The following is a 242,166-nucleotide window of genomic DNA, read 5'->3' as shown; positions in this document are numbered from 1 at the left end:
AAAATTAGAATATTATGAAAAAGTTAATTTATTTCAGTAATTTCATTCAAAAAGTGAAACTAATTAACTCAAAACACCTGCAAAGGCCTTTAAATGGTATCTCAGTCTAGTTCTGTAGGCTACACAATCATGGGGAAGACTGCTGACTTGACAGTTGTCCAAAAGACGACCTTTGACAGCGTACATAAGCAGGGCAAGACACAAAAGTTCATTGCTAAAGAGGCTGGCTGTTCACAGAGCTCTGTGTCCAAGCACAATAATAGAGAGGCAAAGGGAAGGAAAATGTGGTAGGAAAAAAAACTGTACAAACCGGATTCCAAAAAAGTTGGGACACTAAACTAATTGTGAATAAAAACTGAATGCAATGATGTGGAGGTGCCAACGTCTAATATTTTATTCAGAATCGAACACAAATCACAGATCAAATGTTTAAACTGAGAGAATGTATCATTTTAAGGGAAATGTTATTTCAAAATTTCATGGCATCAACAAATCCCAAAAAAGTTGGGACAAGGCCATTTACCACTGTGTGGCATCCCCCTCTTCTTACAACACTCATCAGATGTCTGGGGACAGAGGAGACCAGTTTCTCAAGTTTAGAAATACGAATGCTCTCCCATTCATGTCTAATACAGGCCTCTAACTATTCAGTTGTCTTGGGCCTTCTTTGTCGCACCTTCCTCTTTATGATGCGCCAAATGTTCTCTATAGGTGAAAGATCTGGACTGCAGGCTGGCTATTTCAGTACCCGGATCCTTCTCCTACATAGCCATGATGTTGAGATTGCTGCAGAATGTGGTCTGGCATTATTTTGTTGAAAAATGCAGGGTCTTCCCTGAAAGAGATGATGTCTAGATGGGAGCATATGTTGTTCTAGAACCTCAACATAGTTCTCTGCATTAATGGTGCCTTTCCAGACATGCAAGCTGCCCATGCCACAAGCACTCATGCAACCCCATACCATCAGTGATGCAGGCTTCTGAACAGAGCGTTGATAACAACTTGTGTTATCCTTGTCCTCTCTGGTCCGGATGACATGGCGTCCCAGTGTTCCATAAAGAACTTCAAATCCTGACTCATCTGACCACAGAACAGTTTTCCATTTTGCCACACTCCAGTTTAAAAGACCACTGGCCCAGTACCAACATCTCAGCTTGTGGTGCTTGCTTAGAAATGGCTTCCTCTTTGCACTGTAAAGTTTCAGCTGGCAACGGCGGATGGCACGGTGGATTGTGTTCACTGACAATGCTTTCTGGAAGTATTCCTGAGCCCATTCTGTTATTTCCTTGACAGTGGCATTACTGTTTGAGGTGCAGTGACATTTAAGGGCCCGGAGATCATGAGCATCCAGTAGAGTTTTACAGCCTTGACCCTTACACACAGCAATTGTTCCAGATTTTCTGAATCTTTTGATGATGATAACTTAAAAGTCTTTGCTATTTTACGCTGGGTAACACCATTCTGGTATTGCTGCACAACAATGGTGGAATTGGTGATCCTCTTACCATCTTGGCTTCAGAGAGACACTGACATTCTGAGAAGCTCTTTTTATACCCAATCATGTTGTCAATTGACCTAAGCAGTGTTAATTTGTCTTCCAGCTGTTTGTTATATGCTCAATTTCCTTTTTACAGCCACTTATTGCTACTTGTCCCAATTTTTTGGGATTTGTTGACACTGAAATTTTGAATCAACATATTTTTCCTTTAAAATGTTACATTTACTCAGATTAAACATTTGATCTGTCGTCTATGTTCTATTACAAATAAAATATTGACATTTGCCATCTCCACATAATTGCTTTCAGTTTTTATTCACAATTTGTTTAGTGTTCCAACTTTTTTGGAATCCGGTTTATACAAGCAATAGGGATAACCGCACCCTGGAGAGGATTGGGAAACAAAATCAATTAAAAAATGTGGGGGAGATTCACAAAGAGCGGACTGCAGCTGGATTCAGTGCTTTAAGAACCACCATGCACAGACATATGCAAGTCATGTGTTTCAGCTGTTGCATTCCTTGTGTCAAGCCACTCTTGAACAAGAGACAGCTTCAGAAGTGTCTCACTTCCAAAATGGACTGGACTGCTGCTGAGTGTTTCAAAGTTATGTTCTCTGATGAAAGTAAATTTTGCATTTCAAGGTCCCAGGGTCTGAAAGAAGAGAGGAGATGTACAGAATCCATGTTGCTTGAGGTCCAGTGTAAAGTTTCCAGAGTCAGTGACGGTTTGGGGTGCCATGTCATCTGCTGGTTTTGGTCCACTGTTTTTTCTGAGGTCCTAGGTCAAAGCAGCCGTCTAGGGAGTTTTAGGGCACTTCATGCTTCCTGCTGCTGACAAGCTTTATGGAGATGAAGATTTCATTTTCCAACAGGACTTGTCACCTGCACACAGTGACAAAACTACCAGTACCTGGTTTAAGGACTATGGTATCCCTGTTCTTAATTGGCCAGCAAATTCGCCTGACTTTAACCCCATAGAAAATCTATGGGGCTTTGTGAAGAGAAAGATGCAATATGCCAGACCAAACAATGCAGAAGAGCTGAAGGCCACTTTCAGAGCAACCTGGGCTCTCATAACACCTGAGCAGTGCCACAGAGTGATAAACTCCATGCCACGCCACATTGCTGCAGTAATTCAGGCAAAAGGAGCCCCAACTAAGTATCAAGTGCTGTACATGCTCATACTTTTCATGGTCATACTTTTCAGTTGGCCAGCATTTCTAAAAAAAAACATTTTTTTTGTATTGGTCTTAAGTAATATTCTAATTTTCTGACATACTGAATTTGGTGTTTTCTATTTATTTACATTTTGCACTGTGAATTTTCTGACATGGGGTTTGTAAATAAGATGTTATTAAGTTAAGTTTTTCATTTTTTTTTTATGATTTAAAGTGCATTGTCCTGCTTGAGGTTTTTACTGAACCCAACACACACACACACGACCCACATTTTGCTGGCCTCCACCATAAATCTATCCAGAAACAGAAAATCCTCACTAATCCTCAAAACTGAAATCAAAGCATCCCAGAGAAAAAACACACATGCACAGAGACAAAGACAGAGAGAGAGAGAGAGACCTCCCTTGACCCACAATGGTGTTTTCCCTTATCTCCATTTTAAGCTAAATGATCTCTGTCCATGTTCCAGATATTTTCTGTACAGCTTTAGTAAAAACAGGGGGGGGGGTCTGTTTTTCATCTTGAAAGTGTAGAACATGTACTGATCCCATTAAAATCTGAAATACTCTATTCCATGATATTTGCTCATTTTTTTCTCTACTATTCATATTATATTCATTTATTTACTTTTTTTTGCTTTTTATCACTTTATAGATGTTATATTTGCAGCAGAATTTCACATTGTATTACATTCTAATGATAAACAAACCAGTAGAAATGGTTTAACACATTCTGAATAAATCAAAACAAAAACCAATATAGCAAATAGAAAAAGATCAATCTATTATCTATTATCTCATGAACAGGCAGGCATTTGACACAAGCAACTGCTTAAGTACCCAGGAAAGTACTTAACCCCAGCTTTAATGAAGATTACAATTAGCTTTAATGATTTACAGGTGTTTTAAATCTCTTTTAGTCAAAAGGACTGATCACAAGTCTGCAATATTGACATGATGTGTAAAAGGAGACACGTCGGACCAATACCAGAGCCCGTACAAAAAGATAAATTGAAGTGTGTATAGACAGATGTACAGTCGGCCAAGCAAAATGCAACTAGCAGGTTCCTGGCAGTGACATCAGTTTAACATACTGAAGGTATCAGACTCTACTTCTACTAGTGGATTGAATGTCTGTGGATGTAAATGTTGGGTGAACTGACATGCTGGAAAGCCTTGCAATTGGCTGCAGTGTCCACATGAACTTCCAGAGAATTCTGGGAAATGTATTTTTCTGTATACTTGATCGGTTCTACTCAATGAGTGTTTTTACCTGCACTTAGTAATCTGAAAAATGCACAAAATCAGATTTTGTTTGTAATCTGATCAATGCATTGACATGCACTTGAGTAATTAGCTACAATTTACATTATTCTGGCAATAATCTGATTTCTGCTTAGCACTTTACACTGGACCTCAAGCAATGTGGATTCTCCTATGTTCCTCCAGACTCTGGTACCTTGATTTCCAAAGGAAATGCAAAATTTACTTTCATCAGAGAACATAACTTTGGACCACTCAGCAGCAGTCCAGTCCTTTTTGGAAGTGAGACGCTTCTGACATTGTCTCTTATTCAAGAGTGGCTTGACACAAGGAATGTGACAGCTGAAACCCATATCTTGCATACGTCTGTGCGTGGTGGTTCTTAAAGATTTCAGCTGCAGTCCAGTCTTTGTGAATCTCCCCCACATTTTTGAATGGGTTTTGTTTCACAATCCTCTCCTGGGTGGGGTTATCCCTATTGTTTGTACACTTAATTCTTCCACATATTTTCCTTCCCTTTGCCTCTCTATTAATGTGCTTGGACACAGAGCTCTCTGAACAGCAATGACCTTTTGTGTCTTGTGCTGCTTGTGTAAAGTGTCAATGGTCATCCTTTGGACAACTGTCAAGTCAGCAGTCTTCCCCATGATTGTGTTGCCTTCATAACTAGACTGAGAGACCATTTAAAGGCCTTTGCAGTTGTTTGGAGTTAATTAGCTGATTAGAGTGTAGCACCAGGTGTCTTCAATATTCAATATATTTTCACAATATTCTAATTCTCTGAGATACTAAATTTGGGGTTTTCATGTTTGTCAGTTATAATCATTAAATTAAAAGAAATAAACACTTGAAATATATCAGTTTGTGTGTAATGAATGTGTATAATATACAAGTTTCACTTTTTGAATGGAATTACTGAAATAAATTAACTTTTTCATAATATTCTAATTTTATGACCAGCACGTGTATGGCTCCACTAGCTTTAAAATATCTGCACACTGCTGACTGTAGGTCACTGCTGATTACAACATCCAACTGTTTTAACTTCCTCAAACTGATTTTAAATTCTCAGAGACTGCACACATAAAAAATAAAATATAACTACTTATACACACAACCAACTATGAGATGCAATAATGAGTTGACATTGATATAAAATGATTAGGCTGAAAATGTTGACACTGTGCTGGATTAAAATTTTGAATTAATGTCATTTACAAAGAATAACCAGAGGAAACTGAAAGGAAAATCTGTAAATTGGACATTGAAAAGAAAAGCACTAAAATGTCGCGTTTTGTATAAAATTCAGTTTAAAGACCGGTGGTCCGCACAAAAAAAAACGCTGTGCAAAATCCCAGTGAACCTCCAATATTTCCCTCAGTGGACCAAACCTGGTCTGTTTCTAGCTATAGTCTGATTTATTTGATGTGCGAATTAGTGTCATTTGCCTCCCTAGTTCATAGTACACTACAAAGGTTTTAAAATGATGACAAGTGCTCTCAAATACTGAGTAAGATAGAAGAAGGTGAGACATCTGTGAACAATTCTCTGCTGGTGATAAAATGCACAGATGAGGCGAAAGTATACAAGTCGCCTAGTGCCCTACATAGGGAGCCGTGAGAAATTTGGGATGCGCCTAAAGACGCAGCACAACGCCGGTTGGAGCTTGAGTGTAGGTTGCTAAGATCAAAATGTCTCCATAACAACGTAGCCGCTTTTCAAGGGTTCCGAATTCAAGTAAGTTAAATACGAGTGTAGTGTAGTCCACCAATGTCTTCTGTCTCTGACCACTGTAATGTAAAATAAATAGAACGTATCACCATTAAATTCTGTTAAAACAGCACCAAGTGCCAGCAGACCTAGCTAGCTTGCTTCTGTGGGGAGTTGTGTTATTTTTATTTTGATGCACTGAATTTTAACGCATTGGCATTATACCTCAGTTGACCTCAGTAACAGCTACACGAGCCTGTTATTTGCATTTTTGTTCATATTAAATGTAATCAGATAATCTTCTATGTTTATGCTGATTTTAGCTTATTTTAATCTCTTGTCCTCGTTTTGATTATTAACATAACATACGATCTCCTTATGATCAAACCTTCCGCTACTTTTCTAACCGTCACCTCCCGCCTTTTCAAAATGTATATTCATAATATTTATTCATAATAAAGATAAAGCTTACTATACTGATGATTTATTCTACCTCAATTGCTTAATATGTCAAAATAATAGTGTGTCATAAAAGTAATAATTTAAAAACTCAATTTAATTTATTACAATCTCATTTTAATAATTTGAATATCAGAGTAATGATTTACAATATCTTTGTTTTAGAACGTCATCATATAGAGTATAACTAGGTGCTAAATCATAAATGAGAACATGGCTTTATACTTTTAGGATGTTACTGTTAGTAAAATCTCTTCTAGTAATAGTAAATTTAATTGTATTTACAAACTCAGACATTTCTGTGTTTGGCAAGACTGCAAAAGGGGCATATTTCTAAATGTGCACTGTTCTGGTCAGTCAGCAAATGCATAGGATATCTCTGTTATTCTCATTAATATTGATGTCAGCTTCTCATGACATCTTCTCAACAGCACTCATACAGAAGAGAGAGTCCAATACAGTGTTTGTGTTTAAATGGAAAACAGATTTTTGTATAAAACAAGGTAGCTGTTACGATAATCTTTTCTTGAGCTGCCTTCTTTTCTTGGTCTAAAAGAAAAAACAGTGCTTCTCTATGAATATAATACAATCTGGGGTTCTGATGACAGACATCTTTCTACAGAGCTAAAATGGCGGAAACAGCTGAGAGTAAGAAGGAAGAGGCAGAGTACAAGAGACTCCACAACTTCCCTCTGATTAGGGTGAAGAGTCTTTATGTTTTGCTTTATTATTACGTGTCATTTCATGTAATATATTTTGTCAAGATAAGGGGTAAGGGAGGCGATAGAGTGGCCTAGAGCATCCAAAAAAATCCATGGACACTCTGACTTAGGGAGAATATATCCTCATGAGGCAAAGATCAAGTCAAAGATATAGAGCTTAGGCTTCAGCCAAGAGAGGATGTGGAGGCAAATGGCCATGTTTAGAGAGTAGCCAGGGAATCCCATAATTCTCATTACTGTCTACTCTGAAGACTGCTAGACCTTGACGGAGTGGTAGAGAATAATTAAAAAAAATTGTGACTAAAGAAATTTTGTTAGTTCCAAGCAAAGACAGGAGAAAATTTATCTGATAGGTGTTTTCTCCACTGGCTTTTTTGACTTGTGTGGCTTTGGCTTTGTTTGGGGATGGCCTTGCCTTTGATTAGATAAATCAAAGATAGATAGATAGATAGATTTCATTAATTAATTCATTCATTCATTATCTGTAACCGCTTATCCAGTTCAGGATCACGGTGGGTCCAGAGCCTTCCTGGAATCATTGGGCGCAAGGCAGGAATACACCCTGGAGGGGGCGCCAGTCCTTCACAGGGAAACACGCACACATTAGATAGATTTCAATAAATCTTTAATTTTGCTTTCAAAAACATACATTGTTGAATTAGAATTTTTTTGTTTGTTTGACTGTACTATAAGACAGAGCTTTCTGATGATTGTTAAAATTTTAATAAGCAGTGACAGAGTCTGTTCTAATTTGATCCAGGGAGGTGACTGATGTGGGCGAGAGAGAGAAACATCCTCTTACTCAGATGACAAACACAGTAGTGTCCTCACAGATGACTGATCTGATTAAGGCATGCACTGAAAAATGGAAGCGATACATCTGACTTCTTTAAGTGTGAAGTATGGTGTGACATAACACCAGAATCTGCTCTATTAAAGGTTGTCTTTCTCAGCAGCCTATTCTGTTGCTTTATTATGTTTAACTCTATTTTTGGTTTTACAGCACACAGACATGTCAGAGGAAATGAGGGTGGAGACCATGGAGCTGTGTGTTACAGCATGTGAAAAATTTGCCACCAACAATGAGGTGTGTGCTTTGTGTCATAGTAGCTATTTTACCAGAAATATATCCCATAAAAACACTTTTTTTTTTTTTATTTACAGTTACTTGGAGTAGTCTATCATCAGTCCCCACTTTACCACATCCATCATAGTAGGACCACAACTGACCATATGTTATTTGAATTAGATTAGTGTTGGTACAACAATGACGTTGGTAGTGTGTGTGTGGTGGTTGTATGGTATTTTAAACTGTTAATGTGTCACAGCTAGGGTAAGAATGGTCCAGCATACAAAAATATCCTTCTAGCAGTGTTTAAGTACAGCAAACTGTACCCATGAAAAAAGTTTACTTGATAGAAAATTCTAATAAACTGATTGTATGTTACATTATACACAGGCGTTAATACTTTTTTACTCACTCTGGGGTAAATTTGGGAAATTTAATTACACAAAGATGGGATTGCAATTAATGAAATATTCAAACTGACAATTGTCGTAACCAGAACACAACACAGTAGTTTAATCCCAGCTGCAGCTCATAGTAGTCCATTTAATCAACGAATGAGTGTGTTGATTTGGTAAGATTAAAATTTGCAGTCATAATTTTTATCTATATAAAATAACTGTTCAGTTTTTTTCTGTTATTTTGGGTACATTTTTTGCACCAGTTCTTATGTTTTCATTTACAGCTAAACTATATGTATTAGACAAACTTTCTAATCATTGTATTCAGATGTTTCATTTAGTCCCATTGCCACATGTGTATAACATCAAACATCTAGACATGTAGTGTGACATTACAAAAAGTTTTAAAAGAACTGCTCATCCTAAAGAACTCACTGAATTCAGACATGGTAATGTAATAAAATGCTGCTATTGAATATCCGAATGTGAAAAATCTTCACACCTATATATTCCACAATCTGCTGTGAGTGATATAACTGAACAGTGGAAACATTTTGGAACTACAGCAACTCAGCCATGAAGTGTCAGACTATATATAGTTACTAGTAGGAGTTCAAGACCCACTCTGGCATTAATATCAAAAAGTGCTTTATCTAATGTTTTTCAGTGGCTGTGTGGTCACATGCAAGCCTTATCACAAAACCCAAAGGAGTGGTGTAAAACATTCCACAATGGATCCAGGAGCAATAGAAATGTGTTCTGTGGAGTGAGGAATCGCATTTCACTATTTGGCAGTCTGATGGTCGAGTCTGGGTTTGGTAAATGCCAAGAGAACATTACCTTCCTGACTGCATTGTGCCTGTAAAGATTTATGGAGAAGGAAAATGGTATGAGGCTTTTTTGCACGGGCTGGCCTAAGCTTAATATAACAGTTCAGGCACGTTCCAGCTGACAGTTAGGAGTATAGCACCAGAATCAGAAACAATTAAGTAATTTGGTGTGGTAATATAGCATATTGCAGTGTTGAGCCCCGATAAGCCACCACATAGGAAATTCTTTTACAGCAATAGCCCTACTCCAGTGCACAAATCACGTCCATCAAACCATTGTTAATTGAATTTGGTGTGGACTTCTAGTCTTTGTAGTGGATATGATGAATGTGTATTAATCTCTAATACGAAATTGTGACTTTCTGAAGATGTGATTTGATATACCCAAACTTTAGCTCGTTTCAGAGACATCTCTAACCAAGATCGTAAGGTGAGATAAACCTCCAGAGCAGGCCCGTAAAACCCCCTCCAAAGACCCTTTTTATGACTTAAGGACCCCCAGGGTCAAGGAAAGAATGCAGAGAGACACAGAGACTCAATCTTGATTGAAACCCACAATGCCCTCTTTAAAGGACACCTTTTTAAAGACTGTTAACTCTAAAAGACTCAAACATCCCAAAGTTCTTACATGGAAAACAAGTTGTATATGGGCACAACTGTTTGAAATTAATCCCGTTTTGACAATCAAAATAGGTGGAATTAATTTACATGTGTTTAAAGTCATTTTTGTTTATATGAATTTATGTAGAACCAAGGTAGTCACATACTATGTGTTTAGTTGGTTAATAATTATAAATACTGTTATAAATAATTATATTACTTTGTGTTAACATATAATCTTTTATATTGCAAAGTATTCACTCAGGGATGGTCAAGTCTTTGTCTTGTCAAGTGTCATAAATTCTATGTGATGCCACTCCCAAGGTACAGGAAACAGCCAATCAGGAGCAAGAAAAGCTCCAATTCTCCCTCATTGAGGACGAATCAGGTATTCGGGGCGGGTTTTCTAAACTCTAGTTAAAAACCTGTGGCGCCAAATGACACAAGCTTTTTTCCAGCTTTTGAGCTTTGTAAGGTTTTTCAAACTTTTTGGGCTTCTGCCCCTTTTTCTCCGATGTTCGACTCTTCACTTGAAGGCTCCAGACACTTGGGGCGTTGTCTCTTTTAGCTTTTTCAAGGCTAAAAGAGTAAAATGACCTGAGTTTTGGAAATGACTCTGCAGGCGTCAGACTCATGGCTTTCTTAAACAGTCTTGGACCTTTAAAGCGTGGTCCAGATAGAAACTACAGATTAAGAAGAGCTATAGTTTAACGCTAGCAAAATTTCAACGCCACACCCAGAGCATGAAGGCAACCTTAGACCTCTGACCCTCCAAACGACGACAACGCCACGAAGAGGACTGCTGCACGCACCCTCAGAATGACCTTCTGAGATGTGGAAACCTGCACCGGAGAGACCTGCATGGACGTGCCTCTCTCTCTCTCTCACAAGGCAGCAGATCAGCGACGACGAAGAATCCCCACAGAGACCTTCAGAACACCACCAGCTCCGACGGCTGCGTCTGAAAGCCTCGGGAGAAAATGAACGCCCGCGGTTGCAACCTACAAGGCCCGCGTCTGCAATTCTCCAGGAAGTCGTGCCGGAAGGCACCGTCAGCGTCATGCTCCCCGTTCATCTCCGGATACGTAAGGTCACATGGTTTCATGTCTCTCATGGCTCATGGGTTGGTACTGAAAGTTTGCTGGGATAAACAATAGCCTTTCTTAGAACTTAGGACAATAATTATCATAGAGAAATTCCCTCACATATTAATCTCCCTGTTCCCTCATATATCGCTGTAATCCATTTTATTATATGAATGTCTAATCAATATTCATTATTTGATATTATTATTAATAAACCAGTTGTGTGATAAAACCAATCCTTGGTTATTTGTTTGTGTGTGCACCTTTCTCGTATGGAATTTTAACTTCTAGTTCAGATTCCATTTCAGAGTCAAGAACCCACGGCGGGTCAATGAGCATATTTCATTAATAATAGTTAATTCTAGCTACTTTTGCTGTATAATATGTGAAGATGACCTATTTGTCTAAGTTAAAATTAAGACAGGTACGGACACTACATATTAGTTAATGGCTCCCAAACATGGAGCTTAGCAAAATGAATTAAATAATTAATTATTAATTAAATAATAATGAATTATCATTGACTCCACTATGTAGTGCAAATGCCACAGCAATGTGTGCATACTACTTCCACTACATCTTGTAGGAAGCTCTTATAGCTGCAAATAACCAATTAATATAATAAAAGCACTGGAATTACTTGTAAATGTCTGTGTACTGATTAGGTGTCTTCAAATTTTTTTCCCTGTTTTTCTTTTCTTTTTGCTGGACACCTACCGGGCTGGCCTAGAAGAGGCATTTTTGCTTACTGACTGACTGACTGACTCCTAATTTTGAAACATGCATGTGCGAGTAGGAACTGCCATATTTCACAGAGAGAATTTAAGGTGGCACTACTACACCATCTGTTGTTGATTCAGCCATATTTCACCTTCCAGTTCATGAAATAAATTTGGAACCATTCGGCAGTAACCAAATGTCCTCTTTACCCTGGACAAGTCTTATTTTGGGACCTAAAAATTTTGCTGTCTGCAGGCTTTCCCTTGTCCCATTTCTTGCCATAAGACCTACATTTTTAATTGAAATGTTCACTTTTATGACATTGTTGAAAGAAGAGCAGAAGTGTTCAAGGGGCTAGAGAGTTGAGAGCTGAATCTGGACACACTGCTTCAGCGCTGTAGGTCCACTGTCTGCCGCGGTGAGCAGCTCAGTGTTTTACTGGAGCCTCAAACAGAAATGTGTTGAACATTGTTGAGGTAATATAGTCTCGTCTTTATGTTTGGAGAATGTTTCTGTGACACAGCCTGTTGTTTTCTACTATATATTTAACAAACAGAAAGTCATCTTGTGTGTCCCTATAACAGCACGAATACACGGACGCATCTCAAAGTTACTGACTTTCTGATGAGTAAATTACATCTGCACAGCTTTTGGTTTAACTTTACAAGAAAATGCCAGAACACAAGCGCAAAATGCTACTCAAAATAAAGAAGGCTATGATTTATTTATAGCACCATTTTATCTGTCCGACCCTTAATGTAAGTCAGTACATAAATATCTACTTCCCAGCCATGCCCTGTTCCTTTAACAATATAGATTATTTGGTTGAAAAAATGTTAAGGTGTTTGGTTTTAGAGATATTAAAAAATGTAAATTTTAAAATGTTATCTTGTTCGTTTCTGGTAAATGAGTTGCTTTAGTATCATCTCAACATAGTGCTTCAGTTTTGTAGCTTGGTATGAGCAGAAAATAAGCATTCCATGATCACACATACACTGTCAGCAACTGACAAGATAAATTATTTTTATAGTTTGTTATTAGTGCTGGGCAATATGAGCACAAATCAAATGATTAAATGTACATTTTACCATGATCATGCTTAATTAATGATTATTTTGTTTTGGTATTTCTGACCCTCATAGTTCAGTGACGAGGCTTGTGCTGGAAATATACTTCAGTATTAAATATGGGGTATGTTGCTTGGAGTTTGTTCCTCTCTTGTTTTTTGAGCACTCTTTATATTTGGTGTGTGATTGTGCTTTGGTCACTGAAACTGTTATTTCTCAGTGTTTACATTTGACTTACTTTTTGTTCAGTGTCGTCTTAATTCTAGATAAAACCCAGCACGTCAAAACCACAGACACTGTGTTTTTCTTTAGTACCCGCTGCTCAAGTTGCATGGTCGGCCTTGGCATTTTGGTTGTGGCAGATAGGGGCAGAATCATGTGACTACAGCTTGGTAGTGTGGTTTTAAATGGACAGTAGATGAACACAGTGGGGACATAATAAAATAAAAATAATTGATATAGACATGATTATGTTCTGAATGTTGTTTTTGATTAATTTTCTATTTGCCTAGCCTATTTTTATTATTTGTTATTATTGTAAACAAAGACTCTTTCTTTAGAACCAGTTCTGAGTTTCTTTAGACCTTCCAATAACAAGGGTATATATTTTGGGCGTTCCTGTTTTTGAAACGCCAGAAAAACCTCTGTGACAATGGCTATATGGCTAATGGCGGTCCGGCCTAGTTTCTCTTTGCTCTTTTTTTTTTATAATGTATGCTCAGCAAGTGCCCATTTTTGCCCAATGCCTCTGTTGTTAAAACGCTGATGCATTCAACTATCTGTGTGTGTGTGTGTGTGTGTGTGTGTGTGTGTGTGTGTGGATTCAAGGGGATATCTAAATATATACTGGGATATCATTCAAGTAAATAAGGCTTGACTGATTGATTATTTGTATTTGATTGGTTTATTGAGTTATTCAGTCATTTGCTGGTATTTAGTTGCTTTATTTGCATGTAATTTTCTCTCCTGTTCTCTGTCTCTCTGTATCTCTGTCTTTTCTGTTTTTAGAGTGCAGCTAAGATGATAAAGGAGTCGATGGATAAGAAGTTTGGCAGCTCGTGGCATGTAGTGATAGGAGAGGGCTTCGGCTTTGAGATTGAGCATGAGGTGAAGAATATTCTCTACATGTTCTTTGGAAGTCTGGCAGTGTGTGTTTGGAAGTGCTCCTAACATAATGCACCACACAAACACTCACTGTAAAGCACAAAAACTTTTAGAGATGCATCATAAAATCTGGATCATGGTTAGCACTTCATCAAATGCTGGTCAGATTTTTTGGAGGATGGAGTTTGATATAGATTTTTTTTTATTCACACCCAAAATTTTAATTGAGATCTGAAATGTTTGTTGGTCATGTCATGTGAAATGTCTTACAAAAGAAAAGCTTTAACATTATTTTTAACATATATATGTGCCAAAATCCATTATGATCCTGAAAAATGTTTTCTGTCACTATAACATATTCTTTAGTCAGTGTCATGTTTTCTTTTTATAACTCTCCCATTTTGTTTACATTTGATATACAGCTGACTGGGAACAGCTAACAGTTTTTGTTCACGCTGCTTATAATTTCTTTCTTGATGTTGTTGTATAATTTTTTCATTTTTGGCAGTTTAAAAAACCCTTTTCTGTTAACTATTGCGTTATCATGCGTGTGTGAAAGGGACTCAATTCCAATACTATATGCACACCCCTTATTATGAAATCTGCTACAGTATGGTGCACCTAGAGCCCTAACCACATAAATTAGGGGTACTGCTGGCAGTGAGAGTAGAACTGGAAAACACCTGTAACTCTTGAAAAAAAGATAAAAGAATTTAATAAATGTGACAGGAAAAACAGGCAAAATGGCACATAAATGTTTTTTATAGTCTTAAAAATGTCTTAGGTTCATTCTCAGACAGAGTGTTTTCCAACAAGCTGAAAACTTTGTAAAGTGAAGTTTGCCCCTGCCTTCCGGTCCCAGCCACCTGTAGACAGCAGACAATCATAAATGTAAAATTTCACACAAGAATTATCCTGCCAGTATGGAAGCTCTTTAATGTTCCAATGTGAAAATTGAGAGCTGGGGGAATGTCTTTTTGCTGAGCTGTTTTAGCGCAGGGAGTGGGGGTGGTCAGCGACCGTGTTTTAGCAAACGCAGCGAAAACTCATGTCTTTCTCAAGCCAATTATTCAATAAAAATCCAACTGAACTGCTGTAGTCACAGATTTATTTTTTAATAATTATTTTAAAAATGAACAAAACCATAAAAAAGTACACATGCAGCCTATAGGAGAACACTGGCACCACAGTCAGCCTCATAATCTGAAAGAACATTCTCTACTCTGTGCCATCTGAAGACATAGTTACACACTACAACATCGCAAAAGAGACTGACAAATCTAGCACTTATGCTTGTGGACAGTAACATTTTGGACTGTTGCAATGACACTCTAAAGAAGACTTTCAAAGTGTCAATCCTGAGAGAAAAGCCCCTGAAGCTCTGTACAATATATTTGGGATTAGTTTGCAGTGGAGTTTATGATACTGATCTTATCCTCCAAAATCAGTATTCAGTCAGATTCCAACAGGAATATTCCAACAGGCCTTCCCAGAAGAGGAGCGATGGATACTGCAGAGAAGAGAGGACAAACTCCTGATTAACAGCCTGGAGTACAGACAAAATGTTAGATGGACAATTGTCTACAAACATTTGTTTTTTTACTTTAATTTAAAATCAACAAAGCATTGGTGAAATTAAATGCCTCTATGTGGTGCCACAGAGGTTACAGAAATGCATGTTTTTTCCCTGGTGTAATTTTTCTGGAGAAATAGAACATTTCACGTTTTCTGTCCAACGACTCTCCCTCTCTGCACTGCCAGACCATCTGCATAATCATCTCTGTATCTGGTCAGCTGTCTTCCTCGCTCTGTCTTTCCCCACACCCCCCATCCCCCACCCCCTCTCCAACTGTTCCTCACTCTTCTCCATCTCTTTAATATCTGATACCTGAGAAATGGACCACAGTATATTTTCATTAAAAAGTGTATTTTTCAAGTCTTAATATGTGAATATTTCTTGTACATAATTTATAGTGTTATTGTAAATTTGTAAATTTGTGAATTTGTTTGGACACGTGTAATAAAAATGATATGACTTTTTAACCACTGATACATTGTTTCTCTTTAAAATTTATGTTATATTTGTTGTTAATTACATTCATTCCTGAATTTGAGTAATTAACATTGTAATTTGATCTGGATAAGAGCACTGACCAATTGCTGTAAATGTAAATGTGTGTGACTCTGAGTAGAACATTACAAAATACCTAGTAAAATTTAACCTGAACTTATCCTTAACTTATAAGAGAAACAGGAAACTTTGAATAAAAGCTAAGTAATTTATACCTATGCCTTGTTGTATGTTCATCATGAAATTTCATACAGAGTAAAGTTGGTATTTTCCAATTATGTCAAAACATCAAAGGTAAAAGAGGTAAAAACCCCTTCAGACAATCAAATTCTTACCTTGTTAACATGTCCATATGGTGTTGTTTAGATGCTCAGAGACTTAAAAATAAGCAATGTTGATGCCATGGATGAGTGTTTCCACTTTGAAACTGCAGAGAGCCAAAGAAAATCTCAAATGTAATAATCCAGATAGGCAGGGATGCTTACTTCAAAATGTTAAGGAACAAGTCCTACCATTTTAAAGATTTTTGAGCTTCGGTTTAGTGGACAAGGTGGAAGTGGAGCAGAGATAATAATGCTGAGTTACATTTAAGTGATTTTAACTGAGTTGTAGAAGACCATATTTTTGGCAGTTTTTGTGTCTGTTTTTGCTTAGTTCTGTTAATAATAGTATTACTAGTTACACCTCACCATTTTAGACTTAATATACTCAAATAGACTTGTTTATATTAAGTAATATAATAACTAATGTTTGGGCAAAGGACCATGCCCAAATGTAGCCTCTCCATTATTACACATCCTATCAAACTGTTCCTCTCCCCTCACACACCCAACCACCAACTCCCTCCTTTACAACAAATGCTCAGTCTTATTACTCGTTATAATTGTTAAAACTCTGTCATAATAAAATGGATGCATGTACAAATAAACCATTGGCTTTTATAATTAACATTACATGTCAATCTCAGAAATCACTTGAGCATTGCTATTTGAGATTACTGCAACCCCCTGACAAGGTCTGGGGTGAGTGTGTTGATTTAAGCTTAAAGTAAACATAGTACTAATCGGCAGTGTATTAGCCTACATTAAGGTATAAATGCATTATTAGCTCCATTGCCAGGCTAAATATACAATATAATGTATTGGCTCAGTGTAAAGAGAAACCTGTGGACCCTTAATTTGTATTCTTATAAGGATAGTAGTCTGAACCATCTAACACAAGTCCTTTTGTCAGTGTGTGTGTGTGTGTGTCTGTGTTGGGGGTGGTGTTTGGAATCAGATTTTGTTTACAGAGTATTGCACAGTAATACTGGATGTGGCAATCTGACTCAGAGCATCTGTTTATTGAAAGAAAGGCACACACATTGTGTCAGGTTATTGTGCCCTTTTGGCCTGCCTGCCCACTCTCCCTTTACACACACTAGCAAGTAGGAGTGGGTGATATGGCACGAATTAAAGGCGACATTATCAAATTTAATCAAAAAACACCTTTTATAAAATTTTCAAGACATTTCCTCATCGTTTGCTAGCTCTCCGGATTGCTTGCATTGCACCATTTTAATGTGTTTAAAAAGGCCCAGTGTCTGACACTTGATTTGTTTCTCCAGGTGAGGAGTTTGTGTGTTCTCCCCATTTCCACATTGGTTCCCTAAGAGTGCTCCAGTTTTCTCCTATGGTCAACAAACACACGTTGGTCGGAGGATTGACTACTCAAAGTTGTCTCTAGGTGCAAGCGTGTGAGTGAATGTGTGAGTGTGTGTCACCCTGTGAAGGACCGGCGCCCCCTCCAGGGTGTGTTCTTACCTTGTGCCCAGTGATTATGGGCAGGCTGTTGACCTAACGTGACCCTGAACTGGATAAGCGGTAACAGGCAATGAATGAATATTTAATATTTGATCAGTATATTTATTTCTCCATGGTCACTGTATTTCTTTTGCTGTGTTTAACCTTATCTTTGCACACTCACATAAACACAGGTCCAGCGCTGTGATTAGAAAAACTCAGATTAGGAGAGGGGACAATTCTGAAGTGTCCACGGTCTCTCAAAAATTTATTGTGGTGTGTTATTTCAGAGTATGTTATATGGTAGAAAGCTCTAGATCCCCAAAATCATGTGTTAATGCACTCAAAAGTTATATTTTCATAATATATGCTCTTTAATGTAGCACATATTAATTCATTATTCACTAATTAATTATAGGAGTTTACTCCATCATGTAAGACTGCATTTGTGGGTAGAGTATGGATACGCCAACTGTCTAATATTCTAGGAATACTAATCCCAGTTATGTGCTTTTTTCATGCTGCCTACCTTTACAGCAATAATGTTTTCCTCTCAAGATTTTTGCAGTAGGTTCAGACTCTTTCAGACCTCCTCCTCTGTGGTGCAGTGAACTCTGTGCAGGTGCATTTGTTGTATTATAGATAGAGTTCCTTTGCTTTTAATCTCTGCTGTCTGAAAAATTCATACGCTTACACTGTCTGTACCCTCTGCTCAACTCTACGATGCACACACAGTACACAGCGTACCATCATATCTCCAGCTGGAATTGACATCCTCCTCTTTTCGTTCTCTCTTTGAGCTTTCCCTTTCACAAAGCCTTTAACAAAGCTGTACCCTTTGCCTTCTGGCAAGGGCCAACACTGCGATTATGTGTGGAATCATCAAGTTTCTAATACATGCTCACAGAGGAAGAATTACAGAAAAGAGAACAGAGATAAATATTTCATGGCTTCTTTTGCCAGAGATTTTCTTCATTTAAGGCGGAAGGCGGTGGTTTAGTCATGTTTTCATGTTTTAGAGACCATGATTTGAGTGATTAGTCAAGCTTATTACTGCCAAAGTTATTGGACACAAATGGTGGCTAAATACTGGCATTAATTTAAATAATAATGTGATATAATCAAGCCATAATTTGCCTTTAAATATTTCATGTGTTAGGGCCGGTTGTTCACAATTCTGCACTGAAATTCTCTACATGAATCTCTTTTCAACCTCCAATGGGTTGTCATGGCAATGCTGTGGTCATCAGACCTATAGACACAGATGCCTGTTCCTGACAGTGTTTGCTTGTCTAATTTTCAGAGAGGCACTGACGGGCAGAGAAGTGGGGTTGGATGGGAGCAGTGTTTTTATGTGGCACTGGAAAAAACAAATCAAAGGAAACACATGACAAGAAAGGTACAAAGCAGCCACACATTCAGGAGCAAGTGAACAGGAGAACCACATATATTAAACCACTAAATATCTGACCAGTTAGGAAATATGTATTCATTTATCCTCCCACAGCACACAGCAATTAATTGTAATGCTTTCAATAAACAAGTAATGCATGCAAACTCTCCTATAATTGTAGTAGCTGTTTATATCACACACATGAAAAGCAGTAGCAACATGAAATAAGATTACACTGTAGACATTAAAGGATACTTTTGGTGTTCCTAACCATGCCATATTTGTGGAACTCCTTAAGGAGCCTTTAGGAAGCTTTTTGAAAAGGGTGGTTCTCTGAGAAACTTAAGACAATTTGCATGGTTCTTTTAGAAACTTTTATTTAGCATGTTCTGAAACATTTTAAATATTTTTAATAAATATTTTTAAACTTATTTTGGGTTCAAGGCTCATGTTACAATTACTACTAATCACAGTACACTAAGCCTACAACTATATGAATTCAATGGCAGTTCATTGAATTTGTATGTGTATAGTATTATACATTTGAATATGAATCAATGACAAAAGGAGTTCTTCTTCTAACAACCCCTTTTAGACCCATGACCTTTTTACTTCCTTTGAGTTAATGACTGCCCTCCTGTCCGGTGGGACGCTGATGGAACTCTGTCAGAGGCTCCTGATCAATTGCTTTTGGCTTGCTCACCTGGGGATATTCATTTAAATTTAGTTTTAATTCTCAACTTCTGTAAAGCTGCTTTGTCACACCATCAGGTTGTAAAATAGTGCTATACAAATAAATATGACTTGACTTGACTACTATGAATATGTGAAACACTGTCACTGCAAACACACACAAAATGACAACAGGTACAAGTAAACATATCAGTTCAGACCGACCTAACCTGGGGGAAAGAAGGTGAACAAACAAGATAGATATAGCTGAGTGTGATAGCAGATCTCTCTCTTTTTACAGAGGAACTGTCAGCAGAGAAGAGAGGAGCTAGACAGGTATGTTTAATAACTTTGCAAATCTTCGTCATGACCTTCTGCTTCTGTCATATGGAAGGATATCAGTATGAAAATTCTATGGACAATGTAATATGCAAAATCTGAATGTAATCCTGGGTTTCCACCCTCATACATGCAAATTTGGTCTCAATTCAGTAATTACATTTGCAAGTACGTAGACTTTAATTGATATTTCATTTACATTCATCTCTTGATGTTGCATTGACAGCCTTGTCTGACCACACTGTCAATTGAACACTTTGTCATGGAGTGAAGTATAAAGACATAAGCATAAAAAGTGGCTGTATTTCTTTTTGTCACCTCCTCTGCTAATTTAAGAGCAGCTCCATGTCTTTAGTTAAAGCCTTGTCTGCTGAGCGTGCAATTAGCCTCATCCTCATGGGATGATTGACAAGTAGTCATGAAAATGAAAATGCAGTCGGCTGGGTTTGCATTTTCACATGCATTTTGATACAGACTAAGTGCAGTGGGGCTGATAATTATGAAAAATTGAAAAAGCGCTGGTTCTCTTTTAATGCTGGAATTTTGCTATATTTCTAGTGTGGTGAGTTTAAATGTGTAAAAACTTTTTAATGATCATTTTAACACAGCACTGCGGCCCTAAAATGGACAAGCGGAAAACATGATGGATGAATAAATGAATGAATGAATGGATGAATTAATTAATTTTAACACAGTTGTTGCATAATCAAATGAAACATGTCATGGCATTTTGTATATTACATTTTCATTTTCATTTTGATATATATATGCTTCCATACTGTCAGACAATGTATGTCGGCTTTGGTGTTGCTCTTGGAACAGGTTTAAAAATAGATTGTGCAGATGAAAGTTTAGAACTAGATTTTTAATGACAGTGAAACCATTTGGCTGCCATATTGCCCCCTTTCCATGTAGTAACAGCCTCTACTGTTCTGGGAAGAATTTCAATTAGATGTTGGAACATTGATTTGATGGCATTCTTGAGAAAATTACTGATGTCAATTAATTCATCTCAAACATATTAAATGTTCCATGAATACATCTAATACATCACACACACACACACACTCAGATGTTCCAACAGGTTCCATCATTTCAGAAATGGCAGGTTTACTGGTTTAAACCCCTTTGCCCCTTTATGCCGCTCTAGCAAACTCTTGGAATTAGCATGGTAGGCTCATATGCAGCTGCTCCAGAACTTTCAATTCATTTCATGGTTCTCTATGAAGGTTTGGTTTTAAAGAGTGTGTGATTTTAGCCTATGAACCCTCTCTCTCTCTCTCTCTTTCTCTCTTTCTCTGTCTCTGTCTCTCTCTCTCAGTATGAGAGCGTGTCGGTATCGGCGGATGCCTGGTGTATACGTCTTGTTGCTGTGTGTGTCAGTGGTCCTCCACTTGCTGGTGGCTCTGCTGCTTCTGTCTCTGTACGCCCCCCATTGTGAACTCCTTCATCCTCCTGTTTCTCAGCTTCAATCCAACCACAACTCAGACCACCTCACGTTGGACAGTCCCAGAAGCAAGGCTGACCCCAGGAGACAGGCAAAGCATGAGATCAAAGTAGGAGCATCTGATCCCTCCAAGCTGGACGCTCTGTTCTCCCACACACTGTACAACCTCCACAGTCCGCCCAAACTTGACGAAGACTGGCTGCTCAAAGTCCGAACCAAAGGGGCAGAAGAGCAAAATGAAGAGCAGTGGTGAGATTGCATAGCTGTACCCTTTCGTTTATTTAAATCTTTGTTAAACCACTGTTAGGAGGAAGCAATTTGTTTCAGTATAAAATTATACAGTTGTCTTAGTAAGTAAATATATATTTTTCAGCAATTAGTGATTCCAGCCTTTGCATTTGTTTCAACTTATTTCCAAAAGAATTCCAAAGTTCAGTAATAGAAGCTGGTAACACCTTCTGTTTCATAAGGTCCAAGTAACTGAAATGACAAATTTAGACTTATCAGCCCAGAAATCATTTTTCTAGAGCATATGTTGTCTAAGGCAGCATGGTGGCACAGCAGGTAGTGTCGCAGTCACACAGCTCCAGGGACCTGGAGGTTGTGGGTTCAAAGAGTCTGTAAAGAGTGTTGGTGTGTGTTGGTGGGTGCTCAGGTTTCCTCCCACGGTCCACAAACACACGTTGGTAGGTGGATTGGTGACTCAAAAGTGTCTGTAGGTGTTTGTGGCTAGTTGGCTCTTGAAAGGGAAACAATGTCTGTGTCAGCTTTGGTGCAGGCTTAGGTTAAACAGGCACATCTGTAATTTGTTGGTTTTAGAAACAGTGGGAGGGAAGACTGGGCAAGTTAAATATACTGAGGGATTTGGATAATTGTTTCAGCCCTAAAAGCACTAATCCTCTCATTTAGGTTGAGCGACAGCCGAGAGGGCTTTGACCCCATAAGCTGGAACAGCAGCACAGATACCCACCCACCGTGGCTTCGCTTTCACTTAGGCATCTCCCGCTGGCAGCTGTACGAGCACAGAGACGCCAACGTGCCTGTGCTTCTGCAACAAATGAACAAATTCCGCATCGTCAGTGCAGGTACAGAGCCTACAACACTGACCGCTGAGCATAAAGATACATTTACACCAGGTCTGCAATCTTACAGAGATTCCTTGTTGCTGTTATTAATGCTGTGGTTATTGAGAGTTTAAAAGGTGGAGCATGAAGACCTCTAGTGGAACAAAAAAGCTGGTGGTCATTACGTTTTGGTTGATCGTGACTTCTTTGTCGACATGTTTTAGTTCAGAAGACAGGAGGGACTCAGCTGAAGTTGGTGATGACATTCCCTGACTATGGACAGGCACTCTTCAAGCCCATGAAGTGAGTCTGACAAGTGTGTACAAAGTGACATAAAATTTGGATGTTCTATGTGAAAATAAGTACAGCTATATGGTTTACTCTCACCAAAATGTTTGCGCATAGAATATGCCTATTTGTTTGCTGAAATTTGTGATATTAAAAGAGACTATACTCTTATAGTAAATATAATGCAGGGGCCTGTTCTGTTTACTGTGTGTTCTATTTTTTCTGCATAGAATCTCCTATACTCGTTTAAACACAAGTACATTGTACGTATTTTTCTTTTCAGTGTCTATTTTGGTAGCATTTCCCAAGACTCTATTTACTGTTTACTGTATAAACATTTTAGAGCTTCATAGGGCCTTATGTTGCCCTTTCAGTGAAACAGGAATTGCAGCTTGGTTTACAGGATATCTGTGTAGCTGCATGTAAAACATGACGAGGGGCATAAGCCTACACTGGACCCTTATAACTTTTCACCTTTTCTTTAAGGTTGCTGTATGGTCCTATTGTAAGTACTTCAACTGGATTTTGCAAATATTGTAAATAATAGGCACAGATGCTGTGCTGTAAGCTAATAATTGCTTTATCAGCTTCTTTCTATTTTTAACTGCAGACAACAGAGACATGAGGAGACCAATGTGAACCTGTACTATTTCTCTGACTTTGAGAGGCACAACGCTGAGATTGCAGCTTTTCATCTGGACAGGTACAAAAAGAGACAGCATCAACCTTCTCTTACCTTTTTGGCCCATTTAACTTAATAAAATCTGATTGTAAAATGGATATGGAGCTCTCTTTGAATAACTGTGTATAGCCATGTTTCCTATGCTGAGTTTATTGTGGGATAGTTTTGCCTACAGTCTCTGTGCGCGCTTATGCACGTCATACACATTTTGCTGAATATACCATTCATGTGAAACAGAGAGATTTGTATCAGGAGCAGTGACATATTGATTATTATTACCTTTATTTTTGCATATTCAGTTTCCTTTCTTCATTAGCTACATTAGCATTAACAGCAGTCTGGAAAAAGTTTGTGTTTATGTATAACTTCTTCAGTTCTCTGTCTGAAAGGCAACGATTGTGGGGAAATGCTGTTGTCTCTGGTTTGTTTATGTTTAGATCTCTGTGTCTATAGGGCTGGAACATAATGATTGAGGGGAAGAAATGACTGTTTGTATCTAGCTAAAGTTTAAAATGTTTGCAAGTTTATATTTACAGAATGAAATACCACGGAAACTATATTTTTAATTGAGTTGTTTAGTTTTGTAGTACGTTTGCTCTGTGTTTACTTTTATGCAGTTAGAGCTATCCCAAATATAGATGCTGTTACTCTGCGGTGAGCAGAGAGAGAAATTCTAGCATACTGGACCAAGACACTTTGAATTTTTACCCATTTACAGACATTAGGGGTTGTAGCATATCAGATTGCATACTGGAGACCTAGGCAATGATGACAAATGTTATGAAAAGTGATTTTTAATTAATATCTTTAATGTCTCATTTAACCATTCCAGAAGCTATAAACAAATTAAAGGCAGTAATGGAGCCAACAGAACACAAATGATGTGCAAGTCATTCCCCAAATTTCCCCCTGAATATTTACCTTATATGGTTCCCAGAACCTGCTTCAGAAGATTGGTTGATTGATGGATTCTTTATTACTCTAACAGTGGGGGAAATTCACAATGATACAGCAGCAAAGGGACAGCAGAAATAAAATTATATGCTCGGCTTAAACTATCTGGGTTCTAAGAACTGGGAAGGCACGTGCAAGTAGCAGTTACTTTAAAGGCAAAGCCAAAGTTCCTGCAGAACCTCCTCAGACATTTGCAACAAGATCTGACACTGGTAACATGAGAGTTTGTCAACAAACAGAAGTAGTCACTGCCCATGAGTTGTGAAATGAGGCCACTCAGTGGTGCTGCAGGCTCAATCGCTATAGTTTAAAATTGGCTTGATTTCTTAGGCCCAATTTAATCTCCAGCACTTATATTATTCATTCATTCATTCTGTAACCGCTTATCCAGTTCAGGGTCGCGGTGGGTCTGGAGCCTACCCAGAATCACTGTGCGCAAGGCGGGAACACACCCTAGAGGGGTGCCGGTCCTTCACACTCACTCACACACCCACTCACATCTATGGACACTTTTGAGTCACCAGTCCACCTACCAACATGTGTTTTTTGACCACGGGAGGAAACCTGAGCACCCGGAGGAAACCCACACGGACATAGGGAGAACACACCAACTCCTCACAGACAGTCACCCAGAACGGGACTTGAACCCACAACCTCCAGGTCCCTGGAGCTGTGTGACTGCGACACCATTTCGCCCCATTTATATTATGTTTATATGCTTCTATAATGAAAAATGACCTATATTCACTGCTCCTTCTGAAGGAGAGATTTTAATGTAACTTTAGGGAACACAACTGAAACACCACTGTTGTATCTATAAAGGTACATTTACACTTACATACTACACTTTTTTTCTGAGAATGTAGATACTGAGCTTACCAAATTCCAAAGTGATATTGTTTCAGACATACACTCTTATAAATAAACAATAAAGGTGCTACAAAAGAAGCATTTTTTGTTCCATAGAGAACCATTTTTGCTAATATGTTTAAATTAGTAAAGAAACGTATGCTTAAGATATGGATTTTTAAACCTTTAAGAAGGTTCTGCACACTCACACATCTCTTAAATGTGTTCTTTATGGCATCGGTCAAAGAACCCTTTATTGTACCTTTATTTTTAAGAGTGTAGATGGCTGAACATACTTAAAAGTAATTTAAAAAGTATATTCATAATCATAGATTTACTTTCATGGTAGTGATGGAAACAAAATAAAAATTATTAGTTATTGTTATACCGCATACATTACAAAAAATAGCAAATGTAACAAGAACACAGAAATCACACGATGAAGGTGAAGAATACACATAGCTGCTTTTTTCCCCCAATATATCTGCAGCTAAATATTTTGCAAGTTACCATCAAACTAATATTCCTCTTTATGCCTTCTTGTATTTTTCTTCTATCTTTGTCTTTATGGAAGGCTTCTTGGTTTTAGACGGGTTCCTCCAGTTGTTGGAAGGCTGATTGACGTCATTAAGGACATTAAAGAAATCACCACAGATCACAACCTGGCTCGGACCTTCTTCAAATCTCCAGGTTGACTATGAAGCTGGGTCTGCTCATTTTTCTTTTCCTTTTTTAAATTATGTATGATATAACAGTGGCTTATATATTACTTGTGATTATAGCAGAACAATATTTGCAAAATAATGTATAATACCTACACATAGACCATTAAAATGTCCAGTTAAACTAAATAATGAGGTGAAATGTTGGGTTATTGGTATCGGCCCGAATAAGATAATTGATTATCATTTTATTATTTTATTTACTTTACATATTCTTTTTCAAATAGTTACAAAACTAGAGAACACAAATATATAAAAAATATATCGAGATTTTCATAACACTCTATATGAAGGACTCTCTTTTCTTAATGGGGCAGCTGTGGTCTAATGGTTAGAGAAGCGGGTTTGAAACTGGAAGTTTCACCGGTTCAATCTCCACAGCTCAATTCAAGAGTCTTTAGGCAAGGCACCAAACCCTCAACTGCTCCCTGGGTGCTGGGCTGCCTGATGCTCTGAGTGTGCGTTCACTGCCCTCCGAAGACATTTCATTGTGTATATTTAATGTTTACCAACAACAAAATAAGGTCTAGAGCCACAAAATTGGTTATGCTGCCAAAAAAGGTTATTTGTGTGTCTTAGAACTCAAGAGGTTGTTTCAGGTTTGATTACGTCTTGAAACTAATGAGCTGTTGGCTGTTAATGGCACTTTTAATTTGTAAACACTTGCCTAGTCTTTTTTTTAGGAGGTAAACATGGTAAACTTGTCACTATCTGCCCCCTTGCTTCACTGTTTCATAGAAATCAGGCCTGCCAATTTACTGTTGGGATATGAGGGACTGACTGGCTGTAAATGGCATTGTGTCAAATCTTTTGCTTCCTCTGTGGTTCTGGCCTTTCACCTCTCCGTATGTCAGTGGGGAACTGGTGTTTTTATGGCCAGTGTTCGTATTACTGCTCCACGGAACATGCTGTGTGTGGCCAACCCCATGCTCTGGAGGCTTCTCTGGCTGCCATGCTGCCTGACCTTTCCCTGGCCCCTCGACGCTCTTGGAGAAATCCCTGGAGACGCTCCTATAGCCGCAGCAAACTTGCACTGTGGGTAGTAACTTTGTTTGTGTGTGAGTTTGTTTGCGTTTGTGCGTGTATGTACAACAGGGTTTTCCTGAACAATGGTCACTTAATTTATAAATAGAGGTCCTGGCCAATCTGATTTCCTCTTACTCTCCTAACTACAATGAAGGATTACTGGATTAGGAACACATACCTTGTATATACTCATTGTGCATTTTGTCAACTCCATTGGCCATACAGGAGCACTTTTTAGTTTTACATTTACAGATTGTAGTCTACCTGTTCCTTATACTCTCTTATACTTATTTCACCCCACCTTTCAGTGGTCAGGACCCCCACAGAACAGGTATGATTTGGATGGTGGATCATTTTCAGTGCTGCAGTGAAACTGACTGGTTGTGGTTTATTGTGTATTGTATTGGTACCAGTGGATCAGACAACAGTGCTGCTGGACTTTTTAAGCCACTCCGTGACTGAATGGTCCACCAACCAAAAATATCCAGGCAACCACATCCTGCGCTTAGAGGATGACTAACACAATCTGTGCAGAACCAGATGTGCTACTGTCTCTGACTTTACATCTACAATTCCTACTTCCACTCACTGTCCACTCTGTTAGACACACCTCCCTTGTTGGTCCTCCTTGTAGATGTAACGAGAGACAGTAGCTCATCTGTTGCTGCACTGTTTGTGTTGATCATCCTTTAGTCATTCATCAGTGGACATAGGATGCTGAATATTTTTGGTCACTTTATCCATTATCATATGCCAACTGCCAGGTGTTCCTAATCCAGTGATTGTTTAGTGTATGTTGAAAAGTGAATGAACAGTGTGATTATCATTTGTGTGCAAAGCTGATTTGACAATGCTGACATGTTTTAATAAAATTGCAGTTCTGTGATTGAACTATGTTTTTATATTACTGTAATGCATTGGCACCACAAAGGTTATATGGTTAATGTTGTATAGTAATCAGTGATTGTTATGTATTATTGATTCAATACTGGAATATTTAGATGGGAGACAACACCAAATTACTGCAACTCTGTCAAAAACACTCCACCCTATGACCGTGGCACCCGACTGGTGGATCTAATAGATATGACCATCCTTGACTTCCTGCAGAGTGAGACTTGGTTGTTTCATCCTATACATTTACATTTACATGCAATGAGGCATATGAAATCAACACAGTTAAAAAATATATAATTATATTAATAGTACAATTATATTAGAACAAGGTACAAAAGATATACCCTTGAGGATAACACCACAGTGATCACAAAATAAACCACTACAGTAAGATTTTTTGACAATGTCAAAAAACAATAGATAATTAACAAAGCATAAGTGCAATAATAATAATCAATCCCTATGTGTTCCCACCTAAGAAGATAAAGAGTTCAGTTCAGCAAAGACTAAGTGCAAATACAATGTGCTTCAACAAATACTTAATGCTCAATTACATAGTTTAGCTGGGCAATGTGGAAGCTCTTTTTCAGTTTTAAATCATGTTTTCATGGATATCACCAAACTCCATGCTCTGTTATTTTACTGCAGGCAATATGGACAGGCACCACTATGAAACGTTTGAAAATTTTGGAAATAACACATTCCTATTACACCTTGACCATGGGAGAGCGTAAGTGTTTAAACACAATGCATTTTTACACAGAGCCGAGGATATTTTTGTTTGTGTTGATTGCATCTTATGTTTTTTTATGTTGTAGGTTTGGTCGTTACTCCAAAGATGAACCTTCCATACTTGTCCCTCTTGTTCAATGCTGCAGGTAAATTTGACATCATTCGTGTATCTTAACATAAACTCAACATTTTGTTTTTAATCTTTGATATTTCCTCCTTTGTTTTTCACCGTCTTCCTCTTGGTAAACCCCTGATTCCCCACCACTGCTCCTTGTCCTACATTAATCTGGATTGGTTGACATCACAGGAATTGTTTGTATGTTTTTATATGAGTTGCAAGAAGCAGAATACAACATATCATAACAAACACCATATTAAGGTTTAACATATCTCTAGGTTTAGGCCATAAAGGAGGATCTGCACATATGCACATTTTACTTAGAAAAAAGCAATTCACTGTGAAGTTTTTTTAGGATCCAAATACTGTTCTATGGTAGCAACCAAGAGGGCTCTTGTCTTGAACCATCTTGTGATGTATTTCAACCTTTCTCTCTGCTAGAATTCGTCGTTCAACACTGCTGCGGCTCCGTCTACTCTCTCTCCCTGAGTACCGCCTGAGTGACATGATGCGAGCTTCATTGTCCCAGGACCCTCTTGCTGCTGTGGCCCCTCTCCTTGCCGAGCCACACCTCTTGGCATTAGATCGTCGCCTGTCCAAGGTCCTTGAAACTGTCCAGCGTTGTCTTCTGCAACACAAGCAGCACAGTGATGTCATATATGATGACATTCCTGACTATCCTGGATAAAAAATGTGCCTCTAAAATTTTTATAGTGCAGTCACACTTGAAGATTTTTTTGACCAATCTGATTAAAGGAATACTTAACTAGAATTATGAGGCTGGTCTAGTTAATGAGTAATGGAGTGTAAACTTAAAGGTACACTAGTTTAACCTGAAAATTACATCTTCAAAAATAATTGTGATGCTGCACTGAGCTGTAATAGGAGGAACCCTTTCATTGCTCCTCTCGGTACAGCACTGCAGAAACTACACAATGTAACTTTTGGAGGAGGTTGGGAGAAACACTCACCATGATTTCAGGAGAGTACTATAAGAATTAATTACATTCTGCAACTGTAGGAGGAGACCAGGAGCAGAAATACCAGATCTTACCTAACGTTTCTTTCACCAAGGCTACAGCCAAGAAGGTGCCATTGTCTGACTTGATATGTTTCTAATCATAAAAAGTAAAAAACCAAATTTAACCAAATATTTACTTCTAATGCGATAGTGCTGCATGCTGACCTGTAACAAAAAGGCAGCACTGTAGGTCGCAGAGGCTAATTAGCATGTCAGTTCACTCAAGCTGAACTTCATGCAAAATTTTAAACAAAATACATATGCCCATGGTGAAACTGCTCGTTATACTGATAAGATACTGACCATGTTATGTAGCTAAAGATAATAGCATCCTGAAACTGAAATTGTGTACATGGTTTTTTCATTACATTTCATTTTCATTGGCTTAGTGGTTAGCACGTTCGCCTCCCAGCGCTGGGATCTTGGGTTCAAGTCCCATCTGGGTGGAGTTTCCATGTTCTCCCCGTGTCTGCGTGGGTTTCCTCCGGGGTCTCCAGTTTCCCCCCACAGTCCAAAAACATGGAGGGTAGGTGAATTGGCACCAGGAATAACTGTCCTGGTGTGTAAATGAATGTCTGTATGTGTGAGCCCAGATATGGATTGGTGTTCTATCCTGGGTTAAACCCAAGTGCCCGATGCAGTCCTTCAGGTGGACGGTCGTTCCTGGTCGAGAGTACGCTGTGCGCGTTTGGCGGACGCTTCTCACCAGTGTGTGTGTGGATTGAGCGTTCTGAACAGTGTGGATTGTAAAGCATCCTTGGGTGTCTAGAAAGGCACTATATAACTGTAAAGATACATACATTACACAATGTCATTACTGAGGGTCATGTGACACATCAAACTTATTGGGAATTTCAGGAGAAATATTAGGAGAAACTTAAAAAAAAAAAATACAATTATATATATATATATATATATATATATCTCAGTGGCGACTGCTCTAAGACTGCAAGCTCAGCTTCCACTAAAATGTAAAAAAATAAGTGATCAAACATATACTATTATGTGTACATGTCATTGAATAAATATGCACTACAACTCGCTCAACTTTTGTTCAGAATCAGCTTCTTATCGCTGGTAAAGATGCGGCTTTCCCGCAGCTTCACAGTGCTTAGAGTTCAATAGCGAAGCAGCGAAACGAGACGAGTCATTGGATAAATGCTGGGCTTTGTCCCGCCCATCAGACGCTCAGGACTCTGGGGGTCTATGGGGCAGTGGGCTGGCCTCGGCTGGCCTGGACGCTCAGCTTCTGCATGATGATTGGATGCTCTGTCTGAGGTTGAATCCCTTTTTGATTGACAGCAAAATGAGCGAATCAGTGATCCTTTGGTGTAAAGATCCGTGGGAGCACAGACGGACACACTTCACATGGGCCAAGGCCGTTTAAACAGCCTAGCTCTGCTGGCCATTGAGAGGACACTAGTCAAGTCCCTGGAAAAGACGCCTTGTTGGTACGACAGGGTCACAGATCATTTTCTTGAAAAGGAACGGAGGGTAGAATTTACGTATAAATAAACCGACACATTTTATGATGTAGGCCGAAATTGAGCTTCCCCTCCTTGAAAGACCAGCATCCGCCACTGAGATATATATATATACATACAGGGGTTTGACGATGAAACTGAAACACCTGGTTTTAGACCATAATAATTTATTAGTATGGTGTAGCGCCTCCTTATGCGGCCAATACACTGTCAATTCATCTTCGGAATGATATAAGTACTGCACAATGGTCAGAGGGATTTTAAGCCATTCTTCTTGCAGGATAGTGGCCAGGTCACTACGTGATGCTGGTGGAGGAAAACGTTTCCTGACTTGCTCCTCCAAAACACCCCAAAGTGGCTCAATAATATTTAGATCTGGTGACTGTGCAGGCCATGTTCATCAAACCTATCTTTCATCAGTCTTGCTGTGTGTATTGGTGCATTGTCATCCTGATACACGGCACCGCCTTTAGGATACAATGTTTGAACCATTGGATGCACATGGTCCTCCAGAATGGTTTGGTAGCAGTGATGTGCCCATCTAGCACAAGTATTGGGCCAAGGGAATGCCATGATATGGCAGCCCAAACCATCACCCCATGCTTCACTCTGGGTATGCAACAGTCTGGGTGGTACGCTTCTTTGGGGCTTCTCCACACCGTAACTCTCCCGGATGTGGGGAATACAGTAATGGTGGACTCATCAGAGAACAATACATGTTTCACATTGTCCACAGCCCAAGATTTGCGCTCCTTGCACTATTGAAACCAATGTTTGGCATTGGCATGAGTGACCAAAGGTTTGGCTATAGCAGCCTGGCCGTGTAACTGACGGACAGTTCTGGTGGAAACAGAAGAGTTGAGGTGCACATTTAATTCTGCCGTGATTTGGGCAGCTGTGGTTTTATGTTTTTTGGATACAATCCGGGTTAGCACCCGAACATCCCTTTCAGACAGCTTCCTCTTGCGTCCACAGTTAATCCTCTTGAATGTGTTTCGTCCTTCTTGGTGGTATGTTGACATTACCCTGGATACTGTGGCTCTTGATACATCACAAAGACTTGCTGTCTTGGTCACAGATGCACCAGCAAGATGTGCACCAACAATTTGTCCTCTTTTGAACTCTGGTTTGTCACCCATAATGCTGTGTGCATTGCAATATTTTGAGCCAAACTGTGCTCTTATCCTGCTAATTGAACCTTCACACCCTGCTCTTACTGGTGCAATGTGCAATTAATGAAGATTGGCCACCAGGCTGGTCCAATTTAGTCATGAAATTCAGTTTCGTTGTCCAACCCCTGTATATACACTTCAGAGTACCATCGCAGTTACAGCAAAATGTACCACAGCAGTGACAATATTTGTGTATACATTTCAGCTAGTACTATATGTAGAACATAATGCATTTCATTGGAAATCTAAAAAAGAGGCACTTCTGCACTTCTGTGTACATTTGTATATATACACGTGTTCATACCTGTCTTTGGAAAATACTCATTGTTTTGTGTGTAATACAGATATTAACAGTCAAACTTCAGAAAACAATGAGTCAAGGCATAACTTCACACATATCACAGATACTACAAACAGTAGGTAAAATGCAGAGATTTTTGACTCACTAATATCAAGAATGTTGGACCTCTTGTCTGATGTGAAAAGCTGGGTAAAAAAACACCACAAGTAAAAAAAAAATATGCAAAGACAAATTTGGTGTATGACATTTGATGCTTTACTTCTGCAATGGACCTTCTTTTCCAAAAGACACTTGTATAGTCAATATTTCTTCTTAAGTATTAATATTACATTATATCAATGGGGATGTTCACAGGTTACACTAACAGGCGCTACTCTTCTTGCATGTCTTGACACTAGCCACCGGAACATTTGTGAGGATTTGATTGCCATAATAATAATAATAATAATAATAATAATAATAATACAGAGGTTGGATAATTAGTCCTGGATTACAAACACCACCATAGTTTATCTCAAGTGTACTGGATAGTGCTCCATCACTACAGAGAACACAGTTTAGTAGCTCCACATGTCAATGCTGTGTGCTTTAATAAACCTCAGGCTAATAATTGGGATTAGTCATAGTGAACATACTCCAGTAAAACAAAATGTCACTCTGGTGGAACCTTTTGCTGTCAATGAGATGGTACCCTCAAGGGTACAAATCCTGTACCTTTAGTTAAGGAACATTATTGGACCTCATTCTAAAATTAATTCACTGATTGTCTGTAACCGCTTGTCCAGTTCAGTGTCGCGGTGGGTCTGGAGCCTATGCGGAATCATTGGGCTTAAGGCAGGAACACACCCCAGAAGGAGGCGCCAGTCCTTCACAGGGCAACACAAACACATACACACCTATGGACACTTTTGAGTCGCCAATCCTCCTACCAATGTTTTTGGACCGTGGGAGGAAACCGGAGCACCCGGAGGAAACCCACACTGACACACCACACTCCTCACAAACAGTCACCCAGAACGGGACTTGAACCCACAACCTCCAGGTCCCTAGAGCTGTGTGACTGCGACACTACCTGCTGCGCCACCATGCCACCATCAGTCTATAATAATTTTAGATTTTTAAATTGTATTGATATATGCCCCATTTCATCTCCAGGACATTATATTCTTTTATTTTAGACAGTTCTGTAATAAAGTATTAAAAATCTTCAACTCTTCTTCTGGAGAAGAGAATGTAATGTACCTACAGAGAACAAAAGTGGACTGTAACACCACTGTTGTATATTTGCTTTTTGTCTGTTGCCTATTGTTTTGTAATGTCTACGGAACCAGCATGAATCCTTTGGGGATAAATAAAGTGTATTCAGCGAAATTCAATTAAAGCCCCTAAATTCTATACAGTACATGGATTATTAAATAGTTAAAAAGGTAGTGAAGAATGAATATGAAGTAGTGCCAGAATTTCACAGGCATAGATTTGGTGCTTTTATTCATAAGTCGGTGGAGACTTATCTGGATGTGGCCAGGCAACAGGGGGTAGTGTTTGAACAATGGCTTAGAGCCTGCGCAATATATACTAAACAAAGCAAATTAAAGCCAGTATAGAGTATTTTAGAAGGTCTTTAGGAACATACGGTTACAGAGGTCAGAAAAACAGCTATGATATCAGATACATATGAGCTTATTCATAGTGAAGGAGATTTCTGGGTTTGGTGGTTAAGGACCTCCTAGGAAAGAGAGAAAATGGGTTGTCTGTAAAAGTCAGCTGGAGAGGCCTTTGTCACTTAAACCGCTAAATCCAGTCTGAAAGCATTTACTCTCTCCAAGGATATAATTTTCTACTACTGCAGTTGAAGTTGAGTTATGAGTCACAGTTATGAAAGAGCATACATGAAATCTATATTTCTTGACTCATATGGGCGTGGATCATGGCTGTGTTACAAGTCCTTTTTTGTGTGAAGGTTTAATATCTTTTAGTATAGTGTTTATGTGCCCTCTCAGTACACTAGGAAATCTTAATAAAAGAGCAGCATGCGAATGAAGAGCTTGGCTGTGTCTGAAATTGCTCCCTATTCACTGTTTAGTGTACTATTTAGTGTGTCAGCCATTTTGTAGCGTCATCTGAATTCTCATTGAGCGATTTGATTCCTTATATAGTACACTAGATTATTACCCACAATGCACCGTAAATCCAGTGAACAACCAATGTACACTACTTACGGACTAATATCTCAGGGCAACATCTGGAGAGCAGCAGGACATCTCAAAGCATGAGAGAGACAGGAGAAAGAAAACCAGACAAAGGGAACAAATAAAAATACAAAGGTTAGTATGGTCATGGTAAAGAACGGGCAAAATTGTCCTGCGAAAAAACCTTCCACGGGTCAGGCAAGAGAGCCCAGCGACATACAGCATGTTGGCAGTTACTAGAAAGCTAACTAAAAGAGCTGTAGCTATGGTAGTATGACAGGGTTAATACAGAACAGTGATAATATGAAAACCAGCTCTAACACCAATAGAGAAGAAGTAACCTGAAAGTGAGTGATTAACCAAAAGCCTGTTTGAAAAGTTAGGTTTTCAATCTAGCTTTAAAGATTGAGAGTGTGTCTGAGCCCCGAACAGTAACCGGAAGGCTATTCCAGAGTTGAGGAGCTTTGTGAGAAAAGGCAGTGTTCGTCTTAAAGCGAGGAACAGCAGAAGGGACAGCAGGTGCAGAATGGTGCAGCAGAGGTCCTTGTTGTAGCTGGCCTACCGCACTGTGCAGGGCAGCACGGGAAAAGGTTAACTGGCTCGTCTGTGGGGTTGGCTCGCCATCACATCATGTAGTGATCCAAATCGCATCAAGCGACACAATTAAAATAAAACCAAGGAAAAATAAACCTGACCGATCTCACAAGACGACAGCGCAGCAGCACAAAAATGGCACCGCCTCTAATCTAACTCTCTTTTTTCAGCAAATCTCTGTCTCCTTTGATCAATTAGCCCGCTCAACACTGAAACTGCAGCCGGAAAAGAGAGAGCAAAGCCCGCAGTTGGAGGCAAAAGCAGTGGGCGGGACAATGCGCAGTTGGCCAACCCATTGGCTAAGAGCGATACCCCGTTTTTAGAAAGTGGGGGTTAACTCCTTAATTGCCGACCATGACAATAATTCACTATAAACAAAACACAACTACTAACCAGCAACTCTTTTTGTGTTTTACAAGATCAAAAAGGATTTTTTAGATACAACCATAGTTAACTGTGTGTTACACAAGACAAAACGAATGATATAAGATGTATGTCCCAATTTTTGGTAACACTTTACTGTAGGGTGCTGTTCTTAAGGCGACATGACACCTATATAAAACCTTGATGACAACTGACATATTTATACATGAACATTTATAAACGCTTATTCCAATTATCATAAAGGTTGCTTTTGTCAACTTTGATGTCAAGGTGACATAACAGCTATGTCAAGTTACATCGATTGTCGGTGACATTATGGTCTGTCATAACATTTTCTGGGGTGACATGACAGTACATTATAACAACTGACAGTGTAGCTTTTTTTGTTGATGCTGTTATGTCAAATGACAGCAACATTGCTTGCCAAATGACATTGGCTCTTGATTATGGAGTCAAAAAAGGGTTAAAAAGATTTTGAGTTTGTAAAACAATACTCACAAATGTAACACTGTTACATGACTTTGTAACTGTGTTTGAGCAACTACACAAACTAAAATCCTTAAATGTATTTAAAGGCACAAATTTAAAACAACAACTAAAAAAAATATTTAAATTCACAGATATGAAAAAAGATTTGCATTGGTTAATCAAATGTTGTGAATATGTGAATCAGTACCTTCTCAAATGGCTTAAAATGTGCAAGAGCAAACCTTTTTAAGGTTCCAAATGTGACAGTGGGAGTTTTTGAATGAGGTGGAAAAAATTCGCCTTCTCTGCTGCGTGTGCGAATCTCTTTTTGCAGTTGCAGATTCAAGACCCTGTTTTGACGGCCAATTGATGGACCAATAAGAAAGCTTTAGTTGGACCAATCACATCGCAAGGTTTGTGTGTAGTTGCTCAAATGCAGTTACAAAGTCCGTTAAATTTGTTAGTATTCTTTTACAAACTCGAAATATTTTTGACCCTTTTTTGACTCCATACTTGATATTTTTAGGATTTAGATTCATGTAGTCTCACTCTATGTTTGTACCTTGACACATGAGAAAAGTGTATCATTTTCTCATTAAAAATGTTTAATCCTCTGGGGAGGCAGAATGGTGGTGCATCAATTTCGACCTTTGCAATGTTTCTATTAAAATCTTGGTGATAACACAGCTCAGAAAGACAGCTCAAAAACTCTCTGAATGTGTAGAAACTGATCTTTCTATTGCATTTCATTGCGAGACTGTAGTGGACTTACATCTCAAGATGAGAACCTGTGAACTAGCTTGAGATTCGCCTCCTCTGCCTCGTACCATGTCTAACTGGTTCACTAAAGGTTGTACAGGAAGTCGCTTGTGCTAGTTGGGTTTTTGTTTTTATAAATAACTTGCCAAGAGGTCTTAAAAATCGCAAAAACTAGCGGCATACTCATTAAGGAGGTAGAGGAGGCAAAGTGCTGCTGGTGCACCTTGCCCCACTGTCATTTTTTTGTCCTCCAGGCATGTGACTGAATAAATGTGTGTAAATGAGTATTTTATGTCATCAAATTAGTATGTTAAATGGTGTGTTATACAAATATATTGTGAAGCGATGTTGTAACGAGATTACTATGAGACATGGAGGCAGGAAACAGGTGCAACATGGAATTTTATTAAACAAAACAAACCTTAAACTGAAACATGAAACTAAAAACTAACTAGAAAAAATGCACACACACAAAACAATAACAAGAAGAGCAAAACACATGGAGATGAGAAAACACACTAAACTGCAGAGCCTAATCTAGAACAAGACGACAGTAAGTAGCACTAACACACTGTAGCACTGTCAGTGATGACAGAGAAAAAACAAAGACTCAAAGCCTTTAAACACAAAGAGAGACACAAAGTTGGGAGAGAACCAAACCCAAGAAAAGAGGGCTGAGACTAGAAGCAAAACAAACCATAAAACAAAGAAAAAGAACACAATGAAACAGGATGGCATTAGGAAAACAAAAAAGAGTGGGCAGAATATGACAGAACCCCCCACCTACCACACACTACCTTTTTAACTATTTCATAATTCATGTACTGTATAGAATTTAGACTTTTGAATTGAATTGAATACACTTTATTTATGCCCATCTCTGAAATTCAGACCCATCTGAGATTGTACATTATTTGCAGGTATCTGGGAGCCCCTATTAAAATCTGGGAGACTCCTAGAACTCCTGGACACTGGCACAGATGGGCCGGCATTAATATCCAAATTGGGTAGGCGCACACAGCTTCTACAGAGGGAGGTGGCACTTAGGTGCTCTCCAGAGCACTGGGAGGTGCTGTTGGAACTGGCACAGTAACAGCAATACTGAGGAGTGGCAAAGGACCTGGTTCTATGCCCACCATGATGGACAGACTTGCAGTTGAACCTACAGCAATGTCTATAACATTTCGCAAGCCCACTTTGATGTTCACTGAGGCAGGCAGTCCTGCAATCGAACTTGAGTGGTGCTCTTGAGTGTACACACCCTTTATCCAATTGTTGGTAGGTATTTTAATGCAGGGTCCCACCTTTTTAATAAAAATCTGGTTGGATAGATGTAGTAGTAAAATGAAATATTTGACTGCAAACATTTAATTGATTCAGTAAGAAAACCAATTGAATCTGACCCCAGATTTTGTGTGTACATGTGTAAAAAATCCCTGTAATGCAGCAATATCAGATTTTATACTGAACTAGACCACAGTCATTTTGAGTGTGGGGGGTAGATTTATGAGGGGTTATGAGAGAGTTATTACAATTCCATTCATTATACTCTAATGTATGTAGGAAATTTATTCATAACTCTGGAAGTAAAACGGTTTATAACCCCAAATATAAAGGAGCATCAGAAATAGCCATTTTGCCACCCAAAAAAAATAAAAAATAAATAATAATAATAATAACAATAATAAATATATATATGTTCCATTCTAAATTCTTCGAACCTTGGTGTTTCCACAAGTTTTGATGAGAACCAAGGGTATGTAATCAATTGGGGTGTTGCAAGGTTGCTTGGTTCCTGCATTGCTGTGGCTGAATTCAGGGCCAGAGCCAGAGATAAATTAATAGAACAATGTTTTATGCACCGTTTATAGCTTGATTGGATATCATTGTAAATGAGCTTGTGAACAGTAATAACAGCTGATAAAAGTAGCCAATGCCCCTCAAGTTGTACCTCAGAAAACACAGAGACATGACATTTTCATATTTTACATCTTTTTATTTCCTGTTTTTTTTCCCCCTTCTAATCAGAAATCAAACATATATATAACTGGTGACTTCCCGATTTGCATTATCCCATTTTTGAATAAAACGTTACACAGACACATATGGTTCATTTGCTCTGCAAATTACTTGTCCAGCTCCATGGCACACTAATGCTCACCATGCCCACGGACACCATTGCGGTTTGTGCTGTAGAACTATTCTAGACGTATACACATTTTTCTGGTTCAAAAACCAATTTATATTGGAGGAAATGCTCAGAAAGGTTCCAAAGAGTGTGCATAAATGGGAACTGAACCAGTTCCATGTTGGTAGAAAAGGGCTAAAATTGGATTTGTCTTTATTGTATGCATTATTTATATTTATGCTAATTTAAAAATGTACACACACTACAAAAGCACACACTACAAAAATATTATAATCATAATAAATCATATTTATTATTTATTTTATGATAAAATACTAAGAAAAAGAGCTTAATATACAAACATGTACACCATGACACTGTGAAGTAATTTTCTTATGTCCAGGTTCCATGATTACATCTTTTTGCATAGTTCATAAAACCATAACAGTAATTATGGCACATAAAGACAAATACACTACATGTCCAAAAATTGGTAGCTGCTTTATAATCTCTACAGAAAATTATTAAATGAAACCTAAATGTGCAATGAGAATAGTTAGAACAGTGAAAATCTCACTAGCATTGAACTGTAGAGGATTGGAAATGTGTTTTTTGCAGACATTGAGCTCCATTTATATATATAAGAGTAAGAATTGTTTCATATTCTAAATTTATTGCAGATATCCAATTTTCAACATCGGGTAATTTTTTTTTTGTCCTTCTATTTAAAAATATTATGTTTCGAAAACTTTAAAATATTCAATTCTCTCTCTGGAGAATAGAATATGATGTATGACTGTGGAACAAATCTGGACTCTAAACCCTCAGATGTACTCTGAAGAAACATGTAGTCTGTCTTTACCTATAGTAAATAGTAATGTACTTTTTCCTGACAAGCAAGGGCACAAACGAGATATTGAAACCTTTCATTTCCAACACTTTACAATGGTAATTAATTTCCATTGAGTTCCATCACAGCAGAAAACACAGTTCCACAGATCAACACTGGAGGACTTCCCTCTTTATATCCCACTATGTATATGCATAACTGAACATCTCTGTCAACAAAACATGCACATTAATGTAGTTGAATTCACTGACAACATATCTGAAGGAACCTTTGGAAATATAGTGTATTTTTCAGCTATATTTTCTAAGATTTGGAAATGAGGATATACATTAGCATTCAAACAATAAATTTTTAGCTCAATACTTTCTGCATAATTTCTACATAATATGGCTTTTTACTGCATCCATTGCCATCCATCCGTTTTATGCTCTGTGTTTTTTCCCCACAGAGTACTTCAGTCACTTAGTCAGCAAGCTTCCTTTAAGGAGTTGTGACTTATTAATCCCCTTGCTGGAAATGAAATTTCTCGTTTGCAATGTAATTGATGTGTTTAAAGCTGTTTGATGAATTACTTTGAATTTTACTTTGGCCTCAGTGTATGTGACATTTGGCATTAAGCTTTTCTGTAGCAACTGCAGGTTATAAGGAGATTGTACAAATTGAACAACAAACTTATCTTAGTACTTCATAACAGATAACGGGAGAGAAGATGACAAAACCTTTGCTAATCCTTCATACAGTTATTAGAATTTACTGTAAACAGTTAAAGAGTAGGAAACCTGTTCATAATAATACGTATGGAGGCTAATACTGTACACGAAACCTACCTACAGCTACCAGAAATGTCTTTTCACTAAGTGATTTTTCAAGGTCGTATTTTTGGATTTGATCGTGGCTTTGTTCACCTGCTGAGTTTTTACTTAAATACTATATTTCATCATTAAACGCTCCTTAAAAAAACCTGTGACAATCTCATTTTCCCCAGAATATGATGCAATATTTATTTATATGTAAATTCAGACGGAATTAATACAACCTGGGTTTTTTTTTACTGCTTGTTTTACGAGCAGTAGTAAAAGGCTCAGAAATCTTTACTTAAACAGGAGCACGCACTCTGGAAAAATGACTAAAATGTTCCATTCGGATGGAATTAAAACTACCAAGATACTCAGGTAATAATTACTTTACCCCCATATCCACAGGTAAAACAAAATATATAATTTAAAGTCAACAAAAGGTGCACCTGAATGTAGCAGAATTCACTAACAACGGGTGTCTACAAATCTTTGGAAATACATTGTATTTTTAAGCTACATTTTTTTTGGTATTTTCCAACACAGAAAATCAGGATTTACTTTGGCACCATTTGTTTTAAATATTGCATAGGGTTTATTAATTTACTCGTTCACTGTAACCGCTCATTATTCAATATTTTAGCTCAATATCTTCTGCAAAATATGTACAAAAATGTGGCTTTCCTGTTTTCCTTTGTTTATGTTGTTTCACAAATATTGACTGGATTTTGTTCCCTTCCTGAGTATGACAGAAGTGTTAAATAAGTCAAAAAACTTCCTCCAACTAGTCTATTTCATATACCATTTTAAGTTTTTGACTGATTAATCCTCTGGATGGAGATTGTGCTTTTAGTATGGAATTTAATGAATGGCTTTGATGCTGGTCCACACAGACTAGGGCTGAAGTGTCATTCAAACTCACAGGCACTTAAAAATAAGCTCTTTTTCAGGTCTGAAATAATGCTAAAATGTTGGTAGAAAAGTCTTGAGTTGTAATGTTTCTGCCACAGATAAGCGGTCATGATAAAAACTCAGGCCAGTCAGAAGCTCAATATCTCGAACTCGTGCCACGTGATGCTGCGCCCACTTCTCAACCCATGAATAGTCATTTCCGTTCTGAATAAAAGAAAGAAGAACAGAAATGTCAGCATTTCTGAAATAAGTTTATTTATATCTAATGCCCCTTTTCTGCGGTTATTTAGTCACAGTGGTTAGACTGACATTTTTAGTAGTCCTAAAAAAATCTGCATCCTCATCTGGGTTTAAAATAGAGCACTAGAGACATTTTGTCATTCTCTACTTGTCTCATACTTATTTCAAAAAGTAAACGAAACTTTCAAACTCCATATATACACATGATATATTTTCTTCTAGGGATTTCTCATGTAAATACTGCTGCTACCTCTGAATTATGGCAAATTCAGAAACCTTTCACTGAGAGACACCTAGCTATTAAAGGGACATCTATAATATTGTTGCTGCATGCAATAATTAATAACTTCTATTTATGAATTTAACAGAAAACTGATCCGTGTTATAAAATATTATTCATTACTAGATTTTCCTGCTTATTCTTTGTTCTAGTTATTTGTTATAAGGTTGCTCTTTTGCTGTGTGTGCATAATTACTATTGAAGATAATATGTTTGCATAGCCAGTTAAATATACAAAACTACTTTTAACATAATCCATTCATTATTTTGAGGATTAAAAAAAGCAGTTTCAAGTAAAACTCACTCATGAAATATCATGAGTTTCGGAACTGAACTGAGGTTCCGCAGAGTAAGAACTATTTAGCAGATGTCTCGAGTAAACACGAGACATTCCCGTCAGCTACTCACATGACAGAACTCCATGTTATCAGGTCTGTGTGGCAGAAGGAAAGACAAAGCCTCAAGCGGAACATCACACTTTTGTAGAGTCACAGAGAAGTTCTTACAGCTTGTTAGAATCACAAAGAAATGTGTAGGGGTTGGTGTTTCATTCCTGGTACAAAGAGACGGTGGTCAGAGCATTGTAAGCCTGCTAAGTTTGAGTTACCAAAGCAAACAGTCAATTAAGTCAAAAGAGACTGTGGGTTTCATGGATTCCATTTTAACACTGAAGTAAATCATTATAAATCATTATAAAATATCATAAATATTGACAAAAAATACACTATTTTAAAATACACTAATGCTTAAAAGGTGATGTTACATATTATTAATAACAATAGAAAACAAAATATTAGGCCTTGATTGCTAAGAAATCAAGGAAAATTAAACAAATTAATACAGTAATTCACAATATTATTTCATTTATGTGTGTACTTTACATATTTACATCTTTGAATGCCGCTCTGCTGATCAGATTTTGTTTTTATCACTATATTCCATTTTGCACATTACATGTATATTACATTTGCCAGATCTATTATTTTAAAGATAATATGGCTAAAGATTTGTAGACACCTACTCATGCAACATTTCTTATGAAATACAAAGTACTAATTGGTAATTCATCCCCTGTATGCAGCAATAACACACTACTTCCTCTGAGAAGGCTTTAGGAATGAGAATTTAGAAATGAGTATTTGGTTGCATTCAGCCACAGGAACCTTAGTGAGATCAGATATTGATGTTGGACATTTAGTTCTGGATCACAAACACTATTTCAACACATGTTGAAGGTGTTGGATGGTGCTCCATCATGCCGGAAATCACAGTTTCACTGCTTTGTACCCCTGCAGACCATGGTAGACATAGAGCACTGTGACCTTAGGCTAATTTGCAGCAGCCCCAGTGTGTCTGACAGCATTTTATAATTTTCCAAGGAGATTATGTAACGCATGTGTGCACAACTTAACTCAATAGTGTCTAGAAACCACTGCATATTTTGAACACATAAATGATGATGTAGTTGGTTTTTGAGAAGAAACAGTCAAGTAACTTACAGTGCCTTCCTAATCATGACATCATAATTTCCATCGAAGTTATCATCAAATACTGGTCCACTAATTACATTGAGGTTTTTCAGATTTTGTGAATACTTCACAAGGAGGACATTATGAAAATGATCCCAAAAGCCTGTAAAAAGCAAAGAACATTCATTATGTTAATATATTTAATAATATTTATTTCATTTTAATCAGAAGGACAATAAAAACATGTAATTTATTCTTAAGCGTCAGAAAAGTGCTGTTTATTGGATAAGGACATTTTCGATTGTTTCTACCAGGGATAGTATGGTTGTTAATTTGCTCTGCTTGAAATTAATTTTATATTTGATCTCTTATACAATATCATTAGGAAATTAAAAATGTGTATTTAATAACAAAGGTGTAATTAGCTTCTTTGTAAATTTCCATTAAACATTGGTTTCTGCTTCTACTCTGATGCTAGCAAATTAATAACTTGTATGTATGGCCATTTTGGAACTGAAATACATAAAAGGTTGTATTCTTTTGGGAACAGTTGACTAGTACTGTAAGACCTTAAATAAGACCTTATATCACAATATATTTTTGGGAAGAAGGGTGTGTTTATAAGACAGTGGCTTTTCAAATGTATCTGTGGACTCCAACGTGAAAAACTGAAAAAAATACAAATGTTTCTCTAGAGAGTATGCAAAGTACATTAAATTGTTATGTATTCTTGGCCACGAGAGGGCAGAACAAAATCAAAAGTGTACTCAAACATATGTTTCTTCTCTGCTCTTACATCCTATCTTTACTCTCTGCTTGTCCTCTTTCTCCATTTTCCTGTTATCTATGGCCTATCTACGCAGATTAGGAGATTTCGAGTTGGGCCAATATATATGATAACACCAACCTTAAATTTGTATTTTGTTTTTCCACACACAATAGAAAAAAATGATCTGGTCAGAGATATAGTTGAAACGCCATTTTCAAGACAAATGTTTTAAAAAAATTGAACATTGTGAGAAAAGGATGAACCCATGTTTATTGCTTCTGTTGATTCTCAGCTCTAAAGGGAATTAAAACTGCCAGAAATACAACCGGAGAGAACCAACTTTGGTCCAAAAGAACCTTGTTGGAACTGAAACGCACAGATAAACTTTAGACAGAGTGATCAAATAGTTCATGAGAAAGAAAGGAGGATGGATTTTGTGTACAAATAATTGTTACTTTTGGTAAGTAATGCATCTTTTTTTTTTATTAGGTTGTCAATAAAAAGGTGACAATTCAAAGTGCACAATTCAATACTGAAGGTAATTTCAGGGTACAATAGAGCATTTCATGCCAAGACAAGTATCACACAAGCAGTATATTCTGCTGCCTAATAAAATTAACAGTTACCTTTGAAGGTTGGATACATTGGTATGAGATTACTTGTGATCAAGGAATCAGTCTCATTTCCAATTGGACCCAGATCTGTGGAGAGAAATCAAGTTCATAAATAAAAATATAAGCTAATATGTGGTACATCTTATAGTATAAATTCATCCAGTCCAGTGGTTCCCAAGCCTAAATTCAGGGTCCACCAGCAGTCCATTGTCTTGAGCCCCTGCCACTCTGGTCTAGGATTAGATAAGGGTCTTTTTGATGAGCTATAAATGCTGGAAATATTACTGTAGAAACAGATAATGTTTTACCCTGTCAACCTTGTTCTCTTTTTTTAAATACATTCTTAATATAAGATTATATATAATATTTCTACAAAAAATCCTGTCCCATCTTGTTTGGGGTCTTTTGAGATTTGCGGTACATCAGCCCAATTATTGTAAACAGGCTATAAACTCAAAAAAAGAAATGTGGTATTGTGATAGATGTGCCACTTATTCATGAAAAAGTAGTACTGTAATGAAGTCACTGCAGTACAGTTTCCAGAGTGAAAACAGTGTTTGAATGTGTTTATTTAAGATGGCTCAGGGCAATAATTAAGACATGCTAAGACACTCACTGGGAAGATGAAGAAATCCGTATTTGAGGTCTGTTTTTTTTTTGTAGAAGGAGCAGGACTGGCTTACACTGGGTGGAATACGCACATCAGCACGAACACACTCTTCTAGTGAAGAATTGAGGGGCTGAACACTTGTCTGAGAAATTATGATTTATAGGAAAAAGAAAGAAAGAAGATAATTATGTGCTGGAAAATTACCATATATATCCAGAGTTATGCAGACAGCACTTAAAATACCATTCTGCAAATTCAGCTAGTCTAAGATGCATCCATAATGGACGCAGATATTCAGTTCAGCAATTTGTATACTTTCACAAAATAACATGACATGAAATGGGATGTTCTGGGGAAGCTGAACATAAACCTAAGGTCACCACGCCCAAGAGTCAGCTAAATAGGGAAAGAAATTTGGAATCGCTTTTGCGATCCAGAACTAATCATCCTACGGCCATTCATGACCTCACTTATGTTTTTGAGAATAAATGTAATCAATTCCTGTGTAAATCAATTCTCAGAAGAGGCTGCAACTGCAACAATAAGGAACAAAATCCCTAAAAATATCCATGATATAAAAAAAAAACCTGCCAAAGTGATTTTTACCAGCCTTTGGCAATATTGTACATAGTTATGAAATGATAAATAGTTAAAGATAGTAAAACACAAAAAAATGCATTAAAATTGAAAAAGAATAGAGTAACAGTTAGAATAACAGTTTTGTGAAGAGAAACTCTAAACAGAAGACACACACACACACACACACACACACACACACACACACACAGTTCCATGGGTGCAGCTCATGATTTATACTGAGACTTGACCACATAATGAAACCGTACATGATCAGTCTGAATGCTAACAAGAGGAAAGGATATATGACTTAAAGGGCACTGGAGATCAGCCTCTTTCACATCAAACTATGTTTAAAAATAATGGAAATATATTGTAGCTGTTCTACATACTTGCACAATGTATAGTGATGTATGTCCACTTTTCAGATGACAGGTCTGTTTTTCTGCCTAGCGCCTATCAACCCTTACCCTTCGGATCTCTTCGCCGGTTTCATTAGTTTATATCAATTTTGCACATAGTCTTTTTATAATTAGTTTTTTTTATTATTGTAGTGTACTTTATAGTATTTGTTGTTTTATATTGTTGCTAGAAACTGCATTTCTAGCAGTTTTCACTAAAGTTAAAATAATCCAATGTAAGAATGGGCTTTTTTGTCTCCTGAGCATGCCCTATGTTTGCAAACATTTTTTAAACAGAGGTCGGCAACTGGCACTGCAACATGTTGTGCAATTGGGGTATCTATGGTTAGTCACGCAAAGGTCATATTCCATAGAGCCCTTATTCCAGTTTTAGAAATCTGGGTCTATGTTGTGTCCATGATTTTCCCAATACCACTCATTAACTGCCCAGTTCTGGTGTATTAGCTGTTATATATATTATGCAGGGGACATGGAAACCAATTGAGCTGTTTTGGAATTCAGTTTAGCGATGGCTGTGGCATCACCAGTGATTGAACTTGCTATGTTCAATTGATAGGGCCATTGACTAGACTTTTGTGCCTTATTTTTATTAGGAAGAATATCACTGTTTTGTAACTGTTTCAGTTTTTCAGAGAAATGAATGTGAGTCTCACCAGTGGTCCCAGTGTATACGAGACCCAGAGAGGCATGAGAATATCTTTGCTGTATCCACTGATGTAGGAAAATTGATGCAGTATGCAATAGTCAGCCTTCTGTAAAACTCGAGGGACTCCATATGGCAGGTGAAGTCTCTTAAGGGTTTGATCTGTCAGGACACATTAATTTATTATTTGTTCAAAATCATACATAGTTCAAACTAAATGGTAAAATCAGATAAAATGTCTTAAACAGATTTACATACTGGAACTGAAGCTTAAGAGTAGTTCGTTGAATATTTTCACCTGAAATGCATAAACATTAAACTGAACTACAGCAATATACTACAGTAGAATTATCAGCATTAATTCAGATGTACAATCATTAATGATTATAATAATCAGCACTAATTCAGAGGTAAAGCAAATCTTAATATTTGAAAAAATATCAGAAAACTGATTCACTTAAATTAATTTAAATGTAAAGTGTAAACACTTTTGGTATAGATATAACATAAACAACCTACATTTATTTGCTATAAAACTTTAAGAAACACATTAAAAAATATATTTATACACAACTGAACTGTAAACAACAGAAGCTTTGCTATTGTACTGCCACAATGTTTCTCAAGTTGCTGCTGTGTTGTCTGGATTTTGATAATCCGTTTCTCTTGTGTTTACTTGTCTGCTTTGTGTGTTTACCCCTTCCTATTTTCTCCATAAATGTTTCTTGCTATTCTGCATGTATATCCTGTCACACAGGTTCTTTCACTACAGATCTGTTAGTATGAGCAACAGTGTAAACCTTGTCTTCTGTGTACAGGCTGCAGGCACAGCCTAGTTGGTCAGAAGGAGAAAGAGTTGTACTGGAGCAGGTGGAGGCAGCAGAAATCTCAGCAGGATAGACAGGATTGTGTGGTGGATTCCTCAGGAGATGGTTGAGACTCCCATGGGTGCCGTTATTTGGAGCTGGAGGAATGCCCAGCAGGTCTAAATGGAGTGAAATAAAAAGTATTTATTTTTTATTTTAATGATTTAACTTGTAAGTTACTTAACTCCCTCAAAAACTAGAAGTGGTACTTCAGATGTCTTTGAGGAAGCATGCACATACACGTTTTCACAGCAACATATTGTGTTAATGGGGAAGACCAACTTCTAAGTGGAATTAGCAATTAATTAAACTGGGGAGAAACTTGGATGAAATACATTTATTTTAAAGGAAATTTTGCTAGTATGGACTAATGGACTACTCCCGTGAGCAATAAGACAAATTCAGAAGAAATTTGAGTTGGAGTTCCGGGCGGTTTGGAACATGCATGGAACAGAACACCCCTGTCCCCCCACTCTTAGGAGGGTTAAAAGAAGAGGGTGGACACGGGATGTAGACTTGTATGTCACAGAGATACCGTGAGTTTGAAGGGTATATATGGGCCTGGGGGGAGGAGTTTTGGCTGTGGTCCAACGCCCAAATTTCAGTTATTATATAACTCCAGTAAGCACTGAAGATATGGATAAATATATATTCAGTGGTGTTAATGTCTGAAATTCAATAATGGTCAAATGATAACTGTATCTGACGTCACTGATCACAATTATGGTGACGTCACTTGGGGTGGGGATTTGAGAGAGAGAGCCTTGCTGTCAACCTCTACATTATACCTCTACTCAAATGAACTGAAATAAACTGCAAGCAGATTCCATTTCAGCAAAGACCACTCACCACACAGGAGGTTATAAACTTCAATGTTTTCAAAGGGAGCAACAGTGGTGTTGAATTTTATTCCTGGTCCATATCCCATGAAAATGGCCTGAAAACAACCACAATTTAAGACACTGAAAATTGCTTCAAATCTTTAGATTTTGATTAAAATATTCTACACAGCTTCATCAGTTACATTTTCTGACCATCGTGTAAACCTTAATTATTTGTTTGCATCATTTAATATAGTAAAAAATTTGGATTTCATTAATTTTACAATTTTCTAGTTTTCATTTCTGCTTTTCAACATCCAAAATTCAGGAAAAATTAAATATATGTCAAATGGTGTTAGGATGTTTTTGCATGGTGACTTTAAGCTCATGTGCAGCTGCCCTAGGGCATTCAATTTTGTTACATTTTGTTTGATCTCACTGTTCTATGGAGTTTATATAAGATGATACAGTCCACAGTGCACCTCAAGGTAGCATGTGTATGGAAAAGTAAAAGCACAGAAATAAAATCTCTGTTGCTACAGCAGCACTAAGGTCAGTCAACAGAAAGCAGTGTAGTCTAAAAATACCTCACCAGACAGAAAAAGTCAACAGTGTGTCTCTCACCCTCTACGTTAAGGCGTCCAGCGAAGTTAAAAGAAAAAAAAATTAAACACATTAATTATTTCACCACTACTTTTCCTGTATTTTTCTCTGTAGTAACCAGGAAAAAACCTATTATGTTGCATCACCGAGTTGGCTCAAGTTATTATGTGTCATCCTATATCAGTCAGTCTTGTCCTGACCGTGCTTTAAGAAAATAAATGACTGATACAGGCCAAACATCGTTCATTCATTATCTGTAACCGCTTATCCAGTTCAGGGTCACGGTGGGTCCAGAGCCTAATTGGAATCATCGGGCGCAAGGCAGGAATACACCCTGGAGGGTGCGCCAGTCCTTCACAGGGCACAGGCCAAACATAACACTGATTAAGTCTTCATTACTGTTAAGGGGCCTGTTTTCACCTGGCACTGATCTTTATATTTAGTTTGGATTTCACTTGTACACATAAAATTCCATGTGTAAACACCCCCAAGATTCACTGAGATTACAATCGGATCTCTCAAACAATGTTTTGGAGCTTGTCAAAGACAAATCCCATCCACATTTAAGATAAGTGTAAACAGAATGCATATTCCATGTCTGGATGTACATTGAAACACTCAGGTTGATAGGCAGCAGGGAGAATTCAGGTGTGTTATGCTTCCTGGAGATAAGTGGCCAGATTTTTCACAAATGAACTTGCATATTTGTCATTGTACAGAAAGGAATGAGAGTAATCCTTTGCCCGTGAAACCTGATACAATTACTTCCCACCAATCTTCACTTCTCTATCAAGCCTAAAAATGTCTCTGGAAAGTTGTGGCACCGACCACAGCAGAAATCACAGCAGCTGTAACACACAGCCTTTTTCTGATGCAGAAATAATGTATACTGTGCTTTTTAGGTGGCAATATAAAATCGGATCACATCTGGTCAGGCTGGGGATGTATTTTAATGGCAAATGCAAACAGAGATTAAAGTACATCCAGATATCTTTCAGATAAAACTCTCATAATAATGTCAGGCGTAAATAGGCCTGAGATTATCTGGAGAAGCCTGCAAACAGCAACAAAACCAAACACAAGTCCACTCAAACAATAACAAGCAACAAGTTTTAGTTGTTTTGTCGAAGTGGCTGACAAAGAATGATGCCCATCAGTATTGAGAAATTGTAGGAAGTACACTTTTAACTACGTTCTCAATAGAGATACTGTACTGCCTCACTTATGTACTTTTAGTAAACGTTAAATAAGCTAGTTTTGCCATTCACCCACATCTTTCCTCAGGGGAATAATATATTGCAGACATTCCTGTAAAACCACAGAATGAAATACAGACCAGACCAGTCCATCACCACAGACACAAACATTCTCTGACAAAGTATAGCCTGTCATCTACAGTTTCTTCCATGTGATTTTATATAAAGTGCAAATGTGAAAAAGGTAAATTCTGTTGCATCTCACACTCTGAAAAAGTTTATTTGGAGAACCAAGAGTGGCTTTTTATAGAACCTCCAAATAAAGTAAAGGTTTTACATGTTTGAAAGGAGAACTGTACACCCAAGCCAAGAACCACTCAGAAATATGGGGCCATGTTTATAAAACATGCTTGAATCTATTTTCACATTCGTTATTATGTTTTCTTCAAGAACCATTAACAATTCCATTTACAGTTTCCATTTCACAGTTATCTTACTATTTAAATTTGTCATTCCACTCTTACTGCAATGAATCAGTTGTATTGTTTACAAACCAAAAACTGCATTCATGAAAGGAGAAAACTGCATTTGTATTTTACTATATATATATATATATATATATATATATATATATATATATATATATATATATGTGTATGTGTGTGTGTGTGTGTGTGTGTTTTTACCTTTTCATGCTGTCATGTTCAAGTTCATGTCATGAAAACAATGTTACTAAAAAAATAGTCTAATGAGTCTATTTTGTTTACTCAAACACTACCACAAGGTACTGCCAGGGCCGTCACTAGACGTGAATGATTAGGGGGTTAAGCTTTAACCAAGGGGGTCAGGGGTAATTGCCACATAGCAGCAAATTTCTTTGATGATTAAGCAAAGCCACAAGGAACTACTACCTTTATTACACAAAAAATGTAGAATATACATCTACAGGTAGAAAAACACAAAAGAGTGTAAAAGACAGTCTCATTCTCATTATATTATCAGATGTCCAGTGAAAATGTCATTGCTTATTTATGTCTTACACTCTAATTAATGTTAATCTATATGAAAAGATCTAATGTGATTTTAATGTATAAATCACAAGTCATTTAAAAATGACTAAAACAGGTCTAACGACATCCATGTGCACTGCTAATGTAATAAAAAAAAAAAAAAAAAAAAAAAAAAAAAAAAACTTATATTAACTTTAAAAATATTTTGAAAAATTGCAGTGATTTACATTGAATGTTTGACAGATCTGCTGATGAATAGCCTACTATAATGTGATGAGTAGGTCGGTTTGATCATGAAGTCAGTTTTAGTGAACAAGTGAATTTTTAGGGTGCACCCATCCTATTTTATTTTGTTTTACAGTATATAGAGCACCATTCAGTATCTTTCAGATCCTAGCTGAATGCAAACATATCCTCACACTAAAGTTCCAACATCTAGTCTAAAGTAACTAACTGTTGCAAAGGTGGGAAGGGAGACTACTGTATATTCACAGCCTTAAATTCAAAAGAAATCATGGACAAACTGTTGTCCAAAAATATTTAGCATTATTGTGTAGTTTATTCAGAATGAAAATACAGTAAACCCTGGCAGGTGCTCAGCAGGCGGTGCTGTTAGTGAGTAATATGTGTTGTTGAATCCTGCAGAAGTATGTGGGTTCCTCTGAGAGAGAGAGAGAGACTAAATAGAGACAAAAAAAAAAAAAAAAACAGCCACATGGAAAACACAACACTTACTTGTGTTTACAAGCGAAGTGTAGTTCCAGAAATCCAACCCAGTTTAAAATAACAAACAAAACATCTTCTGTATGTGTCCTAATTACAACCAGAGAACAACACATACAAAAGTTTGTTTGTAGGATAATAAAATAGGTAATAAAATAATCAGAACAAAATGATGTGTAAGTCATTTCTACCCCATTAAGTATTTAATTGAATGTAGTACAAACACTGCATAACGTGGTAACTAAGAAACATTTTTTATTGTTTCTTGCAAAATAAATGCCAATTTTAAATGTGATTCCAGCAACACATTCCAAAAGTTGGAACAGAGTTATCTTTAGCAATGTTTTACAGTACTTTTTTTTTAGCAACACTGTAAACAATTGGAAACTGGGGAGACCAATTGCTGTAGGTCTGGAAGTGAAATGTTTTCTCATGTGCTTTACTACACCCTACACCATCACAGATATAGGCTTTTCAACTGTGTGCTTTTAAAAAAAGGTGGACTGTCCCTTATACTCAGAAGAGTCAATGATTTCCAAATAAAATTTTCAAATTTTAATTCTGGTGACTACAGGACATTTTTCCACTCTGCCTCAGTCGATCTTTAATAAGCTCAGGTCCAGTAAAGGCAACAGCATTTCTGGGTCTTGTTAGGATTTGTTTTATCCTTCTCATGATTGAGTTTTCAGTGAGGAGTTTGGTGTGTTCTCCCCATGTCCACGTGGGTTTCCTCCCATGGTCCAAAAACCTACAGTTTCCTCCCATGGTCAAAAAACACATATTGGTAGGTGGATTGGCGACTCAAAAGTGTCTGTAGGTGTGAGTGTGTTTGCCCTGTTAAGGACTGGTGCCCCCTCCAGGGTGTGTCTCTGCTCTCACTGATTCCGGTTAGGCTCTTGACCCTCTGCGAACCCTGAACTGGATAAGCGGTTACAGACAATGAATGAATGAATGATTGAATGATTGAGTTTATATGATTGAGCCCATGCAGTGATTTCCATTACAGATTCATGTCAATTTATCAGTTGATGTTAACCAATTTTTGGCTTTGCCCCTTGCAAGCAGAGATTTATCCAAGAGTCTCTGAATCTCTTATTAATATTGAAATCTTATTAATTCATTCATTTGCCATTTTAAGTTGAGAAAATATGATTCTTGAATTTGTCATGCAGTCCTTCACAGAAAGGTAAACCCCACCCCATTTTTATTTCTGAAAGGTTCAGCAACTTTGGGATGGTCTTTTTATACCCCATAATATTATTGACCTACTGCTAAATACCTGTATTATTTCAGTCTCAAAATGGACAAAAAGAATTAAAAAATAAATAAATAAATAAAAATAATATTTCACAATTTAAACATGACATACTTTGTATTATTTTCAACGACATATATTTTTTAATGATTTGCTCATCACTTCTGCTTTATTTACATTGTGAACAGATATACTGTCCCTGACTTTACATCTACAAGGTGGACCAATGAGGTAGGTGTGTCTAACAGAGAGACAAGTGGGTGGGCATTGTTTAAAAATTCCAGCAGTATTGCTGTCTCTGATCCACTCATACCAGCACAACACACATCGTACACATCACCACGACATCAAGGATACACCACCCAAATCATTTCAGTGATTTTCAATCAGTTTTCTTTGTACTATTTTCAATATAGGCTTTTAAATTATTTGCACTTCATTGCATTTGTTTTTAATTTCCATTTTGCACAGTGTCACAACATTTTCAACTTTTTTGAAAATGGTCTTTGTAAATAAAATGAACTGCACCTCAATATATTGTGATTTTATATGACTTCTTGTAGTGTGATATAATGATTTAGCCTTGTACTGCAAAGTAAGTATCTGCTGTACAATACAGTTTAAATGTAAGCGATGCTAGTCAAATGGTCATTATGGCAGTAAGTTGTTGATTTTTCAGGAGACTTTCTTCTGAGAACATTACTCTCCTGAGCTCAGTGAATTCTAGCATAGTACCGTGATAGGATGCCAAGTGTAAAGTCGGGGGATTAAGGTGTGAGGTTGTTTTCAGGAGTTGGGCTTGGCCCTTTAGTTCCAGAGAAAGGAACTCTTCATGCTTCGGCATACCAAGAGATTTTGGATAATTTCATGCTCTCAACATTGTGGGAACAGTTTGGGGATGGCCCGTTCCTGTTCCAACATGATTGTGCACCAGTGTATAAGGCAAGGTTCATAAAGACATGAATGAACGAGTTTGGTGCAAACAAAATTGACAGGCCTGCACAGAGTCCTGACTTCAACTTAATATTACACCTTTGGGATGAGGCCTTCTCATCCAACATCAGTATCTGACCTCACAAATGCGCTTCTGGGAGAAAGGTCAAAAACAACACATTTCTAAACCTTGTGGAAAGCCTACCCAGAAGAACTGAAACAGTAATAGCTGCAAAGGGTGGGCTGACATCACATTAAACACTATGAATTAAAAATGGGATGTCACTCAAGTTCGAAAGTGTGCAAACGCAGACAAGTAAATATGTTTGGCAATATAGAGTAAGTCCCTTGCAAAAGGAAGTAGTAGTTGAAAGGAAAATAATGACAAAGCAGGAGTCTCCCAAGATTGAACTTTGCAGAGAGAGAATGCCATACATAAAAACCATGCAAGAACTGGCCGCAAACACACACACACACACAAAAATCAAGCTCTAATCTCAATTCAGATGTGAAAAACCCCCCACAAATGTTTCTATCTGAAAAGACAACTCAAGTCTGAATGTTCTGTCAAAAAGCTCACACTGAGAAAAGGAAAAAGCATAGAAAAGAAAAATATTTTTAAATCAAACAAAGAAGCTGCTGTTGTACTCCAGACAATGGACTGACTGACCCAAAGCCCCCAAGGACTTCAACATATCTAAATATGCTTAGGATTAGTTACATCTTGAGAATTAAATAAGCATCCAACATCAATGAGAAAACTTACAAGATGGACACAACATTGAAAAAAAATATTCTCATAGACTACTGATTCATTATTTATTAATTATTTTGCTTATTAATGTTCTTAATGCTGTAAAATGAATACTATGTACTTAATGGTATTATTGATTAGAAACTGTGGTAAACTCATTCATTCATTATCTGTAACCGCTTATCCAATTCAGGGTCGTGGTGGGTCCAGAGCCTACCTGGAATCATTGGGCGTAAGGCGGGAATACACCCTGGAGGGGGCGCCATTCCTTCACAGGGCAACACAGACACACACACATTCACTCACACCTACGGACACTTTTGAGTCGCCAATCCACCTACTAACGTGTGTTTTTGGACTGTGGGAGGAAACCGGAGCACCCGGAGGAAACCCACGCAGACACGGGGAGAACACACCAACTCCTCACAGACATTCACCCGGAGTGGGAATCGAACCCACAGACTGCGACACTACCTGCTGCGCCACCGTGAAACTGTGGTAAATTCAAGTTAGTCAAATTCTGTGGTAAATTCAAGTTAGTCAAATTCTCCAGAGTATGACTCCAGAAAACAAGGAGACATGAGTAACAAAATAGACGTCACCGTAGTTTAACCATAGTAACAGCATTAAAAAGTTTAGGAATAATGAGCGTGTGATGATGTATGGTGACCTACATCTAGCCCATTATTTAGGCATTGAAATGTTTAAACAGAATGTTATTTTATATTATGATGTTTTGCTCACTAAGATGGCTTGCGCCCTGACAAAAGGCCCAAATGTCACACACACACACACACACACACACACACATATATATCAATTTCTATATAATCATTAAAAAAATAGTCAATAAAGTAATATATATATATATATATATAATACAGTACATGTAATATAATATATAATACAGTATATATAACATTATATAAATACAGTATATATGTAATTTGTATGAAATATATCCTGCCACGTACACGCTGACTAATTCGAACAGACATTGCACAGGATTAAGTTGTATTAAATGCAATAGATTTTTGTGATCATGTTTGTGAAAGCATGGGAAAGGTTCTGTATTTTTTTCCTTTAGTTGTCTCTCTAACCCCAAAGGAGTACTACAAATATTTAAACGGTGTAATAAAGTGTCTTCTGCTAAAACAACATTCCACTTTGGGCAAGAATGAACAGGCATAACATGATAGTTATATTTGCTTCCTAATAAAAGTCTTTTTGCACATAGGTACTTGCAGTTGTAGTGTTTATTTTGCTCCAACACACTTAAGCCTAAAAAAAGCAGCATTTCTTTATTATGAATTAATTGTGGTTTATATGTTGGCAATGTTTAGTGAGACTTTTTTAATAATAGTACTAACTGAGTTAGTCCTGAACAAAGCTGTGTACATTTTATAGACTCACCATTCCCCTCTACCACTGGCTTCCAGTAGGAAGACCTGAAGTCAACCCAGACAACATTTCATACTTCCCAGTTTAAAAGTTATATAGATATTCAGGAATAACTGATTTTTTTTTTGATGCAGGAGAATTACATTGAGGGTAATGTACGCTGCCATATATACTATATGAACATATGTGTGTAGACACCCCTCATTTAAACTCAATCAATATTTTAAACACAGACATATAATTGTACACAAACAGTATGTACAGTCACCAAAGGAAAGCATAAAAAGAAATAGGACTCCCTGGTAAACATTCCACAAGCTGATGGTCAGTACCAATTGTCAGTTAGAGCAGTATAAAGCTCTTGAAAAGTGTAGTGCAGTGTTCTCTAATGTCAATATGCTCAATACCAAATGTTAGAGGAATTAAACAATAAAAAAAAATAAAAGCAATGGTTTGTGTAGAAATTGACCTGCATTCTTTGGAATGAGAGAGGACCATCTAATACCCTTGGGATGAGTTTCTGTGGTGTTTGTGAACCAGAATTAATCAATCATCAGTACCTGACCTTAAAAATGCTCTCATGACTGAATGCAATCAAATCCTTTCCAGAAGAAGCTGCTATTACCTATTTATATCCTTGTGATATATATGATTCTGGGGAACAACAGCAAAACAAATCCACCCCTCGCTAAACATGCTCTTTTAGAAGATTCCAAATGCTTCGAGATGCAGTTTCTCTCCCCTCTCCTTTACAATGCATGTGGTTCATTCTCCCCTGTTCTTCCCCATCCCATTTCCTGTACATGAACACAAACACCCACTGTTGCTGACTGGCTGGAGCAGCATTTTGATGCTCAGTCCAAGCAAAATTTGTTTCACATTTACAGAGCAAGAGCTGAATAAAAACCCCAGACCTCTGTCCAGAGTGCAAAAGAGCCAGAAGATCTAGCAAACACAGAGGAAACATTTGCTGAATTTTACACAGTGTAATGGATTGAAACTATAGACTGCAACTTTAATATTCAAAGAAATATTGGATAACAAGTGTCAGCATACAAATAGTGAGAGATTAATTTTCACTGACAAACACACTGGAAAAGGCTGTGCACCAAAGGGTTGTTGGGTCAGAGAGAAGGGGAAATGAGAGAATTACACAAACTGAGAATGACACCTGTCTATATATATATCATCATGGAATTTGAAATGTGTGTAAAGACAGAAAGCTAGTCTAATCATTTCTGTTCTCCTAAGCAGATGTGTCTAATTTTAGTATTGACTCCAGATATGGCATGCACTTGGCACTGTGGCTTTTCTTTAGAACTACCAAGCCCTAGGCCTAAGGAGACAGCTGGAACATTTCTGTGAGCATTTAAAGGCATGCAGGTATAAGAAAGTTACACCACTCCAACCAATGCAGAGAACACAGTTCAACGCTAGGGGATTTTATGCACTTCTAGATGACATATGGCATTGAGCACTGACCTTAAGTGTATGGGAAACAGTTTTCAATAAGGGTACATTAATTCACCATACTTAAGACAGTAAAAATAAATAGTATTGTAATGTCATAATTAACTATTAAATCATGATATGGAACAAAAGTAAATATCATTACCTAGCATCCTTTTAGGATTTTATAAGATACTAATATAAAGTTCCTTCTTGGATCACCACCTTAACGTGGTGGAGGGGTTTGCGTGCCTGCGTGAGCCTAGGAGCTATGTTGTCGGGGGCAATAGCCCCTGGTAGGGTCTCCCAAGGCAAATTGGTCCTAGGTGATGGGCCAGACAAAGAGTGATCCATAAAGACACGAATGAAAAAGTTAATAACGAGGACACAGCCTCCCTTGCCCGGAGCAGGGTTACCGGGGCCTCACCCTGGAGCCAGGCCTGGAGGAGGGGCTCCTTGGCGAGCGCCTGGTGGCCGGACTTTCAGCTATGGAGTCCGGCCGGGCTTAGCCCGAAGGAGATACATGGGTCCACTCTCCCATGGGCCCACCACCTGTGGGAGAGGTAGTAATCCGGGTCTGGTGCATTGTGGATCGGGTGGTGGTCGGGGTTGGGGGCCCTGGCGTTCCGATCCTCGGTTACTGAAACTGGCTTTTGGAACATGGAACGTAACCTCTCTGGTGGGAAAAGAGCCTGAGCTGGTGCGCAAGGTTGAGAGGTACCGACTAGATATAGTTGGGCTCACCTCGACACACATTATGGGCTCTGGAACCAATCTCCTCGAGAGGGGCTGGATGCTCTTTCACTCTGGAGTTGCCCAGGCTCGTCTATCACTGGGGCTGAAGTGGCCAAGGTGGTAGGGAAACTCCTTGGAGGTAGGGCCCCGGGGGTGGATGAGGTTCACCCCGGGTTCCTCAAGGCTCTGGATGTTGTGGGGCTGTCCTGGTTGACACGTCTTTGCAACATCGCGTGGACATCGGGGGCAGTGCCTCTGGACTGGCAGACTGGGGTGGTGGTTCCCCTTTTTAAAAAGGGGGATCGGAGGGTGTGTTCCAACTATAGGGGGATCACACTCCTCAGCCTCCCCTGTAAGGTCTATGCAGGGGTACTGGAGAAGAGAGTCCGACCGATAGTTGAACCTCGGATCCAGGAGGAACAATGCGGATTCCGCCCCGGTCGTGGAACACAGGACCAGCTCTTTACCCTCGCTAGGATCCTGGAGGGTGCATGGGAGTTTGCTCAACCAGTCTACATGTGTTTTGTGGATCTGGAGAAGGCATTCGACCGTGTCCCTCGGGGTATTCTGTGGGGGGTGCTCAGGGAGTATGGGGTACTGGGCTCTTTGTTACGAGCTATCCAGTCCCTGTACAAACAGAGCAGGAGTCTGGTTCGTATGGCTGGCAGTAAGTCCGACTGGTTTCCAGTCGGAGTTGGACTCCGTCAGGGCTGCCCGTTGTCACCGGTTCTGTTCACAATTTTTATGGACAGAATGGTGTCCGGTTTGGTGGTCTCAGGATCCCATGTCTGCTTTTTGCAGATGATGTGGTCTTGTTGGCTTCATCGAGCCGGGACCTCCAGCTCTTGCTGGACCAGTTTGCAGCCGAGTGTGAAGCGGTAGGGATGAGGATCAGTACCTCCAAGTCTGAGTCCATGGTACTCAGTCGGAAAAGGGTGGAGTGCTCTCTCCAGGTTGGAAGTGAGATCCTGCCTCAAGTGGAGGAGTTTAAATACCTCGGGGTCTTGTTCACGAGTGAGGGAAAGATGGAGCATGAGATTGACAGGCGGATCGGTGCAGCGTCAGCAGTAATGCGGGCTCTGTACCGGTCCGTTGTGGTGAAGAAAGAGCTGAGCAGAAAAGCAAAGCTCTCGATTTACCGTTCAATCTACGTCCCAACCCTCACCTATGGTCACGAGCTTTGGGTAGTGACCGAAAGAACAAGATCGCGGATACAAGCGGCTGAAATTATTTTTCTCCGCAGGATGTCTGGACTCTCCCTTAGAGACAGGGTTAGGAGCTCGGACATCCGGGAGAGACTCGGAGTGGAGCCGCTGCTCCTCCACATCGGAGAGGAGCCAGTTGAGGTGGTTCGGGCATCTGGTTTGGATGCCTCCTGGACACCTTCCTGGAGAGGTGTTCCGGGCATGTCCAACGGGGAGGAGGCCCCGGGGCAGACCAAGAACACGCTGGAGAGACTATATGTCTCGACTGGCCTGGGAACGCCTCGGTATACCCCCAGAGGAGCTGGCGTCGGTGGCTGAGGAGAGGGAGGTCTGGGTTTCTTTGCTCCGACTGCTTCCCCTGCGACCCGGACTTGGATAAGCGGTGGATAATGGATGGATGGATGGATAATATAAAGCTAGTTCTCATTTCTATCATTAATTAATGATAAATTAAGTCTTTATTTAATCATTAAGTAATGCTTAATACTCTCTTAAAGGGAATGTTTAAAACGGTAAGAAAACAGAAGCTCTGCACCTTTTAAGGTGGAATGATATGTGTTAGGGGATAAAAAAACGAATGTTGTTTGTATGTGGCTGCAGTCTCTAAGTCTGTAAGTTTTTATTCACTGTCTGAATTACTACAGTAACCCATTTGTAACCAGATTTGTTTAGTTTTTTAGCACTTTTTGATAAAGCAGTTGGCCATCTATTGAATTTGGAGACATTTCCACCTTATGTAATTAGAAACAGCAAAAATCTGTCAATATTACACAACTACGGAGCAGGAATAAGCAATATCCTCATCTTGGTTCATGCTCCTCAAAGTGTGGAATGCTTGCCGTTGTTTTAAAACTTGAGATGCCTTTTCTCTGCCATGAGCAGAGAGATAGAACGAGAGAGCGAGAGAGAGAGAGAGAGAGAGAGACAGAAAGTCTAGCATAATGAACCGATAATTTTTTTACCCATTTACTGACACTGGGGTTTCATAAATACAGACTGGTTTCAAGCAAGCAAACAGACTGGACATCTAGCAAATGGTGAGGAAACATCCTCAGATCTTTTATTAATTAATATTTTTAATGTCACATTTAACTGCTGTTAATTAATGTAACCTTATTGTAAAGTGTTAACCCATTGTGAGTACAGCTTAATAATGAATACAAACCTTTGGACATATAGTGAGTCATATATAGTCCATATATTCAGTTTTGTAAACTACTGATAATATTCTATACCAACCTGCATGCTTTTGAATGTATTATCTGAACCATGAAATCCACCACTGCAGTACTTCACTTCTGAGGGCTGACTGCAGAGAAAGAAGAAACAAAAATACATGAAATTGTTTGATCAAAACGGAAATTCTGAACTAATACAAGTGATAAAAGTTGAAATGAAAACATAAAATACATAACACATGCATACATGAAATTAAATAACATCAACATAGTATTTACAATAGTATGCTACCAAATATCCAATTTCATAATCAACAGTAAACAGACAGCCAAAAAAATTAATTACCCCCATTTCGCCAACATTTAGACATAGAGTTACTTTCAGCTTATATTTTCAGCTGAAAAAGGTGAACATTTTTCTTTAGGTTATTGGCAAAAAGAAGAATTTTTGAATACTGAAGCAAAAATTATTTTTGCAAATACTCTAAAAGCTTTTTACCAAAAAAATATAAATAAATAATACATAATACATAAATAACACCACCCAGAAGCCTTCAAAAGCTTCTGAAATAGACCCTTTAGTTATTAAAAGATGAAAGGTCAATTATTTTATATAGTGTAAAGACTAATACTACAGTTAGTCACATTTTATGGATATGGTCCATAAGAAGCATTTGTGCCAGTTTTGTACATAACAGAGACAAAGATTGTTAGTTTTACATAAATCTGACCCCAAGCACTAACAATACTCACAGGGCTGCTTGCCACTGAGGCTCCATGTAGAGATGAGCTTTCTCTATCCGGACATTGTTGGCAAAGTGGAGTCGTTTGGGAAGATGCTCCTTTAGATAAGGCTTCATTGGCTGATCCGGAACTCTGCACTTAATCATGCACAGCGGAAGGCACAAGGTTGGGAAATAAAGGGTAAAATAACTTTAGGTAATGAAGGAAAACAACTAAGACAATTTCAAATTATTAATTCTATGAGGAGATCCATACCGATAGATTCTTCACTAGCTCTGCATAATTAACTACCAGAAACAAAGAAAGGATGATTAATAACAAATGTACATATTCCATTGTATGTACATATAATAACCAATTCACATACAACAAGAAGGAAACAAGTGTTTTTATTATATATATATATATATATATATATATATAATAGGGCGGCACGGTAGCGCAGCAGGACCTGGAGGTTGTGGGTTCAATTCTCACTCCAGGTGACTGTCTGTGAGGAGTTGGTGTGTTCTCCCCGTGTCCGCGTGGGTTTCCTCCGGGTGCTCCGGTTTCCTCCCACAGTCCAAAAACACACGTTGGTAGGTGGATTGGCGACTCAAAAGTGTCTGTAGGTGTGAGTGAATGTGTGACTGTCTGTGAAGGACTGGCGCCCCCTCCAGGGTGTATTCCTGCCTTGCGCCCAATGATTCCAGGTAGGCTCTGGACCCACTGCGACCCTGGACTGGATAAGCGGTTACAGATAATGAATGAATGAATGAATGAATATATATATATATATATATATATATATATATATATATATATATATATATATATATTGTACAGTTTGTAATTTTGTCATTCCAAAGTGCACCTATATGAACAGGAATATATTCTGTTTAAAATAACTATATTCAAGTGGAAAATCCATAAAACCACAACTAATTGTACCTGGACAAGTGCAAAATATGTAAATTAAAGATAAGGAACACAACAGAGAAGCAAGAACAACAGTTATATAGAAAATAACATGAAAATACTTTATACATAAACTCATATAATAAAACTCAGAAATACATAGAATGTTTAGTCATTTAATATACATTTGCTATATATGTATTTTGTACCCTGCAGAGAAAATGTGTGAACTATGTGAGTTCCATTAATTAGTTTCCAACTCTTTCTACACAAAGTAAACCTTCAACAGATAGTGGCCCATGTAATGTAAACAAAAATCCATTTTGCTATCAAGTAGAAAATGGGCCCAGGATCAAAAGAGGAAAATCTCTTTGTGGAAGATTCATAGTATAAACAAATGGTATGATAACACAAACAAAAACAACATGGTGATAGAGATGTAAGTAAACTCACATATATCACTCATTACACAGAAAAAAACACAATAAAGGGTATATTGCAGCCAAAGAAAAATAACTAAATTGCTCTAATATCTTGTTGGAATATACAAAATTAGCAAACTTGATGACACATTGACTTGATGACACATATGACTACATTATGGCTTTTACCATTTCAGTGATAATATAACCCTCACCAGAAAACCTTCATCAGAACATCATCTCCATCTTTATAGATTGGCAATAAATCACATCATTTTTGGAGGAAAAAGAGCTTGTGTGGTATGGGGCTTACGTGGAATCATTGTGTGCAAGGCAGGAACACACCTTGGACAGGGTGTCCCGCAGTCATCCAGACACTCACATACTCATACCTATTGACAATTTGAATTAGCCAGTACACTTACTAACAGGTGTTCTTGGAATGTGGAAGGAAACCGGAAACACCCAGATGAAACCCATGCAAGCACTAGGAAAACACTAAACCACAGACTGTGATCTGAGGTGGGAATTGAACACACAACCCCAGGACCCTGGGGCTATGTGGCAGTGACCATACCTGTAGTGCCACAGGGCAGGCCCTTCTCTCATACAGGGAAGGATTTATCAAGTCAAGTCCAAAACACGTTTCCCTTATAAAATGAAAAGGGCTGAGTTTTCCTTTTTTATTCGTTTTAAAAACATAATACATATACATCGTGACCTTGTTTGCATTTGTCCTAAACCAAAATCTAGAAATTCTTCCTTGATAAAATTTGGTGAGCCAGCCAGGAGGTCCAAGACTGAATTCAGAAAAAAGGATATAGAGCTGTTGCTTTCTTAATGGTACTGGGGAATACATGACATCTAAGGAAAGGTACTTATTAGTAGAGCAATATACCTAAAAGTATTAGATGGCAATTTAATCTAATTTATAAAGGAACTGAATCTAGTAAGAAGATGTAATCAATCGCCAAATAGAAAATTACCTTTAACATACACTCATAATGAGCAGATTGGTTCCTATAGAAGAGGGACTTCCCTTTTTCCTAACTTGAGTTTAGTTCCTAAATTTAGTTTAGTTTAGAAATTTGTTCATTTTCTTGAGCCATTGTGGAACTGAAAGCACTTAAGAGGAATAAAATTTAAACACAACCCTGCAAAAAATCTAATTACTTTCCATAGATATTAGAATACTGGAATTTCCAGATTTTCTAACAATGTACTAATGTCTGAATGCCTTAATTTTATTTTTGAAACTTAAAACTTCATATTAATTAATAACAAATAATTTTTTAAAACACAGCTCCATTTGCACTTACAAATATATTATTTTTCTTTGCCTTGTTTCATATGTGTTAATTATATACAGATGAATGGGTACCACTTCAAAATAAGACTACACTTTTAAAGGTTTATAAATGATTTACAATCTGTTTTAATTGTTATTAATTAGGTTGGAAATACCTTAAAATGTATTAATAATCAGTTATATCACAGAGATAGAAAGGTCACCATTGACCTGCTATTTGCCAAATAGTGAACCCACATCCATCTACACTGTTAAACCTCAGATCTTGCCGGAAACTGACTTATTTTGTTCTCTCCATCAGTTTACATTTACCGTCAGCTTCAGCACATATTTGTTAATATGTTTAATCTAAACTATGTCTTTTTAGACATTAATGATACTGTGCTTTATCTTAATATATGAAATGACTGGACTCACATTCTCATGACACTGTAGCCCTTTCTATCTCTGTGTCAACAATTATTATTAATCACAATTAAAGCCCCTGGGAACTCATTTGGAATTTGGGTTTTTTTCTTTGTATAATGCTAAACTTGGGTGTTATGTGAAATATTCAGTTTAAATAAAATCACAGAACAGAATTAGGATAAATCTCTCCTCAAAATGACCAGTAATGCTCCCGCTACTCTCTTGGGTGTAGAATGGGCAGTCCTAAAAGTGGGTAATGCTTATGTCAGTTTTACCCTGACCAAACACAAGGCTACCATAGCCATGCCTCTTCTCTCTGGTGAGCTAAAGCTTAGGAGTCATTTTAATGAGTGAAGCTATAGGTCCTAACAGCTTAGAATCAGTTGAATGTCCATTGAGTTTATAGCACATAGACTAAGAGTAGACTAAGAGTAGTCCACCCATGGAGATATCAAAACTGGAATACTATGATTACTAAACAGTAAGATCAGCTAGGTGTGTATTTAAGTGTGTCGTTTTTAATTGACATTGTAAGACATAAGCAGAGCAAACATGAATGGATTAAGTCTGAGTACAGCAGAGATAGCCACAACACTCAGTCTGCGTGTATAACACAGTAGCAGCTGAGAGAGTGGCCACATTGTACGGGTGTGTATAACAGAGTACCAGTGGGGATAACAGCCACACTGGGCTGGCAGTACAGCAGAGTAGCAGCCAAGGAAAGCGCCAATTTGGAAGCACTCTAAAAGGTATCCTGTTTGTACAATTATGTTAAAAAATAATCACACGAAACCACAAACAACAGACAAAAATATGTCTGGTTCATACATGTACAATTGTATAATGCCAATTTTACCTGCCTGTGCCATTTTATTGTGTATCTTGTGTAAAATTACAACCACATTTCTGAGTAAGTACCCAGAAAAAAACACGACTGCTCTTTCTCGCTGTGTGTTGCCATGATAATGTATACAGCATTCTGTTCACCATTGATAAGAGAGCTGTGAGTCACACGGTCATTAGTTTATTGGACCATGCCCACAACATTCTCAGAGAGCTCTGAAGAGCATATTTTGGTCATTTTTATAGGGAAAGATTCATCATATTTCTTTTTGTGTTTTTTATTTAAACATTCCTGAATATTTCACATATTACACAAGTTTAGCATAATACACACAAAAAAATCTAAATTTCAAAATGAGTTTCCAGGAGCTCTAAAGTGTTTACATTAATTAATAATCTTGAAATAAACAGACTTTTAAACATTTTATAAATATCTATAAGTGTAGTTTTATTTTAAATTTATACCAATGAAGGCACTGTGTTTGAATACTTATTTCCCTTAGGGTACAGAAGGTACTTACAGGTGAAGAAGTTTTCAGGAAGCTGTTTTGGCCGGATACGTGCAGCAGGGCCCTGAATGACTATAAAGTCATCAGTGTTGTCCTGATAAGATGAGATATAAACAGCCTTTTTACACGAGGCTTCCTCCATTCCTGATTTCCAGATACAAAAGGACAATTTAAAGATCTGACACCTGCTGATGTGATTAGTACTTCCCTAAACATGTCATGCTTAAGAGCTAGGAGGGTGAAGACAAGCACATGCTCTGAGACATATGAAGCCCACCATCCCATCAATTCATGGGTTGCAGCTGATGTCAGAGTACAAAGTAGCCATCATATTGGGGACCCACATATTATTCAAACACACAAATAAAAACTGTGATATTTCAAATTTTTTATAGATTCTGTCTATAAAGTTTGTAGTCCTAGAGCAAATACTTTGAATTTCATGAAACATAAAATTAACAAAGAATTACCATGATCTGAGAGAAGGATCAAGTTTACACATTTGTGGAGTTTTCTCTGCTTCAGACCATCCATTATCATATTTACAATCTTGTCAACTCTCAGCAGAGCCTCAATCACCTGCAGCAAAATTACATAAAAATATTTTGGTAAAATTTAAATATAGAGCAGAGTTCATAAAGAATACATGGAAAAATACATGGTGACACTGAATTTTCTGACACTAGGTTGTGTTCAATAACATATTAGAAATTTCTTAGCATTTGCAAAGTATTTCAGTGCTTTTTGTGTGATAATATGAGATGCAAGTGTACCTGGCTGCTCATAGGTCCATGCCTATGCCCAGAACTATCAGGTTCTTCCAAGTATAAGGTGAAAAAGTCTGGCCTAAAATATTAGACAATACATGTTAAGTAACATTAAGGTTTCGTATCAATGTAATTATTTTTCATTAATAGTAGGGAACAACATACACTCAGTCTGTATACTACTTTTTTAATATACATGATACACCATATGTGGGCACAAGCTAATAGGGTTAAATTAACAGCTAAATTAACTAATTAAGGAGGGCTGACATTTGACTTTCAGGGACAGGGCCTGTAGGGCGTTTAGATTTATATATTCAAGTACTCTTGCTGCAAAAGTCATACATAATCCACACACAAAAGATGATTACCTGTCTCCTTGAGGCAAACTCAACCACTGGAAAATGGTGCTTACCCTCATCTCAAATGGAATTGCTCTAAGTTGACAGCAGAAAACAGTAGAACCAATGAGAGGACTGTTCCGGCTAAATGTATAAAAATGTATACATTTATTTTGTTTACTTTTGCCTTAAACACTCACCTATTATATTTTTTATAGAAATTTGGATATTTCCCTTTAATAAATACATCTGATCCTGGCCAGAAAAAGGTTGCAGTCTTTAATTTGTTCTTCATGGCTGTGACCCAGACCTAAAGAAGTCACAAACTATTACACAGGTCCTCTGTAATAGTTATTTGGAGTAAAACATTTAAAATACACTATACTAAACCATGCATAGCATTTGAAACAAGCCAGAATACATCCGTGCAAAATATAAATTTAAAAGCCTGTAAAAAATGTACTCTTTAAACATTATGTGTTGTATGCAAAGATTTACGCACTTCTGTTCAAATGGCTTTTGGTAGCTTTTTAAAGTAAAAATGAGTTACTATTTGTAGCTGTAACACATTTATTTACAATGCTTCCAAGATACAGGACTAGCTGCCCCCATGAGGGATCCTCTAAATGGAATATAAATTGATTCATTCAAGGTCAGTAAAACAATTAGTTTTTTTTTCATGTGAATTGAACTTTATTTTATATTTTTACTTTTTCATAAATATTGTTTACTACTTTGGGTGGCAAAAAGGACTTATTGCTACTTTAAGCAAGATCTGGCTGGATCACTATTAGAGGCATGAAGAGTGTAATTTAAGGGACCTCCACCTTCATCATGAAGCCACAGTATGTCGACACAACATCAGTCTGTTACCCACAGAGCCTGTCATTTGCAGAGGCAAAGTCCTGGTTATTTTGAGAACTACCTCATGTGGGGGTGGTGATGACTGCACCCTCTCTGATATTAAACTGCATCATTACTGAAGACACGGACATTGCACAAGTTGTGGAGAGCTAAGCTAATTACAGTGCACAGACTCACTATCAGAGTACAGTAATTAGGGTTTCCACTTGGCTTTCCTCTTTCTTTTAACTCATAAGATACTGCAGCAAGTTACTTATGCCAGCATACTGAGCCATAATGTTGTACTAGAGCATATTATTGTACAACATTTTTAAAGTCAGATTTGTGCAAAATATGGGCTCCTACGTAATGTGACATGATGTTGTTTCACTAACTGAAAACCCATATAATATTTTAAATCTTTGATCCAGATTCCAGGCTGGGATTTTACAATGACCAGCTGATATGACATTATGTGCAGCTACAGTGTTATTTCTGCCTACATTTCCGTTTAATATCCCAGCCTGGAACCAGGATCCAAGGTCTGAATTTGAAGACCTTTGCTCTAAAGACAATACATCTTTGCACAATTTAAGACTCATAATACACAATTACTGTATGCTTGTATGAATATACTAGAAAGAACACAAAGTTAATCTAATTGCTGTGGAGGAATATAAACAGAAACTGCATAAAATACTCAATAAATGCCATATTTAAGTTGGTTCCGGCTAGAGGCTGTATAAACTTATCACATTTCACTACAAAAATTAACAATATGAATTGAGTGATGAAAATGGTTATGACATTGAGTGATGACAGTGGTTAGTGTGGCCTTCCATCCATATATCCCCATCACTAGCTAATGTAAATATCTGGACAGTTATAATTTTACTCAAAGTGTGTTAAGCCGTCCAGTGGTGCTACATACGTTGTGAAGTTTTGGTTCAGTGAAAGCATGTGCTAATTTAGATCTTCCAGTTTGGTAGGATCATGTGACTGAGAGGGAGGGATGGTGGGCAATTATCAGTAACAATTTGCATTGAGCAGGTTCACTCAGCAGGTAAAAGTGGCCCAAATCCGATCTGTTTTTTCATATGTGACACAGATGTGTTGTTTGTCTGGCTGTGTGAACAGCATAAAATTGCATTCATTCTATCTTTTTGAAATCAGATTTGGGCTACGTTGTTGTAGCCTACATTTTTATGTGGTACTGAAATCTGATTCATATCTGATCCGTGGCAGTGCAACTCGGAATTCATGTAACTTTTACATCAATTTGTACATAAGGAATGATCTGTAGTCTGATCAAATGTCTTTGATCCAAAAAGTCATCTGTGATGTGTTGAGGGAGAATGAAACGTAGTTTCTCCAGAACACTGTGCTAACATTAGTTCTATCTGAAAACACAGCTGTTCCCAGTTTTTCAGCATTGACCTGCTGCTCTCAGAGCGGCTACAAAAGAAACCCCTGTAGGAGGGACTGTGACTCCATTGGCTGAACTCTTTGAAATATCAGGACATTTTGAATCAGAAACTGGTGGCCTCTGCCTGAAAGCTGAAGATGGGGTCGCCACTGGGCCTTTCGGCAAGATAATGACCCTAAACATGTGGCCAAATCTACTCAAAAATAGTTCACAAGGCACAAAATCACGCTCTCTCATGGCCATCTCAATACCCAGACCTCAACTCAACAGAAAACCTGTGGGGTGAGTTGAAAAGGAGAGTGCATAGGAGAAGACCCAGGACACTGGACAATCGTCCAGATTATAGTCCAGATTTAGACAGGTTGTAACAAATTACCCTAAACAATATTGATAGAATGTTTGCCTCAAAAAATATGAGGGTATGATACCACATGGGACTGCATAAATGCTACAGTGTTAAATAAATTTTTAGTTCAACTCTCTTTTACCTGGCTTCCCCTATTTATACCCCTAGACATGTTAACCTCCCTCCTGCACCCTAGAGGATAGGAGGAGGTATACCACAGTTAGTGACCAGGTTGGTTACATACCCCTACCCACCCGGCCTGACCATAGTACTGCTTGAGGTGTTCTATATGGACGGTGTCGACCTGTTTGGGATTATTAAGGTAAGTTACCTGGTAGGTTACTGGATTGAGTTATTTTACGATTTTGGCTGGACCTTTCCATTTTTCCGCTAGTTTAGCTGAAAACCCAGAACTGGCTCGAGATAAAGGATGGGACCTCACCCAGACCAGATCATCCTCACTGAACTCCTCTTTCTTACGGCGATAGTTGTAGTATTTGGCCTGTTTATTCTCAGCTCTTTCCATGTTCGCTCGAACTTGCTGAAACAGTTTTTGTTGCCTTTGGATGACTTTATAGGCAGCCTGTTCAGGGTCAGGTGGCTGGCTCAAAAGTCTTTGCAATGGTCCCTTGAGCTTCCTCCCTAATGCCACCTCAGCTGGAGTGAACCCAGTGCTCTCCTGCCATGCAGTATTAATAGCAAACCGAAACTCAGGGAGCCACTGGTCCCATCGTCGGTGCTTATCCTGTACGAAGGATGCGAGCATGGTTTTTAGGGTTCTATTGACTCACTCAGTCAGGTTGGTTAGGGGGTGATAGGATGTGGTGAGTTTCTGCACTATGCCCCATTGCTGACAGGTGGTATGGTGCAGGTGGGAGGTGAATTGAGCTCCTCGATCGAACACCAGATAGGCAGGTGTACCCCACCGGGTGAAGATCTCATCACTCAAGATTCGGGAGATTTGGGGTGTCTTAGCAACTCGGATAGGGAACAAATCAACCCATTTGCTACAGTAGTCCACCACAACCAAGAGGTGTTCATTCTGCCGTAGGCTTTTGGGTAGAGGGCCCATGAGATCTACACCCAATGTATATCGACGACAGGAGTGGACTGTAACAATCTGCTAAGCTTGGAGATGTGTGGTTGGTACTTTTGGCAAATCTCGCAACCACGACAATACGCCCATACCTCCTTCCGAATGGAAGGCCAATATGCTACCTCCAATAGTCGTAGAAGTGTCTTTAGTTGCCCCAAATGTCCACCCAATGGGTTGTCATGGGCATATTGAAGAAAAGCCCTCCGGAACTTGTTTGGGACCACCACTTGCCAGGTTTGACCCTGATGTCGCTTGGGCACCTCCCTGAATAAAACACCATTCTTAAAAACAAAACGAATCCGGTCTTGCCTCCCCTGTGGGTTTTTTTGCCTCGTCTCGTAGTGGCTGGAGAGAATCATCCGTTTCATGTTCCCTAGTGAGGCCTGTCCAATCTACTGGCAAGTCTTCCACCACCACTCCAGCTACCTGGTAAGTGGCTACCATCCCCTCCACCTGACCAGTGTGGATGCGAGAGAGGGTATCTGTTACCATGTTGCACCTTCCTTTTCGGTAGCAGACAGTAAAGTCAAAACCTTGCAGACGTATGGCCCACCAGTTCAATCTTGATGGTGGTTTAGGGTGGTTAAAAACCCAAGTGAGTGCGGCTCGGTCGGTGATCACTTGGAAGTGTCGTCCCTCTAGGTACACCCTCCATTTTTCAATTTTCAATGGCCCACACCACTGCCAGGCATTCCTTCTCTGCAGTGGAGTAATGTCTTTCAGCCCCTCGCAGGAGTCTTGAGGCATAAGCAATGACATGCTCTTGCTCCTCTATGTCTTGGGAGAGTACAGAACCAAGTCCCTCCTCACTTGCATCTGTCTGAATTTGGAAGGATTTACTGAAGTCTGGGGAGATCAGGACTGGGGCAGTGATCAAGGTTTGCCTGATGTCCTCAAAAGCTCTTGAGCATTCCTCCGTCCATATCCAGGTGGCATTCTTCTTCTTCAGGGCATTGAGGACGGCCGCTCTTTCAGTGAAGCATGGAATGAACCAGTGGTACCACCCTGCCATCCCCAAAAACCTCTGCACCTCTTTGACAGATTGAGGTAGGGGAAAATCCTTCACTGCCTCCACCTTGCTGGGTTCTTTACTTAGGCCCTCCTTAGAGACCACATGACCAAGAAAAGTGAGGGAGGTTTGCAGGAGGTTGCACTTCAGGTTTAATGTCAGTCCTGCTTGATGGAGACGCTCCAACACTTCTCGGAGATGATGAAAATGTTGCTAGGCCAAAGAGGAATAGACTACAATATCGTCTACGTAGACAAAACACGTTTTCCCCTTCAGGTCTCTTAGAACGATCTCCATCAGGCGTTGAAATGTTGCTGCAGCATTTTTGAGGCCAAAGTGAAGAACCAAGAATTCATACAACCCTTTGCATGTGACAAATGCAGATTTCTGGATACTGTCCCTCTCCAGGTTGACCTGCCAGTACCCAACCTCTTAAGGTCAAGGGTGCTGAAAATGGTTGCTCCATGAAGGGACTCCAAAATCTCCAGTACCTGAGGCATCGGATAGCCATCAAGGTGGGTTTTAATGTTCAGTCGCCGGTAGTCCACACAGAATCTCGTGCCTCCATCCTTCTTGGGCACAAGGACCACCAGAGCAGCCCACGGGGAAGTGGATGGTCGGATTATGCCTTTTCTTATCATATCTTCTATTTCCCTTTGATTACCTGTTGTTTCTCCATCGATACTCTGTAAGGCCTTTGGCGGACAGGGAGTTCATCAGTGGTGGTGATACGGTGAAGAACCTCTGACGTTCGCCCTAGTTTGGTGGAGCATACGGATGGCCGTTGGTGTAACAGTTTTGCTAGTTGTTGCTTGAGATCATCTGAAGCGTCAGCCTTCGCTACTAGACTTTCTACTTGCCGTTGCAACTCGGCACCAGGGGCTTCTTTAATGGTCTTAGCGATGTAGAGGTGCATGCTGGCTATACGTGGTGGTGACATCTTGCTGTCCATGTCTGTCCTGTAGAATCTGGTTGGGAAACCCCATTGCAAGCACTACATGGTGTCTTGAAAATTGATGTTGAGGCCAAATGAGTGGAGAAAATCTAAGCCAGCAAGATGCAGTGCTTGCAGTGGGTATGCAACTGACAATCTAATTCTACTAGACCTTTGGCAGCTCTAGACTGACCATCAGCAAGGAGGAAATTTTTCCCCGCACAAGGACTCCAAACCTCCTTCTTCCCTTTCAGTACTTCCCACAGAGACTCTTGCATTATAGAATATGTGCTGCCAGTGTCCACCACGGCGGAGAACTCCCGACCCTTGAAGAAGAGTGGTAGTGTCAGCATCCCAATGGGAGGAAGAGCAGGTTGGAATACACTCACGTGAGCAGGGTCCTGAGCTGAGCCTTTTCGGCTGGTCTTAGAAGCCTGAAGTCTACTCCCTGCAGTGTCCTGCTGGACCTGATTCCAGTAACTCTTTGCAGCAGACAGGTCCCTCTCCAACAAGTCTAGGGTTACAGTTCCTCAGAATAGCCTGGAGTAGGTCCCTCTCAGTCATGTCTTCCCTCTATTTTAAGCATAGAGCTCGGTACTGGAAAGCAAAGTCTCTGATACTCTCATAGGGTCCTTGTCTCCGGTCCCTCAACAGACACTCCGCCTCTGCTTGATAGTCCTCGGACAAGAATGAGTGAAGAAAGATCGATCTGAATTGGGTCCAGGTTTTGACTGCTTTCTTTTCTGCCTTCCACCAGTCTTTAGCTGTACCTGATAGAACAGATGTGAGGGCCGCTAGTATCTCTAAGTCATTCAGGGGTCGGACAGCCAGGAACTCCTCACACTTCTCAATAAAAGCTAAGGGGTCTTGCTCTTCATCGAGACCTCCATATCTTGGGAATTCCAGTTTGATGGGGGGGCTCAATGGTGTAGCAGTCAAACTGTCACCAGTGGAGCTTGGTTGGGTCTGTTGATCTCTTATAGTACGTACTATGTTGTGAGTTGACAGAAAGGGAGTGGAGGTTACAGGCAGTAGGGTTGGAAACCTCTTCTCCAGTTGTTTGTATCTTCTGTTAAAACAGTCCAGCACTGTCTTTCCCAGTTCCATTACCTCAAGGTCTATCACTTCCTTGAGTTTCTCATTTTGTCTCTGCAGTAGGTATGTGAGTCGTTCTTCAATTATTCGGTCATTCTGTTCCAACTCCTCTTTTACAGTCCTCAGTGCCCCTTTAAGTGCCCTGGCATCACCTAAGCAAGTGTGTTGCTCTTGCAGCTTAGTTTCTAGGGAGCAAATCCTCTCCTACATGATCCGAAGTTGATCTGCTAGGCTGTCCTCTGGTGGTGGAGGTGGAGGGGGAGGGGGAGGGGGAATTGGCCAGTCAGGTGCTTCTTCTTGGCCAACCGAACTCCTATCATCTTCCTCTTCTTCAGATGCAATATACAGGTGACTCAAGGTATCAATGATCTCAATGACTGCATCCCAATGTGTGACAAATGGTCCAGCCGTAAAATCTAGTGGGGGTGAGGCTCCAACCTCTATCTCTAACCATTGGACAGTTGTAACACAAGACACAGTTATGAACACAGATAGCAATAACAGCTAGAATCCCGAAGGTCCTTGTTCGGGCGCCACTATTAACAAATTACCCTAAACAATATTGATAGAATGTTTGCCACAAAAAAATATGAGGGGAATACCACATGAGGCTGCATAAATGCTACAGTGTTAAATGAAGACAAGGTAGCTGAAAGGAGACCATTTATCTACTATAGTGTTTACTAATTATTATAATCATAAAATTAACAACATTAATAATAAGCAAAAAAAAGTATATATTCATATAGCATAAACATACAACCAAAAAACCTATACAAAACCAACCAATCAATCAAACCAAAAGAAAAACCCAAAACTCCTCAAAACACAGTCCTTTTTTATCCTATAGGAGCATGGGCTTAGGTTTGGGCAGATCCTTAATGGAAAAGGAGATAATTAGTCCCACCAGTTGTAATGCAGTCCAGAAAGGATGAGCAGCAGGTGGAAGATATGAACTTGAAGGAACTTGGGTACGGCAAAACCTCCAAGCAGTTCTCAAATCCCAGCCATCCGCACATTAAGAACCTCAATGAGCCTGAAACTCAAAGTTCCTCACAAGGAGGTCTTCCAAGATGACAGTACATGTGCCTGTAGGTCAACTCTCTCTCTCTTACCTGGCTTCCCCTATTTATACCCCTAGACATGTTAACCTTCCTCCTGCCCCCTAGAGGATAGGAGGAGGTATACCACAGTTAGTGACCAGGTTGGTTACAAGGTTGTGCAAAGAGGAATGGTCGAAGATCCCTCTTTCTGTGTTCTTCCAATTTGTGAAGAGTTATAGGAGAAGATTAAGTGCTGTCTTGTTGGCAAAAGGAGTGTAAGAAATTACAGCATGGACCCATGCAGCTTACCTCACTGCACTTAATAATATTAATATCATAATAAATGTTCCAAACCAGTGTTTCTTCCTAGAGATAGGCTGACCATTTGACATATTTAGCATATGAACAGGCAAAGAAGGAAGAGCCACAACAGCTCTCACTGTGGGACCAGAAAACCTAATAAATATCAAAGGAAGTTTATTACTGAGTAATCAACAACCACCACAGACAAAATGAACTAGTCTAACATGAAGGTGACAGAACTCAATTTCCACTGAGTTAGAACCTGAGTGGTATTTACACATAGACTGTATTCAGACACAACTGACATCACATCCTTCAGGAGGAGCTTAGGGGAAGGCGGTATTGTTAAATTATATATGCTGTGTTTTTCTACTACTCAATGTTCAGGCTAGCTCCGCTGAATCCATGGTACATCGTTGTATCTTGCAACTGTTTGCTGTAATAAAGGTTAGTTAGTTAGTTATCGTTACACTTATATAGCACCTTTGTAGATACCCAAGGACGCTTTACAATCTACACTGCTCAGAACGCTCAATTCACACACACACACTGGCGAGAAGCGGCAGCCAAACGCGCACAGCGTACTCTCAACCAGAAACGACCGTCCACCTGGAGGACTGCATCGGGCACTAGGATTTCACCCAGGACAGAGCGCCAATCCATATCTGGGCACACACACATTCACTCACACATACACACTCATTAACTCACAGGTTTTCCATTTTTCATCAATTTTTGAGAGGCGTCCCATTTTTTCCTACAGGAGGTTGTACAAAGTACTAACACCAGGGGTGCCAATAATTGTGGCACACATGATTTCATTCAAAAGATTTATTTCTTAATGTGTGATTTTTTTCCCCCACCAAATAAAGGCACTTGAATGAAAGCTTAGATTTTTCTATATTATTTTTTAAAAATAGAATTTATGAGAAGCCAAAGAACACTTCTTAACCAGGGGTGCCAATAATCATGGAGGGTGCTGTACTGTTGTAATTAATGAACAATTTAAAATAATAGTTATTTTAAACTGCTTATACAGTAGTTGCAAAACACATGGACAGATTCTGCTTTGCCATTGTTCAAAAAGATTACTGACAGGCACTGACAGTCTTGACGGCAGTTGGCTTAATAAATGTCTAACAACAAAAATTATTTATCTCATTAACTACAGTCGAAAAGTATTTACAAGTGCATACTGGTCCCACAGCCCCCTGTGTCCCTTATTTTGATTTCAGAAATTTGGCAACCCTAATGGTGAAATAGTCATTCTAAGGTAAGTTATACAGTTGTCAGAGTCATTGTTTAAAGTAACTTTTATGTTCAGACAGGAGATAATTTTTTAACTGACATGTTGATGTTACATTGTGATATGCCAGTTCACCCACAGGTATCAAGATAATGTTAACATGGCGCAGACAGTTGACTCTCAGTGCTGAGTCAAGGAGGGCACATGGCCTCAACATTGATGACTATGTGAAACATTTTTCAACTTCTCAACACAACCGAAGAATAACGGTCTTCTGAACTGAGCATTAGGTAGCTTGGCACTTAGTCAGACAGAAGTCTTAGTCTTGGTGTTTGCTTGATTAAACTCTGCACTATGTTCATGTCAAGATGACATCATTGATAGTTTTTATATACAGACAAATTGTGTGGGTATTTGTGTGCATTTGTGTTTTTATTGTACATTTTGTACATTGTTAATAAACTGCAAATTTCATATACAAATCTTATCTCCTGTGGACTTGTACTTAATGAAAACAACATTTTGATTGCAATTGATTGTGTTTTTTGAATATTCATTGTCATAGTCTGTGGACCCCCTATAATAACTTTGGCCACACTCTGGCCACCACAAGGATAAAAGTGTAACCTGGCAGCAGGTCATGTTTTGATATTCTGTCACATGTTTAATTTATACCCTGATTTTCACACTCATTTGGAAAGAAAAATTGTGGTTCTGTGATACAGCACCGCAGTAAAACAACAGTCCTGCTTCATTCCATTCATAAATTAAAGTGCTTTTAATGGAACAGACAGACCTTTCTTTCTGGTCAGAGCCTGAAGCATTGTCTTTTTGCGGATGCAGCTCAGATTAAGAGTGTGATAAGTTCTGACTGATGTCAGATATAGGTCATATTACAGTATGAACAACAGACCAAAAAAATTTATTTGAACACAGAATAAGATTGGGTCACTTTTACCTGCTGTGTGAAAGTTAGGATGAAATATTATTTGAACATTCATCAAAAAATGAACTTTTTTTTCTATGTCATTTCACTTTGCTTTAAGCTGTTGTATCTTTTTTTTCAGCCTGTTTTACAAATTATTAAAAATGTATTCATTCATTGACTTTCTGTAAAAAAGTCTACCCAGAATCAATGGACTAAAGGTAAGAACACATGCTGGACAGTACACCATTCCATTGCAGATTCCTTAAACAAACCACATCTCAATTAAAAAAGCAGATGTTGGCATGATCAGCAATAAATCAAAATGTGTGCTTTCTTTCATGATTCCACAACTCTTTCCAGACCAGAATGAAATGTTGGTATCCTTAATTAAAAACCTAAATTAGAAAATCTAACAAACCTTATTAAAGGAGGGGTGTAAAAACCCATAACACATATATTTTATTTGATCCTTCTTCTACTAGACTAAATTTAAATTAAGGTGATGGTACATATACTTGCAACTGGTGAGTTTTTAAACATCATAAAGATCCACCATAAACCAAGTGAGTAATATAGTGCACAGAAAATAAACAGAATTTTAAAAAGTAAATCATGTAAGTAGATATGTCTGTAAGCACATAAACATAAAAGTATATGAATATATTTAAACATGACATTCAGTTTTAATCAAAATAAATAAGTAAATAAATAAACACTTTTTATAAAATTCTGAGTATAATTCCTCACTATCTGTTAGCTCCCCATTCTGTTTGTGAGCTCGAAAACAATCTAATGCATTTATGAAGCCCCAATGTCTGTCAATGGGTAAAAAAACCATAGTGTTTTGGTCTGGTATGCTAGGCTTTTTCTCTCTGCTCACAGCAGAAAAGTGGCATTATGTATGATTTAAGACATTGAAAAGCATGAACTGATAGGAAGATTTTTGTTCTAGTCCTGCTCCATGGGTAATATTGATTTATTACTGACGTAGATAGAACTGATTCTAAATTCAGGAGACCTCTAACTGCATGAAAGTAATCAAAGACATAAGTGCTACAAAAAATGAGAGCTTGAGTACCAAATTAGTTTCTGTGGTAATTCAAACAGTGAATAAAAACTTAAAGACAAGTTAAACATCAGCCACGGACAAAAACAAAGCAGAACGTAAACAAACCAGATAAGAGTTTCCCCACACGTCCCCTTTATGATATGGTAACATATTTAAACAAGCAAGTATTTACTTAAGTTAAATAAGCAAAAAATGAAGTATGTCATCCACTTACCCATTCACATTTAAGAGCCAGAAGACTAAGTACATAAGTATGTCACATGTAAAGTAAGTAGAACATTGAGCAAGATAACATTCACACAGCAAGTAAAAGTGGCCCAAATCTGATTATTTGTGATCAAATCGTTTTTTGTTTTTTTTGTTCTGCTGTTCACACTGTCTATATAAATGCTGTCTATACCTATATCTGAAATCAGTCTAAACAAATCACACTTATAGTGGAGTATAGATCAAGAAATGAAAAGTTCTTCATTAAAGAACTGTCCTCTCTGACCAGGATTTTCGTCTGGTCCGGAATCCAACATTCCACAGGATTGTGTGTGTGTCTACGACAGAATTAACATTCCACAAACCGCAGGGGGACAAAGACCCTGCAGCCCCCCGCCCACACACACGCACGCACATGAGACCTAACATCAAAGACGGGAGCGGGACACTTTCCAGCGACACCTGGCCCCCGGCCCCCTTCCTCTCTTCAGGAACTAAAGATAACAAGTTTATAATGCTCCTAAGAAACAGGAACCTCAAACAAAGAGGGGAGTTATAATCCCGTTTTATGACGAAGTAGCATCTCAATCTCCCACGGGAATCAGCAGATGGTTAGAAGGGGTGACCTCGGTTTGAACCCCCGTTGACTCATCCACACCGAACCAACGGCATGGACCAACAGCGACCCCAGGTGGACGTTTGCGAAATCACGTCTCGCCTAAGGCCGTCTAAATACATGATGGACTTAATAAAAATTTAATAAGTATGTCTATGCAATATGTACAAATGTCACTCTCTGTGCCCTACGATGAACGTCCACCTTCTAATGAAATGATGTGTATTACTGTTTTTATCATGAAAGGAAGTTTCTGTCTCTGATTAGAAAAACGAATTAATACTTCTAACATATCATTGTAAATAGGATGCAAACACAACGCACCCAAGATGAAATCTTATGTAAATGTTTGATATTAATAATCCAGGATGCTCATTGTTGTATATTACTAACATGTATAAGAAATTTCAATACGCGAAATTTATATTCCTTCTGTGTGAATCTCTGATTCAAACTCCCCCTCCTCTCTCTCTCGTGAGAGTCACGTGAGCCTCGAACTCGCACCCAATCAAAGAAAAGACACCTCCCATTAGGGCGTGACCACGCTGGCTTTGAAAAGAAGTTCAGCTCGGCACACAGATCAGTAATGAGAGACCAGTTAAGAGAACAACACAGGAAAAAGTGGAGAGAACAACACAGTTCGCAACAGGAAAAAGAGAGCGTGCAGTTCATCAAGTTCGCCCGTGCAGCTCAGAAGATCGGAAGCTCAACTCAGCTCAACCGCAGCTCAGAAGATCAAAAGCTCAACTCTTAACTTCGTTTCCGCTCTGAACGCCTGCACGCGTTCTCTTTGTTCATCTCTTCAAGCTCCAAACCTCTCCAAGCGAGACGCTTTCTCCTCTTCACGCCGACGAACGAAAACAAAGAAGAACCTTAAAAGACTTGATTTACATGATTTGTATGAAACAGACAGACATTTTCTTCTGGTCAGAGCCTGAGTCATAGTCCTTTTGCATATGCGGGTCCACTTTTCACATTTGGGCCACTTTTACCTGCTGTGTGAATGTAGATTTTTGTTGAAAATAATTTTTCTTACACTCTCTTCCTCACATGAACTCTAAGATAATTCAGGATGCAACCACCTTGGTGACTTTGTATAATGTAATTACCATGGGGTGCCTTTTGTTCCAACCATTTGGGCCAAGCTGAAGACATACTGGATGTCCCTAACACAGCAGTGGTTCTCCATTTCTGTTAACCTGATTGCTATGGTAATTGATTAGGTGTGGTTAAGGGTGGGAGGATCACTGTGTTATCCTTAAAAGGGTATTGTACAGTGAGAGTTTCAGACTTGTTTAGGAAGAGACCCATGCGCACCCAATAAACTTCATTTTCATCTCTACTTTTCGAGTCTCCTCTCCTATTTTCAAGAAACAACTTGCCAGCAGAAAAACAACTTCCAGCGACGAAAGCAGGAACAAAAGAACAAATTTTAAAAGACAACAATTGTGGCGTAGTCGGCAGGATCCTGCTGTCCGATGCTGTGAACTCCTGTTGCTGTCAGATTTGGACCAAGAATCCTGTTCTTCTGACGATCTGCTTGTGGCTGACCCTGGTGCTGTAAAGAAGCTGAACTGTCACCTCATACAACAAGGGTGAGCGAAAGAAATCTCAGAACACAGCACACACTGCCAGGGTAGGAGAGTTGTCTTGTCTTAAATGTGGTCCCATGTATTTGTGGGAAGGACACAGGTATAGTTTTATTCCTGGTCAAAGGCCGTAAAATCCGGTAGGACGGCATTTTCTACTGAGAATCAGGTGTTCCTGGTTTTGGGGAACAGACGGCATTTCTGTTCTCGGATTAGATTTGTTTCTAACCTTTATCTTAGGAAGGCGCAGAGAGGTTTAGATATACCCTCTGGTCTTTACAAAAGCAACGGCGTTTTGCTTTGGATTTAGGTGTTTCCCTATTTCCACCAGTTCCTAGATCAGAGTTCATGGTGGCGTCCTGGCTCGGGGTTGGATTAAGTCTATTCCTAACTTTTTGTTTTTGTTTACGGCATTTATGTTTTCAGAATAGATCTAAATTCTAACCTTTATCTTAGGAAGGCGCAGAGAGGTTTAGAGATACCCTCTGGTCTTTACAAAAGCAACGGCGTTTGCTTTGGATTTAGGTGTTTCCTACTTCCACCGGTTCCTAGATCAGAGTTCATGGTGGCGTCCTGGCTCGGGGTTAGATTAGATCTACTCACAACTGTTTGTTTTGTTTTGTTTTTGATTGTTTTTTGTCTGTAGTTGTGTAGTTTGAAATATTAGCATTTACAATGCAGAAAGTAGGCGGAACTCTGTTTTCCAGATGCGTGACTAGTTCCACAACTAACACAACAGAATCCACACCACCACAGTATACAGACAGGGGTGCATTTGAAGGAGATTTAAAACAGATGCTAGACAGGTTTTGCCTAAAAAGAAAAGCTAAACTGTGTAAAAAGTTTAACATCTCAGAAGATTCAGAATGGAGTCAGGAACAGTGTTTCACTGTTCTAGCTAAATGTGTAAAGAAGAAAGATATTGAAGGGTGTGTACAGGTTTTCAGGCAGTGGCATTCCTTGCTAATGACAGAACAGCATTCTAAAATTGAACAGTTAAAAGAGGAATGCTCCCATCATAAACGTGCTGCCACCAATGCTCAGAAAACCTGTGAACACAGCCAGCGATCACTTGTTCTTCTTGAAGCAAAAGTTGAATTGCTAGAGAAGGAGAAAGACAGACCGATAAGCAACAACACGAAAGCTACCAACCACCAGTTATATCCATCCTTGGATGCTTTTAAGAGAGAAACAGAACAGTCCAGTGGGCCTTCTTCCAGCGACAGTGAAGAAGAGGATTTTAATATCTCTATGTTGGAAGCTGCTCCAGTAGTAATTAAACAGGTGAAAACCAAGGGAGGTGAGGAGAAGATAACAGTTAAACACAAACCACTTTCTCCTGAGCAAATTGATCGTCTCTCTAAAGAATTTAGCCATCCTAAAGTTATGGGGTTGGGTCCTTTTATGACACAAATGTCACGTAAGATCAAACTATACTCTCTATATCCATTAGATGTTTTAGCTTTGTGTTCACAGATATTGATGCCTGATGAGATAGACAAATTAGAGTCATACTATGAGAAACATGTAGATAAGCTTTGATCTATGAAGGCTGTCAAAGAGTGCAATATGGGCATGTTAGCAGTTTTAAAAGAAGCCATGGGTTCTGCTGTTTGTTGGCAAAAGGTAGTGGAGTGTCATCAGTTGCACAATGGGCTGATGGGTTATCTCAAGACATGAGGAAGATTTTGCCTCTTTTGAAACCAAACTGGCGTACAACAGCAGTAGGGGAGCTGTCTGACAGTTTAGTAGCATATGAAAGGGATTCCAGCGTGAGATTACATATATCTGCTGTTTTGCATAATGCCTCCCAACAATCCAGGAGGACACATAATAAAATTGATGGCATATGTCGCTACTGTGGTAAAGAGGGACACTGGGAAAGAAAATGTAAACTGAAGCATTTAGATTCCCGGAAAACTGCTAACTCAAACAAGGATCAGGACAGTTCAGGGGATGAAACTTTATCACCTGAGCTGGCAGGGCGGCTCCTCAAGCTTATTCAACAAGCCAGCCAGAAGCCCGCTTCTCATACTCACAATCAGGTGTCTTTAAACTGATTGTGTCTGCTGTGAGAGCCTATTTGCAACCGGTCACACATGAGAAAGACAATAGATCGTATGTGAAGACTACTGTAAATGATCAAGAATTTGATTCCCCTGTAGTGATGTCACAAACTCTCACAGTGCGTTGTCCACATGAGATTACTTCTTTTTCATCCCCTGCTCATGAAATCATAGTTTCTGCCCAGAGAAGGGGTAACCGGCTTGCTGCTCCCACAGCTCCAAATATTAGCCTCCAAAAGGCACAAATCACAAATCAATCATCCTTAATGATGACTGCATTGTCTGATAATTGTGATGAGAATGATAGTGATGATCATGAGTGTGTATTGTCATCACACACACCGACTTCAGGCATTTATGAGTGTCCCTTAGAAAATCCTGACACGATTAAGTTTTGTGATGGTTCTCCCCAGGTCCTGAATGGAAGCAAACAGGCTGGGTGGACTATATGTTCACCTGATGCAGTGGTAGAAAAGGGCCATCTTCCCGACCATTTCTCAACACAAGCTGCTGAATTAGAAGCCCTTACTAAGGCTTGCATCTTGGCACCTGGTGTTACTGCAGGTTCTCCCATTGAGAATGCTCCTTTGGTATCTAAACTCATGACAGCTCCTGAGCTCCCAGCTAAGCCTACAATGGCTAAAGTTAAAGGTCACAGTTCCACCAACCTTATAGAAACCAGAGGTAATATTATGGCTGATGCTACAGCTAAAGCACCAGCAAAATTTGACACAATTTCCGCTGCTGCAACAACTTGTAATGAAAACGTCCCACAAAATATGGGTTTATCCCTATTGCAAGCAGATGCTCATCCAACTCCTGATACACTGCTGAAATACTGCATGGAGCTCATTGACTCTCTTAGCTCCGTACAACAGCGTGAAAAAAAGGGTGTGGGCTAAGTCACCAGAGAGGGGAAACTATTGTACCAGGACAGTTGGTAATGATTATAAATCATACAGCTGCTCCTTTAGAAAGCAGGAACAAAAGAACAAATTTTAAAAGACAACATTTTCCACAATGGGTTGCATTTATTACAAGAATTGCTACGATGCTTTGTACCAACAACACTTTGATTCTTAAGAATGCATCTAAAGCCTAGAAGACTTTGTTAAAATTTCCTTTTTTGCTGTTTTTCTTATTCCAGAGGCTGTTATTAAGAAGCTACATGGAAACCTTAATTATCATTATTATATCATTGTGGTTAACACATCATAATTGCCTAAATACTAAACATTTTTTTATGCTGAAACTATTTACTTCTGTAGTCATAAGTTTTGCATTATTGCTGTTTTTAAAAGCAGCACTAGGTATTTTACCTTAATTTACCTAATTACAGCTTCAAAATCATGATGCTGGTTCACTGACCTGCAATAGGGAGAAAAAGCTACTGTTGTTGCCACTCTAGGGTCAACACGGCAGAAACTGCACTCTAACATTTGGAAGAGAGTGGGGAACCACCCAGGAGCAGAAATGTAAAATCTTAATTACTGTTCCTTTAAGATAAATGGATAAGTCCATTTTTCAGCAGCTCCCTAAAGGTGTTGCAGCAGTGGATCTGAATTCAACCTAGCAGTTGATCCACACAATCATCTTAGCAAGGAATGCATATAATGGACAAATTTATGTGGGTTATATTGTATGAGGATTATGGGTATATTTATATGGATGGGTATAATAATGTGAGTGACAGTTATATGTAAATAATGTGTAGTGTTTTTATAAGGAATTTGCTACTGTACTGACTGTCCTTTCCCTCAACTCTCACATTTTAGTCTGTTCCATTCCTGCTCTGCTCCACAGTTTGCACTTTGTGGTTTCATATCATAAATCATTAGAATTTAACTCAAAGTCTTGGCTTCTCAAGACTTGTGAAAGCCACTTCCAGGACATTCATACTCAATAGCATTTAATCAAACAGAAGTAGGCTCAGCTGAACTTTGATGGACAGACATGACAAACCTATTTCCCTCACTCTCACACTCAGTGTTGGAGTCCCCCCAGAGTTGTGTCTTAAGTCCCCTTCTCTACTCAGTGTACATACATCAGAGTGATGACCCTCCATCGTTGTCAAGTTTGTCAATGAAGCATTTGATGTGCGTCTGATATTAGATGATGACAAGAGGCCCTATCTAGAGGAGATTACACACATTATTATGATAATTATCTCCTCCTTAATCTCAGCAAGATGAATTTGCATCTTGCAGAACCTGTCATGGTCATGCCACACCAGCAACCTGGCAAAGAAGGCCTCTTTACCACCTCAGAATGGACTTTGTCACAGGAACATCATAGTCTGGTTTGGTAACAGCAGGGTGAGTTTACCACTCCAGAGGGTTTTGTTTTCAGCTTAGTCCATAATTCATACTGAGTTTGGTGACCTGCAGATCATTAACAACATGTGGTTTTAGATCAAGTCTTGAAAGGATTGTGAAGGACCTCAGCCATAATGAAAATGGATTCCTCTCTGTTGCGATCAGGAAAGCACTTTCACTCTCTGTAGGCAAACTCAGAGAGGATGATAAGGAGCTACTTGCCACAAGCCATCCATGCTCTAAACTCAGGACAAACTATGAATACCTACCAGAAGGTAGATTACATTTTATTTATGCTGAAATATGTATTAAATATCAAAACTAACTCTCACTATTACCTAGAGCTCCTGTTTAGTTTCTTCGATTAATCCCTCTTTTTATCTATCAAAATTTTAAATATCTTCTCCCTGAGACATTTACTCAGCTAATTAAGAGATTCTAATTCAAAAATCATCATAACTACACAGAGAAATGATAAGTAAAATATAATGTTTTCCTCTCATCAGTTTGTCATGCATATAATACTATATGTTTAACCCCTTGCCAAAAATACAATAAAATATAAGCATTTTGATTGTATTGATGTGATTATTTTCATTGATAGACACTAGTAATATGAGTATAATATTCATTGTTTTGACATTACATTAATTCTTTAATTTTATAATAAATATCCAACATTAAAACCTTCAAACTTAGGAATGGAGATAATTTATTTTTTAATTGATCTTTACAAGTCCTTATTATAATCAATTTATCTAGAACCTATAATTTTCTATGTGTAATAATTCATCAAATAGTTTCACTAATAGTTGCACTATGTATGAGACAAATAAACTTGGATTTCATTTGAAACTGAAATCATTTCACACTGGAATCCTTTAAAACGGATTAATGACTGGGGGAGACCAGTATATACAGTATCCTCTCCTTTGCTGTGGTACCAGCTTCTACTCTTCTGGGAAGAGATTAAATTAGATACTGAAACATTGTGGCAAGGATTTAAAGGCATCAAGCCATGAAAATATTAGTAAGAACAGAGTAATGATGTTGGATAATTAGTTGTGAATCACAAATGCTAGACTGATTTATCCCAAAGGTATGGTATGAACCTTCACTTATGCGCTTTCTATCCTGTTTTACTGCCGTGCACTCCATGTTATGTGATTTCCCCCCCTCCAACACATACTTACAGGTTCACCCTGGTACCAAAAGGGTTTGAACTTCTCATCGTTTTTAAGACTGAAGCTGGTGTTGCTAGTAACATCATACATCTTATTATCCACAATTCCATGGGACTCTGGATACAGACCCTGTGAACAAGGTAACACAAATACTATTCAGTTCCAGACTGCCGACCCAAGTTTCTGGCCCTAGCTTTAGTCTGTTTGCCTACCTACAATCTATATTTTCATGTCTGATGGTGTGTCTATATATCCTTATACGCTTTGTGTAGTTCTTGCCTTTTTTCTTTATTTGGTCCACTCCCCTCTTTATATATTACTTTCTTCCCTTTTCTATATACAGCTTCAGTACTTGTGTTGTTATTGTGTATTATTATTACATCATTTAAGCCATTTTCCAAGTTTTCTTAGTTCCTTGCACTCATATGCTCTGGTCTGTGTCTTTTGTGGTCAAGTATTCTCTTGTTTTGATATTCTCGGCCACTTTCCCATTCCTGATGTTGGATTTGCTTTGGCTTATGCTTGACCACATCTTCTGGAAAAGCCTAAATAAACAGCAATTACATCCAACTAGTCTGGCTCCCATTTATTACGTGAGCTGCATGATTTTCTAGGGAGGAAAAAAAAAAGGAAAACATCCCTTCCTTCCTGAAAATGGTATACCCCCTGACTTTAAGCAAATAACAGAAGGCCAAGATTAAAAAAGAAAGGTTGCTGAACAATGAAATAACAGGAAAAAGTGACCTTAAAGTCAGAAGACAATAAGTATACATTTCACTGTAGTGGATATCCTGTAAAAGATGAAAAGAACTTGTGTTTACGCTAGTGGATTAAAAGAAGGGGGCCTTAAAATTATAAAAGAAGACAGGGTGAAATAGAATAACTAATAGGAAACTAATATATAAAATATGGTGATCCCATTTTAGAAACTTTCTTTGAGGCAAGCTGTGAATCATACTTGTCTATATGGGTATTTCCTTACTTTTTGATCCACATTGTAGAATATGGTAATATACTGAAATAGATTAATCATTTTTAAAAAGACCCTTACTATAGCTACAGAAAAGAAAAACCAAGACAAATTTAAATTTAAAAATAAATGCCACATCTCTACGATTTTACAAACAATATTTTATATACATCTTTTTACAAATATAATTTTTCTAAAAAAAAAAAAAAGTGTGTGTGTTGGAGGGGGGACCCTGTGTCTATGATTGGTTCAAAGAATTTCTTGCAGCCAATCGTGTACAATGTGGCTTCCACGTGTCACAACTCATTTGCATAAAGTTGGGAAAATCTCGACTTGATTTGTCACTTGTTGCTTGCTAGTGTGAAAGTAGGGTAAGACATACTCACTGTTACAATGGTGTAATGGTTGGGGAAGGTCTTTGTGGGATAGGCAGGTCGCATGTACACTGTGGAGGTTCCACATTCTCCTGGAAAAAGGCAGAATGGTAATTTTTAAAAATATTTTGCCTTTAATTTCAAAAACTTAAGTATTATAATCTCAATTTTACAGCTGATTTTGAGAATCATACAACTAGAACAAGACCTAGGGTATGTCCCAAAACCTAGTGAGCTGTCCAACTAGAGAGCATTTTACATCAGTGTATGCACGCTCCCGACTGTCCCAATTCTTTGATACTTCATTATGCTGTTTACTAAGATATCTTAATTTGGCCACATTTTAAGGGAGCATCAAACCCTTCCTCACCTACGAAGGCAATCCCAGGATGCAACACAAGAACTAATCCTGTCCATTTCACTCTTCTCCCAGAGCAAAAAATAATTTCAATTGCGATAAATATGGGAAGATTAGAAACTGAAGTGACGTTAGCACAGGTTGCATACTGTGGACAGGAATAAGTCGTGACACAGTAACTCAATAGACCATATTTTTGTTTGCAAAGTAATGATGTGGTTTGTGGGTGGAGCTTAATTGGTGGTAGGAAGTCACAGTGAGCATAGTATTGTCAGGTGTAGGAAAACGGGAACATGGCTAATGCAGATGCTTTCTCCAGTTATTTTATTATATTTTATTAGCTTACAAGTGAGAGAGTATATCCTACACTAATAAGCTAATTCTTAGTAATGGTGTGAGGTTTCTTGACCCGTACTCACTGTAGGGTAAGTGGGTCAAGGAACAAACTAAATGGCGAAAGTTACAGTGACCAGACATTATATAACTTGTGGAAAAACCCAGTGTGTATACAAAAGTAACACTCAAGGCATAAAATCTCTTGATGCCTACAATGTCCAGGACATTGAATACCAAGATTTGACGGATGCTTTTGTGTTTTATGGACCAACGTGTTGCCTATGGCAGGGGTACTCAAATGGAAATGATGAGGGGCCACAATTTTTTTTTTTTTTTTTCAATGACTCAAGGGGCCATTTATTGGGACCGTGTATGATAACATATCATAACATTATAACGTATAACATTTATAACATTTCCTTTTTATTCAAAACAAAAATATTACCTATAATAAAAATTTTATTTGCATTTGGGCATAAATTAAAATTAATAACTAAATAAAACCAAACATAACCATGTTCAAGATGCAAAACAAATAGCCTTCAGGCAGCCCATTTCTTGTGCTTTGTTTAACAAACTATGCATCGCTGTGTCAAGAACTATTTCACATTTCTCAGCTGTTCACATTGCACATTTTTATTGCCGCGACAGTTTCTTGACATATTAAGCACATAGCTCGAGTACTGGACGGTGCTAGAAAGAACGCAAATCTTTCTGTCCATTCTGACTGGAACTGGCGGTTTTCGCTGTCCAGTTTTTTTTTTGGGGCAAATTTCGGAATTTCGGGCATGTCATTATTACTCCGGTCGGTAAACTGGTTGCTGCTGCTGAGTGAGAGAGTGACTGTCTCGTTTCCGAGGGCTTTACTGCTATATGTTTATTGTTGCCATGGAGGCAATCCCCAGCCTCGTCTTGAGATCACTGTGCGCGATTTCAAAATAAGAGCGGACACAGCCCGATTGAAAAACAAATCATAATTAAAAAGAAAAACTTTTCAAAACAGCTCGCGGGCCAGAAATAGATGCCCAATGGGCATAAAAAGGCCCGGAGGGCGCTATTTGAGTATGGGGGGCCTATGGTATTTACCATTATGAAATAGCTGAGAATGCTATCTTGGTGGTTGCCGATTTCACTAATTTGTTGTTATTAAGTACATCATTGATTTAGCTGTGTGATAAACAGTGGCGAAAAAACTTGCCTGATATGAAATGTGAAAAAAATTAAATACAAAGTTTGCCTCAAAGGACATGTTCGACGATGGTATTCTATAAAAACGAATATAATTTGCTTTTCCATTCTGATTCTGGCATCCAACCGCACGGCACGACATATTTTGTGTATCTCGCCCGTTTCGCTCAACTTGTTTATGCTGTTTTATTGCCCCCACAATGGGCGTGCAGCTGCCAGTGACATAATCGTGACATATATCCCAAATTGGTCTATATTGGTATGGAGAGAAGTACGCTGCTTCACTCTGCCACTGCGCTACAGTAAATGGTGCGCACTGTGCGTTTTTTCCGCTTTTTCACGTCGCTTCGCCGTTGTGATCAAAAGTTCAACCAAATCGAACCTACGGTGTTGCTACCAGATTTGGACTGCGCATGCGCAGAACACCATGTTTGTGTACACTTTAGCGATAGCTCCGATATTTTAGATATTTGCAATTCATTTATGACTAGACAATTCTAAATTTAGATATCTGATATCTAAATGCAGATATCAAATTGTGATTCTGACTAGTCAAAGCTCTGTAGTAGATATCCAGTATTTAATTAAAGATAGTCAGACGAAAGCAATTTAATGTTAAAACAGCTTGCCATCACCGCCAAATAAGGTAGCGAACCTTTCTGTAGCATAGCCAATGAGATAGACTGATGTAACAGAAGCAGCGCTGCGTGTTGACAGATGTAGACATTCTCGCCGTTTCTCAGTACCCAGAGCTCTATAACACCACTATAAAACCACTATATAACCACTTAAACGTATATCACTTTTGTATATCACATAGTGAGGAAAAACACAGCATGGCGACTTACCAGGTTCAAACCAATCTCACAATTACGTGGCTACTACCCATATGTATTTAGCCAGTTAGCCTGTTAGCAACAAGCCTGCTGAAAAAAAAAATGTGCCTGTCACGAACACTGCTCAAAGCCAAGTGGAGCGAAAAGCAGAGACGCGCATTACGCCTGTCATGTGAAAGTCTCCTAATAGTACACTATATTCTCAATATTAGGGAATCAATATTAGGACCAACCACAAGTCTACTATTTTGGCCTGATGTATAGGAGTCAGGTAGCCAATCAGAACGCAGCTGGCAGAATCCTGACAGTGAAGCCAACTTAACGCACTGAAAATATTAGAAGTATCATCTACTTTTGGGCGGAGCGTCTGTGGCTGAGACAAGTTGTTTGTCAAAATTTAAAGCAGTGGAAGAGTTCTCAACATACCCCACAGACAGAAATGTGGTGTCTTAACCACATCCTTAGAGATATCATTGAGAGGGAGGAGGACTTGAAGATGTGGCCATACATAACACACGTCTTGTGTTGGTATAATTCTTTAGTGTCATCTTTTGGAGTGTGAGATTTCACTGCCCTGTTCCCAGAGGCTCATCAACCTCACCACAAATAAGCATAATTCATTCATTCATTATCTGTAACCGCTTATCCAGTTCAGGGTCGCGGGGGTCCAGAGCCTACCTGGAATCATTGGGCACAAGGCAGGAATACACCCTGGAGGGGGCGCCAGTCCTTCACAGGGCAACACACACACACACACACTTGAGTCGCCAATCCACCTACCAACGCGTGTTTTTGGACTGTGGGAGGAAACCGGAGCACCCGGAGGAAACCCACGCGGACACGGGGAGAACACACCTGTCACAGACAGTCACCCGGAGCTGGAATTGAACCCACAACCTCCAGGTCTCTGGAGCTGTGTGACTGCGACACTACCTGCTGCGCCACTGTGCCACCGTTCTACTTAATATTGACGATACAGCAACAGACAGGCAACATACCAAAGAAAACATGAAAGCAAGCATTTATAGTGCTGGATTTGTGAGGGAAGAGAGTTCCAGAGACAGGGATCCTGATCTCCTAGGCTGTGAGGATTAGAAGAGGGAATAGATAGTTGGCTAGCAATGGTAGATCTAAGGCTGTGGGAGGATTTAAAGGCTGAAGAAGGTCTGAAAGTTAGGAAGGAACAAGTTTATTTAAGGCCTGGTATGTGAGCAAGCAAATTTTAAACTGAATACTGTATTTAACAGGGAGCAAATGAAGATTATATAGGACTGTGATGTAATGTGATGATGTGAGCGGGTGTAGGTAAGAATGCGAGTTGCTGAAGTTTGAAATACACTGCTCAAAAAAATAAAGGGAACACTAAAATAACACATCCTAGATCTCAATGAATGATATATTCCAGTTGAAAATCTTCATTCATTACACTGTGGAATGCGTTGAGAACAAAACATAAAATTGATCAATATAAATTAAAATTATTATCCCATGGAGGTCTGGATTTGAAATCATACTCAAAAGTGGACAATCAAATTACAAGCTGATCCAACTTCAGTGGAAATTCCTCAAGACAAGTTAAAACGAGGCTCAGTAGTATGTGTGGCCTCCGTGTGTCTGTATGACCTCTCTACAACGCCTGGGCATGCTCCTGATTAGGTGGCGGATGTTGTTCCAGACCTGGATTAAAGCATCAGTCAACTCCTGAACAGCCTGTGGTGCCACGTGGCGTTGGTGGATGATTTCCCAGATCTGCTTGATTGGCTTCAGGTCTGGGGAACTGGCAGGCCAGTCCATAGCATCAATGCTTTCATCATGCAGGAACTGCTAACACTTTTCAGCCACATGAGGCCTAGCATTGTCATGCAGCAGCGTCTCCAGACGCAAATGGCAATCGCACTGCAAGGTGCTGGGCTGTAAGCCCAAGCCCCACTTGTGGATGTTGGACCCTCATACCACCCTCATGGAGTCTGTTTCTGACAGTTTGTGCAGAAATTTATTATTATAAATATTTATTATAATAATATAATTTTATATTATAATTAATAAAATTTATTATTATTATTTATTATTATTAGTGGCCTGCTGGAGGTCATTTTGCAGGGCGCTGGCACTACTCCTCCTGTCCCTCCTTGCACAAAGGAGGAGATAGCTGTCCTGCTCATGGATTGTTGCCCTCCTGGTCTGTCTCCTGGTATCTCCTCCATGCTCTGGACACTTTGCTGACAGCAAACCTTCTTACCATAGCTCGCATTGATGTGTCGTCCTGGATGAGCTGCACTACCTGAGCAACCTCTGTGGGTTGTGGACACCACCTCATGCTACCTCTAGGGGTAAGAGCACTGACAAAATGCAAAAGGGACCAAAACATAACCACAACCAGAAATGATGAAAACAGAGAAATGGTCTGTGGTCACCACCTGCAGAACCACTCCTTTATAGGGGTTGTCTTGGTAATTGCCACTCATTTCTACCTGTTGTCTGTTCCATCTGAACAACAGCAGGTGAAATTGATTTACAATCAGTGATGCTTCCTAACTAAGTTTGATTTCACAGAAGTGTGATTGAGTTACATTGTGTTGTTTAAGTGTTCTTTAGTTTTTTTGAGCAGTGTATTTGGAACTTATGGAAGGAAAGGAATTAACGTATGACAGGAGAGGGGGACAGTAATCAAGATGATTTGAGATGAATGCATGAATGAGCTTTTGTTATGTTTCATGAGTGCAAGTATGAGGTCTTAACAACAGAGGTAAAATGTAGATAAGATTTAAGGGTGGAATCAAGGACACCCCACAAGTTACAAACTGTATTGGAAACACAACAACATCAATAGAGATACTGAAGGAATGGATTCTCTTAAGAGAAGTTAATTCAGCTCATGATTTTCCTCAGAGTAGGAGAGAGAACGACACTGGCCTGGATATTTAATCCTGTTCAAACTGGGAATTAACTGCAAATTAATTTTGAACATTGAAACTCAAATGTTGCTGCTACCTTGTGTATTAGCAGTAAAAATAACTAGAAGATATTTCTGTCTATATCAAATTGCTTGGGGAAAACCACAAGGGTCTAGGTAGAATTTTACTGATTTATGGTGCAGTATTTGAAAATCTACACTCAATCCATTTAAACAAATCACATTCATCGCTGCCTGATGGCTGGTAACCAATTACATTCCTTCTGCCTTAAATGCAGCACTGCCTCTAGAACCATTTGAGTAGTGCTTTTGCACATGTGTGTTTAGACATGGGAGATTGGTGCAGTGTTGTTTGATCACTGTGGTAATTTGACCCAAGAATATCACAGATGTTGACTGGAAACGGGCTATAATATGTCCATTTTAAGCCATATGGAGGACTATTGCAGGACTAGTAAATACATACTTAATTTGCTGATTGTTGGTAGAAGTCTGCCATAGGATTCCAGGTACCTGGCCCTGAAACCATCCATAGATATCAAGAGTAGTGGTGGCTTGGAGAAACTGTTAAAGTAAAAGGAAAAGAAGATTTAGAAAATAATAGGTGTTTTTTTTTTTTTTTTGCTAATTCAAAGACAATGCACATTGCAATCCTCAATAAATCAGAATTAAGTACAAATCTAGGATTAAAAACAGATTCCTATAACAATGTCCATAAATGATTTACAAACCCCATTTGCAGTTGGGACAAAATATGTAAATAAATCAGAATGCAATTATGTGCCAATTTTTTTAAACCCTGTGTTTAATTAAAATTAAGACAGTATAGTGTACCTCCAATGATGAAACAATTTGAATTAAACTTTATTGTTTTTGAACAAAAATTCCAACAACACATTCCAAAAAAGACAGGGCAATAAAAGACTGGCAATGTTGTGCAATGCTACCAAAAACAAACAAGCTTAACAGACAACAGATCAGTGGGCTTAATAAGGGCACCTGAGAGTGAGTCTTTCAAAAGTAAAGATGGTGAGGGGTGATTCTGTGAAAGTCTGTGTATGTTTACATTTCATCATTTCATGAATCTCGAGAAATCCAACATTGGCTGGCTGTGATCTGTAGACCCTAAGGTGGCATTGGATTAAATATAGACACCATTCTGTAGCATTAATCATGGCATGGGCTTAAAACTCATGCTAAAAAGAAATCATATGTAAACAGGATCCAGTATACTCTGGCCCTGAATTCATATAATATAGACTGAGGTGAAGTGGAAAAGTGTCCTGTGGTCCAAAAAATCTAAACTTGTAATTCTTTTTGGATATCATGTATTTCATGTCAACATGCTAAAGAGGAAAAAGACAATTCAGCTTGTTATAAATGCACAGTTTAAAAGCCAGCATCTGTGAGGGAGGGTGCATTAGTGCACATAGCAAAGGTAACTTGCACATCTGTGAAGGCACAGTTAATGCTGAATGATATATAAATGATTTTCTGAGAAGACCTTAGGCAAGGCCAATCCACGTTCTGCATGGATTACAACAGCAAGGCTACTTAGTAGTACAAGAGTTCAAGTACTAAACTAGTCCAGATGGGTCACCCAATACAAATAATGGGTGCATTATGAAATGGAAGTGGAGCGAAAAATACAATGGAGACACTGAGCTGTTAAGCAAATAAAACAAGCAAGAGCGAAAACATTTTCACTTTCAAAATGACAGCAACTGGTCTCCAGTTTACGGAGTGTGTTTAATAGAAAAGGCGATACAACACAGTGGTAAACATTCCCATGTCCCACATTTTTTGGAAAGTATTGCTGTCAGCAAATTAAAAATGCACATATATTTAGCAAAAAATATATAAACCTTTTCAATTTCAACATTTAAAATGTTGTTGTTGTATATTTTCAATTAAATAATGGGTTTAAGTGATTTTCACATCATTGAATTTTGCTTTTATATACATTCTGCATTCTCCTAACTTTTCTCTAAATGGGTTTGTACCACTGTACTCACAACATAAATATAATGACAACATTGTCTAACTATCAATATTCATTACAATATTTTTGGAATATGCTGACACAGACAAAAAATAAGCAGTATTGTCACATTCAAAAACAAGGCCACAGTGTCATTGATGCAAAGCACCACAATCTATTGTACTTATAATAGCACACCCATTTGTATCCTGCTAAATGTGAGTAAGTGAGAGCAAATTGCAAGAAAGATTAATTGTATCTAAAAATGCAACCAGTATTGATGGTAGTTACAGTAGGTTTAGAAAGATGGAACACACCCTGGATATGGTGTCAGTCCATCAAAAGACAATGTATTATATTCATAATAAAGAATAATCTTACAGCTCACCTCCATAGGATCCATTTAATATAATCTGGCCCCAAAAATTAAATACTTATTACTTTTATAGCCTACTCAATAATGTTACTCACCTACATTATTTTGGGTCTTTCATTCATTATCTGTAACCGCTTATTCATTTCAGGGTCACGGTGGTTCCAGAGCCTACCTGGAATTATTGGGCGCAAGGCAGGAATACACCCTGGAGATGATGCCAGTTATTCACAGGGCAACACACACATTCACTCACACACTCACACCTACGGACACTTTTGAGTTGCCAATCCACCTACCAACGTGTTTTTGGACTGTGGGAGGAAACTGGAGCACTTAGAGCAAACCCACGCGTACACAGGGAGAACACACCAAACTCCTCACACACAGTCACCCAGAGTGGGAATCAAACCATTTTGGGCCTTAGAATTTATTATTTAATAATGTAAATAAACTTTCTGAAGCCTTAATCATTCCAAAAACTTGCACATATACCAAAGCCATATCTAAAGCAATAGAAATAAAATTTAAAATGATATTAATCAGTATGTTATTTTACTAACCCATTTAATTTGAACATCCATCCATCCATTATCTGTAACCGCTTATCCAATTTAGGGTCGCGGGGGGTCCAGAGCCTACCTAGAATCATCGGGCGCAAGGCAGGAATACACCCTGGAGGGGACGCCAGTCCTTCACAGGGCAATTTGAACATGTTTTTAGTAACTGAAAATTGTTCAGAAAACACTGTATTTGACTAAAGTATGTAAAAACTTTCTTGTGATTTTTGCTAGGGCATTTAACCGCTTATCTGGTTCAAGGTCGCAGTGGGTCAGGAGCCTACCCAGAATCACTGGGCGCAAGGCAGGAACACACCCTGGAGCGGGTGCCAGTCCTTCACAGGCAAACACAAACACATTCAATTACACACTCACACCTATGGACACTTTTGAGTCGCCAATCCACCTTGTTCGTTTTTACACCATGGGAGGAAACCGGGAGCAACCGGAGGAAAGTCACGTGGACACGGGGAGAACACACCAAACTCCTCTCAGACAGTCACCTGGAGTAGGACTTGAACCCACAATGTTCAAAAGGCCCAGTGTGTATAACAGACTTATAGTCGTTCAGTACATAACAACTTAAATGTGTATGTTAATATTTTGTTTTCTTTATAAATGTGCATTTAGCCATAGTTATTTCTCATTGGTTGAAGCTCTGTCACATGACTCACGTTAGTTTCCAGCATCGTCTACTAGGGGAGCAGTTCTTAAGTGCAGCCACCATAGTTCCTTCTCAGTCTGCTTTGTGTTATTCAAACTAGCCGATGTGCGTCATTGATGAAACGTGAGTCACATTTTATTAATTCATATTAGTACCTGGATGCGAAGGAAACGCTGCGAGTTCATGTTTATGAGCATTATTGCTTAATTAGACCACACATACACACAGAGCTCTCATTCCTCATGTTCATGGACTAATAAATTCTTGAATTAACTCTGGCCGCAAGTGGTGTTCTGGCCGACCCACCGGATTGAACCCAGGACAAACTACGTATCAGTGGTAGCCTCCTAAGATTACAGTGGTCTCCACCACATTAATGGTCCTTTGAGCCGGATACTCCTGTGTTTACTCCTGAAATGGATACAGTTCAAGAATATGAGGCAGAGGGTGGACGGCCTAAGCAACGTATTCATCCCCCATCCCGTTATGATGATTATGAAGTACAGTTTCCCGGTTATCGTCGTCCCCGCCATGGACATGAGGAGGAATGGACAATGCTTCAGGAGGGACCGGTCAGGGTGACCCCTCTCACATCTCCCCATTGCTCCCCAACACAACTGCAGCTGAGACAGGATGCTTTCCTCCCACAAAGGGATAAGTTCTACGCAGTCACAGATGTGACACCTGACGAGAATATGCCAGCCCACCAGCTGTATCCTGAGCACCAACATGGACAACTGTTTCCTAGTTACTTAAAGCCCTCCTCCTTGGTTGAACACTCCAGACAGCCAGTCGGTCACATTAGTGCAGAATTAGAAGAGAACTCTTGATTCAACAGTCCCAACAGTGTATCTCCTCTGACCTAACAGAGCTTAGAGCTATCAGATCAGAAATAAAACAGCTAGTTAATACAGCACATACAATTCAGTATGACATAAGGCATACAGGTGCCCCTCAGGGACAGGAGGCAGGGCCAGGGCCAACTTCTGCCCAAAAGTGTTTAACCCTCAAAACTGCACCAGAGAGCGAGGGGGAGGATGACTGGCCTCCTCCACCCCCATGCCCAGAAAGTACAGAGGAAGTACCAGGAGGAGAACAGCTAGTAATAGAGAGGATTGACCAGCTGATGAATGAGCTTCAAGTTCTCAAAATGGAGACCTTAGCCACAGGGCAGTACAGGCCAGCTATAAAGGTACCTACAACAAGTGCAGCCTCTGAGTTGTCTCCTCATAGAAAGTACTGTGCCATTGGGACTCCTTATGCTCCTCCTGGAATGTTCACTAAGACATCAGCACCCGATAAACCTTATGGGGGGCCACCCAACAGCCATCCTCAGATTGGACAACCTGTAGTTACATCGCAGCGACTACCCGGCAAGCCCCAACCGCCATCACCTCACCCAGGGCAACTGCCTCATAGTTACTTTACCCTTATGGATACCACCTACAGAGGACCTCAACCAACAATACCCAACTTTACTAGTCGTGATCCCAGTGAGTTCGTTCAATTGAAGCTAGCACTTGAGAACCTTTTACAAGCTGATGGGACTGAGTTATTTAAATACCTGGTCTTGGTGAACCATCTAAAGTTAGACGAAGCGAGACTTTTCGCAGATGCCTATCTGCATTCCCCGACACCTTATACAGACACCCTGGCTGCATTGAATGATAAGTTTGGTCAGCAACACCAGTTAGCGTTGAAGCGGATTGCTTTGGTGATGGACTCTCCTGATATAAGACGTGGAGATATTGCTGCTTTCGAAAGGTTTGCCCTTCAAATCCAGTCCCTTGTGGGCATGCTCCACACCCTTGGCTCTGAGGGGGAAGTGGAGCTGCAGTGTGGTTCACACGTTGCACGTCTTCTCAGTAAGTTACCTCCAGAGCAGAGAGCAGATTTTTGTCACTGCATGTATCACCATTCTGGCACCAGCTACACTCTGGTTGACCTTGTAGACTGGCTTAAGTATGAAGCCTGGTGTTAAGACTTTGATGCTACGCTGCCTACTAAAGCAGCAAAAGAGAGTATGGGGGCTAGTTTCAGTAGCCGTCAAGGGAAACGGTCTGTCACGGTTCTGCATGGATCCAAAGATGAGATAAGTAAAAAAGGGTTACTTAATGCCACTACAGTAAAGAGCAAGGGAAAACCATACTGTCCATTTTGTGATAATTCAGATCATTACCTCAGTAAGTGTACCGCCATTTCCCAGCTCTCCTCAGACCAAATAGCCGACTGGATAAAGGTGAACAAAAGATGCTGGCGATGTGCACGATCACATCAGGCTGCACAATGTAATCTAAAGAAACCTTGTAACATTTGCCAGAGGAGACATTTGCAGATTTTGCATGAGGTCAATGAAGAGCCGTCACGGGGGTTAGTGATGACTACAGCAACAGAAAGGTGAGAGGCCAACAACGGATGTGCTCTATTTGGATCGTCCAACTAAGGGTTACAGAGTGTTATTGAAAGTTGTGCGTGTTCTTATTCATCATGGTGATAAGACTATTGATACCTTCGTGGTATTGGATGATAGGTCAGAGAGATCGATGTCGCAAGAGCAATCCAGCAAGCCGCATGCCCACAGCAGTGCTTGGTTACATCAGTACCACCCCAAATGAGTCAACTGATGAAACATGTTGAATGGTTGTGGCAAGTAGATACTGTCCCACATCGAAGTGAGAAAGTTGTGCATGATTGTGATGCAATTGGCTTGAGGCCAAGACCACTCGGGTGGAAGTGAACGGTATACTCCGCTATGCCACTCCACTGCTGCGTAAAAAGAGTATGCCACATCTCCAAGCCTCAAAGGAAGCAGTCATGCCAAGCTTGAGAGGTTTGGGGCGGAGGCTCTCTCGGAATCCAGAATGGGCTAAAGTCTATAAAGTTGAGATGGATAAGCTGGTTCAGGCGGGGTCAGTAATCAAGCTGAGTCCCCAGGAGCTGGAAAGGGAGGAGGAGGCATGGTATGTTCACCATCATATGGTGAGCCACAATGGAAAGGATCGTCTGGTCTTCAATTGTTCTTACCAGTATAGAGGACAGAACCTGAATGAATACCTGCTACCTGGACCGACATTGGGACCATCACTGATAGGTGTCCTCTTACGGTTCCGGGAACATGCTGTGGCCATTTCAGGTGACATTAAAGGCATGTTCCAACAGGTCCGTCTCTTACCCGAAGACCGTTCTTTGTTACGCTTTGTATGGCGTGACTTGTGTCAAAGTGAGCCTGTAGCAGTCTATGAGTGGTGCGTACTTCCCTTTGGCACAAGTTGTAGCTGTGCTACTTTTGCTTTGCAATGTCATGTCACCGAAAACAGCTCACCGGATGAGGAGGTGAGATTTTCAGTGGAGCGCAGTTTTTACGTGGACAATTGTTTGCAAAGCCTACCCACTATCGCAGAGGCAAAACATTTGGTGGATAAATTAAGATCACTCCTGTCATCAGCTGGATTCGAATTGCGTCAGTGGGCTAGCAATGAGCCAAGTGTCATCTCTCATTTGCCTGAGGATTTAAGATCAAGCAATGCAGAACACTGGCTTGCTCAGGATAAAACCGACTCAGACCCAGAGTCAACCTTGGGGCTTCGCTGCCACTTCAAAAGTGACACACTGAGTTACAAATATCGCCCAGTAGATTATGGGGTCCCCACAATGCGGAACATATACAGGGTCTTAGCAAGCCAATATGATCCTTTGGGGTTTATTCTGCCCTACACCACTAGAGCTAAGATACTGGTAAGATGTCTGTGGGATAAAAACAGAGGCTGGGACGATTCCCTTCTACCTCCAGACCTCTTACAGAGGTGGAAGGATTGGGAGGCCGAGCTCAAATTCCTACCGCAAATTGTACTTCCCAGGCCATATGTACCCCATGATGTTAAACCAATTGATGTCTATCGAGAGATGCATGTGTTCTGTGACGCATCTGTAATGACAAACTCATTTATGATTGATACTGAGCAAAATGTACCTTGGCATTTGACGTGAAGAAGTGACCAGCATGTGCTCACATTCATCAGATTAAACTGACAGTTGCACCTTGCAACACGAACATCGCGTACTCACAACCAAGGCTACAGAACCAAGCTTACAAGGTTGCTGAAGCTGATAAGACAGGAGAACAAGGCTACAGAACATTGAGCAAGCTCTGTTTCACTGTCCTTACGTCATCGTCAGGAAAAGACAAAACTGTGTGTAACCTTCTCTCAGTGTGAGTGTGTCCGCTGGTTTCATCCAACAACGCACGCTCTCCCTTACTCTTAATAAATCTTTTTGTTACTTGACACAAGAACTGCCTGTCTGATATTTTCAGGGTAAAACTTCCACCACAAACTTGGCGTCACGAACAGGATGACCACGTCGCCTCAGTGAGCGGAGGGAGAGGCTCTGAGGACGCTCTTCGCCTGGAGCAGGTGAACCACTACGGGACCTTGCAAAACCAAGGGAAGACCCTGTGGAGAGACCCGACTGCCGACCACTGAGCGCGTGCGTCATCTGAAGAACTAGAAGTGATGAGTGACCCTACGCTGTTCTCACAGAGAAGTCACAAGACAGATTAGAGAATATCTAACAAAAGTGTATGCTCTGCTAAAGCCCCCTGTAGAAGGGGAAGGAAAATGGCAATCATACTGAGTTAGATCAGAGAATCTCGCTATTTTACGACGGTAGAATAGTTCATCCGCTCTAAGAGGGAGTGGAAAACAGTAAGCAGGTCCGGACCTCCTTGTGATTTTCTCTTGGTTGTGGGAGCCGTGAAAGGGACCAATAAACAGGCTAGTAGAATTGTGTCAAGAGAACAAAATGGGTGGCCACCAGAGTAAGTATATTTATAGGGAGGGGGACTGGACATCAGCTTTGTGCCACGATATGAGAAAACATTACGGCAATGATGTGACCAAGTATATGCCCTACTGGACGCAGGTTTTCGGGTTTCCCCCTCATGGTTCAATGAGTATTAAATTACTGAGTACGTTAAGAAGTAGAATAAAAACAGGCCCAACGGGAAACTTAAAGAGTGATAAGAAATACTGTGAGGAACATAGGGAGGGAATGCTAACCACACTAACTTTTTGGGAAGAGGAAGCAGAGAAGCGGGAGAAAGACCGCACTCGAAATGTACGTAATGATGTCCCTACTAATCAATTGCCTCAGTGTGTATCCAGGAAGGTGGACCCTGACCTCGACTCTGCCCCACCGTGACTTCCCGACCAGAACCCAGCGCCAGCGCCAGCCCCAGCACCAACACCAGTGCCGACACCAGCCCCAGCACCGACACCAGCCCCAGCACCGACACCAGCGCCAGCACCGACACCAGCGCCAGCCCCAGCATCGACACCAGCCCCAGCACCAGCCCCGACACCCCCTGTCCAAGCACCTGACCAACCAGAGGGGTTGTATTCGGAAGCCAGAGCACCGATGGAGCGCACCACTGCTGACAACCAGACGAAGCAGCCGCCTCCCTACGCGTCCGCGGATTCAAGCACGGATACAGGAATGTCAATTCCTCCCGCATCGCCTCGTGTGTCCAGAAGGACGACGAAACAGTGTCAGACTACGTTGCTCGGCTCACCATGGTCCACACTGAAAGCTGTGGATTAGATAAACCAGTGACATTGGCGATCGGAACCACGGACCGCTCCACATGGGAGTCTTACCTGGTCCAAAGCCTCCTGCTGGGTCTGAAGCCTCAGATTCTCGCAGGCGTAAAGACCACTTGCGTGGGTTACTCAAAGCAGCCCCTGACGATCATCGAGGAGCATGCCAGACACCACGAAACACTACTCCGCGAGCAAGAAAACAAGAGGAACAAGAAAAAGGCGGACGTCCAAGAACAAGCCATGTTAACCATGGTGCAGCAGTTCCAAGCCCAGACCACACGCAGAGGACGTGGGAGAGGCAGAGGAAGAGATCAGAAAAAGAAAGAACGCGACGCGCCTGGAGGACCTGACATGGAGCGACACAATCGATGCTACAACTGCGATAAGCCAGGACATTTAGCGCGCGATTGCCCACAACCACCAAAGAATCCAAAATACCCAACCAGCTGGACACCAGCGGATGGCGAGGAGGAATGACGGGCGGAGGAGGGGAACGGGAACACCAGGGAACACAACGACGCATCAGACAGGGAAGTACAATCACCTTATTTACTTTATCAAACGCAATTGACTAAGAACGCTTTAGATTTGCCTATGGTAACCCTCATTGTAAAAAACAAGCCATTGAAATTTTTAGTAGATAGTGGGGCAGCTCACTCAGTTATTAAAGGGAATGAAATAAATGTGCCACTCACAAACAAATCAATAACGACCATTGGAGCTGGAGGGAGAATGACCAAAGAGCCAGTCTCTGGCCCGCTCCAATGTAGATTGGGAGATAGAAATTTTCAGCACAGTTTCCTGATTTCCATGTGTTGCCCAGTAAACTTACTAGCCAGAGATCTCATGTGTAAACTAAAGTGTAAGCTGGAAAGTACCCCGACGGGATTGTTGGTGGACTTTGCAGAAGAACACCCTGATTTTCAGGGCGTGAGGTACGGATTGGGAGAGCCTCTGTATGTATATGAATGGGAGTTGAAGAGCGGGCATGGAAATTCCTCATGTGTCGCTGGGAAAGGCTCCGCATGAGGAATGGAAGGACGTGGGTACATGGTTAAACACAGTAGTGTAGAAGGTTATAGACTGGCGTCCTGTGGAGGGACCACTGCCCATCATGCACAGCCGTTGCACAAATATATATAAAATAGTCACACCTTACCTGTTCCATGCGCACAGAGTGGTCACATTGGCAGCAAATGATACACTGTCCATGGTAACAGAGGTAGTTTTGCCAACAGACCTAGCAGATATCCCAGATACCCTCTGGGCAAAAGGTAAAAATGATGTGGGCCTCATTAGGAATTGTGAACCCGTTGTGATAACCCCAAAGAGCACATACAGACCCAAAGAATTAGCTATAGTTAAGTGTGCGGCTCACCAAAAGGGAACTGATTACATCACCAAGGGTAATGCAAAGGCAGACCTTGCTGCGAAAGCAGCAGCACTCAAACCCCACATCCAAGCCTCCGCTATTCCTGTGACTAACCTTACCGTATCTCTTGCAGATATCCAGTCTTCAGCCACGGCAGCTGAAATAGGGAGGTGGAAACAAGACAAGTGTTCACTGTCCCCACAAGGTTGGATGCATGCGCCAACAAACAAACCCTGCTTACCCAAAGCATACGCGAGAGGCCTGATTAAGATTGTACATGGGCGTAGCCACATGTCCAAAGGGGGGATAGTGGACACTTTGAGAAAACAGTGGTACGCTCCAGGCCTCACGAACTTAACCCAAAAATTTTGTTCTCAGTGTCTGATATGCGCACAACACTCTGCGAAAGCAGCACATGCGCAAACTTCCACAGCGGGCCACCCGCCCGCAACAGAACCATTCCAGCACTGGCAAATTGATTTTGTAGAACTGACTCAGGCAGAGGGAAAGAAATACATGTTGGTTTGCGTATGTATGTTCAGCAAGTGGACGGAAGCTTTTCCCACAGGTAAACAGGACGCACAAGCTGTTACGAAAATGTTGTTGAGAAAAATAATCCCCAGGTGGGGTCTTCCAACCCGCATCTCGAGCGATAACGGCACCCCATTCGTACAACGAGGTCTGATTGATCTGACCAAGCACCTAGGTATAGACATGAGAAAACATTGCAGCTACCACCCTGCCAGTGCAGGGGCGGTGGAACGAATGAATGGCACATTAAAGAATGGATTAGCCAAAATGCACCAGGATACAGGGTTATCCTGGGTCAAATGCTTACCATTAGTGTTGTGGCAGATGAGAACCAGACCTCAACCAAAAACAGGCCTCAGCGCTTTTGAGATAGTGTTTGGAAGACCTCCCAATATTGGGGTGGGACCACCCCTACAGGACCAAGTCCTACTGTCCGACACTTTGGTAGCTTACTGCTCAAAACTCTACACAATCTTGTCTGATATCTATCCACAGGTAAAAGCTGTCCTGCCGAGCCCAGCTGACCAGTTCCTGCACGACTTCAAACAGGCGATTGGGTGCTGATTAAGGATCTAAGAAGACAACACTGGAAAGACGCCAGGTGGAGAGGACCGTACCAAGTGCTCCTGACTACACACACTGCAGTTAAAACAGAAGCAGAATCAGCTGACTTACATCGCAACATTGCCACTCCCGGACGAGGATGCCTTGGAGTTGGGAGACCTGTTAGATGGACCACCTGTTTCTGTTTAATAAAACACTCGCTTATGTTCACATGTGCATAGTGAATTTGTAGAAATACACTTACTCATATACAATGCAGCGCACGCGATTGCCTAGTAAAATTCAGCGACAAGCTGACTTAGGACGCTTACACCATATTATCATAGCCATGTCCAGTGGGTCTGTTTTAAGGTAAATTTTGATAGTATCATAGGGGGGATTGTAATGACAAACTCATTTATGATTGATACTGAGCAAAATGTACCTTGGCGTTTGACGTGAAGAAGTGACCAGCATGTGCTCACATTCATCAGATTAAACTGACAGTTGCACCTTGCAACACGAACATCGCGTACTCACAACCAAGGCTACAGAACCAAGCTTACAAGGTTGCTGAAGCTGATAAGACAGGAGAACAAGGCTACAGAACATTGAGCAAGCTCTGTTTCACTGTCCTTACGTCATCGTCAGGAAAAGACAAAACTGTGTGTAACCTTCTCTCAGTGTGAGTGTGTCCGCTGGTTTCATCCAACAACGCACGCTCTCCCTTACTCTTAATAAATCTTTTTGTTACTTGACACAAGAACTGCCTGTCTGATATTTTCAGGGTAAAACTTCCACCACACATCTGAGCAAGCCTATGGCTCAGTCGCTTACTTGCGAACAGTAGATCATCAAGGCAGAGCTCACCTGTCATTCATGATGGCTCGTTCTAGGGTCGCTCCCAAGCGTCTCCTATCCATGCCCAGGCTAGAGCTCTGTGCTGCACTCATTGGAGCTCAACTCTCTCGATTGTTACGGGCGGAGCTCACTCTGAAGTTAGATGAGATGTGCTTTGGACAGACTCCACAACGGTGTTGATGTGGCTGAAGTCTGAGTCTTGCCATTTCAAGGTCTTTGTCGGGACTAGAGTTGCAGAAATTCAAGACCTTACAAATTTGAGTGTCTGGCGGTATGTTGATTCTGCCAAGAACCCAGCTGATGACATCACAACGGGGCAAGACATTGCGAGAACTAGTGGAACCAAACAGGTGGAGCCAAGGACCTCCCTTTCTCTTGCTGATCCCAGAATTGTGGCCTAAGAATCCAGCAACATATCTAAAGGATGACTCCTCTGAGCTACGCAAGTCCATCCTATGCGGTCTTACTTCTACTGTGACACACTATCCTGGGATAGATCTGAGTCAGTGCAAGACTTAGAAAGAACTTCTAAAGTTGCATGGGACGGCAGATGAGAAGAGCAAACCTACTGCTCATAACTACTGCAAAGCAGAGACCTTCCTATTTGGTATGGCTCAATTAGACAGTATTTCTGAAGAGTTACGGCTCTTGAAAGTTGGGAAACCTGTCCTCAAGAGAAGTCGACTTGTGACTTTATCCCCAGAGCTTGATGAAGCCGGAGAACTTATTTGCGTAGGTGGAAGACTTCATAGAGCAGGATATTTGGATCAGACTACCTTACACCCCATAGTCCTAGATCCGTCGCACCCAGTAGCGAGGCTCCTAATCCAAGACTTTGATGATCTACTGCGGCACCCTGGTCCAGAGCGAGTGTTTGCCGAGATCCGGCGCACATTTTGGATCCTGCGAGGACGCGAAGCTGTTCGACGATTCCAAAGAACCTGCTCTGATTGTCGCAGATGGAGGGGGAAACCCACCATACCTAAGATGGCAGACTTACCCACTGGCTGGCTTAGATTTTTCAAACCTGTTTTTTATTCTACGGGAATGGACTGTTTCGGGCCTTTTGAGATCAAAATGGGACGCCGTATGGAAAAGAGGTGGGGGATAATATTTAAGTGTCTCACAACCCGAGCGGTACATTTGGATATCCTTACTTCAATTGATACTGACTCATTCTTGATGGCTCTACGAAGATTCATCGCACGCAGGGGAACTCCGGCCGAGCTGTTCTCCGACCAAGGAACCAATTTCCGAGGCGGCGAAAGAGAGTTGGTGGAAGCATTTAATGTACTGTCCCCAGAACTACAACACCAATTGGCCAAGCAGAAGATCCATTTCCGCTTCAACCCCCCGGCTGCTCCTCACTTTGGAGGGAGGTAGCGGGAGATTCGCTCAGTGAAGACTGCACTTTACACCACCATTTGTGCGCAACCTGTCACTGAAGAAGTCCTTCGCACTGTGCTTCTTGAGGTGGAAGGAATCCTCAATTCAAAACCCCTGGGTTATGTCTCATAAGATATTAATGACCCAGATCTTGTGACTCCCAACATCCTTTTGATGGGGCGGCCAGACGGATCTCTTCCACAGATAGTCTATATGAAGAATGAGCTTCTGAATCATCATCGGTGGAGACACTCACAAATACTGGCTGACTACTTTTGGACTTGTTTCATTCGTCTATACTTACCCAGTCTGCAATCACGCCAGAAGTGGCATTCCAGAACTACTGAAGGTTCAGTAGTTATGATGTTAGACCCACAGTTGCCAAAAGCCCTCTGGCCAATCGGTCGAGTTGTCAAGGTTCACCCTAGCCCTGATGGTCACATAAGGACAGCTGATGTGGAGGTGAAGGGCAAAACATACACTCGGCCTGTTACAAGATTGATTGACTTACCGGCCCTCCCTTCTGAAGCTGATGAAGACAGTTCTGTGCCAGCAGCTAGTACACAACCCTAGTGCCTTTTGTTACATACATTTTGGGGCGGCTGTTCAAAAGGCCCAGTGTGTATAACAGACTTATAGTCGTTCAGTACATAACAACTTAAATGTGTATGTTAATATTTTGTTTTCTTTATAAATGTGCATTTAGCCATAGTTATTTCTCATTGGTTGAAGCTCTGTCACATGACTCACGTTAGTTTCCAGCATCGTCTACTAGGGGGGCAGTTCTTAAGTGCAGCCACCATAGTTCCTTCTCAGTCTGCTTTGTGTTATTCAAACTAGCCGATGTGCGTCATTGATGAAACGTTGAGTCACATTTTATTAATTCATATTAGTACCTGGATGCGAAGGAAACGCCGCGAGTTCATGTTTATGAGCATTATTGCTTAATTAGACCACACACACACATACACACAGAGCTCTCATTCCTCATGTTCATGGACTAATAAATTCTTGAATTAACTCTGGCCTCAAGTAGTGTTCTGGTCGACCCACCGGATTGAACCCAGGACAAACTACGTATCAGTGGTAGCCTCCTAAGATTACAGTGGTCTCCACCACACAACCTCCAGGTCCCTGGAGCTGTGTGGCTGCGACACCAGCAACCAGTCTTGAGCATTTTTTAAAAGGGTAAATATAACCCCAGCATCAGCTAATTCCACCTTTAAAAAAGCTCCCCGTTTTCCATTCCATTTTCTACATGTACCCTCGGTCCTCCATGTTTATTTTCCTTAGAAGGCTTTTTGTAGGAGGCGCTCAGTCACAGAACCAGGAGATCTCAGCCAATAGCATTTGAGTACTCTGAATGGTCAGAAGGGATCGCTGATCTCTGAACAGTGCCCACCCATGGCACTACAGATGCACAAATTAGATTTTAACCACACTGACTTGAGATATTTGGCGCAAAAGTGAGAGGGCGCAGAAGTTGTCACGTGTGAGCGAGAAAGACAGCATTTGAGACACGTAGCCGCAGATTCAAGCAGGTTTAGTCATTGACTGGTGTTTGTGCAAGACAGATATCCCCCCCAAAAAAATTACAAACTCAAAATCTACTACAGGTTTGCAACTCCTGAAGAGATTTTCTCTGTGAATTCAAGTTTATTGATACAAATGTGTGACTATACTCTATAGCTACAAATTTCACTGACAAAGGTGCTCAGGGGTTTTGCACAAAATGTACCTCCATAGTCAACTGTAGAATGTCATCTGGAGTGGGAACACTGGCTGGAATATTTGCATACTGTAACATGTTTTCATAGTTTAATGCTGAAACATTTTGTCCCTGTTTATTGTTGAGTTGAACCTGAGAGGCGCTGGAGACCACAATACCAATAGCTGGAGACCAATAGATTTTGGATGTGGTTATCCCTAAAAAAATACTTGAAAAGCAAATTTGCACATAATAAATTACTATGTAATTTTCAAAACTTTCAAAAATATTTCTACCCATCTGTAAGAGAGACTTCCTTTCCATTAAAATTAATTCTTGTTTTCAAAAAACAGCTCAGTGTGTGTACTCAACTGAAATAAATGGCAGCAGAATGAACAATGTGCAAAACCATCTGTTAAAATGGCACTAAAGCTTTCCAGACAGGCCTTTATCATCTTTTCCATAATCCCTAACACACAACAGACTAGCAAAATTCCCCCTCTCTCTCTCTCTCTCTTTCTTTCTTTCTCTCTCTCTCTCTCTCTCTCTCTCTCTCTCTCTCTCTCACTCAAAAACATAAACACACACACTCACACACATTTAATTTAGGACTTTTCCCCACCCATTCAGAAGTAGATTATTTTTTTCATGGAAGAACCAACATATGGCAGACACATTTTTAAACATTCAAACAAACACCCATTCTATAAATTGAAAAGGGTACACACATGGTGAACGCCTTAAAACTGCTAAATGCTTTAGTGTTATACACAGAGGAAAAAAGGCACAAGTTTTCCCTCACATGACACTACTAAACTGGGAGACTGGACCATCGAAAACTAGACACAACCTGACAAATCAGAATACACAGGCACACTGTGCCAGGCTGTGAGTCTTATATTTCTGTTAATCTGGCTTAATCCAAAACTGGAAAAGAGTACACTGCCCTGCTTAGCCTTTCCTCCATTTTGGATTTTCATCTGTCGTCGGTCTGTGCCTGCCCATCCTTGTTTCTACTGGTTGATATGCCTCTACGTCAGAGTCCATTGCAGCAAAAGTTGAAATGGTTTGATGCTTGGTGGAGAGTTGTTAACTGAATACAGGCAGTTTGAAGTCCGTGAAAGCTGACGCAGTGTTTCTGACGCTCCATTAATGCAACGTATCTCACTCATTTTCGATGGGAAGTGCTGGTTCTATCAAGCTGCATTGACACTGATCCGGTGTGACGATGCACCACAACGTATCCCACTCGTTTTCAATGGGATGCAATGTCAGACGAACATTGTTTATGAAGTACAGAAAATCCTATGGCAACCTGTTTTAGCCTAAAATGACACCAGCGATACAAGTCCTAATTCAGTTTTACTAGTAAAAGTATAATTGTTACTAGTAAAAGTAAAATTCTGACTAGTAAAGGAGAATTATATTTATCTATAATTCAGTTCTCACTAATAAAAATTTTATTTTCACTAGTAAAAAAGATATTTTTATTAATAAGGATTGAATTAGAGACTTCTCTTATGTAATTAGAGATATAAAAATTTACATTCATACTAGTAAAAATAAACATTACAGAGCTCCGTTTTGAAATCATTACTCATTCCATAATTATTTTAAAAAACTCTTATTCAGCACATGCTAATTTTTACAGGCTAGCACACTAGATAAGATGCTATCTGTGCTTTCCTTCGACTACATTTCAATACAAGAGTCACTGGTGTGTCTAAAATTATTTAGTGGGTATAGTATCATGTATTGGCTCCATTTTTTTAAATATAATTTAGTTTCTGAGCTGCTCTGTGTAGCAGCCTGTTTAGGAGGTGCTGTATTGCTAATAACCTTTTTGGTGCCAATGAAAAAGCGATGTTTCCAGAGTGTTCTAATCATTCTCGTACAACTGTAATGCCATTTAGAACTCTGCCGAAAGGGTCAGAAAATTCCTCCCCAGAGATCCTTCTAAACTGACACTCTCCATCCATGATCTCTCGCCCAGCACTCATCTCACACGAACACCACAAGCCTTTTCCTGCCTGTCCCCCTGACATAAATATGCATAACATGCAAATACACAATGAACCCTCCATGAATAGAGAGCTCTAAAACTTAATTCTGACAAGAATCAGAATTGTAGATCTCTTAAACTCTTTTTTTGCGATATCTGTAAAACTATTATGACTAGTCAGAACTATAATTGTTGATATGACAATCAAACTTATTACTAGTTCTATTTAAATCTTTACTAGTAAGAATATAATAACAGATAGGTACAATTTCTTTACTAGTACAAATGACATTGCAGATATCTAGAATGTAATTTTTACTAGTAAGAATTCTAGTTTTGAGATGAGATATTTTATTTTTACTAGTGAAAATAGAAATCTTACTAGTAAAAATAGCTTTTTTACTAGTAACAATTGAATTTTTACATGTGCAAATTGAATTACTGAAATCAAGAAAAAAAATATTAAAAGCTAAAACAGCTTGCCATAAATTTAGAGCTCTGAAAGCTTACATATCTCTAATGCATATTTTGACTAGTAAAAACTTAATTATAGAGATCTTGAATTAGCATTTTTCATTCATTCATTCATTCATTCATTATCTGTAAGCACTTATCCAGTTCAGGGTCGCGGTGGGTCCAGAGCCTACCTGGAATCATTGGGCGCAAGGCGGGAATACACCCTGGAGGGGGCGCCAGTCCTTCACAGGGCAACACAGACAGACACACACATTCACTCACACACTCACACCTACGGACACTTTTGAATCGCCAATCCACCTACCAACGTGTGTTTTTGGACTGTGGGAGGAAACCGGAGCACCCGGAGGAAACCCACACGTACATGGGGAGAACACACCAACTCCTCACAGACAGTCACCCGAAGGGGGAATCAAACCCACAACCTCTAGGCCCCTGGAGCTGTGTGACTGCGACACCACCTGCTGAGCCACCGTGCCGCCCGAATTAGCATTTTTACTAGTCAGAATTAAATTATGGATATGTGGCCCAGGAATTTTACTAATCAGAATTGCATTGTATCTGAAATTACATTTGTACTAATAAAAATATAATTGCAAATCTCTCTACTCTATCTCTCATCTCTACTTGGAGTTTTTACTAGTAAAAATGTAATTATGGATATAAGAGAGTGAAATCCAATGTAAGTCAATGGAGAAATATGATTAGTCAGACATACATTAAAGATACGTCCTGGCAATAGCTAGAATTTCATTATGGATATGTAGGTCTGTAATTTACTAGTAAATATGTCATAGTTGATATCTGAAATATGAGTCATTACTAGTAAAACTACATTAGAGAGATCTTGATTTAGAGTTCTTACTAGTAAAAATGGAGTTATAACTTGTATCGCTGGTGTCAGTTTAAGCTAAAACGGCTTGCCATAAACTTCTCTCCACGAAATGCAGACAACAGCAGCAAGATATTTCCAAGGACATGGTGTGGGCTTCAGAGTTGAATAAAAATTTTGAACAAAGGAAAAATACAGAAGTCTCCTGGAAAAAAAATTCAACAGAACGAGGAGCGATACCACATGTGAAAAACGTGCCGGCTTTGTATTTATTTATTTCCTGGCACCTCATGTACATTTTGCTCTGTCCCAAAAAACAACCTACTCTCTAATTAGTGCCCTTTAAAGATTTATAAAATTAATTCAGCCCTAGTGGTGTGGTGGTGTAATTGCAGAGAGACACAGATACCAAAGCAGAATTATAAATTCTCGCATTCTCCTAAGGCGTAGGCTCTGCGTCAAGTCAACGCAGAAGTATAAATCGGCCTTAAATCCCTGCTTGTGCAGTACTCCTAGCAGCTCAATAATTCAAAACAAAACTTTTTACAGGTTTAAATGCAGAATAATCCTTTAATTTATTTACTTTAGTTCAGTGGTCCCCAAATGTTTCTACCCTCCTTTGTTGCTATGGTAACCAGAGACAAGCAAGCTGAGTTTCAGTGCTTGATTGCTTTTGCACATGTTTGTCTGGTCAGTGCTGTGCTCTGGCCTTAAACTTTAAGAAAACTACCATACAAACTATTGCACATTAAAAACAATATACTTGTAAATGTTACCATGTTACCATAGTTATCTACACAGAATGTATATAAACTTTACTGTTTATTATGTATCACATTACCCCATAGGACATTGTGGTGTCTTGATATCCTCACAATCCTCTTCAAGCCATGACGTTTCTCCTATAAAACAAAAAGTACATTGCTAAATGGTGTTCACTAGTCACAGACAGGAGTGAAATAAACAAGAACCATTTGCACCCTTGATAAAGACATTACACATATTCTATGAACAACTCTTTCTATACAGGCAAATTAAAACAAAAAACAAATCTTCACTACAAACCTCTTCCTGGCAGGGCAGGTTTGGTGTTAACAGGAGCCATTTCTGCTTCACACATTCTGCACATGTCACGTAGGTATGGGCTACTAAGGTTAAGTTGTTCATTAACAACAGAGCAGAGCAACATTAAAGATCGGTGCTGGGTGGCAGCTAGCTGAAATCTAACCCTAGTATTTTATATGTGCTTGGTCATTTGATCCAGACTGTCATTACTGCCCTTAACAATGTGCTTCCAGGCAAATCCTACTGCAGTAACAATAAAGATATAATTTATATACTGAACAAAAATATAAACTCTTGTTTTTGTTCCCATTTTTCATGAGCTGACCTCAAAGATCTAAGAATTTTTCTATGTACACATAACACCATGCAGTCTGCCATTTGCCTTGTACAGTGAAAACCGGGATTCATGCATAAAGAGAAACACCTCTCCAAGTGGAGAGTGGAGATGCTGGATTTGGAGGTCTTGGGCTGGTGTCTTTACACGTGATGTGCAGTTGTGAGGCTGGTTGGACGTACTGCCAAATTCTCTGAAATGCCTTCGGAGAGAAATGAACATTCAATTCATGGGCAACAGTTGTGGTGGACATTCCTGCAACTCCTCATAGACAGTCACCCGGTGCGGGACTTGAACCCACAACCTGCTGCGCCACAGTGCCGCCCCCTCACTAACAGAGATTTAGACACATTTGTGAACAATATTTGAGAGAAAATAGCCTTTTGTGTACATAGAAAAATGCTTAGATCTTTGAGGTCAGCTCATGAAAAATGGGAGCAAAAACAACAGTGTTGTGTTTATATTTTTGCTCAGTATAATAACATGTTGGTAATCTGTGTAGGAGAGACAAAGAGCCAATAAGAACTAGGTCCTCCAAGTTCCAGACTAGGAAGATTAGATCCAGAATAATCCACGTGGAGAGGCAGAGACAACTGATCTTAAAAGGTTTTGGAATACAGAGTAATAATGTATCATAGTGGCACATAGCAAGATGTGGCATGTTTTAGGTGTGGATTTTATCCAAAACCTGTTACTGCAAGTCTAAATTTAAGGGGAACAGAGCTACCAAACTCATTGCCCTAGGTTCCTTAGTAAAAATCAATCTAGTGTATAAACCTAGAGGTTTTCCAACTTGCCTGCAGTAATAGCCTCTATTTGTGTAAGGTTTTACATTAGATACTGGAATATTGTTGTGAGTATTTGTGTGCATTCAGCTACTAGAGAACATTTGCAAGGTCAGGTATGGGTGTCACTTTAAAATAGCAAAAAACACTGATTACACATGGATTCCATAGACCTTTGGGAATATATGCTAATATGGGAATATATTAAAGTAGCACCAGGTAACATTTGGCATTTGTTTCCCCTATAGTTGCAGAGTATAATTAACTTTTACCGCACTGTCCTGAAATCAGGAGTTAGGGGAAGAAGGGGGCGGTTTCCTACCCTCCTCCAATAATTACATAATGCATTGTCTACAGTGCTAAGTCAGGAGTAGCAACGACAGAGGCTCTATTCCCAGTATTACAAGTCAGTGGAGCATCACAGTGATTTTGAAGCTGTAATTTTAAGGTAAAAAAAAAAAACTACTTGGTGTTCCTTTAAATTATATGATTCTATATTACCAAGATTAACCCTCTTTAGCCATTAATTCTTGATATATTTATGTGCCATTATCTTGCTTATAAGTGACAATGAACCGAAGAAGTGAACAATATTCTAAAGTACAGATCTCCAGAGGTCAAATAATGGTCTCTGATTATTCATTTTGTGGCTCAACTTTTAATTTATTCTTATTCATACACTGTCAGAAGAAAATGTACTGTACCGGTACATTATTTTCACTAAATGTACAAACGCAGTGTAAATTTACCTTTAAAATCACAACAGGGGATTTAATATCCATTACACGTTTTTCTGTGATGTGAATATTTGTACACTTTCATTGTAGTACCGTGTAAAATTGAATAATAAAATATAAGTCCTGGAGATGAAGAGGAGTATATGAAATAAACACAACAAATTCAAAATTAATATAGAATGTACAAAGGTACAATTATGTTCCAAAACTAAAAGTACTGCATATGTACCTTTGAGGGCACAACCACAGTGACAACAAAAGGTACCAAGAAAGTGAGTTTTTCTGAGAGAGCTGCGTTACTGACATAAGCTGGTATTACACACATTTTGACATTTAGCCAAATAAGACAATGTCAGAATGTACAAGTGAAGATAAGAGCATGCACAGAACTCAAATTACACTTCAGCCTGGATGAACATCAAAATTAATTCTTTACCTTCACATACAATCTTGTAGTTTGTACAGCAATCGCCTTTTTGACCGCAGTCTGCAGCACAAGAGCAAAGGCTGTTGTTTAATCTGCCCTCCCCACAGCGGAATTTGGAGCACATCCAGTGTTCACCTGATGTGAAAAGAGAAAGAAAGCAGAGGAAAGAATGCATGGGAAAAACATAAATAAAGGCTGAAAGAGAAAGAAAAGTTGGTAAGTCATATCAGGACAGAGTCTAGTGCAGTGGAATGAAAACCTGGAAATATTATCCGTCACTGTACCTTGGTCATTTAATTAATCACATAGACATGTGGCCTACTCACTTTTCTTATTGTAGGTCATTGTGCATACAGCTACATGACACCTACAGTATATAATAAAAGTCTTATTATTACTAAAATATTATATTTTTTGTTGTAATACAACTTTACACTAAATGACCACAGGATTGGGAACACCTATCGTGTATCTATACTCACTTTTTTATCAGCTCCACTGACCCTAAAGGAGTTCTACAATTACAGACTGTAGTCCACCTGTTTCTCTGCATATATTCCTATTCCCATTTCACCCTGTTCTTCAATGGTTAGGACCACCACAGTGCAGGTATGAACTGGGTGGTGGATCATTCTCAGCGCTGCCATGACACTAATGTGGTGCTGGTGTGTTAGTGTGTGTTGTGCCGGTAAGAGTGGATCAGAGACAGCAGTGCTGCTGAAGTTATTTAAAGTTTTAGTGTCACTGCTAGACATCTACAAAGTGTACCAAGGAGGCAGGTGTGTCTAACAGAGTGAAAAGTGAGTGGATTATACCTGCTTCATGGTACAGTGCCTTGCAAAATTATTCGGCCCCCTTGAACTTTTCAACCTTATGCCACATTTCAGGCTTCAAACATGAAGATAGAAAATTTTGGTTTTTTGTGAAGAATCAACAACAAGTGGGACACAATCGACAAGTGGAATGAAATTTATTGGATGTGTCAAACTTTAACAAATAAAAAACTGAAAAGTGGGGCATGCAATATTATTCGGCCCCCTTGCATTAATACTTTGTAGCGCCACCTTTTGCTGTTTTGCACACCGAGAGACTGAAATTATTGCCCATTCTTCCTTGCAAAACAGCTCGAGCTCAGTGAGGTTGGATGGAGAGCGTTTGTGAACAGCAGTCTTCAGCTCTTTCCACAGATTCTCGATTGGACTCAGGTCTGGACTTTGACTCGGCCATTCCAACACCTGGATACATTTATTTGTGAACCATTCAATTTTAGATTTGGCTTTATGTTTTGGATCATTGTCTTGTTGGAAGATAAATCTCCATCCCAGTCTCAGGTCTCTTGCAGACTCCAACAGGTTTTCTGCCAGAATGGTCCTGTATTTGGCCCCATCCATCTTCCCATCAATTTTGACCATCTTCCCTGTCCCTGCTGACGAAAAGCAGGCCCAAACCATGATGCTGCCACCACCATGTTTGACAGGGGATGGTGTGTTCAGGGTGATGAGCTGTGTTGCTTTTACGCCAAACATATCTTTTTGCATTGTGGCCAAACAGTTTGATTTTGGTTTCATCTGACCAGAGCACCTTCTTCCACATTTTTTTTGTGTTTCCCAGGTGGCTTGTGGCAAACTTTAAACAAGACGTTTTATGGATATCTTTGAGAAATGGCTTTCTTCTTCCATAAAGGCCAGATTTGTGCAGTGTACGACTGATTGTTGTCCTATGGACAGACTCTCCCACCTCAGCTGTAGGTCTGTGTGTGTTCCTTGGTCTTCATGATGCTCTCTGCGCTTTGAACAGAACCCTGAGACTATCAAAGAGCAGGTGACTTGATTACACACAGGTAGATTCTATTTATCATCACTCACTGAGCTTCTGGAGTGAGTTTGCTGCACTAAAAGTAAGGGGGCCAAATAATATTGCACGCCTCCCTTTTCAGATTTTTATTTGTTAAAAAAGTTTGACACATCCAATAAATTTCATTCCACTTCACGATTGTGTCCCACTTGTTGTTGATTCTTCACAAAAAATTAAAATTTTATATCTTTATGTTTGAAGCCTGAAATATGGCAAAAGTTTGAAAAGTTCAAGGGGGCTGAATACTTTTGTAAGGCACTGTAGTTTTGTGGGAGTCCTGAGCATTGAAGAACAAGGTTAAATGGGGATAAGAATGTATGCAGAGAAACAGGTGGATAAGGTCTGTAATTGTAGAACTACAATGTGTTCCTGTAGGGTTGTGACAATGCCACATGGGAGGGGTGTTTAGTGATTTTTTATATGTAGACTGCCCATTTGTAGAGCTGGATGTGACTTTAAGAAGGGGGGAGGAGTGAGGAACCATGAGGAGAGAAATGAAGGGGAGTGTGGCCTCGTGAAAGCAAACACTAAGCTCCAATCTAGGGTTTTCTAGTCAAGAATACCGGGGACCCCACAATAGGCCAACATAGGATGAAGGTGGATCAATAAAAGAGGATTCCCTCGGTGGTCCTATGAATAAGCTGGAAGCAGGCCTGCAAACTGGTGAAATCAATCCATAATGTTTTTTTGTGTGCAATGCATTGCTGAAGCCATAAGGATGTTTGGGGCATCGATGGACTGGGTAATTCCAGGACTTTTGAAGGACATGTCAACATGTGGACTTTAAAAGAATCTTGGGATGGATTAGTGTTATGGGATTACGCTTTAGATCACTGTAAATCTTGTCAGCTGGTTTCAAACAATGGATTTGCTAAAGGATATTATTTTGTTCTCCTTGTGTGTTTTGCCACAAAACATTTATGCCCTAACAGTGAAATAAACTGAATTCTTTTTAGTAGCTTATGCCTTTGATAAGAGAGTGAAGGAGATTGTTACAGAGTGGTGGCCCATACAGGAAAACTGCAGTGTAGGGGAATTTAAAAGTTGTAAGTGGTAGACAGACTATTTGGTGAGGAGTAACAGGAATGCAAAGCGCTGAAAGTCAGGAGCCTTCAGAGGAGAGTCAGGATGTCACTCCACTGGCTAGGCCTGGGCCCTTTGTTACATTTAAGGAACCGGTTGCAGAAATTTCCTCTCACTTGAGTGAAATGTATATTGATGAACAGGGAGATGTAGATGGTGCAGAGGAGGATACAGCAAGTGTGGGTATGGGGATTCATGGTAATACAAGAAGTAAAAGAATTGGTCCATAGCCTGCAAAACCAGGGTGGAGAATATGGAGGGGAATTTTCAATGGAGAGAGTAGTGAATAGAGAGCAGAGTCTTAAAGGATATGTTGATCAAAGGTTTGAGGAGGTTGAGCAGGTTTTAAAATGTTCACTAAAACAACTGGAGCAGGAGATGAATGTCCGTTGTGCAGAGATGAGAAATGGAAGAGGAAAATAACCAAGATAGGCTGTTCTAGTATCCCTACTTATCAAACTTTCTTTTATTATCCCATGCATAACCTTAGTAACATCAGAACTCCCTCTTCTGGTAATGTGTCTGGCCCTCCTACTTTTGCTACTAAGCCTCCTGTTAGGTTAGATTTTCCAACCTTTGGGGAATTCTGGGATACTCCTGCAGTGTTGAGTTTTATTTTGCAGTGTGAGAACTTTATGTCACTAAGGCCTTTGACTGATGCTGAGCTCATTGCCACATTATCAACAGTTCTAACACAGTCCACTAAGAGCTGGTGGATGGCTGAGAAGGTTCATAACTGGACTGAATTTAAGAATGTTTTTGTCCACATTTTTACCTGCTAATTATCTGATGGAAGTAGAAGAACAGATGCGTGTGACCGTCCAGGACCCCGAAGAGATTTTGCTTATGATTTCCGAGCTTTGTGTCTAAAATGGAATCCCAATATGTCAGAATCTGAGGTGGTTCGGCGTATTATGAATAATTGCAATACAGCTTTTGTCAGTAGTTTAAGGGGGATGATTCACACAATGAAACAACTGGTTAAAGTTGGTCGATGGTGGAGCGTGACTGGGCTGCTAAGAAGGACTACTGGGCTAGAGTGAATAGTCAGGCTTCTAGTGATAAAACAAAAAAGAAACCAAACAGTAAAGGTGCCAGCAGTACAAATCTGGAACAGCGGGGCATTCACCATGTGGCATTGGCGAAAACAGAAACTTTACATCTATTAGTTGTGCCCATTGAAACGAGGGGACTCCAAGGAGAAGCTGTGTTGGATACAGGTTGCACATATACTCTGATGTAGAAGCCAAAGCAAAAGTTAGCCAGAGAAGGAGAAAAACTTTGTTCAGGGGATCCCCTAACTTTTGTGTTAGCTGATGGCAAATAGCACTGGGCTTAAGGGAAGATGCAGCTGACTTATACCTGGCATGGAGCTGTGTGGTCCTTGGAGACCTATGTTATTCTGCTATGTTTTCCTCTTATTCTAGGGGCTCAATTTTTTTTAACGAAAGGAAGTTCAGTTAAACTTGGGGGGAGGAGATTATGGGGTATTTAGCCATGGGAAGTGATGTTTCTTTCCATTTTTAAACAGATTTCCATATAACTTGACCAAGTCACTATCAGCAGAATTAAGAAAGGCTGTGAATTTATATGTGGCTGTGGGCTCTGTTTCCTCCAGAAGTTGGGCATCAATGGATGTGTCCCATGAGGTCCAGGAAGCCCCGATGAGGTCTCATCCACCTGAGGTGCAGGAGCTATTTCAAATATGGCCTTCAATGTGTTCATCAAAAATAGGGAGGATTACTGTAATTCAGCATCATGTATATACCAGTGATGAGACACCTGTTAGGGTTAAGGCATATCGAATATCCCCACTGAAAAAAAGTATAATAGAAGAAAATATAGTACGTATGTTAGAAGATGACATCATAGAATCATCAGTCCACCTGGGCTTCTCCTGTGGTGCTGGTAAAAAAAACAGGATGGTTCCTATCGATTCTGTGTGGATTATCGAAAGTTGAATTCCAAGACACCCCAAGATGCGTATCCCATGCCTTTGATACATGATATTTTGTAATCTTTATGGGAGGCATCATATTTTAGTTCTTTAAATTTAATGTCAGGCTATTGGTAAGAAGCAATGGATCTCAAAAGCAGGAAAAAAATGCATTTATTACACGTTGGCCTATAACCGTTTAAATCTATGCCCTTTGGGTTAAAAAATGCAGGGGCCACTTTCCAGCAGCTTATGGAAACAGTTTTGGGAGAATTACGGGGCCATATATGTTTTGTATACATAGATGATATTATTGGTTATGCTCCCAATCCTGAGCAACATTTGGAAGATCTTAAATCTGTGTTTGGGCGGCACGGTGGCGCAGCAGGTAGTGTCGCAGTCACACAGCTCCAGGGACCTGGAGGTTGTGGGTTCGATTCCCGCTCGGGGTGACTGTCTGTGAGGAGTTGGTGTGTTCTCCCCGTGTCCGCGTGGGTTTCCTCCGGGTGCTCCGGTTTCCTCCCACAGTCCAAAAACACACGTTGCAGGTGGATTGGCGACTCGAATGTGTGTGTGTGTGTCTGTGTTGCCCTGTGAAGGACTGGCGTCCCCTCCAGGGTGTATTCCAGCCTTGCGCCCAATGATTCCAGGTAGGCTCTGGACCCCCCGTGACCCTAAATTGGATAAGCGGTTACAGATAATGAATTAAATCTGTTAAATCTGTGTTTGCCAAACTTCATGCTGCAAATCTCACTCTTAATTTGAAAAAGTGCCAATTCTGGAAAACTCAGATAAGGATTTTGGGACATGTTATCTCAGAAAGGAGGGTGGAAGGTGACAAAGGGAAACTGTGACTAATTATCCTATTCTGCAAGACATTAAGGCTTTGCAAAGGTTTTTGGGCCTGGTCGGGTGGTATTATAAATTCAACCCCCACTTTGCAGATCTTGCGACTCCTTTAAATCAACTGAAGAGAAAAGTAGTCAAGTGGGCATGGACAGAAGAATGTCAGAAGAGTTTTGTTACCCTGAAAAAAGCCTTGATATCCCCCCTGTTCTTGTCCAACCCGATTTCACTAATGCGGTTCAGGTGCACAACGATGACAGTGAGGTGGGATTAGGAGCCGTTCTAACTCGACTTGAAGGTGAGAGAGTGATTGCATATGCATCCAGTTCACTCTGTGGGGTAGAATGCAACTACTCAACGTCAGAAAAGGGTGCCTAGCAGTGGTTTGGGCTATAGAAAAATGGCACCATTATTTGGAAGGAGAAAAGATTGTGGTCTTTACAGACCATAATGCTTTGACATGGCCTTTCAACTGTCCTAAAATCAGCTCTAGGCTGACTCACTAGACTCTGAGACTGCAGCAATTTAACTTTGATGTTCAATATCATAAAAGTTGTATGAACATTATGTCAGATGCCCTGTCACGGGCAGTGGAGCCTGAGCAAATACTAATAATAGCTGCTTATGTGTTCCCCTGTTCCCCAACCTACCCATCTACCCACTTCTCTGGCTGAGATTGCACATGTCCAAAAACAGGATCCAGAAATTGTAGAGTTGCAGAAAAAAGATATTGATCTCAGTAAACAGACAGAGCACACTGGATGGGAGATACTGCAAGATGTTCTTTACAGGACCATACCAGTGAAAGGTGTGTCAATTGGTAGTGCCAAAGGAGATGACAACTGGTTTTCTCCATTACTTCCATGATAATCCTTTAGGGGGGCATTGGAGTAGACTTAAGACTCTGTTGCGGATTTTAGAGGTGGCCTAGTGGTCCACAGTCTTAAAAAAATGTGTGACAGCACATGAAACTGTGCACAATTTGCCAGCAGTACAAATCAGATAATAGGAAGCTTGGGGGATTTTTACAGAATCCCAACGTGGGAGAAGCGGGATATGGGCTGAGACTAAATTTTATGGGGCCATTACCTAGAAGCAGGATGGAAATCTTTTTTTGCTTATGGTGGTGGATTATTACATCAAGCTGACTGAGGTTTTTCCCTTACGGGACAGTAAAAACAGTAAAAACAGTACCCAACATGAAACAACCGGACAAACTCCAGCTGTCAGGATCGCGGGGCGGACTGATGGAGGTGGACGCACTTGCTAAAACATAGTGACTTTATTGAAACACAAGATAATAATAAACCAGAGACAGACTTAGATAACTTGACATGATATAAGACAGAGAGACTTTGACAGATAGAGAGGGAACAGAACAGAGAAACCTAGAGGGAGCTAAACAGACAGAGAAACAGACTCAACCTAGACATAGAACTAAATAGACAAACCTGGACACAGAGCTAAACAGAAACCTAAACAGAAAGAGCTAAACAGACTGAATGGTACTGACAGACAATGAGAGACACAAGGAAGAAAACAGACAGAGAACAAACCGAATCAAGGGACAGACAGACTGGACTGAGCAACGTGACAAAGGAAGCAAAACAACAAGACTAGGAACTGGAATGATACGAGTACAAGAACGAATGACCAACAAGAGGAAGTGATACAAGGGGACTTAAATACTAAACACAGACGAGACGCACCTGAGACAGATAATAAGAAGGCAGGGTAACAAATGAGACACAGACGAGGAGGCGGAACAAAGGCGGGACTAGGGCGGAAACACGCACAACAACAAACAGAGCCATGTGCTAAGAGAGCACATGGCAGGGAAAACAGACATGACAGGACGAGGGCATGACACCAGCTGAACTGGCTCTGGGAAGTCAATTGAAAGAGCCCTTTGAAAGGCTTACTTATCAATCATCAGCTCCACATCCTCAACAGAAGAAGTATGCCCTTCTTGAACGACAACGTCAGATGGCACAGGAGGTAAAGCAGAGAGTGGGAGTGGCCAGACACCATCAAGCCAGATATTATAATGCCCGACCCAATTTCTTGTGGGAGATCTGGTTTGAGTGAGGGCACACTCACAGCTGAAAGCCTCTGATAAATTTTCATCTAAGCTGGCTCCAAAGTGGACTGGTCCAGCTAAGGTGATGAAAATTGAGACCTGTTAATTATAGGTTACAGTGACAGGATAACTAAGGAAAAGTAAATATGGTACATATGTGGGAAATCTTAAGCCCTACTTCGGAATTGAGTCTGTCATACCTCCGGCTGAGGGGGTATAGTGGAGAGTCAGTTGAGCTGATAAAATGGACAATAAATGTAGAAACACAATAGGTGTTCAGTGTATTTGTGCACATTTAAATAACAAATAGATTTGTAGTTCACCGGTTAGTTTTTCGAATATTGCTGCTGATAACAGATTGAAGCCTATTTAGCATTTTAGCATGTATGACAGCAGTCTAGATGCATGGTGAAATATTCTGCACAAATCTTCACACATGGTTATATTCAGCTATTCTTAGCTTGAGACTTTATGCTTCTCTACTTCTTGAAGATTGTTGAAATATTCCTTTTGTCATTTTGAGATGTACCTGATGTACAACAAAATTGGAAAAAAGGGCAATACTTGCTTTAAAGTGCAAAGATTAACAGACACTGAAGATAGAGCACTAACACTTATATAACACTAAACAAATAAAAAAAAGCCAAACATTTATAAATCAGTGCCCTGTTCATCCTCATTCAGCAGTTGTGCATTGTTAAGTGCAATTACCGCTGTAGCATAAAAACTGTCTGCTTGTTCTGCACACCTGTAACATCTGCCAAAAAACGTAGCAGCTCAAAAGTGAGTGTCCGGGATGGGATGGGTCCCTGAGAATATTCTGTGCCTTCCTGAGGTAACGAGAACTATATAAGTAGTTATCTTTACACCACCCTGACAGCCACTCCACCTCGTCTCAGACTCATCCCTACCATAGATGAGCCCCACCACTGTGATATCATCAGCAAACTTAATGATACTTTTGATGGGGTGTATAGGAACACAGTTGTGGGTGTAGAGTTGTGGGCTCAGCACACAGCCCTGAGGAGAGCCGGTATTAAGTCTAATGGCTGAGGACGTGAGGAACATACTCTTACTCTCTGGGAGCGATCCATCAGGAAGTCTCTAATCCAGAAACACATGGTATTTACACATGAGAATTCACATGATATTCCCAGCTCTTAGAGCTTTGGACTGGAGATGGTTTATGTCCGAAGCAGCTTCTCAAAGCACTTCATGATTGGTAATCATTCAGGCTGCTGATGGTGGTGGAGGACTTCAGACAGGGTGGAACCACAGCCTGCCTCAGGGACTGGTTAACGATGTTGGAAAAATCCCCAGCCAGCTGAAATGTACAGTCCTTCAACATCCATCCTAAGACCACGTCTGGTCCCACAGCTTTACTCGGGTTCATTGCCCTCAGCATGCGCCTCACTTGGTGCTCCTCCACCATAAGGGTGTAACTGCCAGGGGATAATGGCTGTAGTGTGGTCCTCTCTGGTGACTGCACCTCAAAGCGCGCGAAGAAGCCGTTCAGCTCCTCTGCCAGTGAGGCACCGCCATCATCAACTGCAAGGTTGCTGGGTCTATGGTTGGTAATATGCTGGACCCCAGCCACACCTGGGGAATTCCCTTAGTAGGTAAATGGGCCTGCATCTCACAGTCACATACTCCAGGTCCCGGTTCAGAGGCTGCTCACATTCTTGGTGTTAGCACACTATGTGTTGTTTACATACATGCATAGCCCTTCTCCTTTGCTCTTACCGGAGGCTCATGCCCTGCCATGCCTGTGTAGCATTTGGCCTGTTAGCTTGATAGCTTTATCTGGAGTGAATGAATGTAGCCAGGTCTCCTAGAAGAGTAAAACGGAACTGTCCCTCGCTGTCCTCTGTTGCAGCCAGGAGTCTCAATTCATCCATCTTGTTAGCGAGGGACCTTGCATTAGCGAGGAAAATACTTGGAAGTATGCTGGCTCTGCAGCCCCGTTTCTTCCTCCTAATAATCCGCTAGCTGTGTAAACCTGTATAAACCTGTGTAAAGCTGTATAAGTTGGTGCCAACAGTAAATATTTTTGCCCACCAACATGCTGTTGGGGAGATCAGCAGGGAATTTAAGTAGAGAATGTGCTGGCAGTATCCATGAGCCTTCTTTTTAAGTTATTTGGCAAGCGTCAGTGCTGCATTTTTGCACTTAGTTGTTAGTAAAGTTTTTTTTTTCTTAGGTGCTATGTGTACATGTTGACCTGATAAAATGTATAGCACTGTCTGGGCACTCACAGAGATGCCCAATTCTTTCCTTTTTTTCAATTCTTTATTTTGAGAGACAATCATATCTCCATTTATAACCACCTTCAGGATCTATTTTGTCTCTTAATACAATTTTTAAGGGAGCAATATACAAAAAGTATCAAGAGAGGGGAAAGTACATAAATATATAAACAAATGTCAGAAGTAGATACATAAACATGAAATTGTATAACCATTTTCAAAGTATATCTATCAATTTGATATAGCAATATAATATTACAAACAATGATTCTTACTCATTGGGTTAAATGAAATGTAGTTGTAAGGGTTTCACATGAGTAACCAATTTCAAGTAAGGCTTAACAAATGTATTCATTTGTAAACTGAGTGAAAAAAAGTTTTTTTTTTTTCATAATATATATTTCATTCACTAGATCTATCCAGCTGTGCATTAAAGAAGGCTGGGGAGTACACCAGCACCTTGTTATATATTTTTTTTAGAAGCAGTTATCAGAACCCCAAACAAATATTTACCCAGCTCTTCCCACTTCCAATTCCCCAGGTGCAAAACTTCAAACTGAAGGGGTATTTCAATCAGTGCATTATGAAACTTACAACCAGAAGTTTTGAACTACTGGAAACTCCCAGAACATATGCCAATGATTAGCTGTTTGATTCCTGCATAGCCTCCAACATTCTACTACATTCCCTGTTAAGTGTACCTTTTGATGTGGAGTAATTAAAAATCAGGCACTTCCATCCAAACTCATGCCTTGCATATGAACTGGTGTATTTCCACTGAAGAGCACAAACTTTGGACCACTCATCATCAATCTAGAAATTATACCCATATTTGGTTCTGTTAGGTATGCTTCAGCAATTACTGATATTGGTGTATTCATGTATAAAGTTTTCTCTTTAATTTTGTGATCAGTATAATGGCATATTTGGAGATATCAAAAAAATATCTTGTTTTTCCAGTCCATGGAAAAAAACTTTTTCTCTCAAAGTCTGGAAATCTTGCTGTTAACCTTTTTCTGTTAATTATTAAAATATTGTTACTCCTTTATCCATCTCATTAGGCTTTAAATCTCTATCATATGCACATCATATAAATATTTAACATTTTTCATTTAATTTGTAAACCTCCTTAACCGTGCTCCACATTTTTAATTCTGACTTCATCCAAGGATTTTGAATTTTGTCCACAAACCTTCTCCAGTTTTTTCCTAATACTGCATGCACTGGGGGATCTTTCCATATCTTTCCATCTAGCATGAAAATTTGGGTTACACAAACTAATCAAGAACTTATTTTCAGCTGTGTAAAACTAATCTGTAAAATTGGGGAAACCCATACCCCCTTTCTCCTTTAAGAGTTGTAATGTTTTGGCTCTAACCCTGGGTTTCTTCCCCTGCCATATAAATATTTTTATTTCTTACTGAAAATTGTTTTGAATTAACTTCTACTGGAAGAGCCTGGAACAAAAAGGGGGATCTCAAAAGAACATTCATTTTTACGGAAACTACTCTGTAGGTTTAAGAAAGAGATAAGTTCCATCTCTGTATATCTGCTTTAATTTTTGTTAGAAGGGGGCCATAATAATCTCTGCCAGTGTAGAAATCTCTTTTGGTAAATTTACTCTGAGATATTTTAATGAATTCTGGTTCCATTTCAGATCGAATCTATCTAATATCTTATTTTGGGGTGTATAATTAAAAGCCAATATTTGGGTCTTTTTTACATTTAATTTGTATCCAGCATGATTCCCAAAACAATCCAAAAGTTCCTTCATTTTGGGAAATGAGTTTGAAGGTTCTCCGAAATACACCAAAACATAATCTACATAAAGTGCAATCTTATGTTGCTCCCCATGCATAGAGACACCTTTAATTTGATCTGTTTGACAGGTCCATTGAGCAAGTGGTTCTATATAAAGGGAAAAAGCAGGGGTGAAATTGAACACCCTTGTCTTGTACCACAAGATTAATATGATAGTATTGGAGAGATAACCATTTACATTTATTCATGCTATTGGATAGTCATATAAAGTCTGAATTCCTTTGATGAATTGGTCATGAAACCCAAGCCTTTTAAGGACCCTGTATAAAAAGGTCTAAATTCAAAACCAAAAGCCTTTTCAGCGTCCAAACTCACTAAGCTAGCTTCCACATTACATTGTTGAACATGGCTTAATATGTGCACCGTAGGTCTGATATTATCATGAGTTTGTCTTTGTAGGATAAACCCTGTTTGATAGTTATATATAAGTGGGAGGAAGGAATTTTTCTACTCTTCTGGTGAGAATAGCTGTGCACAGCTTATAATCTACGTTTAGAACCAAAATCTGCCTATATTGTTTTATGAATAACTTCTTTTTTTCCAATTTCTTGTGTGTATATATTACATCTATTTCATTCCTAATCACCTTTATCTTTGAAATGAGATTTGGGGTTTGTTTTGTTTTATGTTCAGATTCAAGCTCTATTAATTCATTATTTAAAACCTTATTTTTCTCATTTTCTTTTGAATAGATCAATGGGCTATTATTTTCCCCCTCATAACTGTTTTAATATGACCCATACAATCCCTGAACCCACTTCCCATTATCATTCTATTCTTAAACTCCTGCATGCCCCACTGCCTGTTATGAATGTCATGTAGCACACACAATATCAAAAACATATACAAAACCAATGTACACATAAACAGAGTAATGTTATATTCTAACTGAACATTAACTTCCAAAGCTGAGACTTTTTTTAACTGATCCCTTTGGGGGCTTTGGAAGTCAGAGCACCCATAAGGTATGGAGAGAAATCAGTCTCAAAATACTTTACAAATGTGTAAATGCTAATCCACAAATTAAACACAAGTCACAAATATGCTTCACTATTCACTAATGAATACATCCCAATCTGTGTTTTACAGTCTACAATTTGTACAAATACAGTTACATTCATAAATACAGTTACGAACAAAAATGGCAGTTCGTCACATCTTTTTAACATGTCCCGACTTATTTATCTGACTCAAAAACTAAAAACTTAGAGAGTGTAGATATTGTGCCACTGCAAAATAAAGTCTTGAATGACCGAAAATAACCGAGGATATATGGATGACATATCTGTTCAGCTTGACTTAATCGAGAAATCTGTCCATATCTCAGTCCTCCACAAGAGGATCTGCGCCTGACTGCCGCAACTTTTCGCTGTAGAATGATAATGCTGTCTTCTCTCCCTGTGCGGCTGCTTTAGCCGTAGCCTGGCCCTGGTAATCTGTGTGATTATGGCGTTATTTTTGTGCCACAATTCTGCACGCGCGCGCGCGGATATTTCGAACGAGCAAGAAGGTTTCTGCGCGCGCGCGTGGATATTTTTCAGTGAGCAAGAAGGTTTCTGCGCGCGCGCGGATATTTTTGAGTGAGCAAGAAGGTTTCTGCGCACGCGCGGGGATAATCCCGCGCGGTTATTTCGAGCGCGCAAGAAGGTTTCTGCGCGCGCGCGGATATTTTTGAGCATTTTTCTGCACGCGCGATGTCTCTGACCTGCGCGCTCGCTACACACTTACAGTCATTACAAAGTGCCTCAGATTCAGCCAATCAGAAACGTCAAATGACAAAGGCCATTTCTGATTGGATGGTTTGACCGCCAAGTGGGAAGGACATACAGGCCGGAGACCAGTAAATAGATGGATACCGGCGAGTGGAAGGTTATGGTCAGGGAGAAATCTGACAATGCCCTCCGAACGGCAACAGACCAGTGCACCACAGCCAGACATTTTATTTTATATTCATTGAATTGGCCACAATGTAGAGTTTTTATCCTTGTATTTACCTTGATTAACTGAGTCAGCAACGTAGCTGATATGCTAAAAACAATGTACATAGTGTAAATTAGTGCTAGCAACGACGGTAAATGGTATTGCAACGACTGTAGAAACTACTTTATTAATAATAGAAAGTACTGTAAATGCTATCTAGATCGGTAGTTACCAACATACAGGGCTAGCTGATTGTGTAATGCTTAAATCTAAATAACTTCCTAAAGGAAGCTTAATACTGCAATAAAGTTAGCTTGCGGTTTGCTATTTAGAACTCTGTTGGCTATAATTCTGTAATGTAGTAACGTACACCTGCATATATTAGTGTGTATTTGATTTAACTATGGTTCAAAATTTATGTATAGCAAAAGTGTTTCATTTTTTTGCCGTAAATATTGGCAATGTATGTAGCCTTAATTACGTTTCTAATTGGCTGAATCTGAGGCACTTTGTAATGGCTGTAAATGTGGAGCGAGCGCGCAGGTCAAAGACATCGCGCGCGCAGAAACCTTGCTCCCTCAAAAATATCCGCGCGCGCGCGCAGAAACCTTCTTGCTCACTCAAAAAATATCCGCGCGCGCGCAGAAACCTTCTTGCTCGTTCGAAATTGTGGCACAAAAATAACGCCATAGGTGATCTGCGCGACGAGTGATCACTTGCCGTTCCGCTAAAATTTGCAGCTCTTTTTGGACCAAACCAGTTGAAGGCTTCACCGCTGTCACTGGAAATCCCCGCAAAGCCATGTCTTTCCTTGCCTCCGCCACACTCTGATACAGCCTAGTACCATCCTCGTAAAAGACCAGAAACCTCGCTGGGTAAGGGGTCTGAAACTTGACTTAAGTTTCCTTCAATACTGTATTTCCTTCGCTTTACTCACTGTTTTTTTAAGGACAGCAGAAGGATAGTCATGATCCACATAAAATCGGACAATGAGAACCTATTTTTTTCTGACAGGATTTGCGGAACACCTCTTCCTATGTTCTGTGGCTTGAACATTTTGCAACGTTAGACCGTGGTCTCCCATGTTAGCCTGTTGGTTTTGGGACCAGTGCTCTGTGTGCTCTCTCAATTGTGAGTTGTTCATTATGTGGAAAGTGAAGTACAGGTTCAATAAATTCTCCAGAAAGCCGATCATATACTTTCCTTCAGCTTTTTCGGGGATGCCAAAAATGCGGAGATTGCCTCTGCATGAGCACCCTTCTTGGTCAGTTACCTTATATATCTGTCAGAAAAGGCGCTGAATTCGCGTTGCCGTTGCTTGGAGTTTTGTTTCAGCAGATCGTTCTTCTTCGTGTTCTAATCTGGTGTTCGTTTTGCTCAATTCTTGCACATGTCAGTGAGATGTTGTTTATTATCACGTCTAAAGTCCTTGAGCTCGTTCAATAATATCCTTAGCAGGCTAACCTCTGGTTCAGCTTCGACATATTCTTGCACAGGAGAACTGCTTCGACGTTGCTGCTCAGTTGACACTATGGCACTTTCGGTCAATGACATGACGACGGTCCCTTACAACGACTTTTTGCATAAGTTTAGAAATACACTTCAATTTTTCGTTGTTGTTTAAGGGGTTGTTTATTAAGAGAGATTAGTCTTAAAATACTTTACAAAAGCATAATTGTTAATCCACTAATTAAACACAAGTCAAAAATAGGTTTAACTATTCACAATCCCAACTATCTCACAGTCTGCAATTTGTACAAATACAAATGTTTACGGTTTTCACTGATATATCATAAATTTCTGCTAAAATTGACACATTTGTTTAAATTTACAAAATTGTATTTGTAAATTGTTGAATCTGTATTTGTTGATCAAGTCACTCATGTGTTTTCGCTGACGTGTATTTGTTCATTTCCTCTGGTATTGTGTTCCGTATTTTTGAGATTGAATTGTTAAGACGGGTGATTTGTTTCAGACAGACAGATTCTCTCCCTCAGCCAGAGGCAGGGGCAGTTACCCCACGGTTCCTAAACATAAATTAGGCTAATCTTGAAGTAGGCAGGCTTCAAGTACTCAACCAATATTGTGTACACTGTGGATATTGTGCTTTGTCATCTTTTTTGCCTAAACTAGGTCATTAGCAAGAGATATATTTCCAGGCAATATATTAATGTTACACCAATACATTTAGCTAAAAATTGTGTGGTTTGACTTAAAAAAAAAAAACTATCATAAACACCTGTGCCCGGTTTCATAAAACTCCACTATTTCCATGATAACAACAATAACGCTACACACACGCGGAAAGCCCGTGTTCTGATGAGTTGTGCTACCTTGTAAAAATGTGCTATTCTGCACCTCTGCGCATGACCAGACCCAAATATTTTAATGTTTCCTGGTGTTTTACGTGATAAATCTGTTTTTCTCTGGTGCATTTTTTTGGGTTGTTGTTGTTATTTAGGCAACTGTTCGTATAAAAGTACACTACTTTTCGATAAGGTACATATTGATATATTAATAAGGTAGCACAACTCGTCAGAACACCCTAGCTCTCCTGAAAAATTATACTTTTATAACCTCTTTCAATCCTGGATGGAACTTTAACTGCTTTATTCTAGATCACTAGTGATTTCATAAATTGAGTGATGGTCAAATCTGTTCTCTCTTAATAACTGTTCATTACTCAAAAAACTCTCCTAGGTACATGATAATCTTCAAAAGCCTCAAAAAAATGTTCTCCATCTTCTGAGTGTTAAGGTGAGGTTTTACATCCATTAAATAATTGTAAGGAAACTGACAGTTAAGGAAATTTATGCAATACTTAACAGTTTTTAAGGGGTTACTTAAGGGACATTCAATACTTGAGGGAACATTTAAGGACTTATACTGATTTCCCATAGGCAAGCCCTTAGGTACCACTTAAGGCATTTTATTCTGCAACACACTTAACTTTAAGGAATGTTTAAGGGAATTCTTAAGTTGAATTTTCACTTGTTTTATGCAACCGGGCACTGACTTTTGTCTCAAAGTGTGCCTTCTACAACTTTATTCTATAAAAATGAATGTAATTTATTTTCATTCTGATATCCAACAGCACAGTAAGTGTTTTTTGTTCAACTCTGGTTTTCTGCCACCACAATGCACGAGCAGCTGCTGATGATGTAACTGTGAGATCCAATCCAGAATGGTCTATAGACAGAGAGTGTATGTTTGATAGACCTGCAGGCCAGATCTGTTTTCAATTCAGATAACCAAATCGGACAACATACTAGTGAGCAGCTAAAATTATCTATCAAGCAAGAATGTGCATAAGTTCCATGCAATACCTCATATCCTTACTTCCTAAATGATTTAAAAACATAATTAAAGGGAGGGAGGGATATCCTACTCACTTACAGAAAATTCCCTGCAACAATGATTAAATCATTATATTTATGATAAATATATCATGAATTACGGCGGCACGGTGGCACAGCAGGTAGTGTCGCAGTCACACAGCTCCAGGGACCTGGAGGTTGTGGGTTCAATTCCCATGGTGGGTGACTGGCTATGAGGAGTTGGTGTGTTCTCCCCGTGTCCGCGTGGGTTTCCTCCGGGTGCTCCGGTTTCCTTCCCACACACGTTGGTAGGTGGATTGGTGACTCAAAAGTGTCCGTAGGTGTGAGTGAATGTGTATTTGTGTGTCTGTGAAGGACTGTCGCCCCCTCCAGGGTGTATTCCTGCCTTGTGCCCAATGATTCCAGGTAGGCTCTGGACACACCGTGACCCTGAATTGGATAAGCGGTTACAGATAATGAATGAATATCTTGAATCACATTCATTCATTCCGTCTGTAAGAGTGGTCTGTAATAGCTTATCCAGTTCAGGGTCGTGGTGGGTCTGGAGCCTACCCAGAATCACTGGGTACAAGGCAGGAACACACACTGTAAGGAGCGCCAGTCTGTCGCAGTGTGACACACACCTACCAACATGTATATTACTGGATACCTGTGTTTTGGGGTCAAGATAAATGTACCAAAAATAACCATGAACAACTTTCAAACCTGTCATTACAAAGTATGACTATGAAAGTATAGATTTATGAAGCTCAGTGACTTACTTGGCTCCACACAAACTTCCACATAGTCCAGACAGCAATTTCTTTCATTCACACAGGCTGGGTCACAGTGGCACGTTGCACCAATGCTTCTCTTTCCTGACAGACATCTATTCTTACAACTGTTCACTGTCAGAGGGAAAAAAACAAAGATCTGCATGGTTTAGAAAGCAAGCCTTCAAAGTCAATTTCAGGCTTCTGGTTTAAAGAACCTTTTGAACTTGAAAATTCAAGACATAAAAAAAATTCAAGGCATATTTGGCCTCAGTCTCTGTCTGGTTAGGAATCAGCCCTCATAACATAACAGAGCTGGGCAGCTGTTGTTCTTGAACATGTTCAGTGAGGTTATGTTATAAGCAGTTGAAAAGAAGTAGTGGCTGGCTTAACATGTCTCTAAAAGTTAATAGGCATCATGTGATAGGGGTATCTCTGTGTGGAATTGGTAGTGACCAAATCATGGAAATATGCGTTTTATTACTTTCAATAAAGGTTCTCTAAAGATATCCCTTAGGAATAATCCCTAAAGGAATCTTAGTTGCACATTGTGCTTTTCATTCAGAGGTCTTTGTAGTTGCCTACTCATGAAACTAATTGATTTCCTGTGGACTCTGAAAAGGTAAATTACACTTGAAATCATTTAAATGTAGCAGAGACACAATTCAGCAAACAAAAGCAGGGCAAAATTCCTTTACAGTGATGTTAAGAGTCTCCAGTTCCAAGGATGTAGTTGCAGCAGTTACTCCTAAAGATGCAATCAGTAAGTATGTGTGTGTGTGTGCATGGGTACATACTGATAAACCACAACTTTATAATCAAGAGCACTTTTTGTTCTACAACTACAGACTGAAGTCCATCTGATGCTCTACATACTTTGTTTGCGCCCTTTTACCCTGTTCTTCAATGGTCAAGAGCCCTAGAGTACCACCCCAGAGCACATATGAACATCACTGTGGCTCATTCTCAGTACTGCAGTGATTGACATGGTAGTGGTATGTTAGTGTGTGTTGTGCTGGCATGAGTGGTTCAGACACAACAGGGATGCTGGGGTTTTAAACCCCTCAGTGTCACTGCTGGACTGAGAATAGTCCACTAATCAAAAATATCCAGCTGGCAGCATCCTGTGACCTGTGAAGGACTAGAGAATGACCAGCACAAACTGCACAGCAATGATGTGCTACTGATTCTGATAGTAAGGTGGACCAACAAAGTAGATTTGTAAATCATACCTGCTGACATGGTCCTGACCATTGAAGAACAAAGTGATGGGCAGCAAACAAAGCTTGCAGAGCAACATATGGACTTTGTAAATGTAGAATTATAAAGTGCTCCTGTGTGGTCAATGGAGCTGAGGGAATGGACAGCAAGTGTATATGAACAGTCATATTAACAGTACTTTGATGTAGAACGCGCCATCACTCTGGTGGTACTTACAGTAATGATAAACTGATGTTGCCATGTTTTCCATGAAATGGCTATAAATATGCTTCCTGAGACATGAAAAACGTTTTTCTGACAAACATATAAGACCTTGTCAACAATTTATTTTTTTAAATCCACAAATAGAAAGGATGTATGTACATATTTATACTGTGAAACAAGCTAAAAGTGGTTGGTGTAATGTAATGGATAACACCACTGACCTTAAAGCAGTAGACCAGGGTTAAATTACCTGGATAAGAAACCAGTAGCAGGTTTGGGCAAGACTTGTAACAGATAAAATTGCCTACATCTTTAACATGATTACATGACAGTGTCTGCCCATTGCTGTAAATTAAATATTAAGAAAATAATACATATTTTTCATTAAATTTTCATATAAAAATTGTTTGTTTTGAAGAGTGAACAAAACAGCTATGTTTTTGTTGTAGCCATAAACAGCTGCTCCCTATCACCATCTCTGTAAGAAAGTGTCAATGAATTACTTATTAAACCATAGGGAATTTCTTTGTTTATCTCTCAACTTAAATATACAAAAAATAAAAAATAAATTAAAATAATAAATAAATAAATAAACCATGAAGTTCCCCAATAATTCCCTTTATATGTTAGGACACAGTTTTTTTGAAAGTGATAGCTGATCAATAAAGAGGCAGGTGCAGAACTAATCCTATTTTAGGCAGAAAATAGAGAAGCATCTACTAGAAAAAATACCTAAGTGATACTGTGACCTCATGTTTAACTTACTCTTAGGCACTGTGCTATTTTAGTGGCATTTCCCCACTTTTTGTTGTTCATATGTAGGGAAACGTAACTAAAATAACAGAGCACCTAAGATGTACAAAGAACCTAAAATAGGTATTGTGTTATTTTAGTGGTATTGCCCTACTTATGGACACTTAGGTACAGCAAATGCGCAGAATGCAGTAAAAAAATGAAATGAACAAAAAATATTTTTGAAATTTAAATATCATTAATTATTATTATTATTGGTCTTTTTATCATGCAACTTTGACAGCGCATAAGTAACAGGTGGTGTTTTAATATTACATAAAGTTTAGATCGAGAGATACAAGCATTTGTTCTGACAGTTATCAGCCAGTATCAGTAAAACTTAACTAATTCATTGGTGAATTCATTGCTCAGATAATAAAAAATGCATATTCACATTTAATGTACAGTACAACTGTAAGCAAAGAAAATACCTTTCACATCACAGTGCAGTTTCAAGATTAATACGACTGCTAGGATTACAGCTAGTAAGCAGACCAGAAGAACCTGTTGATAAGAAAATACAAATATTAACACAAACACAATTGTACAAATAAGATAAAATTACAACTGCATGTCCTTACTGTATTTTCATCACTGAATCTTTGTCTATTCTATAGTGAATTGTTTAATGATTTAAAAAAACACATGTAACTAACCTCAAATCAAATATAAACAAATTACAACTAATCCATGATACTTTCTGCTGCACAAAACTCCTTTTCAAGCAAAGACCTTCCAAAGTTTTTGATATAAATTTAAGGAATCCAATATTCAAATCACAAGAGCTGTGATTTTATACCGTTTTGAAATTATTCAATGTTAAGTGTGTTTGCTATGTTTTAAGAAGTAGAATTCAAGCAAAGAGCTCACAAACTATTAAACTACAATAAATAGTCAAGCGGCAAACTGTGTTGCGTACTCCTCAGTAAGAAAAGTAGCTATTGGCTGTCGTAAAAGAAGTTGCTAAATGAGATCATCACTTAATTTGCATTATTGCCCTTTTGTAATTTATCTGTAGAAGAGAGGAATAACATCATCGGAGAGACAACATATGAGTAAAAAAATATAGTTAGAACTAATATTTTTAATCAAAAGACTTATGTGGGGTGGAAGTGCTAGCTTTACGTCCAACCCTCTTTACGTCCAACTCTCCTTTATCCAGGCTTGGGATCGGCAAAGTGACAGAGTTACTTAAGTTTTTATTTATTATTATTAAGTTTTCTTCAATTTGTTTCAGTTTCAGACCTAATGTACACATGTTGTGCTGGCTCAAAGAAAGAGTATGTCATCTGATTGAGACGGTGTAAGTCCAATTCAGTGATACACTGTCACACTGAATAAACATTTACATTTACATTGGCTGCTTTGAACATGCACAAGGCCATACATCTGGGCAGTGCACTCTAAATATTGGTCCTGTCTTTGTGAGCTCAAGAGGTCAATAAATTGCCATGCCACATTCATTAGTAAGCCCCCCCTTTCAAACTGTCACTCAGTAATTTTATAAGACATTGGCTGAAAAACCTAGTAGTGTAGTCACATTGAGAAGTCACAGATGTTCGTGTTGCTGGTAGACTAACCTACATCTTTCCACTCTTGCCCCTCTTCTGTGCAATGTCACAAAGCTTTCAGTTCTTTCTTTTTAAGTGTACTTCCAGACATGTCTAATTGGGGCCTGCTCAGTGTAGCAAACGCTGCTATTTTAAAGCTTAGCACCCCAAGCCAATGACTGCTACACAATATTTCCCACGTTTTATGTCTAGAAGAAACTGCAGATCAATAACAGTGTATTTGTAACAGGTTGTAACAGGCGCCAGACCTGTTTCAGCAAACATATTTAAACCTTTATTATTATTTTTTTTGTATGATTCCAGGAATAAATTATTATTTTTTGTTTTTTAAGTTTTATATATAAGGAAACAGAGCAATCTTTTAAATGGTTTATGTTTCAGAAAAGAACTTTTACTTGGTTATTTATGATATGCTGAAGCAGTTACAACAGAAATATTTATTTTCAGTTTTCAGTAATTATCTTTAAATTGCTGGAGAAGATAAAAATAATGCTAGCAAACATGCACTGATTTACATCACTTAAATTAGACATAAAAATGAAAATATTTTGAACACAGGATCATGAACTGAACTGATTCATGAGTAGAGTGTATCATTACACTCCTGAAGGCTAACCACTACTACATCCTATTATTCCATCATAGAATCTGCTGCTCCATGATGGAATGCTGAACATGGCCTGTTGTTCAGCTATGTGTCTGTATTTGTGTGAATGACATACTATTGCCACAATCCCACTAAAACCACATTGCACAGTGTAGCATGCAATAATATGCATCCCATCATGTCTAAAAACAGCGACTCACCCAACCATCAAATCGTTTATTCATTCATTCATTTTCAGTAACAGCTTCTCCAGTTCAGGTTTTCAGTAGTATGGGTTAGAAGTAAAACTACTTCTAACCCTCAAAGATATAAGATCTAAATCAATGCCTTAAAGCACCACTGGGTAGTAATTTTACCTTTAAATTCTATCTTTAAAATCATTGTGATGCTCCACTGACATGTAATAGGGATTATATTGACTCTGTCGTTGCTACACTAGGCTTAGTACTTCAGAAACTGTCTCCTAAACTTAAATAAAAATTTACGTTTTTTTTCTCCCCCATTCTGAAAAACTGTCACTGTGGTGGTTCCTTTTGCTGTCGTGGTACCCTCAAGGATACATATTCTGTATGTTTAATTAGGGAAATTATTGTAGCATATTCTATATTAACACAATATTTAAGTTGTGTTAATTTCACACCCAATTTCATCTCCATTACGTATATTGTATTTATATAGTTATTTATACTATACTTATAGTTTACTTTATTACAGTACTTAAATGCGCCCACGTTTTATATCAAAATGTTCAGAATAATGTCAGCTCTCTCATTAAAAGAGGCCCATGTGACCTAGAGCATTTTATGAAGAGATAATCTGTCTCTAACCCTGAAAAACTTAAATCCGATTTTAAAAAATCTTTATATCTCTTGTGAAAACATCACTTTACTGATGTGGATGAATTGTTTAGGTGAATGAAATAGTTTTATCAGAGTCTTAAAAACAAGCGAATCCACCAGACACGGCAAGAGGCAGAGGAGGCGTGTCTCAAGCTTGTACATAGGCTCGTAACTCGGGATGTACAGTATGGCGTACAGTCTCGCAATAACATGCAATTAAAAGAGCAGTTTCTGCACATTTACAGAGTGTTTAAACTGTATTTCTGTGTTATCGCTAAGATTAAATTAACTTAATTAATTAATAAAAACATCGTGAACGGTCGTATTTGACGCGCCGGCACGTTCTTCGACCCCAGAACACAACTGGACTTTAAAGGTACAATTACATTGATTGTACTTTTACTAAATATAATGTACATGTACATGGGGTTGGCCATGTTTAAAAGAGATTTAGTACAGAATATCTGACACAGGCCACTAGATAGTAAAACAGCTGTTACATAATGTGAAAAATAACCAAAGGAAAAAATTACTGATTGCTCCCTTAAGTTGCTTTTAAGGTCATTTACATGTAAGTGAATGAAAATGTCATTTAAAGCGATGTTCTAAGAATGTTTCCTTACCATTTGATGCTCTTCTGAGTGCATGTTCGAAACTATTCTAATGTGTTTATGATCCCCTATAAGTGTCTCTGTCCAGTATGCTAGGCTATGCCAAACATTGAAAAGCATGAACCAAAATCAGGATATTGCTCTATTCTATCCATAGGTGGGTAATATTGATTTATTGAATATTAAATTTTAGACATAGAGGGAAATCTCTCCAAATTCGGGAGAGCCCTAAATGCAAGACTATATGTACAAATAAGTTCTGTTGTAAGTTAAACAGTAAATAAAAACTTACAGACATAAAACGTGCCGTTTCACATTAAAAGACATGCTTCTGAATGTAACCAGAGAACAGAGTTTCCCCACAATCGTAGACATTCCCTTTAAGTATGGATTTTGGTGACTCTAACTCAGTATATACAACTTTGAGGTGACTTGTGATTAAAATAAATGAGACATGTTTGTAGCATCATTCTCTTCAGTAATTTCTATATTAGTACTGCAAACCAAAGATAAGGTCACTTACATCTGCATAAAAATAACCTACATTTTTAAAGCATTCCATCATAACTGATGTTAAAACCACAGGCCTAAAGGCACTATTCAGGATTTTTTATTTGTATACCAGAATGCCTCATATAGCACATTCTTATATTCCCCCAAAATTCTTGCTGTTAAGACATAACATAAAACATGTCACTGACATAACTTATTGTTGATGTGAAGCTTTCTGTTTGTGTTAACTTTGGTCAGGACATTGGGAGTCCCATAACTTTTTACAGTTCATTTGCACTCTAATTGCTTTTCACCAATTTCTGTGCTATTTCCTGCCTCACTCAATCTTGATTTTATGAAGGCTGTCTTTTTCCAAACAATTTTGGCCCTGAATGTGTGAGAGATTTCCACAGCCCAATGCAATAAACCTAGACTCGGAAGTTATGTAGGATAATGTAACTTTTTATGTAAATTTGATGGCTACATTTTAAACAGAAAACCATTAATATTTATGAGTATTGTATTCCTACAATATTCCTAAACATAGGAAATGTATTTGCATTGACATTTGGCTTAAAATGTTTTCAGTGAATGGAACCAATCTAAATTTTAAGAGTAAAAAATTGAGCTCCTTTGTTCATTCATTCATATTTTGTTGGCATATGATGATTTTGCATAAATAGTCACAAAAAGTCCATTCATGGTGAAAGGAACAAATATTAGCTCCCTTAGGGGAGGTTAGCGCCTGCTTAAAAATAAACATTCCCGTTCAAGTATTGGAAATGGTTGCATTTTTAGGTTAAAATAATCTTAAAATAGATCTTTGGTGTACAGGTGCATTTATGGTATAGATCACAAGTAGTTGTGTGTGATAAATAAAATAGTTATATTTGTGCTGTAAACACTGTGACCCCTGGTTCCAATCACCATCACTGTAAATATGAGCCACTTTACATCAAACCACACTGTATTTCATTTTAATAAGTACGTGGCATGGGAGGCATGGTGGCGCAGCAGGTAGTGTCACAGTCACACAGCTCCAGGGAACTGGAGGTTGTGGGTTCGATTCCCGCTCCGGGTGACTGTCTGTGAGGACTGTTTGTGTTCTCCCCGTGTCTGCATGGGTTTCCTCTGGGTGCTCTGGTCCAAAAACAGTCCAAAAACACACATGGATTGGTGTCTGTGTTGCCCTGTGAAGGACTGGCGCCCCCTCCAGGGTGTATTCCTGTCTTGCGCCCAATGATTCCAGGTAGGCTCTGGACCCACCGCGGCCCTGAACTGGATAAGTGGTTACAGATAATGAAAGTACTTGGCATTTTGACTGCTAAATTATACACAGTTGTTCAATCATCAGTGATGTCTCAGCCATGTTCTAGAGAGCACGGCCTCACTCTCTCTGGGTGGATAGGATAGCCCTCTTTCTGCCCCATCACCCATCTCAATACTAATCAATGAAGGCATCTGTTAACTAGACATTAATAATTTTTTACTCTGGCCCTCCTTATTTACATCACTTGACATGATTCTAACTAATCTGAGTGTCTGGAAGTTAACGCAATATCTGGACAGTCAATGCTCTCCTAGCATGCTGAGCCGTCCAGTAGTGTTTTGTTAATTGGCTTTACATGTCTCTAAGGAAGCATGTGCTCTTCACCCTCCCAGCTTGGAACATTGTATGATATGGGGACTCCTATTAATGAATTGGTAATAACTAATTTAAGGAGAATACTGGTTTAAAAATGTAACAAAAAATACTATAATGTGCCATAGTATTCCATCTGTGCATAACTATATTTCGATAGTATAACCTAGAGCATTTTCATGACACTCTTATTTCCTGTTGTGGTATTTTCCGTTGTAAACGAGATTGAGGCATCACACCTGCAGAAGACACAGCCTCAGCATTCACAACTGAACTTATTCTTAGTTTTACAGCTTTCCCTAAATGTAGCCCTCACTATTTGAAAGTCTGTAATTGTATTTTATGTAACAGATCAGGACACTGTATGTACAAAACTGAATTCAGCTACATTAAAGTGCACACAGGGCGAACACAGGAATTAAAATGCTTATAATCTGAAAAAAAAAAATTGGAATGCTTATTTCTGCTTTTCCGTTCCACCCTAAATATAATTTCAGATAAATCCTGGCACCGGCAGTTTGACATCACTTACCTATATTTGCTAACATCTAACTAAACAGTATATACATCTTAAATTTGGAACAGCTCTGAAATAAAACTGAATTAGGGGTCTGAAGCACTGTAGGAGAAATTCACCTAATTTAATACAAACCCCATTTTCAAAAAATCTATGAAATTTGTAATGCAATAAAAGTAAGATTCTGTGATTTGTAAATAGGGCGGTACAGTGGTGAGGCCTGCTCCAGGTGACTGTATGTGAGGAGTTTGGTGTGTTCTCCCAGTTTCCGCATGTGTTTTCTCAGAGTACTTCCCCTTTCTTCAGAGTTTCCTCCAATGGTCAAAAACCACACACTGGTAGGTGGATTGGTGACTCAAAAGTGTCCTTAGGTGTAAATGTGTGTTGCTCTGTGAAGGACTGGCGCACCACCAGGGTGTGTTCCTGACTTGTGCCCAGTGATTCTGGGTAGGCTCCAGACCCATCATGACCCTGAATTGGATAAGCGGTTACAGACAATGAGTGAATGATTTGTAAATACTCTTGAAGCTTTGTTTACCTGAATGTGCCCGCAATGCATTCCAAAAAGATAATGACAGAGACATGTTTACCACTGTGTTACATTACCTTTTCTTTAATTTACAATGTTACATTGCTTTGGATCTGAAGATGCTACCTATTAAAATTTTGCAAGTGGAATTTTTGCCCATTCTGGCTTGATACAACACTTAAGCTGTTCAGCAGTTTGTGTTGCCTTTTTATGAGACTGCAGGCTGATCCGGACTGTAGGCAGGTCAGTCAAGCACACTCAAAGCTCTACAAAGCCATGTCATTAAAGTATGTAGAGAATACCCCACCCCAAAAAAAAAATAAAAAATACATACGCTGGTAGGTTAAGCTATACATATGTGCCCATGGGTGTGAATGTGTGAGTGTGTGTTGGCCTGCAATGAACTGGCACGCCATCTAGGGTGTATCCCTTGTGCCCAGTGGTTCTGGACCCACCATGACTCTGAACTGGGTAAATGGTTACAGATAATGGATGAATAAATGGATTTTAAACAATAAGCATTAAACCCAATGAAAGCCCAGCTTTCGGAGAATAACAAAGATGATTCTCTCTTTCGTTTAAAGAGAAGCTAGAATTGATCACGAGAAAATCGACAAAAAGGACCAACTAATTCTCAACAACATGTGAATAGAACTTTATTTATCTTTCAACAAACATGTCATAATCAACAGATTCCATGTTGTGTATCAACAAAATTACAAAATATTTAATATGTCAATGACTTATCTACAAAATCTGTATAATGGAGTGTATGTGTCATACACATATACATATGCAGCTTATGTGTCACACAAAGCCTTAGGTGAACAATGGAAGCAATTGCTGAGGTGAAATGAAAGATTAATGAACAAAACCGGAGTGTAGACATAAACTGAACATAAATAAGGGCTTGCACAGAGACATGAACTCACAATGTCAAAATGCAAAGACTTAGAGCTTAAATAATGAAACTAGAAAAGCAGCACCTGTGAGCCCACAGGTGCAGGGGCATGGCTGGGGAAGGCAGGAGGGAAAACAAGGCACAAAGCAAGCACAATAACAAAACGAATGAATTCTGACAGTATGTAGAAACAGCAGTTCAGTTCATTTATATTTTTTGACAATCAATTGTGTTCTAATATCAACCCATTTTCAGTCACAGCTCATAATTCCTTGCACATTATCTGACTTCAAAATATACATATATCAATTAGACAAGCATAATTAGTTCAAAGTCTATAGAATATCTTCTCCATGTCTACAACAACAGACAGGACAAGATTAAATGGCCAAGTTGATCAACTATAGAACATCTATTAAATATATACAGCTATAGATCAGATGATATATATATCGCACTATGCAAATTGCACAAATCCACAAGAGAGGATTTCACGAGAACTATGCAAATTTATATTTGATTATCCTGTCAGATAATGAAACACTGACACTCTTAACATAAACATATCACTGTTTGAATTTCCACAAAATCTCATTTGCAATTCAAGCTGTTTAGTTTTGTAGCATCTTTCATGCAGTTAGCTGTCTCCAAAATTTGGGATCCTCTTTAAAGGGAACGTCTAAGATTGTAGGGAAATTCTCTTTGGTTTGTTTACGTTCAGGATCTCCACTTGTAGGATGGAACGTATGTTTGAGAAGAAAAATGACTGTTGTCAGAACGTGGCTGAAAATGTCTGAAATGGTAAATTTCTATTCACTAATTGAATTACCTCAGAAACAATGTTTTAACTCCAGTTGTTTAGTTTCCACCTTAAGTAATCCGAGACCATATGAATAAGGAACTGCAGACACAGAAGAACCTGAGTAAGTGCATGCTTGTATATTCTGTATTTATTTACCAACTTAACTGATCTTGTGGACTTCCTGTGTTGTGGCTCCAGTCACCTGACTGTAAGTATCAATTGAAACCCATACTAAAGGTGTTAAGTACTACTACTGATTCAATTAGGGAAACAATCAGCTCGAGGCAGTTTCAGCTGTGACCACTCCCTCAGGCCTTTTGTTCTCTACCAAACTGTCAGTGGGCGGTCTCAGCCGGGACAATCAATCACCAACACAGGACAGCTGTGTGAGATCTCCATTACAAAAAGAAGGATCCCTCTGAAGTGTCAGCCTTTGTGTTCAACCTTTCTGGTGTGAAGACATTCTGGTGTAAAGACATAACGTGTCCCCCAAGCGAGGCCACAAACAAACAAACAAAGCCTAATTTTTCACTTTCCACAATGTGTCTCTACCCCATCTCTGCTCTCTCTGGAACTCGCAGGCGCTTTTACTTCCACAGACGGAAACGAAATCTCGATAACCTTCGCTCTCTATATCACACATCCACACCCATAACCAATTCCTTCTCAATAGGTCTATGGAACTGTCAGTCTGCGGTAAACAAAGTAGACTTCATCTCCGCCTATGCAAACCACCTTTCATTAGACATCCCAGCCCTCACTGAGACTTGGATCAAACCGGAAAACAGCGCTACCCCACTGCTCTCCCATCAACCACAGATTCTCCCATACCCCACAGCCTGGTAAAGGTGGTGGTGGTATGGGGCTGTTGATTTCCAACACATGGAAATATACCCAGTTCGAATCATCAGTCTCATACAGCTCCTTCGATTTCCATGCCATCCAGATGACTGCACCTGTAAAATAGCTCTCAGCCTTCTCATCAAACGTCACCTCTGCAAAAAAGAAATTCTACCAAGACAAAATCAACAACGCTACTGACACCCGGAAGCTGTTTTCAACCTTCAAGTCTCTACTGAACCCTCCACCTCCACCCCCTGCAACCAACCTCACTGCTGACGCATTTGCTGACTTCATCATCACCTCCAATTGAATTTATCCAAAACTGAACTACTGGTCCTCCCAGCCAAGCAAGCTATTCTCCATAACATCAGCATCAAGCTAGAGTCCCTATCAGTGGCTCCCACCAAGGTTGTAAGAAACCTGGGTGCCATGGTCGATGACCAGCTGACCTTCGCAGATCACGTTACCGCTGTAGCTCGATCATGCCGCTTCTCCCTATTCAACATAAGGAAGATTAGGCCATATCTAACTCAACATGCAACACAGCTCCTTGTTCAGACCTTAGTAATCTCCCGTCTAGACTATTGCAACGACCTCCTGACAGGTCTTCTGGCCTGTGATGTGAGACCGCTATAGATGATCCAGAATGCTGCAGCATGCCTGGTTTTCAACCAACCAAAAAGAGCACATGTCACGCCCCTATTAGTTGAGCTGCATTGGCTACCCTTAGCTGCTCGCATCAAATTTAAATCACTAATGATTGCCTTCAGAGCATTCACTGGTTCTGCTCCCATCTACCTCAATAGACTCTTAAAACCATATATTTGTGCCCGCCCTCTCCGTTCCTCAAAGGAGCGCCAACAAACACGACCAACGCCCCGTACAGGTCAGTCGAGGCTATTCTCATCTCTGGTACCACGCTGGTGGAACGAGCTTCCAAGCACTATCAGAGCAACAGAAACCCTCTCCGCATTCAAGAAATCCTTGAAAACCCAACTCTTCAGAGAGTATCTTTTGCACTGAAAGTCTTTCTTTAATGCACTTATTACTTCTTGGCATATTGCACTTAGTGTAAGGTATTTTGTATAAATTGTGCTGTAGTTTGAATGTTAGATACTCTTGTAAGTCGCTTTGGATAAAAGCGTCTGCCAAATGCATAAATGTAAATGTAAATAAGTTAATATTACGTACCTATGATGCAGAAATAGAGCAAAATCTTTATCTCTGTTCGTGCTTTTGAATGTTTAGGGTTCTCTCCGTTGCATGTGTGGTTTTTTTAACTAATTTACAGACACTGGGGCTTTGTAAACACATTATACTTGTTTCCAGCCCAAATACAGATTGGAGAATTAGGAAATGGTGAGGAGACATCTTCTGAATTTTTAAAAAGTGTTCTTTGATTACCATCATAAACATTGCCTTTAGGTAATGCAACATAAAATGCAAAGAACTCTATGTTTCCTACCAATGGAGCAGGAACAGAACAACATCATCATCTCATTTTATGCTTTTTAACCTTTAAAGTTCTTCTCACCATCCAAATGCCTCAGATTTTGTTTCTCTGAAATGTCTGAGCAGGCAATGAAAGGAGTCCTTCTAAGCTAATTTGGACCAAAATATTCAGTTTGTTTCCCATTTACAGAGCCAGGGCTTTGTATAAACACCAAATGTTTATACATTTTTCCAGTGTGCAAGTTAGTAAATTGTAAGAAAAAAATCTCTAAATTTTATAGAAATGCTACTGAATTAAATTCATGAACACCAACTTCAAGCAAATTTATAAGGGCAAAAGTTGAAAAAAGGAAGTATGGAAACTATGCGATATGGGCTTGATATGTGGCAGATCCAGCAAAGACCGCACCCCAATCCCTGTAACTCTCCAGGTTAAGTTCTGCTGACCAACACCACCTATCAAGCAGCAAAAATCTCTCCACCCACAAAACACACATGCAACATAAACATTCCTTAATGAACCTAATATCCTATCCCAAAGAAAAAGGCAGCCAAAGAGCATGCTGCGGGCCTCCCTGTGAGCGCCCCAGCCACTCTCATAGTCAGCGAAGCCATAATACCTTCTTAAAATATACAACATATGGTCTCCACAATTCAGTGTGTAAGCTGTGCTCCAGAGACTAAAACATTACATTTAACTGCACAAGCAGAGCCATTTCATGACTCTTTCTTCCTCACAAGCTGTAAATAAACAGGTATCATGTTAAGCTGATTGGCAGGCCGTAATCAGCTGTATAGTCTTGTTTATGTTGTTCAGTGATGCTTATTGGCTAGTTAGCACTTTGACTGCGCAAACTGAACTCAAAATCACTCTGCTGTGTCATAACATTGCACTTGCATTGCTGCAAATGTCTTCTTTTTCACTGCACGGCCGAAGCAAAGAGTGTAACCATTCCATCAGTTTTTCCACCTGGACATGTTTCAGCAAAGAATACTTATAAACCATGCTTAGCACAGTTTCTAAGGCATGGTTAGCTAGCCATGCTGAGAGACAGTGAATTATTCTGGTGCGCTGACTTAAGGATGTAGGTATTTGCAGATTGGGGCCACATTTACTTTGTTGACATCAAAGCAGTTTTTTATGCCCTGCTTGATCACTTATGTGGAAATAGAAACAGTAACTGGGCTGGAATGAACAGAATCAATAAAGTGTCCGAACCAAGGAGCAACAGTTATAACTAGTTATTCAAAAGTGTCTATAGATGTGAGTGTGTGTCATGCCCAACAATGTGAAAAACAATGTTTTTTGGAAACAATTATTAGTACAAAATCACTACAAATATGTAATTTATACTTTTTAAGCTTAAATTTAATATAATTTAAGTTAAAATGAACACATTACTTGTATCCTCAATATAAATTCAATTTAACTTAACCCAATTTAAATTAATTTAAATTTAATATATTGCAGCATTATTACTTTATTATTATTATCTTTACACTTATATAGCGCCTTTCTAGACACCCAAGGACGCTTTACAATCTACACTGCTCAGAACGCTCAATTCACACACACACACTGGCGAGAAGCGGCAGCCAAACGCGCACAGCGTACTCTCAACCAGAAACGACCGTCCACCTGGAGGACTGCGTCGGGCACTAGGATTTCACCCAGGACAGAGCGCCAATCCATATCTGGGCACACACATTCACACTCATTCACTCACACACCAGGACAGTTATTACAGAAGCCAATTCACCTACCCTCCATGTTTTTTGGACTGTGGGAGGAAACCGGAGCCCCCGGAGGAAACCCACGCAGACACGGGGAGAACATGGAAACTCCACCCAGATGGGACTTGAACCCAAGATCCCAGCGCTGGGAGGCGAACGTGCTAACCACCAAGCCACCGTGCCGCCCACTTTATATCATAAAATATATTATAATATATATTGGAGACATTGCAACAAGTTGTGTCACTGTCACAGGGCTCCAGGTTACAGGTCCCGTCCAAAAACACATGCTAATAGGTGAACTGGCTAATTTAAAGTGTCCATAGGTGTGAATATGTGAGTTGCCCTGTGAAGGACTGCCCCCCCCCCCCCCCCCCCACCAGGGTGTGTTCCTGCCTTGGGCCCAGTGATTCCAGGTAGGCTCCAAACCCACCATGACCCTGAACTGCATAAGGGTTAAAGACAATAAATGAATAAACTTTATATACAAGTAATATGTTATTTTTGCCCTTTTTCTAAAGCAATTGAAATGAATGCATATGCTCAGTGTAGTATCACTGGTATACATCTAATTTTATTTAATTATTATTTGTTTAAGCACAATGTTGATGTGTTTTTAGAGATCAGTCAGGTAGCTCGGAGAAATATGCTTCAGTGCTATTAGAAGTGTGCCAAATATTACATATGACTAGTAAACTTTATGTAACCTTATATAAGTTAAATCACATATAAGTAGTGATTTATTACAAATTAGTAGTTCCAAAATAGAATAACGTACATGTACTTTTCTTATACTGTTGTGCCATGTGATTCTGCATAGGACAAAGCATTTACTGAAAATGAGTAAATTAATGAATTAATTATTCTTATATTTTTCATCCAGTAATCATCTTGCCCAAACAGCAGTTTTCAACCATTCAACAGACACCTAATTATCCAATTTTGCTGTTCCACTATAAATATTCATTAGTATTTAAAATATTGCTGCACTAAATACAGCATACTGCATCTGTCTGAATATATCTCAGGGTAGCATGCTTTGTTCTGACCTCATGACCTTGGCCACATTCTTTCTGCTGACTATGCAGTTTTACTTGAGCCATGTTGAGCCTTCATGAGACACTCTGAAAGTACTATACTGCTTCAATATTTCCTCTCTTGGATTATTTTTAACAAACATGAATACCAATATATGCACACACATTTTATAGTATGAAAATAAACTGGACAGAATCTAAGCTCGCCATGCTGAAATCCAAGTGAACAAAGCCCTACAGTATTGTGGTCTGGAAAATTGCAACTGTGTCCTCTGGAGTGACAAAGCACCATCTAATACCACTAGGATAAGGTGGAGTTGTTTTTGTGCTCCAGAACTAATCCAAATCCTTCACCTGACCTCTCTTATGCTTATGTGGTTGAATGTAGTCAAATCTGTACAGACCCTCTAAAGATACCCTTAGTTTATAAGAAAAGTGAAATAGGCAGGTAACCAAAAAGAGAACAGAGTTGTAAATTAGCATAAATGTATATATAATAGATATTTGGGAGGTACACAACCATCCTTCAGCACACATTCATGATAATGTGAAGATGAAACTTCAAAGTCCAACACCAAATCTATAATTATGCCAAAGAACACACCAACACCATAAAGTGAGGTGGAATGTTTATTGGCCATGCGCCATCAAAAAAAAAAAAAAGCTCTGATGTTCATTAAAAAAAATCTGCCTACCCCAAAAGCTCTAAAGCTGCTAAATCTGGATCTCGGTGTGTGGTCATGATAGAATTAAGTTGGTCTTGAGCTGTTTATCTCAAGGCAGATGACATAGACACTGATAATGGTGCTTTGTCAATAGATATTTTGCTTGTAACAGTAAAAGCATAACATCAAAGCATAAGGTTTTGTCTATTTAAAAGCAACAACAATGAAAATAATTATTTTCATCTTGGTGGTTTAGGTTATATATCGCTTTATGTACAGTTCATTGTTCCACTTCATTAAACCACTAAAATTTTGATTCTTTGTAAACTAAAGCGTAGTGTAGTGTCGTTTTTTTCTTCCTGTAAAAGCTTTATTAACCTATAATTATCACATTATATATTCCAGCCCTCACTGCCAACCGACCAATAAGGAAGAGCACAGAATTTTTTTCTGTCAACAAAGTCACAAACCTCTCAGGGGTCTCGTAGTGTATTTAAAGTTATTTGGAAAAGTTATGCATTAACACATATAAGTTTAAAGATTAAAGTAAATCACTTCCTCAAAAATGAAATCAAATATAATTTAATGAATTTAAGAAATTAAAAAGCATTTAAATCTCCCATTTCCTGTTGATTTAGGTTTATGTAATTTTAAAGTGTCTATGGACACGCCCTTTATAAAGCCCTTTATAGCCATTTATTATATATATATATATATATATATATATATATATATAAAGATTTTCTGTTATTAATGTCTATTGATGCCTTCACCGAAACAAATCAAGATTGACCGAATATATATATATATATATATATATATATTTATCAAAAGAGGGATGTAAATTTACATTAATGTCTTTAATTTAGTCAATGCACACACACCACACCATAAAATAAAGAGAAGCTTTTTCATGACATCAAAAGACACACAGATATACATAATTTATCCTTACAGCTGTAGTAAATATGGATCATTGTCAGAGAATCTACCTTAAAGCCCTCACCTTTTCTCAGCCACTGAAAACAATTCATAAAACATTAGACAAGCTGCTCTCCTAATAAAATTGTCATCATAAAATACAGATAACTAGAGTCTAAATAATGTAAATATTTAAACATTCCTTCATATTAAGTAAAGAAAATCACTTTTTATTAACCTTTCAGACACTGGCTTAATTCTACAAAACATATGGGTTCCTGACCATTCTCAGAGTTATCTTTCATTCATTCATCCCTTATCTGTAATTGCTTATCCAGTTCAGGGTCACTGTGTGTCTGGAGCCTACCCAGAATCACTGGGCGCAAGGCAGGAACACACACTGGAGGGGGCTCCAGTCCTTCACAGGGTGACACATATATATATATATATATATATATATACACACACACACACACCTATGGACACTTTTGAGTTGCCAATCCACCTACCAACGTGTGTTTTTGGACCGTGGGAGGAAAACAGGGCACCCAGAGGAAACCCATGCGGACACGGTGAGAACACACCACACTCTTCACCCGGAGCGGGACTTGGTCCCACAGCCTCCAGGTCCCTGCAGCTGTGTGACTGCGACACTACCTGCTGCACCACGGTGTCGTCTTCAGAGTTATCAATATATATAAAAAATAACAATGTATCACAAAAAGAGAAAGAGATATTCCTGAACATCAGATGTGATAGTAGATGCTAAAAATAATCTCAATCACAGGTTATATTAGCGCTAAACCAGTAAAACCCAAACTACAATTTCAAAGACAGCATGTGAGGTTATTTGAACAAGGCACTATTTAAGGCAGCTAATCAATCTGTAATTTTTTTAGTCAGATGCAGTATTGTGTAATAAACAGGGAACAACGTTCTTTAAATACATTTCCTTTTGACAAATGACAGAACTGGATAGAAGTAATGAGAAAAGTGGGTGAAAAAATAGCGAAGAGTAAATTTCTATTAAGAGAAATCAAGCTCTATTCTCGCCTCATGTCTGTTTTTCTGTAGTCTTTTACTGTGACTACTCAATGAGTGTACTAAAAAAAGAAAATAGACAAAAAACAACTCAAACAAAGAAGCTGCTCTTATTTTCAGAGCAGTGTTCTATATTTCCTGGAGTCCAGACCTCAACAAAACACTTCCTATGTCGCATTGGTCTTGATCATAAAGAACAGAAATTTCTAAGAGTAACATTTGAAGGTGTGGGAAAATGCTCTCCATTCTCAGGTATAATGAAGCCTAACTGATCCTTGTCTGTTCTTGTGATCATTACATCACATCCTAACTATTGCTATTCCAAGGTTTTATTGCTATATTTCTAGGGTCTTCCCTCAAATCCTTAACAACCTATTAAGCTTTCAAAACTGCTTCATGATTACTCACATATGTTGGGAGAATTAGCTCTAGTGCACAGATTTGTGGAAAAAAACATGATCCAGCAATTATTCTATGCAACACCAAATTGTGTAATGAACAATCTGCCCTACTATTACTTTACATCACCTGTCAATAAAAAAGAGTGATTAGGAAGCCAATCAACAGGATGTTTACACATGATTAAATGAGGAAACTGCATCAAAATCTTATACCAAATTATATTACATGTTGAAGTAAAATGTTATACAAATCACAATGGTCAAAGGTTTAAGGACACCAGCTTTTTGTCCCCTGTTGTTATAGTGAAAACCTCTACTCTGCATTTACTGGCATTCATAAAAGTAGTAATGTCAGGTAGTAGATCTGAATTACACACACCCCTCAAACTCATCCAAAATGTACTGGTAGGGTTGGGCACTGATCAATTGTCACATAAAGCTCATGTGCAGCTGCTCCTGAGGATCTCACTACATCTCGCCAGTACAACTGATGTCTGTGTCCATAGAGGGTACACTTTAAAATATAAAGAATGCTGAGAAACTTTTGGAAATTTAGTGTATATTATACAATTTCCATGTGAAACATACAGAATATAAGACTGTACACTGATGGTTACAAGGCATTTTAAGCAATATATGAATCCCATTCTTTAAGGTTACCATGAATGTTTTGTTTTTTGTTCATGGTGATCATTAGTCATATATGTCTCAAGAATTTGTTTAATCTGCAGTCTTCTTAACTAGAGTGAGTAAGCATAGCAATATGATTACTCACCTGCCAGGAAATCTGCTCATATCATACCCCCATCAGCTAATTTACAGGCTTCTATTTGCAGCGACAACTCAATAAAGTTTTCATTATCATTTAAACATTTAATGGACTAGTCCTTACTCCTGCTTCTCTTCCTCGCTTTCATTCCCTTCTATATTATATTGTTTTTTTAAATAAACATTCTCAAAACACTCTAAAGATGCAAAATATTTAAGTGAAAACTGCATTACCTTAACACTTCTGAAACTGCACAGACATGTTTGAAGTCAAAACACAAGAAACACATGTTCTCTACTCTTTTCTTTCCTACTCACTGACTTTGGTCCAGGCCTGTCTTCCTTCCCATAACTGGAATCCTAATGTTTTAATATTTAATCAAAAGTTTGCACACACCGGCTGTTTCCCCTGAAATAAAGGGTATGAATAGGAAACTTGTCTGCTTTGCTGCAAGGATTTGATTGCATTCAGTGATATTTATTAAAAAAAAAAAAAAAAAAAAAAACATCAGTTACTGGTGTTGGATAATCAGTTCTGTATTGAATGTGTCTCCATCAGTCTAGAAAACGGGGCTGGCTAAAAGAGTAAAGGAGCCCAGCATTGGACTCTGGAGCAAATGAACCTGGAATGAACCTTTTCTCTGGAATGACTGAACACAATCCAGTACATTTTTGTTGTAGTGTATATTTTTATGATTTTTATTATACAGCATCGGACGTGGAAATCTTCCAATACATAATGTAGAACCTTCCTAGAAATTTAGAAAGTGGCACAACTCCTAATGTATACCCTTTAATTCAGTGGAACTGATAATTAGGCCAGTGTCTACGAAAAGAATGCTAAACGTACTCCTCAAAGAAACAGCAGTGAGAAAGTTGAACGCGCACCAGTTTCTTCCACGGAGTAAAATAGTCCGTGTGTTTGTGGTCAGGAAAAACAAACTCAGGAGAGACTTTGACCGTTAAGTCACAGAAACTTCAGCTCACGCTCACCCAGGATCACATGATTGATAGCGCGGAGACGTAACTCACCCCTGCTATAATCTTGGTTTTGCTGGAAGCTCCGTTTCCGTGTCCGTTGCCGTGTTTGTGGGTCGGCTCCGAGCCGAGCAATATGACTTCTGTACCGGCGGCGCGCGATTCTCCCTCCGCCATCTCCATCTTTTCTCACTTCATACAATGTAAACACTGCCTACTTTCTCTCACTCTCACACACACTCCCTGTCTGAAATACAGTGACCTCTTTCAGACTCTCTTGTGTTTTTGCTGTTCACTAAGGACCACCCTCTGCAATGACGTATCGTGGGAGCCCCCAGATTATAGTTCTAAACCATTCATACACTGTTATTATACGCACAGCAATTTTTTAACGGCGCCTATTGTAAACTAAGACATTCAAGCGTTTATGGTCTCTACAGAAAAGCATGAATTGAACTCGATTGGATACACTGGAGTAGCTGCCTGTGATCATCATGTTCAGGGCCAAGCTTCATCTAGAGTGTGTTGTGTCGTGCAGCGTTGAGCTATGGAGCAGTGGAACTATTAATTCAATCGTTAATTTATTCATTCATCGTATGTAAACACTTTTACACTTTAGGGTCGAAGTGGGTCCAGAGCCCACCCAGAAACACTGGGCACCACTGCTGTACCTAGAAAGGTGCTTTATAATGTTTGTACCTTTGTTTCTGAGAGTGTACAGCCCTGGAGCTGTGCGACATACTACAGAGGAACTGGTCTCTGTAAAAATAATTGAAGCACCATCCAATATTTTTGCTTGGAATATATTGGAGTGGCCCTGTGAAGGACTGGCGTCCCCTCCAGGGTGTATTCCCGCCTTGCGCCCAATGATTCCAGGTAGGCTCTGGACCCCCCCCCCCCCCCGCGACCCTAATTGGATAAGCGGTTACAGATAATGGATGGATGGATGGATATATTGGAGTGTAAGTTTATGTATAGGCTCCTAATGGGCCCCTGACTCTGCAGCAGTGGAATTCCATTCACCTTTCAAATTAACTGAAGTGGTGGTTTCATGATCCAGAACCATCAGTTATAACTATCAGACCTCATTAATGTTTTTATTGCTGAATGCAGGCATCAAATGTAAAGGAAAAGTCCCAGAACACCTATTGCATCAAAGGGATATAGTGTGAAAACTCATAATTTCAGAAGAATGCAGGATGAGCAGGAGTCTAAAGCTTATCTTCTCGTAGTCTACCTTTTTCAAAAAATGAAACAAATATGAGCATAGGTCCCTATAAAGTGAATAAAAAGTGATGGCAACCACTGGGTCAAGCTGGTTTTCTAGATGGGCATGGACTATGTGTGAGTTGGTATGTGGACTATTATTATGACAAAATGGGCTGCCTATATCACATAAATTTGAACAGCCCAGTAAGTTTCTATATATGGGGCCCAGACGGGCCCAAAGTGGGTTACTGTAATTAAGGCAGATATTGTTTTCATTTAGGCTGTCCAGATGATGCCTATGTTTAACACATCCTGGACCCATCAATGACTCAGGAGGCCTATATTTAAGAGCCCATCTGCCCCCCTCCTCCCCCATAACCCTCACAATTTCACTTTTAACTTTTTTTTTCCGTCTTACCCTTCAGGGCTTCTGTAGTAAAGTGGTAAAACTCCCTCATTAACTCTGAGTGCAACTGATGTTTTGTTTGTTCTTCACAGAGAACATTTTAATGCACAGTTGCTGTTATTTTTTATACTTCAGGCAACTTTGATATACCAAAAGAACCCTTAGTGTTTAAAGCATGGGAGAAACTGAATCTGTAGGAGAAATGATGGAAATATTCTAGGAATACTGAGAAAATATTTTTTTGCGTTTGGTCACTAGAGGGCAGGGTAAAGTAAAAAATGTGTCTCCAGCAGCCAAACCAAGGTATTAAAAGTACAGATACATTTCCAACATTTCGTGTGTAACTACAGGGATTTTCCCACAGAATACAGCTTCCACAGCACATTCTAGCCAATTACATCGGAAGGTTCTGTAATTCACAGTCTACTATTTGAACAGTACACTCTTAGCAGAAAGTGTTGTGTTGTACCAAAATTGGTCATTGACATTACACAGTTGGTGCCAGTACAAATTTAAGCACATGACGCATGGAAAACCATGGAGATTACATTAGTGTACAGTGGGGATATATAAAGAATCTGAATCAATCCTGTAAAAAGAAAATCTCCCCTAAAATAGTACACACTCCCACTGTGAGATTGTTATCTGTGAATCTGTTATGTACCATCTATTTTCAAGATTTCCAGAGTGATCCCTATGTTGATCTATTTGACATCAGCAACTACAGACCTACATCTCTTCTTCTATCCTCAAAGGTTCTTGAACATTCTGTCTAAAGTCAACTGCCTCTCTTATATGAACAGAACAATCTATAGCCAAACTAGTCTGGCTTTAAACTGGCACACACTACAGAGACTGTCCTCATTGCAGTTACAGAGATTTGTCATCAGTCCTGATACTTTGTGACCTCTCTGCAGCGTTCAATACAGTTGACCTCAGGATCCTTATGTCCATCCTCACCAGTCTTGGTGCATCACAGCAGTTGTGGTTTGCATGGCAATATGTACATTCTCCACTGGTATCCCAGATGTCTCTGCATGTGAGCCCTCTTCTTTTCTTTACTGGCTTCCTGCAGCTGCCTGTATCAGATTCAAAATCTTGATGCTGGTCTACCTATCCAAAAATGGGCCTGTCCCTTCATAAAATTGTCAAAACCCAATCCATACCAAGCACAGTTCAGCTCATATTGACACACCATCCTTCACGATGCATGGAAGACAAGCATCCAGACTTCTGTCCATTGGGGTAGAATTTCTTCTCCTTTTAAACGACAATATGAAATAAAACATAATACATTTAAAATTGTGCAGTATTCAGTGTGTCAATATTGGTAACTGTAAATCGTTATTGTGGCATTTCTTTTTTTATATATAATTTTGCTGCTCAATATTGACTATACTGTGTCTCCCTCTAGTGGTTGAGAGTAATATTAACCTGAAGAATGGGTTGCTTGAGAATGTCAGGATACAGTGTGCTTTTTGTTTCTGTTAATTTGATTACAAACTGTAGAAAATAAAAACTGTGTTGTACGTTTTACTGTGATTAGATTAAACCATAAGAACAGACGGACAGTAAATGTGGTCGTGACAGTTAAACACTTCCAATAACAATACAAACATAATTTAATTTGGTACAACAAATCTTTAAAATAATGTATTTTTTCCCATCAGCAGCACCTTATTTAATTTACCCACTGTGCCATTGATCATTTAGAGATTATGCACTTGTTATTAATAATGTACAAAACAAATTTGTTCGTAATCACATGGGTTTTTTAATTTTAGTATATATACAAACATAAAATGTATAAACATTTATACAAACATATCAAATTAATATGCAATAGAAATAAAAAAATAACTTTCCAAATACTGTAATGATGTATTGATAATTATTTATTATATTATAACAGCTACAGATGACTGAAATCTGAACATTTGCATAGTACTATGAATATTAAAATGTATTTATTTGTAATTTAAAAATATACTCTTTTTAAATATATTTGATCAGTATGCATGTTCTCATTCCTAAACAGCACTTTAATTAGTCACAGCTAACTTCAGCACGAGAGAATAAATTTTGAAATTAATGAATTATGAAAAAATAAATACTTATCATTTATCCCCTTTAATGTAAAGCATATGCTATAGTATGGCCCTTGTACATTAATTGGTTTATATAAATAAAGTTGGCTTTGACATTTTGTCCAATTGTTCATTCCTCAAGTCTCAAAAGAATTAGTATGCATAGCATCAAAAGAATTAGTATGTTTAATACTAGTGTAAGGACAAGAACTACAGGAAGTCTTTAACTCCAATTCACGTGCTGGATGGACTAGTTTTCTCTCTCCCACATTAAACAGACTCTGGAAAAAGTAAACAGTGCATGTTGTCCAGGATATGTAGAGTAAATATATGTCAGTAACAGAGTACTTTACACAATATAGTGCAAATTAAATGTTTATTGAAAATTAATTCATGCAATCACATTATGAAAATAACAAATTAAAACATTGAATTTTGAATAATTTTTTATTTGAATTATATAAATAATTTTTCTACCTTTAGATGCCTTAAAATGACTGATAAATTCCTGCTATAAGCATGGGTAGGTACAGTCACTCCTGAACTGTGCTCATGTTTGCTCGATGCAGTTTTGCGTACAAAGCATAAAAATGCACAAACAGCATAGCAAGTTTACATCTCTCACTCTTATAACCACAGGATTTACATTTTAGGCATGAATTTGTGGAGTAAGTCATGTTTGGAGGAGAAGGAAAGCATTTTCACAATACCTACATAATTGCACTGGTTTGTTTGTAAACTGTAGACCAGAAATAAATTTGAATTAAAAAAGGAAGCCTGATAGAACTTCAAAAATATTTTTAGGCTAAGAGTGACAGCCTGTGTTCACTTGCAACTTATTTAACTCGTTCTTATGGAGCGCTGTACTGCATCGCACAGTACCCGACTGTCTGTGGTGCAGCGAATTGAGACTTGCTCTGTGGCAAGAAAGTTCAGCAAAGTTCAGCTTTATGCAAATAAATATGGTAGCCTCACTGGACTTAGCCAATCAGAGATGAGCAAACAGAACTTTGATTGGTTCTGATTGGCAAGCAGCATTACCATGATGTCAGAGAACCACCCACCTGGGTAACAGACATGGAGGTATGCCATGAGAAATAGTGCAACTGAGCACATGTCACGAGTGTATGAAGGTATTTTACTATGAATCACCATGAACTGGAATAAGTGGTTACAGACAATGAATGAATGAATCAGATACTTAATTGTTCTTTATTACTCAACATCAGCATATATCAGTAGAATATATGGAGTTTACACAATACACAAATACACAAACAACAAAACTACAGTTTTTAAAATATACAGTAGATTATTCTGTACAGAAAATGTTTCAATTTTGTAAAAAGCCTCATTTGATTCTGATTCTCTTTTTTAATTTATTAACTGCCATAAGTGTAAGTTGGGAACAAATATGTAATTATTCAATACAAGTCTTTGTGACAGTAAGGTGCATATAATTTTTTTACCAATGTCACTGAACTTTTCTTTTTTTTTTATTAAAGGTTTAAATAGTAGTGATACAACACTACTGTAATCATGATTCATTATGATGCTAAATAGTGCTAACACAATATGTACATTGTGCGACCAAAATTGTCTAGTCTGTTCTTCTTATTAGGGATTTTGCCCCTTGTATAATCTCCATAGAATGCACTGACTAATACATAGGGACAGTCTGGAGCAGCAGGTCCCTGGAGCTGTGTGACTGCGACACTACCTGCTGCGCCTCCCTTATTCTAACGTAATTATATAACACAGCTCCAGGGTCCTGGAGGTTGTGGGTTCGATTCCCGCTCCGGGTGACTGTCTGTGAGGAGTTGGTGTGTTCTCCCCGTGTCTGCATGGGTTTCCTCCGGGTGCTCCGGTTTCCTCCCACAGTCCAAAAACACACGTTGGTAGGTTGATTGGCGACTCAAAGGTGTCCGTAGGTGTGAGTGTGTGAGTGAATGTGTGTGTGTGTCTGTGTTGCTCTGTGAAGGACTGGCGCCCCCTCCAGGGTGTATTCCCGTCCCTTGCGCCAAATGATTCCAGGTAGGCTCTGGACCCACCGCGACCCTGAATTGGATAAGTGGTTACAGATAATGAATGAATGAATGAAGTTCACATATCCAGCACATTACATTTAATGTACAATAATTTTGTGAGCTATAGTAATGGATGAGCTGAATAGTTGGATGACAAGTGAAGTGTGTCCTCCATAAGATACCTGCTATTATTTGAGCATTTACTGATTTCATAGAAGCCACTGAACAAAAAAAATAGCTATAGAATCCCCTTACTGACTTGAAATGTATCCCAGATACTTTAACTAGTTCACTTTAACTAGAAAAGGATCTAGTCATTGTATAGTAGGCTTTGCTGACTTAAAATGGTGCAGTTTTGTTTGAACCTTATTACCCTATGTGCTTACAAGACTGTTGTATTTGTCATCATTGAGGAGCGGGTGGAGAACATAGAGCCTCTTTTATCTGTCTGAGGTTTACACCAACCAAAGCAAATGGCAAACCATTCACTCAGAGTCTTAGCCATTAATGTCCTAAACCTCTGGCCCACAATGGCGTAGATTATGGGGTTGAGGCAGCAGTGAATGAAGGTGATGGTTTCTGTCCACTGCATGGCAATGTTCAGGTGACACCATTCCGAGTTTGTTATGTTGTACAGGTCAGTGTAAACAAGAAAGTACAGGAATACAACCACATTGTATGGGATCCAGCAGAGAAAGAAAATTACAATCAAGACAAGGATGAGCTTGATGGCTTTGTGTTTCTGCTGTGAGTTCATGGTGATCAAAATGGGGATGATCTGAGAGTAGCAAAATCCCATGACAAAGAGGGGAAGAACTAAACCAAGGAAATTTAGCTCTATATAGCTGAACTTCCTCCACAAATGGCCATCATGATAATTAGCCTCACATGTCCAATTAGTTACATTAGTCACATTATTTTTCATTATAATATCTGGAAGAGAGGCAAGCAGACTGAGCACCCACATTAAAAACACCAAGGCTATGTATACCTTTGATGACCGGCACCTAAAATAGAGGGTGGTCTGAGCATGGACAGTGACAACATAGCGATCCACTGTCATTAGCATCATGAAAAAGATGCTGCCATAAAAGCCCAGTATATAAAAGGCTGTAACAGCATGGCACATGAAAATCCCGAAGATCCATTCGCCAGTGGCAGCATAGTGAGCCCAGAAGGGTAGAGATATGAGGAACAGCAGGTCGGAGAGTCCCAGGTTGAAGAGGCACACGTCCAGCATATTAGACCTCCGTTGGTGTTTGAGGAGGACACACAACACCAGGCCATTGCCGATGAAGCCCACAATAAAGATTATGCTGTAGAGAGTAGGGAGGAAGGATTGTCTGAAGACCTTTATGTAGCTGCTATCGCAGGGTATGCCATTGCTTCCACTATTGTTGTAGGCCTCATAATTATCTGCTGCAGGCAAACAAACATAAAAGTATTATTATCTTATTATCACAAATTACCACATGTTGTTTTTTTTTAATGAATACTGTCTGTGGGCTGCAGCAATAATGTAAACAGATGGGAATGATGAATACATTGATCTCATATACAGCTCCACTCCCTGCATTGGCGATAATCTTACAACACCCACATCCACCCTTTGCATCAGTAAAGACCACAATAATATTTAGTTATGAGGTGAACAAGAGTGTTAACCTCTGTTAGCCATATTATCATTGGAAAATGTTTAACGTGTTACACATTAATGCATTTCTCTGCTCTTGTGACACAATCTGTGTGAGTTATTTATAAACAGATAATAAACAAGCCACAGTGTTATTTCACTTCTGTTTTGTTTTAATGTGTAAAAGACTACAGACACAAGACATGCATACTTTTGTCTCATTCTTTTCAACCCTATTTACAAGTTAAATAACCTGATCACAACAGTCTGAAATTGCTTTGGAAGAAAATGTTATATTGCGACAATCTGCCTAAATTATCCCTCTGATTTGGCTTAAGGTTCAATAAAGAGTTCTCCTTGTCTGAAAATTTGAAAGATTTCCATACTGCAGAAGCCCAAATGTTTCTCTCTAAATCCTCCATAGGACACAGGTTTTTCATATATTATTTTATAAATAATGGTTTCTGCACTCACATAGTTCATACAATGATGAAAATAATTTTTAATCAGCTATAAAGTTTCCCTGTCGAATTAGTGTCTAATTACATTCTGGGTGAAGAATTATTAGTTTTATTATCTGTGATTTGCGCTAAATAGGGAGTATGGTGCTACATGATGACTAAAATTCTGACAGAAACAATAAAACAATTTAAAAAATGTCTGAGCTGTGTTTGAGCGATGCTCACATTATTGAAACTATATGGCAGCTACTCTACACAGTAATGTCAGCTGCAAGCCATGGATTGGAAATAAAGACAAAAAACATTAATGCAGACCAGTGGCGATTGCTCTAAGACTGCAAGGGAAGCTGCAAGGGAAAATAAGTGATCAAATATATACTGTAGTGTGTACATGTCATTGAATAAATATGCACTACAACGCGCTCAACTTTTGTTCAGAATCAGCTTCTTATCACTGGTAAAGACGCGGCCTTCCTCTCAATCATTCCCGCAGTTTCACTGTGTTTTAAACGGAGTTCACTAGCGAAGCAGCGAAGTGCAGCGAAAAGAGACGAGTCATTGGATAAATGCTGGATTTTGTCCCGCCCATCGGACGCTCAGCGTCTCTGGGGGTCTATGGGGCAGTGGGCTGGACTCGGCTGGCCTGGACACTCAGCTTCTGCATGATGATTTTTGATTGACAGTGAAATGAGCGAATCAGCGATCATTTGGTGTAAAGCTCCGTGGGAGCACAAGCGGACACACTTCACATGGGCCAAGGCAGTTTAAGCAGCCTAGCTCTGCTGGCCATTGAGAGGACACTATTCAAGTCCCTGGAAAAGACGCCTTGTTGGTACGACAGGGTCACAGATCATTTTCTTAAAAAGGAACGGAGGGTAGAATTTACGGTAACACTTTACAATACGGGTGCACAAATAAGCATATATTAATACGTCATGAATTATCTCTTCATAGTATATTAATACATACATTAATGCTTAATATATCAGGAACTAACAAAGGATATACATTAATGACCACATTACTGTGTGCAAGGGTAAACATTAAGTATCAACATCTTGTTAATTCAATCTCTTAATTAACACTATGACTTGCCTTATTAATTAACACCCTTTACATATTGGATCTATTTGGATACTGTGTGTTACATATCTTTGTGCATTGATGTAGGCAAAATTATAGGCAGGGACATAAGCAGTGATTAAGTGATTATTATGTAGTGTTTATTACGAGTTTTGTAATTACTTATATAAAGTCACTTGACTTTAGGGTTGTTATTGGCCACAATAATGAATTAAATAATTAAATTAACCCACAAAGGTGTTAATTAATAAGGCAAGTCATAGTGTTAATTAAGAGATTGAATTAACAAGATGTTGATACTTAATGTTTACCCTTGCTAATGGCGATTTATGTATGAGTAATGTGGTCATTAATGTATATCCTTTGTTAGTTCCTGATATATTAAGCATTAATGTATGTATTAATATACTATGAGGAGATCATTCATGACGTATTAATATATGCTTATTTGTGCACCCGTATAAATAAACCGACACATTTTATGATGTAAGCCGAAATTGAGCTTCCCCTCCTTGAAAGACCAGCATCCGCCACTAATGCAGACATACTTTCAAATAAACATTGCATCTGAGGAACAGACAAATATATTTGTCGAACATGTATCAAAGTATCAATTGTTTTGTTCATTTGAAGTCATCAAGGCCCATTTATCTCAGGATGAATCTAATGCCATGTGTGAGATTTGGTTGTTAAAATTAAAAGAGGCTGTATTCATTAGTAAAAAGCAAAAATATCTGCTAAACTATAATGTCATTCTGCAGCTGTGAGTTGCCCTGTACACCTGAAATATTCATTTTGTGTCCGAGATTTCAGATCAGATTTGGTGAGAGTATACGGGACCATGTGAGATGTCTGTACATTTAATATCTCATTCACACAGGCTTAAAAATATGGTTCAGCTCTATGGGTTGCTTATCTGAGTAACAAGAGTGGGGGCATGACTCATAGTTCTGATCTGTACCACATTGAATAAGGGATGTTGCTGAAAGAGAAAAAAAGTCTTGCTTGGCCGTAATATACAGCAAAAATTCAGCTCTCATGTTCAGAGCGAGTAAGAAAAACAAACAATAAATAAAAAACTACCAATATTTAAAGCTTGGTTCTTTCAGAATTTGACATTTTTGAGGCTACTGAAATGATCTTCTATTCTACTTTACATGGACAGATGTGAGGTATAAGTTATCTTTATATTTGACCTTTCCATTCCAAATTAAATGGGTAACTATACAGGGCATAAATTTTGCTATTTCTTGAAGTATTTCACCCCAAATTGTGCAGTCAGTTTTGTGTTAGCCACACTATATTTTAAACTAAAATCTAAATGTTTAGTCTACAAACTCATACAGACTCTTACATGTAACTTACATTCACTTCTAAATCTAGGTCACAGGTCAGTGAAGCATCACAATAATTTTGAAGCTGTAATTTAGAGGTAAAAATACTAGCTAGTGTTCCTTTAAATCAAGGAGTAGTTACATTCTGGCATGTTAGTCATATAGCATGGCTGGCCAGAATAGCAGGAAGCAAGTTAGTGAAAGAAGGCTTATTTTGATAGTAAATTAAGTCACAATTTTTATTTTGAATTAATATTTTTTTCTGTTTCAAATGACATCTGAATCAAACCTAATTCAATAAACACAAAAACATTTCTATCAAATTTCTCATCAGGATCTCTTCAAATGCTCGTTTAACGTCAAAATGCTCACAATAAAGAGATATATCTGCAATGCAATATAAACCTTTTATACACAATCAAGATTACCCCATCTCCTTACAATGGGCCTTATTCATAAAACCTTCGTAAAAACAGGAGCAAACTGTGCGTAATATACGAAGAAATGGGTATTCCCGAAATAAATCCGCCAGATATATACACGCTGTGTAAAGCCCAGGGCTGTGTCTGAAATCGCTCCTTCTTCACTTGTTAGTGTACTACTTAGTGTTTCGGCCATTTTGTAGTGTTGTCCGAAACCTCAGTGAGTGCTTTGATTCCCTATATATTACATTTGATAATTACCCACAATTCACCGTAAATCCAGTGAACAACAGATGTACACTACTTACGGACTAATATCCCACAATTCATAGCGGTTTAATAATATAAAGATTTCCAGTTTGCCTGTCTTTCTTGTGGAACAGTGATATGAGTTTAATTTCTAAAAGGTAGGTTAACAGTATGTGTGCTGTTTTAGTAATAGTAAATGATATGAAAGATGTTTGAGTATAGAACACTACTTAATAATGTTACTTACTGCTGTAGGGTTTTATAATAATTTAATCTAAAATAGTATACACAATTCTAGATAAGTTTGTATTTAAACAGGCAGTGTATTTTAATTATTCAAATTTGGTAACTATAAAACTAATAGCGTTAGCGATAGGTGTTGGGGTAATGACAAGCCCTTTTGTAATCTCTCTGAATAAGAGCGTAGCCTTGTGGCCACGGCATTAAATTACAGCTTACCATTTGAATTTGCCGATGGACTAACAGCTTGTCTCAGATCCTCCTTATTAGAGCACGTCTACGTCTCTGTCTTAGGGCTAAAATCTTTACTAAAACAAACAGGACTGCACGTATGAGGGACATCATGATTAATAATGAATACCAAAGTGTGCGCATGAAGATTACTGAATAAATGAATAAAATTGAGCACCGAATAAGACAAGTAATTTTTTTTAATTTATTACATTTTATTACATGTAAAAAACAAATTGTTGTCTGAACCGCCGCAAAAAAGCCCAAAAAATCTCTACAGAAAAGCAATACAAAACAAATTTATGCGAAAATCTAATTTATTGAAGTGCATTCAAATCTGCCCAATTCAGTTCTGTATATGTATATTTTTTACTCACTTATTAGAAAGTATAGCGAGGCATGAGACAGATTATGCTGTCTAAAAGCTGAGTTACACATTACTGTGCAAATGTTTTTAGGCACCTGAGAAAATGAGATTTATGAAGCTATTATCTGAGAAGTAAGAGATTATATGTTCAAAAAAAATTAAAAACAAGCATTATTGTGTACATAGTGATATTGTGTGTTAATGTATTAGTTTAATCTTTAAAATCTCTCTTTGTGGCTGTGCAGTTTTATTTGAGGTCATAATTCATTATGTTAAAAGAAAGTGTGCTGTTGATTTCACAAATTCATACAATCAAAAAGTCATCTGGAAAAACAAACTTTTTTCTTCACATTCACTCACAACACAGAGTTTTCGGACATTTCACACACCTTACGCATTTTTAGGAGCAGGTGTAAATTTAATTTGTACCTAAGAACATGTTGATGTATCCAGATATCAATGAAAAAAAGTGATTTACAAATGATTTCTGCACAAATTCATTCTGCTCGTGTTTCGTGAATGGAACATTACACACTGTATTACACACAGCACACATTTTGGGACTTGGAATTATCAGCATAATTTCCTGCCTTCTTTTGCTTCATGAGACATGCTGAGGCATGAAATACTTGGGTTCCCAGCAGCAGAATTATGTAAACACTGCTTTAGAAAAATCATAAAATAACATGTTCTGACAATAATCGTTTTTTTACTTCACTCCTTTATACAAAAATGAATTTGTTTAGTTTGTAACAGACTAAGAAGCTTATAAATATATTCCTATATACTTGTTGGTGAATAATTAAATCTGTATTAAGTTAAATTAACTTTACCTTTTTCAAGAAAGACTCCATTGTTTTGCCACTAAATAAACATATGAAATCTTTTCAAGCTGTTCCATGAGAAGGAAATGATCAATGTGGTATTTCTCCTAAAATACACCTTATGAGACTGAGTACATTTTGTACATGTTAAAAGTTGCCTAGCCTTGAGAAAGAATTTTATTATTGCTTGAAGCGTGTAAAATGATCTGCCAATAGTACAACACAACGTCTCCAAATAAAAGTAGCTAAGAGAACTGTGCCTAAAAACGTTTTTCATATAATATTCTTCCAGCGTTGTCATAATAAGAAATATTACACATATTAACTATATTTACATTCCCCCCACCCCAAAAAATTATTTTAGTAGGAATTCATTGTTTGCTGGCATGCTGTAAGAACTTTGTTAGATTTTGATGCTTCATTTGGTTGTTAAATCATTTAGTATAAAGACTACATGATACAATTTATACTTTCTTGATACAATTTATGGCAAAATTTCTACATGAAATGAATTACAACAAATATTAAAAAGAGTTACAATCACAACATCATAAAAACATATTTTTCATATATAGTCAAAACTGGAAATATACTACTTGTACTCACTTGTGTGGGGCAGATCCTGGGTCATGTTTCAAAGTACAAGAGCAGACAGTTAAACCATACAGGCAGCACTATGACATGGCAGAGTCTGAGATGCAACACCCTGAGGCAGGGTTTATATTTGCACTATACACTGCCTCAAATCTGCATCAAGGAAATAAAATATGTAAATGAATGATCTTGTAAATAATAGGCTGGGATGCGCTGGCTGGAGATATTTTTCTGCAGATCTGATCATCGTTAACAAATTTATATTACACCTGACATAAATCTTCATTATATAAAAAACCCATATTGTAACCCACGTTTTACTTATATATATTCTATTGCATTTAAAAATGAAAAAAAAAACTGTTATGCACCAGACATACATTTTTGGAATCAGTTCATGTTTAAATATTCTATTATATCTTTATATTATACACTCTTTTTACTCTATTATACACACTAAATTGTTTAATACTGTCAAACACCATTTAATACTGTCAAACAATTGCACTGTCAAACACCAGTCTGTTTCTATTCCTTCAATTTAAAAGGAAAGTTCTCTAGATGGAACATATGAGTCTTTACCTCTGGTCAGCATATATGAGGCATTGCACTTTTCTGACTGCCGGTGAATTCTTGAGTAAGATCTGTTCATATTGATATTGATATAGGTCGCGTTTAAAAAGATGCAAACCTAACATACTGAACTAAACATACTGGTGTATCATGACATTTCTCCCTGAACTGGAAAACACAGCAAATTCACCAGTGTTAGATCAACACTATTGGTGTTAAATTAACGCTTTGAGTGTAAAAGTTTAATACTCATCAACACTGGATTTGCTCTACTGCATTGATTTCATCATTACTCTATAGCCTGCCACGCTCACAAACCACCATTAAGCACTATCTTACCATCAGTAACTTGCCTCTTCCTGTTTATCTCTAGAGAATTCTCCAGTGGACTCTTATAGGTGCAAGATCACACACACTTCATATTCATCGTTAATCACCCTGCCTATCTATTCATTCAATTATTCATTGTCTGTAACCACTTATCCAGTTCAGGATCGCAGTGGGTCCAGAGCCTACACGGAATTAAGGCGAGAATACAGCCTGGAGGGGGTGCCAATCCATCCAGACACACACACACACACATATATCTATGGACAACTTTGAGTTGCCAATACACCTACGAACATGTTTTTGGGTCATGGGAGGAAACCAAAGCACCCTGTGGAAACCCACACAGGGTTAGGGTTAGGGTTACGGTCACACAGGGACCTAGAGGTTGTGGGTTCAAGTCCCACTCCAGGTGACAGTGAGGACTTTTGTGTATTCTCACCGTGTCTGTGTGGATTTCCTCCGGGTGCTCCGGTTACACCCCACGGTCCAAAAACACACATCGGCAGGTGGATTGGCGACTCAAAAATGGCGACTCCACATGTGTGAGTGTGTGAGTGACTGTGTGTGTATATATATATATATATATATATATATATAAATGCATGTTCCTTACAATTGTGGCATCATTTAAAATGAAAATGAACAGGCTTTCCAACGGTATAAGATTTGTTGCCAAAAAGCATTGTCACAATAAAGAAATAATCTACCAAACACAAATTTCCTTACTTTTTGTGCTAAGTATGTATGTATATTTTGAACTGGTAGAGTTCCAAGCAAGTTAAGTACGGAATAAACATTATGTGTAAACCAGTAAACCAGTGCTGACTTACCAGACAGAGAGGAAAAATTCCAGAGAGAGGCAGATGTGCATCATCTCTAAAGCTCTAATATACTCTAACATACTCTAATGCTCTGTGAGAGCTGGGGCCCAGAGCCATATTTCATTTAGACACAAAGAAAAAAAAAAGAAAATAAAAACCAACAACATTCAAATACATGTCAATTGGACAGTGCTTAGCATTATCGGTACAGTTTTTAAACGATACCTGGTTACCTTATTACTCTTTGCAGTTTTTTTTTTTTTTTTTTGCATTTTGCCAGTTTTTTTTATTGTTCTGGTAAGGTCTTTCGCTTCTGGAAATGTGTGTGAGGGTCTTCACCTTCACCGGTGTTCACCTTGAATCTCTATAGGTCACTGATTTGGATTTACAGGTACTTCGATAAACCTCCTCTGGGACCTTGTCAGGCCCACAGCCCTGAAATGTGTATCAGGTGTAGCAAAGCTTCAGGCTTATGGTTTACTGTTCTTCCCTAAGTCAGTGTTTCAACTACATCTAGTTCACTCGAAGCTTAAAAAGCTCACATCAAAATGTCATGGTCATGCTTAATGTAGTTATTATTCCCAAGGTTTACACAATTCCCTGTGTTGTCAAATCCATACAAGGGCACATTTATTAACACACACTAGTATCAAGTTTGTCCAGAATATTATTTGATATTTTAACAAGCCAGAGGATGTTTATCGAAGTACCTGTCAGTCCAAGATCACTGACCAATGGAAATTCAAGGTGAACACCTTCTTCTAAAACCTCCCACCCATGAAATGTGTTGGAAAAGTCAGAACTAAAAACACAAAGCTGAAGCATATAGATTCCAAAAGTAAAAGACCAGAAAAAAAATACAATGAAAGCAAAGACTGTCAAAAGGCAAATGGGGGAAAAATCTAATAACCGCAAAGAGTAATAAGGTACCCAAGTATCTTTTAAAAATATATTTTTAAAATATTTTTTTTGCTTTTTTTGATTTTATTTAATTCTTGATTCTAAGAGCAAGAATTTCAATTGCAGATTTATTTTTGCTTTTGTAGAACATTTTGCACTCACCCCATAGTGGTGTTCTTCAAAGCCTGTGGGGATAATGTTTTGCAACCTCACCAATTACATTATGCATGGGAGTTGTGCTAATTGAAAAGTTTCCAGGGACTAGGGTTGAAAACCCTGTTGAGCCATGCTGAGCCAAGTCAAGTAGGGACCATGCAATGGAAAAGCACCATAGAATTGGCTAAATGGCAAATAATTAAAGGTGCCACAATTGACTTAAAAGTTTATAAATAAATATATAGAGGAACACATGCATCTTCCCCAGAGAATGATGTCACATACCATCTGTGTGTTGTTCTCAGCATGTTATTTTCATAGATGGAACAGCCATACATATATGTTAGTCCTGCCTGTGCAAATCTGGCCCTGCCTAAGTTTTGTTTTACCCTGCGCAAGAGACAAGACACAGTACATGCAAGATGGAAGAGTGCACTATTAATTACTCACATTTCCAAATATCCCTCCACTGAAGAAAGAAAAAACAAATTATATATATGACAAAATTTTGGTCCTTTGGTACAAACCATGATCTGAGGCACTTTCTTGTTTTGGTTTGGACCAAACAAAGTAGATGGGAAAGTACCCCAAGAGCTGCCAAAGGCCTCCAACATGATTATGACCTGGTGTCTCTTCTCAGAATGTAAGGAGCAGGATGGCTAAATAATGTTTGAAATAATGTCTGTTTTCATCCATGTTGTTAAGCAGGGCGGCACGGTGGCGCAGCAGGTAGTGTTGCAGTCACACAGCTCCAGGGGCCTGGAGGTTGTGGATTCGATTCTCTCTCCGGGTGACTGTCTGTGAGGAGTTGGTGTGTTCTCCCCTGCTCTGTGAAGGACTGGTGCCCCTTCCAGGGTGTATTCCTGCCTTGTGCCCATGATTCCAGGTAGGCTCTGGACCCACCGCAACCCTGAATTGGATAAGTGGTTACAGATAATGAATGAATGTTGTTAAGCACAATTGGGCTCTTCTACTCCATGAGTGTTGGGAGGCTTGGCTAAATAAAAAGCATCTATTTTGGTCTGACATTCTGGTCCTCTAGTGCGATATTCACTGTCAAAATGTCATATACTGCATCGTTAAGATTCAAGCCACTCAAGTGCTGCTCAGCTTAACCTGCTACCTTTAAGGTGCATGAAATACAACTATCAGGACATCTGTTCTTTCCTAATGGAGCAAACAAACACACAAAAGCACATTTTCACAGAATATTTCATGGGAAGTTAAGAATTAAATTAATACCATGGAGTAAGTCTCTCACATGTTTAAATTAGATCCATTAGTTTCAAATTCCTGTGGAAAAAAGATCCATTTCTCCATTCATATTGACACTACACTATATTTAGTGCTTGTGACAATATGATTGTTGAAGGTGTGTATAGTACTTGACCCAGAGTTGTCAAGATATTTTTTCTGTGACAGGCCTCATGGTCTTAGCTAACACAATGTCTCGGCTAGCGCAATATAGAAATACAGATTTGTTGACTGGTGGATCTAACTTAATCCAAACAGAAAAGCCTACTGATTATGAAAATGTGGGAAAACAACACAAAAATAAATAAAATAAGGGTTACAGTTATCTTTTACTGGAGTATTATGTATAGCTTATTATATTTTAACTGTGTCATATCCAGTGGTAAATGACAAAAAATGGATTTTAAAAATGATAGAAATGAAGACGAGAACATGGTAAGCATGAATGTGCTTTTGTAAACTTGAAATGAATTAATCCTAAAGTTTTTTGTTTTGGACCCGGGAGTTGAGAAGATTTTATTTCTATTTACTATTTAACAGTGGCAAAATGTAATGTTATACATGTTTGTGTGTGCATATTCAAGTTACTCATTGGAATTGTGTTACTTTAAATGCCTGTTAAAACTATAAACACATTTGAGGACAGGAATAAAGGACCACTTTGACTCATCTACTGGAAAGGAAGCCAAATGAATGTTTACTTCATCCAGTAATGCTTGGATGGGAGTGCCATTCCTTTCCCTTTCACATGCCCTGACCTGCAGATGAAAAGTGTGTTTATTAAGCTGCATTCAGTTGCCTAAGTAAGATTATGATACTTGAGTAGGTTACATAGGAGGAGCTTGGCTAAGGAAAGAGGCTTCTTCAGAAACTTCATTTCCAGTTTAAAAAGTGTAGTGGATGTTATCTTAAAAAAACTCTGGAGAAATGCATCAAAACAATGTCAGACTGTGTTCCTTCCTCGCAATGTGTTTTCCAGTAGGGAAATTTTCCAAAAGATGATACCTCTGACAAGTCCAAATACCAATCCTCCCAGAAGATATGAATATTAAATGCTGTAGATCCGGTTTTCACATTCACTGCTCAATAATAACATTATGCTAACCTCCTTGTTTCTACACTCACTGTCCATTCCACCCAAGAACCACATGCTTTGTTAAAATACATCAGATTTAACTCATAAGTGTTATAATAAAAGGTCTTCATGAAATTAATTTATAATAAAAGGAAAATATCAACCTCTGTGGAGTTATGGCTAGTCTCATTCAGTGCTCTGATTTCCTCCCAAAGTCCAAAAACACATGCTGGAAGTTGGATTGACCATGCAAAAATCATTCATTAATTCATTAATTACAATAAGATATGAAGTGGAGAATCTTTTTGGGCTAAGTGTTTAAAAAACACATGTCCAGTCAAAATGTCATAACATTAATTGCTTATTAAGGACTCATTTGTCTTACACTGTAATTACAGTTTCTTATATCTATATGATCATATAGATCTTATAATCTATATGAAATTATCTCATGTAATTTATATGTAATAAAGAATTACTTTATAATGTTAGTTTATAATGTTAATTACTTTATAGTGTTGAGGGAGAATGAACTGTAGTTTCTTCAGAACGTGGTGCTAACATTAGTTCTATCTGAAAGCAGAGCTGTTCCCAGTTCTTCCATATACGCAATGCTGGAGCACAAGTTGGCGTATTCAGTAGGCAGGTTACCTGACAATAATTTTTCGACTGCAGCCAATCAGATGTTAGACTTGTGTTGTCAATCACATTGTATTAAGCCAATCAACAACAGAAGTTACTTGTCAGTCTATAGTGCAAAGACAGAAGACAACCAAACTGCAGTGTCATAGATAATAGATAAATAAGAATAAATAAATATGTGTGCGCACAGATGTGATCTTTAGTAACTGTCCCTCAACTATCACCACAAAGTGCCAAAGTATACAGTCCATATATGACTAATGAAAGAGAATAGCAGCATTGACATCTATGTATGTAAGCATATGAAGAGACACAAGTAGTTTCATGAAAAATCAGACATTTGAGAAGAAAAAGCAACTTGTTCAGTAGTAGTACAGGTGCCTCTGTACAGTTTACCAAATGGTAGCCTGGTAAATAGGTTGTATGCTCAGTGATTGGAGTCTGCTGTGAGTTTGAGTCTTTATCATGTTTTATGACTGGTAAATGTTCTGGTAAATACACTTTACAAATTTTTGCCTTTGCCTGGAAAGAAACAAATCAAACAACCCTGGCCTATGGTTTTAGAAGATGTGTGATATTTTATGAGAAATTAAGAGAGTCACTTGCAGCTTTTGTGCTTATGTTAGTATGTAGTGCCCTTGAAAGGCCAGTTCCCTTGCACTCTTTTGCCACAGGGCTTTATAGATTTTCCTGCTGTGGTGTATGACTCAAGCCATCTGCTCAAATGGTTCTATTGCTCTGCAATATGCAGATGACTTCCCCCAAAAGCTTACATGCAAGGGGAGTTTGCTGTGCTTATAGAAGCACTCGGTGGACAATGACTTGCTTGTCCACGACCTTGGAAATATTTGCCAGCATGCCTATGGGCTACTGCAGCTCTCATGGTCACAGACCCTGACATGATCAGTCCCCAAACACCTTTTACACAGCACACATCTCACCAGGTCACTGAAGAAGTTACTAAATTGCAAATACGTCATATGATACCTCAGACACACTTAGGCTATGAAAATTCCATAAATCATATGTTAATCCCAGTGGTGGACAGTAACTAAGTAAATTCCTTACTGTGCAGTAATTCCTTACAGTATTTAAGTAGGTTTTTTTTGTGTGTGTGTATATGTACTTTACTGGAATATTTTTATTTTTGGGACTTTTTGCTTTAACTTCATTATATTTCAAACTCAGATATCTTACTTTTTAATCCACTACATTATGAGAAATCTGTTGTTACTTTTGTCTCATGCGTGCATAAAACAAAATTAGATCAAAGTAAAGGAAATGCATAATCAGGTTACAGTATGCACTTTGTTAAAATGGGTTAGCCTAGACAGAGCTCTCCAGTTCAGCGTCAATGCAGCAGCAACAAGTGCCAGCTGGAGTGTGTTAGAATTAGTTGATTAATCAAGAATTGTACAAACATGATAATAGGAAATTAGAACCATAAAAAAATCATGATACTTTTACTTTTGATACATAAGTACATTTAAAGACAAAGAATTTTGTACTTTTACTAAACAGATGACTAAAATCTAAACAGAAGACCTTTACTGGAGTAATATTTTACCTTGAGAATCTGTTCTTTAACTCACATACATGATTTGTGTACTTCGTTCACACTGGTTAATCCCCCATAAAACCACTTCCTGTAACAACTCTCAGGCTGCCCTCATACACAACATTTAACGGAACATGACAACCAGTAAGCTGCTAACTTCTGCTCTGACAAAATTGTATGCAATCTATTCTAGACTGCTACAGAACCAGGTATATCCATTCCACACTGAACTGGAGAGCGGGAAACATTTGTTTTAATGGATCATACTCAAGCCTGCAGATGGTGTGTTCTATTATGTTTAATCTGTAGGCAGTCAAACTTGTTGTAGTCATTCATGCATGTTACTTATTCAAAGTTGCTAAAATGTTGCTTATACCAAGTTGCTAAAATGGCCATTAAAAAAAAGCCTTGCTGCCCATATGTTTAAAAGCAAAATGTTTAGTAATTATTTTCACATGCCCCTAAGGTAACGTGGTGGTTATTTTTAATAAGGCGTTGCCACAAAATAATATAATGAGGGCACAATATAATATTGATATGAAATGTTATATTGTAGCCGTTAAATACATTTGAGACCACAAGATAATATTTTGAGGTCCCAAAATGAGACTACAGAATAATATATTATTTTGTGGCCACAATATATCATTTAGTGGCTTCAATATATTAAATGGTTGCCACACTGTATTAAAATCAACCCCCATGTCATTTCAAATGACACTCAGAAGCTGTGCTAGTACCTGAAAATAGACTGGAAACTTCGCACACCATGCCATCTGTAATATCTGGGCATGTTTGAAAGGACAAATCAGACTTTAAAAAGACCTAACAAGGCTAGGGAAACATTGGGTAGTGATGGAGCTAAATGGCTAAAACATTGACTTAATTATTAAATATGGAAATACACAAATTAAAATAATAATGATTTTCAATGCAAAATACTATATAATATATATTGTATACTATATAACTGTGGTATTGTGAAGCTGGTTCTCTCTGAGTTGGCCTGTGTGCTCTGCAAGGCCTAAGAAAGATTATCAATAATGCTTAAGAAGCCAACTGTAGCTTAGCAGAATTCTGGTAAACAATACACATACACTTTTTATGTGAACAAAGGCTCTTATCATCAAAGCATCTGTCGGATCCAATGCAGAAGCCTGAGACAGTGGTCGTTTAAACAGAAGGCCTTTTTCAAAGCCTACAGTAGCGTGTGCACTAGGTACACTATACTCAGTGAACACACCCAGAGTGACAGGCAGCCATCCCTGGCATGCAGAGAGCAAGGTGCTTTGCTCAAGGGCACCTCAGTTGTGGATTGAAGTGCCCTGGCCCCAATTTTGCTGCCAGCCACTGAAATTGAACAAGCAATGTTCCCTAAGCAATCTTTGCAACAATTGGGCCACCTGCCCCCAGTTGTGTTTTCTGAGATAAGCAAGACACGTAGTCTGTGGTGACTGGTGAAATATATTGTACAGGGGCTGTTTGTGCCATATTTTCTGTTTCAAAAACCATCCCAATAAAATTTAACACATACTGAAAGGAGTATTCCCTCTAAGGAGGAAGTCACTGAGTGCACCAGTAGTGAGTAGAATATCATTTATTCATTTTGTTGTCTTTTTCACTAAAGTCAAAGTTTTACATTGAACATTGTGTATAACGTGAGTGTTCAGTAATATTTCTCATAGTCAGCAGAGAGGAAGGTCCTCCCCCTTATTCATTATGCTGTCAGTCATTATACCACGCCCATCTCAGCCGATGTCCCGCCCCCCACAGCAGAATTGGTCCAAAAGTCTGAAACTGAAAAAAAGGAAAGTGAAAAAAAGATCTGTAACAGAAAAAGGCTCAACTGTATTGAGACTGTGTCTTTCCCCCGAACTAAATGTAAAAGTAGAAAAACAAAATCAGCCTGTTTCAGAAACCTAATCAATATTAAATCATACACAACACCTAGCAGCAACACCTCAGAACTAAAATTTGGGTTACTCAACATAAGATCACTAAACTCAAAAGCAGTCATCGTAAATGATATCATAAGTGATCATAAATTCAACGTTTTCTGTCTCACGGAAATGTGGGTTAGACCAAATGAATATTCAGCACTAAATGAAGCCACCCCCCTAGGCTATAATTATGCACATAGCCCAAGAATATCAGGCAAAGGAGGTGGAGTATGTGTAATTTACCAAAATACCCTACAAATTAGTCTTAAACATTGTGACACCTTCTCTTCTTTCGAGGTTCTCTCCACTATTATTACAAATCCGGTCACAAAAAAGGACACATTTTTATTATGCAACATTTACAGACCACCAGGGCCTTACTTAGAATTTCTGAAAGAATTCAGCGATTTTGCTACAAACCTAGCGGTGTGCAATCATAAAGTTATAATTGTAGGAGATTTCAATATCCATTTTGAGAAGGAAAGTGACCCACTAAAAAAGGCATTTACCTCAATCATAGACTCTATTGGTATTACTCAAAATGTAACAGGGCCTACACACTACTGCAGTCACACTTTAGACTTTAGTTCTGACACTAGGTCTTAACATTGACAAAATTAATATCTTACCGCAATCCTCAGCAATCTCCGACCATTACCTAATTTCATATGAGCTACGTCTTAGCCATAATATATGTAAGAACCCTCGCTATTCTACAAGGCGTATAATAAAACCATCTACCGCCCTACAATTTATAGAAAACCTCCCAGAAATATCAACGCCAGTTCCAACTCCATCAGACCCAATGGACCTAGATGTACTAACTGATTACCTAGAAAATACCTGTCGATCTTCTTTAGAAAAGGTAGCACCACTTAAACATAAAAGTATAAGACAGAAAAAGCTCGCACCATGGTATAATGATAAAACCCATACTTTAAAACAAACATTACGGAAACTAGAGCGGAAATGGCAATCAACCAAGCTGGAAGTGTTCCATTCTGCCTGGAAGGACAGCCTTATAGAGTATAGAAATGCCCTCACTAAAGCTCGCTCAGCATATCTTGCCTTGCTGATCTCCAATAATAAAAATAATCCGAGAGCACTATTTAGTGTGCTTTCTAGAATTACAAAAAATCAAGCAGGTTCCAAAAAACTAATTCCAGCAACTCTCACCAGTAAAGATTTTATGGACTTTTTTAATAATAAAATTGAGAATATTAGACAACAAACTCAAGCCACAGGATTAAATCCGTCCTGGCTGCCACCCGATGTGAATGATATAAAACATAATGTAACTGTAAAAGAAAGACTTGAAACCTTTTACCCCTAGCAGTTATTAAACCTATGATCAAGAAACCAAATCTTGATGTTAGTACACTGTCTAATTACAGGCCTATTTCAAATTTGCCATTTCTGTCCAAGATCTTAGAAAAAGCCATGGCCCAACAACTTAGTTCATATCTACATAAGAATCATATATATGAAAAATTCCAATCTGGATTCAGGCCACATCATAGTACAGAGACAGCTCTAGTCAAGATAACAAATGATCTTCTTCTTGCCTCTGATCAAGGCCACGTATCCCTGTTGGTGCTTCTTGACCTAAGTGCAGCCTTCGATACAAGAGACCACAATATCTTAGAAAGGTTAGAAAACATGGTTGGAATCACAGGGACAGCCCTATTATGGTTCAAATCTTACTTAACAGAATGTTATCAATCAAATTATTCTAAAGTAAGATTTGGAATTCCACAAGGCTCTATTTTAGGACCATTATTATTTACAGTATACATGTTACCGCTAGGCACAGTTATAAGAAACCATGACATTAACTTTCACTGTTACGCAGACGACAACCCAATTGTATATTTCAGCCAAGCCCGATGACAAACACAGATTAAAGAAAATAGAGGACTGTGTAAAAGACGTGAAAGGCTGGATGTTGCTTAACTTCCTCCTTCTAAACAGCAACAAAACAGAGGTCCTGTTTTTGGGTCCAAAAGTGGCAAGAAATAAATTATCAGATTTAATTCTAAATCTCACTGACTTTCCAGTTAAACCTGGTTCAGCAGCAAAAAATCTTGGTGTCATAATTGACCCGAATTTATAATTTGATCAACACATAGGCAGTATCACTAGGACAGCTTTTTACATCTTCGCAATCTTGCTAAGATTAGAAATGCCTTATCCCTTCAGGATGCAGAAACATTAGTACATGCCTTTATTACTTCAAGGCTTGACTACTGTAACGCACTACTGTCAGGATGCACCAGCAGCAATTTAAGAAAACTTCAACTAGTTCAAAATGCTGCAGCTAGGGTCCTCACTAAAACTAGAAAATTTGAACATATTAGCCCAGTTCTATCATCACTTCATTGGCTGCCTGTTAAATTCCGCATTGACTACAAAATTTTGTTATTAACATATAAAGCTCTACATGGGCTTGCTCCTGAATACCTTCAAGAAACAATTTCCTATTATGAGCCTCCACTTTTACTCAGATCACAGAATACTGGATTTTTAATTGTTCCCAGAATTCAGAAGGCCTCAGCTGGGGGAAGAGCCTTTTCTTATAAAGCCACCAAACTCTGGAATGATCTTCCAGAAAATGTTTGGGACTCAGACACAGTCACAATCTTCAAATCTAGGCTAAAAACTCATTTGTTTAGTTTATCTTTTGGTAGCTAATTCTCCCCCATAGATAAAGGCGGCAGATCTGAGGGGGTCCATGGACACAGGGAATTATAGTAAACTGAGACGCTGGTGCTGTCGATCACTCAGGTTTGTTGATGGTGGAGCGGAAGGATGCCAGTGTTTCAGGATGCTCCCGTGTCTGTGTGTCCTTCTGGTTATCTCCTTTTAGTTAAAGCTGTCATAGTCAGATCTGCCGGAGTCATTAGCCACACTCTGGAAATTTTCATATTTTCTACTTTACAAACACCAAACAGTTCAAAATTAATTCCATCCCTTTACATTTTTCCAAGTAAACGACTGCCCACCTGTCTGTCTGGACACTGATGGACGACTGTTGAGATCCTCCTCCACGATTCAGACCAGCTGCCCACGCTCCAGCAACCACCAAGTGCCTTGAAGCTGCCCCTACACTGAAGTTCTCACGGACTACTAACTATTATTACCAGTAGATTGACCAGAGGAGGATGGGTCACCCCTTGTGAGCCTTGGTTCCTCCCAAGGTTTCTTCCTCAGCTGGGGGAGATTTTCCTTGCCACTGTCGCCCCTGGCTTGCTCACTTGAGGGTTTTACATTTTGTTTTTTACATTTCATGTCAAATCTTTGTCTTACTGGAATTCTGTGAAGCTGCTTTGTGACAACACCAGTTGTGAAATACACTATATAAATAAATTTGATTTGATTTGAAAAAAATATATATATTAAACTAAAAATAAATAATGTTTTCTGAATCTGAAAACATAAAATATGCAAATGAAGAATTATAAAACTATATATATATATGTGAAATATTAAAATTCATTATTTCTGAAAAAAAAAATCCAGAATATAATCAAAATAAACATTTTTCAAACTAATCTACTTTACTAGTTCTACTTTTATCAAGTAAACCTCATAAATATATTAATGTAGGACTTCTTTCCAAATGATATTAGTGACAAATTTGTGGTAAATGTTGTCAGGAATGTGCTATTATGTGATTTTAAAAAGCATTCTTAATTTATGATGTTGCAATGGCATAGGCTTATTTTTGAATGTGCAATTATTTTTTGCTGGAAACGGTAAATAAGCCTGCTCCTACAAGGTGTTTCAGAGTGAAGAGATAGGACAATCCTTGGTTTTCAGATGAGTTGTGAAATTATCCAAAAAAGATATCTAGCCCTGGCTGAAGCAAGAAAATCTCACCTGACAATAGACAGGCTGGATTTTTGGTCTTTGAGAAATGGAGAAAAAGGTCTTGATGGAATCCCCCAACCTCAAAAAAAAAAAAAAAAAAAATTAATGAAAGAATGATAATAGGGAATTGTTAAAATGATTTTAATTACCTTGGGTCATTTTTTTTTTTCTTAAAATTTTTTTCAGCATTTAACATTTTTAAAATGTGTCATATTTAAGATATTTAAGATAAAATGTGTCATATTTAAGACAAGATATTAGGCCCTTAAAAGGAGCTAAATTTCAACATGATACAATTAGTATTTTTACCTAAAAATTACAGCTTTAAAATCACTGAAATACCACTTAGTTTTAATACAGAGAACAGATCTTTGGTCATTGCTATGCTGGACTAAGCATTAATTTATGTAACATTTGGAGGAGGGTAGGAAACAATGCATCCACGCTCCCCCTCCCCCTTGATTTCAGCACAATGTGGTAAAATTGAATTACATTCTGCAACTATAAAGGGAGCCCAAGAGCAAAAATATTAACTTTTACCTAGTATTCCTTTAACAAGAAAATCGTTTAAACCTTTATTTTTGAAACTTGTCGCTGATAATTATTGTTGACCCAAGTACCTATAGTTTAAATTTAGAATATTGTGTCTGAAGCTTGGAAATCTGCTGTAGTTCAGCAATTGCTAAAAGTTGGTTAACCCTTTAAATTAATCAGTTATTGCCTGATTTCTAAATTGTCAGTATTGGCTAATATCTTTGAATCCCTATATTCAGACCATTCATTCATTGTCTGTAACCGCTTATCCAATTCAGGGTCGCAGGGGTCCAGAGCCTACCTGGAATCATTGGGCGCAAGGTGGAAATACACCCTGGAGGGGGCGCCAGTCCTTCACAGGGCAACACAGACACACACATTCACCTACGGACCCTTTTGGAGTCGCCAATCCACCTACCAATGTGTGCTTTTGGACTGTGGGAGGAAACCGGAGCACCCGGAGGAAACCCACACTGACACGGGGAGAACACACCAACTCCTCACAGACAGTCACCCTGAGCGGGAATCGAACCCACAACCTCCAGGTCCCTGGAGCTGTGTGACTGCGACACTACCTGCTGCGCCACCGTGCAATAAAATATTACCATAACAGCCACCACCAAAGTACAAAATGAATTAATTCATACTATTGATAGTAGGAATTTGCTAGTCTATTCATAGATTTATCAAAAGGATTTGACATCTTATCATTCTCTCTAATTAATACTGGATTTTTCTGATCATGCTATCAGATGGTTAAAAACCTACGTCAGTAATAGGTGTTAACTTGTACTAATGGAGTTTTGTGTGAGAAGATGATTGTCAGTGCTGGGTTTTCACAAGGTTCCATTTTACTCCCTATGTAGTTTACCATATATAATAACAACCTCAGCAATAAAGTTTCTAACGCTACTATGCATTTTATGCCTTCTTAAGCCTTACAGCCCATGCTGCCTAAAGCATCATTGTACTGATTCTTGCTTCAATTCACTCCTTATTAACTCTAGGTACTTTGACTATCTGGGATGTTATTTCTGTCCATCTCAAGGCTTGCACATCAGGCCTTGTTCATGCTAATTTAGAGGCAAGGACCTCATAATCCCCACTTTCAACTATTTTTATACTTGTTTGCTCATATTCAACTATATCTGTATGTATGTGTAAGTGTACCTCTTCTTTATTTGTTGTTTTAGTATTTACATTTATGTACTGCTCTCTTTGCCTGATTTTTGATCACATGGTGACCAAAATGGTTAAATTAAGTAAAAAATAAACTATTTCAGTTTAAGGGAATGGTGGAGCAGCAGGTAGTGTCGCAGTCACATAGCTCCAGGGACCTGGAGGTTGTGGGCTCAAGTCCTGCTCCGGGTGACTGTCTGTGACGAGTTGGTGTGTTCTCCCTGTGTCCATGTGGGTTTCCTCTGGGTGCTCCAGTTTACTCCCACAATCCAAAAACACACATTGGTAGGTGGATTGGTGTCTCAAAAGCACCCATAGATATGAGTGTGTGTCACCCTGTGAAGGACTGGCACCCCCTCAAGGTGTGTTCCTGTCTTGTGCCCAGTGATCCCTGGTAGGCTCTGGACCCACCCTGAACTGGATAAGCGGTTAGAGACAATAAATGAAGGAATAATTTTAGTTCTTTATCATCCAAAAATAGCTTTCCACTGTGATCTTTTTTCAAATTTAGGGGTTAAATCCAGAATGTAGAGAGGATGACTTATATAGTAAATATGTTTTAGAATCAACACATCGCAATTAATATGTTTTGTCAATCTACATAATAATGGATTTTTTTCATAATGTTTACAACAATATTAATGAGCAAAATGAGCTGATCTTTTTATATACCCTCAGAAAGTATCACTATCAAGAATCATTATAAAATTATCTGTGTGATTAAAAGATAATTACTCAGAACAAACTGAATGCCCCATAGCCTCCAACCACAAGACTGGTTAGAACCAGTTATACTTCCTATTTTGTATTTATTAATTTATTGCTTAGTCCACTCTACTCACTACCTTCTCCTTGTGAGAAATTAATATTATATTTAAACCCAGAGTTAAATATAATATTTAAACTCTGTACTTCAGCAATAAACTCAGAGATTCTTTTAACCTGTAAACCTGTTGTTGGCAGGTTTATTATTTAAGCTCCCTTAATGCTTATATCGCAGAGGCATAAAAGGGAAATGTAATCTTCTTAGGATCAGGCATTTGTTAGCTGTTGTAACAGAACTGATAATTACCTCCAAGCATATTGAGCTGTCAGTGATGTTGTGTTTATTGGTGGTATACATGTCTGTGAGAAAAAATATGATAGGCCTGACTGCTTGAAAACAATCCACAGATGCTAATGTGGATGGCTGCCATCAAAGCATTTGTTGAAGAGTAGAAGCTGTTTAAAGCAGCAAAAGGGAACCAACTCCATATTAAAACCCTACATTTCAGAAGAAATGTGGGGAGAGTGGATACTGATAATGAATGTATGAATGAATGTACAACGTGCTGTGATAACTAGAATTTAAAATTGGATTTCCGTGTTTGCATAGCGGTTAGGAATGTTTCCCAAGAAAAGGTACTATTATTAATTTCTTAGTCAATGTTTTATTCTGGTATAACCTCTTTTCCTGTCTCATTTACAGCAGGTCCTGTCATGCAAGGAGAAATTCTAGTTTGTCCACTAGCCCTAGTGATAGGTGAAATTTCAGATTAACTACAAATCAAAGAACAGATGTGCTCATTCAAAATGACAAGAGCAAAGAGAAAGTAGGCAAGCCTAGTTTAGTTGGACCGCCATTAGCCATAAAATATATACCCTTGTCATTGGAAGGTCTGGAGAAGTCCTTCATATCAATGTCTTTGTTTACAATAATAGCAAACTATAAAAATAGTTTATCTTGTCAGTTGCTGACAGTGTATGTGTGATCATGGACAACCTGTTATTTTTCAAAGAAAGCTGAAGCACCGTGTTTAGATGACATTAAAGCAACAAGTTATGAACATTTCTAAAACCAAGCACCTTAACATTTTTATCAACCAAGTAATCTATACTTGATAAAGGAACAGGGCATCACAGGGAACTAGATATTTATGTATGTATTTATGTAACAATGCCAATTCCTTGTTAATAGTGTTCAGTTAAAGTCTGTCTTTATATGTTATTTTCATGTTTATTTATGTATAATTTCACAATTATTTATAACAAAATTTATTTGTTTATGTAATTCACCTGACGTGTCTGTGTAACTCCAGTTAGTGTGTGGAACCTTTCTTTTGTTTTTTTGGTACCCCTACGTTTGGTTTCTGGGGACAGCCCCTATATAAGGTGTAGTTTCGCACCCATCCGCTCCCTTTTCTCTGTGGCATTTGGCGGGAGCGGTGAGTGAAAGTTTGGGAAGTTGAGTAATTTTTAAACCATCTGTAATAAACAATAATATCTTTGTTTGGTTTGTGTAGGGGCTTAGAATGAGTGACCGCTAACAGGAGTGTGATATTTTGATCATTGTTTTGTCAGTTTTCTCATCCAATAAATGGAGATGCACTTCAAAACACGTCGGTGGTCCGGTCATTATTAACCAACACAACGCAGAGAAAATAAGAAGAAGCCACCGGTTACACTTGGTGCCGTGAGACCCGTTGCATCGCCGATCAGTGCTCGTCTGATCTCCGGGTGTAGCTGCAGTCACCCCCGTCTCCTCCCCCCCCTTCTGCTGGCTTCGTGGCGGCACGACCCGCGTACGCCCTCCGCTGGCTGTCAAGGTGTGTCGTCACCATAGACTCTCTAAGGGTCATTCCCATCAATACGACCCTCTTTTTCCTTTTTGGGGATAAACGTGAATAAGGGATGTGTGTTTTTAAAAGTGATTATTGAACTTCTAATTGGAAAAATATAAACATTTTGGTTCTGTATATTGATTTGAAAATTTGAAGGGTTTGTCTGGTTGTTTCCTTTAAAAAAAAAAATATGTATTTTTATTTTATTTTATTTTTTTTCCTCTTCTGCCAATTTTTTATTTATGATGTCAAGTGGGGACCCTTTCAAGGTTCAGTTTATGACAGGTTATGGGCGTGGTGTCACCTTAGGAGAGGGAAGGGGCAAACAAATGCCTTCACTGTGTTTTGGTAGGGGTGGACCTGTGTCCCCTGGTGTCCCTAACTATGCAGCTGATCAATCTTTTATCAACTCACCTCTGATCCCCACTGCTAGCTCCACACCCATTTCCCAGCCAAATCCTGAGCCTGCCCAGGTGATTCCTGTTGAGGCCCTTGGTAGTCTGTTTAGTAATTTTGCTAAACAAATAGGGGACAGCATATCAGCAAGCCTTAATTCCATTTATCAGTCTAGTACTGTTCAGTCTCAGCCTACACTGTGTCAGTCTTCCATTGATGCATCACAGCTTAAGGTTGTTGTACAATCTGATGCCAGAGCTCCACCTTATTTCAGGGGTGATCACACTGACGCATTTTCTGTTCATTAATGGGAAGATATGATGAAAACTTACCTGAAGAGGGTTAAGTGTGAGACGTATACTTAAATGTATGACTTGATAATGTCAAGACTGACGGGCAGAGCTAGAGATGTGGTTAAAGTATCTCTCCGCAGTCGACCTGAGCTGTGTACATCTGATCTACCCACAGCAGTGTTTGAGATATTAAAGAGGAACTTCAGTGAGCTGGCATATTCTAATTTGCCCATGAAAGACTTTTATGGAACCCTGCCCCGGGCACAGGAGAGTGCTCTTGATTACTGGATTCGACTTAACAAATCCATTGATGCTGCTGATGAGTGTCTCCAGAGGCGAGGCAAATCTGTGGAGGACCCGAGTGCTGAAGTGGTCATGTTGTTTATTAACCACTGTCCTGATCCCACTCTTGGCTTGTCTTTCCAGCTGAAGCCACCTGAGCAGTGGACTGCAGCTGAGGTTCAGGAGCGCCGAGATCATCATATGAGGAACAAGAGGAGGACTGCTTCACAGTCTCAGACCTCAGTGGGGATGTCAGCTTTAAGCCAGAGCACTGTGGCTGATTCTTTTCACCCTTGTGATTCTCAGGCTGTTCTAGCAGCAATCCAGCCAAAGACCCCTTGTAACCCTCCACCTGCAGTCGCTCTGGTCTGCAGTTAGTCTGACTCTGATGATGTTGTGGTGGGTCAGAACCAGTCTGCTCGCTTGTCTATGCCCCCTGCTGTCCATGATGTGCCTCCTGTAGCAGTAACTCCAACAGCTGCTGAAAATGATCTTAAACAAGTTGTAACCATGTTTGACAAGGTTCTGTCTCTATGCAATGCTTCTCTTACTGCCAGTGTGAGACCAAGCAACCGCCAGCCTACCCGACGCCAGCCTGCCTATCCTGGCAACAAACAGTTCCCAGAGCCTTGTAGAGTCTGTGGTTCAAAGGATCACTCAACACATGCACACTGCAGGCTCTATAGGTTATGCCATAACTGCTTCAGTCCCGGCCATGTTAGGACTGAGTGTTCACGTTCCCCCCTTCATGGGGCCGCTCCTACTCTTCCTCCCTCCGGTGCTGATTTAAACTAGCCTGCCCATGTGATGAGAGGGTTAACATGGGCGATGCCAGAGACACCCTCAACAACAAACATGATTTGCAGTCAACTTATGTGAACTGTTGTAGCTCTCTCCCAGATGACACAAAGGTGATCATTGTAGGCTCACACAGAGTAGAAGAAGCAAGTGACCTGTTTTATGCTTCAGTGAAAGTCAGTGATCAGTGTGCTCTGAGAGGGATGCTTGATTCAGGAAGCATGTCATGCACGCTTAGTGAAGAAGGGGAGTCCAAACTAAGAGCAGCAGTTGTCCTCACTGTTCCTCAACCTGTGCCTGAAAAGGTGGTCCTTGTTGGCTGTGGTGGCCTTATGACAAAACCCAAATGTATTTATGATCTTGACATTGAGATTCATGGCTCCAAGTTCACCGTCCCTACGTTCCTTGTTCCAGGGCAGAGAGATGAGCTGATTATTGGAAGCAATGTTATTAGACCCTTGATCCAAAAGATGAGGTCTGATGTAAAATACTGGAAGCTTGTATGCTCCAGTTCCTCCAATCCTGAGTGCAAGCAATTTCTTGATTTGCTGTGTTGCATGACCCGTTGGTCTGGGTCTGTCATGCCTGACAAGGTTGGTACAGTTAAGTTAAGGCAGTCTATCACCCTTGCACCACAACAGGAGTATCTTGTGTGGGGGAAGTTGCCCAGCAATGCCCATCTATCACCTGGGAGCACTGTCATCGTGGAGCCCACCTCCTCCCGTTCAGCCCCTAGAGACATAATTGTTGGACGGGTAGTGACACCCATGTGGGGTGATCGCTGGGTACCAATGAAAATCTTGAACCCAACAAAGACTCCTGTGACACTGCGGCGCAATGCGAAGGTGGCAGATGTCTTTCCATGTCTTGCTGTGGAAGACCTGCCCATTTCTCAGGGTGTCTGTAGACCTCAGACCAATTCGACTACTGAACCTGTCACAAATTCAGAACGGACCTCAAACCCATCTCAACGGCTGAAGGAATGTGGTTTGGCAGATATTGATCTGGAGGGATGTGAGGTGTCAGAGGAGTGGACACAGCAGCTGGTCGATGTCATACTTACTTACCAGGATGTCTTCTCTAAAGACAAGTTGGACTGTGGAGAAGCCAAGGGCTTTGTCCACCGCATTCACCTCACCGATGACCGCCCCTTTTGGCTTCCTTATCGTCGTGTGCCTCCAGCACACTATCACAAGCTGAGAGAGGTTCTTTCTGAGATGGAAACAAAAGGCATCATCAGTAAGTCAGTCAGTGAATATGCTTCACCATTGGTCCTTGTCTGGAAGAAGTCAGGTGACTTAAGGATCTGCACTGACTTTCGCTGGCTCAATGCCAAAACAGTCAAAGATGCCCACCCATTGCCCCACCAGGCTGATTGCCTTGCTGCCCTTGGTGGGAACGCCTTTTTCAACACCATGGATCTCACATCGGGGTTTTACAACATCCCCCTCCATGAGTCTGACAGACGGTACACGGCCTTCACAACACCTTTGGGCCTGTACGAATACAACAGGCTTCCCCAGGGTCTGTGCAACAGTCCGGCATCCTTTATGAGAATGATGATCAGTGTTTTTGGTGACTTGAACTTTTCAAGTCTCCTCTGCTACCTTGATGATCTGCTCGTCTTTGCCCCTTCTGAGGAGGAGGCTTTGAAACGTCTGGACATGGTCTTTTCGCGGCTCAGAGCAAACAATCTGAAGCTGTCACAGAAGAAGTGTCACTTTCTTCGCAGGTCTGTAACATTTCTTGGCCATATGGTGGATAGCAGTGGTGTCTCAGTTGACCAGGAGAAAGTTAAGGTCATCTCAGCCTTCAGAAAACAGGACCTCATGGACTCTGATGGGCTCACGCCATCTCAGAGGAAAGTCAAATCTTTCCTTGGGATGGTGTTGTATTATCAACATTTCATCCCAGGCTGTTCTTCCATTGCAAAGCCGCTTTATGCTCTGACCGCTGGACAAAAGAGGAAGGTTAAGGGCTCACCCGGACGGCGGAGAGCTGGTACCTTTCGGGAGCTGTCTCCTCAGGAATGGACCCCTGCCTGTGAGGAAGCATTTGGGGCTCTCAAAAGTGCCCTCCTCCACAGTGTGGTGTTGGCACACCCAGATTTTGACAGGCCTTTCATCCTTTCCACCGATGCTTCCCTGGATGGTCTGGGTGCTGTCCTGTCCCAGGTGCCTGCTGGTGAGGACAGAGCAAGGCCAATTGCTTTTGCCAGCAAATCTCTCTCCCGAAGCCAAGCAAATTATCCTGCTCACAGGCTAGAGTTCTTAGCCCTTAAGTGGGCTGTCTGTGACAAATTCAGCCACTGGCTCAAGGGTCACAGGTTCACTGTATGGTCTGATAATAACCCTTTGACATACATCCTAACAAAACCCAAACCTGATGCTTGTGAGCAGCGGTGGGTCTCCAAACTGGCCCCTTACTGCTTTGAGATCAAACACATTCCTGGTCGTCTGAATGTGGTGGCAGATGCTCTCAGCAGGGACCCCTTTGTAAAACCTCTGCAGGGACGGCTGTTGTGCGTCCCTTACTCTGAGCTGTTAAAACAGGCTCAGGATATTAGTGACGGACAAGTGCAGGACACTTTCCGCTTGACTTGCCAGCCACAGTCAATGGAGGACCCCTCTACCTCTGCTGCAGTTGACAGCTCACTATCTGAGGAGGATGAGTGGGACACAGCTTCGAGACAATGAGCAGCCTACCTTGCTGACCATCTCACCTCCTTGGAGCCTGCTGGTCAGGATATGTGGCCCTTTTTGTCGCTCACTGATCTTCAGTCATGCCAGCAGAAAGATCCAGTAATCTCCAGAATTGCTCATTATGTTGAGAGGAAGCGCAGACCCTCCAGACGGGAGTGCTATAATGAGAGTCAGACGACCCTGAGGATCCTGAAGCAGTGGGACAGGTTGACACTTATGAGTGGGATTCTCTACCGGGTCAAAAAGGACCCTTTAACCAAGCACAGGAGGTTTCAGTTTGTCGTGCCTGAGTCTCTGAAGGCTGATGCACTATCCGGCGTTCATGATCATGCTGGTCATCAAGGTCAGCCCCGCACACTCTCTCTGGCTCGTCAGCGCTTCTTCTGGTCTGGTATGGAGAAAGATGTGCGAGACCATGTGAAGAATTGTCAAAGATGTGTCCTCAGTAAAACTCCTGAACCTTCTGCCAGAGCCCCACTGGAAAACATCAAGACCTCTGCTCCTTTGGAACTTGTGTGTGTGGACTTTTGGTCTGCGGAGGACTGTAACAACAGGTCAGTGGATGTTCTGGTCGTCACGGACCATTTTACCAAGCTTGCTCATGCCTTTCCCTGTCGGGACCAGACTGCCAAAAAGGTTGCCAAGAAGCTGTGGGACAATTTCTTTTGCGTTTACGGCTTTCCCCAGCGCTTGCACTCTGACCAAGGAGCGAGCTTTGAAAGCGAGCTTATTGCCGAGCTCCTGAAGTTGTTGGGGGTTGATAAGTCACATACCTCACCATACCACCCTATGGGGAATGGCAATACAGAAAGGTTTAACCAAACCCTGGGTAACATGTTGAGAGCCCTGCCCCCTCACTCCAAACAGAAATGGCCGCAGATGATTCAAACAATGACTTTTGTCTATAATTGCACCATTCATGAGACCACTGGATTTGCACCATTCTATCTGATGTTTGGGAGGGTTCCCAGACTGGCGGTTGACCTGATGTTCAAGAATGTACTCCATGATGAGACTGTGTGTGACTACAATGCTTATGTTAAATCTCTTTTGGGGGACCTGCACTGGGCAATGACTCTGGCTCAAAAGAACTGCACAGCTGAGCAAAAACATCAACGTGACCAATACAACAAACGGGTCAAAGGTCTGCCTCTGTCACTTGGCGATAAGGTCCTGCTGGCAAACAAAGCTGCCCAAGGGAAACGGAAGCTTTCTGACAAGTGGGAGCTGGTTGTCTACACTGTGGTGGCTTCAAAGCCTGCTTTACACATCTATCGGATCAGGCATCCAGATGGACATGAACGTGTAGTCCACCGCAACCTGCTGCTACAGGTCAGCTTCTTGCCCCTGAGTGGAGTTCCGGACAGTAATGAAGCAGGTGTGCCCTCGCCTGACTGTGATGTGAGCAATGCCCCTCCATCTGACTGGAATGCGACTGAGATGTCTGGACTGAACACTGCTGCATCAACAGCTGAACCTTCCCTTGCTGGTTCTCTCTCTGGGGTTAGTGACTGGAATGGTGACCGAACTGCTGCTTGGGTCAGTGAGCAGTCCTCTTAAGATGAGCCACTTGGTCCAGACAGTCCATCTCCTCCTGCTGCTGTGGCCACCCCAGCTCCAGTTGGTCCTACTGCTACAGACATACCACCTGTTTCCCCTGCTCCTAAGCAGCCACCGTTGCATGTCTACCATATTCCTCCTCGGGGACTTGATGCGGTAGACCGATTAACATCAAGTTTTGGCAGGGTTATTCAGCCAGTTTGCCGCTTAATTGAGTCCATGACACAACTTGAGTCTGTTCTGGGGGTGGAGCCAAGTTCTGCTGCGGTTCTCCATGTGTAACCCTTGAGTTTCATGTCTTTTACTTTATTTTTTATTTTTGTTTGTTTCTGTTTCATGGCATATTACATGATTGTTTTTATGCATTTCATTATTGACATGCTGCTATTTGTACATCTTTGTCATTTGCCCTCTTTTGTCTGGCATGAGAATGCGCGGTGTATGAGGCACCGCACGTTATTTGTGGAGCGCTATAGGTTTTGCTGGGCGCCAAGCAAGCTTTTAGCTCTCCTATCCTTTGAGTAGGAAGCTTTTGATGTTGATTCGCTCTGCCTGAAGATTGTTTTTTTGCTGGGTGTAGTTTTGTTCTACAACCCAAAATTTTGTGTAATTCTAGGGGGGTGAATGTAACAATGCCAATTCCTTGTTAATAGAGTTCAGTTAAAGTCTGTCTTTATATGTTATTTTCATGTTTATTTGTGTATAATTTCACAAAATTTATTTGTTTATGTAATTCACCTGACGTGTCTGTGTAACTCCAGTTAGTGTGTGGAACCTTTCTTTTGTTTTTTTGGTACCCCTATGTTTGGTTTCTGGGGACAGCCCCTATATAAGGTGTAGTTTCGCACCCATCCGCTCCCTTTTCTCTGCAATTTCTCCCGCATTTGGCGGGAGCGGTGAGTGAAAGTTTGGGAAGTTGAGTAATTTTTAAACCATCTGTAATAAACAATAATATCTTTGTTTGGTTTGTGTAGGGGCTTAGAATGAGTGACCGCTAACCGGAGTGTGATATTTTGATCATTGTTTTGTCAGGTATGTTTTATATAATCAGTTGCAGTATTCAGTACATTACTCTGCGCACTGCCCCTTTTCTCTGTGGCATTTGGCGGGAGCGGGGCTTAGAATGAGTGACCGCTAACCGGAGTGTGATATTTTGATCATTGTTTTGTCAGTTTTCTCATCCAATAAATGGAGATGCACTTCAAAACACGTCGGTGGTCCGGTCATTATTAACCAACACAATGCAGAGAAAATAAGAAGAAGCCACCGGTTACATTTACATTTCTGTAAGGGTCCGACTGATAAAACGGTGCTGTAAGAAAGTCACAGCCTCGGTTATTTTGAGTAACACTTCGCTCTGGTGTTCTGGCTTCAATAATCCGGAAATTGTGTCCGTTTTTGTGTAAACAAAAAGCTGTTCATATGTAATTTACTTGTCAGAAAGTCAGCAATAGTGTGTGTGGTGAACCTATAGCGATGAAGTAGTACGAGTGTGTCCCAATTCAGCTGTCAACTCTCTGACCCCTTGAACACGCCTTTTTTGTAGGTCCCAAAAATAGCACTTGTCCAGGGCAAAGATGACCTCTGGTTACAGCCGAAAGTTTCCAGATTTAGTTCATGAACTGGAATGTGAAATATGGCTGAACTAACAACAGACGTTGTAATGTCGCTACCTTAAATTATCTCTGTGAAATATGGCTGAATTAATGAGAAGGCGGGCGCTGCAGGACCAGAAATCGGTAGCGTGGATTTGGATGTGATACAGCTTCTCCCTCATTGTGTTTTGATTGGATTAGACTAAAACTGGATCCTCACAGTACCACCTAACCCTTACCCTAACCCCAACCAGAACCTCCCATGAGGAAGGAATTGGATGTGAGCGGAGCTGGATGTGATCTGACTCCACCCAGAGGATTTATGTTTCTGCAGTGAGGAGTAGTTGTGGGAGTGGGTGAATTAACAGTCCCTACTCACGCATATACGTTTCAACATTCGGTAGTGTCGGTAGGTCAGTCAGTCAGTCAGTCAGTAAGTGCATATGCCTCTTCTAGGCCGGTACGGCAGAAATGGACTGGTGGTATCTAAAGTTTTCTTTTTTTTTTGTTTTTTATTCAATATCAATTGCCAAATTTTGGCTTCTCCTATCACTGCTATGCAGATGACACACAGCTCTATTTATCTTTTCCTCCAGGTGACACCTCAGTGGCAACTCGAATCTCTGACTGATGAAGGAACATCACCTCCAATTGAATTTATCCAAAACTGAACTACTGGTCCTCCTAGCCAAGCAAGCTATTCTCCACAACATCAGCATCAAGCTAGAGTCCCTATCAGTGGCTCCCAACAAGGTTGTAAGAAACCTGGGTGTCATGGTTGATGACCAGCTGACCTTCACAGATCACGTTACCACTGTAGCTCAATCGTGCCGTTTCTCCCTAGTCAACATAAGGAAGATTAGGCCTTACCTAACTCAACATGCAACACAGCTCCTTGTTCAGATGTTAGTAATCTCCCGTCTTGACTATTGCAACGCCCTCCTGACAGGTCTTCCGGCCTGTGCTGTGAGACTGCTGCAGATGATCCAGAATGCTGCAGCACGCCTGGTTTTCAACCAGCCTAAAAGAGCACATGTCACACCCCTATTTAATTTAGAGCTGCATTGGCTAGCCTTAGCTGCTTGCATCATATTTAAATCACTAATGATAGCCTTCAGAGTATTCACTGGTTCTGCTCCCATCTACCTCAATAGACTCTTAAAACCATATGTTAGCGCCCGCCCTCTCTGTTCCTCAAAGGAGCGCCAACTAACACGGCCAACCCCCGTACAGGTCAGTCGAGGCTATTCTCATCTCTGGTACCACACTGGTGGAATGTGCTTCCAAGCACTATCAGAGCAACAGAAACCCTCTTCGCATTCAAGAAATCCTTGAAAACCCAACTCTTCCAAGAGTATATCTTGCACTGAAAGTCTTTCTTTAATGCACTTATTACTTCCTTGAATATTGCACTCAATGTAAGGTATTTTGTATAAATTGTGCTGTAGTTTGAATGTTAGATCCTCTTTTGTAAGTTGCTTCGGATAAAAGTGTCTGCCAAATGCATAAATTTAAATGTAAATGTTAATAGTTTCCAGAATTCAGAAGGCCTCAGCTGGGGGAAGAGCTTTTTCCTATGAAACTTCCAAACTCTGGAATGATTTTCCAGAAAATGTTTGGGACTCAGACACAATTGCAATCTTCAAATCTAGGCTAAAAACTTTTTGCTTAGTTTATCTTTTGGTAGTTAATACTCCCCATAGATAAAGGTGGAACATCCAGGGGGTCCATGGACACAGGGAATTATAGTAAACTGAGACGCTGGTGTCGTCCGGCACTTCACGCGATCACTCAGGTTTGTTGACGGTGGAGAGGAGGGATGCCAGTGTTTCAGGATGCTCAAGCGTCTGTGTGTCCTTCTGGTTCTCTCCTTCTAGTCATAGATCTGTCATAGCCAGATCTGCTGGAGTCATTAGCCAAGACCGAACACCTGTCCAGGTGGACACTGATGGATGTCTGTCGAGCTCCTGCTCCACGCTTCAGACCAGCTGCTCTTGTCACCATCACTTGCCTTGGAGCTGTCCACCCTACACTGAAGTTTTCACTGACTCCTAACTATTACTACCAGAAGATTGATCAGAGGAGGATAGTCCCCCCCTGTGAGCCTTGGTTCCTCCCAAGGTTTCTACCTCAGCTCAGAGGGAGTTTTTCCTTGCCACTATTGCTCCTGGTGGACTTTTACATTCTTAACATTTTTACATTTCATGTTAAAACTTTATCTTTACTGGAATTCTGTGAAGCTGCTCTGTGACAACATCAGTTGTAAAAAGCGCTATACAAATAAATTTGATTTTATTTGATATATGGACAGATGGAAAGAAATTATTCCAAAAAGTGGATGATGAATTAATCAGCAGGTTCTAGAAGTCAGAAAATAGTCATCAGTGTAAATATCTGATTGTTTTAGACCTCAGCTTTTCTAATGATAGAAAAATCCATCCTTCACTGCTGCTGTATTGATTGTTACATGTAGGATATTTAAATATGTACACCATTGGCCATTAACAAAACAAGCACATTAACACATCCCATCATCTCTGCAAATGTATCATTCAGATTCCAATAGCCCAGGCTTCTGTTCCCATAGTGATGAATCAGATTAAAGGGAGGAGATCCAGAATCGAGCTGCAAGGCACTCCTCTGAAAACATCACCATTAACATAAAAAAAATACTAAAGCACTTACAGTTGACTATCACATAATCATAGGCAACACACACTCTCCTCTCCACATCAACATTTCTTAGGTACTATAGAATAAATCACCAGCTTTGAGTTCACGGCTGGTGATTTTTCTGACTAACTGTGTGACAACATGGTACAGTAGCTCCACTATGGCTGGCAGAAATGCCCAGCAAATACGGGTGAAGGACACCCAATGCATGCATCCCTACCACTGAAGACCCTTGCCAACAGTGCTATGTGTCCAGAGCACGCAACATTACCGGGACACTTCTAACCTTCAAAGGACAGAGGAAATTGCAATAAATTACCACCTATGCTGTGAGTTACACCTAAATAGTTTATGACATCTGGCCCAAAACTAAATTTTTAAACCATTTTTCAGCCTGCTTGAAGACTTTCTCATTACAGAATCTGAAGCTCTGCATCTTTTAAAGTGGAGAGGTATATTTGAAGGAAAAAAATCTCTTGTTTGTATGTGGCTGAAGTTTAACTTCTCTGTAAGTTTTACTCATTATTTAAACTACCACAGAATCTAATTTGTAATGTGAGCTGTTTAGTTCTGTAGCGCTTTCAGTAATGCAATTCTTGAGATATTTCCGCCTTAAGCAGTCAGAGACAGGAAAAATATGTCAATGAATCAATATCCCACCTATAGCTTCCTTCCGTGGATATTATCTCTTTATTTTCAATGTGTCTCAAAAATCTGAAAGGCTCACTGAAGATACAATTTACAACAGACTATTGTTATATCCTGAAGATGAGGAAATATTACTGTGAAAATTATTTTGCCAGATACATGAAATAACAGAGCAGCACACAACAACTCTGACAATTCCTCATCAGTCTGCCTTAGTCTACAAAAAGCACTGAGAAAAAGACAAAGAAAATTTTGACCTGAATAAGCCCCCCTCACCATTACAAACTGCAGAAATTGTGGAGGCAGCCATTCAGTAAAAAAGATGTCCTGCTTATGGCCAATGTAACAGCTGTTAAAAATGGACCCATTTCAAAAGATGCTGCAGGTCCACTCAAGCCTAGAAAAAAAAAAGGAGATCTGTCTAAAAAAGGAGTGCATGTTTCAGAGAAACAAACTAGATCAGTGCCATGTGTGTTAGCCTTTCATATATATTAATTTTAAAGATAAAATTGAGGGTTATATAATATATTCCGTTAGCCTTTTTACTTATTACTTAAATAAATGACATAATGTCATCAAGGGCGCTCACAATCTGAATCCAATGCCATATCAAGCTATGAAGAATAAAATGTAATGGGACAGCTATCCGGATAAAGATAGTTTTTGACTGATTGTGATAAACCCAAAAGCAAATAGATAAACTAAAATAAGTATTGGGGCTTAAACAGGTTTGATGTGTTGAGAGGTAATATTGTCACCAAGAGTTATCAGGAAGTGAAAGTGCTTGTGACTACCAGGGAACCAAATGAGGAGGGAAACAGATGTAAAGAAAATGAGAGAAGAGAGGATTTAAAGAGGAAAACGGGGAACAGTGGGATATAGAATCATAACAGGGTGTCACACGTCCACGTCTTCCTGTTCTAGTTCGTTTGTGTTTGTTTTTGTTCAATAAAGTCTGTGTTCTAAGCGTTTGCGTCCGCCCTCCGTCAGTCCGCATCCCCGCCACCCTTACACAGGGCAGTGTTCTCCAGACAACTGGAGATCAGAAAAAAAGATATCGAGGGAGATTAAACCCAACATTTAAATAGCGCAAAAGTAAGTAATCGCTTCTTTTGAAGAGAGAAATAACAATTTCTCTGGCAAGGTCTGGCTTTTGCAAACTCAAGACTCTGCACTGAAGACACAGACTGAAGGCTTAATAAAGGGTAAGCCCCAGCTTTTGTCAATCGGGCTGATTAACACGGTTCCTGAGATGTGGTCACCCCCTGTTGGTGGGAGGACCACGGCGGGAACGGCACCTTACAGGACCCCCCCTCGGAGGGATGGCTCCAGAAGTACCCAGACCAGCTGCCCGATCGCGCTGAAAGGTCCGAATGAGATCTGGATCCAGAATACGATTCGCAGGGACCCAAGAACATTCTTCGGGACCATATCCTTCCCAGTCAACCAGGTATTGGACTCGACCCTGTACTCTGCAAGAGTCCAATATCTTGTTGACCGTATAGGCCAGGGAGCCATTCACCATGTGTGGAGGAGGCGGCACGGTACATGAAGGTCCCACAGTGCAGAGATAGGGTTTCAAGCGGAAGACATGGAAGGTAGGGTTGATTCTAAGGTGTTACGCTGTGCTGGATATGTGTGTGTTCTCTCTCTCTCTCTCTCTCTCACTATCTCTGTAAATTTATAGGTTCTGCAATCTGTTCCAGTCCATGTTTGTTCCTCCGTCTAGAGTTCATTCCATATTCCAGTTCGTGTATTTGTTCCTCGTCCAGAGTCCGGTCCACCATCCAGTCCATGTGTTGTGTCTGTCACCATTTCCGTCTACGTCATCTCGGCGGGAATCATAAATACGTCTCTGTGTACGCTGTTAGAAAGCTTTGTTTTGTGCTGTGGTTTATATTGTGTATATTGAATTCTGTTTTCCTGGTTTTGACTTTGATCCATTCCTATTTCGACTACGAGTTTGTTTGCCCCTTTTTGATTAACTGATGCTAGATCTATCTTTTGTAAATTATTGTAACACTGTATATATTTCACCAGAGTAGGGTTGGCTGCCGTTTGTTTTGGGAGTGGGTTTTGTGTGTGTTTTTGTGGATAGACAGGGAGGAAGGTAAGGTCTTGTCTTTTGGTTTCCATTTGTTTCACTTAGGTAAATTAGAGTTGTTTGTGGGTCAGTTAGGCGGGGTGTTTGTTTGTTGTTTTTGTTGGCTAAAGGCCATCCTGAAGTTCACTGGTGTTTGGTTTCATTGTACATATCACATTTACAATATATATTCTATTCATTATCCATTCTGTGTTTCCGTTTGTGTCCTTTTTGTTTCACCATTTACATCTCTGTTAAAGTTATTTCCTTCATATATATTAATCCAACACATCACCCCATTCTGTTACGGCTCAACCCTAGACTGGGTCGTAACAAAGGGAAGACGGCAATTGCAACATATATGAGACCGGATTAATACGCCGAACCACTTTGAACGGTCCGATGTATCGAGGTACCAGTTTCTTGTTAGGAACCCTGAGCGGTAAATTTTTGGTTGCCAATGGCACACGCTGACCCGGACGAAAGGAAGGTCCCAGTCTCCATGTATGATCCGCTACAATCTGTTACGCTGCGCTGTGTATGTTTTTTCTCTCTCTCTCTCCCTATCTCTGTAAAATTCTAGGTTCTGCAGTCTGTTCCAGTCCGTGTGTTTGTTCACCTGTCTAGAGTTCATTCCAGATTCCAGTTTGTGTATTTGTTCATCGTCCTGAGTTCGGTCCACCATCCAGTCCATGTGTTCTGTCTGTCACCATTTCTTCTACATCATCTCGGCGGGAATCATAAATACGTCTGTGTGTACGCTGCTAGTCAGCCTTGTTTTTTCTGCTCTGTGATTTGTGTTGTGTATATTGAATTCTGTGTGTTTGCTTGGTTTTGCCTTTGTGATATTCTACTTGGACTACGAGTTTGTTTTTGCCCCTTTTTGAATACTGACGTTAGATCTGTTGTTTGTAAATATTCTAAACACTGTGTATATATTTCACCAGAGTAGGGTTGGCTGCCGTTTGTTTTGGGAGTGGGTTTTGTGCGTGTTTTTGTGTATACATAGGGAGTAAGGTATTGTCTTTTGTTTCCTTTTGTTTTCACTTAGGTAAGTTAGAGCTGTTTGTGGGTCAGGTAGGAGGGGTGTTTGTTTGTTATTTTTGTCGACATAAGGCCATCCTGAAGTTCACTGGTGTTTGGGTCATTGTAAATATCATATCTACAATATATATATTCTATTCATTATACATTGTGTTTCTGTTTGTGTCCTTTATTTCACCTTCACATCTCTGTTACAGCTATTCCTCTCTCATACATTAATTCCAACACACACCTCATTCTGTTATGGCTCAACCCTCGACTGGGTCATAACAGGTGCCAGTTTCTTGTTAGGAACCCTGGGCGGTAAATCTTTGGTTGCCAATGGCACACGCTGACCTGGACAAAAGGAAGGTCCCAGTCTCCCTCTATGATCCGCCACAATCTTACGTGCTTTACATTGCTTAACCAAAGTGGCATGGGCCCGTCGCCAGGGTGTCTTGCAGCGATGTACCCTCTGGGCGGTTGACGGGGCTGTGGTGTTGAGGACTTGATCGGGAAATAATAATGAAAAAAAAAAAAAAAGAATAAAATAATAAGGGAGGTGGATAACCAAACTGGCACTCGAATGGGGACATACCCATAGATTAGTGCCAGAGAGTGTTGTGGGCATATTCTGCCTACAATAAGTGATCTGCCCAAGATGCAGGGTTAGTGGATGTTAAGCACCGCAGGGTTCGTTCAAGGTCCTGGTTCACCCTTTCAGTTTGACCGTTAGATTGAAGATGATACCTAGACGACAAGCTAACAGAAGCCCCCAGAGAAGAGCAGAAGGCTTTCCAGAACTGACAGGAAAATTGCGGACCCGTATCTGACACTAGGTCCTCAGGTACCCCATGGTAACGTACCACATGTTGGAGGATCAGCTGGGCGGTTTCACGGGCTGAGGGGAGTTTAAGCAGAGGGATAAAGCGGGCCGCTTTGGAATATCAATCCACAACAACTAGTATAACGGTGTACCCCCTAGAATTAGGTGGACCCGTTATGAAGTCCAGGGATAAGTGGGACCAGGGACGATGTGTGATAGGAAGAGGATGGAGCAATCCTGATGGTTTGACACTGGGTTCCTTATTGCAAGCAAATGTGTCGCATTCTGCTACAAACTGCCAGACGTCTCTTGCCATGTTGGGCCACCAAAATCGTCTTTGCAGGATTTCCAAGGTGCTTGTGCTTCCTGGATTTCCTGAGACAGGGCTGGTATGTCCCCAAAGCATAACTTGACCTCAGACTGCAGAAGGTACATATAGTTTGCTTGCAGGACCTCCACCTGGATCAGGTTCATTTTGTAGGGCAGTTTCTACCACTCCTTCAATCTCCCAACGTAGTGGCGCAATGATGCGTTCAGGAGGAAGAATAGGAGTGTGAGGCAAAACAGAGGGTTCTTCCCACTGTCTTGAGAGGGCATCTGGTTTGACGTTCTTATACGGGTATATACGCAAGATGGCGGCGCGCACAGACGCAGCGGCTCAATGCTCTCCGATTAGGTGCTGTTTTTTTGTCTTTTCATTTGTATGTTTGCTCGGAAAAGTCACGTTTAGTACCGCAAATCCTATATACAGCCGCCAGGATCTCCTAAGCATCGGATTACAGCAAAACCAGTTCATTACAAAGGAATATCTGCACTCACACAGTATACCGGAGGAGATAGCCAGAACACTGGGAGCTCCGTGGGTGGTGATCGGCTCCGGAAGGTGGAGGAGGCCGAGGAGACAAAGGAAGCAAAAGCGTGGCTGCCGGTCTGGCATAGCGGCGAGGCTTAAGAAACAACCACACAAGCCAGCGCTACCCAGCGTCTTTCTCACCAACGCCAGAGCAATCACGAACAAGCTGGATAATCTTAGTCTGCTGATTTCTACAAACAGACTAATTGAGGACTGCTGCATTTTAGTAATCACGGAGACGTGGCTGCACTCGCTCATCCTGGATGTAGCCATCGAGCTAGCAGGCCGCACAACGTTCTGTTGGGACAGAAACAAAGACTCAGGTAAAACAAAAGGAGGGGGGCTATGCATTTACACACACAACAGCTGGTGTACTAATGCCAACATCACTGTTCTTCTGATTTGGAGTATATGACAGTGAAATGCAGGCCATTCTATCTTCCCCGAGAGTTTACCATTGTCCTGGTAACTGCTGTGTACATTCCTCCTGATGCTAATGCCAACATAGCGCTAAGCTATCTGCTCAGTGCCATCAATTCACAGCAAAACAGTTACCCTGAAGCAGCCTACATAATAGCCGGTGATTTTAATCATGCTGATTTAAAATCAGTCCTCCCTAAATTTGATCAGCACATCAAATGTGCTACCAGGGGGAAAAATACACTGGATAAGGTGTACTCAAATTTAAAGAACAGTTTTAAAGCTACCCTATTACCACACTTGGTTCAATCAGACCACTGCTCTATATTTCTAACTCCGGCATACAACCCCCTCAAAAGAAGATCTCATCCCATCACAAAGACTGTCCAGACATGGCCCGAAAGAGCTTCCTTACAGCTGCAGGACTGCTTCGGAAGAACCGACTGGGACATCTTTGAGGATCAGGACCTGGAAGTGTACACATCAACTGTACTCTGCTACATCAAAAACTGTGTGGACAATGTAGCAATGGACAAACACATCAGGGTTTACTCAAACCAAAAACCCTGGTTGACAAAAGAGGTCCGAATACTCCTCAACAAGCGTAACATCGCATTCAGGTCTGGGGACAGAGCCTTATACAGCGTGGCAAGAACCAACCTGAAGAGAGGCATCAAAGAGGCCAAGATTGCCTACAAGAGGAAAATTGAGGAACACTTCACCAACAACGACCCACGTCACGTGTGGCAGGGCATTCAACACATCACCAACCACAAGTCCAGGAACTGCAATACTGTGGAGGGTGATGTTTCACTGGCAGAGAAACTTAACTGTTTCTTTGCTCGCTATGAGGTGGGAGCAGTGGAGACAAACACAAGACCTCCACCAGTCTCCAATAACCACATCCTCATGGTGCAAGAACACGAGGTGAGACGTGCACTTAAAGCAGTGAACCACAGGAAAGCTGCTGGTCCGGATGGTGTGACAGGAAAGGTACTGAAAATATGCGCAGACCAGCTCTGTGGCATTTTTACAAAAATCTTCAACCTGTCCCTACCAAAATCCATCATACCACCATGTCTGAAGTCTGCCACCATCATCCCGCTGCCCAAAAAGAACACCATCAGCGACCTCAGTGACTACCATCCAGTCGCACTCACACCGGTTATAATGAAGTGCTTTGAGAGACTGGTTCTACAGCACATCAGAGCCACTCTCCCTCCCAGCTTCGATCCACATCAGTTTGCTCACACAGCAAACAGGTCCACTGAGGATGCCATTAATACTACCCTTCACACAGCACTCACACACTTGGAACACCAGGGAAACTATGTAAGAATATTATTTTTAGACTTCAGTTCCGCCTTTAATATGGTCATCCCCAGCAGACTGGTGACCAAACTCATAGACCTTGGTCTTTCTCATTCAACATGCATCTGGATTAAGGACTTTTTAACAAACCGCACCCAGTCTGTTAGATTAGGCCGCCATCAGTCCTCCAGGATAACACTCAGCACTGGAGCGCCACAGGGCTGTGTGCTGAGTCCTCTCCTCTATGCACTCTACACCCACGACTGCAACCCCACCCACTCCAGCAACACAATCATCAAGTTCGCGGATGACACAACCGTGGTGGGACTCATATCCGGTGGAGATGAGACCGCTTACAGGGATGAATTCCTGGGACTGGTGGAGTGGTGTGCAAAGAACAACCTCTCCCTGAACTCCACCAAAACAAAAGAACTGGTCATTGACTTCCAGAGGAAACGCATAGACCCCTCACCACTCATCATAAATGAGGACTGTGTGGAAAGAGTCCCCTCCTTCAGACTTCTGGGTATGCACATCTCTGAAGATCTCTCCTGGAACACCAACACCACAGCTGTAGTCAGGAAGGCACAGCAGAGACTCTATTTCCTGAGAATTCCCAGGAAAAACCTTCAGGAGAAGCTGCTGGTGTCTTACTACTGCTGTGCGAGTGTGCTGACCTATTGCATCTCAACATGGTACAGCAGCTGCTCAGTGGCAGAAAGGAGAGCTCTACAGAGAGTGATCAATATGGCCCAGAAGATCATCGGTTGTCCACTGCCCAGGCTGGAGGATCTGTTCAGCTCCCGCTGCCTAAGCAGGGCAGCCAATATACTGAAAGACTCCTCCCATCCTGGACACCATCTCTTCCAACAGTTGCCCTCAGGAAAATGCTTCAGGTCCATCACATCCAGGACAAACAGACTGAAAAACAGCTTTTACCCCAGTGCTGTACGGGAACTGAACGCACATACCTCTTAAGCCACTCAGGGCCTGTGCAATACACAGCAAACACACGCACATTAATCTCCTCTACTACCCAGGGCTAGTGCAATAATTGTTATTTATATTGTAAAAAAAAAACTGCCTGTTTCTACTGTTTTTGTTTGTTTAAGCACTTTAAGGATTGCTGCTCAATTTCATTGTACATGTGCAATGACAATAAAGGCTATCTTATCTTATCTTATCTTAGAACCTGGACGGTAGGACAGGGTGAAATCAAAACGATTAAAAAACAATGCCCACCGAGCTTGCCTGGGATTCAGACGTTTGGCCCCCTGGAGATATGAAAGGTTTTTATGGCCAGTCCAGACTAGAAATGGATGTTTGGCCCCCTCCAGCCAGTGTCTCCACTCTTCAAGTGCCATTTTGATGGCCAAAAGTTCCCCTTCATCATAATTTTTTTCTGTGGGGCTTAGACGGTGAGAAAAGGCGGTGCAGGGGTGGAGTTTGTTGTTTGATCCCGAGCGTTGTGACAAGACAACGCTCACCCCTGTGTCAGAGGCATCGACTTCCACTACAAAGGGGAGGTTAGGATCCGGAAGACGCAAGACTGGGGCAGTTATTAGTCTGTGCTTAATCTCCTCAAATGCTTTCTGGGCTTCATCAGTCCATCTAAAGGGACCTGTTCGCTTACGAGTCAAAGCCGTAAGAGCAGCGGCCACTGAACCAAAGTTTCTGACAAACCGATGGTAGAAGTTAGCAAAGCCCAGAAAGTGTTGGACCAAACGAAGAGTAGTAGGGCAAGGCCACTCAGCCACTGCTTTCAATTTAGCTGGATCCATAGCTAAACTACCCTTGGATACTACAAAACCCAAAAAGTGTACCACCGGTACATGAAATTCAGACTTTTCAAGTTTTACAAAAACATGATTCTCCAAGATGAGTTGCAGAATATGGTGGACATGAATATGAAAATGAGTATGTCATCCAGGCAGAGGCGATTGCTGTAAGACTGCAAGGGAAGCTCAGCTTCCCCTAAAATGTCAAAAAATAAGTTATCAAATATATACTGTTGTGTGTACATGTCATTGAATAAATGTGCACTACAACGCGCTCAACTTTTGTTCAGATTCACGTTCTTATTGGATTGGATAAATACTGGGCTTTGTCCCGCCCATCGGACGCTCAGCGTCTCTGGGGGTCTATGGGGCAGTGGGCTGGCCTCAGCTGGTCCGGACACTCAGCTTCTGTATAATGATTGGATGATCTGTCTGAGGCTGAATCCCTTTTTGATTGACAGCAAAACGAGCGAATCAGCAATCCTTTTTGTGTAGCGATCTGTGGGAGCATTACATTTTCATTCTGTTCTGAGTTGAACCGGAGACTATGTAAGTTCTCTTAGCGGCATTTTCTTTGTTAAAACGACTAGCGACAAATCAAGCTTCTATTGCTGGTGGGTTTTTTGTAGCTGCTTGTGTTTGGAGACTGACTTCTATCACTCTTTCTGACTTCTATCGCAGTTTCTGTCCAGCGGGTGCTGCTGAGTCCTGCCACCGTCACAAAGCACTCACAGACGAACACACTTCACATGGGCCAGGGCCGTTTAAGCAGCCTAGCTCTGCTGGCCATTGAGAGGACACTAGTCAAGTCCCTGGAAAAGACGCCTTGTTGGTACGACAGGGTCACAGATAATTTTCTTGAAAAGGAACAGAGGGTAGAATTTACGTATAAATAAACCGACACATTTTATGATGTAGGCCGAAATTGAGCTTCCCCTCCTTGAAAGACCAGCATCCGCCACTGCATTCAGGTAAACAAAAGCATATAGGCCAATGGTCTAGTGCAGGACCTCATGAATGAGCCGTTGGAAAATTGCGGGAGCATTCATCAAGCCAAATGGCATCACTAGATACTCATAGTGACCAGTAGGAGTGATGAAAGCCGTCTTCCACTCATCCCCCTGCCGAATCCACACTAAATAAGAGCTCCTGGGGTCCAATTTAGTGAACACTGCAGCCTGCTGTAGGGTTTCAAAGGCCGTGTTCATCAATGGCAAGGGATAGTGGTCCTTGACAGTGATTTTATTGAGTCCTCTATAGTCTATGCACGGGCACAGGCTCCCATCCTTCTTCCCTACGAAAAATCAAATCAAATCAAATCAAATTTATTTATATAGCGCTTTTCACAACTGATGTTGTCACAAAGCAGCTTCACAGAATTCCAGTAAGACAAGATTCGACATGAAATGTAAAGACAAATGTAAAACCCTCAAGTGAGCAAGCCAGGGGCGACAGTGGCAAGGAAAAACTCCCCCAGCTGAGGAAGAAACCTTGGGAGGAACCAAGGCTCACAAGGGGTGACCCATCCTCCTCTGGTCAATCTACTGGTGATGATAGTTAGTAGTCCATGAGAACTTCAGTGTAGGGACAGCTTCAAGGCACTTGGTGGTTGCTGGAGCGTGGAAAAAGAATCCTGCTCCAGCGGGAGACGTGGAAGGATGGATGAAGCCTTGTGCCAGAGACTGCTGAATATATTTTTTCCATAGCCTCTTTCTCTGGGCCAGACAAGGAAAAGAGACTTCCTCTTGGAGGGTTAGTACCAGGTACTAATTCAATGGCGCAGTCGAAATTCCAATGAGGTGGTAAGACCTCCGTTTTTTGTTTACTGAAGACCTCATAGAGATCATGATAGACAGTAGGCACCTTAAGCCAATCGAAACATCTATGGAAGTACTCTGATTTTCTAGTGCACCTGGGAATAGACCGGATGACTGACAGTGGGGTCCCCAGTGTCAGATGGATTTGGAGAGCCAGTCAATTAGGGGATTGTGTCAATCTGCAGCCAAGAGAACCCTAAAATGATGGGTAACTCAGGAGCTCTTGTCAAGAAAAATGATATCCTCTCTGTGTGTTGGCCTACTTTGAGTACAACCGGTTTAGTTCCTTGGGTTATGGCTCCTGAGCGGAGAGGGAGGCTGTCTACGGCTGAGACCGGTAGAGGCGTGGTAAGAGACTCAATAGGGAGACCTAATTTTTGAGCCATAGTTGTGTCCATGAAGTTACTTGCCGCACCTGAGTCAACAAATGCTGTAACACGTTGTTCAGTGAAGGATTTTCCCCATAATATGGACACAGTTAAGAATAAGCCACTTGAACGAGGGCCAAGAATTAAGCCTACCCTAGAGCCCCCTACCTGGGGTAGGTCTGATCTTTTTAACGGCCTGACTGGACACTTATTCAATTTATGGTCATCACCTCCACAGTACATATAAAGACCCAGATGATGTTGGGTCATGGCTTCCTGGGGTGTAAGGTGGGTGGATGGATGGATGGATGTGTGGGTGGATGGGTGGGTGGATGGGTGGATAGATGGATGGATGGATAGATGGATGGATGGATAGATAGATAGATAGATAGATAGATACTTTATTGATCCCCAGGGGAAATTCAAGGTCTCAGTAGCTTACAGACATCACATACAACAATCACTAACAGCAATGGACTAATATAAAGAAAAAAAATCCAGTGTACATAAGAGACAGTAGAAGATAGAGCATGATACTAAAATACTAAATGTTAAAAATACTTTATAACCTAAAACAAATTTCAAAATCGACATAGAGTACTTCAATATACTATGTAGGCTAAGTCACATATCAAAATATAAAAAAAAGAAAAAAAAAGAAAATACCAAAAAATTAACAGTGTGCTTAAGAATGATCAAACTTAGTCTGGCAAGAATCTGTGATACAGTGAGCAGCTGAGGATGATCTCTTGAGTGCAGTATATAGTTTAAAAGTTGAAAAAGTGTAGATAGTGCAAAGGGTATGGAATGTGCAATATCAGTGCATTATCAAAATTAGAAATAATTATAGTAAAATAAATAGTGCAAGGCAAGGCAGTTCAGTGCAATGTTCCTGTATTAAGTATAAAACTACTATTGTAGCTGTCAGATTAAGGTACACATGAGGTAGATGAGATGGGCAGACAGGCTATGCAGAGAAGTCCATCTCTCCTCTCCCCTTGAGTGAAGCGTTGAACTGAGCTCAATAGCCCTGGGGACAAATGACTTCCTCAGTCTGTCAGCTGAGCCTGGCAGTGAGCGAAGTTTCCAGCTGATCAAGCTCTTCTGTTTAATTATGGTACTGTGAAGTGGATGCTGATCAGTTGGTTCAGGGTCCTCTTGTCTGATATGGAAGTGACGCACTCCATTTCAGCCCCCATTACAGAGCCAGCTTTCTTAACGAGCCTGTCTAGTCGCCCAGCATTCCCTCTTCTTTATGCTTCCTCCCCAGCATAAAAGAGGACACTGGCAACAACAGTCTGGTAAAACATCCTGAGGAGCTTACTGCAGACATTGAAGGACCCCCAAACTCCTCAGGAAGTACAGCCTGCTCTGCCCTTTCTTGTAGAGTGCTTCAGTGTTGGCTGACCAGTCCAGTTTATTGTCTAGGTGTAAGCCCAGATACTGATAGGTGTCCGCCACCTCCACATCGACCCCATCAATGGTGACTGGTAGCAGGACAGGCTTTGACCTGCGGAAGTCCACCACCATCTACTTGGTCTTTGAAGTGTTCATTTGGAGGTGGTTCATTTTGCACCATTGCACAAAGACATCCACCAGGCTCCTGTACTCCTCCTCCTGCTCGTTCCTGATACACCCCACAATTGCAGTATCATCAGAGAACTTCTGCATGTGGCACAACTCAGTGTTGTAGCAGAAGTCAGATGTGTACAGGGTGAACAGGTCTGGTGAGAGCACAGTTCCCTGTGGAGCTCCTGTGCTGCAGATCAAAGTGTCGCAGAGACAGTTCTTCAATCTCACGTACTGTGGCTGCTCTAACAGATAATCTGTAATTCAGGTTACCAGGTGAGCGTCCACACCCATCTGTTGGAGCTTATCTCCCAGTCTGAGAGGTTGGTTGGTGTTGAAAGCACTTGAGAAATCAAAGAACATGATTCTCACAGCACTGTTCCCCTTGTCCAGGTGTGAATGTGTCCTGTATAAGAGATAAGTGATTTCATCCTCCACGCCCACTTTCTCCTGGTATGCAAACTGTAGTTTGTCCAGTGCATGGCGTACCTGGGGTCTCAGTATGCATAAGACCAGTCTCTCCATTGTGTTCATCACATGTGATGTTAGAGCCACAGGCCTGTAGTCATTAAGTTCACTTGGGTGTGGCTTCTTAGGGACAGGGGTGAGACATGATGTCTTCCATAGTGTTGGAACTCGTCCAAGACGGAGACTCAGTTTGAAGATGTGCTTCAGTGGCTCTCCCAGTTCAGCACCACAGGCCTTGAGCAGCCTTGGACACAGTCTGTCCGGCCCGGCAGCCTTACCAGGTCGCGGTCTCCTCAGCTGCCCTCTGACCGGGTCAGCCGTGACGATGGGGGGAAGGGGGGAGGGGATTGTCTCGGGGGGTAGTTGGATGGCTGGAGACTGATGCAGCCGTTGACACCATGTGGGGGAGGGGTGTGATAGCCTGTGATGGGGGTCGCCCAGAGTGTGATGGAGGAGGTGTTGGTTGGTCAGGCAAGCACACAAGAGCAGTGTCTGAGTCAGCAAGGGGTGGCTAGCATACCACTGTCATCGGAGCTGGATCAGGATCAGAGCGGTCAAACCTGCAGTAGAACTGGTTCAGCTGATTTGCCATGTCCAGATCCCCCTCCACAGAACTGCTCCTCTTTTTGAGGCCAGTAATGGTCTTCATACCATCCCAAACCTTCCTCATGTTGTTCTCCTGCAGCTTCTGTTCCACCTTCCTTCTGTAGTCCTCCTTAGCCTCTTTCAGCTTAACTTTGAATTCCCCTTGTACGCGCCTCAGCTCTGCCATGTCTCCCTCTCTAAATGCCATTTTCTTCCTATTGAGAAGGGCCTTGACATTGCTGGTTATCCAAGGCTTGTTGTTGGGAAAGCAGCGTACAGTTCTCGTGGGAACAACAATGTCCATACAGAAGTCCAGGTAGTCAGTAGTGCAATGTGTGACCTCCTCTAGGTCCTCACCACTCTGTAACATGCTCCAGTCTTTGGATCCGAAGCAGTCTCTCAGAGCCTCGCCTGCTTCAGGTGTCCATTTCCTGAAGGTGCGTGTGGTGGCTGGTAGCCTCTGTACTTTGGGCTTGTTCCCCAGCGGGGGGAGGGGCGTGGCACTGTATGCATCCCTCAAGTCCCTGTATGCATCTCTAGCATACATGAGGTCTATTGTTCTGTTTTTCCTAGCAGGGCAGTTGACAAACTGGTAGAAGTTTATGAGAGTGGAGTCCAATGTTATGTGATTGAAATCGCCCGAGATCGCAAAAAAGGCATCAGTGTGTTGAGTTTGCAGCCCTGCGATTGTTGAGTGGATGACGTCTCACGCTCTGTCCGGAAGAGCACGCGGCGGAACATAAACACACACCACAATGGCATGCAAGAATTCTCTCGGCATGTAGTATGGTTGGAGACTGACCGCCAATAACTCCACATCCTTACAGCATACAGTCTCCTTCACTGTAACATGTCTGGGATTGCACCATCTGTTGTTAATGTACATCACCAGTCCACCTCCCTTCTTCTTGCCATAAAGTTTACAGTCTCGGTCGAAGTGAGACACACTGAAGCCGGGCAGCTCAACGTTAGCAGTGAGGATTTGGCTAGTTAGCCATGCCTCCGTAAAGCATTGCATAGAATTTATGTTTTAATTTTAAAGGAAAATATCATTCATTTTTTAATATCTGTTTTTACAATTAAAAATAATGCCCATTTTCTATTTCAATTTTTGTCACTTGAATTTTAAGTTTTAAAATCTGCAGATGAAAATATAAAAGCTAAATACATATTTCCTATAGCAAAGCCAAATTGATGTTTGAATTTTCCTCATTAGCATATTTTCATTGATTATATGTTCATAGTTTTGAAAATGAAATGGCAAAAAGCTTTTTTTACTTTTATTTTGCCAGTGATAAATTTTGATCACAAGCGATAAAGGGCTGTCATTCATGCATATTAATTATATTTAGACCATGCCTACACCCTTTTCAGAGAGGACTGATGAGTGCATTTTGGCAATATTTGAGGATTGTTTTTTATTTCTGTGTTCCCTATTTAAACATTTCCTGAATGTTTCTTATAACACCCAAATTTAGTATTATTTAACAATAATCATATTAAGAACAAAACATCTCCCTGTGTGCTTTTGTTTCCTTCCACAGTCCAAAAACACACATTGGTAGGTGGACTGGCGACTCAAAAGTGTCCATAGATGTGAGTGTGTACTCAGAACAGTAATCCGAGTGGTCCTATGCTGGATCAGCAGTAGTCTACAGTCAGTTGTGTGCAAACCTTTTTATGCCAGTGGACCGATATATGCTTGCTGTCTGGGACATTAGGTGTATTTGCACAAAATATTGTTATTGAATTGTTATCACCAATACCAACTCAGCGAAATTTTACTCAGTATTGGATTGGAAAGGAAATTGGTGGTATCGAAGATCATGCGCTGAGGCGGCACATACTAAACTGGAAAATCAAATTTATTTTGTTACATTTTTTAATGAGTATTTTGTTTTAAAAACTAATTTCCTTTATTGTATGCTCTCCCTGATTATATTTTTGTTATTCAGACAATAAGGTAGTATATTGATAGTATATCTGACCCACAGAATATTTTCTTATTGCTTGATTTGAGGTACAATGATTTAATTTTCTTACTTGTGCCCTGGGTTACATGAAGGCTATGTTTGAATGCTAAGCATGTAGAATTATCTACAACAAATGGTAATGGGTCAGAAAGCTGAAGTTTGAATGCCCCGACGGCTCAGAGAGGTGAAATGAGCATATAGACAATAGCAAAAACCACTAGCAGTGGCTGAAGCAGGGAAGGATTGTTTCTCTCATTATGAATGCTAACAGGGGGCTAACAATTAGCAAGATAGCAGTGTGTCTAATGGGGAGCTGGCTATTAGCAAGGCTATAGCAGCAGTGGCTAATGCTAAATTTTACCCCTAAAAATGGCTTTTGAAAACAGGGCTTTAGGGTTTCATGATACATTGGCTGCATTACATTGCATTGTAAAAAGATGTTTTGTCATTTAATTACAAGAACTCGTGATAAACCCTCCCACTTTGTAGCAACAGGATTTAGAAATTGAAAAAGAGCTGCAAAAATATAAAACACATGTCATGCTGTCTCTGTGACTGCACAGGAGGAAAATGCTTGCAGAGAACCCAGAAAGGATATACTAGCCCACATATCCAGAATGAAATTCAGTCCTTAAATAGCAACAGCATAGTTCATAGAATAGATGACACAATTAGGAATAGGTATGCAATTATCATAGCTGGACCAAAAGATATTGCTGGGGAAGAACAAGGAAGCATTTTTTCTGCATTATATTGACAATGACCTAACTTAAGGGCCCCATTACAATATGTGAAAATTCTTTCTTTTGAATTTCAAATACCATGACAAGTTTTGAATAACAAAAATTTATCCGTTTTCCAAATTTGACCTTAAAGTAATCCTTTCTCATGACTCTTTGTGAGTCTTGTCAGGGTTGGGGTTAAGGTTAGACCAGATGGCAGCCCTCAAGTAAATTTGCTTTTAAAGAAAGTGCTGAAAAACAAAAAAATCATGTGTTTTATGTGTTACATAAAATTTTGAACACTGTTCACAAAAAAGATTACTACAACTTAAATTATAAATGCAAAATCAATAGCAGTCAGGGGTATTGGTTAAAAACATGAAATATTCAAAATAGCATAATTTGAATGTCTATATCTCCTGAATCAACTGTTCCTTATATTAATGTTTGCAATTATGGTGGGATAAATGCCATGGCTAAACCTTACATACAAAATTGTTTGAATAAAACCTATTTAATGTAGATCTTTAACAGTTAAGAAAAAAAAGTTATATGTATATACACACACACACATACACAAACATGCACGCTGTCATGGCTGAACCCTGAGGTATTTCTCCCAGAACATTATTGCAATTACATAGGTTTTGTTATACATATTTATTTCCTTTGTGTGTATTGGAACAACACACAGAAAACACAGAAATAAGCCAAAATTGATATAATTTCATGCAAAACTCCAAAAATGGACTGGAAAAAATCATTGGCACCATCAACTTAATATTTGGATGCACACCCTTTGGAAAAAAATAACTGAAATCAATTGCTTCCTTTAACCAACAACAAGCTTCTCACACCCCTCAACTGGAATTTTGGAACACTCTTCTTTTGCAAACTGCTCCAGGTCTCTCATATTTGAAGGGTGCCTTGTCCCAACAGCAATTTTAAGATCTCTCCATATGTTTTCAATGGGATTTAGATCCAGACTCATTGCTGGCAACTTCATAACTCTTCAGCACTTTGTTTCCATCCATTTCTGGGTGCTTTTTGAAGTATGTTTGGGGTCATTGTCCTGCTGGAAGATCCATGACCTAGGACACAAACCCAGCTTTCTGACACTGGGCCCTACATTGTGACCCAAAATCCTCTGGTAATCTTCAGGTTTCATGATGCCTTACACACAGTCAAGGCACCCAGTACCAGAGGCAGCAAAACAACCCAAAACATCTCTGAACCTTCAGTATATTTGACTGTAGATACTGTAGGCCACATTCTGTTTTTGGTAAACAGTAGAATGAGGCGCTTTACCTAAAAGGTCTCATCTGTCCACAAGACGTTCTCCCGGAAGGATTTTGGCTTACTCATGTACATTTTGGAAAACAACAGTCTAGCTTTTTTATATCTCTGTGTCAGTAGTGGGATCCTCCTGGCTCTCCTGCCATAGCAGAATATCTCTTGTTCGTTTGTTAAGAAATTACTGAAATCAAATGTGCTGGCTTAGAAAGTATTCAGTTCTCAAAAGCAAGATTCATAAATAAGGTTCATAATGAACATTCATCATTCATTACAGCCAAAGAGGACAGTAATATATTATATAGTTAATGTAGTTCTAACTATTTGCTACATATGTTTCTTTGTGTTTGTAACTTTGAGGTAAATAAGTGTTTCAGTAATATAAATAATAGTATCAATTAGTATAAAGATCCTATATAGATGTATTTTCCTAAAGAAAGTACTTACTGCAGAGTTCTTTTCCTAGGCAGGCTCACAGTAGCATACTCTATGTTTTCTAGTTCTTTTAGAATTGACATCTGTACAGTTGAGTAAAGAGGCACTTCTTGAGGGTTTGCAAAATGAACACTGGAGTAAAGAACTTCATCCCCGTCGGCTGTATTTGTGGGGTTCAGGCTTGAGACATTATAATACACTGGAGAGGGGTCATTCTGTAAGAAAGACAGAAAAGGACATTTTTCAGCAGTTCCACTTAGCATTAAGATCTGGCTTGTACCTGAATATTTAAATGTGTAATTGCATTTGTGTTTGGAATTTCATGATCACTGGTGGACCTTAAGGATTAATGTGAAAGCAGTGTTGAAAAAAGATATCCACTCAGTACCAAACACTGGTTTCCAAACCCTGTCCTGTAGAGATGTATATTCATCAGGTGACACCATGTTCACCATGGCTTATAACTAATATTGGATAATGCTCTTAAACATGACAACAACTTGGTGACCATCTTGATTATTGTAACTCACTGCTTCCTGGCATTAGCTCCTCACTACTTTATAAACTTCAGATAGTCGAGAACTCTGTTGCTGGCCTCCTCACCCATACCTGGCCCGTCCACTGTCTCCAAGTTTTCTTATTTATCTGACCTTCCTCAACCTTACACACCTAATCTTACACTCAGATATTCTTCAGCTGGTTTACTCAGCATTCCCCCCTCCAACCTGCAAAGTCTTGGAGACTGAGCCTTCTCCAGACAAGCTCCAACCCTCTTGAACTCCCTTCCTCCAGAAATTCTACAGTCTAATTCTCTGTCGCTATTCAAATACAACCTTAAAACACTATAGGTTTTTTGTTGCAAAACCTCTCTGATTCCTGAAGCCTATAATCGGCTGACCCATATTATTACTCTTCTTGTTTTCTACTGTGTTATGTGTTATTTGTTCCTTTCATTTTGTTTGATTGTCTGATGTGGTTGTCTGTTTCATGTTCAACCCATTGTAAACAGTGTCTTAAAAAACATTTTAAAATGCTATATATTATTATGATTATTATTATTATTATTATTATTACCTGCATGCAGAAGGAAAATATCAAGTGTAAACCTGTCCAGCACAGTCCAACAGAATAGTACCAATACAGATAACCTAGATTTAAACTAAGGTAAATTTACTTGTACTTTGTTTTCCTCAACCCAGGTACCAGTAGTTGCTGCTTGTCTCCTCTTGAAGATTCTGCACAAGAATAAAGACCCCCTGTTGCAAGATTGCAACAGTTGTTAAAGGCAATTTTCTATTGCTTGTTTATAAGAAAGCACATTAAGTAGAAACATTATACAATATTTTATGGCTTCCAAGATAAAATCAGATTAAAGGTGGTGAGGAGAGCAGCATCTTACCTGTTCCACAAAAACACAGCAATGCCAGTAGATGCAAGTAGAAAAACAACGACTGTAGAAACTACATACTTTGCAATTGAATTATCTGTATTAATGGGAAGACATCAGCATTTTAAAGAAAAGAGACATGATGCAGCATGATCATTTAACTAATATAATTCTGCGCAGCTTCTTAATATTACTGCTGTTTAGCTACTGCATTGGCAGAAAAGTGTGTGATTCAACTCATAACATACCTGATGCAAGTGACCACTCTGATGAGTTGTGGGATCCATACTGATTAGTTGCCACACAGTATAGAGGTCCGTACTTTCCTTCAGCTAAAGTTAAATTTAAATTGGTGCTGTTCCCAATGATATTGTTTTCTGCCTTGCTGTACCAGGTGTAGGAACTGGCAGGGTTTGAGTCACTGACACATACCAATGTGATCAATTCACCAGAAATATGCTTAGATACAAATGGACGTCTGGGAGGGTCTGAAGGAAAAATAAATTTATTTATTTATTTTTAAAAAATCTGCCACACCATCTGAAAATGATATTATTTACTGTAGTTTGTTTTATATGTATTATGTCTGACACTGTCCAAACAAAAACAAACACAAAACAAAAATGTTTCCAGTTTTACATGGAATATGAAACATTCAAAACATTCTATTCAATCTAGACCATTCTTGTAATTTGTAAAAGATTCACTGTTTATACACTATATTGAAGCATTTCTAGTGTTTAAATTAAGGAAAACAAAATTGACAAATATATATGCTTTTCTTTGGACAGTAGTAATATATCCAGCACATAGCCCTGATAAACTATAGCTTGTGCTTCAACATGTGGAGTATGCACATTTACAAAATAAATTCATAATAAAAATTTACAATACTTGTTGTTTTTCTGTACTTGTTATTATAATTATTCATTCATTCATTCTTTCATTATCTGTAACCGCTTATCCAATTCAGGGTCGCGGTGGGTCCAGAGCCTACCTGGAATCATTGGGCGCAAGGCGGAAATACACCATGGAGGGGGCGCCAGTCCTTCACTGGGCAACACACACACACACACACATTCACTCACACACTCACACCTACAGACACTTTGCAGTCACCGATGGTAACAACGTGTGTTTTTGGACCATGGGAGGAAACCGGGGCACCCAAAGGAAACCCACGCAGACATGGGGAAAACACACCACACTCCTCACAGACAGTCACCCGGAGCAGGAATCGAACCCACAACCTTCAGGTCCCTGGAGCTGTGTGACTGCGACACTTATTATAATTATATTCTTCAAATAACTTGTTGTATATTAAGCAGCTATGTTGTACATTCTACAAATCACTACAATTCACATATAAGTCTGATATGCTTTCCCCCAAAAAATTACAAACCTTCACATACTTCATCAATATGAGGATGAAAGGACATGATTAAAATGTGCCTAGAACAATGTTTACACTAGGAACATGTGTGAACGATGTGACAAATGAAGCGAGGGTATTTTGTAAGTACGCTTAAAGAGGCCTAATGCATAAGCCTTCATGTGGATAAAAAAATACATCACAAATACTCAAAGTACCAAGACAAATTTTATTTATGTAATATTAGTTGAAGTGAGAGTGTAAGCAAAAATCAGCACAAAGAGACCATTAGCAGTTTTGGACAGTGAGGCTTCACACGTACTAATAAAATATGTCTTATTTACACAATGAGTAAAAAAAGTTAAAAGACATCAAAGTTTATTAAAAGGCTTATTTACTTTGGTGAGCGCTGCTCTCAATTATGATAAAATATTTATGTTCATATGTTATACCTGCACAGATGAGTAGGATCTGAAACCCAATATATACCAATAAAATAATGTACTGTTGAAGTGCCATTCTGTGATAAGCTGAAGAGGTTCATTTGCATATGGCGACCATATTGAATCGAAATGTTAACATTCTTTAGGTAATTACCTACGGTCAGACTTGTGTGAACGTTTTGGCACCAAGCTCAAGAGAATTGGACAAAAATTCAAAGACTTATTGACAAAAGTATGTTTTACAAATTATGCAAATTAGCTCGAAATCTAAATGGGCGGAGCTAAATGATCCAAATAGCAGATTAGTTTGTCTTAAGCCAAGGAATCAGGGAAAAAAAGATTTCGTCTGTAGGCCTTAGGGTTTTGGAGATATAAACTTCAATGCTTTTCCATTTGCTATAGCGCCACCATCTGGCCAAAGATGGTCATTTTCCTTGGCTGACTCATTTCACACCTGCTGTACATTGCTGGCATAAGATACTTCTGAGCCTTTCAGTCTTTGCTCCACATTGCATTTGGCATAACAACTCACATCCACAGCAAAATGTGTAGTCTTAGACTGCCATCTGCTGATGAGAAATAAGTACTTTCCAATATTTATGGCTCAGATATAAATGCATATTTAAACAAAAGTATTTGAGAGTGTACTACTATGTGAATATTTAGCAAAAATGGACATATGTGGTATCAGCTGAATCCTAAGGATCTGAACTTTAATAATTATCAAAAAAAAACTTGCACTTTTATTACTATGTAGCTTACAGGCCCCTCCCAATAAGAGAGATCCAGCATGTATTCCACAAGTCAAATATATGCTATATATGTACACATATATACACCTATAACTCAAAAATGCTTTCACCAAATTTCACAAGCTTGATAAGCCTGAGGAGCAGATGTCATAATTAAATTGTGGTGCCACTGCAATCTTAGATGGCGCTATAACACAAAAAAAACCTTTTTAATAAGTTATTGTCCGATTGTAGCGCCCCCTTTGGGTGGATTTAGGCCATAATAGACATGCTCCTTCAGGATATGGTCTTACATAATCCTATAAAGTTTGGTCTGGATTGGGCTTATTTTCTTGGAGTTATAGATGAAAGAACCTACAAAGCAGCTCACACTTCAGTTTATTGACATGTTGTAACAACACAATGTTAAAAAGTCATACTTTTTTTAAAGATTGTTTACCTACAGACTCTACAGATTCCAACAAGACCAATTGTTTGGGAATAGCATCAGATTCCACGGACTAGTTCGAAACCTCAATTTTCAAACAACTGGCCATTGAGAAAAAACAATACATTTCTTGACAATACTTGCTATTACAAAGTTGTTAGGCAATATACAGAGTACAGAGTCCAGCAAACTGCATGTCAATATGCTTAAATTTCGCTGAGATATTACATATTTTCTTGTTATAGCGCCCCCTAGTGGCAATCGTTACGAAACGTCTTCTGCTCTTAGGAAGTGCCTCCATGGACATGCCAGTCAAGTATCATAATGATTGACCTTTGTCAAGCTTGTCAGGGAGCTGCTGAGTTCTGATTGGCCGATGACGTTACAATTCGGCGAGTATCGACTTGTCCTTTATTTTCCACTTAGAGCCTTGCCTAAAGCAGCTGTATGCCAAGCGGCGGACCGATCGGACTTGCGGATGCTGAGATATGAATTTCTAGTATTTAGAGCGCCCCCTATGTGAATTTTCGCACCACCGATGACATGCTACCTCAAAATCATGTCCCTAAGCAGAATCTAAAATTGCAACCCATTTGAGTAAAGTATGCAGAAGTAACAGCTGTTCATGTAAAAAGCGCGATAAGCCGATAAGGTTAATTTGCATATGGCAGCTACATTGAATTGAAATGTCAACGTTTTTTCGATGATTATTAAGCTTCAGACTCCTGCGAACGTTTTGACACCAAGCTCAAGAAAATTGGACAAAAATCCACGGACTAGTACGCAAAAGTAGGTTTTGCAAATTATGCAAAATAGCAAAAAATCTAAGTGGGCGGAGCTAAGTGGTTGTATGTACCTTTTTGATTCGGCAGGACTCAAGGAATCAGGGGGAAAAAAAATTTCGTCTCTACGCCTCACGTGGTAGAAGCCCCGTAAGAAAAGGTGTTGTCCTTCGCTGTAGCGCCCCCATGAGGCCAATCAGTCTGATTTTTTGCGCCTGAGTAGCGGGAGGGTTTACTACCTACTGGCCAAGCCTCAAGTGTGTAGGCCTTACGGTTTGGGCTGTGCGATCACTTTTAGTGCAGAAAAAGAACCGGAATAATAATAAATATAGCCGCAAGCGGCAATTAACGGGGTTCTCGCTTAACAGGCCTGTTTGGAAGCAATAGGCCTACATCGCTGACATGCTACCTTTAAAAGCATTTCTATAAGTAGAATCTGAAATTTGAACCCATTTGAGCAAAGTATGAAGGAGTTAGAGATGTTCAAGTAAAACCTGTGATAAGCTGAAGAGGTTCATTTGCATATGGCGGCCATCTTGAATCAGAATGTCAACATTCGTTCTATAATTACCTAGGGTCAGACTCGTGAACGTTTTGGCACCAAGCTCAAGGGAATTGGTCAAAAATTCAAAGACTTATTGACAAAAGTATATTTTGCAAATTATGCAAATTAGATCAAAATCTAAGTGGGCTGAGCTAAATGATCCAACAGCAAATTAGTTTGTCTAAAGTCAAGGAATAAGGGAAAAAAAAGATTTCATCTCTAGGCCTTACGGTGTAGGAGATATAGACCGCAATGCTTTTCCCTTTGCTATAGCGCCACCATCTGGCCAAAGAGTGTCATTTTCCTTGGCTGAGTCATTTCACACCTGCTGGATGTTGCTGCCAAGGGAGGTGTTTCTGGGCCTTATGGTCTTTGCTCCACATTGCATTTTGCATAATGTCTCAGAGCCACTGTAGTTCAACAGCACAATGTATAGTTTTAGACTGCCATCTTCTGGTGAGAAATAACTACTTTCACATATATTTAGCTCTGCCATGAATGCACATATTTGCCCTGTGAAGGTCTGGCGTCCCCTCCAGGGTGTATTCCCGCCTTGCGCCCGATGATTCCAGGTAGGCTCTGGACCCCCCGCGACCCTAAGTTGGATAAGCGGTTACAGATAATGGATGGATGGATGGATGAATGCACATATAGAAACATTTGAGCGTGTACTCCTATGTGGATATTTACCTAACATGGACATATGTGGTATTAGCTGAATCCTAAGGATCCGAACTTTAATACTGATCAAAAAATTGTTGCCTTGCGCCCAATGATTCCAGGTAGGCTCTGGACCCACCGCGACCCTGAACTGGATAAGCGGTTACAGATAATGAATGAATGAAAAAATTGTTGCACTTTTATTACTATGTAGCTTACAGGCCCCTCACAATAAGAGAGATCTAGCATGTATTCCACAAGTCAAATATTTGCAATATGTGTACACTAATATACACCTATAACTCAAAAACACTTTCCCCAAAAATTTTAAAACTTCACATGCTTGATCAGACTGAGGAGCAGATGTCATAATTAAGTTGGCGTGCCACTGCATTCCTAGATGGCGCTATAACATAAAAAAGCCAATTAAATCAGTTTTTGTCCAATTGTAGCGCCCCCTTTTGGTAAATTTTGATCATATTGTACATACTTCTTCAGGGTAGGACCATACATACGTCTGTCATGGTTGGTCTTGATTAGACTTAATTTGTTTGAGTTATAGCTAAAAGAATGTTTAAAGCTCCACACGCTTCAATTAATTGTTTTATTACAACAAAAGTTTGTCCAAATGTTGAACTTTTTTTGATAATTATTTACCTACAGACTCTGCAGATTCCAACAAGGTCAACTGTTTGGGAATATCGCAAAATTCCACGGACTAGTTCGAAAAGGTTCAATTTTGAACATTTGGAAGCTGAGAAAAAGCAAAGCATTTTTTGACAACACTTGCAATTACAAAGTTGTTAGGCCCTCTGCAGAGTATAAAAAGAAGCAAACTGTGTGTCAATATGCTTAATTCTCACAGAGATATATAATATTTTCTTGACATAGCGCCCCCTAGTGGCTATCGTTATGACAATTTTTCAACTCTTAGGGAGGCCTACCAGGGACATACCAGTCAAATCCCATGATGATTGGACCTTGTTAAGGTTGTCAAACAGCTGATGACAGCTGATTGGTCGATGACAATCACAATTTTGCTCGAATCGAGTTGTCCTTAATTTTCCCTCTACAGCCTTGCCCATAGAAGCAGCATGCCAAGCGGCGGTCCGATCCGCCTTACGGATGCTGAGATATAAACTTGAAGCATTTACAGCGCCCCCTATATGAATATTGGCTTCTCCTTTGACAAGCTACCTCAGAATCATGTCTGAAAGTAGAATATGAAATGTAAACACATTTGAGTAAACCATGAGTTTGTTATAGATTTTTAAGTAAAACATAAAATAAGCCGAAGAGGTTCATTTGCATATGGCGGCCATCTTGAATCGAAATTTCAACGTTTTTTTGATAATTATTAAACTACAGGCTCCTGCGAACATTTTGACACCAAGCTCAAGAAAATTGGACAAAAATCCACGGAGGAGTACACAAAAGTAGGTTTTGCAAATTATGCAAAATAGCAAAAAATCTAAGTAGGCGGAGCTTAGTGGTTGTATGTACCTTTTTGATTCGGCAGGACCCAAGGAATCAGGGAAAAAAATGATTTCGTCTCTACGCCACACGGGGTGGAAAATCTTTTAATGAAAGCGTTTTCCTTCGCTGTAGCGCCCCCTTGAGGCCAATTGGGCTGATATTTTGCGCCTGAGTAGCGAGACCGACTACTACCTATTGACCAAGTCTCAAGTGTCTAGGCCTTACGGTTTGGGCTGTGCAATTCGTTTTATGGCAGAAAAATAAAAAGAATAATAATAATAATAAATATAGCCGCAAGCGGCAATTAACGGGGTTCTCGCTTAAGAGGCCTGTTTGGAAGCAATAGGCCTACATCGCTGACATGCTACCTTTAAAAGCATTTCTATGAGTAGAATCTGAAATTTGAACCCATTTGAGTAAAGTATGAAGGAGTTAGAGATGTTCAAGTAAAACCTGTGATAAGCTGAAGAGGTTCACTTGCATATGGCGGCCATCTTGAATCAAAATGTCAACATTCGTTCTATAATTACCTAGGGACAGACGCATGTGAACGTTTTGGCACCAAGCTCAAGGGAATTGGTCAAAAATTCATAGACTTATTGACAAAAGTATGTTTTGCAAATTATGCAAATTAGCTCAAAATCTAAGTGGGCTGAGCTTTATGATCCAACAGCAAATTAGTTTGTCTTAAGCCAAGGAATAAGGGACAAAAAGATTTCATCTCTAGGCCTTACGGTGTAGGAGATATAGACCTCAATGCTTTTCCCTTTGCTATAGCGCCACCATCTGGCCAAAGAATGTCATTTTCCTTGGCTGAGTCATTTTACACCTGCTGGACCTTGCTGCCAAGGGAGGTGTTTCTGGGCCTTATGGTCTTTGCTCCACATTGCATTTTGCATAATGTCTCAGAGCCACTGTAGTTCAACAGCACAATGTATAGTCTTAGACTGCCATCTGCTGGTGTGAAATGACTACTTTCCCATATTTTTAGATCAGCCATGAAAGCACATACAGAAAGATTTAAGCATGTACTCCTATGTGGATATTTACCTAACATGGGCATGTACGGTATCAGCTGAATCCTAAGGATCTGAACTTTAACAAAAAAATGTTGCACTTTTATTACTATGTAGCTTACAGGCCACTCCCAATAACACAGATCTAGCATGTATTCCTCAAGTCAAATATAAGCTATATGTGTACATTAATATACACCTATAACTCAAAAATGCTTTCCCCAAAAATTTTAAAACGTCACATACTTGATCAGACTGAGGACCAGATGTCATAATTAAGTTGGGGTGCCACTGCAATCCTAGATGGCGCTATAACATAAAAAAGCCCATTTAATCAGTTTTTGTCCAATTGTAGCGCCCCCTTTTGGTAAATTTTGATCATATTGTACATACGTCTTCAGGACAAGACCATACATACTTCTGTCACGTTTGGTCTTGATTGGACTTAATTTGTTTGAGTTATAGCTAAAAGAATGTTTAAAGCTCCCCACACTTCAATTAATTGTTTTATTACAACAAAAGTTTGTCCAAATGTTGAACTTTTTTTGATAATTATTTACCTACAGACTCTGCAGATTCCAACAAGGTCAACTGTTTGTGAATATCGCGAAATTCCACGGACTAGTTCGAAAAGCTTCAATTTTGAACATTTGGAAACTGAGAAAAAGCAAAGCATTTTTTGACAACACTTGCAATTACAAAGTTGTTAGGCCCTCTGCAGAGTATAAAAAGAAGCAAACTGCGTGTCAATATGCTTAATTTTCACAGAGATATATAATATTTTCTTGATATAGCGCCCCCTAGTGGCTATCGTTATGACAATTTTTCTGCTCTTAGGGAGGCCTCCCAGGAACATACCAGTCAAATCCCATGATGATTGGACCTTGTTAAGGTTGTCAAACAGCTGATGACAGCTGATTGGTCGATGACAATCACAATTTTGCTCGAATCGAGTTGTCCTTAATTTTCCCTCTACAGCCTTGCCCATAGAAGCAGCATGCCAAGCGGCGGCCCGATCCGCCTTACGGATGCTGAGATATAAACTTGAAGCATTTACAGCGCCCCCTATATGAATATTGGCTTCTCCTTTGACAAGCTACCTCAGAATCATGTCTGAAAGTAGAATATGAAATGTAAACACATTTGAGTAAACCATGAGTTTGTTATAGATTTTTAAGTAAAACATAAAATAAGCCGAAGAGGTTCATTTGCATATGGCGGCCATCTTGAATCGAAATTTCAACGTTTTTTTGATAATTATTAAACTACAGGCTCCTGCGAACATTTTGACACCAAGCTCAAGAAAATTGGACAAAAATCCACGGAGGAGTACACAAAAGTAGGTTTTGCAAATTATGCAAAATAGCAAAAAATCTAAGTAGGCGGAGCTTAGTGGTTGTATGTACCTTTTTGATTCGGCAGGACCCAAGGAATCAGGGAAAAAAAAGATTTCGTCTCTACGCCACACGGGGTGGAAAATCTTTTAATGAAAGCGTTTTCCTTCGCTGTAGCGCCCCCTTGAGGCCAATTGGGCTGATATTTTGCGCCTGAGTAGCGAGATCGACTACTACCTATTGACCAAGTCTCAAGTGTCTAGGCCTTACGGTTTGGGCTGTGCGATTCGTTTTATGGCAGAAAAAGAAAAAGAATAATAATAAATATAGCCGCAAGCGGCAATTAACGGGGTTCTCGCTTAACAGGCCTGTTTGGAAGCAATAGGCCTACATCGCTGCCATGCTACCTTTAAAAGCATTTCTATAAGTAGAATCTGAAATTTGAACCCATTTGAGCAAAGTATGGAGTTAGAGATGTTCAAGTAAAACCTGTGATAAGCTGAAGAGGTTCATTTGCCATCATGAATCAAAATGTCAATTAATTCTATAATTACCTAGGGTCAGACTCATGTGAACGTTTTGGCACCAAGCTCAAGGGACTTGGTGAAAAATTCATAGACTTATTGACAAAAGTATGTTTTGCAAATTATGCAAATTAGCTCAAAATCTAAGTGGGCTGAGCTTTATGATCCAACAGCAAATTAGTTTGTCTTAAGCCAAGGAATAAGGGACAAAAAGATTTAATCTCTAGGCCTTACGGTGTAGGAGATATAGACCTCAATGCTTTTCCCTTTGCTATAGCGCCACCATCTGGCCAAAGAATGTCATTTTCCTTGGCTGAGTCATTTTACACCTGCTGGACCTTGCTGCCAAGGGAGGTGTTTCTGGGCCTTATGGTCTTTGCTCCACATTGCATTTTGCATAATGTCTCAGAGCCACTGTAGTTCAACAGCACAATGTATAGTCTTAGACTGCCATCTGCTGGTGAGAAATGACTACTTTCCCATATTTTTAGATCAGCCATGAAAGCACATACAGAAAGATTTAAGCATGTACTCCTATGTGGATATTTACCTAACATGGGCATGTACGGTATCAGCTGAATCCTAAGGATCTGAACTTTAACAAAAAAATGTTGCACTTTTATTACTATGTAGCTTACAGGCCACTCCCAATAACACAGATCTAGCATGTATTCCTCAAGTCAAATATAAGCTATATGTGTACACTAATATACACCTATAACTCAAAAATGCTTTCCCCAAAAATTTTAAAACGTCACATACTTGATCAGACTGAGGACCAGATGTCATAATTAAGTTGGGGTGCCACTGCAATCCTAGATGGCGCTATAACATAAAAAAGCCCATTTAATCAGTTTTTGTCCAATTGTAGCGCCCCCTTTTGGTAAATTTTGATCATATTGTACATACGTCTTCAGGACAAGACCATACATACTTCTGTCACGTTTGGTCTTGATTGGACTTAATTTGTTTGAGTTATAGCTAAAAGAATGTTTAAAGCTCCCCACACTTCAATTAATTGTTTTATTACAACAAAAGTTTGTCCAAATGTTGAACTTTTTTTGATAATTATTTACCTACAGACTCTGCAGATTCCAACAAGGTCAACTGTTTGGGAATATCGCAAAATTCCACGGACTAGTTCGAAAAGGTTCAATTTTGAACATTTGGAAACTGAGAAAAAGCAAAGCATTTTTTGACAACACTTGCAATTACAAAGTTGTTAGGCCCTCTGCAGAGTATAAAAAGAAGCAAACTGCGTGTCAATATGCTTAATTTTCACATAGATATATAATATTTTCTTGATATAGCGCCCCCTAGTGGCTATCGTTATGACAATTTTTCTGCTCTTAGGGAGGCCTCCCAGGGACATACCAGTCAAATCCCATGATGATTGGACCTTGTTAAGGTTGTCAAACAGCTGATGACAGCTGATTGGTCGATGACAATCACAATTTTGCTCGAATCGAGTTGTCCTTAATTTTCCCTCTACAGCCTTGCCCATAGAAGCAGCATGCCAAGCGGCGGTCCGATCCGCCTTACGGATGCTGAGATATAAACTTGAAGCATTTACAGCGCCCCCTATATGAATATTGGCTTCTCCTTTGACAAGCTACCTCAGAATCATGTCTGAAAGTAGAATATGAAATGTAAACACATTTGAGTAAACCATGAGTTTGTTATAGATTTTTAAGTAAAACATAAAATAAGCCGAAGAGGTTCATTTGCATATGGCGGCCATCTTGAATCGAAATTTCAACGTCTTTTTGATAATTATTAAACTACAGGCTCCTGCGAACATTTTGACACCAAGCTCAAGAAAATTGGACAAAAATCCACGGAGGAGTACACAAAAGTAGGTTTTGCAAATTATGCAAAATAGCAAAAAATCTAAGTAGGCGGAGCTTAGTGGTTGTATGTACCTTTTTGATTCGGCAGGACCCAAGGAATCAGGGAAAAAAATGATTTCGTCTCTACGCCACACGGGGTGGAAAATCTTTTAATGAAAGCGTTTTCCTTCGCTGTAGCGCCCCCTTGAGGCCAATTGGGCTGATATTTTGCGCCTGAGTAGCGAGACCGACTACTACCTATTGACCAAGTCTCAAGTGTCTAGGCCTTACGGTTTGGGCTGTGCGATTCGTTTTATGGCAGAAAAAGAAAAAGAATAATAATAATAACAAATTAAAATCAGAACAAACACAATAGGGTTTCAAGCACTTCGTGCTCGAACCCCTAATAATAACAAATTAAAATCAGAACAAACACAATAGGGTTTCAAGCACTTCGTGCTCGAACCCCTAATAATAAATATAGCCGCAAGCGGCAATTAACGGGGTTCTCGCTTAACAGGCCTGTTTGGAAGCAATAGGCCTACATCGCTGCCATGCTACCTTTAAAAGCATTTCTATAAGTAGAATCTTAAATTTGAACCCATTTGAGCAAAGTATGGAGTTAGAGATGTTCAAGTAAAACCTGTGATAAGCTGAAGAGGTTCATTTGCCATCATGAATCAAAATGTCAATTCATTCTATAATTACCTAGGGTCAGACTCATGTGAACGTTTTGGCACCAAGCTCAAGGGACTTGGTGAAAAATTCATAGACTTATTGACAAAAGTATGTTTTGCAAATTATGCAAATTAGCTCAAAATCTAAGTGGGCTGAGCTTTATGATCCAACAGCAAATTAGTTTGTCTTAAGCCAAGGAATAAGGGACAAAAAGATTTCATCTCTAGGCCTTACGGTGTAGGAGATATAGACCTCAATGCTTTTCCCTTTGCTATAGCGCCACCATCTGGCCAAAGAATGTCATTTTCCTTGGCTGAGTCATTTTACACCTGCTGGACCTTGCTGCCAAGGGAGGTGTTTCTGGGCCTTATGGTCTTTGCTCCACATTGCATTTTGCATAATGTCTCAGAGCCACTGTAGTTCAACAGCACAATGTATAGTCTTAGACTGCCATCTGCTGGTGAGAAATGACTACTTTCCCATATTTTTAGATCAGCCATGAAAGCACATACAGAAAGATTTAAGCATGTACTCCTATGTGGATATTTACCTAACATGGGCATGTACGGTATCAGCTGAATCCTAAGGATCTGAACTTTAACAAAAAATTGTTGCACTTTTATTACTATGTAGCTTACAGGCCACTCCCAATAACACAGATCTAGCATGTATTCCTCAAGTCAAATATAAGCTATATGTGTACACTAATATACACCTATAACTCAAAAATGCTTTCCCCAAAAATTTTAAAACGTCACATACTTGATCAGACTGAGGACCAGATGTCATAATTAAGTTGGGGTGCCACTGCGTTCCTAGATGGCGCTATAACATAAAAAAGCCCATTTAATCAGTTTTTGTCCAATTGTAGCGCCCCCTTTTGGTAAATTTTGATCATATTGTACATACGTCTTCAGGACAAGACCATACATACTTCTGTCACGTTTGGTCTTGATTGGACTTAATTTGTTTGAGTTATAGCTAAAAGAATGTTTAAAGCTCCCCACACTTCAATTAATTGTTTTATTACAACAAAAGTTTGTCCAAATGTTGAACTTTTTTTGATAATTATTTACCTACAGACTCTGCAGATTCCAACAAGGTCAACTGTTTGTGAATATCGCAAAATTCCACGGACTAGTTCGAAAAGCTTCAATTTTGAACATTTGGAAACTGAGAAAAAGCAAAGCATTTTTTGACAACACTTGCAATTACAAAGTTGTTAGGCCCTCTGCAGAGTATAAAAAGAAGCAAACTGCGTGTCAATATGCTTAATTTTCACAGAGATATATAATATTTTCTTGATATAGCGCCCCCTAGTGGCTATCGTTATGACAATTTTTCTGCTCTTAGGGAGGCCTCCCAGGGACATACCAGTCAAATCCCATGATGATTGGACCTTGTTAAGGTTGTCAAACAGCTGATGACAGCTGATTGGTCGATGACAATCACAATTTTGCTCGAATCGAGTTGTCCTTAATTTTCCCTCTACAGCCTTGCCCATAGAAGCAGCATGCCAAGCGGCGGTCCGATCCGCCTTACGGATGTTGAGATATAAACTTGAAGCATTTACAGCGCCCCCTATATGAATATTGGCTTCTCCTTTGACAAGCTACCTCAGAATCATGTCTGAAAGTAGAATATGAAATGTAAACACATTTGAGTAAACCATGAGTTTGTTATAGATTTTTAAGTAAAACATAAAATAAGCCGAAGAGGTTCATTTGCATATGGCGGCCATCTTGAATCGAAATTTCAACGTTTTTTTGATAATTATTAAACTACAGGCTCCTGCGAACATTTTGACACCAAGCTCAAGAAAATTGGACAAAAATCCACGGAGGAGTACACAAAAGTAGGTTTTGCAAATTATGCAAAATAGCAAAAAATCTAAGTAGGCGGAGCTTAGTGGTTGTATGTACCTTTTTGATTCGGCAGGACCCAAGGAATCAGGGAAAAAAAAGATTTCGTCTCTACGCCACACGGGGTGGAAAATCTTTTAATGAAAGCGTTTTCCTTCGCTGTAGCGCCCCCTTGAGGCCAATTGGGCTGATATTTTGCGCCTGAGTAGCGAGACCGACTACTACCTGTTGACCAAGTCTCAAGTGTCTAGGCCTTACGGTTTGGGCTGTGCGATTCGTTTTATGGCAGAAAAAGAAAAAGAATAATAAATATAGCCGCAAGCGGCAATTAACGGGGTTCTCGCTTAACAGGCCTGTTTGGAAGCAATAGGCCTACATCGCTGCCATGCTACCTTTAAAAGCATTTCTATAAGTAGAATCTGAAATTTGAACCCATTTGAGCAAAGTATGGAGTTAGAGATGTTCAAGTAAAACCTGTGATAAGCTGAAGAGGTTCATTTGCCATCATGAATCAAAATGTCAATTAATTCTATAATTACCTAGGGTCAGACTCATGTGAACGTTTTGGCACCAAGCTCAAGGGACTTGGTGAAAAATTCATAGACTTATTGACAAAAGTATGTTTTGCAAATTATGCAAATTAGCTCAAAATCTAAGTGGGCTGAGCTTTATGATCCAACAGCAAATTAGTTTGTCTTAAGCCAAGGAATAAGGGACAAAAAGATTTAATCTCTAGGCCTTACGGTGTAGGAGATATAGACCTCAATGCTTTTCCCTTTGCTATAGCGCCACCATCTGGCCAAAGAATGTCATTTTCCTTGGCTGAGTCATTTTACACCTGCTGGACCTTGCTGCCAAGGGAGGTGTTTCTGGGCCTTATGGTCTTTGCTCCACATTGCATTTTGCATAATGTCTCAGAGCCACTGTAGTTCAACAGCACAATGTATAGTCTTAGACTGCCATCTGCTGGTGAGAAATGACTACTTTCCCATATTTTTAGATCAGCCATGAAAGCACATACAGAAAGATTTAAGCATGTACTCCTATGTGGATATTTACCTAACATGGGCATGTACGGTATCAGCTGAATCCTAAGGATCTGAACTTTAACAAAAAATTGTTGCACTTTTATTACTATGTAGCTTACAGGCCACTCCCAATAACACAGATCTAGCATGTATTCCTCAAGTCAAATATAAGCTATATGTGTACACTAATATACACCTATAACTCAAAAATGCTTTCCCCAAAAATTTTAAAACGTCACATACTTGATCAGACTGAGGACCAGATGTCATAATTAAGTTGGGGTGCCACTGCGTTCCTAGATGGCGCTATAACATAAAAAAGCCCATTTAATCAGTTTTTGTCCAATTGTAGCGCCCCCTTTTGGTAAATTTTGATCATATTGTACATACGTCTTCAGGACAAGACCATACATACTTCTGTCACGTTTGGTCTTGATTGGACTTAATTTGTTTGAGTTATAGCTAAAAGAATGTTTAAAGCTCCCCACACTTCAATTAATTGTTTTATTACAACAAAAGTTTGTCCAAATGTTGAACTTTTTTTGATAATTATTTACCTACAGACTCTGCAGATTCCAACAAGGTCAAATGTTTGTGAATATCGCAAAATTCCACGGACTAGTTCGAAAAGCTTCAATTTTGAACATTTGGAAACTGAGAAAAAGCAAAGCATTTTTTGACAACACTTGCAATTACAAAGTTGTTAGGCCCTCTGCAGAGTATAAAAAGAAGCAAACTGCGTGTCAATATGCTTAATTTTCACATAGATATATAATATTTTCTTGATATAGCGCCCCCTAGTGGCTATCGTTATGACAATTTTTCTGCTCTTAGGGAGGCCTCCCAGGGACATACCAGTCAAATCCCATGATGATTGGACCTTGTTAAGGTTGTCAAACAGCTGATGACAGCTGATTGGTCGATGACAATCACAATTTTGCTCGAATCGAGTTGTCCTTAATTTTCCCTCTACAGCCTTGCCCATAGAAGCAGCATGCCAAGCGGCGGTCCGATCCGCCTTACGGATGCTGAGATATAAACTTGAAGCATTTACAGCGCCCCCTATATGAATATTGGCTTCTCCTTTGACAAGCTACCTCAGAATCATGTCTGAAAGTAGAATATGAAATGTAAACACATTTGAGTAAACCATGAGTTTGTTATAGATTTTTAAGTAAAACATAAAATAAGCCGAAGAGGTTCATTTGCATATGGCGGCCATCTTGAATCGAAATTTCAACGTCTTTTTGATAATTATTAAACTACAGGCTCCTGCGAACATTTTGACACCAAGCTCAAGAAAATTGGACAAAAATCCACGGAGGAGTACACAAAAGTAGGTTTTGCAAATGATGCAAAATAGCAAAAAATCTAAGTAGGCGGAGCTTAGTGGTTGTATGTACCTTTTTGATTCGGCAGGACCCAAGGAATCAGGGAAAAAAAAGATTTCGTCTCTACGCCACACGGGGTGGAAAATCTTTTAATGAAAGCGTTTTCCTTCGCTGTAGCGCCCCCTTGAGGCCAATTGGGCTGATATTTTGCGCCTGAGTAGCGAGACCGACTACTACCTATTGACCAAGTCTCAAGTGTCTAGGCCTTACGGTTTGGGCTGTGCGATTCGTTTTATGGCAGAAAAAGAAAAAGAATAATAATAATAACAAATTAAAATCAGAACAAACACAATAGGGTTTCAAGCACTTCGTGCTCGAACCCCTAATAATAACAAATTAAAATCAGAACAAACACAATAGGGTTTCAAGCACTTCGTGCTCGAACCCCTAATAATAAAAATCAGAACAAAAACAATAGGCTTCCTTTGCACGTTGTGCTCGGAGGCCTAAATATAGCCGCAAGCGGCGATTTACGGCTTCCTCGCTTTGTAGGCAATAAATTTGCTTACGTTTGCCACTTTGAGATCATACACAACATTGCATACTCTCTGCTGACTTAAGACATCCAAAATTTCTGATTTTGATCTGTCTGTGAGGCTCAAGCACTATTGCTAAGCATTATGAGATGGGTGGTGGATTATTCACAGTGCAACACTGCCATCTGGTGGTGGTGTGTTGTACTGGACCTTGTGGATCAAACCAAGCAGTGCTGTTGGAGCTTTACCCACATACATTTGAACATGAACTACAATCTGAATTATGACCTGATATGCACATATTTGGTATCAGCAGAATCACAAGAACCTGAACCTTAAGGATTATTAACAAAAATGTGGAATTCCATTACTGCATGGCATCCAGATGCTACTAAAAGAGTTCTGTGACTTGCCTTAAAAATATCATACATGAACAGCAGTAACTCAAAAATGCTTTTGTCAAATGTTATGAAACGTCACAAGCTTCTTTCATATGTGCGCCAAAACAAATCATTACATTTTGTTAAAAATAAGATAAGACAAGATAATCCTTGGATGATGGGCTCTCAGCCCTCTTCACTGCACAGTGTGTATCAGTCTGTCACTGCCTGAGAGACAGTTGGTAGCACCGACTTCAGTATACACCATGCATCACTACTTACAACATATGCCCAATAAGTATGTATGTATATGCTATACAGGTACACATACACAGCTTGTGTGTATGTATATATATATATATATATATATATATATATATATATATATATATATATATATATATATATATATATATATTCATATGTTATATCAATTTGGAAATGTTGGAAAAATATTTATTTTAATTATTATTTTCATTATTTACTACTGTTGTCTCTTAGTAAAGCTATTTGAATCTGAGAGAGAGAGAGAGAGAGAGAGAGAGAGAGAGAGAGAGAGAGAGAGAGAGAAAGCGAGAGAGAGATAAGAGGCAGAGAGCATGTCAGAAGGAATAGGATGGAAGGGGGAAGGGTGACTCTTCAATAATGCCTTTGAATACATTGCTGAGAATAACTCACATATGTTTGACTGCGAACTAGTCTGTGCTTAATGACATAATATGGACATATGTGGTATCAGCAGAATCACAAGAACCTGGAGTTTAATAATTATCAAAAAAAAGTTGAAATTTCTTTACTGCGTGGCATCCAGGCTCTGCTTAGCACTGGTGTGTAACTTGCATTCTAAACATGACACATAAACAGCTGTAAGTCAAAAATGCTTTTGCCAAATGTTATGAAAAAACACAAGCTTCTTTCATATGTGCTTCAGAACAGATCAATACGTTTTGTTGGTACTGCATCCTTAGGTGGCACTATAACAAATTAAAAACATATTTTTAAGCATTTTTTCCAATTGTAGCGCCCCCTGTACGTGCATTTTGATCATAATTGATACACTTCTTCAGAGTAATACCTTGCACATGTGTACCCATTTTGGTTTGATTTGGGTAAAGTTTGAATGAGTTATAGCTAAAAGAGTGCATCGAGCTCCGCCCACTCATGTTTGTTGACGTACTGCAGCAACAGCGTGTCCAAATCTAAACATTTTTTTAATAATTGTATACCTACAGGCAATACACTTTGCAATGAGACCAATTGTGTGTTGATAGGACCAAAACTCACGGACTAGTACGATAAATTCCATAATCACATACCTGACAATTGAAGAAAATCTATAATTTTTTTCTAAATAGTTGCAATTGCAATATTGTTAGACACTAGGTAGGGTGTCTTATGAAACTATTAACATGTCGATAGATTAAATTTTCACTGAGATATTTCATATTTCATGTTTAAAAAATAAATTGCGCCCCCTTGTGGCTATCAACACGAAAATTTTTCTGCAAATACAAAGTGTGTCCATGAACATACCATGCAAATGCCATGATGATTGGGCATTGTTAAGCCTGTCAAAAAAATTATGAAAAAAAACTGAACTTTGATTGGCTGTTGACATCGTTAAACGTGCCCATATTGAGTCGTCCTCAATTTCCCATATGTAGGCTTGCTGACAGAACCAGCATGCCAAATGTCAACTTAATTGGCCTTGTAGATCCTGAGATATTAGCCAAAAGACATTGTTAGCTATAACAGCGCCCCCTATAATATTTCATGCAACAGCAAATGCATGCTACCTCAGAATCATGTCTAGAAGCAACGTGTGAAAGATCATCAGATTTGAGTTAAGCATGAAGGAGTTACAGATGTTTGAGTAAAATTTGCAATTCACGGTACACATTCATTTGCATATGTCGGCCATCTTGTTTTGAAATGTCAGGATGTTTGTAATAATTATTGACCAGCTCACTCCTGTGAACGTTTTGACACCAAGGTCATGGGGATCAGACAAAAATCCAGGGACTAGTTCGCGAAAATAGATTTTGCAAATTATGCTAATTAGCAAAAAATCTAAGTGGGCGGAGCTTACCTTTTTGATTCATCGGGACCCAAGGATCATGAAGAAAAAAAAATTTCGTCTCTACTCCACACGGCGTGGAAAATCCTTTAATGAAAGCGTTTTCTGTCGCTGTAGCGCCCCCTTGAGGCCAATCAGGCTGATATTTTGCGCCTGAGTAGCGGGAGGGTTTACTATCTTTTGACCAAGTAACAAGTCTGTAGGCCTTACGGTTTGGGCTGTGCGATCCGTTTTAAGGCAGAATTTTTGTTCGGAATAATAATAATAATAATAATAATAATAATAAAAATCAGAACAAAAACAATAGGCTTCCTTTGCACGTTGTGCTCGGAAGCCTAATAATAAAAATCAGAACAAAAACAATAGGCTTCCTTTGCACGTTGTGCTCGGAAGCCTAATAATAAAAATCAGAACAAAAACAATAGGCTTCCTTTGCACGTTGTGCTCGGAAGCCTAAATATAGCCGCAAGCGGCGATTTACGGCTTCCTCGCTTTGTAGGCAATAAATGTGCTTACGTTTGCCACTTTGAGATCATACACAACATTGCATACTCTCTGCTGACTTAAGACATCCAAAATTTCTGATTTTGATCTGTCTGTGAGGCTCAAGCACTATTGCTAAGCATTATGAGATGGGTGGTGGATTATTCACAGTGCAACACTGCCATCTGGTGGTGGTGTGTTGTACTGGACCTTGTGGATCAAACCAAGCAGTGCTGTTGGAGCTTTACCCACATACATTTGAACATGAACTACAATCTGAATTATGACCTGATATGCACATATTTGGTATCAGCAGAATCACAAGAACCTGAACCTTAAGGATTATTAACAAAAATGTGGAATTCCATTACTGCATGGCATCCAGATGCTACTAAAAGAGTTCTGTGACTTGCCTTAAAAATATCATACATGAACAGCAGTAACTCAAAAATGCTTTTGTCAAATGTTATGAAACGTCACAAGCTTCTTTCATATGTGCGCCAAAACAAATCATTACATTTTGTTAAAAATAAGATAAGACAAGATAATCCTTGGATGATGGGCTCTCAGCCCTCTTCACTGCACAGTGTGTATCAGTCTGTCACTGCCTGAGAGACAGTTGGTAGCACCGACTTCAGTATACACCATGCATCACTACTTACAACATATGCCCAATAAGTATGTATGTATATGCTATACAGGTACACATACACAGCTTGTGTGTATGTGTATATATATATATATATATATATATATATATATATATATATATATATTCATATGTTATATCAATTTGGAAATGTTGGAAAAATATTTATTTTAATTATTATTTTCATTATTTACTACTGTTGTCTCTTAGTAAAGCTATTTGAATCTGAGAGAGAGAGAGAGAGAGAGAGAGAGAGAGAGAGAGAGAGAGAGAGAGAGAGAAAGCGAGAGAGAGATAAGAGGCAGAGAGCATGTCAGAAGGAATAGGATGGAAGGGGGAAGGGTGACTCTTCAATAATGCCTTTGAATACATTGCTGAGAATAACTCACATATGTTTGACTGCGAACTAGTCTGTGCTTAATGACATAATATGGACATATGTGGTATCAGCAGAATCACAAGAACCTGAAGTTTAATAATTATCAAAAAAAAGTTTACATTTCTTTACTGCGTGGCATCCAGGCTCTGCTTAGCACTGGTGTGTAACTTGCATTCTAAACATGACACATAAACAGCTGTAAGTCAAAAATGCTTTTGCCAAATGTTATGAAAAAACACAAGCTTCTTTCATATGTGCTTCAGAACAGATCAATACGTTTTGTTGGTACTGCATCCTTAGGTGGCACTATAACAAATTAAAAACATATTTTTAAGCATTTTTTCCAATTGTAGCGCCCCCTGTACGTGCATTTTGATCATAATTGATACACTTCTTCAGAGTAATACCTTGCACATGTGTACCCATTTTGGTTTGATTTGGGTAAAGTTTGAATGAGTTATAGCTAAAAGAGTGCATCGAGCTCCGCCCACTCATGTTTGTTGACGTACTGCAGCAACAGCATGTCCAAATCTAAACATTTTTTTAATAATTGTATACCTACAGGCAATACACTTTGCAATGAGACCAATTGTGTGTTGATAGGACCAAAACTCACGGACTAGTACGATAAATTCCATAATCACATACCTGACAATTGAAGAAAATCTATAATTTTTTTCTAAATAGTTGCAATTGCAATATTGTTAGACACTAGGTAGGGTGTCTTATGAAACTATTAACATGTCGATAGATTAAATTTTCACTGAGATATTTCATATTTCATGTTTAAAAAATAAATTGCGCCCCCTTGTGGCTATCAACACGAAAATTTTTCTGCAAATACAAAGTGTGTCCATGAACATACCATGCAAATGCCATGATGATTGGGCATTGTTAAGCCTGTCAAAAAAATTATGAAAAAAAACTGAACTTTGATTGGCTGTTGACATCGTTAAACGTGCCCATATTGAGTCGTCCTCAATTTCCCATATGTAGGCTTGCTGACAGAACCAGCATGCCAAATGTCAACTTAATTGGCCTTGTAGATCCTGAGATATTAGCCAAAAGACATTGTTAGCTATAACAGCGCCCCCTATAATATTTCATGCAACAGCAAATGCATGCTACCTCAGAATCATGTCTAGAAGCAACGTGTGAAAGATCATCAGATTTGAGTTAAGCATGAAGGAGTTACAGATGTTTGAGTAAAATTTGCAATTCACTGTACACATTCATTTGCATATGTCGGCCATCTTGTTTTGAAATGTCAGGATGTTTGTAATAATTATTGACCAGCTCACTCCTGTGAACGTTTTGACACCAAGGTCATGGGGATCAGACAAAAATCCAGGGACTAGTTCGCGAAAATAGATTTTGCAAATTATGCTAATTAGCAAAAAATCTAAGTGGGCGGAGCTTAGTGGTTCTATGTACCTTTTGATTCATCGGGGCCCAAGGATCATGAAGAAAAAAAAATTTCGTCTCTACTCCACACGGCGTGGAAAATCCTTTAATGAAAGCGTTTTCTGTCGCTGTAGCGCCCCCTTGAGGCCAATCAGGCTGATATTTTGCGCCTGAGTAGCGGGAGGGTTTACTATCTTTTGACCAAGTACCAAGTCTGTAGGCCTTACGGTTTGGGCTGTGCGATCCGTTTTAAGGCAGAATTTTTGTTCGGAATAATAATAATAATAAATATAGCCGCAAGCGGCGATTTACGGCTTCCTCGCTTTGTAGGCAATAAATTTGCTTATGTTTGCCACTTTGAGATCATACACAACATTGCATACTCTCTGCTGACTTAAGACATCCAAAATTTCTGATTTTGATCTGTCTGTGAGGCTCAAGCACTATTGCTAAGCATTATGAGATGGGTGGTGGATTATTCACAGTGCAACACTGCCATCTGGTGGTGGTGTGTTGTACTGGACCTTGTGGATCAAACCAAGCAGTGCTGTTGGAGCTTTACCCACATACATTTGAACATGAACTACAATCTGAATTATGACCTGATATGCACATATTTGGTATCAGCAGAATCACAAGAACCTGAACCTTAAGGATTATTAACAAAAATGTGGAATTCCATTACTGCATGGCATCCAGATGCTACTAAAAGAGTTCTGTGACTTGCCTTAAAAATATCATACATGAACAGCAGTAACTCAAAAATGCTTTTGTCAAATGTTATGAAACGTCACAAGCTTCTTTCATATGTGCGCCAAAACAAATCATTACATTTTGTTAAAAATAAGATAAGACAAGATAATCCTTGGATGATGGGCTCTCAGCCCTCTTCACTGCACAGTGTGTATCAGTCTGTCACTGCCTGAGAGACAGTTGGTAGCACCGACTTCAGTATACACCATGCATCACTACTTACAACATATGCCCAATAAGTATGTATGTATATGCTATACAGGTACACATACACAGCTTGTGTGTATGTGTATATATATATATATATATATATATATATATGTATATATGTATTCATATGTTATATCAATTTGGAAATGTTGGAAAAATATTTATTTTAATTATTATTTTCATTATTTACTACTGTTGTCTCTTAGTAAAGCTATTTGAATCTGAGAGAGAGAGAGAGAGAGAGAGAGAGAGAGAGAGAGAGAGAGAGAAAGAGAGAGAGAGATAAGAGGCAGAGAGCATGTCAGAAGGAATAGGATGGAAGGGGGAAGGGTGACTCTTCAATAATGCCTTTGAATACATTGCTGAGAATAACTCACATATGTTTGACTGCAAACTAGTCTGTGCTTAATGACTTAATATGGACATATGTGGTATCAGCAGAATCACAAGAACCTGAAGTTTAATAATTATCAAAAAAAAGTTTACATTTCTTTACTGCGTGGCATCCAGGCTCTGCTTAGCACTGGTGTGTAACTTGCATTCTAAACATGACACATAAACAGCTGTAAGTCAAAAATGCTTTTGCCAAATGTTATGAAAAAACACAAGCTTCTTTCATATGTGCTTCAGAACAGATCAATACGTTTTGTTGGTACTGCATCCTTAGGTGGCGCTATAACAAATTAAAAACATATTTTTAAGCATTTTTTCCAATTGTAGCGCCCCCTGTACGTGCATTTTGATCATAATTGATACACTTCTTCAGAGTAATACCTTGCACATGTGTACCCATTTTGGTTTGATTTGGGTAAAGTTTGAATGAGTTATAGCTAAAAGAGTGCATCGAGCTCCGCCCACTCATGTTTGTTGACGTACTGCAGCAACAGCGTGTCCAAATCTAAACATTTTTTTAATAATTGTATACCTACAGGCAATACACTTTGCAATGAGACCAATTGTGTGTTGATAGGACCAAAACTCACGGACTAGTACGATAAATTCCATAATCACATACCTGACAATTGAAGAAAATCTATAATTTTTTTCTAAATAGTTGCAATTGCAATATTGTTAGACACTAGGTAGGGTGTCTTATGAAACTATTAACATGTCGATAGATTAAATTTTCACTGAGATATTTCATATTTCATGTTTAAAAAATAAATTGCGCCCCCTTGTGGCTATCAACACGAAAATTTTTCTGCAAATACAAAGTGTGTCCATGAACATACCATGCAAATGCCATGATGATTGGGCATTGTTAAGCCTGTCAAAAAAATTATGAAAAAAAACTGAACTTTGATTGGCTGTTGACATCGTTAAACGTGCCCATATTGAGTCGTCCTCAATTTCCCATATGTAGGCTTGCTGACAGAACCAGCATGCCAAATGTCAACTTAATTGGCCTTGGAGATCCTGAGATATTAGCCAAAAGACATTGTTAGCTATAACAGCGCCCCCTATAATATTTCATGCAACAGCAAATGCATGCTACCTCAGAATCATGTCTAGAAGCAACGTGTGAAAGATCATCAGATTTGAGTTAAGCATGAAGGAGTTACAGATGTTTGAGTAAAATTTGCAATTCACGGTACACATTCATTTGCATATGTCGGCCATCTTGTTTTGAAATGTCAGGATGTTTGTAATAATTATTGACCAGCTCACTCCTGTGAACGTTTTGACACCAAGGTCATGGGGATCAGACAAAAATCCAGGGACTAGTTCGCGAAAATAGATTTTGCAAATTATGCTAATTAGCAAAAAATCTAAGTGGGCGGAGCTTAGTGGTTCTATGTACCTTTTTGATTCATCGGGACCCAAGTATCATGAAGAAAAAAAAATTTCGTCTCTACTCCACACGGCGTGGAAAATCCTTTAATGAAAGCGTTTTCTGTCGCTGTAGCGCCCCCTTGAGGCCAATCAGGCTGATATTTTGCGCCTGAGTAGCGGGAGGGTTTACTATCTTTTGACCAAGTACCAAGTCTGTAGGCCTTACGGTTTGGGCTGTGCTATCCGTTTTAAGGCAGAATTTTTGTTCGGAATAATAATAATAATAATAATAATAAAAATCAGAACAAAAACAATAGGCTTCCTTTGCACGTTGTGCTCGGAAGCCTAATAATAATAATAAAAAAATCAGAACAAAAACAATAGGCTTCCTTTGCACGTTGTGCTCGGAAGCCTAAAAATCAGAACAAAAACAATAGGCTTCCTTTGCACGTTGTGCTCGGAAGCCTAAATATAGCCGCAAGCGGCGATTTACGGCTTCCTCGCTTTGTAGGCAATAAATTTGCTTACGTTTGCCACTTTGAGATCATACACAACATTGCATACTCTCTGCTGACTTAAGACATCCAAAATTTCTGATTTTGATCTGTCTGTGAGGCTCAAGCACTATTGCTAAGCATTATGAGATGGGTGGTGGATTATTCACAGTGCAACACTGCCATCTGGTGGTGGTGTGTTGTACTGGACCTTGTGGATCAAACCAAGCAGTGCTGTTGGAGCTTTACCCACATACATTTGAACATGAACTACAATCTGAATTATGACCTGATATGCACATATTTGGTATCAGCAGAATCACAAGAACCTGAACCTTAAGGATTATTAACAAAAATGTGGAATTCCATTACTGCGTGGCATCCAGATGCTACTAAAAGAGTTCTGTGACTTGCCTTAAAAATATCATACATGAACAGCAGTAACTCAAAAATGCTTTTGTCAAATGTTATGAAACGTCACAAGCTTCTTTCATATGTGCGCCAAAACAAATCATTACATTTCGTTAAAAATAAGATAAGACAAGATAATCCTTGGATGATGGGCTCTCAGCCCTCTTCACTGCACAGTGTGTATCAGTCTGTCACTGCCTGAGAGACAGTTGGTAGCACCGACTTCAGTATACACCATGCATCACTACTTACAACATATGCCCAATAAGTATGTATGTATATGCTATACAGGTACACATACACAGCTTGTGTGTATATGTATATATATATATATATATATATATATATATATATATATATATATATATATATATATATATATATATATATATATTCATATGTTATATCAATTTGGAAATGTTGGAAAAATATTTATTTTAATTATTATTTTCATTATTTACTACTGTTGTCTCTTAGTAAAGCTATTTGAATCTGAGAGAGAGAGAGAGAGAGAGAGAGAGAGAGAAAGAGAGAGAGAGATAAGAGGCAGAGAGCATGTCAGAAGGAATAGGATGGAAGGGGGAAGGGTGACTCTTCAATAATGCCTTTGAATACATTGCTGAGAATAACTCACATATGTTTGACTGCGAACTAGTCTGTGCTTAATGACTTAATATGGACATATGTGGTATCAGCAGAATCACAAGAACCTGAAGTTTAATAATTATCAAAAAAAAGTTGAAATTTCTTTACTGCGTGGCATCCAGGCTCTGCTTAGCACTGGTGTGTAACTTGCATTCTAAACATGACACATAAACAGCTGTAAGTCAAAAATGCTTTTGCCAAATGTTATGAAAAAACACAAGCTTCTTTCATATGTGCTTCAGAACAGATCAATACGTTTTGTTGGTACTGCATCCTTAGGTGGCGCTATAACAAATTAAAAACATATTTTTAAGCATTTTTTCCAATTGTAGCGCCCCCTGTACGTGCATTTTGATCATAATTGATACACTTCTTCAGAGTAATACCTTGCACATGTGTACCCATTTTGGTTTGATTTGGGTAAAGTTTGAATGAGTTATAGCTAAAAGAGTGCATCGAGCTCCGCCCACTCATGTTTGTTGACGTACTGCAGCAACAGCGTGTCCAAATCTAAACATTTTTTTAATAATTATATACCTACAGGCAATACACTTTGCAATGAGACCAATTGTGTGTTGATAGGACCAAAACTCACGGACTAGTACGATAAATTCCATAATCACATACCTGACAATTGAAGAAAATCTATATTTTTTTTCTAAATAGTTGCAATTGCAATATTGTTAGACACTAGGTAGGG

General features: G+C 39.5%; 4 protein-coding genes and 1 long non-coding RNA gene across 13 annotated transcripts; 2 read left to right on the top strand and 3 right to left on the bottom strand.

Moving 5' to 3' along the window:
* Window positions 1-3,638: 3,638 nt before the first annotated feature.
* LOC136679008 (dynein axonemal light chain 4-like) lies at window positions 3,639-15,635 on the top strand. Of its 8 annotated transcripts, XR_010796513.1 has the most exons (6): window positions 5,617-5,677; window positions 6,732-6,810; window positions 7,592-7,731; window positions 7,835-7,918; window positions 12,676-12,724; window positions 13,609-13,745. XR_010796513.1 is itself a non-coding variant. In XM_066657258.1 (5 exons), exons 3-5 carry the CDS (start codon window positions 7,638-7,640, stop codon window positions 13,768-13,770), a joined length of 291 nt encoding a protein of 96 aa, XP_066513355.1. In that variant the 5' UTR covers window positions 3,725-3,776; window positions 6,732-6,810; window positions 7,592-7,637; the 3' UTR covers window positions 13,771-15,635. The 8 variants fall into 8 exon arrangements, 4 of the variants coding, with proteins under 4 accessions (XP_066513353.1, XP_066513355.1, XP_066513352.1 ...); XM_066657258.1 differs by lacking the exons at window positions 5,617-5,677; window positions 12,676-12,724 and adding an exon at window positions 3,725-3,776 and having other exon boundaries at window positions 7,592-7,682; window positions 13,609-15,635; XR_010796515.1 differs by lacking the exon at window positions 12,676-12,724 and having other exon boundaries at window positions 13,609-13,653.
* A 5,647-nt stretch (window positions 15,636-21,282) lies between these two features.
* fam20cl (family with sequence similarity 20 member C, like) lies at window positions 21,283-30,139 on the top strand. The gene is made up of 10 exons (XM_066655314.1): window positions 21,283-21,656; window positions 22,317-22,492; window positions 22,696-22,774; window positions 23,370-23,462; window positions 25,819-25,934; window positions 26,821-27,001; window positions 27,994-28,103; window positions 28,538-28,619; window positions 28,708-28,767; window positions 29,181-30,139. The coding sequence occupies exons 1-10, from the start codon at window positions 21,283-21,285 to the stop codon at window positions 29,425-29,427; spliced, it is 1,518 nt and encodes a 505-aa protein (XP_066511411.1). The 3' UTR covers window positions 29,428-30,139.
* Window positions 29,235-35,707, bottom strand: LOC136677717 (uncharacterized). The gene is made up of 3 exons (XR_010796413.1): window positions 35,469-35,707; window positions 34,937-34,959; window positions 29,235-29,367 (listed from the first exon to the last, which is right to left on the bottom strand). It is a non-coding gene; the product is annotated as an uncharacterized lncRNA (long non-coding RNA).
* A 3,415-nt stretch (window positions 35,708-39,122) lies between these two features.
* LOC136677714 (ectonucleotide pyrophosphatase/phosphodiesterase family member 1-like) lies at window positions 39,123-155,004 on the bottom strand. Its single transcript, XM_066655313.1, has 25 exons — window positions 154,812-155,004; window positions 136,838-136,910; window positions 134,199-134,324; window positions 116,323-116,448; window positions 113,807-113,867; window positions 94,545-94,642; window positions 88,459-88,538; window positions 87,112-87,231; window positions 67,988-68,097; window positions 67,818-67,883; window positions 67,453-67,525; window positions 67,150-67,258; window positions 66,692-66,823; window positions 62,547-62,578; window positions 62,301-62,428; window positions 61,609-61,678; window positions 49,134-49,221; window positions 48,219-48,403; window positions 47,677-47,716; window positions 47,429-47,580; window positions 45,784-45,919; window positions 45,180-45,254; window positions 43,815-43,947; window positions 42,724-42,868; window positions 39,123-41,999 (listed from the first exon to the last, which is right to left on the bottom strand). The coding sequence occupies exons 1-25, from the start codon at window positions 154,938-154,940 to the stop codon at window positions 41,847-41,849; spliced, it is 2,640 nt and encodes an 879-aa protein (XP_066511410.1). The 5' UTR covers window positions 154,941-155,004; the 3' UTR covers window positions 39,123-41,846.
* A 4,640-nt stretch (window positions 155,005-159,644) lies between these two features.
* Window positions 159,645-168,013, bottom strand: LOC136679207 (C-C chemokine receptor type 5-like). Of its 2 annotated transcripts, none has more exons than XM_066657607.1 (2): window positions 167,937-168,013; window positions 159,645-161,902 (listed from the first exon to the last, which is right to left on the bottom strand). In XM_066657607.1, exons 1-2 carry the CDS (start codon window positions 167,959-167,961, stop codon window positions 160,869-160,871), a joined length of 1,059 nt encoding a protein of 352 aa, XP_066513704.1. In that variant the 5' UTR covers window positions 167,962-168,013; the 3' UTR covers window positions 159,645-160,868. The 2 variants fall into 2 exon arrangements, with proteins under 2 accessions (XP_066513704.1, XP_066513703.1); XM_066657606.1 differs by having other exon boundaries at window positions 159,645-161,905; window positions 167,937-168,012.
* Between the last annotated feature and the right edge of the window lie 74,153 nt (window positions 168,014-242,166).

This window comes from Hoplias malabaricus, chromosome Y (genome assembly GCF_029633855.1).
Source record: "Hoplias malabaricus isolate fHopMal1 chromosome Y, fHopMal1.hap1, whole genome shotgun sequence".
In the NCBI taxonomy this organism is placed as follows: domain Eukaryota; kingdom Metazoa; phylum Chordata; class Actinopteri; order Characiformes; family Erythrinidae; genus Hoplias; species Hoplias malabaricus.
The sequence above is the reverse complement of the archived record's forward strand: the minus strand, read 5'-3'. Positions and strand labels throughout refer to the sequence as shown.

Coding starts and splice junctions, on each gene's coding strand:
- LOC136679008 (XM_066657256.1), top strand. CDS start 6,739: ATGGCGGAAACAGCTGAGAGTAAGAAGGAAGAGGCAGAGTACAAGAGA. Junction 6,811..7,834: donor ACAACTTCCCTCTGATTAGG/GTGAAGAGTCTT, acceptor TTGGTTTTACAG/CACACAGACATGTCAGAGGA. Junction 7,919..13,608: donor AATTTGCCACCAACAATGAG/GTGTGTGCTTTG, acceptor TTCTGTTTTTAG/AGTGCAGCTAAGATGATAAA.
- fam20cl (XM_066655314.1), top strand. CDS start 21,283: ATGAGAGCGTGTCGGTATCGGCGGATGCCTGGTGTATACGTCTTGTTG. Junction 21,657..22,316: donor GAGCAAAATGAAGAGCAGTG/GTGAGATTGCAT, acceptor CCTCTCATTTAG/GTTGAGCGACAGCCGAGAGG. Junction 22,493..22,695: donor ATTCCGCATCGTCAGTGCAG/GTACAGAGCCTA, acceptor GACATGTTTTAG/TTCAGAAGACAGGAGGGACT.
- LOC136677714 (XM_066655313.1), bottom strand. CDS start 154,940: ATGGAGATGGCGGAGGGAGAATCGCGCGCCGCCGGTACAGAAGTCATA. Junction 136,911..154,811: donor AAACCAAGATTATAGCAGGG/GTGAGTTACGTC, acceptor TCTTATCAACAG/GTTCTTCTGGTCTGCTTACT. Junction 47,717..48,218: donor GCCTGTACACAGAAGACAAG/GTTTACACTGTT, acceptor TATGCATTTCAG/GTGAAAATATTCAACGAACT.
- LOC136679207 (XM_066657606.1), bottom strand. CDS start 167,961: ATGACCCAGGATCTGCCCCACACAA. Junction 161,906..167,936: donor CCAGGATCTGCCCCACACAA/GTGAGTACAAGT, acceptor GTTTGCCTGCAG/CAGATAATTATGAGGCCTAC.